The sequence below is a fragment of the Rattus norvegicus genome, chromosome 3, assembly GCF_036323735.1.
Source record: "Rattus norvegicus strain BN/NHsdMcwi chromosome 3, GRCr8, whole genome shotgun sequence".
Taxonomy (NCBI): Eukaryota; Metazoa; Chordata; class Mammalia; order Rodentia; family Muridae; genus Rattus; species Rattus norvegicus.
In genome coordinates this window covers 165,168,063-165,416,475 of record NC_086021.1, presented here as the reverse complement: position 1 = coordinate 165,416,475, position 248,413 = coordinate 165,168,063, and the positions used below count along the sequence as shown (strand labels likewise).

At 46.7% G+C, this 248,413-nt stretch overlaps 4 protein-coding genes, 1 non-coding gene and 2 pseudogenes across 23 annotated transcripts in view; 2 read left to right on the top strand and 5 right to left on the bottom strand.

Moving 5' to 3' along the window:
* Positions 1–27,181, bottom strand: part of Epb41l1 (erythrocyte membrane protein band 4.1-like 1) — a 123,527-nt gene extending 96,346 nt beyond the window's left edge. For 3 of the 5 annotated variants that reach the window (XM_063284435.1, XM_017592007.3, XM_017592006.3), the window contains exons 1-2: positions 26,918–27,181; positions 10,184–10,235 (exon numbers count right to left, since the gene is read on the bottom strand). The gene's annotated coding sequence lies outside the window, so the exon portion shown is untranslated. The remainder of the gene's footprint in view (positions 1–10,183; positions 10,236–26,917) is intronic. The other 2 variants (XM_063284445.1, XM_017592010.3) reach the window with 2 other exon arrangements.
* LOC103691957 (ferritin light chain 1 pseudogene) lies at positions 26,884–41,775 on the bottom strand (annotated as a pseudogene).
* A 17,118-nt stretch (positions 41,776–58,893) lies between these two features.
* Cnbd2 (cyclic nucleotide binding domain containing 2) lies at positions 58,894–137,319 on the bottom strand. 6 transcript variants are annotated; one of them, XM_063283374.1, is made up of 14 exons: positions 136,747–137,073; positions 130,921–130,974; positions 125,274–125,330; positions 116,197–116,481; positions 112,188–112,241; positions 110,685–110,848; positions 107,741–107,897; positions 107,177–107,328; positions 104,915–105,053; positions 92,807–92,921; positions 83,180–83,357; positions 80,912–81,032; positions 75,649–75,812; positions 58,894–71,894 (listed from the first exon to the last, which is right to left on the bottom strand). In XM_063283374.1, exons 1-14 carry the CDS (start codon positions 137,071–137,073, stop codon positions 71,576–71,578), a joined length of 2,286 nt encoding a protein of 761 aa, XP_063139444.1. In that variant the 3' UTR covers positions 58,894–71,575. The 6 variants fall into 6 exon arrangements, with proteins under 6 accessions (XP_063139444.1, XP_063139445.1, XP_038960541.1 ...); NM_001304368.1 differs by having other exon boundaries at positions 71,549–71,894; positions 116,344–116,481; positions 136,747–137,173; XM_063283375.1 differs by lacking the exons at positions 107,177–107,328; positions 107,741–107,897; positions 136,747–137,073 and adding an exon at positions 137,187–137,319 and having other exon boundaries at positions 116,344–116,481.
* Positions 92,928–99,522, bottom strand: LOC134486191 (large ribosomal subunit protein eL19-like; annotated as a pseudogene).
* Positions 126,942–127,080, top strand: LOC120102024 (small nucleolar RNA SNORA48). The gene has a single exon (XR_005503066.1). It is a non-coding gene; the product is annotated as a small nucleolar RNA SNORA48 (small nucleolar RNA).
* On the top strand, positions 136,889–137,753 carry Scand1 (SCAN domain-containing 1). The gene is made up of 2 exons (NM_001108599.1): positions 136,889–137,102; positions 137,202–137,753. Exon 2 carries the CDS (start codon positions 137,256–137,258, stop codon positions 137,682–137,684), a length of 429 nt encoding a protein of 142 aa, NP_001102069.1. The 5' UTR covers positions 136,889–137,102; positions 137,202–137,255; the 3' UTR covers positions 137,685–137,753.
* On the bottom strand, positions 137,200–246,139 carry Phf20 (PHD finger protein 20). 10 transcript variants are annotated; one of them, XM_006235404.5, is made up of 19 exons: positions 245,983–246,130; positions 241,582–241,696; positions 224,669–224,783; positions 196,877–197,048; positions 194,446–194,530; positions 183,755–183,834; positions 180,398–180,785; positions 175,532–175,645; positions 174,539–174,727; positions 172,719–172,898; positions 162,708–162,986; positions 157,227–157,325; positions 156,069–156,233; positions 155,375–155,553; positions 152,846–152,945; positions 151,040–151,235; positions 148,184–148,580; positions 145,999–146,182; positions 137,200–142,390 (listed from the first exon to the last, which is right to left on the bottom strand). In XM_006235404.5, the coding sequence occupies exons 3-19, from the start codon at positions 224,749–224,751 to the stop codon at positions 142,248–142,250; spliced, it is 3,033 nt and encodes a 1,010-aa protein (XP_006235466.1). In that variant the 5' UTR covers positions 224,752–224,783; positions 241,582–241,696; positions 245,983–246,130; the 3' UTR covers positions 137,200–142,247. The 10 variants fall into 10 exon arrangements, with proteins under 10 accessions (XP_006235466.1, XP_008760564.1, XP_038961010.1 ...); XM_008762342.4 differs by having other exon boundaries at positions 241,571–241,696; positions 245,983–246,116; XM_039105082.2 differs by lacking the exon at positions 241,582–241,696 and having other exon boundaries at positions 245,683–246,019.
* Positions 246,140–248,413: the final 2,274 nt, after the last annotated feature.

Genomic DNA, 248,413 nt, shown 5'->3' with positions numbered 1-248,413 from the left:
TACGCAGAGAAACCCTGTTTCAACAAACAGACAAATGAATAGGGCCAGAGCAAGACTTGTAAGTGAGGGGAACAACCTATAAAGAGGTCCTGAGATGAGAATTTGCTACATGAACAAAGTCCCCTGTGGCTCAGTTAAGTAACCAATGGGGAGAAATATTGGGGGGGATCCCCTTTCCTCAGAGCTTTCATGGGAGGTTTAGAATTTATTCTAAAAACAAAAGAGATGGTGAAGTGTCCAGGTTTGTGTTTTATAAGTCTTCCCTCTGGCTGCCACATGGATAGGTGTCAGGGTGTAATGTGTACAAAGTAACAATATGGTACCAGCACAGGGGAATGCTGGGTAAATACAAGTTTCCGTTTCCTCCTGTCTTTAACAGGCTCCTCATCCCTGGCCAGGCCAGGAATATCGTCTTCTTCTTCTTTTTTTTTTTTTTTAATATATTATTTATTTAATGTATGTGAGGATACTGTAGCTGTCTTCAGACACACCAGAAGAGGGCATCAGATCCCATTACAGATGGTTGTGAGCCACCATGTGGTTCCTGGGAATTGAACTCAGGACCTCTGGAAGAGCAGTCAATTCTCTTAACCACTTAGCCATCCCTCCAGCCCCAAATATCGTCTTCTAATCCCCATTTCTTCTTCCAACCTATACATGTCAAACCCAAATTTTCTGAGGACAGGAGAGGCAATCTGTATACTCTTCCTTGTCAGAGAAACTGTGGTCCAGGGAGGGGGCCCAGCTTACTTGGGGACTGCAGCCGAGATGAGCTGTTCTCCCCTCCCCCTAAACTGCCCACTGGGTTGTTGACTGCAGATCAAGACCTGGCACCCATGAGAATGCTGGGAAAGCCAGGCTCTTGGCAATCTTGAGCTGGGTAAGTGAGTAGGGGTGGGGCCTAGGGAGAGCCCTCCCACCCTGTACACAGAGCGCTTTTGAGAGGGCAACAGGACTAAAAGAAGCTACTTCCCAAAGACACTTAATGCTCACTAGGACATTAGCTAATCCTACAATCTGCCGGAAGCCAGTGAGATATGAAGCCTTTGTTGTCTTATTGGAAACCTCGGACCATCAAACACTTCACAGCTTGTCCAAGACCAGAGAGAGGCAAGGCAAAGCTCTAGCTAGAATAACAGAATGACAAGATCACTGAGGCCAAAGGCACACAGATGAGGAAACTCACCTCCAAAAAAATGACTAGACTTACCCACAGTGATGGGGCTGAGGAAGTGCCCAGCCCCGGTGGAGAAGGTAGCTGAGGGGAGGTTGGGATCGGGGGTTGTGGGGGGGGGGGTGTCAAGGGCAGGGCAGCATTGCTTCCTCTGGCCTGGCCTGCCCCAGCCACAACCTCCAATTGCCCACGGGTGTGGTGAAACCTGCCAAACCGGTCCCGTTGTCAGGGCCAAAGCCCAGATCAGCAGGAGCAGGTAAGGCAGCAGACAGCAGGAGCCTGGGACCGGAAAGACAGAGAGGCTCCTCCCAATCTGCCAGCCCAGCCCCAAGGTCTTTCACTGCCTGGGGTCAGGTTGGTGCTCACCTCACCGCTGAGCTTCCTAACACTGGAATGCTGTGTATCAGGACTAACCAGGGCCGCCCTCCATGCCCCTCCCCTTGGGACAGTCAACCTACTGTCTAGCTGTGTCACTATGCAGGAAAGCAGAGGTTCGTCTGACAAACAAGACAGAAGGCAGGGAAGGTGGTAAAATGACAGGAACCACCCGAGAGCCTATGGAACCAAGAAGCCCCTGCTAGGCAAGAAAGGCTTTGTTAAAAGGCTGGGCTCCTGTGAACATGTGTGTCTCACAGATTCGAGGGGCCGTCTCCCATCTCAACCCAAATCTTCATACAGAAGATTGAGAAGACCTGAGACAAGCATTGACTGGTCTAAGGTCACACACCAAGACCATGGCAGAGATGGGACCACAGCCTAAGACTGACTTCCCAGGACTCCCCAACTCTCACAGGAGAGGTATTTTTCTAAATTCAAAAATCGCCCTTCGCACCACAGAACCAAGAGACCCCTTCCTCACTATCCCTGGAAGCTCTATTCATTTTACCACCCAGGCCTTGCCAGTCCCTGAGGGTTACTGCTGTACAAAAATACCATCCACAGCTGGCTTTGCGCCTCCCGCTTCCAAAGACTAGGATGTCTGAGATCAAGGTGGCAGCAGATGTAGTGTCTGCTAAGAACTCTACTTTCTGGCACTTTCTGGCACCTTCCAGCATGTCCCCACATGACAGAAGAACAGGCAGGCTCTCCAGGATCTTTCCTAAGAGCAGGCAAGCATGCTGTTCACAGGGGAGGAGACTTCACCCTCAAAAGCCCCACCTTAAAACCAGCACCCAGAGGTACCATGCCAGCACTTGACTCCTGGGGACATAAATACAGCATGTTTACTCATTCGATCACTTCCTACACTCCGGCATACAGGACGCTCACGTGTGGTAAAAGCTCAAGGAACATGCGTGCGTGTGACTTAAAGCTCAGCGAAGGAGCAGCCGGAGACGGGGTCCTTTCCTAGGCACAGCTATGGGGTTTGGAGTGGGAAAGCAGGAAGCAGATAAGAAGAAGTTTGAATCTAGGTGTTGAAAGATACCTCACTAGGAAACAAACAGAGACACCCTGGGCTCAGAGCTCCCAAGGTCCAGGAAAGCCGGCTGCCCCAACCACACTGAACTTCCGGCCTGTGTGTGCTTCTGTTCTGTGGTACTCACTCACTCTCCAACATTCACAGGGTGAAAACCACCCTGCCCTGTGGAGCTCCCACTGGCAGGTCCCTTAGCCCCTTGACAGGAGTTTTCAAGGCAGGGAGACCCAAGCTGAAACCATGAGGAGCCACTGTACAACGGAGATGCTGCAGCCTCCCGGTTCCCTTAAGGACTGACTCTTCAGAAAGGCATGGACCGTGATGGATTGGCACTTGATCTGTGAACTGCCAAGTGCCAAACACATGAAATTACAAACAATAGCACGGCCATCACTGGCCTCACTGGCCCCCCCAGATCCTCATATCTAAATATCAATCACCATCACGGTTCTAACTACACAGTAGTATGACTCACTCACTGTGCGCCAGGCACAGTATTAAAGAGAGGCAGCACAAGAAGGAGTAGTTCAGAGAGAGGGAGAGAGGGAGAGAGAGCGAGAGAGCCAGAGCGAAAGGAGGCAACAAGCTAGACACGGGTGAAGACAGAATAAGTCAGAGAATGAGAAGGCTCCAGAAGATTACAAAAGATTGCCAGAGTTAGTATGAGGCCAAGCACAGCAATTCAGTCAGAAACTAAGAGAAGCCAGATTGAATTAGTCAGTTTGGAGAAGAGTTTGAGTCAGAACAGCCGAGTTGAACCAGCCAGCCAGAGTTCAGAAAGAGCTAAAAAGGGTGAGCTTATTCAGCAGTGAGTCTCAGAGGCTTACTAGGTCTAGGTAAGATTGATCAGAGGCTGGAAGCCTCCAGGACTGGGCTTAGGTTAACAGACTGAGGCTGTAAGCCTTGGAGACTGACAACTGCATCAGGTAAATAGTAGTTTTACAGTTGCCTATGCTCTCACGGAAGTGAAGATCACCGACTCCATTTCACAGATGCGCCAATTAAGGCACAGAGGGAAAAAGCATCTCACAGAAACTCCCAGTAGCAGAATGAGGTCCCCACTCAGGCCTGAGTCTGGATGGAGCACAAGGTCCATAATCCACTGCTCAAGAAGCAGCACACCAATTCGTTGAAGTAACTCCCTCAAGCATGATGTATCTCTGAGTTAATGTGGTCACCTCACTGACTCTTGCAATAGTAACTACTAGAAAGGGGACACAACTGGGTAGGTGGGGCCAGTCCCCTGTTCACCAGACCCGCCACGTGGCTACGCTTTCTCTCCGTTCAGGCCCAGTTAGCTGTCTTCCTCCTGGGCAGTAGTTACCTTGCTCTCCTCAAGTCTGGGTTCCCACATGGGTACTCACAGTCCCTGTGTGCACCTCCCAGCACCAAGCACATTATCTCAGTTGTTTGTCAGAAGTCTCCAGACTACTGGAAGAAAGAGACGGCTGTTCGTGTTAAATGGCACATCTCCAGTGGCTGTGCAAATGGTAGAAAAAGCATTCAGTCAAGCCTTACTGAAGCAAAGGTTAAATGGTGGTTGGTGGTGGGGAGGAATCTATGCTAGCTCTATAAAACTCAAATTCCATGGCTCCAGATGAGCCATTTCATCTTCCGTGGCCTCCATTTCTTTACCTGTTAAATGGGGACTGTGCTTCTTGCCCTTTCTTCTCTCAAGGCTGCCGTGAGGAACAGATGTACTTTACAAGATGTGAGGCCCATTAATGCATTTACTCAACAAATTTGCTGAGCCCTAACATGTGAGGTGCCCCAATCCAGACGAATCTTTTTCTTTTTTTAAAAAAAGACATATTTATTTTGTGTGCATGAGTGCTTTGCTCGAATGTCTGTATGTGTGCTGTGGGCATGCCTGGTGCCCTCAGAGGCCAGAAGAAGGCACTGGGTCCCCTGGAACTGGAGCTACGGATAGTTGTGAGCCACCATATGGGTATAGGGTTCTAACCAGGGACCTACACAAGAGCAGTAGTGTTCTTGAGTACTGAGCCATCTCTCCGGCACCCCAGTTATTCCTTTTCATGAGAGGGGGGGGGTCATTCACCTGCCACAAAGCTTATCACTTTAAAACATAAAACTTAAAGGCTTTTAGTGCATTTGCAGAGATGCACAGCCATCACCAGTAATCCCAGGATCCCAGCAAGAGACCCTCACGCTCTCAGAAGCCCAAACCTCTGGTTTGGGTTCATATCAGGTACCACTTTTGTGGAAAACCCCAAAGCTTCACAGAAGAATTTCTCTGGGACCAAAGTGGAGCACACAGCAAACATCCAACACACACTGTCTCAGAGAGTATACACCCTTCCACTTAGAGAGTCTTGGGCTTCCCTGGGGAAAAAGCCCATTCCCAGTCAGCCCAAGCCCAGCCTATTCCCAGCTGTGCCTCTCTCTAGTTACAGAAGGGCAGCAGCTGTACGGATCCTAGCCTCATGTTCCCCCCAACTCCTTGGGGAGCAGGCTAGAACCTATGCTTCCAGAATCTCACAGAAGGAACCACCACCACCACCATCAAATGGTCACCCTTGTTCAGCTTGTCAGAAGGAAGCCCAGTCTTGTAACATCAGCTAAGATGGGCCAAGCAGAGGGTTAGGGTTGAAGATGGAGCTGAAAATACAGAAGGCTTTATGCTGCAGATCTCAGGAAGCCTGGGTGACTCTGGACTGAAGGCATGACGGACACCTATAAACACACACACACACACACACACACACACACACACACGCACGCACGCACGCACGCACGCACGCACGCACACGCACACACGCTCGCACACACTGACCTGGATCTAGAAGGGAGTGCTGGCAGTTGGGAGGAATGAGAAGACCCTGGAAGCTCCCGTAGGTGTCAGCACCAGGCAATGGGAAGAAAGAGCCTCACCCTATATCTTGAAGTCTAGCGCTGCTCCCCTAGGGGTGTGTCCTTGGAGAAGTCATTCACCTTCTCTGAGCCTCTGTTAGGCTGTCCACAAAAAGGGACAATTAGGGCCTGGGGATGTGGCTCACCTGGTATGTGTTATGGCCTGAGTTCAATCCCCGGCGCTACACAAACCAGGGGTGGCAGTGCATGCCTGAAATTCCAGCACTCGGAATGTATACAGAGGAGGGTCAGAGGTTCAAGGTCATCCTGAATTCTACGATGATTTCAAGGCCAGCCTGGGTTATCCAGGAGACCCTGTCCCCAAACAAAAACAAACGAAACAAAACAATACTTCCCTTCCTGTTCCTCATGTATTTCAGGATCATGGTGGGAAAGTCAGAGAAAGGGGGGAAGAGGGAGAGAGAGAGATGAGGGACTGAAAACTCTTTAGTGGGAAGTGTCAAGTACTTCCGTTCTAGGCCTCACGTGAGCCAGAGGAGCGCTGGAGCAACCAAGGACTGCAGAGACTTGGAGTCACAGAAGGAATGCTGGAGGTCGGAGCCTCATCTGGGGACCGTTCCTCCAAACAGCCCAGGCAAGGGGTGACCTACTACTGCAGAGGAACAAGGCTGGGGAGAGAGGCAGGCATCCTTGCTGTGTCTCCCATAAGTCTGTCCCTCCTTCAGAAGACGACACAGCCACCTCCCACGTGACAAAGACGTATTACTGTTTGCCTTTGAGCTTCAGGATCCTCATCTTCAAAATGGGGCAGCAGTGACCCAACATGCACCAAGTCCCACTCAGTAAGTGTGACTGTCACTAAAAGCAAACTCAGCCCTCAGTTCTCCTTCATCCCAGAGACACTTTAGAGACCAAGCCCAGGCCTGGTCTCTATGATCCAGGGTCAGGGACACCTGCTTCAGCCTGGCGTCCAGGGTGAGGCTAGGGATCCCTCTCTCCAGCAAGGCTACCAGAAGCCACCCAGGCTCTGGGTTCGGAACTCTGGGCAGTGCACCAAAGGCAGATACTTTCCCTCCATCCACCACAAGGAGGAATGAAGGAAGGCTGATTCTAATGCCTTCTAATGAGCATGTTCTGAGGGTTCACCATGCAGGCCTCCCCGTATCTGGAGGGAGGGGAAGCAACTGGGTATCTCTTTCACACTACTGAATAAATCAAAATGGGAGGGGCCCTTTTGGTGGGGGCAGAAAACACAGCTGGCCACCACTTCTGCCTGCAGCTCTCCAGGGTGGGGGGGGCGGGGGGGACCTGCTTCTCCCTCCCCTGCGACCCCCGGCACTGCTCAGGGCTTCCCCTTCTTACAGAGAGCCCTCCTGAATCAAACATTCAGATCCCAGCTCCATTCCACTGGCTCCAAGGCCCCCCTCCCCCCCCCCACCGCCACTTCCCTGATCTCTCCTCTAAATTTCCATTGTGCTTTGCCTGTCCCTCTCCATGGCAATTTGCACACTGTGACACAGTGACAGCTGCACACCTTCATCTCGCTCTGGAGGACACAGGGATGACAGTTGCTTTAGCAAAGGCTCTGAAACCCAGCAGACAGGAACTGAACAGCTTTGTGGTTTCTCGGCTCCTTGACCCTGAGTCAGCCCCTCTCCCCTCCGCACGTTACCTCTGGCCCATGGGACAAGAACAGTACCTCCTCTACTGATGGGCTGGTGTGATTTGGTGAGAATCTATGTGATAAGATATGGGATCTTGGGTTGGGGATTTAGCTCAGTGGTAGAGCGCTTGCCTAGGAAGTGCAAGGCCCTGGGTTCGGTCCCCAGCTCCGGAAAAAAAAAAAAAAAAAAAAAAGATATGGGATCTTGAAGAAAGCAAAAGCCTAATGATAGGGCTCGGCTCTCTTCACTTCGCAAACTGCCAGACAGACAGATCTGCGTGGTGACAGACCGTGGAACCTCTGCAGAAAGTCAGAACAGTACAGCCTGGGTCTGGGTTGCCTCTGCAGGTCGTGAACCTTGACATTGGCAACACGTATGTAAGCAGGAGCATGGGGGCTACTTGGCAGGATGAGGGGATTGGAGTGTGGGCTCTGAAGCCAGGCTCCGAGGGCCTGAATCCCCATGTGTAGACTTCGCTATGCCTCTGTTTCTGCTGCTGTGCAGGGGTTTGAGGAAAGTGCTTACCAAAGGATGGTCGTGGGGATAACGCACGCCAAACAGCGGGGCCTGAAAGCTGGCCTCTATATTGACTGGGCCTCTGCTTTCTTCAGGGCTTTCTGTTGGACGTGGCCCCTCATCTAATTATCAACAGATCAGTAGAGGAGGGTCCAGCATAGCATCGTTTGCTATAGGAAATAATCTGGGGGAGTGGCTGACCCAGGGCCACATGCAGAGGGCAACAGAGTCATAAGACTGCTGCTATCGCTGTTGCCGTTTCTATGCCCAGCAGAAAAGAGGGGCAACTTTACCCCCTACAGGCTATGAACTGTTCATCTTCCTATAACCAGGACTCTACAAAAAAACCCTAATGTGTTCCAGGGGTGCCTGTCCGACAATCACCATCGCCTTGGTCTGGTGGTAGCCTCACCCCTCCAGTAGACACATGGGCGGGAACCTGACCTATGCCAGGCAGCACAAACTACCCCTGTCTTACAAGGCTGGGACCAATCAAGAGTCTTTCTCTTGACAGACCCTACAAGAACAACAGTCCATTCTCTATGTTTGGACAACTGAGCTGAGGTCCGGGACAGCCTCGGTGAATTTATGGAGAGTTAGCCTGATTCTTCACACACACACACACACACACACACACACACACACACACACACACACACACACACACTGTCCTATGATCAACCGAGAGCAGGCCTGTGCCCTCTGTTGTGGAAATCGCCCCTGTGCATTTGGGTCCAGCCTCTCCCATCTGGAAACAACAAATTCAGCACGTCCACATTGCTACCACAATGCTCATCCACATTGTAACCAATGTGGAGCAGAGACCCAGAAGAGGAAAGTAACGGGGTCACAGCCTCGAAGTAAGTATACCGGACTTAACTTGTGTGCCTGTGGCCTCCGCTACAGCAGGCTACCTGCAACAACCCCTCTCATATTCCCTGGCTCCCTCAGTAAACAGAGAGTGAGTGACTAATGCCCATGCTCTCTTCTTTCTCTACCCTGAGTCCTGCAGAGTCGCTTGCCTATGAGCCTGGTTCCTGGAAGGGCTTGAGGAACATGAGGAATAAATGCTTTAACAGAAATCTCTACCTCCCCTTACTGTGCCCCCACCTCCCCATGCTCACAGGAGCTTGCCCAAACGTCAGGGAACTGCTGGGCAGACCCCCTCCCGGGAACTCCTAAACCACCTCCCCTGTCCTGGCTGCTCTCTGGCTGTGGACAGAGAATTCCTTGTTTCCAGTGCTTCCTGCCCAGAGATCTCCGTGGAGCCCCGAGTGCTGGCAGGAAAGAGCCAAATCGCTCCTCTTACATGGAGTTAAAACCACCCCTGCCCCCACTGCTCAGGGATAACTCTGAGCTCAGAGCTCCAGCTCTGTCACCCATTCTACCTGCACCAGCCTGGCTCAACACCATCGCCAGCGCCTCCCCCCACAGCCCCTGACCACACGGCGCTCACACACACACACACACACACACACACACACACACACACACACACACACACACACACACAGAGGTACCTCACATCTATCCAAAACTAAACCAGAAGATTCTAGAATAACTTTATGGCCCTCGCAGGCCAACCAACAACCTACAGTGACATCTGCATGTGACTTTGCAGTTTCCCAACCAATGTTGGTTGCTGGCTTTTACCCTTTCTATGACCTTACCCTGCTGCGAGCCAGTAGTATTTTTGTTTTCTCTTTTCTGTTTGTTTATTTCTCTCGTCTTATCTTGCTGTTGTGAACCAGGGCCTGGTTGTGTAACCTTCGTTGGCCTGGAAAATCACCTCGTCATCACTAGTACCAGGTTTACAGTCCTAGTGTCCCTGTGCCTAACTCAGCCAACCGTTTTCAAAACGTCAAGTCAAAACCAAAGAAAGGTCTGCGGTATGGCCTGGCCTGAAGAATTAGCCAAGTCTCTAGTCTTACCTCAACTTCAATAGGGGCTACAACCCACTTAAGTTATCTTGTCTGTTAAGATTCTTTGAGGTTTATTTCCAATGAGTATTTCCCTTAAAAACCTGTCTTTAAAAAAGAAATAGAAAAAAAAGAAAGAAAGAAAGAAAGAAAGAAAGAAAGAAAGAAAGAAAGAAAGAAAGAAAGAGTAAAAAAGAAAGAAAATATTTCCCTGTCAGAAAGTTTAACAAATCTCGTTCATCCTGACCCTGGGTCCCCCAGTGCCTGCCTGGACCATGGCTACACTGGAACATGAGGCTCCATTGCGCTTAGTGATGAGGCTCGGCAGATCCACCCTCTGGCTCATCCAATTAACACCCAGGAGATACTGAGCAAAAGAAAGCAATGGCCCAGAGGCTGCAGATCCAGCTAGATCCGGCTTCCAGTCTGCTGTCTCCATCCTCTGTGGGCCAGCAGCACAGGCAGCACACATATCAACAGAGTGCTTAGTGAAAGAAGACATCACCTTTTCGTCTACAGGGAGAGCACTGTCCCCTTTGTCAGTCTGAGCACAGCCCTGAGGCCTAGGCAGACCCCCATGCTACCCCAGTAGTAACAGAACAATCTAGAACCTGCAGGCTCAACCTCAGCTGAAGCAGGAGATAGCCTGTGGTGCACTCACCCCTCCTCCTCGGCACACTGGCTCCCTGGGGAGGACGTCCTCAGCCAGGCACCTGGAATGAGAAGAGAAGGTTAGCCCCTTCAGCATTCGAGGCTAGCACAGGACAGTCCAAGGAACCTGGGAAGTCACAGAGAGCCAACAGAGAACCAGAGGCCAGGTAGAGAATGCGCAGGGCCATGGAGGCTAAGGTGAGGATGAGCCTTCATTCTGAGGGTGATGGGAACACACAGGCTGGAGAAGAGACCGCAAAGAAGTCAAGAATTAATGAGGTAGAAGGAGCTTAGGCTGGAGCAGCCACACAGGAAGCAAAGCGGGTAGACTGAAGAGTGGGATCCACAGAATTCACAGTGCACTGGGTGGGGTGGAGGAGGGGCAGCGAGGCCCCGCTCATCCAGGCTTCCCTTCACATCAGTGCAGTTGTTTCTAGCACCTAGGAAAAGCGTATCCATCACTGTCTCCCCCTGAGTATTCTGCCTCAGTCTCCCTATCTGTGACATAAATGTGGCTGGGCTTAGGCATCTCCAGGGGTCTTTCAAACATTAGAACTCTGTTTTGGTACAACTCCTTCATCGGCTTTTAAGCCCTTTTCCTTCTTTGAACTCCACCGCAAGCTCGGCTTGGCACACAATAGATGTGCAGTGTAGCGGGAAGGAAAGATGCGCCCTTGGCTCACACACTCGGAAGCCCGTGGAAGTCTCCCGTTTGCACATCATAAGGGACATAGCGATCAGGTGAACAGGAGGAAAACACAGTGGTTTATAGATGTGGGCCCTGGAGTGCTGTGGCAACTCACTTCCCTTCCTAATCTAGAATCCCATCCTCTCTGACAGATGGAGCTCTCGGTAGGATCATCTCCACTAATCCTCTGTTGGTTCTGGAGGCTGACACTGCACTGCATGCCTGCTCTAGAGTAGAGAACCCACACACAAACCAGCTTCCAGAACGCATGAAAATCCTGAGGGCCAGAGTGAACTCCTCCTCCTCTTCCTCTTCTTTCTTTTTTTTTAAAGATTTATTCATTTATTATATATAAATACACTGAAGCTGTCTTAAGACACACCAGAAAAGGGCATCGGATCTCATTACAGATGGTTGTGAGCCACCATGTGGTTGCTGGGATTTGAACTCAGGACCTCTGGAAGAGCAGTCAGTGCTCTTAACCACTGAGCCATCTCTCCAATCCCTCCCTCCTCTTTCTGAGATAGGGTCTCCCTATGTAGCCCTAGCTAACCTGACACTCACTGTGTAGACCAGGCTGGCCCTAAACTCACAGAGATCCACCTACCTCTCCCTCCCTAATATTAAGACTAAAGGTGTGCCCCACAACACAGAGAGAGCTTGGGCCTAGGTTCTTTTTTTTTTAATTAATTTATTGATTGATTGATTTATTTAATGTGCACTAATGTATGTCTGGGTGATGGGGTCAGATCCTGGAGTTACAGATAGTTGTGAGCCTCCATGTGGGTGCTGGGAATTGAACCCAGGTCCTCTGGAAGAACAACCTGCGCTCTTAACCACTGAGCCATCTGTCCAGACCCAGACCCAGGTTCTTAACTACTAGGATGTCTGTACAATATTTTATTGCTACTTTTTGGATAAAGAAAGTGAGGATGAGAGAGGTTCCCAATGACCTGCCAAAGAAGAGGGACTTGAGCACTCCTCCTTGATGAGGAAGTCTGTGGCCCCCTGTGCACCCAGATAGTAGATGATTACAGAGAAAGTCTAGGTTCAGGGCTGGAATAGGGAGCGGTGACATCACGTGGCTGTGGCTGTGTGTGCTGCACGGGCCCCAGAGTACCCACATGTGCAACTAACACCTTAACCTTCAGAGGAAAACAGAAGTCACTGGAAGAACAAAAGCCTCTTTCTTAGATGCCCTCTCTGGAGACAAGAGAGAAGCCACCGTCCTGCCAGGGGTGAGCAGAGGGCTGGATCTAGATAAACAGAAGCACCAACTGGCCACCATCTTGCTACGATCCCAACCTGGTCTTCCCACACCTCCACCCTCCCTTCCCTGCTTCCTTCCTCCTCTGGATCTCCAGCTCCAGGATGGACACAGCTACACTAAACAGCGTCAGGTCTCTCTCAGAGCCTGAAGAGAGAAGTAAACCTGTAGCCACAACATTCCAGAAGCAGAGGCAGGAAGATCACTGCAAGTTCAAGACCAGCCCGTTCTACAAAGCATGGTTTGGGACAGCCAAGGCTAATGAGAACTCTGGTTGTGGGGTGTAAGGGGAGACAGAGAGGACACTACCTGTGGAACACCACTATAGACTATATATAGCCTAGCCTCTAAGTATGTGCAACACACAAACGTGCACACAGATATGTGCATATATATACACACTAATAATACACAAAAAGACACTGTGGGTTGGGGATTTAGCTCAGTGGTAGAGCGCTTGCCTAGGAAGCGCAAGGCCCTGGGTTCGGTCCCCAGCTCTGAAAAAAAAAAAAAAAACCAAAAAAAAAAAAAAAGACACTGTGCTGGTTGGCTTTTTGTCGATGCGGTACAGCTAGGGTCATCTGGGAAGACGGAATGTCAGTTAAGGAACTGTCACCATCAGGCTGGCCTGTAGGCAAGTCTATGAGGCATTTTCTTGATTAATGATTGACGTGGGGAGGACCTAACCCACTAACCCACTGTGGGTATCCCAACCCTAGACAGGCAGTCTTGGGTTCTATAAGAAAGCAGGCTGAGCAAACCAGCAAGCAGCGCCCCTCCATGGTTTCTACTTCGGTTCCTGCCTCGAAGTTTCTGCCTCACAGCACTCACAGCTTCTCTCGGGGAAGGAATATGACCTGGGCTGTTTAAGCCAAGTAGACCCTTTCCTCCCCAGTTTTCTTTTGGTTATGGTGTTTATCATCACAATAGAAGGAAAAATCAAGATAACCTGTTACAGGAGATTAATAATATCAATTCTTACCTGCTCCTGTCTCCTATAACAGCCTCAAGGAAGGAGGCCCTCCTGACACTGGCCCCAACATCATGAAAAGAAGGATAGGAAGTCCTGCACTTGTCTATGTAGCTAGGACATTTTCCTTGGGAAGGCCTCTACTTCCTCATCTGGAAAATGGGGGTTTATCTTTGCCTGATCACTGTCATAATGGGGGATCCAAAGAGGTCCCCCAAAGGCAAGCCATTTATTGGGATATCACACAACTGCCCATCCCAGCTCCCATGGCTTCTCTCTGGTCCATTCCTCAGCCAGGCAAATGGTAAAAAAAACAAACAAACCGAGCAGTGGGTGTGTGGCAGTAGCAATATCCTCACACTGGCGACAGCAACCACTGCCAATCTGAATCTTGGTGCCAACTCTGCTGGACGACCCCTGGGATTATTTCTCCAGTGCCACCCGTTTCACTGAGCGATGACAGACCACGCTTCAGCAGAATAAAGTACCCGATGTCTCACGGTGCCGGTGGCATGGCCAAAAACGAGAAGCATTGTCACCCTGGAGGCTGTGAATTATCCAGGGTGGTATCCTTCAGGAAAGCGTTCCTCCAGGGTTGGGGTGTGAGGTAAGGAATGCCAGGCCTGCTCTGTCTCCTCGAATCTCCTCAAATCAGTGCCTCATAGTGTTATTGGAATGTGTCCAATTCAACACTGCCTATAACCACTCTGCCCATGGGCCACCTACACAACATGTAACAGATGTGCAGCTTTATCTTATGTGCGACTCGTAGCAGGAGGAGCAGGGGCTGTCTCTGACTCTGTTGCCTGCCTCTGGATCCCTTTCCCCTAACTGGACTGCCTGTCTAGCCTCCATAGGAGCAGAGACACCTAGTCCTATTGCAACTTGAAATGCCAAGGCCGGTTGATGTCCGTAGGAGGGCTCCCTTCTCTGAGGAGAAAGGTAGTGGGGTCGGGAGGGATGGACAGCAAGAAAGGAGGGAACCTTGACCAAGAAAACACCTCCATAAGATCAGGTTGCAGGCAAGCCTGTAGGACATTTCCTTAATTAGTGACTGATGGGGGAGGGACCAGCTCATTGTGGGTGGGTCCATCCCTGGGCTCTATAACTCATCCTGGGTTCTAGAAGAAAGCAGGCGGAGCAAGCCGAAAGGAGCAAGCCAGTAAGCGGCCCTCCTCCATGGTCTCTGTATCAGCCCCTGCATCAGGTTCCTGCCATGCTTCAGTTCCTGTCCTGACTTCCTGTGATGATGAACAGTGATGGGGAAGTGTGGGCTGAATAAACCCTTTCCTCCCCAAGCTGTTTTGGTTGTGGTGGTTCATCCCAGCAATGGATGCCCAAGACTAGAGAGACATTAAAAAAGATTAAATGTAACCTGTACATGAAATATAAAAAATTGTACAGGAAAGGATAAGGGGTTGGAGATTTAGCTCAGTGGTAGCGCTTGCCTAGGAAGCGCAAGGCCCTGGGTTCAGTCCCCAGCTCCGAAAAAAAGAACCAAAAAAAAAAAAAAAAAAAAGAAAGGATAAAGGGAATGGGGGATTATCTAATCCTTTGAACCCAATATGTAAATTTCAACCGGTAATCAATATATATGATTTAGATAACTTTCGTTCTTTTTTTTTCATGCTAAGCCTTCTAAATCTAGTGTATATTTTCAATACTGAGCTCTTAAAATTGAAAGACTGCATGCACCAATCTAACTTCCCAAATCTTCACTCAAGTTTGTCTACCAGGAAAGGGAGTGTTGGTTTAAATGTCCAGCTAGTAAATAAAATGAAATAGTTAACAGAATTTAAAACTCAGTTCCTTGGCCTCACCAGCCACACTTGGAATGCCCGGTAGCCACACGTGACAGGCTACAGTTGCAGGACCTCTATCTACAGCAGGTCCTTGGGGTGTAAGGCAGCGGCCTCGTTGGCTCTGGCCCACAGCTAAGCCTCAGGGGCACTGCTACACCAGAACAGAATGGTGTCCACTCATTTCACAACCCCTGCTGAGCCCAATATGAACAGCCACCTCTGGGGTCCATCGCATTCAATGTTGGAGATAGAAGGACCAGAGGTCCGAGGATAACAGTGTGGCTCAGAGAGTGGTCATCAGCTTTGACAGGGCCTGATGACCTAGCAGTTTGTGCTGAGTTGCACCTAACACTTGTCAGGGGCCTGCCCCAGGCTCTGCCTCTAGAGAAGAAATAAGTCTTTGCCCAATTCTCAAGGAGGCCTGCTTTTCCAGTGTAGGGTCGAGGAAGGGCCTGGAACAAGAAACCAGGTAAAGAGGCTAGAGGGGAAGGTGAGCTTAGAGAGGCACACTACACGGCTGCCTTCAGTGGAGTCCCTGTAGACTACAGGGCAGAGGATATAGGCCATTCTGACCTCTTCCTGGTCTCTCCTCACTGAAGCCAGCTCACTACACTGACTTCCTGCATTCTGGGTGGGTCCCCTGGGCTAGGAACTCTCAAATTCCCCAGCCTTCCCAAGAGTCTTTGGACTAGGACCAGGGTTCATACTTACCTCCCTGGGTCACCTCTGCTGGAGGCAGGGGGAAAGGTCCAAGTGGCAGGCTGGCCCTGGGAAGGAGGAGGTCCAGAGACAGACCTCACAGTAGGGAAAAGGTAGCAGGCACAGGCCAGAAAAAACCTAGGTGGCTCCACCCTTCTCCTGGGGAGCAAGGCCAGCACAGCCCCCTCCAGCCAGCCCAGAGGGGTGAAACTCAGCAGCCATTAGGTTTAACAATTAACTCTGGTTCTCAGTTCAGCAGAAGGTAAACCCAGCAAAAAATCCTACCCAGAGCTAAGAAGCCCTGGAAATTAGTCGGGCGGCTAAGAGAGGGAGGGGGCTGTCTCTGTTAGTATGGCTCTCTCCATGAAGTCAGAGGCAATGTCTGATGCACACTTGGTGGTTAATCGATAAGTTTTTTTAATAAGCAAATAAAGAGTAGAGGTCAAATGGAATAAAACAGCCCTGGTCGGGTGGGCAGACTGGCAGCAGGGGTAACGAACACTCTCTTGGGCTGGGTATCCCTTGACCCCTTTGATGTCACAAATCCTAGGACAGCTCCCACGGAGGACATGCCAGGAGCATGGTTTTGAAACCTTCAGTCCCAGTGGCCATTCCTGATCTAATCGTCCAGTCATGACCTTGGGAGTCCTGACTCCTTGTAAGTAGCAGAGGTGAGATCCCACCATGCACCAGGCAGGACAGGGCCAAGCCTGCACTGCTTGCTATAGTGGCTCTGCTGTTTTCCACAGCTCTGGCTGCTTGGCAATGACCTCCTCTCCTAAGGCCCACCCCTTGACTTCCCCCACATCTCAACGTGCCTCCAGCTCCCACCTAACCAGCCCTTTCTCCTTTTCCGGGAGGAAGGCCCAGAATGACGATGGCTCCAGCCCACACATCCCACTCACCTGGATCCCATACCCCTGGCAACAGATGGCTCCCAACCCAAAACCCATCAGCATTCCAGTTCTCCTTGGATTTCTGGCACCCGCCTCACCCTTCTCCCAACTCCTAACAGACCTAGATCCAATCCCCCCACAGGCTCAGGAGCCATTTCCCAAAAGGCTCTCAGCAGTGGGCCTCGGTTTCCCATCTGTCTAATGGGGCGTTAGAAGAGTAGACCTTTTCTCCTGCTGGTTCTCTGGTCTTTGGAGAGCCTGACATTGCTGGGGTCATCTTCCACTTTAAATTCAGGTGGAACAAGGGGTTCAAATCCTGATCTTGCCCAGGTATCCAGGCAGCTCTGCAAAGGCCTAGAACTGAAGACCACTTCAGGTCTTACAACCTGAGGGAGGAGCTAGGTACCACTTCTGCTAAGCAACCTTCCCTGGCTCATTACCAACTAAACCCCGCTTCCAGCCCTGCTTCCCAATCCCCTTCCTGCTCCCCCTGCTCTCAGCAGAGGCACGGAGAGCCGTCAGTCCTACAGAGTCCTGGCAAAATGAAGCTTGCCACTCTCCCTCCTCCAGAGGCCCGCCCCCACACACCCACAGAATCCGGGACTATATGTTTCCATTCTGTTCCTTCCTTCATATAAACATGGGAACCGCCCCGCCCCACCCCAGACCCCACCATCCCCACCCCCACGATGCACAGGAAGTGCCTGCCTCCAGACTCCTGCTACACCACCTCATGCCTTTCCAGCCTAGCGGCACCTCCGGTCACTGGTCACTACAGCCCACTGTTTCGCTTCTTCAGCCACATCTCTGCTAGACGCCAGCTCCTTGTGCTAGAGTCTCACGGCCCTACATGACCAAAGACCCCAAAGACCTCAGATCTTCTGTAAAGACTTCAATCTCTTTCACTCTAGCCATGAGAAAATCCTTTATTTGCTGAAGCAGTAAAGGCAATAATCACTCATTTAAAAAGCATGGTGTATATCCGTGTGTGTATTGGGCATTTATTCTCTGCCGTGCTTTCCAGGCACTGCACATGGAGCTTCAGTTGTATCTCCACGCCCCCATTTCTACTTCTTTGTGTTGGGTTTGTTTTGCTTGTGTGTGTGTGTGTGTGTGTGTGTGTGTGTGTGTGTGTGTGTGTCTGTGTAGGGGGGATGATATAAGATTTCTATATGGTCCATGTTGGCTTCAAATGCACAATCCTCCTGCCTCAGTAGGACAAGTGCTGGAATTACAGGTGTGTACCCACTCCCACACCCAGCCTGATCCCTTTGTTTTAACCTGAGAAAACCTGAGCCGACGCAGAGAGTGGAAATGATTTATCCAAAGTCACACAGCCTGAAAATGGAGGCAATCAGGAGTGGAATTTAAGTCCCTAGCTGCTGCCCTGCTTGGCCTCTCTCCAACCCACAAATAAAGGAGGAGCTATGTGAGAAGTCCTGGCCAGCCAGTGACTGATGTGGGCCACAGGGGTTTCAAAGAAACCAGCCCAGCTCAAGGCTGCAGGCAGCTCTCTCTACCAATAAAACCTCTAGGTCTGGATTAAGCACCTGCTCTGTAAACAGCCCTGTGCAGGGGCCTGGGGACATGAGACTCCTCAGTAGTAAAAGAGACCTGACACCTCTCAGATAAAGCTAAGACCCAGCAGAACTTGGCCTAGAAGGGAATAGATACGGCTCTGTGGGAACGTAGAGGAGGTAAAGAAAACCTCACTGTGAGGTGGAGGAGGGCCTGGGAGGGCTTTATGGGCCAGAGGTTGGCATGGAAACAGAGCCCTGAAAAAGACGTACGGAACTTTGACAGGCAAGGCTGGCATTCTTGGCAGGAAGAAACAGAGGAGCGAGGGCAAAGAAGAACACGGGTGAGCACTGGGCGTGCCCCGAGAGCCTCCGGAAAGGAGTTCTACTCACCCTCCACTTGGCACGAGTCCAGGTATCCAGGGAGCCCTGCAGAGAAACCACCTTGAACTTGCCCAGACCCACAGGCACCTGCCGCACTTCTGGTGAGTGGGCATGGGTGAGGGAGACTGAGTGGGGACCTGCCCGCCCAGACATGTGGTTTGACACGTGGGAGGGGACGGGAGGAACCTGGATCCTGGCTCTGTCCATTCTCAGGAGACAGTGATGCTGAGGACAGGTCAGGGCAGGTGACACAGAGGCCCAAAAGGAGAAGAGCAGAGCCCACAGACTGAGCAGCAGGAGACATGACTTACAGAAGCACAGATCAAAGCTGCATGGACAGTTGCTATTATCCTGCTCAGCCCCCACTTTACATGGGAAAACTGAGGTTCAGAGAGAGGAGGGGACTGACCCACAGTCAGTTGGCACCTTCATGGCAAAACTAGCCAGCAGAGTACCAAGACACTAGGCAGAAACAGTCTCTCTACATGGCCCCGCCATTCGCTCCCTGATGACCCCTCTCTAGACCTTATTTTTAGTGCTATAACAATCCTGAAGCTAAGGCACAGTGGCTCCACCTGTTATCCTAGCAGCTGAGAGGCTGAGGCAGGAGAAATGCCGCAAGTTCCAGGTCAACATATAGTATGTATGAGTACACTGCAGCTGTCTTCAGACACACCAGAAGAGGGCATCAGATCTCATTACAGATGGTTGTGGTTGCTGGGAATTGAACTCAGGACCTCAGGAAGAGCAGTCGGGGCTCTTAACCACTGAGCCATCTCTCCAGCCCTAATCAGGAAATCCTTAAACGTAAGTCCCCACGCCCCTTCTGCAGACAACTAACTGATTTGCAGACAGTGAGTTGCTTAAACTAGAAGACTCAACCTCTATGAGATGTTAAGGTTGGTAGTGGTAAGATAACTAGGAAAAAAACAAAGGAAGCCAGGTGTGACAGCTCATGCTTTTAATCCCAGCACTCAGAGGACAGAGGCAGGAGGATCTCTGTGAGTCTGACGCCAGTCTATGTAGCAAGTTCCAGAACAGCCAAGGCCACACAATGAGACATTCTCTCAGAAATAAATAGATAGATAAGTTAAAGATGAAATCAAAGGACCTTCAAACCTGTCCTGTCACTTTCCTCTGATGTCATATCTCTCCCAAAGTTGGGCGGGCTGCTGCCCAGAACAAGGCGTCAGGTGTGGCCAGCCCTGGGTCCTGAAGCCCCTGACACTGTGGCAAAGCACAGGCTTGGAGTCTCTGCTCTTAGAATTTGAACAAACATATGCAACTCTGTGGCCCTAAATGTTCTAAGCGCCCCAAGAAAGACTCAAAGGGACCTGTGGGCTTTGACCTAATCAAGACTTAAACCCCAGCTGTGCCTCTTGCTGACTGAGCCCTGGGTAGGCCCTGGGCCTGTTATTTAGCTTCCTCTGATGTGACAGGGATTATAGTCTGTGTCCCTGGGTAGTGGCAAGAATGAAGAGACTGAAGTCCCCAGAAGCGCTTAGCACAGCACCTGGTGTGACGGAGAAGCCAATGTGACCGTAAGTGACAGCAGAGATTTCTAAGTCACCCCAGTGAGCCTGTGACAACCCCAGCCTTCTAATTCTAGGTAGCCCCAAGTCAGTCACCTGAAGTGGCTCTGCAGACTTTATCTTTAGACCTTTAATCTCAAGAGAAGGAGAGGGAGAATGGAGGGAGCGAGAGAAAACCCAGAGGAAGAAGGAAGAGGGAAGAATGAGGTGGGGCAGCTTGGGGCAAAGATGACTTAACTGGAAACTGCCAACCCTCCCCTCAACCCCTTTCCCAAGCCTATCAAGGCCTGCAGGGGAGCACCAGCCTGTTAATGGGGTAGTGGAGCCGTAGGTGCCTGCAAGTCCCGGTTCCCACACTGTGCAGAAGCCTCCTCCCCTTCCTTCCGCTGGAGCCCATAGACAGTTACCACCAGGCTGGCAACAAAAAACCTACCAGGTCAGTCAGACAGATACTGTTTGCTCACTCGGACCCAAGGGGCCTCTTTCTTTTCTGTTTAAATGTTTATGTATGAGTGTATGCCTGCCATGTGCGTGCCTGCCATGTGCATGCCCGGTGACCCAGGAAGCCAGAAGAGGGTATTGGATCTCAGAACTGGAGTTAGAGGTAGAAATGAAGCCACCGTGTGGGTGCTCTGCAAGTCCACTCTTACCACTGAGCCACCTCTTCAGACCTCGAGGCCTCCCAGCTGGATCCCCACCTCTGTCTAAGGCAGAGCTCTCCTCAGGCACCTACGTCCCCTTAATCCTGCTTCTGGAATGGAAACTGCAACTGGGGAAATCGCACTGTTCGGAAGCCACAGATAAGGTATTGCAATTGCGAAGGACAGCTTCAGGATGTCACATCTGTCTTAGTCTAAGTCTCCCTTCCCGGACTCACAAAGTCAGCCAGAGGATTCGTGTCCGTGGTTTCCACAGTTCTGAGCCTGATATTAACACTTCATGCAAAGCCTCTACCTCAGGGAGAAGGAGAGGCCCTCCCTGGGAGAAGAGTGGGCTGGGCTCTGTTGAGGTGCAACGGATGTGGCAATGGCCAAGGATTATTATGATGATGAAGGTTATAATTAAAAAAAAAAATCACAGCAACAAACCCTTAAGCAATTCACAAAAGGCGTCCTCACCATCTCCTGGGATTTGAAAGCTGGCAGGATTGGTCTAGATTCTAGACCAATTCTAGACTCCAGAAGATGATTCTTCACGTCTGAAAATGTAGCAAGGTTAAGTCACTTAGCTACTCGGTGCAGGGGAGCCCCAGAGGGAGTAATAATTGAGTCCCGTGTACCACCTCAATGAATGTGCGTGTAACTTCATCCCGACCAGGGTTCGCTGTACCACTGTCTCGGTTTCATAGAGGAAAGAACTAAGACTGGGAAAAGGTAACTAACCCACCCTAAGGCTCAGGGCCACTCCATTCAGAGCCTAAATTTGGAGCTGAGCTTAAAGACTCTCAGACCTATGCTATACTCTTTCCTATCTCCTGTGGGTTGAGTAGTGAGTGACACCCACCCCTTTCCCATCTCAACTAAGCAGAACCTCAGAATATGGCCTTATTTGGAAATAGGGTCTTTGCAGATGCGAATAGTTAAATTAAAATGAGGACACAGAAGATTAAGACAGGTCCTAAACCTTAAAAGAAAGGAACCACAAAGACAGGGAGAAAGTCACTTGACACACAGGGAGAAAGTCAGACGGTGACAGGAACAGACCAGTCAAGGCCACCACTGCTGTCCTCCTCCAGAAGCCAGAAGGGACCAGGGAGCACACTTCTGGAAGCATTGGATACCACTTGGCTGAGAGTGGATGTTAGGATTGCAGAACTGAGAGAGTGTAGGTCTGCAGCTGTGAGCTCCCTGGACTGTGGCCTCAGGAAGGAAGGCAACACACTTCAGGAAGGCAACCCTTTAGCAGACCCAGAATCAAGCATTCGTGGAGCTAAGAGGGTCTCAAAGCCCATGAGAGAGAGGTCAGTCCATTCTCTGGGTCACTTGACTTTTGGACACACACACACACACACACACACACACACACACACAGAGAGAGAGAGGGAGAGAGACAGAGACAGAGACAGAGACAGAGAGAGAGACAGACAGAGACACAGAGAGAGACAGAGAGACAGAGAGAGACAGACAGACAGACACAGAGAGACAGAGAGAGACAGAGAGAGAGAGAGACAGACAGACAGACAGAGACAGAGAGACAGAGACAGAGAGAGAGACAGAGAGAGAGAGGCAGACAGGTAGACAGAAAGCTAGAGAGCTGACAACTTCCACTGAGTTTGATCAAGCCCAGCCCTACCTGTCTAGTTCCACAACCCTCCCTCTCTACCTTAAGTCAGGAGCTCCCACCACCTGGAGAGTGGTTTTTGAAATGCAAATCCAATCTTACCCCCGGCCAGTTTAATTCTCTTCCCTAGTCTCCAGCTAGACTAGGTCAAGCTCTTCCACAGCTGTGGAGGCTCTCTGCCACTTCCAGTTCTTTAGCCACTCACTCTGCCTCTCCCACCCTCCAGCTTTTACTTCAGCCACACGGAACTCTTTGGGATAATAAGCCACATTGGCCTGGCACATACTGGTCCAACAAGACCATATATATCAAACCCAAACGCCGGTCTTTTCCTTCCCCGTGAAGCTTTTCTTCCCTGAGCAACCGCACCTCCCCACCTTGTGTTTCATCATCACGGTGCTAAGGCATCCTTACAGATAGACTGCCATCCCCGGGTGGGCTGTGAACCTTGTTGTACTCATTTCTCTGTCTGCAGGCCCAGGGCCCAACACAAAGGCATTCAAGCAGGCTGAACGGAACTGTGCAGTAGCCACAGGAATAACAACAGCTAACATTTACCAAATGTTTACTCCAGGCCCACATTGTGCAGACTGCTCCATATACGGGGTCTCATTTAACTCTCAAATCAACCCTGGGAAGCCGAGACTCGTCTTGGTTCATTTTACAGGTAAAGAGATATGACATAGGAAGAAATGGAGTCACTCTCTCAGCTACGCCCGACGGGCTTCAGTGCCAGGAACCATCTGATTCAGTAATCAACTATGACTTGGAAACATTAAACGTATGATCCCAGAAAAACACAATCCCTACAGTTTAAGTTGGAGAGTGTTCTGAGTAGCATGGTGAAGCCCTCTTTTTTCCTGCTTGGTTCTGTTTAAAACATGAATCATTCCTTGTCCCGCACCATCTGCCCTGTATCTGCTGCCTACCAGTCAGTCAGTCAATAGGCACCTCGGTTAGCAGGCCGACTGTGGCACTGGGATCTTCACTCACATGCCCAACCCTTACTCTACACAGTAGCAGCGTTCCCAATGCATGCTAATTAGTGACATAAGCAATGTGGGTACACCAGAGAAGTCACAAAGCGCTCCCTCGAAGTGAAAAGATAAAAGTTCTCAACTCAATGTGAAAACAACATGGTACGCATATGGTTAGTACTCTTCACTTTTAGACTCCCATAGGGAGTCTTGGACTAGATCCTCACTGGCCAGGAGGAACTGCCATGCTGACAGCATTCACCCCAACACCTCATGCAAAAGAGGAAAGCGAGGTGTACAGTCACACCCCAGACCTTTAGATTCCTCACTCATTCTCGGCCCAGACGCATGGGATCGTATTCCAGGAGGCCTCAGAGCACAAGCAAGGCTATGTCTCCCACAAGCTTTCCCCTGCCTTCCCCAGGCAGAGCCATAGCAGCTGGGGGAGTGGGGGGGGGGGGCACACAGTGAGAGCCAAGTCTGCAGTCAAGAGACTGGAGTGAAAAAGGTGGCCTTCCTAGAACCGCCCCCCCCCCCCAGGTCCTGCTTGGATTGGTAAACCATCAAAGCTTCAGGAGAAACTTAAGAAAGGGCATCGCTTAGCGTCATGTCCTAACCTAAATGTATTTACGTTTTTTTAACGTACATTGGTGCTTTGCCTGCATGTGTGAGGGTGTCCGATCCCATGGAACAGGAGCTGAGTTTCAGACAGTTGTGAGCTTCAGACAGTTGTGAGCTGCCGTGTGGGTGCCGGGAGCTGAACCCGGGTCCTCTGGAAGAGCAGCCGGTGCCATTGACCTCTGAGCCATCTCTCCAGCCCCTTGTCTCGTACTTTAGACTTTAATTCATGTGACAGGCTTATAGAACACGAATCGAAAGCCAGAAACTCCGAGACACTAGAATGATGAACAAGCAAGTCCCCGCCCAGGTGGCACTTACAGCCGAGCTGAGGGAGACAATCAGGCAACTAAAAGTTCAAGTGTAATTACACACGCTTCCAAACCCTGGGAGAGCTGCGAGCTCTGAAAATGTATAAGGGGAGATACTCACCCAACCTAGGGAGTTGGCCAAGCCCTGCGCCCTCCCCCAAAAGACACTATCAAGTGGGAGTCTGAGGAAACCGGGGAATGATTTGCTAAACAGAGGGGCCTGAAGACACAAAAGTCCCAGAGTCAAGTGTGCAAGGGCTGGCTCATACCTGCCTTCCTGTCAATCAAGGTAAGGGTTGAAGAAAATGAACTTAGGGAGTAAGCTACAGGGTACGATTCTGCTTCGGTCAGCAAAGAAGTTATCTAAGACCACAAGGAAGACCTGGGACTTGAAGCCACAACCCCTAGCTACTAAGGAAGGCTCTGGGGCTACTTCAGGTACATGTATGGCAGGCTGCAAGGAAGAAGGAATATCCCCTCGTTTCAACCTAGAAGTTCCTGGCTTCTCTAGAAGGTGGTAGAACAGGTCAGAATAATTTGCATTCGTTACAACTGCTAAACCCCATCCCCAGATTTTTGCATCGTGTATGTCTACCAGGAGGCTCCAAATTTGCATTTCTAATAAACTGGTAACCTCACTGCAGATAGTAAGCTGCCCAGACTGGGAACTGGTGCTCTTGGTGCTAGTGAGGAAAGTAGGGGGTAAAGCCAGAATCTTTGGGGGGCAAGAAGGCTCAATTCCTGGCTAGCAAGGCATCTCAGTGGGTAAAGGCATTTCCTACAAGCCTGATGACCTGAGTTCAATCCCTGACTTGCAAGTCACCCTCTGATGTTCACGTACATATTGAATATAACATTTTTAAAAAGAGCAGTGAATTCCTAAATCTTGGCAATAAGACAAGTCTAGAACTCTGAGCCAAAAAAAGTCCAGCCTCAGAGACCACACTGGGCTCCCTAGACACCCAAACAGAGAAACTGAGGCATGGGAAGGCCAGGGTCTTGACGAGAAGGGCAGCTAAATAAAAGTAGACACAAAGGGGGTTGGCTGCTGTCAAAAGGACACTGACCCCTGGACCAGAGTTCAGTGCCTGCGCTGCCAGCCAGGGCAGTGGCTCTCTTGAGATGTGTGTTCAGGGAGAGAGATGAGAAGCCCAGCTTCCCCTGCCTCCACTGCCTCTGGCAGGAAAGCAGCTGGAGAGTTGTGGAAATCTGCCGTTGGGGGCTCCCTCCCGTTTGTGCACCATCCACTCGCCTCCCTTCTACACCCCCTGCTCTCTCTCCCTTTCCACTCCAAGGCCTGCACACTTATCCCTGTGCATGAGCCAAGCAGCAAGGAGGGAAGTTAGAGGGAAGAACCAGGAGAAGGCTGGAGCTCGAACGTCCTCTTTCCTTCCCTCTGTGAGATTCTGTTTCTCTAGATCCTTGTCAAACCCAGTCTACCTACACGTCAGTACCAGTGTCTGAACCGGGCAGACAGTGACTAAATCCCCAAACTTCCTTGTAATCTTGTTTTTCCAATACGGGGGGTGGGGGGGGAGGCTTTCTATTCTGCTCCATTTAGCAGCAAAATGGCACTTCTCTTACTGTCCCACCTCCAGGTCACCAAATACACAAACAGCTACACACACACATAAAAACAGATATACCAGAAACAGATGCACATATACATCCGGAGATACCTTATCACTCTTCATCAGTAAACTGTACATATGCACCTAAAAATGCACAAGAAATATACAGGGAGAATGCACACATACACCCAGATTAGACGTACATGCCGTGCCCAGTACATGGGGGAAGAGATACAGAAACTCATCTCTCTCAAAGTATGGAGACCTTCTGAGAGGGGATTCCTTGGAGCCGGGCGCTGGCCATTTAAGATAGTGATCAGTCTAACTAGTCTTTTTAGAGTACCTAGGCGACTGCCCTTCCCAGTGTCCAGGGTGAGAGAGGGAGGGTACCTAACCAGGCTGGGCTGCAACTGGCCAGGGTGATGGTCTTTACACGAACAAGGAAACATATCTCAGAAACCGCTGGGTTACTAGCTGAGGGGCCGCTGTTGCTACTACCCACACCCTACACCCATGCCTGCACACACCCACCCTCTTCACACCTAATCACCTACTCCACCCCTCCCCACACAAACACACACCCGGGATTTGAGCAGGCCACGCCCTCCGCTTCAGCTCAGCCGGGAGCCAAGCTCCGCTGTCAGTAGGGCTCTTCCATACCCCGGGTGTGGCTGCCCACCTGCCAGCAGGGAGTCTCCACTCAGCTAAGACGCCCCCGCCGCCGCTGCTACCCACTTCCTAGGCCAGTGCCGGGCTCCGGGCGACGCCAGCGCCTCGGCCGCCGCCCCCACCCCCTTCCTCCCGGCAGTGCGGAGACAAAGCCGAGCACACGCACACAGGGGCTACGCGGGTGCACACCCGCCCTCACACGCACACACACACACACGGGGAGTCACACTGGCGTGCACACAGTGAAACACACACACACACGCACACACACGCACACTCACACACACCCGCCATAGGCTTCAGCCACTAGCTAAGCCATCAGTACGGGCACACTCCCTCATCCAGATGTACACCCAGTTACATATTGGGACACACCCTCTCCAGGCACATCCGCGGACAAGCAAACACAGACACACAGACCCTCACTCAGATTAGCACACCACCCAGCCCCTTACCCAGATGCACACGCACGTACACGCCAAACATCCACTCGCACCGATCCACAGACACACGCGCGTTCACATTCAACTCACACCGGGAGACGTGGACCCCGACCCACGTACCCGCTAAGACACGAATTGTAGCTCCGGCTCCGGCCACGCACGTCCTCCAGCACGCGAGGCTCGGGACGTAGCGACAGCCTGCGCGGTCTCCGCGCCCTGCTAACCTGGCGGCGGCGGCGGCGGCGCGGCTTCCGGGAGCCGTCCGTCTGTCTGTCTCTCGGTGCTCTCGTCCAGTGGCCGCCCGAGCGGTCTTCAAGACGCTCAGGAGCTGCGCAGAAATGCCCCGCTCGCTCGCACGCTCGCTCGCTCGCTCGCGCTCCTTCGTTTCCTCCCACGGCGCTCAGCCCCCTCCCCGCCCGCTCCGCACACCCCCTCTCCCCCTCTGCCCCGCCCCGGCGGCTCCCTGGGAGGAGGCGGCGGCGATCCCGGCCAGGCAGCGTCCGAAGGGTGTGCGAGCAGCGAGCGCGACCCACTGGCCCTAAGAACTGAGCTGCCCAGGAGCAGGCGCGTCCGGTCCCAGGGAGGGGGACTCGGAGGGGTGTGCGCCCCGCGAGTCCGCGCCTTTCCCTTCCCCACGTGGGACAGACGCCCACCTGAGCCTCGGCAGAGCTCAGAGGCCGGGTCGAGCAGCGAAACCACGAACACGAGACTCTACACAGAGCTTTCTCTCCCTCCAGGTCCCAGCCCCATGGGCTTGGCCCTCCTCCACCTCCTAGAGCGTCGCCACCGCCACCAAGCCCGCTTTACCTCGCCTTTGACCGAAAGCTTGGCGTTCAGACCCGTAGCCTGGGCTAACGTGAGGGGACCAGCAGCACCACTGGCCTCTTCTCCCTCTGGCAGGGACCTGGCCGACGCCCACCACCCTTCAGCCGCTCTCCTATTGTTCGGGCGGCCTAAGCTGCGAAGCTGCGAAGGGCCATGCAGTTCTTTCCAACCAGTCTCAGGTGGCAGTCCTTTTGCGGTCTCTGGGAGCTCAGCAAGGGCCGAGCCCCTGGTCCCAAGACCCTGGGGCCCATAGGCTCAAGCTTGCTCAAAGTCAAGCTCTTCTCTGAATTAGGATTATAGCTGCCCTGGACCTTATCGGGCTCCTGCCCGAAGGTACTGTTTTGAACACACACACAAAGCTAAGCATAGGGAAGGGACAAACTAAGCCAAACAGTGAACCTAGAATTGCTTCCGTAGAAGGTAGGGCGTCTATGGGGTTAGCGTATAGTTGACAAAACAGAGCTTGGGTTCCCAGAGCAAGGGCCAGACCTCAGAAGGCCAGGAATGTCAAGCTTCCTTTGTTAGACTTTGAAGGGAAGAAAAGGAGAAAGAAGTTAATGTAGGAACTTAGAGGGTTTTATTAGAGGTCAAGACCCAGGTAACAGCACTGGCAAATGACTCCTAAATGTAACACCCTCACCTCCCGTGACCTTACCTTATCTTAAGTGGTAGCTGAGATCCACCTTGGTCTGCCCCAGGTAGCACAGAATCAAAGGCTAGGCCAGCAATTCTGGTTCTTCACTGAGGTCCCATCCCCTCCTCCCCATCCCCTCTGTTCCAGTACAGGATGCTAAAAGCAGATTGGAATCAAACCGCTGAATAGATAAATCCAGAAGGGGAGGCCTGGTGTGGACCTCCAGGGACGTTGATAAACTAAGGAAACCAAGGCCCTAAGACATGACTCACCCAGTTTTCTTCCACAGCACGGAGGAAATACTCATATGCCTCACTTCGTCTCCACAGTTGCACCAGAGGGTGGACGTTAGCACAAAGTCACTAAGGAGCTTGCAAAATGGCAGAGGCCGGATCCTGGAAGCTGATTTTGAATGCCCATATTTAACCATCAGGCCAGCCCTGTATGTAAAGTGACAATAATTGGCCTCCTAGAGTCAGAACCCACCATGACAGGACTCTATTTATGGGTGTTTTCTGCCTCCATGTAGTTTCCTGGGTCCAAGCACAGACCCTGATTCAGAGACCTAATTTATTAAATATCTACCTCATGGCATGGGTGTGGTTCCGATGCCCTCTGCTCTGGGGCGAGGGATTGTTACCAGTGGTTTTTGATGAAGCTGAGGAAATATGGACTACTAATCAGATCTGCTGCTGTCAGGAGGAGAGAGAGACAGGCAGACAGAGAGAGAGAGAGAGAGAGAGAGAGAGAGAGAGAGAGAGGAAGACAGAACACTGTGGAAACCAGAATAACTCTCCAGATGATCTCAACAGGCTTGGAGATTGAGCTGGAAGGAACAGAAGGAGCCGCCATGAGGAATAAGTGTAAGGTATGGTTCTGAGGCCCACAGCAGAGGCCTGAGAGACATTGCTCTGCTCACGATGTCTGCAACCGCCGGCTACCTGTGGCTACTGAGCAGTTAGGATGTGACTGGTACACTGAGGAACTTTACACCTAATTTTACAGACTTTACACTTAACAGTCACATGGGGGCTGGCAACAAGGGAGAGTGTCTCCAGGAGATTATCATGCTCCAAACATGGTATGGAAGAATCTAGATTAGGTGTCCGTGAAAATCATTTCAAGATTTTTACCTGACCTTGAGCTCACTAAAGCAATGGGGGCGGGGCAAGATTGTGACTACATTCTATCAACCAAAACTGGAGGTAAAAGCAGCCTCTCCTGTTGCCCTAGGGAAATCCCAGCTAGACAACAGGACTCAACTCTAGGCCCCATGTCTGAGAGAGACACTCACGCTGAGGCATGTATGAAGGAGGGGACCAGAATGCTGAGGACCTGGACATCACATGATATGATACATAAGTAGCCTGGAGAAGGGTGTGGTGGCTTTCTCCAGCCATCTGCGGGCTGCCACCGAAAAGGAGATGTGATCGGTTCCCTATTATGCATTTATGTCTACTAAGCAAGACAAAATCATCTGCGTGCATGAACCCTTAGGTCTCCTCTGAAGAAAGGATCCATGTGGAACAGATCTGCTGGTTCCCTTCAGCCCTAGTCCACCCAAGACCTGGCTCATATGAAATATTGATTACAAATTTTATAGTTGAATGAATTTGGAGGACTTACATTTAGCTCCAGTGGGGTAGACATCCAGGAGGACGAATCCATAAAGAACTCTCTAGAGCTGGGGATGTAGTTCAGTGGGTAAAATACTTGTTTTGTATGGAGGGAAGCTGTGAGCTCCATTCTCCACCACTGAGAAAAGAGAAAGAAAAACAAATACACAAAAACCTTCCCTAATGCTTAGAGCTGCCCCAAATCAGAAGAGCTCACTTTGGCCAACTTCCTGTCGATAACTCAAAGAGAGACCACATCTTCAGAGAGAGGCACAACCGGGAACCAGGTGACAAGCCCTCAAGGTGACAACAAGCCAGTTCTAATAGGAGGGGAAAGACAAGATCAAGGCCGTGCTACTAGACCATCATGTGGTGGTCTGTGCTGCCCTGGACAGACCACAGCTGGATCACAGGACTCACCTCTATAGGATCTACACATTCTGATGGGGACACTATCACGCTGGAACAAGGTCATAAGGAGAGACCAGAGTCAGGTGGGATTGGTCTGAAGACTGCTGTGGTTCATGGAATCTGAGAATAGAAACCCAAGAACTTGAAAGGAGACCTGGGCTAGAAGTTAGGACCCCTGGGTTCTAATCCTGCCCCTGCCATTAGTTTATGGCTTGCCTGTGGTGACTGCCTTCTTTCAGATTTCAGTATTTCCATGAGTTGGCATGCAGAGTGATCTCCAATCCTCTCCTAACTCTGGCTCCTTTGCGTGGGAGACAGAATGGAAGAGTCCTTAGTATGTAAGAGAAAGCATGTACAACTTTCAAAGCAACAGTGTCATTTGTCTCCCGGCTTACTGTTCTTATCATTACTTCATAGGCAGAAATAAAATTTGGTGATTTAGTGGGGAGGCCAGAGAAGAGAAGAGGCGCTGACACGTCTTTTGGGATGAGGAACTAGGACCCCTGAGCTTTTGGAATGGTCAGCGAACGTTGCCCTTCCCCCCAGGTCTTTAAAGGCAAATTGTGCTGTGTGCCCTGTCACCTCCTGGACAGCTTCCTCATTCCTCTGAACCACACCCCACACTTGGCCGAAAGACTCTACCAGTTCTAAGAAGTTGTGAGTCTGTCCTGTTTTCCTTTCGTTTCTGGGGATTGAACCCCAGGGTCTTGTGTATTCAGAGCACACAATCTATCACTGAGCTGCACCCCGGGCCTGCCCACCACCTTACCAGTGAATCCTGGCTTTTCTCTTATATAACCAGCATCATTATCTCGTTTGGAAATAACCAGCATTATTGAAGCCTTGGTACATGGTAGGCACCTCCATAACTTTCTCATCCTGGGAGATAGCTCTAATTATTATCTCCATTTTATAGATGAGGACACTGTGGTGTGGCTCACAGAAATTCTAAATCTTCCTGCAGCCACTCGGCCGGTCAGGGAGATTCCAGCTCAGGTTCTGGTGGTTCAAGGCTGCATTCCTGAGGACACCCAGCACTTCACTGTGTGTTTTGAAAGTAACTGGGGGGGGGGGGGCTGGAGAGATGGCTCAGCGGTTAAGAGCACTGGCTGCTCTTCCAGAGGTCCTGAGTTCAATTCCCAGCAACCACATGGTGGCTCACAACCATCTGTAAAGAGATCCGATGCCCTCTTCTGGTGTGTCTGAAGACAGCTACAGTGTACTTATATATAATAAATGAATAAATCTTTAAAAAAAAAAAAAAGAAAGAAAGAAAGTAACTGGGGAGAAGAGCAAGACCGCTATGGTTGCCAGATCTCAGCAGGGAAAACGGATGGGCAGAGGTTCAGTTCAGCCATTTGAACTAGTTAATCATGCTTTCAAGGTGCAGCCAGAGGCTGGACAGCTTCCCAGCTCTTGAGTGTGCACTTCCGGGGACCCCTCTTCTCCTAGGAGAAAACGGCCCAGCCCACCTAAGGGGAGGACTTCCTGTGCTCTTCCTGGGCAGGGGGAAAGACTTCCAGAAGGTTGAAAGATATTTGCATCTTCCTTCTCCTGCCTCAGACGCCCCAACCCAGGGCCTGGTGGTGACAGTGCTGAAGGCTCACAGTGAGTCATGTGGTACTGACCTGTCAGAGGCACCTAAGCACAAGGTGCTAAGCTCAGTTTAGAGAGGTGGGAAATAGGACAAGTGTTGTCATCCTCAGGAGAACGGTCCAGTTGCAGTGTGTGTTCCCTACTCCACACACACACACACACACACACACACACACACACACACACACACACCCAATACTCTGGGAACACTGCATTAGGAGCAGAGGACAGCCATGACAAAGAAGAGTGTCTCCTCACCCTTCAGAGGGATAAGAGAAAGGACACACTAATAATGACATCCTCTACGGCAGCAGTTCTCAGTAGGTGCAGCCACCCCCCACCCGATATGAGGGGCTGACAGGATGTGTTCACAAAGAGCTGTGTGACACACGGCCATCATTCTCTCAAAAGAAAAGAAAGAAGAGAGGCTGGGCCTGTGCACATTTGGATTCCACCCAGCGGGCAGTAGAAACCTCATGGATGCTGTGCCTTTAGAGGACTGGGTTTGAATCCAGACTCTGCTTGCTCTTCCTCTGTGCCGTGAGAGGATGGCTTAGATGACCTAGCGAGTCACCATGTGACTCAGATACTATCCAGGAGGGGTGCACTTCCTTAGCCCACGTCAAGGCTGACCACAACAATTGCTTTGGCCAGTGAAATCGGAACTGGAGAGCTAAAGACTGGTACATGTCTGAGTCTAAATCTTACTCTTAATTCTTTCTGCCAGAGGAACAGTGCATCTTGCATAGGAACCGTGCCTATATTTGCACCCGGGAACGAAAAGACACTCAGAGAAGACCCACATTCGTCTCCCACTGATGTGGATTCAAAGAAGAAAACTGTTGTCGTAAGCTACTGAAGGTTGGGGGATGTTTGTTATCATATCATAAGCTGGCAAACGCTGACAGGTATATCCCCTAGCCGTGTGGGTGGTTTTAGAAGTATCTACCTTGAAGAATTATTGCAAGTATTAAATAAGATTAGCCCATGGAAAACGTAAAGCAGTTTTAGCAGAGCTTCATAGTAGAAAATGAGCACTCCGTTTGCAATCCCAGCGTCTGCAAATGCAGGCAGAGTTGTAGGTCGAGGTCTTCCACAGTAAGACAGACCCTATCTCAAAGCACAAAACCGGGCAGGGGCAAGATGGCTCCTTGCACAAGACTGATATCCTATGTTCTGGCTTTGGAACACACAAAAAGACGCATGCGGTGATTCATCTGTAATCTCAGTACTCCTAAGGCGAAATGGGAGATAGAGAGAGAAGAATCACCTGGAAGCTTGAAATTCAGCCAGCCCGGAGGACACAGCGGGCCCAGAGGACATAACCATCTCAGAGGACAGAGTGACAGAAACAACCAGAGAGACCCTGACCCCACAAAGTAAAAGGAGAGACTACTCTTGAAAACTAGCCTCTTACCTCTATGTACATACCTGTGCTTGTGCTTGACTGTGCACACACACACACATGCACACATACACACACACACACACACACACACACAGTTAAAAATAAAACAAACCTTTTTTTTTTAAGAACAAAAAAAATTATCTTCAGGACATAAAGATGACCAAATCATTTTATCAGTCTGCTTTCTCCACAGGAACAGACTAATAGGGTATGTTTGGATGGGAGAGATATTTTCTGTATAGTTCATATTTCCTTTAAGGGACTCGAAGATGAGCGGCAATTGGTGCCACCTATGTGCTACATGGCAAAAGTCCAGATGAGGATGAGTTACAGAATGAGAACTCATCTCAAGGAACCACAAAGTGAAGGGGAGAAATAACCTGCAGACACAGCTACTTACACTGCAATGGCCAAAGGTCTCCAGCCAGCAAGCTGCAGACTGCGGGGCTAGTGGCTTAGTCCCAGTCCTAGTCCAAAAGCATGAGAACCAAGAGACTCGGTTGTGCAAATTTTAGTCTAAGTGGAAACCCCAAGGCAGAAGAAAACTAACATTCCAGTTCAAAGATAATCAGAAAGAAGACTTGTCCCTACGCTACCTTCTGTTCTGTTTGGACCTTTGATGTACAGGACGGGGCCATCTGTTTTATTCAATCAATTCTTATCTAGAAACAGCCTCATGTGTAGGTTTGAAAAAGAAAACCAAATATTTAGGAACCCCGGCCAAATTGACACATCAAATTCATCATTGTGTGAAATGAAAAGAACTACATAGTTGGGCCAGCAAGATGGCCCAACAGGTGAAAGTGCTTGGTCTTAAGACCAGTTCCATCTCCAGGTCCCATACAGCGGAAGGACAGACTCCTGCAAGTCTCCTTGACTTCCGTGTGTGCTGTGACTTGCGAGCATGCATTTACTAACACACAAATGCGAGGGCAAACTTAAATTGTTTGATCTACAGAGTCAAATTACACTAAATGCAGAAGCTGCATCAAAAGATGGCATGACACAGAAGGTGAACTGGGAAGGAAAGAACATCAGTGCTTTTGGCTGACGGAGGACAAGAATCTAAAATGTACAGAGAATTCCTAATCATCGATGTTAAGTAAATGGGCAAAGAATGTGAACAAAAGCTCACAGAAGTAGAGGTAAGAATGGCCAATAAGTCCTCCCACCTCGTGATCACGTGCGGCAGTCTCTGTGGAAGAGGATAAAGCTCTGACATAGCAATTCTGCTCCTAGATTTGAAACTCCGTGAGGTTTAGAGCTGGAACCCATTAGAAGAACATGGGCTAGCGTGTGTGAGGCCCTGGGTTCTGTCGCCAGCACTACCAAAAGCAAATGTACAAGCAAACAGAAAACCCTCTGTCCATTCTATACCTTGGCATCCACATCAGTTCCTCCACAGCACAGCAAGGAACCTTTCATATTCAAGAGCAGACCCCACATCCACAGCTCGAGGCTTGAGCATCGAGGCTCCCTGTGGCACATCTCCACATCTGTGCCACATCTACTCTCCACTCCTCCCACTTTGTGTGTGTATATGTGCAGCACTGGGAATCAAACCCGGGGCTTCAAGTAAACATTCTAGCCCAGCCTTCAGCTCAAATTCCTCTTTTTCTTTTTATGATTTAAAAAAAAATATTTATATGAGTACACTGTAGCTGTCTTCACACACCAGAAGAGGGCATCAGAGCCCATTACAGATGGTTGTGAGCCACCATGTGGTTACTGGGAATTGAACTCAGGACCTCTGGAAGAGCAGTCAGTGCTCTCAACCACTGAGCCATCTCTCCAGCCCCCCAAACTCCTCTTAAACCCATCCTTACAGCCCTTGTTCCTATACAAGCCTCCCTTGTTCTTGGATAAATGAAGAATCCATGGTTCTAATAACCTTTTCTCTGGTCTGGGGTTGTGGTTCAGCGGTGGAACAACTGCTTCCGGTATCTAAAGTCCTAGGTTTGGTCTTTAGCACCAGTTTAAAATATAAAAAAGGAAAGCATAGTTTCCCTTTTGTAAGGCTGGGTACATGCCCAGCATAGCACATGTTCAGTGTCTGAGGCCAGGAGTTGGATTGTTGGATCTTGGTCACCAATTAAAAGGAAGCACAGAGCCGGAAAGGTGACTCAAAAGTTAAACACACTTACTGTTTTGGGAAAGGACCTGGGTTCAGTTCCCAGCCTCCACATAAAAGGCTCGCAACCATCTGTAACTCCAGTTCCAGGAATCCTCTTCTCTGTGGACACTGCACACATGCAGCAAACATACAGGCAAAAACCCACACGGATAAAACAAAATTAAGAAAATCCTTTAAACATTCTGCTTAGGGCTGGAGAGATGGCTCAGAGGTTAAGAGCACTGACTGTTCTTCCAGAGATCCTGAGTTCAATTCCCAGCAACCACATGGTGGCTCACAACCATCTGTAATGGGATCCGATGCCCTCTTCTGGTATGTCTGGAGACAGCTATGGCAAACTCATATAAATATAATAAATCTTTTTTTTTAAGTTCTGCTTAAAGCAAAAAATATCCCTTTTTCTAGTAAGGATCCCCCTTTTCTTAGGGAACCCTGCTTCTCACTCACACACAGAACCCTGTGAGGCTCTCCCCCAGGCTTCTGGGATTTGTTCAAGCGACCAAGACTGACCCACACCACAGTCTTCACCTGAGCTTTCCTGGCTAAAGTAGCAGAGGTTCTGTTCTGGTTTCTTCTGGTCTCCCATAATTCTTGACGTTTCTGCTGTTGTTTGAGACAGGGTCTCACTATGTAGCCCTGGCTGACCTGGCTGCCTGTGCCTCCCAACTGCTGCGATTAAAGATATGGGTCACCATGCCTGGCTCTCCTATAATCTTTTCAGGATCTCTCTTGGACAATCTGGAACTTTTGACTTTACCATCTCTGAGCCCAGGTCCTAAGCACTCAGTGTTTACTGACTTCCTCTTAGCTACAGACTTTGTGTTCCACTCTGGGAACATGGAGCTGGATGGTACGTCAGCCCTAGTTGAAGGTTTGGATGGATAAAAATGTTCCTCTGGGCTTTACCAAGTTTAATTGTTGGATTGGAACGGAGAGAATAAAATGAAAGATTTGAACTTGTCAGTCGCACATGCAGACTTCCTACAGACAGACCGGAAGTAGTTTTGTCTACACACTTATCTCCAGTCAAACTGTGGTCCTGGAGCAACCCGAGCTGCCCCCACTTGCTTGTGTCACCAAGGTGTGTGCTCTCCCTCAGGCTCTGTCCTCTTCCTGTCTACCATCTGGGCCTTTCTCCTTCTGTGTGTGTGTGTGTGTGTGTGTGTGTGTGTGTGTGTGTGTGCGCGTGCTTCCAGGTATTGTTCCTCTGATACCCTTTTTTGGAGACAGGGTCTGCTGTGATTAGGGGCCTAGAGCACACCAAGTCCTGGAGGCCTGCACGCCCCACAGATCCACTTGACTCAGCGTCCCTGGTGCCAGGATTATCAACACGTATGGCGTCTGCTTTGCACACGGGCCCTGGGATCAAACTTAGATCCTCGTACTTGCAAGGCCAGTGGTTTACCAAGTGAGTCATCTCCTCAGGCCTTCTCCCTTTCTGAGACAGAATTTTATTTGGCTCAGGATGGCCTCACACTCATTAGTAGGCAAGGCTGGCCTTAAATTCCTAATCCTCCTGCCTCTGCCTCCTCAATTCTGCCCCAGGCTCTTTCTTACCCCTCCCCCTCCCTCTTCCTGTTCACATTCCTTTCTTTCTTCTCTAGGCTCCTCCTCTCCCATCCCACCTTCCTTCTTTTTTTTTTTTTTTGTTCTGAGCTGGGGACCGAACCCAGGGCTTTGCGCTTCCTAGGTAAGCGCTCTACCACTGAGCTAAATCCCCAGCCCCCCACCTTCCTTCTTAATTTTCTTGATTCCTTTCCTTTCTCCACTCCACCCAGGACCTGTCAATGACACCCATGGTCCTTCAGAGCCCCTCTCTGTGGGAACAAAAGCTAGAATAAGACGAATCTAAATCCAACAGCTCCCAGACCTCATTACAAGAAGCCCTCAGAGTGGGTTGGGAAGGCAGGCGAGGGGGAGCATTGGAGAGGGAGGGGATCCCAGCAACGGAGCAGAGGCTGCCTAGCGACTGCTGGCGAATCCCCTGGAGCATCCACAGTGAGCACGCCAGTCACCTGCTTCCAGCCCACCCGCTCCTCCCTTTCTTCTCGGTGATCAAAGAATTGGGGCGGGGGGGGGGGAGTCGGGATAGCAAAAATCCTTGATAGTCGTCTACCCCACCTCTGTAATTCTGCACTGAAAAAGCTGAGGCAGAGGAAAGGGAAAGCCACTGGTTAATGTCATCCAGAGAGTGGCTCAGGCTCAGCAGGGACTGGAATCCAAGCCTCTGACTGCTCCTTTCTTGCCTGGTTTAATTGTTTGTTTGCGGGTTGTTACGGTGTGTAGGTGTATGTGCGTGAGCGAATGTGTGTGATGTGGATGGTTTGTGTGTATTCAAAGTCAGAGGACACCTTCGGGGAGGTGGTTCCGCCTTTTCGGTTTGTTTTGAGGCAGGGTTTTTCTGGTTTCTGATCCTTCAGGGAGTGCTCCAGGACAGCTCTCAGATTTCAGAGACCCCCATCTGTCCTCTCCCTCTCTCTCTCTCTCTCTCTCTCTCTCTCTCTCTCTCTCTCTCTCTCCTCCCTCTCTCTCTCTTCTCTCTCTTCCCTCTCCTTTTTCTCTTCCCCTCTCCTCCCTCTCTCTTCTTCTTTCTCTCTCTCCTCTCCTCCCTCTCTCTTCCTCCTTCTCTCTCTTCTCTCTCTTCCCTCTCCTCTTTCTCTTCCCCTCTCCTCTCTCTTCCTCCTTCTCTCTCTTCCCTCTCCTCTTTCTCTTCCCCTCTCCTCTCTCTCTTCTCTTTCTCTCTCCCCTCTCCTCTCTCTCCTCTCTCTTCCCTCTCCTCTCTCTCTTTTCCCTCTCTCTCTCTCTCCCAGTCCTCTCTCTCTCTCTCTCTCTCTCTCTCTCTCTCTCTCTCTCTTTCTCTGAACAGTGGGATTAGAGATGCACACTAGCATAGCCCATCTGTCTTTTCACACTGGTTCTGGGGATTCAAACTCAGGGAGTTCAGCTTGCTCACCGGGTGATCCTACTACTCTCTAAGCCACTGCCCTGGCCCTTTGGTGGGTGAGATGGATATCATCTTGTGACACGGCCTAGCCTCAAACTCACTGTGTTTCTGTCCTCACCTGCCAAGTGCCGGGACTGTGATGGCAGGTGTGCCACGAAACCTGGCTGAGGGCTCTTCTTTGCACTGCCACATTGCTGTACACTGGTGTCGCCTTCTCTCTGACTCCTACCACGGCAGGCTTGGCATTCCATGTTAAGATTCCCCATCTTTTTACTGGGTACAGGAGTCCCTAAGGTTTGGCTAAAAGGGACAAAGCATAACATTCTGTCCTAGCCAGAAGTCTGTGGTTCTGGCCGGGGAGGGGGAGGGGCGGGGAAGAAGCCTCTTTGGAGAGCCTATATAGTAAGCAGCCCTCAGAGAGTTAAAGTAGGCTTTGCTTCAACAGGCCATCCTTGTGGGACCCCTCCTCACTCTCTCTGCCTAGCTGGCTGCCCGGAGGCTCTGCCTCACCTCACCAGCCTCCAGGCTTGAAGCAGAGGCCACCCAGGCACAGGATAGTCCAGGCTGCTGCCGAGGGCTGCTGGAGGCAGGGGGAGGGAAAGGTTTCCAGAGTCTCCTCTTTCAATCCACTCCTTTTCTCCACAAAGGGCCACTGTCTGAGCACAGAGGGACCCTGGAGGGAGGCCTCCCAAGGTGCTCAGTAACAGGGCTGGGTTTCATCAAGCCAGGCCTCTGGGCCAAGTAAACATCAGGGAACGGACAAGCAGAGCGGTTTCTGACTAGCTCCCAGCTCCAGGCTGCTCAGGACCATGCTCACCGGGGCCTCCCGAGACAATAAGGACAGCTATGGGCTATGGTCATCTGCATAATTTTATAGCTGCAAAAACGGAGAATCAGAGATAAGGAACCAGTCCTTCCTGGTCCTTGCCATTGTATAAGGCACCATCCTGCAGTTCTTGTCAAACGCTAAGGGTTTTACAAGAATGTGTTGCGTTAGTTCGAGATGGGAAAGAGTTTTATGAGCTGGAGGAATCAGGGAATACTTCTTGGAGAGAGTGGAATGTAAGCTTAGTCTTCATAAACGACAAGAAGGAGGAAGGCATCTCAGGCAGGCTGCGCAGACCAGACGCAGCATGGAGAAAGCAGGGGCGCTCTTGGTTAGAGGCAACCACAAGTTAGAGAGTTCTCACAGGGTAGGGTAAGGGGTTAGTCTAGAAAGTTTGGTCGGGGAATTAAACCACAACTAGTCTAAGCCGGTTGAGGAGTCCTAAGCAAAGCAATTAATGAGGTGAAGGTAGACATTTAGAGAATGTAGGGTTCCCCGAGAGAGCCCTAGACTGACCCCTGCTTCTCTGGAGAGCCTGGGGCTGCCTATGTCCTCTCTCTGAGGCAATGGACTCTCTCTCTAAAGCTTGGCTTCTTCATCCAGGGAAATGCTCAGGAGATAAAGTGCTTGCTACACAGGCATGAGGCCTGTTCAGATTCCCAACATCCATGAAAATGTTTGGGCATAGTGGGCAGGCCCAGAATCCCAGCACAGGCAGAAGAAACAAGAGGATTCTGGAGGCTTACTGGCAAGCTGGTCTAGCCAACCCATGACCTTCAGGTTCAGGGAGAGAGCCTGTCTCAAAAAAATAAGGTGGAGAGTGTTTGAGAAAGACACTTGATGTTGACCTCTGGCCTCCATATTTATGTACATACATGAATGTATAACATGTAAACACCATACCCCGAAACACACAGAGATACAATGAAAAAATAAAAGTAGGGGCTGGAGCTGGAGAGATGACTCAGTGGTTAAGAGCACTGACTGCAAGGGCTGGGGATTTAGCTCAGTGGTAGAGCGCTTACCTAGGAAGCGCAAGGCCCCGGGTTCGGTCCCCAGCTCCGAAAAAAAGAACCAAAAAAAAAAAAAAGAGCACTGACTGCTCTTCCAGAGGTCCTGAGTTCAATTCCCAGCAACTACATGGTGGCTCACAACCATCTGTAATGGGATCTGATGCCCTCTTCTGGTGTCTGAAGACAACTACAGATAATAAATAAATCTTTAAAAAAGTGGGGGGAACTCAGCCATTAAGCATCTCATGGAGAATACCTGGGTTAGGTTCTCAGCAGCCAGCCTTACAATCTTATGTCTATAACCCCAGCTCCAGGGCATCTGATGTCCTCTTCTGACTTCTACAGGCACAGGCACATATGTAGTGCACACACATAAATACACCCAGGCAAAACACACTCATACACATACAATAAATAACTCTAGACAAGCAAACAGGAAGAGGGTCAGTCGCTGACAGCACAGCATACATGAACCTGGCTGGGTTTCGTCAGCAGTGCCCAGAAAGGTGAATAAGAGAAAAAAAGACTACACTAGAAAAATCTCTTTTAATGTATATGAGTGTTCTATCTGCATGTATGTATACCTGCAAGCCGTGAGAGAACATCGAAGCTGCCTAGTAGCTTGAGAGGTTCATTCAGGTGGAGGTCCTGAGGCAGCTGGTGCAGAGCAGAGGAGGGAGCCCTTTGGTAGCAGAGATTGAGAGTGAGACATTCAGAGAGATACTGGCCCAGAGGTACCTGGGGCACACCTGTCTGTGCTGGTTGTGGCCCTGCCACCCTACGGAGGTTGGTCAGGCAGTTGCCCATCTTCTTGATCAGCTTCACCTCCTTATCCAGGAAGTGGCTTTCCAAGAAGTCACAGAGGTGAGAGTTTGTGCGGGCAGAACCCAGGGAGTGCAGATCCAAGAGGGCCTGGTTTCAGGTTCTTCTCCAGGGTCAAGGCAGCTTCCATGGCCTTCTGGGTTTTACCCTGTTCATCTTGAGATGGCTTCTGCACATCCTGGAAGAGTGCACAGCTTCCGAGATCCTTCTGCAACTTGAGGAGAAGCTCGGTGCCCTTGAGCTTCTCCTCTGGCCAAGTCTCGGAAGAAGTGGCCTACGCCCTCCAAAGCCACGTCATCCTGATCAAAAGAAAAGCCCAGAGAAAGGTAGATGGAGGAGGCCGGCAGGTGCACGCGGTTCACGGCAGCTTCCACTTCAGTGGAATAATTCTGACGAATCTGAAAGGTCATGGCTGATCCGGAGTATGGGGCTAACCACAAAGACGGTGCTGGCTGGTCCTAGGAGCCGAAGGTGGCAAGGAGATGATACCAGAGTCTGCGACTGGTGAGACTTTTAAGGTGGCTGGAAGCTAATAAAGTGAGAGTGCCTCCACTCCCCCCATACCGCCCCCCACGTCTGTTCCGTCCAAACACTATTGAAGCAAGACACAAATCCACAGGACCTCCAAGGCGCTGCCAAGATACATGTACTTTAAAATGAATCTCTCAACACTTCTCAGACTTTTGGCTAAGATCAGATTTTAAAAACTATATATACATTTTTTTCCTTTAGTTGTTTCCAGCTATATATTTCTTCTCCTACCATTATCAGTTTTTAAATTTTTTTTTAAAAAATTATTTATTGTTGGGCTGGAGAGATGGCTCAGTGGTTAAGAGCACTGACTGCTCGTCCAGAGGTCCTGAGTTCAATTCCCAGCAACCACATGGTGGCTCACAACCATCTGTAATGGGACCCGATGCCCTCTTCTGGTGTGTCTGAAGACAGTGACCATATGTCCACATACATGAAATAAATATATCTTTTAAAAAATATTTATTCTTATTTTATTCTCATGTGCATTGGTATTTTTCCTGCATGTATGTCAGGTGTCAGGTCCCCTGGAACTGGAGTTACATGCAGGCACTTGTGAAAAGCCAAGTGGGGGGGCTGGGGATTTAGCTCAGTGGTAGAGCGCTTACCTAGGAAGCGCAAAGCCCTGGGTTCGGTCCCCAGCTCAAAAAAAAAAAAAAGAAAAAAAAAAGAAAAGTCAAGTGGGTTGTTCTAGAAGAACAATCTCCCCCTACATTAGCAGTTTTTAAATTCTCATTTCAGAGACAATATATGTGTATATGAACCTACAGCTGTCTAAACTTTATGACTCCTTTGTCTGTATGGACTTCTGCACGCGGGTGTACACCCCCACATGTGGGTGTGCCTGTCAAGAGCAGAGGTGAATGCTGGGAGTCTTCCTCAGCTGCTCTCTGCCGCTGAGACAGGGTCTCTCATGGAACCTGGAGCTCATGGATTGGCTAGACTGGTTGGACAGTAAACTCCAGCGATCCCATCTGTCTCCTCCTCCCCAACCCCAGTGTTTGAAATACAGATGTGCACCTCTGTGCTCTCCTTGCACGCGGGTGCTGGCAATCCCAGCTCAGGTCTTCATGCCCACGTGGTCAGTACTTCACAGACTGAGCCGTCTCCCTGGCACCCCGCCCCCTAACTACTTTTCTTTGCAAACACAAGCTGTTCTGTACCTTTTTACGTTTTTATTTGGAAGTTCTCCTCATATGAGTACTATCAAGAGTCACGCTCACCTGTGTAAAGACCGCAAGTCATGTGTGTAGCATTCCCAAGGTCTGAATTCGGTCTCTCGCATAAAATAAGAACTGAAAGCGATATCTTACTCTTTCTGTGGCAAAGCAATGTTGAACACCCTGACTCCCACTGTTGGATATTTAGGGCGTTTCTTTCCTATTGTAGACATTATTGTGCATATGTTACTCGGCACATGCAGGGATATGTCTCCAGGATGCAATCCCAGAATAGAAATTACATGCTAAGTCCTTTATATTACTTAATATGACCGTCTAAAGCGACTATAATTATGCAGATTGTACAAATGAGGAGAATCAAGCCATAAAAGGATTCCAGGACTAGGTAGGTCTAAGTCACATAGCTCCCATGTAGTAGAGTAGAAATTCCCAGAAAGGCATTCTGGGAATTCTGACACCAGAGCTGACAAACTCAGTCATTGCACCAGTGTTTCTCACATGGTAGCATCACCTGAGGACCTGTTAGAAACACAGGGGACCAGAGCCAGCCCTGAGAATCTCTCAGTCACCTATTGTGGGGCCCATGGATTTGTGTCTCAATTAGTCCCTACGTCATCCTGATGCTGCAAACACACTCTGGATAGCTTCCCTCTCTCTGACCTCTCCCACTCTGTTCATTTAGGTCAGAAAGCAAATGGCGGGTACTCTGTGCACAGGCTTGATGGGACCAGAATGGAGACCCACAGCAAAGGCTTCCTGGAGCCCATGCCTGTGCTCCACCGAAACGGGATGAACATCTTGAGCAGCGCTGCCATGTCGTGCTTATTGAATACTTGCAGAATGCAGAAGCAAATGGGGTACAAAGTGCTCTGTCCAATTTGTTGCTGCCTCTTTTCCCAACCCCCTGGGGAAGCCCACTGCACACACTGGCTGAGGGCCCTGGGAGAGAAGCTGATCATTTCCTCCCATCACACTCCTCTGACTGATAATGAAGCCAATGAGGCAGCCAGGCCCCTGCTATTAATGGAGAGACAACATCTTAGCATGCTAGAGTTCCGCTGAGATAGGTTGTCCAGTGCTCTCATTTTATTAGCATTAATAGCAGTAGATATAATTCATAGCATACCCATCCGTGCAATCGATACACTTTAAAAAAAAAAGTCTCTAGCCTGTACTTCCTCCCCTCTTACAGTAAAGAGCTTCTTTCTAGAGATGAAGCTTCTCCGTGGGATCAGCCTGGCGGTCCCACATAGACATGACAGGGGAGATTTAAACTTGGGAGGTCTGCAGGATGCCCCTTCCACAAAGCAGGACGCAGAGATTTCCCATATCTGAAGGAAAAAGAGGCACAAGGTCATATGCTTACTGGAGGCTCTCACACGCCAAGCCAGCTCCTCTAGGTTTTGCTTCTGGTACAAAACTAGATTTCTGAGGTAGGAGATCTGCACACCTTATAGTCTCTTCCCCAGCCTGCTGTTTCTTGCAGCTTTCCACCACTTGGCCTGGACTCCTACTCCTGCTACCTGCTCCATCTCAGGCTTTTCCTAAGCCCCCCTCCCTGTTGGTGCCCAAGCATTGCTCCCCCAAGGCTGAGTCTTATCGTTAAAAATGTTCAGGTCTCAGACCCTGCACAAATAGCACGAAGAAGTCCTTATGGGCATCTATGACAAACGGGATTGTGATGGTTTGTATATGCTCAGCCTAGGGAGTGGCAGGATTAGAAGATGTGGCCCTGTTGGAGTAGGTGTGTCACTGAGGGTTTGGGATTAAGACCCTCACCCTAGCTACCTGGAAGTCAGTCTTCTGCTAGCAGCCTTCAGATGAAGATGTAGAACTCTCAGCTCCTCCTGCACCATGCCTATCTAGATGCTGCCATGCTCCTGCCTTGATGATAATGGATTGAACCTCTGAACATGTAAGCCAGCCCTGATGAAATGTCCTTTATAAGACTTGCATTGATCATGGTGCCTGCGCACAGTAGTAAGACCCTAACTAAGACAGAAGTTGGTACCAGGGATTTGGGTGTGGCTGTGATGGGCCTGACTGTGTTTTTGTTTGGAGGATGTGGATTTTAGGACTCTGGAAAGCAGTGTCTGCTCACAGCAGTAGGACCCTAATCAATCCAATGCAGTTGACTAACCAATCAGTCAGATTGGACTGTTGCTTACTGAATGGCTACCGTATGAGGGACGGATGAAGCCAGGGTGGTCAGCCATCATGGCCTTTAGGCAGGTAGAGTTGATGCTGTGAATCAAGCTTGGTCAGACATAGGTAGCCATGGAAGGATATCAGGCAGGCCCAGTCACATAGAATGCCCTGCCCATGAGGTACAGGTCCATTGAGAGGCAGAATCAGCAGCCATGCCAAGTGGGCTGAGGGTTTGGTCAGCTGACCCATCTTGGTGTTGTGGAGACCCACGAGAGTAGCCTCGTCGTAGTTCTGAAGCCAGTTAGGGCACTCAGATCCAGATGTGGTCTAGGCCAGCCCATCTGATCTCATAAAGCTGAGGTGTTGGGGTTTGGGGGAAGGGGAAGTCGGGCAGTTGGCACAGATGGACTCAATCAGTAAACTGCCACCATTCAGACACAGGTGGCTGACACCAGTCAGATGTAGCTTGTCAAGTGTGGATAGGGTCTGGTTGGTCAGCTGCAGTTAGATCACCTCAGACAAAAGCCTCCTACAGGAGAGAAGCCATGAGCTAGGTTAGGGAAGTCAGTCAACTGTGGTAGGGATGGACAGAGCAGACTGTCTTGGTCTGTCAGGCACCTGTGAAATCAGTGTTCAGTCAGAAAGCCAGACACGCTCAGATTATCTGGCGATGGTGGCATCTGTGGCCAGTGCGTTGTAGGCAACCAGTCAGGTGGCAGCCAGTCAAGTGCTAGGTTTCAGGTCCCTTGTGTTCTAGGCGGAGCCTTGGCTGAATAAGGGCGGAGCCTGGTCTCGTCAGGCTAGAAGCCAGCACCTTCCCAGCAGCCTCCTAGTGTTGCCATGGCAACAGGGGCGTGATCGCAGCCTGCAGCTGTACCAGGCTTCTCTACTCTTGCTCTGAGGCTACTTGGTTCTGGATTCTCTTCCCTGTCCCCGCACCACCAGAGCCTGAAGATGAAGCATCGCGCGACAGCAGCAGCTACTGGTGCAGGGGAGAAGGCAGCACAGTAGTCTCCACGACCAGGTTGCCATTATAACATCTCTTTACCCTCATGTAGATGATTAGAAATGGCTCACATAAGGCCACATGACAAGGAGAGGGATGCAGAAACCCCCACCCCCCAGATGCACGCTACAAACCCGCACCGTCCCCGGGGCAATCAACTTTCTCTGGACAGTGAGGCCATGTCCACAAGAACAGCCTGAGAGGTGACGCTGGGCTCTATGACAAGGGCAAGTGTCAAACCTGTGACAAAAGCTGTCTACAGCATTTGAACGGAGCCTCACAACATTGCTCCTGTAACGATTCCTTTTTACAGGTGAGGAGATCAAGCACAGAAGGGTTTCGTGTCTTGCACAAGGTCACCTGGCTTGAGGTGCAAGAGCCAAGACAGGATGCAAGGAATCCAATCCTTGACATGTTGAGGTGTGAGTCCTTAACCAAATTCTGCTGGGATGTAGAGGTGTAACCTCAGCTACTGGCAGGATGGAAAATCACCTTAGACTACACGTTGGGGACTATCATGGGCAACATACCACCATAATTCAAAGAGAAGTTAAAAAAAAAACCTCCACCTTTTTATTATGGCCTATCCCTGAAAGCATAAATCTCTATTAGCAGGTCTCTGTGCTCTGCTTCAGAACACCTCTGCTCAGTCCTCTGCATGCCCCTGTCTCAAGAACTTGTTATAAAAATATGTTAGAACAAAGAACTGAGGAGCGAGGGATGTAGCTCAGGGATAGAGCACTGTGGTACATGCATGTACTCAGGGGTACATGCACGAGGCCGTAGGTTTGATCCCTGGCACCAGAAAGGAAAAGACAAACAAAAACCGAAAATGCAGGTTAAAGCAGGAGCAAATTATAAATCTATTTTGCAGGGCTCTAAAGTTGGGAAGCCTGTGAGAACAGGGACCACTGAGAAACTGGGTGGGAACATTGTCGCTGCAGATACCCAAGAATATGGTGTCAGGTCCAGATATCTGTGATTAAGTTCCAGCTGTATGAGCCAGGAGTTAGGAACACGTGGCCATAAACTAAAATGTCTACAAAGGATTGCACAATGGTTCAAAGGTCAGACCAGCAAACCTACTCCATCTAAAAGGCTATATGCCTCAGGTATGGTGACATACACTTTTTTTTTTTAATCTTTATTAACTTGAGTATTTCTTATTTACATTTCAATTGTTATTCCCTTTCCCAGTTTCCAGGCCAACATCCCCCTAGCCCCTCCCCCTCCCCTTCTATCTGGGCTTCCCCTCCCCATCCTCTCCCCATTACCACCCTCCCCCCAACAATCACGTTCACTGGGGGTTCAGCCTTGGCAGGGCCAAGGGCTTCCCCTTCCACTGGTGCCCTTACTAGGCTATTCATTGCTACCTATGAGGTTGGAGCCCAGGGTCAGTCCATGTATAGTCTTTGGGTAGTGGCTTAGTCCCTGGAAGCTCTGTGACATACACTTTTAATTCTAGCCCTTAAATCCTAGTACTAGGGAGGCGTGAGTGGGTGGGTGTGTGGGGGAATCTAGTTCAAGGCCAGCCTACATCTACAGAGTCACTTCCAAACTAGCTAAGGGTACATAGCAAGACCTCATGCCTAAATAAATAAGTGTCATGTCCTCAGTCACCCACTATCTCTAGCCCTCTAGTTAGGCAGTGCTGACTAAGTCAGTTAACACAGTTCCACCATATATATATATATATATATATATATATATATATATATATACACACACACACATATATATATACATATATATATATATAAAACAAGAAGGAAGACTTCATCTTACTGTGTGAGATTTTGTGTTGATCAAACATTTCTGACTGTAGAAAACATGGGAAGTATAACACAGTCTATAAATGGAGGGGAAAGGAAAAGATGCTGACTGCAGGCTTGTTGAGCATCTGCCACACGGTCCACGGGAATTCTGAGAGCTTTCCTCTGAGGAGGGGTTTGTAGTCCTCTCAGGCAGATGAGGGAAGGCCCTTAAAGGGATCTGGTGACTTAACCCAGGTCACAACCTTGATTATAGTAGAGCCAGATTGCAAGTCGAGACCCTCAACCCCTCAGAGCAGTCTCCTTTGCCCAACCCCACCAACACTGTCACTGTTATGGAGCCCAGAGCCTGTCCTGGATCAGCACCTGTCTGAGCCACACCCCAACCTCTGGCGTCAACTGTTGGCAAAGTGTGACTTGTGTCACACCAAGATGGCTTCAGGTAGAGTGGGAAGGAATAGGTTTTAAATGTCATCCCAAACTTGTTATTTAAAGTGTAAGGAGGCTTATTGACAGGAGACAACTCAATTTCATTCAGTCTGAAGACTAAATAATGGTTAGAACTGTCCAAAGACACCGGGTTCTAGTCTTTGGGGCCACTTCCCTCTCTTATTTTTCTAGGGCATTTACTCCAATTAACCTAAATCTTTACTCAAACTTAAGAGTTTCCCTGCTATCCTAGTTAGGGTTACTATTGCCTAGACGAAACACCATGACCAAAAGCAAGTGGGGAGGAGAGGGTTTGTTCAGCTTACACTTCCACATCACTGCTCATCATCAGAGGAAGTCAGAACAGGAACTCACACAGGGCAGGATCCTGGAGGCAGGAGCTGATGCAGAAGCTTTGGAGGGATGTTACTGGCCTGCTCATCATGGCTTGCTCAGCCTGCTCTCTAACAGAACCCAGAAACACCAGTCCAGGGATGGCACCACCCACCACAGGCTGGGTCTTCCCCCATTGATCACTAACTGAGAAAATATCTAATAGCTAGATCTTATGGAGGCATTTTCTCAATTGAGTCTCCCTCTTCTCTAGCTTGGGCCAAGTTGGCATAAAACCAGCCGTGGGTATACCCACTAATACCCTTGTTCACTTTCAGAGTCCTACGGAGGACCCCACACTGCATGTAAATCATTTTCTCTCCTTGTTCCCCTCTCTGCACTTTCTCGAGGTTTCTTGTTCTCATGACCTGAGAGGTATCTGCTTGTTTGTTTTTGTTTGTTTGTTGAGACAGGGTCTCACTGTGTCTGGCTAGACTGGAACTTCTTGTGTAGACAAGGCCTGCCCTCAAAGTCTAGAGATCCTATTGCCTCGGCCTCCAGAGTGCGGGGGGGGGGGGGTAAAGGCTCACAGCACCACACCTGGCTCCAACCTTGACCTTTTGAGAGGTATTGATCAGCTAATTTACAGGAAGTCTTGGATTTGGCTCCATCTGATTTCTTCCTAATGTTTAGACGGGGGAGGGGGTCATGCAGTTGGGGAAAGGACATCACAGGTAAGTGATCTTGCCATGAGTGTGAGTTAGGGCTACATGCTCTCATCATGGCTTGATCATATGACCAAGCTGATTTGTACCACGTTTTTCCACACCGTACTTAGTGTCATGTACTCCACCACTGAGCTACATCCCAGCCCCGAGAGTCTTATATAAGAATAATTTGTCCTGGGCTGGAGAGATGGCTTAGCCGTTAAGAGCACTGACTGCTCTTCTAGCAGACCCAGGGCCAGTCCCTAGCACCCACAGTGGCTCACACCCATCCATTATTCCAGCTTTAGGGTATCTGATGCCCTTTTCTGACCTCAATGAATACTAGGCATGCGCATGGTGAACCTATATACGTGCAGGCAGAACATTTATGTACATAAAATAGCATCTTTTAAACATCTGAAAGAATAATTTCTCATAAAATTTCTAGATATTTATTTATTCAATCATTAATGTCAACATGGACTTGTGGATGTTTAGTTAGACATTGACCTATACTCCAACACCATGATGTTTATTGTATTTATTTATTATCTGCTGCTCAGATAATGCTTCAGCCATTGTCAGCTCTTTAATGTTGTCTCCTAAGTCCCTTTGATACCAACTGTTTAACCGAAGTGTGACTTAGGATTACTGGTTGCATCAATCTGATCTCAAGAGGAACCTTTTTAAGAATTCTATATCTGAGCCAGCCAGATAACTCAGCAACTAAAGGCACTTGCTGCCAAGTCCGATGACCACCCAAGTCTGATCCCATGACCCATGTCACGGAAGGAAAGACTTCTGCTAGTGGTCCTCTGACCACAACACTTGTAGGCATGTGCACAAACACACAAGCCAAATAAATGCCTTTGTTTTAAAAGTCTTTTTTAAAAAATTATAGGGTTGGGGATTTAGCTCAGTGGTAGAGCGCTTGCCTAGCAAGCACAAGGCCCTGGGTTCGGTCCCCAGCTCCGAAAAAAAAAGAAAAAAAAATTATATACGTATGCTGGGCAGTGGTGGCATATGCCTTTCATCCCAGCTCTCAGAAGGCAGCCTGGTCTACAGAGTGAGTTCCAAGGCTATGCAGACTAATCTTGTGAAAACAAACAAACAAAACAACAACAAAAAACAAACAAACAAAAACAGAAAAAAGGAAGAAAGCAAAGGTATATATTTACCTCAGTGTATATTAGGAAAATATGACTATCGTGTCAACTGTGACTTCACGAAGACAAAGGGATTCTCAGTATAGTACTGGGAACCTTACAAATTCACATGTTAAATGCTAACTCTGTCTGCTCAAGGTCTTAGAGGCAGAGCCATTGAGAGGAAATTAGGTCTTGAGGATAGAACTTTTCTGAGTGGGATCAGTGTCCTTATAAAAGGGACTCTAGAGAGACTCGACCCCTTGTACCATGTGAGACAAAAAACAGAAGACTTCATCTATGAACCAGAAATCAAGTCCTCACAAGATGACAGATCTACCGACTCCCTGATCCTAGAACTGTGAGGAGTCCCTACTGTTGCAGGGGGTTTTACTCTGTTTACATTTGTTCATTTGTTTGGGGCAGGGTCTCTCTACATAGTCTTGGCTGTCCTGGAACTCTCTCTGGAGACCAGGCTGGTCTACAACCTATAGAGATCCACCTGCCTCTGTCTCCCAAGTGCTGGGATTAAGTCATACGCCATCATGCCTGGCCAAAGTCCATTGATTTATAAGCTACAGAATTGATATTTTCTCCTCACAGCCTAAAGGGACTAAACCCACTGTGGCACATAGACAAGAACAGACACTGCTGAGCTGTTTTGGGGAATCATTGAAGCTGGAGAGATTCTGGGCTAGAACAGATTAGACTCCCGAATTCAAGCAATAAACCAGTGAGAGCTATGATCAGGTTGTTGGCTCACACCTCCACACAGCTGCCAGTCGGATCTGCCTGGGTGCAGATCGGTTGATAAGGAGGTGGGTACTTCGTGTCTAAGCCAGGGTGGCTGCCTGCTGCACTGTTTGTTTCTCTGGCAAGCCGTGTGGGTGGCTCGAAGCTCAGCACTCTTTCTTGCTAATGAGCTTAGAGCTTTTGCCCTAATAAATACTGCTATGTGTCACAGGGCCAACATGTGATGGCTCCCACGGAGAAGTGTTAGCGATGCTCACTATGTCTAGAGTTTCTGGACTCAGGCACCCCAGCCTCTATGTCCAGAATTGAACGGCATTATTTAGATTTAGCCCTGGAGCCACCTTCCAGTTGAGCAGAGTTCTGCACCCAAGAATCTCTAGTCCAAGATAGAAAGTCCTTCAGAGGCTTTCATTAGCTTGCCTGCTTCAAGTCTAAGCTTTGAGTTTCTGTGTACAAGAGTCTGCTCAGGTCTTGAAATCTTCTGTAATGCTTCCAGGGAGTTCTGGGATCAGGTGACTCGGATTAGACCACAGGATTTTCCTGAAAGCTAAACAGATTACGTAGCCTCCTATCTCTAAGGAGGGTGACACAACACACCTCCCGGGATTGCTTTGTAAATCAAATAAGATAACAAAAATCAAATCTTCAGTTATTAAGGTGCTTGGTCCAGAGTATATGCCCAGTGAATTCGTCTGCTACTGTCAGGTTTGTGTTAGCACAAGTCCAGCACTTGGGAGACATCCTCATGTGGAGTTCTGTGAGTTCAAGGTCAGTCTGGTTTACATAGTGAGTTCCTAGCTAGCCAGGAATATATAGTGAGATCCTGTTTAAAAGAATCAACAGGGGTTGGAGTGATGGCTCAGAGGCTAAGAGCACTGACTGCTCTTTCAGAGGTCCTGAGTTCAAATCCCAGCAACCACATGGTGGCTCACAACCATCTATAATGAGGTCTGATGCCCTCTTCTGGTGTGTCTGAAGACAGCTACAGTGTACTTATATATAATAAATAAATAAATCTTAAAAAAAAAAGAATCAACAAAGGGGCTGCAGAGATGGCTTAACACTTAGGAGAACTGGCTGTTCTTTAAGAGGACCCAGGTTTAATTTTTAGCGCCCACATGGTAGCTCACAACCATATGTAACTCCTGTTCCAGGGGATCCACACACACATACATACATGCAGGCAAAACACCAATGCATATAAAATGCATAGAAATAAATTGTTTAAGAAGTCATCACAAAAAAGAAGCAGCAAATGTGTATCACTGCCATCTCTGGGATCCAGGAATACCAGCTTGCTTGGCTGTTGGGGACCACAGTGGCTGATTCCTTAATGTGTCACTGTAACCACTTATGTGCCTAGCCCTCCCTCATGTCTGAAACTCCCGTGGGCTCACTCCTGGGATCACTCCTCCTCTGCAGGTTCGAAGTCCAGGCATCTTTTACAATGCTAGAGACCTTTGATCAGTTTTCTAGCCCTCCAGTCATTCCCCAGTCTCAGGCTCTGGTTTTCCACTGTAGACGAGTGTGCGTGGCCTTCTCCCAGCTTCCCATCAGGAAGGTCTTTCTGACTGAGTCCCGTTTATGTCTACAACAGAGTCTTCAGCTTAGACAGGCAGAGCGAATCCTAAGCAAGCCCAGTCTCAGCACAGCAGTCGGGGGAGGGCTCGCTCCTACTCTAGATCTCATCAACTTCAACATACAGGTTTCTTTCTTTCCTTAGTAAATAGAAAAGTTCACCCTTTTCACTAAAGGAAGCACGTCATAGCTTTTCTGTGATATCCAATCTGCTAACACCACTAGCATTGCTCTTTGGAACCATTGTTAAATAAGCAATGGGTTTTATGACATTTTATTCTCTGTGTGTGTGTCCTTTTTTTTTTTTAAATAAAGATTTGTTATTTTATTTAGGTAGTAATACTCTATCTGCATGTACACCTGCATGCCAGAAGAGGGCATCAGATCCCATTATAGATGGTTGCGAGCTACCCTGTGGTAGCTGGGGACTGAACTCAAGACCTTTGGAAGAACAGACAGTGCTCTTAACTGCTGAGTTATCTCTCCAGCCTGCGAGTAGGTGTGTTCGTGTGTGTGTGTGTGTGTGTGTGTGTGTGTGTGTGTGTGTGTGTGTTAATGTAAGCTAAAGCGGTCTTTGGATTCCTTCTATTTATAGTTCCAGGCATCTTGTGCTTCCTGATGTTGGTGCTGGGATCCAAACTCTAGTCCACCAATAGAGCAGGTACTAACTGCTGAGCCATTTCTCCAGCCCCAAGGAAAGTGGTGTTGGTGGCGTGTTTTGTGGGGCAGGGGAGTGCTCATTATGCAGGCTTGGCTGACCTGGAACTTGCTGTGTGGTTTGCTAATAGTCTGATAACTGACCAGTGAGTGGAGGCACTAAACAACGGGACACGTCATATCCTGAAAGGATGGTATGGGGCCGAGAAGTATTGCATCATGAACTATGGGCTATGTAAAACTTACACATTGTCTACTCGGGGAATTATCCACTTAGTATTTCTGAGAAGCAGTTCACCTCTAGGTAGTTAAAACTAAAAAGGGAAACCAGGGTCAGGAGAACTACGGTGTAAGCCCTTACCATACATCACCAGCTTGACTGCAATCATCTGCTATAAGGTTTCTGCCCTTGTTCCCACTTCAGCTCTTTCATGGTGCAACTCAAAGCCCTTCAGTAGCTCTCAGTTCTGTCTTACATACATTGATCAGGTCCGACCCTCCTCTCTTCCCTGGCCTTTGCTGTTTGTGGAGTAGGTAAGGCCTATGAGGTCTAGTTTTGTAGTCTGTTAACTGTTTGCTATTCTCTTCTGTTAGGGAGGTTCTTCACCCACACTCTGTGACTGGTTATTCCTTGCCTCCTTAAAGACTTTGTTCCACAGGGCTGGAGAGATGATTCAGTTCAGTTGTCTGTAATTCCAGTTCCAGGGCATCTAAAACTCCCATACAGACACACATGCATACATACAGACAGACAGACACACAGAGAAAGAGACACACACACCGTAGCCAGAAACAGTATGAGAGGGGTGACTTGGGGGAGGGGCTGACTTGCCTTCTCATGGAACAATACTGTGAGGTTGTATTTGAATAGATAAGAGGGAGGCAGTTCTCTGTCTTTCTAGGTAATTAGTTTATAACACCATTTCTAGTGAGACTAGCTGTTCCTAGTGTAGTACGTCAGGCCCTTAGGAGTTTGGCTATAATTATTTATATAATGCATCACAAATTACAGGGTCTGCTAGTGCGGGCTTTTTCTTTTTCACTTTTTTTTTTTTTTCTCTCTCCTGACCTTCTGATCTCTACAAAAGATGTAAGGCGATTTTTTTAAAGCCCCACCCTCACTCCCACCCCGTCCCCCTCCTTCGCCATCGTATTCCACCACTGTTGCAAAGGACACTCCGCCCCTGGCCGGAACCTTGCAGTTGGGGAACCGTAGCTCTCCGGTGGTGTTTGTGGGGACTTCCGGTGCCGCTCCTGTCTGGGCGAGGAGAACTGCCAAGTCAGTTCCGGCATAGGGCGCGTCGAGCTCGGTAGTGCGGCCTTCTTCCACCCGGGCCCTCCACGGCCTCGGCTTGTGCCGGGTGGCCCGTGGGGGGCCCGGGAGCAGCCTCGGTCCCTGTCCTGCGGACGCTAGAAGCCCGAACCCTCGCGGCAGCCACCGCGGGGCCACGCCGCGATTCTGCAGGGACTCTTTTGCCAGCGATGCGCCTGGATGGCGGCAGCCTCTGCGCGCGCCCTCCACTACTCCACCGGCCCCCTACTGTCCAGGTCGGGCCACGGAGAAGCCCCAGCTAGGCCTTCGAGGACATCTCCGGGTGGCGGCGAGCATGGCATGGCGGGAAGAATGGCAACCACCTGACAGCCAAGGCTGGCCCTTCGGGGCTTCTGCGGCCTGAGGCGGCGGGTCTGCGCAAGAACACTCGGCCATCCCAGGGAGGGGTCGGACCCTGAACGAGCGCTCAGAACTGGATGAACAGAGGCCTCGATGGGACTGGACGAAGGTGAGAGGGCCCCGAATAGCGGCGAGAGGAACGATCGATTGTTGGGCCGCGGGTCTTCCTTCCATCCAAGAGAAGCCGGGACGCGACAATCGCCTGTGGCCAATCGGAAACGCTGGCGAAGACTTACCTGCCGCCGTAGAAGGCCTGTGTATATAATATGAAAAAGCTGCTCTCAACCTTTCCCCCGACCCTTTTCAGACTTTTGGCTAAATCTGGTCATGTAGCTGTAGAGATTGCCGACGTAGGGTAGAGGTAGAATACACGCGTGTACCCAGGCGTCATAAAAAGAAGATCGGAGACTCGTCTTCTACAAGTGACTTTGAAGTGGAATTGTTGAGGCCGCCTCTAGAAAGACCCAGGAGCGACACTGGTTCCTGTTTGTTCAGTAGTTTAGAGGACCCAGCAGGAGGAAGAAGAGGTCCCGGAGCCAGATTAGTCGTGTGAAGAAGACGTCTCTCTCTCTCTCTCTCTCTCTCTCTCTCTCTCTCTCTCTCTCTCTCTCTCTCTCTCTCCCTCTCCTATTGTATTGTGTATGCATTTTATTCCTCATTTCTTACCCCCCACCCCACCATGTTTGTGTGTGTGTGTATTTGAGTGTGTTTGAGAATGCCAGGTTTTTTGGAAATGTTTTTCTAGCTGCTCTGAAGTGCCTGACATATTTTATAAGTAGTAGTAAAACCTTTTCTGTAAATACCTTTTCGTTAGGATTCATTTGAAATAGTGTTTGGAGAGGAATAGCCCGACCTCTCCTGAGTTGACCGCATTGTGTTTGTGCCCTGGTTCCCAGAAGGAAATCCAGAGTTCTAAACCATTGTGGTCCGTGTGTGGAAAGGGAACCGCTGTCCGGTTTCGTTTGGCTTTGCTCTGTACATAGTGTATGTAAAGGACAAAGGGGTCCTAATTTACAACATCTAGTCACTCTAGATGTCAAAGAGGTTGCCAGTGTATGACAAAGTAGAATTAGTGGAACAATGCACTTTTTTTTTTTTTTTTTACATTTTGTGTTAAAGAATTTTTTTTCTTTTTTTTTTCTTTTTTTTTTTCTTTTTTTCGGAGCTGGGGACCGAACCGAGGGCCTTGCGCTTGCTAGGCAAGTGCCCTGCCACTGAGCTAAATCCCCAACCCCTGTGTTAAAGAATTTTTAATTACTCTTGTTACATGTGTGCCGTTTACTGGACTGCTGTGTACATAGTGGACAACAGTCCTTATTGAAACATCTGGTCTATCTAGATGTTTAGAAGTGCCCAACGTATGTTAAATGTAGAGGTAGTGAAATACCACTTTGTAAATATCTTTTTGCAAAAACTCATGAATCATTGTCTTTTGGGAGTGGAGTGATGAGCCCCTCCGACCAGTCCGGTTTGGAGGAGGTGCTGGGAGGCAGTGACAGCAGTCATGTAGTAGTGAGTGTTTATGGGACCTTTTCAGATGCCATTTCTATATACTTGCATTTTGTTTTGCTGTATGTATACTGTATATAGTGGACAAATATGTCTAAAGTTTTCAACATGTAGACTTTAGATGTTAAAGAGGTTGCCAATGTATGACAAGGTAGTAAATTAGTACCTAGTGTACCCAGTTAGAATTCATAGAAAATACTGTTCTGTAAATGACTTGGGGATAGGAATTTGTTCAGCTGTTTCTGACATTACACATGCCTATATTTGTCTACTGGTTTGAAGGCAGAGAGAGGGGAAAAGAAAGTGGGTCAAAGCCCAAATGGTTATATTTAGAAGATACCTCAGATAATATCCATTGCTTTGCCTAGTTTTTATTTACCAATGCCATGTGAATAGCAGTTCTTACATGAAGCATCCAGTCTTTCTAGGTATTTGAAAGTGCTTGATACATTTAAAAGTACACATAGTAGAATATTTTGTGTATATAGTTTTTTAAAACTGGAGAAATAGTGTGTGTAGAGGTAGAATTGTTAACCCACCTCTGAGAACAGTGTACTGGCTGTACTTGTTCAGTGGATTGAGGAGGTGGGAGGGAAGAAACTGCAAAAAGATTCCATTAGTGCTAGACATCTCTAGCTTACCCGTCACCCTGTATGCTGTGTGCATCTCATGTAACCGCTATACTGTATTATATTGTACATACTGGACTAATGAGTCCTAGGATATCTAGTCTCTAGGTATTAAAGAGGTTGCCAATGTATGACAAAAGTAGTTCGTCACCTCACACATTCTGTATACTCTGTTAGTTCATAGCAAGGTTGTCTTCTGAAGAGTTGTGAAAGTGTATCATCCGAGTGACAGGTGCCCGTGTCACAGGACACAGGAGAGGGGCTGGAGGGGAAGAAAGGTCGGAGACCAGAATATTCTCACCAGAAGACACTTTGAGACCTAACAAGTTACATGTGTGTGGTTTCAACACTACTATGTATATAGGGGACAAATTTAGGTCCTCATCTGAAACATCTAGTCCTTCTAGGTGTTTAGAAGTGCACAAAGTATGTTAAAGTAGACATAGTAAATAACACATGTTGTAGCTTCTCCTGTTTAAACTCATGGAATGCTGTCTTTTGAAACTAGAAAGAGAAAACCGCTTCTGAGCAATGCAGCCTTGCTTGCGAGGGTTTGGGAGGAGGGAGAAAGAAGAGGAATGAAGGGCCCAATGCTAATGTAAGTTTGGTAATGCAAGATTAGCCATTGTTCCTTATATCTGTGCATCTGATTTTGCAATGTATAGATGATGTGTCCAAATATGCAGCACCCAGTCTTCCTAGACAGTAAAGAGGTGCCAGTGTGTGACAAAGTAAAGTGAGTGAACAGACATGTTTGTAAATTGCGTGAAAATTTGTAGAAAAAAACTCATAAAACCATTTAGGAAATGAAAATGTTCATCTCTGCACAAAGACATGGCAGTTGCACACGTGACCCCTGGGTGGAGAGAACAGGAAGAGGGGCTAGACCGGAACCTTGGTGTTGAGAAGGCAGTTTCTGACTGCAGCCTTTGTTAGGTGTACAGTGTATCCACAGTAGTGTACTCATGCTGGGGAAACGGAAGTGCGTATTGGGAACATCAGTCTCTAGATAGTCTTCAGAGGTGCATTAATAGTCTTGGTGTGGTAGAGCACACCTTTAATTCTAGGCTGAGGCAGGTGGATCTCTGTTCCGGTTCAGCCAGTGCTATCTATGAACTTTGTCTCAAATCAGTAAGAAAGTGTGCATGATGAAATGGCAGGGTGGCTCGGCATGGAAAGGTGCTTGTCACCAAGCTTGTGACCTGAGCTTGATTTCCAGGATCCACATGATAGGAGAAGTCATTCACAACTTGTCTTTTAGCCTCATGCATACAGTAATGTGTAAATGTAAAACTGCACACCATGGTAACACCACTTTTTAGATTGTTTTATTTCATAGGAATGGTCACACCGGGGAAGTGGAGGGCAAAGTTGGCCTTTGAGCAGATGCTGTTACCAGGTGGTGGAGGTGGGCTAGGGCAAAGACTAGTGCTGAGAAAAGGGCACTGTAGCTGTTGGCTCAAGCTGTCTAGAACCGGTTAGATTTGCATTTCAGTTAACCAGTTGCCAGGCATTAGAAATAGTCCCAGGCCTAAAGGATGTTAGCAGTAGCAAGAGTCACTAGAAGTCAGGCTGGTCTTTGTTATGGTCTCACTAGCATCATCTGCGCTTAGGAGTTGTGCAGAGAAGAGGATGGGAGAGGGAGAGACTGTAGTACTACTACATCCAGAAGACAGCTGTCTGTACCCAGGGGCCCTATGTGCATCTCGGGAAAATACTTGTGTTCATTGTGCAGAGTTCATTCCTCATCTGAACGTTATGTCCTAAAGGAGTGCACATGGCTAAAGTGTAGCTAATGATATGGCAGAACTGACAGAGGGTTCCTCTTGAACATGGAACTGGTAAGCCATGTCTGGACAGTGTGGGGAAATTCATGTTGCTAGGATGACTGGAGGGGCAGAGAGGCTCTCGGGGTGAGGTCTGCAGCTGTGTGGAGACTGACATTCTGAGAGCCCCCCACTGTGGGTGCATCTCCCAGCTGCTCCATGGGAATACATTTCTTGATCGGGGAACACCCCTTCTGCATATGTTAGTGTCTAGATCTGATGATGAGCTTAGGAATGCTAGACTTAGTGTGGTCTGTTGCTTTGTGTTTCCTTGTGAGCTGAGCACTGAGCGAATGCAGAATTCAGTTGTAACTTTGCCAGTACGTCTATCTAGAGGCCTGCTGCCGTTTTTGTCTTCTATGAAGTTTCTTTTGCCAAGGAAGACAAGATTACAATTTTGTCTGACAGATTGAGATGGCATGGTGTATTCTTGGCTATCAAATCCTCGTGTGGCACGTGGTTTTTAGTTGGTGAATATTCACAATGTGGGGAAGCATGGTACATACTGTATAATCTCCATTACCCAAGTGTATGTACACCTGCAAGATCTAGAACGACACACCGAGCTGAGCTGCTTGTGACTGGGTGACTTTGTTCTTGCCCTCTTGTGTTTTGTTTCCTGTAATACACATATTAAAAAATAAACAAAACCTTCTTTTAAAACTGAACTCTATTCCTTCTGTGCCTTCTTCTCTGCCTCCCTGGACAATCCAGGGTGAGAGTTTACCTTGAGATTCGCAGTTCCCTGTGCTTCTGCAAGCTTGACTGAAACCCTACAATGACCCCTGCAGACCTCTCCTGCCACCTGAGCCACTAGTCCTCAAAGCCACATATAAATTACACTGCAGCCATAGGACACGTCAATTTCCTGCCAGGGAGCAGGATTTTTGGATTGTTGCTTTGTGCAACCGGCTGGTTTACGCACCCACTAAAGAGCCAGGCTTTTCCAAACAAGTTTCCTTGTGACTGTCCAAACCAGAGGCGTGGACAAGGTCAGATGCAACACCACACACCCAGATAAGGCTCGGTTATCTGAAATGGCAGTGCGGGGATTTTTAAACTGCACTCGGGTGGAGGTGTTTCTTGGGGTAGTTCACATTTCTGGCCTGGGGCAGAGGTTATCCACCTGGGGTCTGAAGGAGCAACAAAGTTTGCCTTTCCAGGTAATGCTGGGCCCGTTCAAAGCCATCTTCCATCAACAACAGAAATCAGGACCTAGCTTCCTTCCAGAATATTTTTCTAAAGAGTCGGTGATCTTAGGAGAAAATGTTAATTCTAGGTTTATAAACAGGGAAAGTGTAGGATCATCCTGACATTTTGTTTCTTGTTTTTTGTTTTTTTTTCTTTTTAAGATGATGAGGACACACCAAAATGACAGAAGCCAATTTAAAATGGCTTCCAGCTGGCCAAAACTCTAACTACATGAGAGCATGTTTGGAAGTTCTAGTAAGGGACTGAAGCCACTCTTACACCCTTGACTTGAAAACCTTGTTTATTAGGGGAGGTTACATCTCTTTACCAAGCATGTCATTTTAGCAGTCGGGACACAGAGCCAAGTCAGCTGAGTCAGCCTTGGTCATGGATGGAGTGACAGACATTACAGGGAAGTTAGCTTCACTCCTGAGAAAAAAAATTTTTTTTTGTCTTTTTGAGTGTATAATTTTTAAGCATTTTCCCTCCATGATGTGTGCGTGTGATGAGCATGGAGTTCCAGAGTTTTTAGATAAAATTCTAGGGCTCATTGCATAACAACATAAGTGCTTCATACTAGTGTACAATAGCACTTCAATATTGCAGGCCTAAATGATAATGTCACATGGGTTTCTGTTCTGTTTTAATAAAAAGAGAAGAGTGATCTTAAGGCAAGATACTATCACCAGCAGAGGGAGACACTGAAATCCTTTGTATCCTAGGGACCAATAGAAAAACAGAGTAGCAGGAATTGGCAGCACCTGCCTCCAATCCCAGCTGCCCAGGAGGCTGACATATGAGCTTTTTAAGTTTGAAGCTGGCCTAGTCAACCTTGTCTGCAAATGAGAAAGAAAAGGAACTCGGGATGTAGCTCAGTGGCAGAGTGCTTATCCAGCAGGCATGGGGCCTAAGTTCAACAGCCAGCAGAAACATGGATGGTGGGACAGGGTGCGGGGAGCAGGGACAACCCAAAATGCCACTCTTGGGGTTTCCCATCTGCCAAATGCATATGCTAAATCTAATCACAGAAGAATACCATGTAAGTCCAAAGGACATTCTACAAAGTAACTGCCCTGTAATCCCCGAAAGTATTGGGACATGGACATCCAAACAAGGCTGAGAAATGCCATTCAGGAGGAACCAAAACTGTGACAGGTAAGTGGTCTATGTGCACCACATGTGTGCAGGTGCCTGTAGGAGCCAGAAGACGGCATCAGAGTCCCTGGAGCTCGAGTTGTAAATGTATGAGCCGCTTGACGTAGGTGTGAGGACCAAACCTGGCCCTCTAGAGAATAATCAAGTGTTCTTAACCCCTGAGCCATCTATCTATCTATCTATCTATCTATCTATCTATCTATCTATCTATCTATCTCTTTCTTTTCTTTTTTCTTTTTTTTTAAAGATGTATTTTTTATTTATGTGAGTACACTGCAGCTGTCTTCAGACACACCAGAAGAGGCCATCAGATCCCATTACAGATGGCTGTGAGTCACCGTGTGGTTGCTGGGATTTGAACTCAGGACCTCTGGAAGAGCAGTCAGTGCTCTTAACCACTGAGCCATCTCTGCAGCCCCTGAGCCATCTTTCTAGGCCTCAGAACAATTCTTGCCAAAATTAATCTCTCTTTGTGTATAGACATTTCTATATTATAATTACAGGACCTATTTATTTGGATGTTAAAGGCCACAGTTACCGAATTCCTTTTAAAAAAAAAAAAAGTTTTAGTTCACAGCAAAACTGAGCAGAAGGTACAGAGATTTGCAGACACTCCCGGTCCTTGCCCATGTCTTGCTTCCCCCATATCTTTGGGTTAGGATTTTATTGTTGTTGAACAACATACTGTGGCCAAGGCAACTCTTGCAAAGGAAAACATTCAACTGGGGCTGGCTTACTGTTTGAAAAACTTCGTCTGGGGTTGGGGATTTAGCTCAGCGGTAGAGCACTTGCCTAGCAAGCGCAAGGCCCTGGGTTCGGTCCCCAGCTCCGAAAAAAAGAAAAAAAAAAAAAAAAAAAAAGAAAAACTTCGTCTATTATGGTCATGGTGGGAAGCATTGGTATGCGGGTAGGCACAGGTGCTGGAGAGAAGCTGAGAGTTCTCTAACCAGCTCTGCAGGCAGCAAGGAGGAAAGCAAACCACTGAGAGTAGTCTGGGCTTCTGAAACACCAAAGCCTAACCCCTGTGACACACCGCCAACAAGGCCACGCCTCCCAATAGCACCACTCCCTATGAGCCTGCAGGGCCATTTCATTCAAACCACCAGATTCTCGTCCCTAGCCCTGTGAGGCCCATAGCCATACCATAGTGCAAAAAGCCTTGTCTAACTCCAAAATCCCCCATCGTCTATCAGTCTCAACACCATTTAAAAATCCGACATTTCTTCCGAGACTCACAATCTCTTGACTGTAAACCCTATAAAATCAAAATCAAAAAGCACACTTCCAACATACAATGGCACAGGATATACATTACAGTTTCAAAATGGAGGACACTAGACCAAAGCAAGACCAAAACCCAGCAGGGAAACTCCAAACTCTGCACCTCTGCATGTCTGATGTCAAAGCGCTCCAGATCGCAGCTTGGTTGACTGCAGCACACTTCTCTCTCTTGGGCAGGTTTTACTCCCTGTTAGCAGCTTCCTCAGCGGGTGTCCCACGACTCTGGCATCTCCCACACCGTGGCTTCACCTTGAAGCCTTACACAATGTCCTCACTAGGCCTCCATCGCATGCACACCCCTGACACACTCCTGACCTCGATGGCTTCCCTCGGTCATGGAGGGAGATTCCATAACCCCTTCCTTCTGTCCTTGACTCTAAGGCCAGAACCACAGGGGCAAGGCTGCCACGTTCTGCTGCTTGCTGGGACCTGACGTGGCCCTCTTGTCCTATTATATACACACATCTTCTCTTGCTTTTTGGTTTAGATGGTTTCCTTCACTGTGCATGGTTGGCTGTTCCCTCTGTAGACCAGACTGGCCTCAAACTGCCTACCTCTGCCTCTGGAGTGCTGAGATTAAAGATCCAAACCTCAGCCCTAAGCTTCTCTTTAATTCCTTTTCGTAAGTTGGGTGGGATCTCGCTCTGAGATCACCGCTCCCTGCATTCCACTTAGCATCGGGCTTTTCTTTAATCCATCTACAGATCCTGGTGCCCACTTTATCTACAAACTGTACATTTTGTTATTTTTCCTTGCTCAGATTGCTCCTTTTCATTATAGATCTGCTACTAATAACCACATGACACAGTCAACCCCAGGCTGTATTGAGAATCTCTACCAAAGCTGTTAATAACTCTTCGATTGAATTTCAGGCAAAAAAAAATTTTTTTTGGACAAGGGCAGAATGCAGACACATTCTTTGCCAAAATATCACAAGAATAGTCTAGGCCACATACTGAAATTATTCTCTGAAACCTCTTGAGCCAGGCCTACATGGTTCAAGTCACCCTCAGCACCACTGTCTTCTATGTCCCTTCTAGGATGGCCCATTAAGACCTGCTTGAAGCATTTGATTACTTTTCTAGTCCAAAGTGCCCAAGTTCACATTCCTCCAAACAAGAGCACAGTCAAGTCTATCATAGCACTACCCCACTCCTAGTACCAACTTCTTAGTTAGGGTTTTATTGCTATGGAGAGACACCATGACCGTGGCAACTCCTCTTTTTTTTTTTTTAAGATTTATTTATGTATACGTGTACACTGCTGCTGTCTTCATTCAGACACACCAGAAGAGCATCAGCTTCCATTACAGATGGTTGTGAACCATCTATGTGGTTGCTGGGATTTGAACTCAGGACCTCTGGAAGAGCAGTCAGTGCTCTTAACCACTGAGCCATCTCTCCAGCCCAACCATGGCAACTCTTACAAAGGAAAACATTTAACTGGGGCTGGCTTGCAGTTCAGAGGTTTAGTCCGTTACTGGTGTATAGCATGCAGGCAGACTTTGTACTGAAGGAGGAGCTTGAGAGTTCTACAGATCCACAGGCCGCAGGAAGAGGGAGTGCCAATGGGCCTGGCTTGGGCTTCTGAAACCCCAAAGCCTACTCCCAGTGACACACTTCCTCCAACAAGGCTGTACTTACCAATAGTGCCACACCCTATTAGCCTATGCGGGCCATTTTCATTCAAACCACCACAGCTTATCAGCATCCCTCACCAGATGGGACATTTTTCAGAGGCTTAATCATCCACACTGGAGTCCAGACCTTATGTTAGCTATGGGCACTGTGCTGAACACTCCAGTCCAGGGGACTGGACAGTTACATAATGGTGTGAATTAACCACGGTAGTGTTTTGCTGTTTGGCTGGGTTTGTTTTGTTTTCATTTTTTTTTTTATTGTTTTTGCTTTTGTTTTGTTTTTGAAGGGATTGAATGTACTTCATGCTGGTGTACACTTAAAATAGGTAAGATGACACTGGGTGTGGCGACCGGTGCCTGTAATCCTAGTACAAGGGAGGCTGAGGCAGGAGGATCTTGAGTCAGAGGCCAACCAGAGCTTGTTTTAAATATATATAGCTAACATATATGGTTAAGACGGTAACTTTTATGTGGTTTCCATTTATAACTTGAAATAACTTTTGAGCTGCAAGCGTGGGTCAAAGGACTCCTGAACACCTTTCACCCAGATTCGCCAACTGCTATTCTTCCTTTGTCCATTTTTCTCTGTGTGTTGTATGTATATATATGTACACAAGTATGTGTGCGAGACGTGCTGCGGGCACGTGTCTGTGTGCATGTGTATCTGCAGGACATGTTCAGGCTGTGCAGTGCATGTAGAGGCCCAAGGCTGCGGGCACGTGTCTGTGTGCATGTGTATCTGCAGGACATGTTCAGGCTGTGCAGTGCATGTAGAGGCCCAAGGCTGCGGGCACGTGTCTGTGTGCATGTGTATCTGCAGGACATGTTCAGGCTGTGCAGTGCATGTAGAGGCCCAAGGCTGCGGGCACGTGTCTGTGTGCATGTGTATCTGCAGGACATGTTCAGGCTGTGCAGTGCATGTAGAGGCCCAAGGCTGATGTGGAATTCAGCTCCATCTTCATCTCTCAGGCTCTCTCAATCAAACCCAGAGCTCCTCCATATGGGGATTCCGGGTCGGGTCTCTGCCTTCCCAGGCTGCCATGAAGGGAGGCAGCCATGGCCTCTTAGTGTGGCCAGTTCTAGGGACTCTGATCCTCATGCAACCATGTTAACCACTGAGCTATCTTTTCAGTCATCCAACTGTTACTGTAATTTTCAAAATAAGATTTTTTTCTAAGTAATTTCAAAATAGATCAAAGAATTCATTAATCCCCAAGAAAAGGAGATTGGTTTACATAACACGAGGCAGCTATTAAATCAGGAAACAGTTGTCTCTAACCCTCAGGCGGCTTCACTCTCAGGCTACTTTTCATCTTGATTTATGTGTTGGGGGGTGGGGTAGGTAAGAACATAAGTGGGGGCATGAAAACGTCATAGTTAGCTTCAGCTGTCGACTTGACACAAACTAGAGTCACCTGGGAAGGGAATCCTTCAGCTGAAGAATTGCGTCCCTCAGATTGACCTGTGGCCATATCTGTGGGGATGTTCTTGATTGAGGTGGGAGGCCCCGCCCACTGGGGGGCGGTTTCACTCCTGCTCTGAGTTATATACAAAGCAAGCTGAGCATTCCAGTGAGCAGTGCCCCTCCTCCCCCCAGCCCCTGCTTTACTTCTGACCTCTAGCCCTGGCCCTGGCTTCCCTTGACATGGGCCAGGAAGCTAAAATGAACCCTTTCCAACTTGGTTTTGATCAGAGGGTTTTAGCCTAGCAACAGAATGCAAAGTGGCGGCCACACATGACAGAGGAGAGTATTAAGTCCTAGGAAAGGAAAAGTCCCATAGTGCTGTCTCCTCTTGCTGCCCCAGCTCTCTCTCGTTCTCCCATATTGGTTCCCAAAGGTCACACAGCCCTGAAGCACCCACGAATACCTCTCTTCCAGCTTTGGTCCCACTCCTCGGCCACTAGAAACTGTGGTCATCCCACAGCACCAGTGACAGGCCTGCAACTAAGTCCCTTGTTAAAGATGTGACATCCCTAACAGCAGCAAGGCACCATCGCAAAGTGACCTGTGCTGTCCCAAAGCTTCCCACCTCACCCATCAGGGTTCCCAGGGCTGGAAGGTAAGGTTACCCCTCCCCCCTTGCAACAAGGACTAGAGACTTACCCAATACGTTTGCTTCCAGCCCCAAGATGGGCTCTTAAAACACTCCCTATAATAAACACTGGCAACACTTGGTCTGTTTGTTTCTCAAATGGGTTTTCCCATTTACCCCAAACAGTGGAAGCTTTGACTGCCAGGGGCCTCTATTTTTGGCTGGGTGTGCCTACTTACATATGGGAGATCATGGCGGAGGGTGGGCGCTTTCTGTCTCGTGCAGTCTCGAGGCTGGGTACACAGAATCTCTCTCTAGAAAACAGGTGGCTCGCTGGGGAGAGATGAGTAACAGTAGCATAGCAGTGCACACACACTCAAAAGCTGACTAACCAGGAGTGGGCAGCATGGGGAAAGGCGCACAGGCTGCCTGGCTCAGCCACCCAACAGGCAAGCTTTTGCCTTCCTGGGTCTCAGGCTCTCCCTCTAAAAAACTGAATAATGCCTCCAGGTTAACAAGATACTTTCAAGGTGTCAGCCTTTTGCTATGGTTTAGTCTGAGTCTGTCCCTGTGGGTTCGTGTGTTGGAAGCTCTGTCCTACTGCGGCAATGTGAAGAGTCAAGTGGGACTTATGGAATGGGGTTATAGCTCAGTAGTGGGGTGCTTGCCTAGCCTGCAGCCCCAGGCTAGCTCACTAGCATCGCATACAACTAAACATGTCGGCTCAGGCCTGTAGCCCCAGTAACTCAGGTCAAGGCAAGAAGAGTGGAATTGGAGGGCATATCCTGGCTCGCAGTGAGTTTTCAGCCCAGGCTGTCCTGTCTTAAAATAATCAAGAGGTAGGGTCACGTGGGAGGCCCCTGGATTATTTGGGCAGATGCTACCCTCAAGAGATAAAGGTAGCTCGGTCTCACAATGTAGCCCTGGCTGGCCTGGAACTCACAAAGATCCACCTGCCTCTGCCTCCCCAGGGCTGGGCTAAAGGTGTGCATTACCACCCCAGCACTAAGGTAGCTTTCATGAACCCCAGCTGTTCTTTCAAGAACATAAATGGCTGGGCCAAGCCTGGTCTGTCCTATCTCACTGCATGACCTCCCTCTTGGACTCCTGCCGTCGTAATGTTAGCTGTCACGTGAGCAGCCAGGGTGGACCTCAACATGGCTACTTTGACTTTCAGCTTTGAAAACCATGAACAAAATAAATTACTTTTTGTTCTAAATCAACCTGCAATGCTTCATTATAGTGGGAACCAGACCAGAACACCTCTACACGGTATCACACACACTCATGCCTAAGCCCGGAACCTTCTCTTGCTGTTTGTCTTTTGTTTATTTTTGAGACAGGGTCTCATTGTGTAGCCCAGGGTAGCCTCAGACTTGTGAGCCTCTTGCTTCAGCCTCCTCAAGCCTCCCCAAGTACAGTGATATTCCACCGGGCCCAGCGCCTTTCCTTTTCTCAGGAATAGGAACTTGGTTTTCCTGGAACTTCAGTCCTGTTCTTGTGTCTGCAGTCAGACCTCTGCAGTGTGAAACCATCATCTCTTGCTAACACTTGTGCCAGGGGGCATCATATCGTATCTACCTTCTGAACAATCTCTCCTGAATAAGTCTGATTCATCCTCCTTGCGTGGCACTGGCCTCGTATGTACACTGCAGACTGCTTCAGGCAGGGGCAGGGTATAGAGAGGCAGAGGTTTGGGAGCCGGCCCTTTCTATAGCCCACAGCTCAGAAGCTTAGAAGTTGTCCTACTCTGACTGTCCCCACCCACCTTCCCCACTGATTTTTTTTTTTTTTTTTTTTTTTTTGTCGGAGCTGAGGACCGAACCCAGGGCCTTGCGCTTGCTAGGCAAGCGCTCTACCACTGAGCTAAATCCCCAACCCCCCCACTGATGTTTTAAGCAGCACCCTTTCCCATTGTCTGCCAACAGGCAAGTGATACCTCTGACCTCTTAATGTGGACATCGGCAGGGTCATTAGAGAAGATGGTGGGGTGGGCTGAGATGCTGGCTTGGCCCCCTGCACTGCAGATCAGTTGCTGATGGCTTTTAATGCTGCTGACTGTCAGGCTCAGCTCTGATGTCTGGTCCCCTTTGGTGAGGGAAGCCATCCCTGGTGTTAGGGCTCCTGATTAAATGGTACTGACCACCTCTGCTGTGTACCAAGCACTTGCCCTGTGTTTGACCTTAGGGTGGTGGGGTAGAGAAGATGGCTCACATTACCCAACCAAGCATGCGTGGTCACTGACTTCATGGAAGCAGCCACTCAGGAGTTCCCTGCTGTCTGTGGAGAGGACATCCACCTCTGCGGATTTCGTCCCTCCAAGTCCCTGTCACTGCCCTGGGGACTCAGAGAACTGTATTCTGCTCTCTGTGAGTCCTGAACACCCTATGACATGTCCTCACTCAGGACTCTTACCCAGGATGCCCTTCCTCTTCTAGCTTCTCTCTCCTCTCTTTAACCCCCTTTCCTGCCCTTGCCCTCGGTTCTCCTTCGTCATTTTGACTTTTGAGCCAGGGTCTCTATATTGTCCAGTGAGGCCTCCAGAGTTTGGTGATTAGCTGTGTGCTACCATACACAGTTTTAAGTCCATTTCTTACCCATCGTTGCCACAGAGAACATGTTGGGAGAACATTCTGGAAGCTTTTCTCTCACTTCCCAAGAAGTAGGACACAAATGTCCTGATGGCATTACCTTCTTGTGCATGTGTCACCACAACAGCCCAAAGGGAAAGAGCTGGCAGGAGCCAGCGGATCACAGGATCCCACAGTCAGATACTTAGCAAGATGGCTGTCCTGTGGGTGCACGATTCCTAGGAGCCATTCTTCTCTTCTCTGGCCAAATTACATCTGTTCAAGAACCTTCAAGGCCACCAGCTACCTTTGTGGAGAGCAGCAAACTATGGCCTGTGGGTCGGGTCCAAACTCCCTCCTGCTTTGTCTTCACCAGCCATGATCTCTTGTTTACTTATTTTCTACTGTTTCTTCCCGGAGGTGAAGCTGACTCTAAGATGGACTGTAGGGTCTACGAAGCCTAACGTACCCTCTGGCTCTGTACGCTGGCTACAGAGCCCTGGTCTAGAGAACGACACACACTTTCTTATCCTCCTCTTAGCTGCCTCAGAGCAACTGCCTCAAAAGCTCATAGCCCATGAATGAAGACATCTACGCCACCATTTCTGAGCCATCAACCACAACCCAACGAGATCCCTAATAAGGCATCCCACTTATCTAGGCTCCGGACAGTGGTACCTCGTCTTTGTGGGTCATAGTCTGCTCCTTGGGACTGCTGACGCTTTGTGTTGACAGGGTCTCACCTAGCCCAGGCTGTCCTCCAAGTCACTGTGTAGTGGGTGACCTTGAACTCCTTGTCCTAGTTTCTTGGCAGCATGACTACAAACGGCTTGAGGAAATAAAGAGCTTACTTGGCTTTGAGGTCACAGCGCATCATCCAGGGACACCAAAGGCAAGACCCAGGGGCAGAAACTGAAGCAGGGATGATGGAGAAATGCTGCCTCCAGGGTCACCATGGTCAAACACCTTTCTTATACAGCCCAAGCCCACAGGCCCAGGGATGGCAACACACACCCTGGGCTGAACCCTCATAACAATCAAGAAAATGTCCCACAGATATGCCTGAAGGCCAATCAAGGCAGTTCTTCAGTTGAAGGTCCCTGTTCCCAGGTGTGTCAAGTTGACGACAAAACTAACAAGGACACCCCTGTCCCTCCTACCTCTCTCCCCAGTGCAAGGATTACAGTATATGTCACCTCACCCTGGTTAGGTGTCCCTGATTTCGTGACTCTAAAGTCACTGGAGAAGTTAAAACCCTTATGTCCATTTGTCCAACTGGCTTCATGATTGATTGCAGATTGCCTCTGACCCAGTGATGATGGTAAGGTCACCCATAGGCGACAGCCCCCCCACCTGTTGCCATGGCAATTGCCATACATTCCCAGCGTCCATTTGGTTCACCTCCCACCTTTACCTGCGAGTGATTAGGTCACAGCCTAAATAAAAGACAGAGCCTTCCTGACCTCCGCCCTCCTCCTTCTCTCTCCTTTCCCCCTTCGTCTCCCTCGCTCCCTTTTGTCCCCTCCCCTCACAATAAACTTCTCTCATGTGGAACTGCACTGGCCTGGTGTGCTCTGTCTGGATGTGAACCAGGATTCCATCACAGAACCATTTCTCTATAACATCTATACTCTTCTGAGAAAAAAAAATTCTGTTCCTCCAATTGAGTGCCCAAGGAAGTGGTTTGTAAGGCAAGCGCTTCCACTGTTGAACATATCTCGTAAAACTATAGTCAATTCCTACTTTATGCAGTCCATTGAGCCTGTCAACCTCACGGTTCACTACTGGGGAAGACAGACATACAGGCACTAGACTGACTCATGTTACTCAAGGGGCCCTAGGGAGGGACAAAGCCAGGCTCCCCAGGGCTCCTGACTTAAAGGCCAGGGTCCAGGTTTTTCCTTGCTAGGTTGAGGAGTATGAGTGGCCATAGCCATGGGGTGTGAGAGACTCCTGTGTTCTCTTTCAGGCCTTGGTGTGCTCATGTGGAGAGGCGGCATGGTGATTAGTCTGTGGTGTTGGGGCTGTATGGGAACAGATGGCCCAAAATAAGGAGTAGGAGAGGACCGTGGAGTCTTCCTGAACTCTGTCTCTACTGCCTGCTTGTCACTGGTGAGCCTGGGCCATCATAGGATGCCACCCTTGCCATTCAACCAGAGAGGACTCATCCACAGCTGGTAGGCCCAACATATTCCATATGTGTTTTCTTTAAATTATTTTAAATTAGTTTCTCATGCTTTAAAAAAAAACCCCAGTAGGGGGCTGGAGAGATGGCTCAGCGGTTAAGAGCACTGTCTGTTCTTCCAGAGGTCCTGAGTTCAAATCCCAGCAACCACATGGTGGCTCACAACCATCTATAATCAGGTCTGGTGCCCTCTTCTGGTGCATACATGCAGGCAGAAAGATGTATATGTAATAAATAAATAAATGTTTAAAAAAAAAACCAGTAGGAATACTCTAAAATATTAGGTTTCTTGATTTCCTTAAACGTGTGTGGACTGGCAAATTTCCTTAAATGTGTGTGGACTGGCAACAGTTGGCTTGCCTTGGTTGCTGGCACAGCATCCACCGATTGGGGTGATGGAACTCCTTCTAGATGGGGAACGGTGATACTAGTTCCCTGGTAATAGACACACCCCAGCCTCCTGGCTGTCTGTGTCCTCATTCCTGTCCTCAAGTGTCAAGGGAGACCATGCCTCTCTGTTTCTGAACTGGGTCCTCCAGCCTTCCCCATCCTATACCTGTGACTCCCACAGGGGTCATGCAGAGAACGAAGATGCCAATCCAAATGTGCTTTATTCCCTCTAAATAAGGACCCCTGCGTTTTTATACTGAGGTAAGAGTTCTTGGACTTTGTGCCGGGGTGCTGAGATGGTTTGGACAATCTTCAAGGGAGGCAGGTATTTCCGGGGCGCCATAAAAACAGGATAGCGCTGTCTCACCTTCTTGTCAAGGCTACACAGATCCAGTAACAAAGACTTAGGGTTGTAGATCTCTTTCTTCTTGGTCTGGATCGGGATGAATGGCTTCTTTTTGAGGGGCTCCACCAGCAACCGCAGCAGATCCCTCCGAAAGATACTCCAGTCATTTTCACTCAGGAAACTCTGACACAGTTCTTCATCGCTGAAGGGCAAACACAGAAGCTGCATTCCAAGGCCCTCTGGGCCTCTGCCCTCCATCCATACTGAACAGGTGTTTCCACTGCTCCTTCCAAACCCTAACCATACGCTCTTCGACCTGGCTCTGTTCTTCCCCACATTTCTCCACGTCCTTTGTTTTTCTACCAACTCAGTCCCTGAAGTCTGGGCTGCCCTGCTGCCACGGCCAGGAGGCACAAGTGGATTAGTAAGTGCCCAAAATGTGGTCAGTGTGAATCAGACTCACAAACACAAAGCAATGTGAACTCTCACTTCTCAAGTGGATAATGTGCTGAAATAATACTTTTGCTATGCTGACTCTAATAAAGCAAGTTGAAGTTAGCTTTTGTTTTATACCCTGTGATAACATAGCTAAACCAGGAACTGTGATGTACGCCTGTAATTTCAGTACTTCTGAAGCACACACACGAGGATCACCATGAAAACACAGTGAATCGGAGAGTAGTCTGGGCTACATAATGAGGCCCTGTCTCAAAAAGGCAAAAGAAGACCAGCAAGATGGCTCAGTGGGTAGAGCTGCTTGCCACACACGTCTGATTACCAGGGTTCATTCCCCAGAGCCCATGGGAAGGTGGAAGGAGAGAACTGACTCCAGGAAGTTGTCCTCTGACCTCTGTCGAAGTTCCATGGTTCATATGTACCCACACATACTCAGCATGAACACACACAGAAGTATGCACAATAATAACAAATTGAAAATAATGATAGTAAGGCTATTAGAGAGCTGGTCATGGTACAGTCTGGTAAGCTCAGCACTCAAGGGACAGGAGGAGGAGTTTGAAGCTAGCCTGGTCTACATAATAAGTTCTAGGACAGCCTGAACCACTTAGCAAGAGCCTATCAGAAAAAAATAATGTAGCTATCGGCCATTAGTTTTGGGGGAGATGTCGATAAAAACTACAGTGGGATGAGGGTGCCTCACAGTGAGACAGCACTGGTACCCATGAGACAGCTAGCATCAGCAGCATGGAGAGGCTGAGAATCTGGAGGGGGTGAAAGTCCCCATATGACTGAGGGATGCTAATTGGCACAGCTGCTTTGGGAAGCAGGGAAAAGTCACAGAAGGTTAGCTATGCAGTTACCCTACAATCAGCAACTTTCCACCGAGGATATTCTTAAGAGAAATGAAAATAGGTTCACATGTAAACCTGTGCAAGACGTTCACGTACAACAGCATTGTCCCTAACAGTGGAAACAGAAATAACCCAAATGTCCAGCTGAGGAGTGGATAGTCTTACTGCTTGGTCTCGGTCTCAGTATCTGTCTCTGTCTGTGTCTCTCTGTCTCTCTCAGTCTCAGTCTCTGTCTCTCTCTGTGTCTATCTCTCTCTCTCTCCTCTCTCTCTCTCTCTCTCTCTCTCTCTCTCACACACACACACACACACACACACACACACACACACACACACAATTATTCTTTTATATAAAATATCCAGAACAGACAGATCTTGAGAGAAGTCAATGGGTGGCTACCCTGGGCTGGTCAAGGCATCCTGATCCTACCTTGGCCCCTCCCTCACAGCATCTCAGGGACAGTAATGTAGAATGGGCTCAGTACTTATTGGCTCATTTCCTTCTGATACCACAGCAAGGGAAGGGCATTGCCAAACTTCTTCTGCCTCATCTGGATTCACCTGTCCAAGGGGGCAGGCCTATCACCTGTCGGGTAATCAGGAGCATCCCCTGGTTAAATGACATTGATGATGACGAAGGCAACTGTGATCCCTAGAGATCAACCTAAGACAACACCCAGCAGTCAGAGTAGACTACACAGACCTTCAACGTCCCCACTCATGAAAGCTAACTGTGGGCATCTCTTCTCGGAGCTGTGCTGGGTGGCATCATGTCCGTAGCCAGATATCAGCTGGATGGTATATTCACACCACAGAAGTCAGCATGATACTTGGCAAGCTTGTCACCTGACTCCTAGCAACCTGGCTGGCAGACATTTGCCAGCTGATGGACCAGTCTGCTCTTTAAAAGTTCCCTTAGCTCGAATCTCCTTACACACACAGAGCATCATCTGACTCTGTAGCACTGACCACGTGCCCAGCCCTTACACTGGCTGAGTCTGTTTTTTCAAGACAGGGTTCCTCTGCATAGCCCTGGATATCCTAGAGCTTGATCTGTAGACCAGGCTGACCTCACACTCAGAGATCTGCCTGTCTCTGCCTCCTCGGTGCTAGGATTAAAGGCGTGCACCACCACACCTGGCTATCCTCACTGAGTCTTTAGTTTTCACAGCTAACCCATTTCACAGATATGAACTACAGATTTGAAGAGGCCAAGGGAACTTGCCAAAACCTATGAGGACAGGCACATAATTACACATCCCTACGGGATAATTTATTATTGGACCTAGCGTCCAAGGTGGACATAATTACATGTTGCCTACATGTTCGGATAGTCAGGCTGGTCTCTAGTCTCTTTTGTGGAGTAAATAGTATCTAGCCCCAAGCCCCAACCTCTCCTACACTAGCTATAGCACTGTAGTCAGATCTTTGCTTTGCCTTGTGTGTCATGATCCGGGCATTGAAAGGGTGGTTTTCAGTTTAAGGGTTGTCTGGCCTAGGACATTCATAGGATGGGTGCCCCAGTTTAAATACAGAGCATTTAAGCCATATGTTGGCCCTATTTCCTGTGTGACTGCGCAGTCTAGGAAACCCTGAGTTCAACACCGAGTGAGGTTACAATTCCGTCTGGCAGCGCTGACACAGTACAGCAAGGCACTTGCCAAGCAGTGCAGGGCAGCCACTCCAAAGAGCTGCACAGTCCGGCCAAGGAGGCTGACATTCACAAGCGCTGCCCCTGCCACAGGCATCACGTGAGGAGCTGAGGCTCCCTACATCAGTCATCCAGGAGGTTGTTCTGGAAGGTCATTTAATGGAGACACCCAGGATGCAGACGAAAATGGCACCTTGCCACTGGACGAAGCCACCGGCGATTTCCGACTAGTTTCTCTCACCGACAGCCTGAAGCCTGGCCACACCCACATACAAAGTGTTCTTGGCTCTGCTCGTGATCTTTCTTAAATCCACCCGGTTTCTTTTGCTTTTGTTTTTAATTTTGAGACTGGGCTTCCTGTGGCTCAGACTGGTCTCAGACTCAGTAGGTAGCTGTGAACTCCTGATCTTCCTACCTCACCTCCCCAGTGCCGGGTTTACTGACCTGAGCTGCCATGCCTGGCTTCAGAGGCTCCGACTTTCATATCTAACTGCCCCGAGCACTGAGTCTGCCCAGTGCAGCGTTTTGTAAGCTCCTCGTCATATTGTTTCTCTAATTCAGACTAGAATCTGTACAGAAATGTCAAGACTATGCGTGTGGGGGGTGGGGCAAAAAGGGGACAAGGTAAGTCAGAGGGATAGGAGAGAAAACAGGTTTTATTTGAAAATGCCACGACAAAATCTAATGCATGTGTGCATTGATTTAAGTTTTTAAAAAGTAAACGGCTAAATTTTTCACATACATGCAAAACCTGAATGCACCTGAGAACACCCTGCCATCTGTCTGAATGAAAAAAGTGAGGACATGTAGCACCGTTTCTAACACACACACACACACACATACACACACACACACACACACACACTGAATACACATGCACACACACACACACACACCCCCGTCGCCTCTCCTCGATTCCCCTCCCCCTCCCCCTCCCCCTCGCTAATGGGAAGCCCTATTCAGTGGATCTGAAACTTGTGTGTTCTCCGCACTGACCTGGGATAGTCCACGTCCATCTTCATTATCTTTGCCTTTGTCTCCGCATCGACCAAGTCATAAAATTTCTCTTTTCTTACTCGAATCAACTCTGTTCCCAAGCTCAGAAGGATGAAGGACCGAGGATCACGATGGATTTCTGGGAGAAAGGCCTGGTGATTGCCCTAAGGAGAAGTCACAGACTGTGAAACCTCACGGACAAGCCAGAGCGACCAGCAGACTTTCTAGGTGGAATCATGAGGCCAGGGAGGGGAGGGGACAGGAGGCCCAGGGCTCCATCCACTACCCACCAGCACAGGTCCCAGCCCTGGAACAAGGTAGGGTCCTCTACAGCCCTCCAATGTCCCAGCAGCACACAGCTCTCAGGGTCTTGCTCTCAGGGACGCTCACATCGGTATTTGAGCTTTCCCTGTGTCCAGTCTCACATCTGTCCACTTGTTTTGAGCTGGAGTCCTGCTCATTTGCCCAAGCTTGCCTGGGTCCAAGGCCATCATGCCTCAGGCTGCTGAGCAATGCTAGAGCAGGCATGACACCATGGTGCCTGGCCCAGAACACTTCTCTCTGCTGAGCAAACCCATTTTGCCTTCTAAGACTCAAAAGAGAAAGACTGGTGGTTTTCTAGACCTTTCCTTTCCTAGCCGCCTCCATGCTGTCTCTTCCCATGGACCATGATGCTTTCCCTATGCCCACTGACTTTAAGAGCATATGTACTCTGTGCTGCAGCTCATGTGGTGCTCCTGCTCTCGGGAAGGAGTCCTCTGTGGTTAGATATGCAGAAGCGATTAAAGACTACAGAGAAGCCTACATACAGTACACCCAGCCTATTGACTTGTTAGTTTTAGACAGAGTCGTTGTACCTAGCCCTGGCTGTCCTGGAACTCACAGAAATCCACCTGCCTCTGCCTCTGGAGTGCTGGGATTAAAAGTGAACATCCACCATGCCTGCCATCAGGCCCCCTTTAAGAAACCATCCTAAGCAGGCTGAGCTGTGAGGGGAACACGTGGTGCCGGACCCCCACATCCAGAGACTCAATCCAGCTCCTTAGCGGGTAAGACTCAGGCAATGTGGGGAGCAGACCTCAGTGAACCCAGAGCCTCCAATGCCCAGAGCCTATCGTCCTCAGGACAGTGGGCACCATGCCCCCTCCTCACCATTACCAGGTTCACAGTCATGTGGTTCCTAACCACAGCCTTGACAGTGGTGGTGGGATGCCACTGTTTACTGAGTAGCCTCTGAAGCCCAGGCCCTCTCCTGGCTTCTGTGTGGGTCTCTGTTTACGCTTCATAAAATCACCACTAGTGTAGCCCCTATACCACACGCATCCGTGTTTTGTAGCAAAGACACTGAACTTAAGAGAACGGGCTACTGTCACACAGCACGGAAACAACGAACCTCAGATTTCACCCTGGTCTGTCTTTGGAGTCCATGCTTTCTGCCAACACAACACAAGGAAACTGAGGCACAAAGAGGTTAAGGGTTTGCCCAGGATAATGAGACACAAAGTAACTGGGTGTGACCTCTGTGGGAGAGCACTGTCCTGCGTGGGCTCTATCCACACCTGAGTCACATCAGGGCGTTCCTTTAGTTAGAGCCTAAAACTGCTCCCAAAGACCCTGGGAATGAAATGAACGCCCTCATTTCTACTGTCAAGGCCTAGGCTAGCTCACCCTTGCCCAGGTCTCCAGCCTGGCCTCACTCCACATACCATACCCCTTCCTGACTTTGTGTGCACTGTTACAAGCTACCCTGCCCTCCTTTCTAGTCAGTCCCTGCCTCCTTCCTGCCTTTGAACTTTCTGCCCTTCAGTCTGGAACACTCTTAGTTTAAGCATCACTCCTCAAAGCCCCTGGTCTTTAACCACCCCAGGTAAGACGCTCTTGGTTTCCAGTCCACATGCAGCTGTAGTGTCCACACTTCATGCTGTGCTTACAACAGGGCAGACACACAGGAATCCTCTGAATAAACATGTATGTACAAGAAGTCACACGTTAGAGGCAGCAACTGGCTTTGGGCAATTTCTACACTTCATGATGAGGCCACAGATCCAGAGATGAAAAGTGATTTGCTCGACGACACACAGGTTTTAGCGGAACATAAAAATAAGAAGTCCAAGCCTGTTTCTCGGGGAAGCTATTCCCTTCCACCTCTTGACTCAAAATCTGGGCCTCTGCTCCAGTCCCCACCTGTTTCCTGGCCATTCTAGCATGGGGGTGAAGGGTGTCCTCTATAGCCAGGGTTCAGTCACTTGTGCTCCTTACACAACTTCCCACCAAGTCACTATCTACCCATCTTTCATGCCTCCAGCTGGCCTGGGTATCCACAGCCACCATCCTGGTGCCCTGTGTAGGGTTCTACAAAGTGAACTCTGAAACCCTGACACACAGCAGAAAAGCAGGAAGAGTGTGTGTGTGTGTGTGTGTGTGTGTGTGTGTGTGTGTGTGTGGAGAAGAAGATCCCTCACCCGAGAAAGAAGCTATCTGGAGCATTGGCACTGAGCCTGGCTGCAGAAATGCTGAGTGAGACCAAGATGGCGTTCTTTAAATATCTCAGGCCACCTCGTGGCAAGGGAGTGCAGTTCTTCTGGTTCACCATGGATGGGGGTAGGTGGAACTAGTTTAAAGTTACTGGTTTACTAAACAAAAGGAAAACCTTCCCAAAGGTCAAAAAAACCAAACAAACAAAACAAAAAAATAAAAACATTCCCCTCCCCTTAAATTAGCACTGATGGAGGATCCTGGGGCCCAACCACCCTGACACACCCTCAGGCCAGCGGGATAGAGCATTCCCAACCGTGGTGACATGTGGGAAAGGTGACAGAGGCACAGCAGAAAGGACCTGGTGAGAGCAGTTTTCTGGGCTCCAGGCGACCAGGCACAGTCCCTTCCCATGGGGACTGTGCCTCTGCAGGTCCATGCCTTTCTACCTTTGTCCAGCCCCGCACTCATTAAGGCTAAAAGGTCACTGGGTTACTGCATCAGGCTTTCCCTTTTCTCCCTCTATTGTTGTGTTGTTGCTGTTTGTGCCTGGGACTGGATCTCCCTGTGCAGTCTCAGCTGGCTTCAAACTCAGGACAAGCAGTCTCCCAAGTACAGCTGATTATAGGAGTATCAAACTCTGCCTGACTATGTTGGACTCAGATCACCAACATCTCGCTGTTTATTTTTTAACTTATTTATTTTATGTTTATGAGTACACTGTCACTGTCTTCAGACACACCAGAAGAGGGCATCAGATCTCATCACAGATGGTTGTGAGCCACCATGTGGTTGCTGGGAATTGAACTCAGAACTTCTGGAAGAGCAGTCAGTGCTCTTAACCGCTGAGCCATCTCTCCAGCCCCTATTTGTTTTTTTGAAACAGGTCTTGCTAAGCTGTTCAGGTTGACCTTGAACTTGCAGTTCTGCTGCAGCCTCCTCACGAGTGCCTGGGATTGCAGGCCTGTAGCACAAGGCCATCCACATATAAATTATCTCCTCTCTTCTCCGTTCTCATCTTTTAAAAAAGAGATTTGTTTGCTGTGCATGCGCTGCACCTAGGACACCTGCGTGTATGTGTATGTGGGTGCCCACAGAGGTAGAAGGGGGACCCCCTGGAACTGGAGTTATAGGTGGCTGTGAGCTGCCATGTTGGTGCTGGAAGTGAATCACGAACCGGGCTGGGAATCAAACTCAGGTCCTCTGCAAGAGCAGCAAGAGCTCTTAAGGAATGAACCAGCCCCCAGCTTCCTCCACCCCCATCCCCCTCCCAGTCTGCTCCCCTCCCCCATTCCTCACTGTAGTGCTTAGGGATCGAACCCAGGGCCCCCCAGACAAGCACTGCAGCTCTGAGCAGCATCAGCCGCTCCATCTACAAATTTGTTTCTACGACAGGGTCTCTGTATACAAAGTGATGGGCTTCATCGTGGCATCTTTCTCTATGTGGGCGTATGTACTTGTGTGCACATGCCTGAGGTCAGTCTTAGCTGTCATTCCTCAGGAGCCATCCACGTTGGCTTTTCTTGAGATGGGGGTCTCATTGGCCCGGAGTTTGCCGAGCAAGGACCCACCCATCTCTGCATGCTCAGAACCACTACCCCAGCTTTCTCACCCGGGCTCTGGCTCAGGTTCCCGGTGCTCAGGCTGGTGGCTAACATCTTGCCAGCTGAGCTCTCTCCCAGTTCCCCACTATCACTGTACTGTCGCGGCAATGTACAGGGACTATTTTTGTTCGTTCCCTTCCCCCAGCTTGCCTGGGGGGGGGGGGGCTCATCCTCATCTCCAGCTGGTCCCCTCTCTTTTCCAATTAGCCAACACTCTGCTTCCTTGTAATACATTAACATATTCTGTAAGTCTCTTAAAGCCTTTCCCTCTCCTCTCTCAGTCCCCAGACTCTTCAAAGATCAACCACCACATCCTTATCACGTCTTTATTTTCTTTACCTTGGGAGACAGGGTCTGATGGTGTAATCCTGGTCGGCTTAGAATTCACTATCTAAGTCTAGGCCAGCCTCAAACTCAAAGACCTGCCTTCCTCTGCCTCCCACGCACCAGGATTAAAGGTGTACACTACCACACTATCTTGTAGGCCCTTAGTTCTCAAACGTGAATAATACTTCTTTCTTTTCTTTTCTCTTCCTTTTTTTTAAACGATTCTTTTTTTTTTAAAGATTTATTTATTATATATAAGTACACTGTAGCTGTCTTCAGACACACCAGAAGAGGGCATCAGATCTCATTACAGATGGTTGTGAGCCACCATGTGGTTGCTGGGATTTGCAGTCCATGCTCTTAACCAGTGAGCCATCTCTCCAGCCCTCTCTTCCTTTTTTTTTAATGATTCATTTATTCTTGTTTCATGTGTGGTAGCGTTTTGTTTGCAGGTATGTCTGTGTGAGGGTGCCAGATTCCCTGGAACTGAGCCACAGACAGTTGTGAGCCACCATGATGGTGCTGGGAATTGAACCTGGGGCTTCTAGAAGATCAGCCAGTGCACTTAACCATTGAGCCATCTCTTCAGACCCATTTCATTCTTTTCTTAAAAACTTTAGTGTGTGTGTGTGTGTGTGTGTGTGTGTGCAGTGCATATGTAGAGGTCAGAGGATAACTTTCAAGAGTCAGTTCTTTCCTTCCACCGTGTGCTTTCACCCCCTGAGCATCTACAACCTAACACTATTTCTTATATCAAGTCTAGAAAGATGCATTTCTAAGCCTTTCTGCTCACTGCAATACATTCCCAGCCCATCTGCGCTGTGCATTAGACTGAAGAACGCTCTTGGTACACTTACCACCACATCTCCTTCCTCTGTCAAGTGAACCTTCATGTAGACCCCCACTATGGCCTCCTTGGGGAGTTCACCATACTTGGTGTGGACCATGGAACATTTGACTGAATGACCATACCTGGATCTGAAATGCGACAGCTTGTTAGAATTGTTTGCCAGGCTTTACTACAGATGAAAGCCCTCTTGGAGAATTCACACCTCTAAAGAAGGTGGGAAAACTCAAACCCTGAGGGAGCCTGCCTGCTGCTGTCTGGGACTAGAGATGTGTGAGAGAGACTAGACAAAGGATTTATGGACCATTAGTTGCCAAAAGGATGCTTCCCAAAGAGCAGATAACCATGTACTGCTGGGCCAACCTGGTGGACAAGTCCCAGCATAAAGTTCAGGTTGCCCAGTTGGAGCTCTGGTCTATTTACTTCAAAGCTCCGATGGGGAAGGAATTCCCAGCAACGAGGGTTGCCTACAAAATCAGACAATGTTCACAGTGTAGATCTGGGACACAGTAGAAGTTGAGGTTTTTTGACAGGAACACAGAATAGAGACGGCCTCTGCTTCCAAAGACAAGTTTCCCTGGTCAGGCTACAGACCTTGGCCTTTGTTCAAAACTGGGGTTAATTTCACACACACAATTCCATTGTACTGTTTGTTTCTGTCTGTGGCGGCAGGAGGAGAGAAGCTAGGCAGTTTAGATTAGAAATAGAGAAGAGATGATTTTCAGCTGAGTACAGATGGAGCTCAGCTCATATACAAGACAGACTTCATTCCTGCCCCTCCAAGAAGAGCACAGTGCACACACAGTAGTCCCTGTAACTTTTACTTCCAAGTCCATGTTGTCCCTTCTCCCATACTGACTCAACAGAGACACCAGGTCTGTTTTATTTCTACCTTGGGAAAGCTGGAACTAGTTGGAACTAGGAATACTCCGTAAGAAGAAAAACAACCTGAATATCATGGGCTCCTGTTCTTATGGAGGCCAGACCGAAAGTGTTAGCAAATAAATGATGATGCCATTGCTGGCCCCATTACTGATACCTTTTTTCTTTTCCTTTCCTTTCTTTCCTTTCCTTTCCTTTCCTTTCCCTTCCCTTCTCTTTCTTTCCTTCCTTCCTTTCCTCCTCCTCCTCCTTTCTTCTTCCTCCTCCTTTCTTCCTCCTCCTTTCTTCTTCCTCTTCTTCCTCTTCTTCCTCTTCCTCTTCCTCTTCCTCTTCCCCTCCTCCTCCTCCTCCTCCTCCTCCTCCTCCTCCTCCTCCTCCTCCTCCGAGATAGGGTTTTTCTATGTAGCTTTGGTTTTTCTGGAACTCTCTCTGTAGACCAGGCTGGCCGCAAACTAACAGAGATCTGCCTGTCTCTGCCTCCCAAGTGCTGGGATTAAAGGCATGCGCCACCACACCCAGCTTTGACCTCATATGATACACGAGTCTCGAATGGGAGGGGAAAGTGGGTGGTGCCTCCTGCAAACCCAGCTATGGTCTTTTTCTGCTTTTCGGGTCCTGAAGTTAAGGCCAAAGCACAGGTCTCAGTGTAGATCTGTCCCATGCCAGTTGTGAGACTCGTACCAGATCAAAGACAGATGTTTGACTAGCTGCCTGAATCCTGGCTTCACCACTTCCTACTCACATAACCTTCAACAAACAACTTCATCCTTTGGTGAATCTTAATTTTCTCTCCTGAAAAACAGGAGTGATAACCACAGCACCTTTAGGGATAGATAGCTCAGTGCTTGGTGCTAAGCATTCTGTCAACATTAAGTATGACTTAGTAACAGTTCATGTAACACTGGCTTACAATAACCCTGAGACTCAGAAACCACTGACTACTAAGCATAGGTTTAGAGAATTCAGATCCCTTGACACAGACCCAAAAGGAGTGAGCAGAGTAGGATTGGAATCTGGGTTGGAATCTGGGTTGGACTGACTGTGAGCCAAGCTCTTACCTATATACTAGAGCTTGCTCCTATAGGTAGGGCAGTCTCCTGAGGAAGCTGAGTCTAAAGGGCCCAGCAACCATGGACTTCTGCCATAGCTAGAAAATCCTTCCTGATTTTCAAAAGTCTTTTAAAAAGTACGGTGGACCTAAGGAAATGAATGGCTGATGTCCTTAAGTAGCTGTGGGAATGAGAGGCCTGGATAGCAAACTCAGGACGTCCCTGGGCTGCCTTACCCCCCACACCCAGCATCTAGAGTTGACCCTCTGCACCTCTGCCCCTCCCCAGCATTTCTGACTCCTGCACACCCATGTCTGACCATCCTACCAGCTAAGGATCCAGCTTACTTGACTTTCGGGCCCAGCAACTTGGGGAGGCTGTTTTCTGCTTTGTTGATCTTCCTGTGGAAGGTCATTGCGGGTTGCTCTCTGGCTTCCTGGAGACGCAGAAGTTTTAAGTAAGTGAAGTCTTGTAGAGGATATGATTTGATCTGGAATTCCTTAAATCTCTCCTTTGGAGACATTTCTATGAGGAGAAAGCACAGAAAACACACCAATGGGCCTTGTGTGGTGTGGGACAGTGGAGGAGCACCAGAGTTGCCTGCCTGAGCTCTGGTGCATGAAGGAAGGTGAGGAGGAGGTGTGGGGCTGGACTAATCCCAGCACTCGGGAGGAGTGCAGGAGGAGTCCTTCAGACTTTGAGGCCAGCCTTCTAGGCTAGCGGAGACTACAGAGTCAGCGACGAAGAGGAGGGAAAAGGAGGGAGAGGAAGAGGAAGGCAAGTTCCATAAACTACCCTTCCTGGTAGCCCTGTGTTAGATTTTTATTACACCTAGATAAAGAAATTAGCTTATGTAGGAGAGACGAGATTAAGAGCAGAGAATTTAAATTGCCTTCTAAAAGACTGACTCTTAATTTGAACTCAATGCTATTTGATTCAAAGCTCCCTTCTTCTTACTAAGAGATCACATTTGGGGCTGGAGATGTGGCTCAGTTGGTAGTGTGTGCAACCAGCGTGTGCAAAGTTGAGTTTGAGCCCCAAAGACCCATGTAAATCATTGGGCATGGTGGCTTGTACTTACTATCCCAGCCCTGGGGAGGGACAGACAGATCCTCAGGGCTTGTGGGCCACACAGCCCAGCCTACTTGGCAAGCTCTATGCCTTAGTAAGAGACTCTGCCTCAGAAAACAAGGTGGGCCAGTGTGGTGTCTTGAATACGCTTGGCCCATAGGACGTAGCACTGTTAGGAGGTGTGGCCTTGTTAGAGGAAGTGTGTCACTGTAGAGGTGGGCTTTGGAAGTCTCCTCCCATGTGCAGGCTCTACCCATTGCAGAAGAGACACTCCTCTTAGCTGCCTGAGGATGCCAGTCTCTCCTGATCTCAAGATGCATAAATCTCAACTCCTTCTCCAGTACCATGTCTGCCTGCATGCTGCCATGCTTCCTGCTATGCTGATAACAGACTGAACCTCTGAAGCTGTAAGCCGGCCCTAATTAAATGCTGTCCTTTATAGGAGTTGCCTTGGTTGTGGTGCCTCTTTATAGCTATGGAAACCCTGACTAAGAGAGCCAGACTTGATGGCTCCCACCTTTTTTTTTTTTTCTTTTCTTTTTTTTCGGAGCTGGGGACCAAACCCAGGGCCTTGCGGTTGCTAGGCAAGCGCTCTACCACTGAGCTAAATCCCCAACCCCCGATGGCTCCCACCTTTAATCATCCTACTTGGGTGGTACAGCCAGGGGGAATCTCTATTTCAAGTTCTGAAGACAATAACAGTCGGGAGAAAGAATCACTTTTCACAGTGAAAACAAACTACAGGAGTTCATGAACACGAACCCATCCTTGGAAGACTCCTTTGGCCAGAAGAGGAAGGTAAACATGGGGAGGTGGCAGTTGAGAGCACTTGTTGCTCTTGCCGATAATCCGAGTTCGACTCCCAGCACCCACAAGGTGGCTCACGACTGCAACCCCTCCAGTTCTTGGGGATCTGACATGCACACAGTGCACATACATGTATGTAAAGTTTTTATAAAGGTAAACACATACAGGGAGCCACAAAGAACAAACCACGCTAGAACACTGACTGAGCACAAGAGGAACGGAACACCAAACACTGCAAAAAGCAACAGAAGCGCAGGAGTTACTGCACAGCTGTCAATGACAACTCTGGAGCTCAGGAACATCATTCTCATGCCTGCCTGGGACTGCAGCTCTGACCTCTGTGGGCACCTGCATGCATGGGCACACACACACTCACACATGTACATACACACATACATAATGCATACATACATACATCATGCATGCATGGGCATACATACATACATACATCATGCATGCATGGGCATACATACATACATACATCATGCATGCATGGGCATACATACATACATACATCATGCATGCATGGGCATACATACATACATACATCATGCATGCATGGGCATACATACATACATACATCATGCATGCATGGGCATACATACATACATACATCATGCATGCATGGGCATACATACATACATACATCATGCATGCAAGGGCACACACTCACATACACATACATACACAAACCATGCATGCATGGGCATACATACACTTACATACATTCTCCAATAAAAAGGTACAGTCTAGTGGATTGGATTTAAAAAGTAAACTGCACCTATTTGTCGCCCCCGGGACAGGGACCTCGCCATCAAGGACAGAGGCGACCAGAGAATGAAGGGGTGGAGAGAAGCACTCCGAAGAGATGGAACTAGTAACCGAGCGAGCGGCAGCTAGTCTGGCATGCTCACTGATAGCATGAGTCCCTAACGCAAACAATGGGGAAGGTACCTGAGGCTGTCCTGTGACTCCCACGTGACGCTTGTCTGCCGCCCACATTCACGTACACAAACACACACACGTGTGTCAGCTCTCTAAGTCTCAGCCTGTAATCTCAGCACTGGGGCTGGAAATGGGAGGATTCCTGGGGTCTGGAAGCCGGCCAGTCGAAACCAGTCTGCTGAGCTCCAGGTTCAGGGAGAGATCCTGTCTCAAAAATTAGGGTGCTGAACAATAGAAAACTCTGATGTTGACCTCTGCCCTCCATGTGCATACCCACCTGTCTGCACTCTTATGTTTACTCACTATACAAAGTACTGGAAGAGGACCCGGGGGGATGACTCAGTGGTTAAAGGCACTTGCTGGCAAGCACAAGGCCCTGGGTTCGGTTCCCAGCTCCAAAAAAAAGAAAAAAAGAAAAAAAGGGGGAAAAAAGGCACTTGCTGCCACACTGGATGACCTGGGTTCAGTCCCTGATGGAATGAGAGAACCAGCCTCCAGAGGTTGTCCTCTGACCTCCACATGTACAAACGACACATGAACACAAACCTTTCGCTTGGAATTCTATATTGTATTAACTATTTTTTTATTTCTGTGAGAAGAACAGTTGGCTGAAGTAACTTAGGGGAAGGTTTGTTTTCTGTTCCAGTGTGAGATGGTGTCAGCCATCTCGGTGGAGAAGGCACACAGAACTTATAGCAACCAAGACACATCTGGGACTCCTCACACTCCAATGGGTCAGAGAGTAAAGACATTCACCAGGGGGGGGCAATCCTGTACCCCGGGGTCTGTCCCACCAGTGGCACACTTCCTCCGACCCCGCCCTACTTCCTACAGGTTCCATAGTCTTTCCCACCTGTGCTACCAGCAAGGGAGACATGAGTTTGTGGGAGGCCACTTCATATCCAAACTGCCACATAGATACAGAAATTTCCTATTCTTTTTTTTTTTTAAGATTTATTTATTATATATAAGTACACTGTCGCTGTCTTCAGGCACACCAGAAGAGGGCATCAGATCTCTTTACAGATGGTTGTGAGCCACCATGTGGTTGCTGGGAATTGACCTCGGGACCTCTGGAAGAGCAGTCAGTGCTCTTAACCACTGAGCCATCTCTCCAGCCCAGAAATTTTCTTTTCTAAAGGAAGCTGAGAGGTTAGAGAGATGGCTCAGTGGTTAAGAGTACTTGCATCTCTGATAGAAGGTACCCACATTGTGTGGCTCATGCCTGCCTGTGACTGCACTTCTTACCTCTGTGGGCACCTGCATGCATGGGCACACACACACACATGTACATACACACATACATACATGTATACATACATACATCATGCATGCATGGGCATACATATATACATACATCATGCATGTAAGGGCACATACTCACATACACATACATACACAAACCATGCATGTATGGGCATACATACACTTACATACATACATACATACATACATACATACATACATACATACACAATGCATACATGGGCACATACACACTCACACACACAAACACACGTAGATCAAAAGCAAGTCTTCTACAAAGGTAGATGAAAGTATTCAGCCACAGAAATGCTGAGAGAACTTGTCACCAGGGGCTGGATGGATTCTCAGCAGTTAGGAGGATACACAGCTCTTGCCCTTACCAGGCTGCTCATAGCCACCTCTAACTCCAACTCCCAGGGACACAGCGCCCTCTTCTGGCCTCCACCAGCACTCGGACACACACCCCCAAACAGACACACACTTGAATACACATAATAATAAATTACATTTTAAAGGTGGAATACAAGGGGCCAGAGAGATGGCTCAGTGGTTAAGAGCACTGACTGTTCTTCCAGAGGTCCTGAGTTCAAATCCCAGCAACTACATGGTGGCTCACAACCATCTGTAATGGGATCTGGTGCCCTCTTCTGGTGCATCTGAAGATAGCTACAGTGTGTGCATATAAATAAAAAAAAATAAAAAAAAAAACTTTTTAAAAACCGTCACCTGGGGCTGGAGAGATGGCTCAGTGGTTAAGAGCACTGACTGTTCTTCCAGAGGTCCTGAGTTCAAATCCCAGCAACCACATGGTGGCTCACAACCATCTGAAGTGAGGTCTGATGCCCTCTTCTGGTGTGTCTGAAGACAATCGACAGTGTACTCACATACATGAAATAAATAAATCTTAAAAAAAAACATTTAATAAAAAAAAACAAACCGTCACCTGATGTTAAATGTTGTGGGTTGTTGTCTCTATGCAGGTGAAGGCAGGCACAAGATAAGGCAAGGCCTGTGATTGGGCAGTGAAAAAGTAAGGTGGACACAGAGTTTGGAGAGAGGAGAGAGGAGAAAGAAGAACCAAGATGGAGAAGGGTAACCCAGATCTGTGTTATGAATATTTCATAAGGGGTGGATTTTTAATAGGATAATTTGTCTTATGTAGGTGGGCAGTTTATATTAATCGGTTCAGAGTTTATTGTGTGGACATTTTGTAGGGTGAGGATTTACTGATATAAATCTGATTGATATATTACAAGCTTATTGAGTTTTGGTTTTAATGGGTTATTGGGAGTTGTGACAACAACCACAGCGGGTGGATGCAGGGACTGTGAACAAGAGCTCACAGCAGAGAGTCGCAAGAGGGCTACTGCTGCTGGGCCCAGAGAGTAGCTGGTGTAATGTGGGGCTAGCCTTGGCTGTGAGATCGCCGCAAGGCCCAGAGAGTAGCTGGTGTAATGTGGGGCTAGCCTTGGCTGTGAGATTGCCGCAGGGCCCAGAGAGTAGCTGGCGACAGCTCAGTTGAGACGCTTTGTTTGATAAAGATGAAAATACTCTGCAGATGCCATATGGCCCACTGGAGCCAGCAATAGCGTGGGATGGGGCTTTTTGTTTTTAATGTTTACCACTACAAAATGCATTTTTAAAAAAAGGGCCAATAAGACAATAAGAGGGAATCATATAAGACATGCAAAAGGCAGGGTTACATAAAAGAGGCCAGACAGGAGAGACAGAAGAGATAGAAAGGTGGCAGATTTGAATCTTGGTTCTTTTTTTTTTTTTTTTCCGGAGCTGGGGACCGAACCCAGGGCCTTGCGCTTCCTAGGTAAGCGCTCTACCACTGAGCTAAATCCCCAGCCCCTGCAGATTTGAATCTTAAACATATCACATGTAAATATTTTAGACATCTTGGGAAAGGCAGAGATTGTCAGATTGAATTTAAAAATGAATAAAAGTAAGGTTCAACTCTATGTTGCCTTTAAGAAGCTTATTTTTAAAGGGCTCTTGACGCTGAGCGGTGGTGGCGCATGCCCTTAATACCAGCATTCAGGGAGCAGAGGCAAGCAGAGCTCTGAGTTCGAGGCCACCCTGCTCTACAGAGTGAGTTCTAAGACAGCCAGGGCTACACAAAGAAACCTTGTCTGGGCAAGGAGGGATGTGGCAGTGACACTCACTGTGAACCTGTAACCTAAGTTCAAGACCCCCATAGTGGAAGGAAATAATTAACTCCTAAAACTTGTTCTCTGATAGGACATGCCCTTCCCACCTAAAATAAACAAAATGTTTAAAAAGATTAAAATAGACCCATCTTAGTGACCACAGATACAATGCTTGGTAAAGCGCTTCCCCACCACACACAAGTCCCTAGGGTTTGATGCCCATTACCACAAAAATCAAAAACAAAACAAAACAAAACCGAAAGAGAGAAAGAAAAAGAAAAAGCCATCTTATTTTTATTTTTATTTATTTTTTTTTTTGGTTCTTTTTTTTCGGAGCTGGGGACCGAACCCAGGGCCTTGCGCTTCCTAGGCAAGCACTCTACCACTGAGCTAAATCCCCAACCCCGAAAAAGCCATTTTAAATACAAATATACCTAAGAAGTAAACACAAATGGATAGAAAGGAAAATATCAAATAATATTAATCAAAGGAAGCTAAATTAAACAGTATCAAAAACATAGATTTTGGGTAAAGAGTGCTACCACAGACAGGAGAGTTCATTTTAGGTCAAAAATGTAGCTCGTGGCAGACCTGCCTGGTCTGTGCAATCTGGAGTTCAAGGTCTAGCACCTCAAAAAAAGTTCATTTTTCTTGTCTTGAGGTCAGTTCTGTGGCTCCCCAGGACCTTGAAGTCAACCCATGATACAGAGGGGGCTGTGGAGAGGCAAGGAGGAGAGGGAGAGAGAACACGGTAGCTGGAGAGTTCCTCAGCTCTGAGTTCACAGCTGACAGAGCAGACACTCAGGAAGGACGAGGACACTTGAGTAACATTCACAGCACGCTGCACCAAATAACAGCATATTCTTTTCAAATGCAAATGGAGCATTTACCAAGATAGATTGCTTTCTGGGCCAGAAAACAAGTTTCAACACGTTTGAAAGGACTCAAACTGTACCGAATTTTTATCATAGAAATAATACACAGAAAGATAGCTGGGTGGTCCCCAAATCTTTGGGAACTAAATAACACCTCGATTAATATTCAGTGGGTCAAAGAAGGACTCAAAAGAGAAATGTAAAAATATTTTGAACTGGGCCATAATAGAAACACAGCATATCCAGATTTGTTCAGTGCAGCCTTGTGTCTATGGACTGGCACTGAGATGAGGGCTGACGTCCTTTTGGTCTGCCCGCCACCTTGTAATGATGGTGACAAGTGTCTACCCTTTATTCATGCACCCAGGGAGTGGTCTATGAGTTTTGTATATTCATTTGCTTAATATCCAAACACTACTGTGATACTGGGAACGTCATTTACACTTTACAGGACCTGAGGGTGCACAGGGAGACAGAGACAACCATTTGTCCAGTGTCACACAGGACCCTGGGGTCTGAGCTTCGGCTCCTTTTTGTTTGTTTGGTGGTTGATTTGGTCTTTTGAGACAGGGTTTCACTGTGTAGCCCTGGCTGTCCCAGAACTTACTCTGTAGACCAGGCTGGCCTTGAACTCAGAGATCTGTCTGCCTCTGCCTCCCAAGTTCTGGAATTAAAGGCAGGTGCCACCACCATCTGGCTCAGTAGGCTCCTGGTGGAGATCCTGTCTATAAGGAGAAGCCTAAAGACTTGTACTAACCATCAGTCACTACTATGTGAGGCAAACCTTGCTCTGTCAAACTCCAAAATTCTCTTTGCCATACCCCACACACCCATATGTACTTGTCTCTCCTGCCCACCCACCCACATTAGCTTCAGCTGTGATTACAGAACACTGTCCACATCCACCAAGTGACCCTTGGAGAGGCTGAATTATAATCTCAAGGACTGCTGGAAGGAAGTTCAGGCTGACACTTGGCAAAATGTGCAACCCCTGAGACACTGAGAATGTCTGCTGAGGGCTGGGGCCTCTTTATCCAAATGTGTATATCACTCACACACACACAAACATCCACATTACACACACACAAACACACAAACTCACACACACATACACATACCATACATACACATACCACACACATGCACACTTACACACACACCACGCACACACATACAAACATATCTTTCTCACACACACGCCACAGAGCCACACATACACACACACAAACACACACATATATATACAGACATCTCTCTCACACACGCACACACACACAAACTCACACACATACACACACCATACATACACATACCACACACATACATGTTCACTGACACACACCACATACACACATACCATACATATCCCCCCCACACACACATACCATACATACACCACACACACACACACACACACACACACACACACACACACACACACGTTCTTGTGGACAGAACCAACATGACCTCAGAATCAGGAAGCCCCACCCTGGCAGATTCTAGGTGCTTTCTTTCTGACACTGCTCGTATTCAACAGTAGGAATCGGGGTCTGAGGGAGGCTGGAGCTTTTGACAAACATGAAAGCTCTTGGCTTTCTCTCAGTAAGCTGGGCCCGCACTCTGCCGGTCTCCTGTTCTTAGTTTCTATATGACCCTTAACAAGAGTATCTGTTGTGATGACAATTCTTAGTTGCCAACTTGACTACATCTGGAATTATCTAAAACCCCAAAATGGAGGGGCACACCTATGAGGGACTTTGCTTAATTTGAATTAGGAAGACCCACTTCTAATCCGGATCTTTGAAGTAGGAATACATGCCTTAATTCAGATCTTTAGAGGTGGGTTTCCACCTCTAACCTGGGCCGCACCTTCTGCTGGAGGTCTTTTAAGCACATGGAAGAAGGAAGCTTTTGCTCTCTGCCTGCTTCCTCTCTCCTCACTAGCAAGACCATTCCTTCTCTGGCATTCGAGCCTACTTCTCTGGGATTCCAGCTGAGACCTCCAGCCATGTGGACTTAACAGCTGCTGAATTCTTGGACTTAATGTTCATAGACAGGCATTGCTGGACTAGCTAGACCACAGCCTGTATGCCATTCTAATAAATCCCCTTTCTAAATATATAGGGAGATTCATTCTATAATTTGTTACTCTAGAGAACCCTGACTAATATATCCTTCATCTGAATCACACTTAAGTATAAACAGCCTAACTACTGGGTGTATGCAGAATTCAATGAATGACAGCAGCCACTCATGGCATCTGTGTGAACTTACACGGGTGCCAGAGAACACGCAGAAACAATCGTATCTTAGGACATACCTAAAACCATCCACAGGAGCAAAAGCACGAGTGTCCATTAACTTTGTGAGTCCCTCTGAATATACGCAAGATGCCTGGGAACGTGGAGCTTAAAGTCTAGGGAGACAGCTATTTAACAACCTATTCAGATTCAGTGTATGATTTCCGTGGGACAGACACAACGGAAGACAAATCCAGCAGACGCAAATGGGGTATGGTGAAGAAAATGCTGCTTCAGCATGGGAAGTCTGGGAGAATTCTCTGAATAAAGATGCTCTGGTGAGAGGCAGAGGAGATGTGAGAGGCAGAGGAGAGCTGGGGAAAGGTGGGCTGGGGTGCGTGAGGCAGGAGGAGCGCTTCCGTAGAAGAACGGGGTGAGAGGGAAGGGCAGACTGCCGGCAGGCAGGCAGGACTCTTCGGTTCTTAGAAGAGCATGGTCAGAGCAGAGGTCCACACGTTTGTGCACTGGGGACTGGAGCCAGGAAGGGACCTAGGGGGCACACCTTTGCCATACCAGCTGTGCTGTCAACTGCCAGATGTGGCCACGTGACCTACCATTGTTATGAACTCTCAGAGGCTTGTGGTCCAACAGCTCCAGTTGCTGCCAGACCCACCTGTAATAGGTACGGCAGGTCCCCAGGTCTACCATTCGCAGGATTTCACAGTTGCCCTGGACACATCAAGGGACACAAGCAAAGGGTTAGAGCTGGACACTCGAGGCGGGCCAGGCTTCGCCCTCACCTGACCCCATTTTGTATTATTTGCTTAGTACATGGCATTCGAGGTGTTCTCCTTGATAAAAACATTATCGCCACACCCAAAAATTCAAACGCTGTAGAAGCATAAAAACTAAAATACAGTACTGACTGACACTGACCAAAGTCACCACCAAGGATAGAATGAGACACTTGGTGGCCCTGTGAACTGCAGGTTGCACATCCTGTTGCTACTGATGCTCCCTGACTTGTATAATTAATATTGTAGTTAATTTCTAATCTTGGACATGGGGCTGGAGGGGTGGCTCGGAGGTCAAGAGTACTGGCCACTCTTCCAGACGGGTTCGGCCACCAGCAACCACACAGCTCACAACCGGCTGCAACTCCAGTTCCAAGGGATCTGGCGCCCTCTTCTGGCCTCTGCAGACACCAGGCATACACATGATGCACTTACATACATGCAGACAAAACGACCTCATACATAAGACAAAACAAAACAAACACCTTTATTTAAAAAAGCAAAAGAAGGGGCTGGGGATTTAGCTCAGTGGTAGAGCGCTTACCTAGGAAGCGCAAGGCCCTGGGTTCGGTCCCCAGCTCCGAAAAAAAGAACCAAAAAAAAAAAAAAAAAAAAAAGCAAAAGAAAAAAATCACCTAGGTTTCCAAAGAAAGCGAATACAATGAATGATGCTCACCTTTGGGTCACTGCAGCAGGTGAAAATGTGTATTAACAGAAAGACAGAAGAAGAAGAAAGGGAGAGGAGAGGGATGGAGGGCGGAGGAGGGGGAGGAGAAAGTGAAGGGGGAAGGGAGTAGGGGAGGGGGATGGGAATGAGGGGATAGGGAGGGGGAGGAGGAGGAAGAGAGGAGTATGTTAGCACACCCTTAATTCCAGCACTTTGGAGGCAGAGGCAGGAAGAGCTCTATGAGTTCAAGGCCAGCCTAGTTTATACCAATTTCAAGGCAGCCAGGGCTACGTAGAAAAAATTTGTCTGAAAAGACAAACAAAAAGAAACCCCAGTTACACTTCAGGCCAAATATTATCCTATGTTATTGCTTTTCTTCCTATGTGTGTACATGTTTGTGTGTGTGCTCCGCCCTGTATGCCGTGTATGTGTGTGTGTGTGTGTGTGTGTGTGCATGTGTCTGCATCTATAGACCAGAGGATGTCATCATGTATCTTCCTCATTCTCTACCTTACTTTTTAAAGATCTATTCATTTATTTTATGTATGTGAGTACACTGTCGCTCTCTCAGACCACACCAGAAGATGGCATTGGATCCCATTACAGATAGCTGTGAAGCCACCATGTGGTTGCTGGGAATTGAATTCATGACTTCTTTTTTTTTTTTTGAGCCAGGGTCTCTCACTAAACTTGGAGCTCTCAGATTCATTACATTCCTTGACCAGGGAGCCCAAGGCTTCTCCCTATCTCTGTCATCTCAACATACAGTTGAGTTAAAAAAATTACCAGATGTATGTACTAATATTATTCCATTTATACGAGGTTCAGAGGCTGGTAAAAGTACTCTGTGATAGGACTGGAAAGGTAGCTCAGAGGTTAAGAACACCAACTGCTTTTCTAGGGGACATGGGTTCAATTGCCACTCCTACACGGCAGCTCACAACCATCTAGAATTACAGTTCTAGGGGATCCAACACCCTCTTCTTGACCTCTACACAGGCACTGCACACATATTGCATAGACATACATGCAGGCAAATCACCCATACACATAAAAATAAATTTCAAAAGTAGCCTGTGGTGATAGTAGGAGTGTTTTGGGGGAAATTTTGAGAAAAGGCACAAGGCTGTCTTCTGGAGACTGGAAATGTTCAGTTGATTTGGTGATGATTGACAGGCGTAGAATTCCTCAAGAGAAATGATTCAGATTGGAAATTCCACTGCATATGTTACACTGTTACACTTCAATAGCGTTTTTACATTTATTTAATTCTATGTGTCTGCTTGTCCGTATATGCACCACACACATGCAGGTACCCTAGGGGAGCCAGACGATGTTGTTGGTTCCCTTGGGAGGAGTCGTGGGCAGTTCTGAGCTTCCTGAAGTGGCTGCTAGGGACAGAACCCAGGTCCTCTGCAGTGCTTAACCAGAGCCCTCTCTCCAGGCCCCAGAAAGCACTCTTTTTTTTCTTTTCTTTTCAAGGACAAAGCCTTGTTTTATTTTAATGACTGGTCCATGTGAGGCCACAGCCAGGTCACTATGTACAGACATGAGGTCTCTTCCTCCTTGGACAGAGTCTTGATGATCTCTTCTTTCTTGGCTTGGAGGCACTCCTCCCGGCGCTTTTGTGCTTCCTTGGTCTTAGATCTGCGAGTCTCAGCCTGGTCAGCCAGTAGCTTCTGCGGGCCTGGTCTGCCTTCAGTTTGTGGATGTGCTCTGTGTGAATCCACTTGTTTTTGAATACATTCCCTTTGACCCTCAGGTACAGGCTGTGATAATATGGCAGTCAATCTTCTTAGATTCCCAATGTCTCCTGAGAAGCCAGTGCAGGATCCTCATCCTTCTCATCTAGGTCACCTTCTCGGGCATCCGAGCGTTGGCAGTACCCTTCCTCTTCCCTATGCCCATATGCCTGCCCTTCCCTAGGGCCAAGGTGCTTTTCTGGCAGTGAGCCCCGGAATGGACAGTCATGGGCTTCCAGATAATCAGCCCATCTTTGGTCAGCTTCCTGACCCGCTGACGGGAGTTGGCATGGGCGTTTCCGTTGGTCTCATTGGGGTCCAACCAGACCTCCTTTTTACCACAGTGGAGGACACTAGAGCCAAGCCTCATCTGTGGCCTGAACATACTCACGGCTGCGAATGCAGCATCGAAAGACCAGAAAGCATTTTCTAAGAGATTCAGATTTGGCCATTTCTAATTCGTCAGCATTCACTATAACAGGTCTTGTTTACAACAGAAGAAAACCATCCATCTTTCCAAAGTCCCCTTATCCAGTGACCCAGTTCTGGGTAACGATCTATGAAGGGAAAACCTAAAAGCACTAGGAAAGTTATGGTCTTTCCTTGTCTCCCATTTTAACCCAGTTCACTCACAGACTTTGCTTAAATCTAGATGATGTGACAAAATGGCCGTGTATACCACTTGCAGTGGGTTTCTACGCCCTGCACAGCAAGCAACTGTAACCCGCACCTTATTTTTTTTTTTTTTTCAGACAGGGTCTCACTACATAGCCCTTGCTGTCCTGGAACTCACTCTGTAGACCAGGATTGCCTTGACCTCAGAGGTTGGCCTGCCTCTGTCTCCTGAGTGCTGGGATTAAAGGTGTGGGCCACCACTGCCAGGCATCTTTTAATTCTATGGAGCCCACTGAGTCAGTCCCCAAGGGCTGCAGTGCTCCCCCGGGCAGGCAGTGGGATGGTACTCTTCGTACTCTTCGGGCATAGCCTCCTTATTTGCTTTGGTCAATTTCCTTAGAAAGGAGGCTCGTGATGGCCTGAGTGGAGACTTTAAAAAGCCACTCTTAATTCCTGCTCTTCTGATCGTGAGAGTTTGGATCAAGTCTCCAGGCCGAGTGTGGTAGCATGGGCTTTAGTCTCAGCACAACAAAGGGGTGAGGCAGGAGGATTTCAAGTTTGAGGCAGGAATGGGCTACACAGAGAGACCCTGCTTTTAGAAGAAACAAGAACAAAGCAATCCTAGCACACTCAAGGTCCTGGGCTTGAATCCCAGCAGCAGAAAGAAAAAAGTACTATGTTTCTTTTTTAAAGATTTATTTATTTACTTTTATATGAGTACTCTATATCCTCAGGCACACCAGAAGAGGGCATCGGATCCCCTTACAGATGGTTGTGAGCCACCATGTGGGTGCTGGGATTTGAACTCAGGACCTCTGGAAGAGCAATTAGTGCTCTTAACCACTGAGCCATCTCCCCAGCCCTGATATGCTCCTTTAATGTCCTATCTTTATAGAAATCTTATCCTTTTCAAAAATGTGCTTATATTTTATATAAATATATATTATTGTGAAGGTATCAGATCTCTTGGAACTAGAGATACAGACAGTTGTGAGCTGCCATGTGGGTACTGGGAACTGAACCGGGGTCCTCTGGAAGAAAAGCCAGTGCTCTTAACCACTGAACCATCTCCTAAGCTTCAGCTATCTTACCCTTCTTAATAGGAACTCTAAGAGACACAGAAGAGCAGAGCTAGAAGACAGCTTCTATTGGCAAAGGAGCAGACACCCCATAAGCCTTTGCTGTATGCTGGACCCTGTCCTTGGGGCTCTATTCAACATTCAGTCAACAAATTCGTCTCACCCAAGAAATGCAGATCCACGAGAAAGGATTCCTCTTGGGAAATTCTCTTACAGCCCTTTATTGCATCTGGTGCTTGCAGAGAAAGGTCCACCAAGCATGTGTCCCCAAGTGACTCAGAATGGATCCATTATGGGCCAATAACTGAGTTTGAGATCCCAGTAGGAATGCTATTCCCCAACCTCCCTCAGGAGAAATGAGCCGCTGGCTGCTGGCTTCAGCCTCTAGTGGCAGGAACACAGGAGTCAGGATGCTGAGGAAGTCTGAACAGGCAAAGAGCCAGCTACACGGCAAACACAAGTGAGACAACAGAGAGAGCAGCCCTTCCGAAGAGCAGGGTTCCAGCTAGAGGGCACATGGGATCTGGCATGCTTGTGGCCTGCTCTGAATTCTTGAAGAAGCCACAGATAAGGACTGTCATATAAACCTCGACGTTAAAGTCTAGATTTTAGTAAAGCACTGTAAGGAACAAACCTAGTTCCACTGCTGGCCCAGGGTGCTCTACCTGTAGCCACACTGTGGCCTTGACACTCCTTCCTCAGGAGCCCCAACTCTCCTGGAGTCACCTGTGGCACTTAAGTCCCATGCAGGTTTTGCAGTGAACCAATCTTTAGGGAAAGACAGGAATTTCCCTTTTAAAAAATCCTCAAGGGGGCTGGAGAGATGGCTCAGCGGTTAAGAGCACCGACTGCTCTTCCCGAGGTCCTGAGTTCAATTCCCAGCAACCACATGGTGGCTCACAACCATCTGTAATGGGATCTGATGCCCTCTTCTGGTGTGTCTGAAGACAGTGACAGTGGACTCATATATAATAAATAGGGGCTGGGGATTTAGCTCAGTGGTAGAGCGCTTACCTAGGAAGCGCAAGACCCTGGGTTCGGTCCCCAGCTCCGAAAAAAAAAAAAAAAAGATTAAATAAATAAAATATTTTAAAAATCCTCAAGGGATGAAGCAGAGACTGAGGGAGTGGCCAAACAACAACCAACCCAACTTGAGACCCATCCCATGGGCAAGCACCGATCCCTAACACTATTAATGCTACTGCTATGCTTGCAGACAGGAGCGTGCTGTCCTCTGAGAGGCTCCACCCAGCAGCTGACTCAGGCAGATGCAGACACCCACAGCCCAACAGTGGATGGAGCTTGGGGGCTCGCTCTTATGGAAGAACAGGAAGGATTGTGGGCCCCGGAGGGGAAAGTACGCCACAGGAAGTCAACTAACCTGGACCCCTGGGACTCTCAGAGTCTGAACCATCAACCAAAGAACACACAGGGGCTTAAACTTTCCTGCACACATGTTGCAGATGTGCAGCTTGGTCTTTATGTGGGTTCCAAACAACTGGAACGGAGGCCGTCCCAGAAGCTGTTGCCTGTGGAGGTTCTGCCCCGACCTACACAGCAGGAGTTGCTGATTCAGCTATGTCTGCCATCACAGAACCTGGTGGGACTTCCCTGCCGAGTTGGGAGTTCTGCTCTTGGCCTGATAAGAGATACCTGTGCAGAGGAATGGAAACCTACACCACAATAACACTTGATTTCTTTTTAGTGTTGAGTAATATTTCATTGTCAAGATATATCACAATTTACAGATATATATATATGCAAGCATGGGATGACTGACGTCATCAGTCACACTAGGGGGTTGGGCTTATGGTTTTTGCCTTTATAAGCCTGCTGCTTTGTCTTGGCTCCATTCTTCTCCTTTCCTTGTCCTTTAATTCCCAGACTCCCATTCGAGGTACCTATGTGGACTGGTGGTCACGGGTGGACTACAGTTGCCTGTATGTGGGATATGTTCATCTAGCTAGGATGCCTTGTCTGGCCTCAGAGGGAGAGGAAGAGCCTAGCCTCACAGAGACTTGAAGTGCCAGGGTGGCAGGGATATCCAGGGGACCCCACCTGCTCAGAGGAGAAGGGGGAGTAAAGGGTTGGGGGGAAGAAAGGATTAGGGGTGGACGACCAGAAGGGGGGCAGTGAGTAGGGTGTAAAGTGTAAAATAAATAAATTTAAAAAAAGTACTCTGGTGTGCTTCAGAATTCTTGGAGTTTTGTTAACTACTTACAAGCCCTCCCTCCTGGACTTTTGGATTTAATAGTTCTTGGATGGCAGGCCTGAGAATTTGCATATATATATATGTATATATATATAAATTGTGATATATCTTTTTTTTTTTTTTTGGTTCTTTTTTTTCGGAGCTGGGGACCGAACCCAGGGCCTTGCGCTTCCTAGGTAAGCGCTCTACCACTGAGCTAAATCCCCAGCCCCGATATATCTTGACAATGAAAGATTACTCAACACTAAAAAGAAATCAAGTGTTAAACAATTCTAGGGGTTGGGGATTTAGCTCAGTGGTAGAGTGCTTGCCTAGGAAGCGCAAGGCCCTGGGTTCGGTCCCCAGCTCCGAAAAAAAGAACCCAAAAAAAAAAAAAATACAATTCTAAAATGCAAACTTCTAAGTAGAAGCCAATCTTACTCTATGAGCCCAACCTATGGCGTTCTGGAAAAGACAAAGCTATGCCAACGACAAAACCAGACCTATGATGCCAATGACAAACCAGACCTATGATGCCAATGACAACACCAGACATATGACCTGGCTGGGAGGTGGGGCAGATGCAGGCGGAGCAGGGTGGTTTTAGCACAGTACAATTATTATGTATGGCACTATGTTGATACAGGTTACCAATTACTTGCCAATACCCATAGACTGTCCAACTCAAGGAGGCTGTCCTGGAAAGCTCCATATAGTCCAGGCTGGCCTCAATTTTCTCAGGTGCTTGGATTGCAAGAGTATAGCCATATGTCACTGCACCTGGAGAAGACTTTGAGGTTTGGGGTTTTCTCTGTTTTGTTTTTCGAGGTCATGTCTCATAGCCAATCATGACCTCCAACTCCCTAGATAACATAAGGGTGACATTGAACCCCTGGTCTTTCTGCCTCTACCTCCCAGTGGTGGGATTAAAGCTGCCACTGTACCTGACAGAATCCCAATTATGGCAGCTGGGTGGGTGGGACAACGTTTAGGAGCCCTGGAGTGGCGGATGAACATTAACCAAGGTTTCTTGTGCTTAACAAGTTATCTTTTAGGGTTTTATCTTATTTCTTTTGATTGCACACACATGCACTTGCAAAGAGGTGAGAGAGAGAGAGAGAGAGAGAGAGAGAGAGAGAGAGAGAGAGAGAGAGAGTGTGTGTGTGTGTGTGAATAGAGTTGCTATCTGAGGCTAGAAGAATGTATCAGATCCCCTGGGACTGGAGCTGGGTTCATGCACTTGCACAGAGGTTGTGTGTGTGTGTGTGTGTGTGTGTGTGTGTGTGTGTGTATGAATGCTATCTGAGGCTAGAAGAATGTATCAGATCCCCTGGGACTGGAGCTGGGTTCATGCACTTGCACAGAGGTTGTGTGTGTGTGTGTGTGTGTGTGTGTGTGTGTGTGTGTGTGTGTATGAATGCTATCTGAGGCTAGAAGAATGTATCAGATCCCCTGGGACTGGAGCTGGGTTCATGCACTTGCACAGAGGTTGTGTGTGTGTGTGTGTGTGTGTGTGTGTGTGTGTGTGTGTATGAATGCTATCTGAGGCTAGAAGAATGTATCAGATCCCCTGGAGTTACAGGTGGCTGGTAGCCTTTGCAAGAACAGCCGAATCATCTCCCTAACACATCTTCTTTAAAAAAAAAAAAAAAGATTTTGAATACTAAACTTTTATTGCAAGACTTTTTGAAGTCAGTAGTCCCATTTTACAGATGAATAATTGAGGAGAGAACAGAATGAAAGCCATTTTATTGGACCATGGTGGTGCCAGTGGGTGGTCCTGTAACCCCAGCCTCCCAGAGCCTGAGGCAGAGAACAAGAAGTTTAATGTAGTTCCTTTTGAATGTGTAGAGACTGGAAGCCAGTCACTTCAATTCCAGCTCCTTGCAGCAAAGGTCCTGGGGCTCTTTGGGTCCCACTGATGGACGTGCTTACTGAGGCAGAGCCTGGGAAGGGCAGTGAGCCACTGGATTGTTCTGGACACTGGCTGTGTGAATGGCTTCCTCTTTCGACTGCGCGTCAGGCATTTGCAGTTCCGGTTTCCCAGCCCTCCATTCCCCCACAGATCTGCTACCTAACAGGCCTGAAGTAAATCCCCTTTGCTCTATGATAGCCAGCCTTGCTCCGTGTGGGAGAGGGGACGGCCCCTGAACAACAATGCTCCCCCTAGTGGTGCTGATGAGCTTAACAATGGGGAAGCATGCACTTAGCGCGTTCACGTACACAAGTGTAACCCACGTAAGGAATGCATTAGGCCTGGCGTGAGGCACAGGACTCCTCAATACTAGAGACAGGAACATGAAGAGTTCAAGGCCACCTTGGGCTACATATGGAGACCCTGTCTCCGAAATAAAAAAAAATGGTGGATGTACAAAAATCTCTAATTAATAAAAACTAGCTTTTAAGAAGGGATGGGGGTGTATGTCAGTGATAGATCCCGTGCCTGCTCTGTGCAGAGGCCTGGGTTCAAACCTCAGCATGGCAAAAATAGGGGGTGTCAAGATTACTTGTACGGGAGAAAATATGCACACTTGCCAGAAATTCCACACATCCTACCAGTTGTCAGCTGCTTTTGGAGTTGTGTGACCTCCTTCCTCGCCAGTCCACCCTCCCAGACCACCAGGATCTGGTGAATGCAGCTGAACGCACTGTTTCCCTTTGCATCTCGGAGGCCGTCTGTTACTGGATGGCTCTCAGCCTCCCTTGAGGCTTCTCGTGGCTTTCCCACATGCTTGTCAGTGGCATAAGTTCTTTGGCGACTCCGGTAACAGAGGGCACCTGTCACAGCCCAGACGGGGAGGACAGAGGACAGACAACTCCACTTCCACCATGTGAATGAATCCCAAGGATTGAATTCCGGTCGGCGGGCTTGGTGGCAAGCTCCTTTACTCACTCAGCCATCTTGCTGGCCCGAGATACTTTTTGTATTTAATTTTTCCTTCTTAGAATAGCACGGTCCCGGGTTACCGAAGGCACCAATCATTTTAGATTTAGGCAGAAGTTTCTAAGCTCAGGGATTCCTGGTTTGTCCCACCTGCCTGTTTTGACCCCCTCTTATTGATGTCTGAAGATCTGGTTCATTTGTCTCCTCTTACACACTCTGCCCTGTCAAGCTTGGGTCTCCTTTTCCCACCAGGTCTTCAGAACCAATGACTGCTTGGCACACAGCGGGCACTTGAAATAGCACTCATTTAATGAATATTTATTAAGTGTCTTGTCCCACCCTTAATCATTCCATCGGAGGGAGGGGCCTCTGCTCATTTCCATTTGATGTCTGTGTAGTCAGAATGGAATGGAAATGTTGTCTGGAGTCCCTTTCCCAAATCTGTCTGGTGTCACCTCATGGCTGCAACTCAGAGGTGGAGGGGTGTGGGAGAGGAGCGGCCCCTTCATACTTCCTTCCAATTTACAGTGAGCTCTTGGGAGTTTCATTCTATTCAGGTCACTGGTCATCATAAAAGGCCTTCTTTCTCACCCTCTCCCTCATGATTTTCTAGTCCCCATTGAGATGAACTTTAATGTCTTTTCCTTCTCCAAAGTCCCAAGACAGGCTACAGGGAGCACTCCTCCCACAGACGAGTCACTGCGTGCTCCGTCCCCGATCCTGCGGTGACACTGCCTGCTTGAGGACAAATCTGTTGCTTTCACGTTGTGGGACTGCAGCGTCCTGATGCTCTCTGTCAATATCTTCCCCCAGTAAACTCAAGGCCTGGACAGGAAGTCAGTGTGCTGCGTGTGTGTGGTTCCACAAAATGAATCGGACCGGTTTTCGGGCTCTGCTTCTGTCTGAAGCCTCTGGAGTTGCTTGTGGGAGCTACATGAGTCCCAAAGAGCTCCTGCTGTTATCTCATGTCTCCTATGTGGGTGTTCTAAAATGTCTATAAATGCGGTTATTATTTATAAAGTTCAGTTAAAAATATATCATGTTACCTATTGTTATTAAAATCTCTTTGTTGTTAAATATCGGCCTGTGCCCGTCCAGATAGAGCACACCAAACCAACACGGTCCCACGTGGAGAGATTTAATGGGAGAACAAGACAAGGGGAAGGGGTGAGAGAAAGAAGAGGAAAGAGTAAGAGAGAAGAGAGGGCAAGAGGGGGCAAGCAGCCCCTTTTATAGTGTCAGGCACAGCTGGCTGTTGCCAGGCAACTGTGGGGCGGAGCATACCTGGCTGTTCCCAGGTAGCTGTGTGGGTAGCGCTTAGACAGAATACCAACATTACTAGCTCATAAAAATGCCTGAAAATGGTTAGGGATTTAGCTCAGTGGTAGAGCGCTTGCCTAGGAAGCGCAAGGCCCTGGGTTCGGTCCCCAGCTCTGAAAAAAAAAGAACCAAAAAAAAAAATGCCTGAAAATGCAACACTCAACTGGAGACGGCCCACACAAGCCAACTCCAGGGCATGTCGATCGTGTGTACACCTTGGATCTACAGGTCTCATCTTCCCCTCAGCTCCTTCAGGAGGTTCCTTTAAAGCCTCCAGCCTTGCAGCTCCCCTCTCCAATCCTTGGAAATCACTTATAAATATCTCTTGGCACTTGTCAGCTTTGACTGTGCTGCAGGTCCAGTGGAAGAGACAGAGAAAATGAGCCTCCCCATCTTTGCATCCTACCCTGGACCAGCATAGGCTTGGCAAAAATGCACCAAATATCTTTGGTGACTTGTGGGTCAATTCCAGTCCCAGTTCTCCAGAAGGGCTTTGGAGTCAGACAGAGCTCGGTTGAGCCTTGCCCCCTCCACTCCACTCCATGACCGTAGACAGCTATATTCTTGTGCCTCAGTTTACTCTTCTGTTAAATGAGAACGAGGGCTGTACCAACCTTTGGGAGGTTACTGTGAGGCTAAAATGAGACACGAGATGTGAAGCATAAATGAACTTAGCCGTGGTTACAGCTATCCATAGTCTACCGGACTGAGAATGTTACACGGGAAGCTTCAGACACCCAGATTATAAGTGTGAAGCTGTACACCTTTCTGAGTACCGCACACGAGTCTATTTCTTGCCAGCCTTTTCTGTTGTGCCTGGGACACGAGACATGACCAGTGTGTTGTATTCATGCCGTAGGCACCGCCTGCCTAGGAGGCTTGTTAGATCTCTGAATTAGCAGCTCTTGATGGTTAATATACCACCGTTCATATGTCAAGTGACTGTTTTACTTAACAGTGGCCCCAAAACACAAAAATTGTGATTTTTGTGATATAAACACATTTTCTATAAATTTCATCTTACATCATTATAAAAAGGGTGAGGATATGGTACTTCCGTATTTAACAGTTGTTTTATGATTACTTAGTCTCTTCCCGTGTCTAAGTTATGACTCTGAATATAGGGATGTATGCAGAGAAAGACATAGCCCATAGAGTTAGGCCCTACACTCATTTCCCAACATTTGAGGTGGACTCCCATTCCCACCTCCAACAACAGGGGTGCACTGTACATCCCGACCCCCTGAGGCACAGCGGCCCCCAGAGGCACAGCTCCCTGAGCTTTGCCCCATAGACATGAAGTCAGAGCAAGGAAGGTCGGAAAAGTCTGAGTGTTGCATATACTGGAGAACAGGTTCAAACATGTCTGCCTGGAGAGGGTTTCAAGTTAGGCCTGCTCTTCCCAGCTTTGCTCCCAGATCAGACCTCACCTTGCAGATAAATGTGATAAATGCTGAATTCCCAATGTCTTTAGACACCAGCTCTCCATGTGGGAACTTCTCTATCCTCCCCAAGGCCACGAGCTGCCAGAGCTTCTCATCAGACCAAGACTGGAACATATCCAGCTTCCTGGGGGAGAGGAAAGCCAATATTAGAATGTTCCAGAAAGGGGCCTTGTTCTTGGACTCTTGTGAAAATGCCTGGGGTGGAAGATTTCACCAGGACACATGCAGTCACCTCACCCAGTCTTCCTCTTCTACTGAGGGTCCCCCTTCCTTTTGCAGCTCAAACTCTGGAGCTACCCAGTATCTGTGCCATCTCACTCTGATCCGATATCCAGAAATCTTCTTCCAATTTCTGTCTCTGATACCCTACAACTCGGGCTCGCGCATCCCATGCCAAGAAACATCAGCTCAGGTGCAGCTTCTTACATCAGCATGCTGGCTACTCACTCAATTCCCAGCCAAGGAGTCCTGTCCTACTGGTCTTGGAGCTATCTGCCTCTGGCCCGTGAGCTTCAAACATTTAGCTCTGGAACCTGAGGAGAAGCAAGATGTCTGGAGTCTTTTGGAGCTGTTTAAAGGCTCACTCCAAAGAGGCCATCTCTTCCCCTGACCTCACAAACCCTGAATCAGAAACTGCCTCTCTCTGGTGGGTGGCCCCACCAGGCTGCTAACAATGACAAATTTCCCTCAGTTCTAACATGTTATGGGCTCAAAACTCAACTGACCCGGGTTGACTGAGCTGGTTAACTCACATTTATGCAGGTGTCAAGCCCGCTGAGTTCATTTCTCAGTGTAACATAGGAACAGGGTCCATGCCCTTACCTCAGAGGGCTGTCTAGAAAGGAGGAGGAGGAGGAAGAGCACCTACTGTGTGCTGGGCCCTGCCTCTATGACTTCATCCATCATTACAACCTAGAAGAGAGCTCTCACCATCCAATTCCAAGAAGCAAGAGACTAAAACCTAAGAGTTAAAGCCTTACCCAGAGTTGCCTTAGACCTGAGGCTGTGGGTATGGGCTGGGCCCATGTCCTGGGCTCAGGAACAACCGATACGGTTGCAGCATCAAGCTAAGGCTGGTGAAGGTTCTGTACAGTCAGCTGTTAAACTGCAAACCAGCTATGGTCATAGCACACTGCTAACGAGGCTGTGGCAACCAGGTCCCCCTCATGTCCTCTCAATGCATCTGTGTCTCTGGCTGCAATTCTCAGCATTTGCTTTGGTGCTGGGAGCTAGATGAGTCTCACACTGTTTTTACTTGGCTTTGCCCTGCTCTCCTCAAATAAGCTCTACTAAATGTAGTCAGTCCGTGAACTTCCCTCTCCACAAGCCTAGGAGCTGAGGTTCGGTGTGAGACCCCTTTCCCTACCGCTTCCACTCCTCTCAGATTCCTTCCCTCAGTGATGCTACCTCCCAGGCCAGACGCAGGGGCTGGACGCCTCCGTCCACTACAGCTTCATCCACTCAATATTTATTAGCTGAGCATTGTGCGCGCTTGGTGTCATGACAACGGGAAGGTAACAGTGGTGGAGAGGCCAAACTGATCCCTGTCGGCACGCTGCTGTCAGATATGCCATGCAGACTACGAAACAGTTACACCATGGAGGGCCACAGCATGGGTAGACCTTTCAAGGGATACAGAGTACAACAGAATAGTAAATGGGGTACCTCTATTCTGAGGTGATAACAGATGGGGTACATTAAATGAAATAGAACGCTGAGACCTTGTTTTGGTTCGGTTTGGTTTTTCAAGACAGGTTTTGCTGTGTAGCCTTGGCTTTCCTGGAGCTCACGCTATAGATGAGGGTATCCGTGAACTCACAGAGCTCTGCCTGCCTCTGCCTCGTAAGGGCTGGGATGAAAGGCATGTGCTAGCATCACCCAGACACTGTTTTGTTTTTTTTTAATTAGACATGGCACCATCCTGAGCCCCAGCTCCCTCATCTACACACTGAGGAAAAGGAGCAGCCTCACAGGATTGAATATGAGGCAGGAAGAACACAGAGTGCAGAGGACTCAGCCCCTGCCTGGCCCAGCAGCTCGGCCTATGTCAGTTACTCTCAGCTGCTATTCCTCCAAGCGAGAGAGATTTGAGCCGAGATAGGAGGGCAGTACTTGGAGTCTGGCTACATAGGAAAGCTGGATGGGGATTTCCAAGCACCCAAGGCCAACAGCAACCACCAGTGTGTTTCCAATCGCAGGCAAAGCCAAATCCAGGGAAAGGGGAAAGACTGAATGAGGTGGGGTTACCTAAAAAAGTCGTATCGATACTGAGTTTCCTTCTGAACCTCGTCACCTAGCTTGTTTGCAAGGAAATCCTCTCTGTCGACCACCAGGAACTCTGTCTCCTCCATGCAGACCACCGTGGCCCTTCTTACTGCCGTGCTCAGAAGGCCCATTTCCTGGGGGGTGAGGGGGAGTAACAAGGACAAGGGCAAATGTGACACTTCACTCAGTCCTGCCTCCATCGTCCCTGCCTCAGGCCACCTCCAGACTCCCATTCACCCTCCTACTCTTTATCTGTGGGAGAGAGACAAGAGGTCTGAACAGGCCAGAGGGGAGGGAGTGGAGAGGCCTCTGTGGAGGGTAGGGCATCCCTGCAGCTATGAGGGGCAAAAGGTGATACAAGATACAGGTGGAGAAATCAGCAGTCTAACTGGTCAACATCTGACAGGTGAGGAAGGCCTTGGAGCCCATGTGGGCCAGTGACTTGCACAGAGGACAAGACTGGGGGCCTGGGTAAGCGGCTGGTGCAGGAGTCCTCTCATACTCCAACCCTGAGCCCAGGAAGTAGAGCCCTTCCCTGTGGCTTACCCCGAAGAAGCCACCCTTGTGCAGCAGTGTTGGGTGAGGGTCCAGAAAAGCACTGCTCCCATCTTCGTCCTCGGTCACGGCCACCGTGCCCAGGTAGATGAAATAAAAGCTATTGCCCCTCTGCCCCTTCTTGACGATTACACGCCGGCGACCAAACCTGGGAAAGGTTGTAGAGGGAGGGCTTTATTTAGGAAGTGTTCCAGACTCAGCGTTGTGTGCTTGGGGATGTGAGCCTTAGAGTAGAAGGGACTTCTGTCAGGCAGGGAGGGCCCTTCGCTCACACCTAGCCAGTCTCCTGCCTCAGTTATGCCGAGGTTTTCTGGAAGCAGCAGCTGCTTCAGTTTGGCTCACTGTTGGTTAAGCTTAGCATCTGCGAGTGTTTGACTGATAGCACGTGACCGGAGGTGCCCAAGGCCATGGAGACAGAGAAACTGAGCAGTGACAGGCACTGACTTTAGAGTCACACCGGGACCAAATACTGGTCCTGCACGTGGCTGTGAGACTGTGAGCAGGTCATCTGGTTGAAGCTCGGTTTCTCTTGTCTGAACTACAGGCGACATGCCTAGGAGGAGATAGAGAAGGGGGCCAGTGGAGGCACTAGGTGCCAAGACTGAATACCCAGGTTTGTTATAAGAACCCATGTGGTGGAAGAAGAGAACTGATTCCCTCAGGGTTGTCCCCTGACCTCCATGGAGATACTGCACATGCCCCTCCCAAATTAAAGATGGGGGAAGCATCATCCCTCTAGTAGCACTGTATGCCACACAGGACACACGTACCCAAACCTAGTGCTAATAGGATTCTTTAATGAATCCAGACGCAGCTAATATAATGGATGGAATTAAAGGAAGGAAGAAAAAAAAATGTCAAGGTTGATCCGTGAGATACTCTTTCCCTCCAGAGTCAGGCTGAAGGTGGCCTTTAGGAGATAGGGCGACTGGTTTAGCACTACAGGGAGGGAGACTGGCCCTGGGGGCATGGGTCTGGCATCTCAGCTGAGAGGCTAAGGCAAGAAGATCCCCAGTTTGGGGCTTGCCTGGGCTACAGGGTGAGTTTGAGGTTATCCAGGACAACTTAGTAAGACCTTGTCTCAAAACAACAACAACCACAAAATGTGAAAAGGGGCTGTGGCTGCTCCAGAGACATTGCGAGTCCCAGTACTAGAAGACAGACCCGGAACAGACATGGTCCTGTCACACTGGCCCACAAGCTCTAGCTGTGACTGCCTTTTCAGATGAGCATCAAGGCCTTCCCTGGGGCTGGGTTTTCTTTCTAGCTGAAGACCTCTGTCTAAAATGCTAATTCCTGGTCCCAGGGGTAACTAAAAATTAGCAGGGGGCTTTAAGGATCATCTCTTTGCCCAATCTGCCCCCTAATCTCTCTATCTGGAACACAGTCAGCATTTGGCATTATTTCACTAATGAAAATTCCAAGGCCCAAAAGGTTAAGTGGCCAGCTCAGAGTCACACTGGGACAGAAGTAGCATTAACCGCTTGCTCCATGATTCCCTCCCTCATGGTCTGAGACCCTGTAGACGCCATGCTGCCAGCTTCCCTTTCTTTCTCTCTTTATTCTGTCTCTTTGCCTCTCTCATTCTTGTTCTTTTAATGTGGAATCTTTACAGAAAAGAGTAAACTGCTCTTCTCCCCTGGAAGCGAGTGAAGGAAATAGTCCTCCCTGCTGGGATGTCCTGGTCTACACGTCCATATTGCATTAGTGTGGATTTGTGTGGAGGCCAGAGGCTAACTCTCAGGAGCTGCCTCTCCTTCACTTTGTGGGTCCAAGGGATTGAGCTCAGTTGGTCACACCTAGAGCAAGCACTTTACACCCTAAGCCATCTAATACTGACTGCTCCAGAAGGCTCATGACCAAGCCATCTTGCCCAGGGAATAGCCAGCCTTGTCATAAGGGATCATGTGTCAGTCAGAAGGTGTCTAGATCTACAGATAGTAGTACGTGTGGCCTGTAAGATCACCAAAGCACAAACCTACAGTGATTTTATACCCTGGGTTTTCAAAACAGGTACCCTAACCTCAATCTCCTACGGTGCCCCCAGGAAGTCACTGAGATGGCCCCCCCAGGAAGTCACTGAGATGGCCTCCCAGGAAGTCACTGAGATGCCCCCCCAGGAAGTCACTGAGATGGCCTCCCAGGAAGTCACTGAGATGGCTCCTCAAGCCACAGTTCCATAAAGCCTCCATGGCTTCTTCAGTAAAAGATAGTTACATGATATCATATACTATGAGCTTTTTTTTTTTTCTTTTTTCTTTTTTTCCCCTGGAGCTGGGGACCGAACTCAGGGCCTTGTGCTTGCTAGGCAAGCGCTCTACCACTGAGCTAAATCCCCAAGCCTGCTATGAGCTCTTTAACAGACTGGTAAAGACTAACGTTTTAAATACATAAGATAAAACCCCAGCAGAATCAATATTTGGGAGTTGCAAGATGGTTCAGTGGGTAAAGGCACCTGTCGCCAAGTTCAATATCAGAAACACATGTGGCGGAAGGAAAATGACTCCTGTACATTGTCTCTGACATCCACACATAATATATACATACATACATACATACATACATACATACATACATACATACATACAAGCTAGGTTTATTTGCGCACGTCTTTAATCCCAGCATTCGGGAGGCAGAGGCAATCGGATTTCTGAGTTGAGAGCCTGGTCTACAGAGTGAATTCCATGACAACTATGGCTACACAGAGAAACACCTGAAAAATATGTGAACTGGGCTCTGATCCGATCTAGCCCAGTTCCCTGTGTGGTCATTTCAGATTCCAGGACTATAATCCGAGGACGCTCAGTAAGTGACTAAGCTGTGTTGCTACCCTGACCAGGGAGTTCTCAGGAGACCTGCCGTGTCTTTCCCCTCTAGGATCCTCCTGCCTCGTCTCACCCGAGTCTGGGAGCCAGGGGCTGTCCCCCTCACTGACCTTTCGAAGCGCATGACCTTGGCCAGGAGCAGCTGCAGATACTCTGTGTAGTTGCGGTAGCAATCTAGAACCTGAAGGATATTGCAGAGGTCTTGGATTTCCTCGTCTGTCCTCCAGGATGGCTTCTTCTGTGTGATAGAAATGGCCCTCGGAGGGAAGTGACCCTGGGAAGACATGGCCAGAGGATTCTAGCAGGCAACTCTCCATTATTGTTGCTTGTATGCTCTCCTGTTCTATGCACAGAAGTGGCTGACACGGACTAAGGGCTGTACGCCAACCATCAGAGTGCGAATCTTACAAACCCATCTCACAACATCTTCATCCAGCCCAAGAAACATTCCCATATGGATGAAGGAACTCAGAAAGTAGCCCTGGCACCTGCCAAAGCAGGGTATGGGGCTGTCTTGCTCCAGGACTTGATGGTCCCCAGCACAGGCACATGGCAACCAGGGGAGAGCTGCCCTTGTCCAGTCCGGCCCAACTCACTGGACTGCCACTGTCTACAGGCTGTGCCAGCCACTCTGAATATTCCTTCTGAAGCCCTCTTGCTTTTCTCAACTCCTGTGCACAAAACATCCCTCAGGTCTAGAATTCTCTGGCACTTAGACAGGTCCCTGGTTTTTCCTGGGTGAATCAGCCCTTCCATGTCTAGCATTAGGCATCAGCTGCTCTGAAAAACTGAAGAAACTCGGAATTCAGACTTCCCTCACTACGCTGCACTAATGAGGGGACATGAGAGATCGGGTTGTATCCTGGAGAGCCACTTAAGAGGACCCACACCTCCAAGGGGTAGGGTGGAGCAATGGAATGGACACAGTGTTGTTAGTACCAATGACAAAGTTCTATTCTCCCTCTTTCCTCAGAGCACAAATGGGTCAGACCAGGGTTGCGTCAGGTCTGAGAGAGTGAGAATGTGACTGATTCCTATAAATAGATAGGTCCCTTTAACTTTAAAATTGGATATTAATAAGAATTTAATATCCAGGATTTGGTGATTAGAAGAGAGGAAGGTAGTGACAGTGCTTGACTTGAACGACCGCACATATCACAGAGGCCAAAAGACCCATACAGATGGAAAGCCCTTCTCTTGTCAGAGCGGGGCTGCAGCTTAAAAGAACATCCAACATGGGAAGCAATGTGCCGGCATCCCTCAGAGAGTTCAGGGCCAAACCACAATGCACCCACAGCCATGGCGTTTCCCACAACCCGGCTTTCTTCTCCTCTGGCTGGCCATCTGTATCTTCGCTTCTGTTTTCTGTTGTTTTCCTGTTAAGTCCAAGCCTAGAAACTCCCACATCGGCTCTTCTCAATGAAACAGTGGTAACAGTTGATATGCCAGGGCCAGGGGACAGGAGCACTGTGATTAGAACTGAGTGGCCGCTTCAGAGTGCCACTGGTTGCTCGCAGAACCTGAACTAAAACCAGCTACGTCCGGTGCTGAAGCCAACTGAAGAGCAGACCCACCCTGACCCACAGCACAGGGAAAGATGGCGTTCCACACACCTCCTCTGCGGCAAAGTCCTGGGTGTCAAACGAGATGCGGCCTTGCTTCTTTTTCTGAAAGAAAGGACACAGAGAAAGGAGAGTCAGCGAAAGTGCCCCTGGAGTTCTACATCGGAAGCCCTTCTATCTACCCAGGCCACACTGGTGAATGGGAAGCCTCGGCAGACCTCCAACCGGATGTTTCGTTATCGCCTAGGCTCAAAACCCCCCAGACTGTGCCCTACGCCAGCATCAACCACAAACTGTGAAGGCCGAGGGGCATGGTAGTGAGAAGGAAACTGCAGCAGGGAAAAAAGAATAAGGGAGAAAAGGAAGAGGAGAAAGAAGTGGACAAACCAGATAGCACGGAAGTGGGGAAAGGAGGGGGCAGGTGAGGCAAGCTTTGTTAAGTTTCTATAGCAAGTCAAACATGGCACGTCTTCGTTCTGTCGCTCTACTCTGTCAATAGAACAAAATGGGTTTTATCAAGTCACGTACAATGGTCGGCTGGCCCAGTCATGTCCACTGGAAGCAGCAAGAGTCACAAAGCCAACACAGCTGTTTGACACAGTTCCAGGAGAGCTGGGCCAGACGCTGCAACCGCTGTCCTTCTGTCGCTCACGTTTGGCTTTTGGTCTCTGCATTATGATTCACTTTATGTCTTTTCCCAAGAAAATTGTGTCCGAGTCTTTCTAGGAAAAGTCTTAAACTTACTTAAACTTCTGCTTCTAACTTTATCTGGCCCTAATGAGAGGACATGAGACATCAGGTTGTATCAAGTCTTTATGCCCTGGAGATCATTAGGCAGAGACAACACTAGTAAGCTGGGAACTCCTAAATGAGACCATTACTCCAGAAATAATCTTGTCTGCCCCGAAACAAAAACAGTATAATTGGTGCAGGGTAAACAGAAACAACTGAGACTAGGTTACAGATTCCAGGTCCCCTTTTATAATACTCAGAGTTCCCTGCATATGTAGTTTAAAGACAGGGCATCATACAGGGTACATCCCTGGCAGAAAAGAACTCGGGAAACAAAATAGGGTCACTAAAATAAACTTCTACTTTATAGCACAGATGACGAACAGCAAAAGAAATCGGGTATTAATACTTGCTATTCATAAAAAGACCCGTCCAGATAGTTTCTGTTTGTCTGGAGTACTTTAAAACTCAAATTCTGCCAGCCTAGAAGCCAGGCTGTCATATAATCAATGTGTCTGCTTTGGAGGAGATACTCTTTACATAAAAATGTAAATCTGATAATAAAAATAAAATCTGTTCTCCTTGTATTTTCTAATTGTGACTCAACTGTAACCCTGGAGAGGCAATGAAAACTCAAACACTAAAACAGATAATCATTGGTCTGTCTTTATCCCATGAAAGCTCTCATAAAGAAGGGCCTGATTGCTAGTCAGTCAGAGCTGCAAGATGTTCCTGACCACTGCCTGGTTCACTCCTCTGCAGGCCACCCTGTCAGCACCTTGCCAGAGAAGCCCTCCTCACCCCCACATCCCAGCAGCCAGCCACATAGAAAGTGGCCAAGCCAGTGCGTGGCCAGGGTGCTGGTCTCTGGCCAGATACCTGATGCCTCGCCCGCTGTGACGTGCTGTCTTTTCCACCTCCTGAAAACAGCTGTGACTACTCACCAGAGACCCTCAAGATTGGGCCTGTGGGGGTCCCTCAGAGAAAGGGGGGGCAAGCACAGAGAGGATCTTTAGACCCTCACAGCTCTCAGCTCCCCACCTGTACCTCACTGCCAACTGAAAGCCTTCTCTTCCACCTGCACATGGTCTCCAGGGTACCAGAGCAGAGAGACTGTGGAGGGGGCTCCATCTACCTGGCTATGAGGGAGTTGCCATCCATGCTGGGGTGGGGCTTTCCAATGGGGCAGCTGTTGAGGGGTATATACCTATGCTCCCATATGGCCCCTCACTTGTGCCTCTGTAAGTAAGCACAATAAACTCAATGGTTCTCCAAGCTACCCTTCCTTGAATGGAATCAGTACTTTGCTCCGTTGTTGGTGTCCTATCTGGAGTGGGTGGACATTGGTTGGGATCCTCCCGGGAAAAATTTACACAACAATGCCTTCACCTCATCACCTTCTCATTTCTCGATTCAAGTGGTGCTCCTCAGGGAAGCTCACAATGGGAGAGAGAGGTGCTCGGAAATACAGATTCTCATAGTCCATGAAAAACTAGCCTCCACCTGGCCCCCAAGTTCCAGCTCCGCTCTCCAGTTGACAGCCACATGACCCCCTATTGCCATTGCAAAGTTTCTTCTTTACTGGAGGCCACTCTGACTGGGCACTGTGGTGAGGTTTGACTTCACACTCCCCTGATGTCATCCCTCCCTCTGGATCATGTGTTCCCCATTGCCTATGTATAAGCCCCTGTGAGACAGGGCATCCTTCCTGAAAACAAAGCCAAGCATCATAGACTACAGTTCTGGCCTATCTCTCCCACATCCCATTGGGCCAGTTGAAGACCTGTGGGCTTTGAGCAGTGCTATCAGAGCATGAATGCTTTGGGATGTCTCTAGGATAGGAGAGTCCTGCCTCTCCAGCCATTACATTGGTCCTACCTCCTGCTAAAGCTTAATTTACTAACTAGATAACTGTCTCGAAAAGAAGGGGAGTGGAAGTCCACCTTCCTATCTCCCTCTTTCCCTCTCTTCAGCCTCTGTCCTGTAGAACTCGTTCTGGGAAAGTTCTTGGAACAAGATGTTAGCTGCAGAAGGCAGAGGGTTGGGTCTAATCACTCATGGCCCAAGAGGAAAATGGTTATGGCTGGTCTGCATACTGAGCTGGGAACAGACTAGCAGAATGGGGAGCACAGCAGTTGGGATGAGAATGCTCCCAGGAGACTCACATATTTGAATACTTGGTCCCCAGTTGGTGGACTGTTTGGGAAGGGTTAGGAGGTGTGGCCTTGTTGGAGGGGATGTGTCCCTGGGGGCAGGCTTTGAAGTTTCAGAAAGACTCCTGAGATTTCCAGGGCTCTATCTCAGCTTCCTGCTTGAGGATCAGAGATGAGCTCTGGGCTCCTGCTCCAGCACTAGGCCTGCCTGTCTGATGCAACGCTCTCTGCCATGATGGTTATACGGTCTAACTTAAGCCGCAGATAAATCCTCGGTCAGTTGCCTTGATCATTGTATCTTTTTTTTTTTTTTTTTGGTTCTTTTTTTCGGAGCTGGGGACCGAACCCAGGGCCTTGCGCTTCCTAGGTAAGCGCTCTACCACTGAGCTAAATCCCCAGCCCCGATCATTGTATCTTATCACAGCGATACAAACGCGAGACAGTGGACAACCAATCGCCATCTCTAAGACAAAAGGGGCTTGTGATTTACTGTTGAGATGAGGTATTTTAGGCTGAGACCTTCTTTACCTTGAAAATAGGGTCCTCACAGCAAACAGGGCCCTGGAAATGTCCCCTTTCTTTAGTGAAGATAGAAAATGGCGAGTACGCTTGCCTACCAAGCGCAAGGCCCTGGGTTTGGTCCCCAGCTCCGAAAAAAAGAAAAAAAAAAAAAAAAAAGAAAGAAAAGAAAAAGAAAATGGCGAGTACACACAACTTAAACACTCAAAAAAAAAAAAAAAAATCCTGGTTCTGTTGTGGCCCCTGACTCCTTCAGGCTGCTGTGATTACAGTTAGAAAGTGTACCACGCCTCTCTCACTGCTGGAGTTTCGGTTCACGTGGACAGACATGTATAAGCAGAACACCTCTGGCCAATGCTTCCTGGAGGAGGAGGAGGAGGAGGAAGAGGAGGAGGAAGAGGAGGGGATGGGTAGTGGGGGGAGGAAGAGGAAGAAAAGGAAGAGGAGGAGGAAGAGCAGCAGCAAACTCTGGCAGGAGAATCTGGACAGGAGGCCCCGTTTCCTCCCCTACTCTCTATCTGCCCTAAATTCAGAGCTGCCACCATTCTGCACCAGAGACCTGCCCCAGCCAGCACTCCCATGACAGGCCATGAAAGGCTGTCTAATTCAGGGTTCATTCTTAGGCAGCCTACTTGCTTGATGAGGTCCCCTCTTACCCAATGTGAGGCGGGGATGAACAAAACACGTAGATTTCGAACACCTGCTTTCCCTTGGTTTTTTCCCCACAGTTGGCTTTGAGTGAGGGCTGGGAGATGTGCTGTACCGGTTAAATCCCAGCACCCTTTCTTAGCTGGGCGACTTACATCCCAGAAGGAGAAGGTAGGATGCTTCTTTTGAGCAGGCTCAATGATCTGATATTCCCGGAATCCCCTGAGGCCTTGACGGAACATCTTACACACCCGACTCATCAAGATGATGGCCACAGTGAGCTGGTACAGTCCCTGGAAGCAGAGTGAACCGGGTCAGTGGAAGCCATCTGCCCTCGGGGCTGAAATGCAGTGTGTTAGAACAGTGCTTACACAGTCACAAGTCTTGTTTTAGGGGGAGGTCTGGGATCCTGGAGGGCTGTGGTGCTGGTTTGGAGGTACTGGGGGTGGAACATAGTACCTTGAGCATGCTAGACAGGGCTCAGCTACAACGCCACTCTCTCAAGGGGTTTGAAAACCAGTTGAAATTTTGTTAGTAGGTTTAAACCAGCCTGGGCTAGTACAGATGACATTTGGGGCATTCTCCCCACTGGGAGCCAATTGATAAACATTTGCCAGTGCACTGAGCTTTTTAACTTTTGTGGAAAAATAAAGAACATAAGTAACTCTGTGTGTGTGCGCGAGTGTGCGTGCCTGGATGAGAGTGTGTGAATGAATGGCCGGGGGAAGCAGAGACGGACAAGGCCATGGATTCTCTAGGCTGAGTGTCTCTCCAGGCTTTCAAAAGGAAGGCACTGACAGCCATTCTCCGCCCCCCCCCCCCCCCCCCCGGAGCTGGGGACCGAACCCAGGGCCTTGTGCTTCCTAGGCAAGCGCTCTACCACTGAGCTAAATCCCCAACCCACTGACAGCCATTCTTATTTTAATTGTTTATCTATTGGTGTGGTGACTGCCCACTCATTTACTGATTACATTTATGGTCTTCCGTATGCTAGTAAGGACTCCACCACAGAGCTCTGTTCCCAACTTCTAACGCCATAATGTTAGTTCAAGAAGACTTGTGCTGTAATGAAGGCTAATACAGCTGCATAATTTTAAGCCATTAAATAATAGTGATTTGGGGGCTGTCAAGATGGCAGCTCAGGGGCTGGGGATTTAGCTCAGTGGTAGAGTGCTTACCTAGGAAGCGCAAGGCCCTGGGTTCGGTCCCCAGCTCCGAAAAAAAGGAAAAAAAAAAAAGGCAGCTCAGTGGGGCTGGGGATTTAGCTCAGTGGTAGAGCGCTTGCCTCGAAAGCACAAGGCCCTGGGTTTGGTCCCCAGCTCCGAAAAAAAAGGAAAAAAAAAAAATGGCAGCTCAGTGACTAAAGACACTTGATGACAAACTCAAAGATTTAAACTTAACACCCGGAACCTACAGGGTGAAAGGAGACTTATCCTCTGAGCTCCACATGGGCAACAAGTCATGCATGTGTAGGAGCATATACACACAAATAAATATGAGATGCCTCTAAATGTTAAATGGTGGTGCTGTGTTACATCAACGATAGGACGCTAATACCTAATCTGAGCCACCTGTCATTTCTCTGGGGATGTGGAACTGGACTGAGGGCAAACACGCCATCCATCCCAGACTGAATTTGGGAGTCAGGACGGACATCATCTACTAGCCAAGCAGATACGTATGTAGGACAGTGAAGAAGTCCAGACTTTAACAATCTAAAAGTCAAGTAAGACCTTCATGTCTTCACGAAGTCAATCTTTCGAGGAAAAAGGAATGGGGATGTTTTAGGATTGTAAAATTTAGAAGAAAAATTCAAGGGACGTTGAGTGAGCCTTCGAGTCCATGACGGCAAACTACAAAGGCCTGGAGAGACACTCAGTAAAGGCTGAGACACACACAGGCCTGAGGAATAACCTCTAGGAACCATATAAAAAGGCAGATGTGCTGGCACACGCTGGTCAGACCAGCAAAGAGGAGGGCAGATAGGCAGATCCTGGGCCTCACTGGTCAGCCAACTTGGCACATTCCAGGCCAGTGAAAGTCCGTGTCACACACACAGACACACAGACACACAGATACACACACACACACACACACACACACACACACACACACCCCAAAGTGAATACTGCTTCAGGAACAATACCTTCAGTTGACCTATGACCTCTGCACACATGTACACACAAATGCACCCACTCCAACATATTTTTTTTTAAAGAATGGGTCTCATTGTATAGACCCAACTATCCTAGAACTTGCTATGTAGATCAGGCTGGCCTCAGACTTACAGAGACCTATCTCACTCTACCTCCCAAATGCTAGGATTAAAGGCACACAATACCACACCTAGCCTGTACAACATACTTTAAAGTTTTTATTTATTTTATATGTGTGGGTGTTTTTCCTGAATGTTGTGTATGTGTCTGGTGCCTATAGAAGCCAGAAGATGCTATAGGACTGGAATTACAGATGGTTGTGAGCTCTCCTGTAGGTGCTTGGAATCTTTAGAAGAGTAGTCAGTGCTCTTAGCCACTGAGGAACCTTTCCACTCCCACTCACCCCGTGCCACATACACACTTGAAAGGTAAACAAAGGAGGGTCAGGAGTTCAAGGTCATGTTCTACCTCACAGGGAGTTCCAGGCCAGCCTATCTCAAAAATAAAAATAAAAAGTAATAATAATCATAAGAAGATATTTTAAGAGGCAAATAAAGCCTTATTTATAGTGTACATGATTTTAATGAATTTAGCATTTTCTTCCTTTATGTTTTTTTCTAAGCAGGGTTTCATGTAGCCCAGGCTGGACCTTGAACTTTGAATCCTCCTATCTCTACCTCCTGAGTGCTTGGATTACAGGTGTGTGCCACCAGTCCTAGTTTATGGTGCTCTAGGGATCTAACCCAGGGTCTCCTGCACACTAGACAAGTGCCCTATCCACTGAGTACACCTTAGCATGTTTTCACTACTATGAGGACACTCTGGTTACACAGATTGATAGGTTGATTGGGTTTTTTTCCAGACAGAACTTCTCTGTGTAGCCCTGGCTGCCCTGGAACTTGCTCTATATAGGCTGGTTTCGAACTCTGAATTTTGCCTGCCTCTACCTCCTGATTGTCAGGATTAAAGGTGTGCACCACTACCACACAGCTAACGTCTTTATCTTTATCTTTCATAAAAATCTGCAATCTGTCAGCTAGTCAGTTGGATCAGAAGGTAAAGTGTACTTGGCCAGAAAGCCTGGTGACCTGGATCCAATTCTAGGAACCCACAAAGGTTCAGGGAGGTGAAACTCCACAAAGTTGTCCTCTGACCCACTACACCACCACATGCCATGAGCCATTCTCCTTCCATATCATGTACATACACATACAGGTGCATATATGTACAATGGTAACTTCTTAATGTTTTGTTTTGGGATTCATTTTGTTTATATATTTATGTGCAGGGATATTTCGTCTGCACGTTCATCTGCAAACCAGAAGAGGGTGTAAGATCCCATGGGTCTACTGCTATATGATGGTTCTGAGCCACCATGTGAGAGCTGGGAACTGAACTCGGGACCTCTGTTAGAGTCCTAGTGTTTTGAACCATTGATCCATCTTTCCAGCCCTCTGTTTTATTTGTTTGTTCATTTATTTATTGAGACAAGGTCTCATTATGTAGACGAGGCTGGCCTTGAGCTCACAGAAATCTACCTGCCTCTGCCTCCTGGGTGCAAAAGGAAAAAAAAATTAAAGAAAAAAAATGCTTTAAAAAGTCAATGTTCGAGCTAGAGAGATGATTCTGCAGTTAAGAGCATTGACTGCTCTTCCAGAGGATCCGAGGTCAAGTCCCAGCACCCACATGGCAGCTCATGCCTGTTTGTAACTCCAGTTCCAGTGGCTCTGACTCTCTCACAGAGACATGAAAGCAAAATACCAATGTACGTAAAAAGTTTTAAAATCTAAACAAAAAAAAAGGCAATAGGATTCTTTTTCTAAATATGCAATTTGCTTTCAAATTAATTTAGTCAACACAGGAGCTTGGGTATGTCTCAGTGTTTGAAGCCTGAGTCCTAGATTCACTGCCCAAGAAATAATCATTTCACGTATCTATGTGTTTTCTTGAATAACCTGTTTATATTCTGTTCGTTTTGTTATGAACTATTCATATTTTTAAATAATTACGGAGGTTAAAAAGTCTCAGCGGTGGTGCATGCCACCTCCTGCACTCAGGAGGCAGGCGACTGAGTTCAAGGTTAGCCTGGTCTACAGAGTGAGTTCCAGAACAGCCAAGGCTACACAGAGAAACCTGTCTCAAAAAAAAAAAAAAAACTAAAAAGCAGGGAGAGGAAGGAAGGGAGGGAGGGAACGAGGGAAGAGAAGGAAAGAGGGAGGGAGAGAGGAAGAAAGATGTGTTGGCCTTTCTGGGAAGCCCAGAAACCACACAGCTGAGAGGAGAAGGCATCCCAACGAAAGGGGATCCTGAGGCAGGAGAGCTCCCCACACAGCGCTGAGAGGAAGTCTCTGCAGCTTCCGGGAGGGTATCCGTGGCCGAGCTGGGGAGTTCAGGAGCCTCAGCCTCTCTCTTTCTCTTCACTTCTCATCATTGTTTCTCAACTTCTGGGAGAGTCACACCAGGCAGCAAATCTTGTGAGAGGTTTATTGGAGGGTCCAGGGTGAGGAAGGAGCAATCCAGGAACAACTGGCTATGCTCCTGGGAGGCAGCAGACAACAGGGAATTGGACAGCACGCAGTACTTATATATAGGGTTTATGGGGGTAGGGGGGTGGGGGTGGATCTTTCTCAATAACCTGGGGAAGGGTCTGTTGAGGGGCTAGAGATGGCCTTTGTGGCAGTTACAGAGGCTGAAATTGCTGTTCTGACAGGGAGGCCTGGGGAAGGGGCCTGGCTGCTGGAGCTCCTCCAGAGGTGGTCTGGCCACCTCTCTGCCTTGAGGGTTTACAAAGTTTACAAAGGAGTCCAAGGCAGGGGAAGCTTCCTGCCCCATGTGCACACTGTCTGCTAGTCATGTGACCATTACATGTAAGGCAGTTTGTTGCACTGTTTTTCTCCTCTGTAAAGAGCAGTGACATTAGCACCTATGTGGGTGTCCCCCTGAGGGTAGGTGAAAAAGGAAGTTTTACTATCCTTTGCTGTTCTACCGTTTTTGTTTTTTTTTTTTTCTTCCTCTCCCTTCCAGAAAGAATGGGTAAGAACGTCATCTCAGAGCTCACCCAGGGGTGGAAGGCTATAGAGCAGGGATCATAATTCAGTTCTGAGCAACTCTGGATCTTCTTTCTGTCAAGTGGTGAATCTGAGAGGTGCAGAGAGACTACCATTCCTCAAAAGCCTATCCTATGCCTACTGCTTCTTCAGTGCCTGCTCTCTCAAATCTTCTCCCAGCCTGAGGCCTGACTCACTTCTGCCATGTGGACCTGCCAGTTATGACACATCCTATTTCTCCTCATGGTTCCAAAATTGGCAAATGGCACAAGTGGGCCTTTTGCCTTTCATGGGGGAGGACCATCTTCCCCTATCAATCAGAATGGAAACAAACAGCTTCCTTCAGTGGGAAGCTTCTTATTCCTCACACCCCGCCAACAGCTGCCGGAAGCCTGGTTCCAAGAAAACCTTATTCTGAGAAGTTATTGATTGTACAAGCAAACATGCTGGAGGGAAGGGAAGGCAATGGTACAATATGAGAATCTTTAATATTTAATGAACTGTCATGGGCACTGTGCTTGCAACCCATGAGGGGCCTTAGTTTCAACCCTCCGTATAAAGACACTTGGGGCTCAGAGTGTCTAAATGACTGCCAGAGTCATTGAACGGTCTTAAAGTAAAAGGCATCCAGTTATAGATTAGGACATTCAACACTTCAGGCCAGGGTTACTCTGAGACTTGAGACACTAGTGAGTGGGCCATGGCTTTGTGCCAGAAGTCACATCAAATCAGTACAAATCAGAATCCTTCGATCGACTGCAAGAAAATGCCGAAAGCTGGTAAAGTCAATGAGTCTGTGTCCTAAAAGCAGAGAAGAAAATGACAGCAGTTACAGTTCGATGCTGTCCTAGGGAGCTGCACTCCCCATGACAATGGCTATTACCCCAATTTGTTTTTGTATCAAGATCCTCAGTTAAAAAAAAAAACTGGGATTGCAAGTACCACAGGATACACCTTTCTTTCTAGGTGTTTCTGCAGCCAACCCCCAACCACTAGAGAGATAGAGTACTGGATATAGCAAAGACAGCCAGAATAGAGGCGTGGACTGGAGAGCTAGAGGTGTGCCCTGGGCGAGCATCTGCTCAGACGGCATCTAAAGGAGCCATAGTAGACCTTATGTATACTATACACACACACACACACACACACACACACACACACACACACACACACTCGCACACACCATGTTCCAAACAAATGCACAGAAAACTAAGAAATCATTAGAAAAGGTCTGTGGACTTATATGCTTGTTTCCTGGGTTTACTACTGGACTATATCATATTATACAAGCTATTACTATTGGGGAAAACTAGGTGGGAATCCCAGATCTCTTTTCTTTGTACTACTCTTACACCCTCTGAGCCTATAACAGCTTCATCTGCAGGAGTTCCAGTGGGACTGGAGCCGTGACTCAGCAGATAACAACACTTGCTGCTGTTGCTCTTGGGGACCTGGCTTTGGTTCCCAGCACCCACACGGCAGCTCACAACTTGTAACTCCAGTTTCAGGAGATACCACACCCTCTTTTGGCCTCTGTTGGCCTTTGCACGTACAAGGTACATATATACTCATACAGGCTTGCACACATACACAGAAATACAAAAAGAACAGTATGGTTAAAAAAGAAACATTACAAAATAATAATAAAAAAAAAAGCCAGAAGGATGCAAGAAACAAGAAAGATGTCAGGTGAGAGACACAAAATAGGAAAGAGAAAATAAATAGCAGAAAACAGACACTAATCATGAACAACCGAAAAGCTCAAAAGGCTTGGCCCGTTTTAAAACGAGATCAAGACGGCGTGGTGGCACATGCCTTTAATCCCAGCAACTCACTCACAGGGCAGCTGGATATCTGAGTTCAGGATCAGCCTGGTCTACAAAGCGAGTTCCAGGACAACTAAGGCTATTATACAGAGAAACCCTTTCTTAGGGGTGGGGGGAGGGAGAGGGAGAGAGCGCGAACACTAAAGACACAGCAGTCCACCGATGAGGTAAATGAAAGGGGTGGCTTTTGAGAAGCGAATCAAGTCACTTCAGAAACAACATACACAATCAAGTCACTTCAGAAACAACATACACGAGCCTTGTTGACGACAGAGGAGAAGGCTGCAAAGAGGAAGCTGGAGCTAGACATAAAGGAGGAAGGTAACAGGAGCTTGGCGTGGAGTGTAGGTGGCTCTGGATTCCACTCCCAGACAGATCTGCAAAAGAAAAAACACAGAAGGGGCCAAGAAATCCTGTAGTCAGTGATTATGGGAGTGAGAGAGAGAAGAGGGAGATATAAGAATATGTATTGTTTTTTTTTTTTTTTTAATGTGGCATTCGGATGAAGCCAAGAGCTCATGAAGGGAGCTCAGTCAAGTGCTTGCCCAACAAGCACAGAGACTTGAGCTTGATCCACCTACATAGGAAGTCAGGTATGGTGACACATGACAGCAGTCCCAGCAGTCCCGGGCACAGACAGTGGACCCTCGGGGTCTGCGGTCAGGCAACCTAGCCTAGCCTACACAGTGAGCTCCAGGCAAATAAAAGAACTTGACTCAAGAAACAAGATGGGTGACTGGAGAGACAGCTCAGTGATTAAGAGCACTGACTGCTCGTCCAGAGAACCTGGGCTTATTTCCCATAAAGCCCCAACATGGTGGCTGACAACCGTCTACAAATCCAGTTCCAGGAGATCTTATGCCCTCTTCTGGCCTCTGCATGGTACACTGAAGTATACTTAGGCACAACAAACAGTAACAAGAGGGATGGCTCCTGAGGGATGACACCCAGGGTTAACCTTGGATTGCTACATGTACCTACAGATGCATGTGTACACACACACACACACACACACACACACACACACACACACACACACACACGGTTGGGTGTTATAGCTGAGTGATGAGACATTTGCCTAAGATACACAAGCTGCAGGTTCCATCTCCAGCACTTAGGAGGGGAGAAAAGCAGAAAATGGAATCGCCTAGGGAGCTTTTTTAAAATTATGTATAGTGTGTTCTGCCCTGTCTTAGTTACTATTCCACAGTAATGAAAAGACACCGTGACCAAGGACACTTAATAATACATTTAATTAGGGGCTCATTTGCAGCTTCAAAGGGTTAGTCCATGCTCATCCCAGTGGAGACTGTGGTAGCCCGCAGTTAGGCATGGCGCTGGAGAAGCAGCACAGAGCTACGTCCTGATCCTCAGGCAGCAGCCAGAGAGGACAACACTAGGCCTGGCAGGGGCTTTTGAAACCTCAAAGCCTACCCCTAGTGACACACCTCCTCCAACAAGGCCATACTCTAATCCTTCCCAAACAGTTCTGTTAACTAGGGACCAGGCACTCAGACACATGAATTGATTGGGGGTCATTCTCATTTAAACCACCATAAGCCTGTCTATGTCAAGTATGTCTGTGTGAGCCTGGTGACAGAGGAGACTTGAAGACTGCATCACGTCCCCTGGAACTGGACTTTCAGGTGGTTGTGAAACACCATGTGGGTGTTGGGACTCAAACCTGGGTCCTCTGGAAGAGTATCTGGTGATCTTAACCATTGAGCCATCTCTCCTACCCCTCATAGGGGATTTGCTTTTTTCAAGACAGGGTCTCTCTGTGTAGCCATGGCTGTCCAGAAACTTACTCTGTGGACCAAGCTAACCTCAAACACCCAGAGATGGACCCACTGTGCAAAATGGTATGATTGATTCTCACAAAGTTAAATACAAAACTACTCTCTGACCCAGCAGCTTCACCTGAAGGTACATAAATCAACTGGAAATGGAAATTCAAACACCAATACCACAGCAATTTTACCCACGATAACCAAAGGGTGAAAACAACTAATACACTCATGACATGTGAATCAATTATTAGAACAGAACCACTTACTCTTTCTTTTCTAATGTCTGCCCAGCTATGTGTCTTCGGTGTCACTGACACCTTAATCTGCAAAATTCAGGAGAACAGAATGGTTGTAAATATATACATATGCATTTATATATTCATCTCATAAAACACAAATGAGGAATGTGATGGCTTAAATAGAAATGGTCCCCAGAGACTCATGTGTTTGGGCTGCTTGGCTCACGGGGAGTGGCACCATTAGGAGGGGTGGCCTTGTTGAAGGAATCGTGTCACTAGAGCATGGGCTTGGAGGTCTCAAAAGCTCAAGACACTTCACTCTTGCTGCCTGTGGATCCAGATGTAGAACGTCCTTCTCCAGAACCATGTCGGCCTGGGTGCTACCATGCTTCCCCCAGTGGTGATAATGGCTAAGCCTCTGAACCTGTATGCCAGCCCCAGTTAAATGTTTTCCTTCATAAGAGCTGCCATGTTCAAGGTGTCTCTTCACAGCAATAAAATCCTTACTTAGAAGGGAGTTACTGTTTAGGGGGCAGTTCCTTTAGATGAGGAAAAAAAGGAAGCTTAGGAGACAGCTAGACCACAGCTAGTGCCCCGTAGTGTGGCTGCACTGGATGCCACAGAATGGACACTTCATAACAGTTTCAGGGTACACCAGCACACACCTGTGATCCTGGCACTCAGGAGGCGAAGATGGTAAGCTCTGTAGTGTGAGGTCATTCTCCACTACAAAACAAGTTTGAGGCTAACCTGGGAAACATGGGACTCTTTCTCAAAAGAACCAATGACCAAAATGGTCAATTAGGTAGAGACAAGAGAATCTCAAGCTTGAGACCATCCTGGGCTACAGAGCCCCTATCGAAAAAAACAAAAAACAAAAAAACAAACCCAAAAAACAAGCAAACAAGCAAGCAAACAAACAATGCAGGCCAGACAACAGTGGCCCACACCTTTAATCCCAGCACCCAGGAAGCAGAGGCAGGAAGATCTCTAAGTTCGAGGTCAGCCTCATCTACAGAGTGAGATCTAGGACAGCTAAGTCTACACAGAGAAACCCTGTCTTAAAAAAAGAAAAAAAAAAAAAAAAAACAGGTCGAACTCCACTGCCCCTGTATGGGATATGAGTGTCGACCCCAGTGCACTGGTTCCTATCAGTAAACCTCATGTTTATTAGAGAGAGAAAAAAAAAAAAAGGGCTGGAGAGATGGCTCAGTGGTTAAGAGCACTGACTGCTCTTCCAGAGGTCCTGAGTTCAAATCCCAGCAACCACATGGTGGCTCACAACCACCTGTAATGAGATTTGATGCCCTCTTCTGGTGTGCCTGAAGACAGCGACAGTGTACTTATATATAATAAATAAATAAATCTAAAAAAACAAAAAAAAACCAAAACAAACATATAAACAAAACAGTGGCAAGAGTGATGGCACATCCCTATAGCCCAGCACTTAAATTGGGGAAGGAAGATTATGAGTTCAAGACCAGCATGACAAGTTTGAGGTTATCTTAGGCAAATGGCTAAAATGGTGACATTTATGCTATGTATCATTACAATTAAAAAAAAAACTAAACAAGAAAAACACTACCAGCATTAAAAATTGTACAATGGATTTGAACAAACATTTTGCCATACGAAAGAGGGGAATGGCCGGGCTGGAGAGATGGCTCTGGTTAAGAGCACTGACTGCTCTTGCAGAGGCCCTGGCACTGGGCAAACACCTGGTTGTTGTTGGTGTTCTCACGTCAGTCAGGGGCAGAGCAGACACAGGCCTTTGCTCATCCTAGCTTGATGCCTGGCTTGGTGGCCAAAGCTGTTTCATGCCTAGGGCACATAAAAAAAAGGGGGGGGGGAATGGCAAAAGGAAATATTTGCAATATCATTAGTTATTAGAAATTAAAGATAAGGGCTGGAGAGATGGCTCCATCAAGGGATTGATGCCTGCCTCTGTCCTCTGAGGATACCCGCACTCGTGTACACATGCCCAGTCTACACATATGCATAAAGATAATTTAAAATAATCAAAATAGGGGCTGGAGAGATAGCTTAAAAATTAACACAGGCTGCTCTCCAGAGCCCTGAGTTCAATTCCCAGAACCCATATGATGGTTTTCAAACATCAGTACCTCCAGTTTCAGGGGATCTGATGCCCTCTTCTGGCTTCCAGAGGTAAGCACACAGTGCACCAACAAACTTGCAGGTAAAATACCCATACTCAATAAATTTCTTCTTTTCTGAGACAAGAAAGAACTATTGATGTAGATCAGACTGGCCTCAAACATAGAGACCATCCTACCTCTGCCTTCAAGTGCAAAGATTAAAGGTGTGTGCACAACACCTGGGCCCATGAAAATTTGAAAAATATAATAATAATAATAATAATGATGATGATGATGATGATGATGATAATGATAATGATAACAATAACTACTTTAAAAAGCAAAAACTGCTTAGGAGCTCAGCTCTGGATGTGTATGCAATGGCCTAAGGGCAGTTAGATCCTGAGGGCTCTGATCCAAGTGAATCCTGAAGAATAAATTGACCCTTTGGAGCCATGACATCGTAGCATTATTAGATGGCAGAACTGTGGAAGGTGGGGTCTGAGAGGAAAAAGCAGGGGTTGTTGGGGAGGGGGCTATGTTTTGTCCTGGCCTCTTCCTGCTTCCTAGCCAGAAAGAACTAAAGAAGCCCATCCCACACCTACCCTCCTCTGTTCCTTCCGCCATGTGTTCCGCCCTAGCACCACAACCCAAAACAACTCTTTCCCTGCAGTTGTCCTTAATAGTTGGTCACAGTGATGCAAAAGCAATGATACTTTTGTGATTGAAAAGTAGTGATATACAATCAGACATTTAATTCCGTTGAGCTTAAGGGACTGTGGGATCATTGACTGCTCAAAGTCAGACAAGCCTAAACTAAACACCTGAAGAACGTCAAGCACTCCAAGATTATCACATTACTGTAACAGTTTCTTTTTTTTAAATATTTATTTTATTTATTATATATGAGTACACTGTAGCTGTCTTCAGATACACCAGATCTCTTTATAGATGGTTGTGAGCCACCATGTGGTTGCTGGGAATTGAACTCATGACCTCTGGAAGAGCAGTCAGGTGCTCTTAACCGCTGAGCCATCTCTCCAGCCCACTGTAACAGTTTCAAAAGGTTTCCATCCATCACAGTGGGGAAACCAAAGCAGAGCTGTGGCTGAGGCTGTCAGTCCTTGCAGTCAGAAGCAGAAGTGGGGGACAGGAACCCTAAACTGGCTCTGACCTTCAAAGGTCCGCCCCTAATCACTTCCATAAGCCAAACCTTCAGAGCAGCAAGCATCCAAGAATGGCCCCTGGGGGACTTCCAGGTTCAAACGATGACCAACAAGGCTACAACTGGGGAACTGTATTAGCATCATGCTGGTTGGTGGTGCACACTTCTAATCTCAGCACTAGGGGCTTGGGGATTTAGCTCAGCGGTAAAGCCCTGGCCTAGAGAGCGCAAGGCCCTGGGTTCGGTCCCCAGCTCCAAAAAAAAAGAAAAAAAAAAGACAAAATAATCTCAGCACTCAGGAGGTAGAGGCAGGCAGATCTCTGTAGGTTTGAGGCCAGCCTGATCTACAAAGTGAGTTCCAGGACACCTAGGGCTACACAGAGAAAGCCTGTCTTGATAAACCAAAAACCACAAAAGGAACTAACCAACAAACAAAGGAATACAATCTCTTGGGGCTGGAGAAATGGCTCCGGGATTAAGGGCACTAGATGCTCTTTCAGAGGATCTGGGTTCAATTCCTAGCACCAACATGGCAACTCACAACTGTTTGTAACTCTAGTTCTAAGGGCTCACCTCATACCAAAGCACATGGGATAAAACTAAATAAACTTTTAAAACACTGCTCAATTAAAAAAAAATACAACCTCTCTACCATTTTTACAACTTTCTAAGAATCTATATTTATTTCCAAATAAGAAGTGTTTTGTTGCTGCATCTTTTTGAGACAGGATCTCACTATGTAGCTCAGGTTGGCCTCAAACTCTCAATGCCGGTCCCTCAGCCGAGGGGATTATAGGTGAGTTATGGTACCCAGCAAGTTGAAAGAAAAAAAACAGAAGGAGGAGGAGAGGGAGGAGGAGGGGGGGAGGAGGAGGAGGAGGAGGAGGAGGAGGAGGAGGAGGAGGAGGAGGAAGAAAGAAAAGAAAAGAAAAGAAGAAGGAGAAGGAGAAGGAGAAGGAGAAGGAGAAGGAGAAGGAGAAGGAGAAGGAGAAGGAGAAGAAGAAGAAGAAGAAGAAGAAGAAGAAGAAGAAGAAGAAGAAGAAGAAGAAGAAGAAGAAGAAGAAGAAGAAGAAGAAGAAGAAGAAGAAGCCGCTGCTGCCGTCCCAGGTTTCCTTTCCACAGTCCCTAACATGCTATGTCTCTAGTTTCCTTCCTTTGCTGTGCTAAAACACTGACCCAAAAGCAACTGGGGCAGGAAAGGGTTAATTTGACTTACACTTCCAGGTCACAATCCATCAATAATGGAAATCAGGGCAGAAGCTCAAGGCAGGAACCATGGGGGAATACTGGCTCACTTTCTGGTTCTTGCTTAGCTGACTTTTCTTTAAGTTAGTATTTTTAATAATATGCATGTGTGTGTGTGTGTGTGTGTGTGTGTGTGTGTGTGTGTGTGTGTGTGTGTGTGTGTGTTCTTGCACATGCATATGAACCCATAAGTGAGTACAGGTGTCTACAGAGCTCAGAGGAGTTGGAGAACCCTGGAGGTGGAATTATATAGGGCTGTAAGTCACTTTATGTATTATGTAGGTGCTGGGACTTGAACTTAGGTCCTCTGGAAAAGTAGTTTTTGCTCTTAACTTAGAAGTCATCTCTCCAGTCCCTTGCTAACTTTCTTATACAGCCCAGAACCACCTGGCTGGGGAATGGGACCACCCATAGTGGGCTAGGTCTTCCTGCATGAATTAAAACCATCAGGACAACCCCTCATAGATGTGCCCACAGGCCAGCCTGACAAGACACTCAACTGAGACTTTTTCAGCTAATTGTAGGCTGCATTGTTGGTATTCTGTCTAAGCTCCATCCCCATAGGTACTTGGCAACAGCCAGGTATGCTCTGCCCCACAGAGTTGCCTGGCAACAGCCAGCCGTGCCTGACTATAAAGGGGGCTGCTTGCCTCCTCCCTCTTGCTCTCTCTTGCTCTTTGTTCTCTTCTCTTACCTGCTCTTCCCTATCTCTTCTCTCTCTATTCCCACCCCACCCCCCTTCTCTCCACATGCTCATGGCCTTTGACCCTCCCCTCGCCTACTCTTTTTCTCTCATTAAACCTCTCCACATGGAACCATGTTGGTTTGGTGTGCTCTGTCTGGATGCGGGCCGAGATTTAAACCCCAACATGCATTGGGCTGATAGTTCTAACTAGTACACTAATCCAAACGTGTGGAAAGCTCTAGAAAAGCCAGGGAATTATGTTCAAGTTCTGCCTTCTCAGGAATGGAATAGAACCCATGCTTGTTTTTCATTTCGTCAATATTTATATTTACTGAGATTGGGGACTTGTGTTGGAAGCTAAGAAATTAATGATTTATGATCCTTTCCTAAGAGCAGTATAAGTCTAATTATAATAAGAAGGGCTGATATGATGACAACGTTGGAATAGCATTTTAAAATTCCTCTCTTCACAGAGCTACTTACGATGGATTTGAGAGCCTTCCAACTTTGCACCTTTGGGGGGAGCAACTTTCCAATCTGCAAAATTCAGAAAAATAGAATTATATATACATATATGTATATACATCTTATATATTATATATAACACCTAATATTTAATCTGGAGCTCTTCTGGGTGGATTCAAGGATACATATAAATTACCTAATTATATAAAATATATGCATGTAAAAATTATATCCAATTTTTTCCTTTCCCAATCCTGCTCTCAGAAAGATGACTCTGAGACTAAATATTTATTATTAAGTGCCTAGGTCATAAGCTTTGGATAATCCCCTGACTAGTTCTTAACTTATTTAACCATTTAAACTATTCTGTGCCTACCATGTGGTTAGTTACCTCTCTAGTCCTGGCTGCTTCTTTCTCAACATCTCCTCAGCGTCTGAGTTCATCTACATCTCTCAGTCCAGTCCATCTCCCTCTTTTGTCTCTTTCTACTTCCCAGGGTCCTCTCTCTTCCTGTCAGAGTCTCACCTCCTATTTCCTGCCTCAGCTCATTGGCCATCAGCTTTTTTACTGACAGGTGATGTTTATAAGAGATTCTCTCTCTGCAGTGGAGATTCTCTCTGCCTATGCACATTTTCTAGGAAGAGATAATTTTCTAGACTCTATGTTGATGAGATCATAAAGGCTTTAGCAAATTACTTTAATAGTTTTCAGTTCAATTTCTATTTACCTTTTCTTTCAACATTTCAATTTTTTAAAGATTTATTTATTTTATGTGTATGAGTACACTGTCGCTGTCTCCAAACACACCAGAAGAGGGCATCAGATCTCATTACAGATGGCTGTGAGCCACCATGTGGTTGCTGGGAATTGAACTCAGGACCTCTGGGAGAGCAGTCAGTGCTCTTAACCACTGAGCCATCTCTCCAGCCCTTCCTTTCCTTTCTAACATTCCATGATTGGGGGAGAAGGTTCCTCCTTATGAATGAGAACTAGAGATTTAAACCCCACAGTTCCCAGACACTCCTACCCCAGAGGAAAAGGTCTAAACATGGAGCTGCCCTGTAGCTCGCTCTTGCCAACTTTCCAGCTTCACTTCTCAGCTGCTCTCCAGGTCCTACCCACTTCCTCATCCAGCCTGCGATCTGTAAGTTTCCGTTTTACTCAGCATACGGCTTTGTGCAGGCCATACTGCTGGATTCTCGGGAAACCTTAAAAATATCTCAGAACGGGTTGGGGATTTAGCTCAGTGGTAGAGCGCTTGCCTAGCAAGCACAAGGCCCTGGGTTCAGTCCCCAGCTCCGAAAAAAAGAAAAAAAAAAAAGACAGTAAAAATATCTCAGAACACATGCAGGCAAAACACCGATGCACATGGAATAAAAATAAATATAATAATAAAAATTAATTTTGTATTTGGTTTTTATTTTTCGGTAATTTCATACACATATACAATGTATTTCAATCAATCCAGTGGATTCCTGTCAGTAACTTCTTCCAGGTCCACCTCAAACTTTATCTTTTTTTTTTTTTTATTTTAAATTTTAAGTGTCTTTTTTTTTTTTTTTCCTTCTTTTCGGAGCTGAGGACCGAACCCAGGGCCTAAGCGCTCTACCACTGAGCTAAATCCCCAACCCCAATTTTAAGTGTCTTTGTGTGTATATATGAGAGAGACAGAGAAGAGGAGAGAGAGAGAGAGAGAGAGAGAGAGAGAGAGAGAGAGAGAGAGAGAGTTCATTTGTGCACCAATATTGATTCAGGTGCTGGCAGAGGACAGAGGCATTAGATCCCTTAGAGCTGAAGTAACCGGTAGTTGTGAGCTACCCTACCTGGGTGCTGAAAACTAAAAGCACTCACTCTTTTGAGGGGCGGAGCGTTGCATTTATTTGATCACATGGTGAACCCCAAGATTTTGTTGTTTACTGGAAAAACTTGTTTCTAGTTAGGGTATGGCTCAGTCCTTAGCACACTACCTTAATCCCTCTGGGATACAGACACACCCTTAGTACACACCGTTAATCCCAAACAACAACAATGGTAAAGTTAGTTTGTAGAAGGAAGCACCCACGTTTGAAAGCAACGTCTAACTGAGCGGCAGACAAAGTGATGAATCAGAGAAAGAGTTGACAGAATAGGAAATGCCCGACTCTCAGGAGAAGTGAGGGAAAGGAAGCTACTTGAGGGGCAGTGCAGGGAGGAAGGAGGCAGCTTTCACTGGACAGTGGTACAGAGACAGGTTGCAGAGACATAATAAGCTAGAAATAAACGAAGACAGAATGAGCCAGAGAATGAGCAAGAGCCAGAAGATTAGAACAGATTGCCAAATTTAGTTTGAGGCCAAGCAGAGCAAAAAAGTCAGAGGCAGAGAGAGAAGCCAGAGTGAATCAATCAGCTTGGAGAGGAGACTGCGCAAGAACATCGGGGTTGAACCAGGCAGAGTTCGGAAAGAACTAGAGTGAGCTCATCCAGCAGTAAGTCTTCCTCTAAGCCTAGATAAGATTGCACATAGGCTAGAAGCTTCCAGGACTAGGCCTAGCTTAGACAGGCAGTAAGACCCCGAAACAATTGCTACAGGAAAATAAAAGTTACAATTACAGTGGAGACGGGGTTTCACCATCTAGCTCTGGCCGGCCTAGAACTTGTATATAGACCAGGCTAGTCTCAAACTCACGGAGATCCACCTGCCTCTGTCAAGTCCTGGGATTTAAGGACTGTGCCACTATAGCAACCATACCATGCACTGTTGTTTGTTTTTGTTTGTTTGTTGTTTGTTTGTTTGAGACAGGGTTTCTCTGCATAGCCCTGGCTGTCCTGGAACTTGCTCTGTATTCCAGGCTGGCCTCAAACTTGAGAGATCTGCCTGCCTCTGTCCCCCGGAGTACTGAGACTAAAGGTGTGTGCTCACTGCCCCTTAACCAACCATGTCTCTAGCTCCAGGAAGCTTGCTTTTCCCTCTGCAGTAAACCCACCCATGACTCCTCTCCTCTTCCTTGTTGCAGTTGGTTGGGCTGTGTACTGGCTGGTTTTGTGTGTCAACTTGACACAAGCCGGAGTTATCACAGAGAAAAGGGCCTCCCTTGAGGAAATGCCTCCATGAGATCCGGCTGTAAGGCATTTTCTCAACTAGTGATCAAAGGGGGAGGGCCCAGCCCATTGTGGGCAGTGCTATCCTTGTCCTGGTGGTCCTGGGTTCTATAAGAAGGCAGGATGAGCAAGCCAGGGGAAGCACACCAGCAAGCAGCATCCCTCCATGGCCTCTGCATCGGCTCCTGCCTCCACATTCCTACCCTGTGTGAGTTCCTGTCCTGACTTTGGTGATGAACAGCAATGTGGAAGTGTAAGCTGAATAAACCCTTTCTTCTCCAAGTTGCTTTTCGGTCTTCCTGTTTTGTCACAGCTACAGAAACCCTGACTAAGACAGGGCCCCTATTCCTTTCTGGAAAATGGAGATAAAAACTTAGATGTGAGTAAGCTGTCAAAAAGAATATACCATCTGCCAGGGGCTGTCACTTTTGCTGGAGCCATCTGAATTTTCACAGAAACTTCTATGAGTTAGTTCTATTAAGTCTTAAACCCTGGGACAGATGGCTGTTGCCTACTTAACTTGTCAAAGTCAACCTGGCCACCAGATTCTCCCAGCATCCCTCAGCTCCTGCCTATTACAGAGTCTTCCTGGCTTGTATACCCTGCCCCTTTCCATGAACTCTACAGCCTAGTGGCTGGGCTGCCCTTCCTGCAGAGGCCCTTCCATGTATCATCCAGCCATTTTGGTTACCCGCCCACTTTGTACCTTTGGGCTTCCTGGCGACGGCACCTGGCTCCCCTCTCTCCCTTCTGCCTTCCCCTCCTCTCTCTCCTCAGCATGACTCAGGATCATGTCTCCTCTGGACTCCCCAGGTGCCTCTGACTCTGCCTTTACTTTCCCTTTCAACTACAATAAACTTTCTCCATTGTGCCTAGGATCCACAGTCATGTTCTTTCTTTTTGATTTCTCTTTCCATTCAAGTTCTTGACTTTCCACTCAAGACTTTTTCATTTTATAGATTAAAACAGCAACAACTGTAGCCCAGAGGCTGAAGGCAATAGACCTGACCTAATGAAAACATGTCTGAGTGCCTCATCCATGTGAATGTAGAGATGGGTGAGGGGGTCAGAAGAGGGTGCCTTACTCTACTGTTCTGCTCACTGCCTTGAGATAGGGTCTCAAGTTGTATTTAGAAGTACATATTGGATAGGCTAACCACACAGCTCTGGAGCTCTACCTGGGCCCCACGTTAAGGCTCTAGGCAAGCTCAGCCTGGATTTTACATGGGTGCAGGAGATTCAGGTCTTATGCTTGCACGGCAAGCACCTATAGAAGAATTTAATTCAGCAACATGGCTGCTCTGGCAAGGGATCACATCCAAAGACCTTCTAGGTCTGGGTGATCTGGCTGGAATGACACACTTTTAATCCCTTAACACACACCTTAATCTCTAACAATGAAGGTAAGGAAGGTTAGTTTATAGAAGGAAGTAGGTTAGTCTGGAAGTGACATCTTATTTAGGGGCAAAGTGTTGAATCTGAGAAAGATTTGACAGAATGAATCAAAGACAGGATGTGCCCAACTCACAGGAGAACAGCACTGGAAAAGAGACTACTTAAGAGCAGAGAGAGGGAAAAGGAGTGTGGTGATGTGGTGTGTGTGTGGATACAGGCTGCAGAGAGAACTAGGTAGACACAGGTGAAGACAGAATGAGCCAGGAGATTAAGACATTGCCAAAGTTAGTGTGAGGCCAAGCAAAGCAATCCAGTCAGAAGCCAAGAGAAGCCGAATCAAATCAGCCATCTTCGAAGATTCGATTGTATGGAGGTCAGCAGCTTTCAGAACAGAAGGAAATGTTGGGTTTCCCAGAGCCCTGTCTTCACTCAGCTTAGGTACCCCATCCATCTCATCCCATCATCTGAGGTTCCAAGCACCCTGACCAACCTCACCATCTCCCTAGCTCTGAAAACACTTTAAAGCCAGAGCTGTATTTACACCACTTGACAACCGTGAGGGAGGTACTATTCACTGCTGGGGGTGCTGAAGCAAAGAAACCCTGAAAAAAAGATGTTTCCAGACAGCTGATTCCAACACCCTAGACAGCAGCTAGTCAACAAAAATATACTATAAACTGTAGGTGTAATTTGAAATTTTCATAGTTGTATTTTATAAGTAAAATGACACAGGTAAAATTTAATATAGTTTATTTGACCCCATATATATACAAAATAACATAACATACTCAAATATGTAAGAAATATTTTTTCTTTTCCTACAGACGCATGGGTATTCTACATTATAATACATCTCAATTTCGGGGGTATTTACACTTCAAAGATTCAGTAAATGTATGAAGCTAATGGCCACCATATGGGACATCATTAATTACAGTCCACTTATTAATCTTAAGGTTAAAAAGTAGTACCCACCGAATCACTTTCTCTTGGTTTTTGAGGACAAGCAAAAAAAAAAAAAAAGTTTGTTTTGGGCGAGGAAAGACTAAAGAATCTTGCCCCAAATACTTTGTCATCCTCAAAATAAAGTGAGATTTACTGCACCTATGCAGGCAACAGGGTGTGTGCATTTATGGAGAGTCTCGGCTCACTTTATAGCTCAGGCGTGGCCTCTAGACCTAGGATTAAGAGCTTGAGAGGTCTTTTTAAAAGTAGTCGGAGCCCCTGTCCCGCTGTCCCACCCAGGTCATCCGCCCAAGCTCCAACAAGCCCCTGGCCAACCATCACCCTCCTCTGCCCATGACTGTCAGCGCTATCCCCAGATCCTGGTCGAGTAGAGGCCAGGATCTGCCCTAGCAGGCGCAGGTCACCTGCAAGCCAGGGCGGTCCTTCGGTTGGGGAGTCTCCGCCTCTAGCTTATCCTCCATGGATGGTCTCTCCTTCTCTCCCTCCTTCTCTCCCTCCTTCTCTCCCTCCTCCAATCCGAAATCCGATTCCGACTCGGATTTCGACTCCGTCTTCTCCGCTTCCATCTCCTCAGTCTGCGGCAACGATGTCTCCTCCAATAGGAGCTCTTCAGGGTTGCCATCATTACTGCCTGAAAAGCTGGTATCTATGGACTCCCCAAAGGACTTCCCCCGCTCAGACTTCACGTGACTTGTAGGGGACGCGGTTTCCGGATTCTTGGAGCCCTCCATTTCCGGCCTGAGGAGCTTCGCTGTTAGAGGTAAGCTCGGCTCACCCGCGGTCTGTCCTAAGTCCGCGTCCCGCCGAGGTGCGCGGGTTCTGCCCTTCAGCGGGTCTCTCTTACCTCATTCCCGTGCAGACGCAGAAGGCGCGCGTAACTGCGAAACAAAGGGTGACGCGGACAGCCGTAGTCATGGCGGCGCCGCAGCCCAGCCAGGCCGCCCAAAGCCCCGCGGCGCCGCCCGAGCAGGAGGAAGGAGCTGGCGACTGTGCGGCCCGGGAGCCCGACTCCATGAGCTCCCCTGCCCCGGAGCTCCCCGGCGCGCCCGCAGCTTTGAACACAGCGCCTCAGGCTGACGCCGCCCCGAGGCCCGGCGCCTCTCGTCCCGGCCCCGAGACCTTTCGCCAGCGCTTCCGGCAGTTTCGCTACCAGGATGCGGCGGGTCCCCGGGAAGCCTTCCGGCAGCTGCGGGAACTGTCCCGCCAGTGGCTGCGGCCGGACATCCGCACCAAGGAGCAGATTGTGGAGATGCTGGTGCAGGAGCAGCTGCAGGCCATTCTACCCGAGGCGGCTCGGGCTCGGCGGCTGCGGCGCCGCCCGGACGTGCGCATCACCGGCTGAGCGGCGGAGCCCCGGGCTCCCTGGACTGACAGCCTACCCCGAGTTAATAAAAGTTGAATTTTGACAGCTGTGTCTGGTGTGTCTTGCCTTTGTCCTTTATTTATTGGGCTTATTTTACGAACTTGTTGCCCAACTTTCCAGCTGATAGCCAGAGGATTCTGGGAGCCCATAAGAACAGGCTTTTTATTAGCTATTCCTGGAGGGGGGGCTGCACCTTTAGGCGGGAAATCTCTCCCTTCTCACCTTGTTGACTAGATCTAGGACACATCCTTGGGCTTTCTAAACCCGCTTGAGTTTTGTTCTGCAAAAGGCCTTGTTAACGGTTTCAGTTGTCTAGTGTTCCATTCTACCCTTTGCTTCATAGTATCTAGTATCCGAGCTTCAGCAGGTAGGTAGCAGTATATAGTGGTTTGGAAGCTGAGCAATAAAATAAATGGCCCTACTAAATACTTACAAATACTTAAATAAATCTGGATTGTATGAGCTGGGTGTCGTGGCTCATACTTTAAATCTCAGCTCAGAAGTAGAGGCAGGAGTTCTGAGGCCAGCCTGGTCCACATAGTTGAGTTCCAGCTAGGGTTATGTAGAGACCCTCTCAAAAACAACAGAAAACCAAGGAAAATGAACTCTCTAGTTTCACTTTATGTTCAGTGGCTTAAAGATCAGTAGTTGGAATCAATACAACTGGACAACACATTGTTTCCCCACTAATTTTGTTGGAAATAACCTCTGTTTCTAACCATTTCCTGGGAAGCATTTTTGAGAACAGCTTTTTTCAGGTTTTCTTTTGAGAAGTCGTGTGTACTTTACATAATTCCCACTTGTCCATTTCTCCATGACCTCTTCTTTCACATGTTACACACACACACACACACACACACACACACACACACAGTATAATACAGGGTCCTCAGAAAGGAATGATGCTTGGCATGTTTCCTTGCCTTAACCTATAGCTCAGGGTTTCCTAACTTTCTATGCACACATTAATCATTTGAGAAATGTTTTGCCTAAAACTATTTAGGGTTCATGACCTTAAAAACAAACCAGTGACCATGACCAGATTGTATACCATGAAGACACCTCTGATTCCTTAACACTGATTAGCTCTCGTTAACTTCTGCAAGATGTCAACTCCCTGGAGTAAAGCACACTTGTGAGCAAGCCCTTCGTCCCCACCCTGTGTTTAAACCAGTGAGTAAACCCTAAAGCTGCACCTGCACAATGGTTTTCCATGGCCAGAGCTTGGAATGCAGAGTGATAGGAACTTACCACAAGTGCTCATTTAATATGTCCAGAGCTCCTGCTTTAACACCTTCTGATAATCCTCAACTCTTCAAAAGGAAGGGATTTTGCATGGAATGAAGACAAACAGTTCTGAGGATTCTGCCCACCGTGGGTGTTGAGGGGTATAGTTCAGGTCTATAGGGAGCCTGGGGCTGTTGAAAGCAATGGACAAATCTCAGTCCAGGGAAGCAGCCTGTTCTACCTTGATTTGCTTCCAGCAACCAAAAATGCAGTCGATCTGCAGCCTCCACTGCAATGCATGAGCCACACTTGGGTAGGAGCTGGTATGAGCATTTTGTTTTTTGAGACAGGGTTTCTCTGTGTAGCCCTGACTGTCTTAGAACTCACTCTGCAGACCAGGCTGACCTCAAGCTCATCATAATGCATAAAGCATTGGATTCTTGCAGGGTTATAGTAGTATACTCAAGGAGACCAGGACAAGATCATTTCAAATTTGAAGCACAACTGCTTCATATTTGCGGGTTACATAAGCTCAAGCTCAAGGCCAGGCCTGGACTACACAAAGAACAACCTGAAGAACAACCAGGTAAGGTGGCACAGGACTTTAATACTAGCATTTGGAACAGAGACGGGATTTCTGGGAGCTCTAGGCTGGTCAGGGCTACATAGTAAAACCTTGCCTCCAAACTAAACCAACCAAATCCATAACCTTTCATACTTAAGTAATGTGACTGACACATAGCAACAAGAACCTGTTTTATTTTTCCAGATACAGAAGTTTGCATGTTTTGCAAATATTGCTTGAGAGCAACACTCATATGTACAGTGCCTTCTGTCTAGCATCGCGTAAACACAAATACGTATCCACAGTGCAATGTTGGCTCAGCCAGGATCCACCTTGCATATATACCGAAGAACGACTGATCGAACCAGAACTTTTTTTTTTTTTTTGTTCTTTTTTTTTCGGAGCTGGGGACCGAACCCAGGGCCTTGCGCTTCCTAGGTAAGCACTCTACCACTAAGCTAAATCCCCAGCCCCTGAACCAGAACTGTTTTATCAAAGGCGACTTTCTATAGGTGGAGAGTTCTTTAACAGACAGAACGTAGGTAGTGCACATCTTTCTAAATGATAACATTGTTTGCAAATAACAGATTCCAGTGCTCCAACATAGGGGTGAATTCACTCTGACCCAAACTGGGAGTGGAGCCCCTCAACATGGCTTTAAGTTAGGGAAGAATTGAGGTTATCAGAATATGGGGAGTTTGCTTTGCTTCCCTAAAAACAAAAGTCACAATGAAACCAGATGATGTCCTTCACAAAACCTAAATGATAAACCCAGTAATAACCACATGGCAAAATTAGGATCGTCAGTTTCTGCTTCCATCTCTGAACAAGACACAAAATGACCGCCTTCCAGGCCACAGCTTCCCAGATGTGACACTACATCAAGAGTAGTTACATAAAAGAGAAACCTTAATTTAAAACCCTTTATTACATTTGTGTGTATGTATGTGTGTCATGGGACAATTTGAAGGTGTCGATTCTCTCTATTGGGTCCTGGGGATCCAACTCAGGTCAGCAGGCTTGGCGGCAAGCACCACTACCAACTGAACCACTTCGATGGCCCCCAATCATCATAGCGCACACGGTTGTAGCTATAGATAATTATCTTGTTCCTTCCCCTTTCAGACAACCATCATACAAGTCTCAAAATGTAGCTATATGTTAAACTACCCAGGACTCTGATGGCATGTATACGCTTGGGGCACTTCTTCCCACAAGAAAACATCAATGTGAGAAGTGGGAAGCAGCCTCTTGTAAGGGACTGTGTTGGCGTCACTGCATGTCACACAGTCCCTATATGCTTGCCCCACAGCTCACTTTATATCAAATGGTAGACAGATCTTTAGACAAGGCATCCATTCCCTGAAACTTCTCTGTACATAAGCCTGAATTTATGGCCACAATGGCCTGTTGAGCCTGAAACGAAACCACTCCCAAGGCAGCTAGAGGTGCTGCTGTTGGGAACTACTGACCTCGGCTCCTTGATGGTTACATAGTAAATATTTGCAGCCTAGAACATTACAGATTCCAAAACTGATAATGAACCGGTGGGTGTTGATGGATAAATCAAACAAAGTTTACCGTTAGTGATGCAAAAAATGAAGTCCTCACAGCACGGAACCTCTTACCTTTTGCCTAGTATGATAAAACCAACCAAAAGACACAGCAATGACACATGGAACCAGAGCCTGCGACAACACAAATCTCTCTGAAGGTACAAACAGACTGTACCTGGACTGTAAGCAGCATAATTACCTTCATCTCACAAAGTAATACAGACGGGGACTTAAAGTGTTACAGTGTAGCGGCAACTGCTACCCCAGCCTCCAGGGAGGAGGGAGACTACATATAGAATTGCAAGTTTGCTGATGATGACGACGTAAAATAACTCCCAAGTTCTTTGTAACAAATCTTTACAGTAAAAGAGTTCAAAAATTTTGAGAAACGTTTTCTTCATAACTTTAAATAGAACTGGGAAGCTATTGAATTTAATAAGTGGGTAGAAAATGCTGTCCTTTGGGTTCCAGACCCTGACTGCTTCCTTCTGGAATTCCTTGTAGATTCTCATTCCATCAAGATTCTAGCTCCTCCTTCAGCAGTTTCACTTGGCTGTCAAAACCACAGCCCAGCAGACTCTGGAGTAAAAACATAAAAACTTGTCCCTGGTACCGTGAAACCATGCAAGAGTCGAGGTGAGAAAATGAAGTCTTGAGGAAGCAGAGCAGTCGGGCCCCAGCCTTGGAAAACTGCATGGCACAGTGAAGTCCCAACGTTCCAGTGAGGCTGAGGGATGAGAGCAGTCGCTGCCTGCTGCACACACGCCACACCAGGCAGAGAAACCAGAGGGGTTGGCACATGCCTCTACCTGACTCAAAAGTCAATTAAATAAACTGCAAATTGAATTTACAACTGTTTTCTACTAGATTTTTTTTTTTTGGCTCTCATTTTGTTTATCATCAGTGGCACGATTCCAATTGAAGATGTGCAAAGACTTGCTTCGTTCAACAATGTGCACAGAAGGGGATTCTAAGACTATGGGCTGCCTTTGCAGTCGGCTTCCAGATCAAGAGTGCCCCGTCCTCCAGCAGCCAAAATGGTCTCTTTGTCCCAATGTCCATCACACTCCTGGCTAAATCCCTGAAGTCAGTCAGTGTCACGTGCATTCAGCATGCTTAGTTTATTTACTTAAATATGCGAAGCCCCCTGGCAGACATGCCAGGATTGTGCTCCAATGTCTTGGGTGCCCAGCTTCATGTTGAGCAGCAGAGGGCAATCTGCTGCACCTTGCCCAGGTCAGTCAGCAGCTGCTTGATGCAATGCTTGAGCTGTGGAAGCCTGGCCAGTGGCTCTGGGGGCTCCAGTTCCCCAGTGTAGTCCAGCCAGCTCTCCAGCACTGCAGGCGGAAGAGAGAGAGTCCAGTGAGTGTTGGAACTTGACTTACCATAAACTCAATACGGCCATTTTATTCCAGGCTGCCTCAATACTAGCACCCCAAAAAGCACTGCTCCAGGGCACGAAACCCTAAAGCTAAGGTTTGCAGTGTGAATTATCCACCACAGGCTTCTGCTGACTGCTTGGTCTCCAGCTGGTGATGCTATCTGGGGAGCCGTAGGTCACTAAGGGTGTGCCTTCCTCCTTGCTCCCTGACTGCCATGATACAGACAGGTGCCTCCCCATGTGCTCCCACCACCACGACAAGACCAAGCAACCATGGACTGGAGTCTGAGATTATAAACTACTTAAGCAAATTTCCTTACAAGTTGTTCTTGTCAGGTATTTGGTTAGAGAGATGACAATATAAATGCTCACGACAGGGCAGTACTAAAGTTCTAGTTAGTGAGAGAATGACCTATGTCATGACCTCTCCAATTGGGGCCGCCAGCCAGGTAAGATGCAGGTTGTTGCCCTCTGAGGGGCCAATGCAACTAAGTCAAGTGAATTGCATAGTTATGTTAACTGGCCGCACAAAGCTAGCTGCTATTCTGCCACAGCCAAGTCCAGAAGGCTGTGAAAACAAAGCTTTCCACATTGTAGAGAGGGCAAAGCTGGGCTGCTAGAAAATCTATAGGGAATTTGAGAAGGTCTGTTCTTGTTTTTTTAAATTACTGTCAATTTTGATTGGCTTCACATTAACACCTAATAACTGTCAGCAGTGTGAAATATACTTATTTTCTCTTTTAAGAAGTTAGTGTACAGGGGTTGGGGATTTAGCTCAGTGGTAGAGCGCTTGCCTAGCGAGCGCAAGGCCCTGGGTTCGGTCCCCAGCTCCGAAAAAAAGAAAAAAAAAAAAAAAAGAAGAAGTTAGTGTACGTCTACACTAGCTTTTAATCCAGCAATCGGGTGGGGTCTCTTGAATTGGAGACTACCCCACAAAGATCCTGTCTCAAAATGAATCTTCCTCCTAAAGGTAAAAGCTTCAAGCTTCATTCACCCTTCACCCTTCACTTTTAAGTTTTCTTGCCCTCTTCAAGCCATGGGGATAGGTTTTCATCCCGCAGGAAACATGGCGGTCCTCTAGGAAGCCAGAGAAAGCCTGGCTCACCACCTTGACCACTGGCCACTTAGAGAGCCCAGGTGACAGGGAAGTAAGATCTGTGAAGGCTCAGACTTCTCTTCTGAGGAAGAACTCCTTGGGCAACCACAGAACATTCCACACAGGTCAAGAAGGAGCATCAGGAGGGCTGGAGAGATGGCTGGGTGGTTAAGATCACTGACTGCTCTTCCAGAGGTCCTGAGTTCAATACCCAGCAACCACATGGTGGCTCCTAGCCATCTGTAGTGGGATCTGATGCCCTCTTCTGGTACATGTGGATAGAGCACTCACACACATTATAAAGTAAAAGCCACAGGGTCTCATACAGGCTGGATGTCAGTGGGTCTGTCCCTCCCTTTCATTTGCCAACAGGGCAACACCATTTACTGTTATTTCAGTACTCTCATCATCCCTCTCCAACAGAAAAACCACCAATTTTTCTTTCTTTGAACAGAATCCTTGTATGTTGCTCATGTTGGCTTTGAACTCAGTTCTACCTCAGTCTCTTAAGTGCTAGGATTATAGGAAACACAAGCTTGGCCTGCCTGGTCTCTGCCTCAGGATGACCCAAACCACAAAGGTGCGTTAGCCACTCCACATGACTGAAGCTTGTAACAAGGTACTTTTCTTGGAGTAATTTTATGTGTGAGCTTTTTATTACAGCCTTAGTTACAGGCTTCAGTGCTTGACTGTAATTCACAGAATCCTCAAACATAGATTTACAAATTTGGTCCATTAAACTGTTTTAAATTACATTTGATTTACTTTGTATGCCTGCAGAGATCAAGGGACAATCCGTGGGACTCTTTCCCAGGCGGATCTTGAGGATCAGGGCTGTTGGGCTTAAAGGCGAGCTTTTTATTTGCTGAGCATCTATCTAGGCCTAGAGCCCACCTTTACAAATAATACAAAACAAATAATAACAATAATAAGTAAATAATCATGAAAAAATTTTTTTTAATTCAAAACCCAAAACTAGAAGAGATTCCTCAGCCAGTGAAGTGCTTGCCTTACATGGACCTGAATTTGATCACCAGCATTCGCATTAAAACAAGAAGGCTGGGCACGGTGGTATAGTATATGCCTTCAACCCCAGCACTCTAGAGGCAGCTTCATCTACATAATTAGTTCCAGACCAGCATGGACTGCAAGGGAGATCTTAAGGGCCATAATAGATTGGATAATCAGAATCTACGTAAACCAGAAGTGGCAGCATGAATTGGTAATCCAAAAGAACCTACAAAGAGATGAGAGGCAGAAACCGGAAAGAGAGTTCCCAGAAGTTTGCAGGCCACCAAGGGTGGCTTATGAAGTGGTGAATAAGAGACCCTGGCTCAAAGCAGAAGAATGAGGGCTGACATTATGACTGCCATACTGTGCATGCTGTGGGACAAAGATGTGCTTATACACCAATATGCAGACACAAATGCATGATATATGCATATTGAAAAAACATTTTTAAGATTTATTTATTTCTATTTTCTGTGCAATGTTTTGCCTGTATGTATGCCTGTGTGAGAGTGCCAAGCCCCTGGAGTTATAGACAGTGTGAGCTGACATCTGGGTGCTGGGAATTGAACCCAGGTCCTCTAGACCACAGTACTCTTAACCTCTGAATCTTTGCTTCAATCCCCTCTCCCCAAAACAGCTTAGTTCCTCTCAGAACTTAATGAATAAAAAAGGGCTCAGACTATTTCCAACCAGCTGCCTCACTTCCATGAAAACACCGTACTTTATCTGTGTAGTGCCGAGAAGATGCTCAGAGCTAAGCTTCCACTTGGCCACTTTTATAGTTTGAAGATGCTTGGCCCAGGAAGTGACACTAGTAGGAGGTGTGGCCTTGTTGGAGTAGGTGTGCCACTGTGGGTGTGGGCTTAAGACCCTCACCCTAGCTGCCTGGATGTCAGTCTTCCACTAGCAGCCTTCAGATGAAGATGTAGAACTCTCAGCTCTGCCTGTAGCATGCTTGCCTGGATGCTGCCATGTTCCTGCCTTGATGATAACAGACTGACCCCTGAAACTATGAGCCAGTCCCAATTAAATGTTGTCCTTATGAGAGTTGCCTTCACAGCAGTAAAACCCTAACTAAGACAGACACTAAACTATTCTTAGCCCTGCATAGTTACCACTACAGAAGAAATTGGACAAGTGAAGCAAGACCCCTAATAGCATCGGACTTTGTAAGCGGCTAATACATTCTTTTTTTCTTTTTTTTTTTCTTTTTTTCCGGAGCTGGGGACTGAACCCAGGGCCTTGCACTTGCTAGGCAAGCGCTCTACCACTGAGCTAAATCCCCAACCCCTGCGGCTAATACATTCTAAAAGTTACATTTGTCTTCACTAAGGAGAGAACTAGGTGAGATGGGGACTGAAGAGGCAAGAAGACAGCTGTCCCTGGATAGCCAGGCTATGAACTTCAGAAGGCTTCAGAGGGGAAGCTCAAGACTGATGCCAAGAAAGGGACCCTACCGTCCAGCTCCTTCTCAATGGAGTCCATCCGATGTGTTACTTCATCCTGAAGAGACTCCACATGTGTCAGCAGGTTAAACTGCCACTGGTGCTGAGAGCTCACCAGCCCTTCTCCACCTCTGTCCAGCAGCTTCCGAGCAGGGGTTTCTTCTAGCAAGACCTTCTTGGGAATGCATTCCCTCACCTGGGCATGCAATCACGTTTAAATCACTGAGCAAAGACAGTCAGTTTTTCTCCAACTAACCAGCATTTAGACCCCTCTGAAAAAGCAGTTGCTGCTCCCATTCTCCCACTGCCACTCACAGTGCTCAATGCAGCCTCAGGACAGCACCTACGGGCTCAGATGCTTCCTCTGGCTGGCCCAGTGCCAAGCCTGAAGCAGGCCTCTCAGAACCCCCAGGGCTGCCTAGAGCACGGCAGTGTCAGGGACAGTTAGGTTATTATGGTCATAGTTATTGAGTCCTGGCTGTCTCTGGGTGAAAAAGTGGCCTCGGTAAGGTAGCTCTCCTATCAGCAACAGGAATATAGTTTTCTCAAGTAGCATTAAGATGGAGCTACGGTGCTGGAGCTACGGTGCTGGAGCTACGGTGCTGGAGCTACGGTGCTGGAGCTACGGTGCTGGAGCTACGGTGCTGGAGCTACGGTGCTGGAGCTACGGTGCTGGAGCTACGGTGCTGGAGCTACGGTGCTGGAGCTACGGTGCTGGAGCTACGGTGCTGGAGCTACGGTGCTGGAGCTACGGTGCTGGAGCTACGGTGCTGGAGCTACGGTGCTGGAGCTACGGTGCTGGAGCTACGGTGCTGGAGCTACGGTGCTGGAGCTACGGTGCTGGAGCTACGGTGCTGGAGCTACGGTGCTGGAGCTACGGTGCTGGAGCTACGGTGCTGGAGCTACGGTGCTGGAGCTACGGTGCTGGTATACAGGCCATACTGGGAGGCTGCCTTGGTAAGAATAAGAACTTTGAGATTTTACATTGTGTCTTCACAGGACTGCCAGCCTCTTATTATACACTTGGGATCTCATACTTTATTCATTTATTTGGGATGGTAACAATTCATGAGAACACTTAGGGCTTCTTGTGTACAAAGCAATGTCCTGAAAGCTTCCATGGATCTGAGGAGGACAGCCAGAACCAAAGGGGCTGAAAACCTAGACTTGAAAGTAATCTGCTGCAAACAGGCTAGCGTCACTCCTAAGCCACAGACTGGCAGACAGAGGCTGAGGGTACAGGTCACACCCTGGAAGCAGAGTTGGGATGCCCCCTCTTGGCAATACACAGCAGTGCACTTAAGCTGCCAAGGCCAATCCAAAGGCTAAAGTCTAAGAGAGTAGGGACAGACAGAGACCTGAAACCACACAAGCCCTCTTCACAGAAGACAGGCACAGTGACACTCACGAAGAATTAAAGATTCTAACATGACACCTGGAGCTCAGAACATAATGACTTAATAATGACAAAAACTGAGTAACAAACAAAAGGCTGGCTCCTGGCTCAGAGTAGCAAAGACTTTAATGAAATTAACTCCTTTATGACAGGGCTAGAAAAAAAAAAATACAACTTTCTTGAAAACATTATGTCTAACATACTTGACTAAGTTCATGCTAATAATTAAGCACATAAATGCAATTATAATGTAAATAATACGAAAGAAAAAAAAAACAAATTGTCCTTATAGTTTTTCCAAGTTTGAATCAACATCTAGCCTCCACCCCCTCCCTCACCATTGTGCCATTTTGTGGAATTTCCTGGAACTGATGACCTTTAACTAAAGTAGGTCCCTTAACTTTGTACACATCTTAATAGGGAAAGAAAAAACAAAAACAAACAAAAACCAAAAAGCCCTCTGATGAGCAAATTTAATGTTTGTATTAGAAGTATCTTCCAAAAAGCTGATGTGCAGGGACACTGCCTTATTTGTCTGTAACTTGGTAACATACTAAGTAAGCAGCTTAGTAACACAGCTGCTTCTTGGAGCTTTGGAATATTTTCTCCTGTATTCTTGTTTGAGTCCTTCCTCTGTTTAAGACAGAGCTGTGGACTCCACATGTGTACGGCACAGTCTACCCTTGGCCTGCAGGTCAGTTGTAATGGAAAAAAGTATCTTTCATAGGAAGGCTGGCCCAGAAGGAGGACTCATCAGCACACAGCCATGAAGTAAGGAGTAAGTACAGGCAAGCCACCTACCTTTGGGGAGCTGGGTTTGGGATCGATGTCCCCTCTGCTCCTATCTTGGTCGATGGGCCAGCCTAGGCGAGGGGAGAGGGGGTCGTCACCATTCTCACAGAGGGGGCTGACTGCATCATCAAGGGCAGAGCCTCTTGTCTCCACTACCAGCTTCTGCTCCACAGCGGGGTAATAGGCGCGGGGTTTCTGGTAGCAATGCTCACTGGTGATGTAAGACTCCTCTACAGACCGGGGCAGGGGCGATGGCTTCTCCACCGCCCCATTCAAAGTTCTATAGCTTGGGGACTCCTCGCTCCTGGCGTCTGTGATGTGGATGTGTCTGGAATGTGCTCTCCCTTCCCCTGAGTGCTGTTTCCAGGGCTGGCACCATAGCTGCAGATCAGGATGCTCCCTGCTTCTGTGGGAATGGCAAAAAGAAACAGTGTTGAGGGTAGCTGGGCTGGCACCATTGCAAAGCTCCTCTCATCAGCATTCTCCTGTGAGGGACAGTTGCCTCTCCCTGGGATACCTCCCCACTTACCACACCTCTTAGAAGGCCACTTCAGAGGCACCCGCTGCAGGCACCGTGGATGAGCTAGACTTCGGTGCTGAGCAGCAGCCGGGGAGCTCAAGCTCCTTCTGGCTTCCTCTTTTGGAAACTAGTGCCATCATCTGTCAGCCACCAGCACTGACTTTAAAGATTCCGGAGTCTGATATCCAGAACCACATAGTAGAAGAGAACCAATCACCCAAAGGTGCTCTTCTAACATGTACACATAGGCCATGGCACACACACTCCTAAAAATAACCTCAACTCAGTCAACTGCAAAATAACCCTGACATGCGACAGCACTGATAATTACCAAATGCAATGGTGCTGCTGGGGTGGTCATTAACAGAGTCCCCAGAGCCTACAGTGGGGTGACAGACTCCCCAGAGCCTATATGGAAACGAGTGGCCACCAAAAATCTAGCTCCAGAAGGCCTAGAACCTCTGTATGAGTAAAGCTCTGAGAGGGACAAGTAGCAATAGCTTGTCCGAAAGAATTTTTAAAACTTTTACTTTTAAGTGGGCAGGGGGTGGCTCAGCTATTGTGAGCACCTAGCTGTTCTTCCAAAGGATATGGTTTCAACCCACATGGCAGCTTATAACTGTCTGTAATTCTACTTCCTAGGATCCAGCACCTTCACACAGACATAGATGCAAGCAAAAGCATCAATGCACATTAAAAAGAAGTGTGTGTGTGTGTGTGTGTGTGTGTGTGTGTGTGTGTACGTGTACGCACGCATGCATGCAGATGCTCTCAGAGGCCACCCATTGCATCTCTCTCTCTTTTTTTTTTTTTTGGTTCTTTTTTTCAGAGCTGGGGACCGAACCCAGGGCCTTGCGCTTCCTAGGCAAGCGCTCTACCACTGAGCTAAATCCCCAACCCCCATTGCATCTCTTAGAGCTGGGTTACAGATGGTTCTAAGTTGGCCAATGTTGGTCCTGGAAACTGAACATAGACCCTCTGGAAGAGCAGCAAGAGCTTAACTGCTGAGCCACCACCTGCCCGTCCCTCTGGCAGCAGACTTCATCTTCTTTGCCTGTGAATCATGAGTGTTTACTATGAAAGAATAAACAAAATGTGATATGCAAATACTACGCCTTTTGCTTTACAGAGAAAGGAAATTCTAATGCAATATAGAGGAACCTTGAAGGTATTATGCCATGTGAAATAAAACATGGGTAAATGTTGCATGGTTTCTCCCAGGAGATATCTAGAGAAGCTGAATTCATAAGGACAGAAAACAGAATGATGTTGCTGTGCTGAGAGGACGGGGGACCAGAAGATGATTTAGTGCACAGAGAAATCCGTCTTGTGGGGTGAATCATGTCTGACGACTGGCTGCATGCCTGTGGAATGATTTCACAATACAGAAATGTACAGAAAAACGGCTAAGATAGAAAACAGATATGGCATTCAATCCTGTAACCCTAACCATGCTGGAGGTCAAAACAAGAACACTGCTTGAGCTCAGGAATTCAAGTCCAGACAGTCAAAACAATTAAGAGCTGGGTGCTACATGTCTTCAATCCCAGCACTCAAAAGGCAAAAGGTAGGAGGATTTCTGGGAGTTCAAGGCCAGCCTGGTTTACATATCTAATTCCAGAATGGCCAGTACTAAATAAAGATAGTCTGTTGTAAAAAGAAAAAAAAAAAAAAAAAGAAAGGTTCACATGGCAAATTTGGCATTATGTATATTTTACCACAATTTAAAAACCCTCACTATAAATGTAAAAAAACTCAATGTAAAAACAAACAACAGTACACCCAAAGACAGCACAAAGCAAACTTAAGTGTGTATATTATGCACAGTGGCCAATATCTATAATAATTCCATTTCTCAAGGAAAGGCTAAGACATGGTAAAAGGACAGAACAAATTCCTGCAAACTGTCCTCTGACCTCTGAACCGTGTATCATTTGTGTGCACATGCACGTACACAACTGCTTTAAACAGGAAAACAAGACACCAAATGCATACAGCATGTCCCAATTTACATGTGTTACATGCACTTACCAAATTCAATAAGGTCTTAATATAAGTGAACTTAATTACACGCAAAGTAGTCCTTAATAAAGTCAATTGCTTTACAAAGAAATGCTTATATGTAAACTGACTTTGAGGGGAGTTGGGTGGGGTGAGGGTACTGATAATCAAACTCAGTACCACACAGGCTAGGCAAACACTCTACCCCTAAGCCACAAACTCAGTATGGCAACAGAATTTTTGGTACAGGTCTCAAACTTATCAGTCTTTGTGGTTTCCCACAAACCTGACTGGATTGAGAGCCACAGTGAATTCCTGCCCAAAGCTGCAAGCAGCACACTTACTGCAGGATGCTCATCTTGAGCTGCAAGCCGTGCAGAACTTCAATCACTCTCTGAACATCCCCGAGAAGCTGATGGGTGGCCACAATCTTCTTGGCATTCTGATGGGAGTAGTTCTCTTCTAGAAATGCCAGACCATGCATATGTCCCCGGCTCAGCCACTCCTTGTCATACCAGTACTTGAAGCCAGGCCTCTGACCTACAGTGATAACATTAAAACAGTCAAACACGCCCGAGGGAAGCCTAGGCTGTCCCCTCAGCGGTCCTATCATCCTGAGTTTCCAGAACTGTGTTCTGACTGCTGCATTCATTTGGTTCACATTTACTTGGCCTCCATGAGGTGTTGGCGACAAGGCAGAAACAAGGCATGGTCCCTTCCACTAGCCACAGGTCTGTATTCTTCCTCCTTTCAACCATCTCCTCCCTCCTTCCCATGCTGCTTCTGCCCTTCCCCTCCTTTCTCTAGACAGGCTCTCACACAGCTCAGACAATCCTCAAACTGACCATGTAGCTTAGACTGGCTTTGAACCCACTCCTCCTGCTTCTCCTTGAAGAGTTCTGGAATACAGATGTTTACCGTCATGGCCAGCTGAGTTATTTCTTCAGACTTAAGTCATTTCCTTCCCTCCTCTCTCACAACCTTCCATAGCTTTCGCCTGCTTACAGAAGGCGACCCAAAATCCCTAACTCTATCTATTAAGGCCGACTGAATCCTGCTTTCTTTCCTCTTCTCCTCACTCCACCCTTATCATGAGTTTTAAACACACACACACACACACACACACACACCTCTTCCTTGGCCTCACCTCTTCCCTCTAGTACTACTATCTGAATCAGCACATCCCGAGGCCTCTCCAGGGCATATGCTGCCCGTCTCCTCACACAGGCCTTTTGGTCACCAGCTGGCAACAGAAGGCCTTTTCAGGGTCCCTGGTTACCACCTCATTGCTTTCCCTCCTAGCTTCACCTGTATACCTGTCTTATGTTTATTTAACTTGTTTTCTCTCCCAGGTCCCATTAAAAGGCAGAAGAAATGAACCATCTTACTGATGGCTGTGGTCCCAGAGCCTGACATCATGTGTCAAAGGGACACAGAGCAAGTATAAGGCTCCAAGCCCCTTCCAACAGTACTGCCTGCCCCAGCTAGTCAGGTGACAGGCCCTCCCTTCGCTGGACCCTGCTTCCCATCTGTCAAATAACAGATGACCTGGGTGATTCCTGGGCCCTGCCCATCACAAGCCTCCTTGGAAAGGACAGGAAGCATGAGCTCAGGGACTCGGCAGCACTTCCTGCTCCAAAGGCTCAGGAGACAGCACCCTCCAACCCGATGCATTCACTCGAGTCACTCGTGAGTGCAATGGCAAACACGTGCCCTCGGACATCCCTGCAATGCCACCAACAGAGCCACACACTCATCCTCAGCTCTCAAGGAAGAAACTCTCTCACTACTGAAACTGGAACAAAAGATTGGCAAGGCCCTGAGCAAGAATGACAGGAGAATTCGTGGAGCATTCAACACTGTGGACAGTTTTGATCAGACCTACAAGCTTTGTGCTTCTCGTTAACAACACCATATGTGTTTCCCACTACATTCCAAGACCAGGCCTTCTGCTAGGTAAGCATCTTCACACATATCCCTTACTGCTACGTTCAGAAGGACAGGCCACCACGTGGGCTTGCAACAAAGGTGAGCAGAGTCACCTGGTCATTAGCGAAGATTCTCCGAGAGTACAAGCACGGTGTGTGGAAAGTTGCTGTGCTAAGGAAGAGGTTACATACTGCTCCCAACCCAGCTCCAGAAAGCTCTACCTGGAGGGTCTTGGCAAACGTAGCAGGTGTATTTCTCGGGCACATTTTCTTCCAGTAATCCCATGCAGACCCCGTGCTGCCAGCACTGGCATTCTTCACACTGTGAGAATTAAAGAAGCAACAGAACTTAGAAAGTAGAGCCCACTGACCTGGAGTGTGGGTGAAAGGAAATGGGGGGAGCGCTCCCTTCTGACCTCTACTCAACAAAGCTATGGCTACACAATGACCCAACTAGGCCACCACTGATCACATGGAGGGTGACGCATAACGAACAAATTAAGTTAAGAGTCCTTAGTTCTTCAGTCCCAAGAGCCATTTCAGAAGTGTCCGTATGACTATTGTCTCTGGAACAGAATAGAGCACAATAAAGAGAATCTAGATGGTCAAGTGTGGTGGAATATGTCTATGATCCCAGAACCTGAAAGGCAGAGGCATGAGGATAGGCTCAGCCAGACTCAGTTACACAATGAGACCAGAGCCAGCCTGGAATACTTCAGAACCTGTCTCAAAAACAAAACATGGAGCAAAAATGTAATCAGTTGAATAGTACTGACTTCAGACTGATTGCTGCCATTCCTGCCGCTCAGCCTCATGATCACTTTGTGGGGCTTAATGAAACCTGTTCAAACTCTTAGAATACATTATGTGTTACATGGCACAGTTCCAGGTCTCAGCCCTAGGCCTCAGTTTCCCCAAGTGGAGATGCGATACTGTTCCTGCCCACACCACAGGCTGTCTGTTAGGAATCCATGGGTCATATGCACATCCTCCCACTATGAACTCAGCACAAAGCCTCACACTGAGTTTCTATTATTAACAGATGGTAGCTAAGTCCCTCTGGCCTCCTAGAGCAATCACGCCCTAGTTCTCTGCATTTATTCTTAAAACTTGCTGAAGGTTGCACAGGTGATTAATGGCACATGAGACAGCGTGAACTTAGCCAAGTGCAAGAGTTCCTGCAAAGCCTGCGCTCAACCCCCTCTTTCCTGGTCCTGGGAGACCTGCCAGGGTCAGGAAGCAGAAAGGATCACTACCTTGAAGACACTAACTTTACTTGGGCTTATAAAACATTGTGGCCCCCAAAAATAAGGAAGTTGGTAGCTCTGAAACTAAGCAGGACTCTAAAATTAGTAGACAGAAAATATATGCAGAGAGGAAAGATGAGAGGGAGGGGGCCAGCCCTGCCAGGGAATTAGACTATTACAAAGGCATAAAATAATCACACAGCATTGTTGTGTTCTTCCGCCTCTGCTTCACTGAAAAAGAGAGGATCCAGAAAGAGACCCGAATGTACAGAGAAAGGCAGTAAATCAAGCAACATTTCAAAATGTGAGCACACTGCCAGTAAACTGAAGTCACAGCCCTCACTCCACACCAAAATAAGCATGCATAAGGTGCTTAAAGAACAAAGCGTCTGAAGTTCTAGAAGAAGCCACACAGATCTACACCCAGGAAGCAGAGACAGCATGGTAGCCTGTGCCTGTAACCTCAGCATTTAGGAGACAAAACAGAAAATACAGCATGTTTGAGAAGAAATGGGGCCAAGTGAGACTGGTTAGTTTCATTAGCTTGAATCTAGAATCACGGTGAAGAGTCTCTCATTTAGGGATTGTCTAGATCAGGTTAGTTTATGAGTCTGTTTATTCAGGATTGTTTTGGATAGCGTGAGAGGGAGACCCCCATTATAGGTGGTACCATTCCTGGGCAGGGGATGCTAAACCTTGCCAGAGTAAAGAAGTAAGCTAAGTGTGGCATGCAGGTATGAATTAGTTCCACTCTTCTTCTCGACACTGAGACAGGAGGAGCTGGCTTCATGCCCCTGCCACCACACCATTCTATGTCCATCTAGAACTGTGGGCTACAGTAACTTCTCCCTTAAGTTGCTTTTGTGAGGATATTTTATCATAGCAACAGAAAAGTAACTAAGACAGAGACTCTGCCCTTAAAAAAAAAAAAAAAGGACAAAAGACATAAATGCAACTTCAAATTTAAGTCAACTTCAAATTTTGTTATCATGCATATAAAACAAGGAAAGCAAAAAGCCAAAAAAGCCTGCTCTTCCTAATACATATAGCCTATGCAGAGATGTATGGTAGGTAGGCTGCCAAATCCCTTCATTGGGAACACCTGCTGCCAGCACACATGCATGCTCACATACACACACATACATACACACACACATACATACACACACACCAAATAACAGAGGAAGACAAATTATAAAACCTGACTCCATTTCTTCCCTCAGGACACCAGGGAAATTTATCTCAAAGAGAAGATGAGCCCATAAAGAAGACTGAATTACCACTCTACAGTCTGAGTCCCTGTTGTCCAACTCCTCTCTGTGAGACCACAGGCAAGGCTTTCCCTTTGGCCTCAATGACTTCTCATTCTATAATGGGTTATTTTCAGCAACCTAGAATTCCCAGAAATCTGAACCCAAAAGCAAGCTCAGTCTAATGCTGTGCGAACTGCTCACATGACTCACTCATGTCTTCCTCTAACCTGTGTTCTGGAAACTCTACTTGCCTGAATCATAAAGTCATTTTCCTCCTGCACTCCACAGATGCATCGGACCACCTCAAAGTCATAGCGGTCGTCGCCTTCAAGCTCCTCATCTGGGTTGGTGGTCACATCAACATCTTGACCGTATTCCTCATCACTCCAAAGAAAGCTCTCGGAAGAGGACTCGCTCAAATTATCCTCCTCTGGAAGGAAAGGGAAGCCAACAGTCAGTGCTCTAAACTCACACGTAACATTGTGTTTCATCCCCACTTGTCCAGGGACTTCCATGGGCCTGGAAACAGGACTCAGTTTTCAGCTTTATGCTTATTAGAACAGCTCAACTGATGCATGCTGCCTGACCAGGGCTGAACTAATGTCCCCATTTCCCTAAGGGGACACAAAGGGGCTCCCAGCATCACTGAGCTCATTGTCAGAAAAGTGACTTCTTATGACCCACATATATCATCACCCCAAGGACTCTAAAATGCTTCCTAGCTTTATCCCCAGCCAACCAGGACCTACCTGCCTTATAGGCATTTCTGTCCACAGCCACCTTTAGATTTCTGCACACGGTAGGGAGAGAGGTAGAGGCAACTGCAGGGGATAAGGCTAGACCTTCTCACTGACTACTTCCAATCACTGAGTACTACTCTACAACACACCCATGCTCACATAGCACACACGTTCTAATAGTCCACGAGTGAGAGTGAACTCTTACCACATGCTTTCAATTTCCCTTTGTGGTTTCCAGTATCTGAACCATGGAGCTGCGGGCTCATATGGACCGCAGGCTTGTGTGAGGACCCGCACCTGGTGACAGCAAACGTTTTGGGTGGAGAAGGTTCCTGGGAGGTATCACTGATGTCCTCACTGCAGGGACATTCTACAAGAACAGCATCAGGCACAAATGAGCAACCCAGGTACCATCAGACATCCCAGAAGCAACCCCATCCAATCACAGCCTTTGAGTTCAAAGAGTTGAAAGGTCTAGGTACATCACACCACAGAGGGGGTGAAGGGCAGTCACCTCTGAGAACATGTCCTCCCCAATCCCACCCCTTTCCTTTTCTGGTAAATAGATTTCATAAGCCGGAAGGGACACAGAGAATGAAACATGGCATCTCTTTAGCTCCCATGGTTACAGCAGAGATTTTTCGCAGCCTAGAATTCCCAGAAATCTAAACCCAAAAGCGAGCTGCACACACTGGCTGATCACATGACTCATTCGCTGCCCACCTCACAGTTTTCAACAACTGAAGGTTTTCTTGAGAGTTGGGTATTTAACAGTTAGACAAGTACACCTCGAGAATCACACATGCATGTAACCTCAGTGCTCAGGATGCTCAAGGACTGAGAGCTTGAGAACAATCTGAGACAGGAAGAAAGACCATGTCTCAGAAACATCAGAGGGGGAGAAGTTACGTAAGCAAAACACTATTCCTGTGCATATCCATATACTTCCCTGTGACAGGACATACTGGTGGCCAATGCCACAAGCGGGGAGGCATTGATAAAGGCCAGTCAAACTTTCTGACACCTGGTTGAGGGGGCCAGCAAGATGGCTCAATGGGAAAATATTCTTGCCATACAAGTCTGGTGACCTGAGTTAAATCTCTGGAACCCACAGTGGGAAGAGAATTAGTTCCTGAAAGCTGTCCTCGCACCTCCACACATGCACTGTACATGTGGACACCTTCACTTACACACATCAGAAAGTGCATGTGATAACAGTAAATAAACTAAGTCTCTGTAAGAGTTGGTGGCATGGTCAGCCTCAACCCATATCCTCTTCCAGGACCCATGCTACGCTGAGCCCACAAGCCCTAAGAAAGGCCTCATGGTCTTCCTGAGTGGGGAAGCCCTCCATGAAAAATACCAGGCTTGGTTTTCTTTTTCTTTTTCTTTTTCTTCTTTGGCTTCACTCTCACAAGTTCTTTGAATTTCTTCTCTTTATTCTTTTCCTTCTCTTTGGCAGCTAGAATTAAACACATGTTCAAGAGTTGTGATTTAATATTTTGTTTTCAGTTCTAGGATCTTATTCTTTTCTTAGTTTTATCTTAGCATGCCTAGGCAAAAAACCAACACAGAATCCTGGACCTAGTCCTGCCCAGGAGAGCCCCTTCCTGCCCCTGGGACATACAGAGTGGATTGCCAGAAGACCACACCACCACCCCAGCTTTCTAGGGCCTGGGCTGCTGCCTGGGAGTGTGACTGAGTGTGGGTGAATTGTGCAGCGCTCATGTCCACAGCTGCCTTCCTGCTTTGGCTGCCAAGCTGAGTACTGACTTAGGGTCCTCAAACCTGATATTACCATCTGGTCCTTTATAGGAAAGTTTGTTGACACTCAGGAAGCAGAGGCAGGCAGGTCTCTCTAAGAGTTCAAAGCCAGCCTGGTCAACAGCAAGTTCCAGGCCAGACAGAGTTATAAAGTGAGACTTACTCTCTCAAATACATAAAACAGATAAAATTAAAAAGTTCAAGGCCTAGCTGCATTGTGAAATTTTGTCAGGAAAAAGGTGTGTATACATATACACACATATCCATACATACACATATACTGTTGGGGTGACCTATTGTGTCAAATATAGGGCTCCGTAGGTGTCTCAAGTGTGAACTGCTGGGTGGGCAGCACCTAGAGTACAGTTGGTATTGTCCTTTCTATGGCCCATTCACCTGCTTTCTATATATAAATGTTTGCCACTTCCTCACCTGCTTAAACTATGATTCTAAGATTACTGTGTTAAGAAGCAAGCTGCTGCTGGGGATTTAGCTCAGTGGTAGAGCGCTTACCTAGGAAGCTCAAGGCCCTGGGTTCGGTCCCCAGCTCCGGAAAAAAAAAAAAAAAAAAAAAAGCAAGCTGCTGGGCTGGAGTGATGGCTCAGTGGTTAAGAGCACTGACTGCTCTTCCAGAGGTCCTGAGTTCAAATCCCAGCAACCACATGGTGGCTCACAACCATCTGTAATGGGATCTGATGCCCTCTTCTGGTGTGTCTGAAGACAGCGACAGTGTACTCATAATAAATATATCTTTAAAAAAAAAAAAAAGCAAGCTGCTTTCGGGGAGGTCACTCAGGGGAGGTCACATGGCCCTCAATCTGGCCAAAAGGCAGCACTATCACATGGACTGGGCCTAGTCCTGCTGCTGACCACTCAGCACCTCTCCCACTATGCTAACAGCTTCTTTGTATGAGATAGGAATGTGGCCTTTGGTAGAATAAAGAGCTGGGAGCCAAGTCTGGGGCAGAACTACAGATCAGGCAGACAGGAGGCACCGAACCATGGATGAAGGGAATAGGGAGGGGATAGAGCAGTGAGATCCAGGTCCCGGGAAGCAATGGTAGGCAGGCTGGGTTAAGTTAGAAGCTAGCTGAGAAACTGCCTCAGCAAAAAGGCCAACAGTCTTAAACTACATAGACGTCTCTGAGTCTTCACTGCTAAACCACAAGTAGAAGCTCAACTGCAATCCATCCTCTAGAAGTCTTGGGACATGAGCTCTGTAACACTGTAACACATGGGAAGTATAATGTGACCCCATCTTCTCCCCAGTAGCGCAGCACAGACTTCTCCCTTCAGTTTATCCTTGCTGCATAAACAGACATGTGCTGGGGTTGGGGATTTAGCTCAGCGGTAGAGCACTTGCCTAGCAAGCGCAAGGCCCTGGGATCGGTCCCCAGCTCCGAAAAAAGAAAAGGAAAAGGAAAAAAAAAAAAAAAAAAAGACACGTGCCACCAGAGTCTCTCTACTCTTCCACTATGGCAGTGCATTATCTACCAGGTGGTCCAACCTGTGGCCCTTAGCCAAGGGCATTACAGGACAGTTATGAATGTAGCCCAACAGATTTATAAACAGCAGAGATATGTTATAGTGACACAGAATTGGACACCCTTGAATTCAGAGGTGTTTGCCATGCTCTTTCCACTGGAATAAAAAGTGACACCTGGGTTACACTGACACACCTGAACTACATGCCACCTCTCGGTCCCTCATCCCTGAAATTGGCATTTTTTTCTGGCCGTGCTGAGGACTGGACACAGGGCTTTGTGCATGTTCTGCATGTAGTCTGCCACTGACTTTTATATCCACAACCCTTAATTTTTTTCCCCTTCAAGACAGGGTTTGTGTTGACCTGGCTGCCCTGGAACTCATCCTATAAACCAGGGTGGTCTTGAACTCACAGATCCACCTGTCCTCTGCCTCCTGAGAGCTGGAATTAAAAGTGTGTGCCACTACGCCTGGCTGAAATGCTTACTTTCATATTCACGCCTATGGTGTGATATATCTGGACAAGGAACTTTTGAGAAGTATCTGAACTCATGAGGGTGACAACTTCTCGATGGGATTAGCGTTCTTCTAAGAAGGAACCAGAGACACATGTGAGAATGTAGGGGAGGACATCCTTCACTAGAACCACACTAGTGACACCTTAACCTAAGAATTCCCAGCATCTAGAATTGTGGGGGAGAAATGCTGGCTTTGAAGAGAGTGCCTTACACACGGCCATCTGACCAGCCTCCCATGCCCCCATGCAGAGGTTAAGAGTTTCATGAAAGGGAAGAGAAGGCTTACTACCTATTGCCAGTCTCGACCAGCCGATGTTCTTACTCTGGGAAAACCATGGCTTTAGACTAAAGTAAACCTTTGGGCACCATGGTGTTATTTTCTGCAGTCAACAAATTTGTTTACTATGGTACTAGACGGTGCTGGCAGAGACCCAGTCTTTTTTTTAAGATAATGTTTCTCTATGTAGCCCTGGCTGTCCTAAACTAACTCTGCAGACCAGGCTGACTTCAAACTCAGAGATTTGCCAGCCTCTGCCTCCTGAATGCGGGCATTAAAGTTATGTGCCACCATTACCTAGGTATCCTCTCTTCCTCTAAAGAGCATTAGTATCAGTGTTTGGCCAGAGACAATGATACAAACCTTGGATCCCAGGAGAGACAGGCAGATCTCTGTAAATTCAAAATCAACAGAGTCTGTAGAGAAAGGTCCAGGCTGGTCGGCAATGCATAGTGAGACTTTGTCTCCAAAAAAGGCCAGTGTTTGACAGTGCATGTACCAAGTACCTCCCAACAGAGAAATGAAGCAGCCTTTGATTCTTTGATCCAGAGAACCCACAACCATAAGCACTTCCCAGAAGAGGACTTTGACCTTGGTCTCCTTTGCAGAGCATGGCAATAAATCCCTGCAGAGTGAACAGGGTGATCTAGATCGGCCTGGAGCAAGTCTGACTCCGGCATTCTGATCCCCTGCTTAATAAGCAACCTTCCCTGTGGTGATCTCTGTTTTATATGAGCAGGCATGGGCTCTGGTCCTCAATCTACAATCTGACTTATACAGGCCCTCTCTGAAAACTAGCCATTCCCTGCTGAGGCTTAAGCAAGCCTGAGGATGGTGAGGATTGTCCTGCACTGTTGCTCACACCGCTCCTTTCTTCCTCGTGGTCCCATACCTGGTCTTCCTTGAGCCGCTCATTCTAGTTAGCTGGTAGTCTCACAAAATACAAAACCATCTGAAGGGAAACAAATCCACACAGGCCAATCAACTGAATACCTACCATTAGCCACTCACTCACAGCTACTGTGCCCCTAAAATGCAAGGCTAATTTATATTGACTTGTGTTTATTAAAAAGGAAATGCATCATGGTTTTTAATGATTGACTTCTAGGAAAAGTTTATAAAATAGAGAAGTCATGATCTTTATGTTGATGACACACTAAAATGGTTAAGTTATATGTCAACTACACAGGGTATGTGCTGAGAAATTCATGCTGAGGTGACTTTACTGTCTAGAAATCACAGATTGTCCTTGCACAAACTACGATGGCTTCAATGTCATGAGACAACACTATGGTTTTTATACATCGTTTGTCATTGACCAAATTGCCACAAGGTGCTCCGAGACTATTTTGGATACACTAAATATAAATATACTATCAAAAGCATTACTTATTTCCTTATTTTTAAAAACGTGGCTACATGAAAATAGTGCACTGCACACGTTTCACCCCAGCCCTGGTACACTCACTATGTCTTTCTACAGCGACTTCTCACTGCAGCAGACACCTTAAGTCCCATGGCCCTGCCCCACTGTCCCATGAATTGTCATCTTACACTCCCCTGGAGACACTAGTGGGTGCCCTAGGCATTCCATGCTGCATTTAATACAAGGAATGTGTGTGACATACGGTGTATGTACATAACTGTGCAGATGTCCTCTCACTCGCATGTGTGTAAGGAAACCAGACACTGATGGCGAGTGCCCTCATTCAGTCTCCTCCTTATTTTTTAAGACAAGGCCTCTCACTGACTATGAAACTCACTCACCATTTTGGCTATGCTAGCTGGCCCCACTGAGCAAGCTTCTGAGAGCCATGTCTCCTCCTCCCCACATCTGGGATTACAGTCCCACCACCATGGGTGCTGGGGATCCAAACACTAGATCTCATGTGCACACTAAGTGTTTTTTACCCACTAAGTCATCCTCCTAGCTCCACACTTTATTACAAAATATCTAAACAAACAAACAAAACCTATGTAGCAATACTATAATTTCAGGTGCAAACAGCCTTAGAAGACTGTAGAGTTTACGGAAATGCGCCAGCTACAGCAGGATGCTCCTGCAGTCCCAGCGCTCTGGAAGCAGAGATGGAAGATTTGGAATTCAAGATCACTCTCAGTACTTAAGCCAGCCTGGAATAAATGAGACTATCTCAAAAGTAAAGTAAGCTATTGCAAAATACTTAATCAAGAAATACCAGGTGTTGGGGATTTGGCTCAGTGGTAGAGCGCTTGCCTAGCAAGCACAAGGCCCTGGGTTCAGTCCCCAGCTCCGGAAAAAAAAAAATAAAAAAAAAAAATAAAAAAGAAATACCCTTGAAAATCTAATTTTCAACTTCTTTAGGTTTTAGAAACAAGCTCAAAAAAAGGGGAGGGTGTTTCTCTGCTAAGACTGACAGGGAGACTTTGTGGTGGCTGGGCGGGTGCACTGTGGTTTCTGTACAAAGCATCTTGAGGTACAGTGAAGGTTAGAGGGTTCACCCCTGCACCCAGGAACCGACAGAATTAAGCCGGCTTTTCAATGAGCTTTCGTCCTGCTGCCAGGAAAAGAACATGGATCTCAGAGGTGTCCATCTGTTTTGGGCCAACTTCTGTTGATCCCAGGAACCCCACAGCCATGAGCAGTAACCCCTCAATGTCACATGAACTGAGAGAGGCAGAGCTTCTTGCTTCCTCCAGGAGGGCTTCAGTTCCACAACTACCAAACCACTTCCTTAACCAGACCAATCCACCTACTGCAGCTTTCCATCTAAGCAATGTCAGGCCCTCCCAGGACACTCCACAGAACCAAGAGACTCACTTGGGGAGCTGGCCGAGATCCGCTTCCGGGGCAGGCTCTCCTGGCTGGCCTTATCAGGCACTGTAGAGCCCCGAGTCTGTACATGCGTCCTCCCTGACCCGTCCTCTGGCTCTGGTGACTTCTCCATTCCATGGAAGTACTTCATGTGATAGTGCAGCAGTTTAGCCTTGCGGAAGAACTTCAAACAGTCCACAACCTTGCATCGAAACTTGTGGTCCAGGTCCACAGCTGGCGCATGCAACTTCACAAAGTCACCCGCTTTCTTCAAAGTGTTTGGAACTGTGAACACAAACACACACACACACAAACAAACGTGAGGAGCGCTGGGTTCGAAATGGCTCTTATGGACTGTGTGTCAGCACACAGCCAGGGAGAGAGAGCGGCAGAATGGCAGGCACATGCTGCCCAAGACATCAAGACCGGATGCTATCTTCCAAAGCACCCAACTTCTAGGACACAATCTTGATTCCATGTTAGAAAGAAGAGAGTGACAAACTGATCTGCGATAGCCTAATATCCTCAGGGTTTCATGGACCTCGGGGCAGAAATCAAGATGGCAAGCTGGCACTTCTGGCTAGTGAGCTGGGCCAGATTCAGATTCACCACCATTCTTTACCACTTGGTGAGGACAAAGCCAGAGAAGCCTCATGAACCCTACAGGGCTTTAATAGTATTTATACAGAGCTTGAGTTTTCTAAACTCTGAAATGTCACATGTACTGATTTAAAAAAAAGTTACAGACTGCAAACAGACAAGAGAGCATGAGAAGCCAGAGGACTCAATGAGCAAAGGCAAGGTTGAGCCTCGCTTATCAAACAAGCAGAGGGCAAAGGACTGTACTGCTACATGATGGAGTAAAGCTGCCACAGGGTCTTCATGTAGAAACTCAGCTCAGTAGCTAAGTGTTAAGAGCAGACACCTGTTATTCGAGAACTCAGGAAGCAGAACCAAGCAGCTCTCAAGTTCAAGGCCAGGCTGAGCTACATACTTCTAAAAACATGAAATCCAAAATAAACCACAAAATTCCTAGTATGTTGAAAGCAGCAGAATCAATTTTAGGAGCATTTTTTATTGGGACGGTAAAAGGTTTTTGGGAGGAGTCCAGGAATCACACTATGTAGCCCAAGCTGTCCTGGAACTTTCTATGCAGACCAGACTGACCTCAAACACACCAGCTTCTGCATTCTGAGTACAGAGATCAAAGGCATGTACCACCATGTCTGGCTTGAAAATGTGTGAGTGCTGACTCCATGATTCATGTGTACCATGTTCATGCCCCAGAGGCCAGAAAAAGGGGTTGGAGCCTCTGTAAGTGGAGTTACAGTTACAAATGGTTGTGAACCACCATGTCAATGCCCGGAATAGAATCCAGCATCTCTGCAAGAACAGTGACTCCTCTTAACTGTTGAGCCATCTCTCCAGCCCCATTTTATCTTTTTAATATGACGAAGATGGGGACGTGCCTCCGTAGTAGAATGGTTACCTGGCATGTACGAATCCCTGAATTTGACTCAGGGAACCCTGCAAGTACCCATGCAGGTAGTGACCAGAGAAGAGATGAGAATGAAAACTCCGTTCAGACTGACTTAGTCAACCTGGATCAGACTTTGGGAATCTAATACTAGGCGGTATGGTCCGTTAAAACATAGCACAATTTGGGGAAAAGTTTCCAGGCAACAATCATTCCAATTCCAGGTACACAATAAAGCTTAAAGTGTGACTACTTAGAAACTCCTTTACAAATACATGTGACCATGAAGGTGGGGTCTATAGCTAAAAGACCTAGACTCTAGTGTAGTCTCTAATGGATAGCAAAGAGGTCAGCAGACTGTAAAATACATGTGACACCTCCCCTAAGGATAGGCTCTATTAAAAATAAAGGTCTAAGGAGGGAGAGTCTGGAATAAACATTCTGGGAGATTTAGGTGATGTCTGCCTCCACAGATAACAAAAAGGTCACCAAATGTATCTCAACTTTCCCCAGAGAGTTTTCTGAAACTTGTCTTAGTTAGGGTTACTATTGCTGTTGTGAAACGCCATGACCAAAAAGCAACATGGGGTAAAGGGTTTATTCACCTTATGCTTCCGTATTACTTTCATCATCAAAGGAAGTCAGGACAGGAGCTCACACAGGTAGGAACCAGGAGGCAGAGCTGATGCTGCTTACTGACTTGCTCTCCATGGCCTGCCCAGCCTGCTTTCTTATAGAACCCAGGAACCACCAACCTAGGTATGGCACCACCCACGATAGGCTGACCTGTCAATCACTAATCACTGTTGGGGCAGTAGTGATGCACACCTTTAATCTCAGCACTGGGAAGGCAGAGTCAGGTCCATCTGAGTTTGAGGTCAGCCTGGTCTACAGAACTAGTTCCAGAACAGCCAGAGCTACACAGAGAAAAACTCTGTCTTGGGAAAAGAGAGAGGGGGGTTAGGGATGGTGGGGGGGGGAGGGAGGGAGGGAGAGAGAGATATGCCCTACAGGCTTTGTGTACAGCCCAATATTATGAAGTTTTTCTCAATTGAGGTTCCCTCTCCCTTCACATAACTCTAGCTTGTGTCAGTTGATATAAAAGTGGCCAGCAAAAAACTATATGGTAAATTGCAATGGTCTCTAATAAACCCTATCTGGTTATTTTAGCCTAAGAACTAAGTAACATTTTTCACGAATTTTATTTTAGTTTATTGAGATAAGTTCTTGATATGTAGGCTAGGCTACTTAAAAATTTCATGGGGCTGGGGATTTAGCTCAGTGGTAGAGCGCTTACCTAGGAAGCGCAAGGCCCTGGGTTCGGTCCCCAGCTCCGAAAAATAGGAGCCTCCACCTTGCAAATGCTGGGATCACAGCCTGCACCAGTATGCTCAGCAAGGACTCGGTAATTCTTACTGCACAAACCTATACATTTTTAAGACTTTGGTGGGGGCTGGAGAGATGGCTCAGTGGTTAAGAGCACTGGCTGCTCTTCCAGAGGTCCTGAGTTCAATTCCCAGCAACCACATGGTGGCTCATAACCAGCTATAATGGGATCCGATGCCCTTTTCTGGTGTGTCTGAAGATAGCAACAGTGTACTCACATACATTTAAAAAAAAAAAAAAAAAAGACTTTGGTGGTAGTGGTTTTAGACATGGTTTCTCTATATAGCTCTGGCTATCCCAAAGCCCGATCTGTAGTCCAAGCCAGCCTCAATCTCAGGGCTCTGCCCAGAGAATTAAAGGTGTGTGTGCCAACACCACCTGGCTAGATAGTCTTAGGTCTTTACCCAAGTCAGTGAAAGTCCAGTAGCTAAGGGAGGCTTCAGGCCAAGTTTAACTAAGCATTCTACACTTGATGGTTTCCTGAGTCAACTCAATGTCAGCTTTATAGACTGCCTACCAAAGGCCTAATCATTTATCTCCTTATTTATAAGCAGATTATAAGAGAAGTATGACCTGACACTCTGCTAAATCAGGACACATAGGACTCAACAGTCTACTACTCCAGCAAACTTCCAAAAATACAACGAACTAAGGAATAAAGAAAAAAGGAAAAACAACAACAAAAAGCAAACAAACAAAAGCAAAAAAACGAAAGAAAACAACAACAACAAAACTGCCCCAAGTCAAAATCGCTGATTCATTTTTGTATCTGAGCAGAAGGTGGGGTAGCTTATTGCCAAGACAAGCAAGCCTGGCACCTGCCTCTGAGGGATGTTAGCGCCAGGATCACAGAGGCTCAGGTGGACAAGAAAACTCCCTAGGGAAAAGAAACTGCCAGATGTCATTAGGACAAAGCCCCTAGTCAGACAAACTGAAAGCTCTTTTCTTTCTTTCTTTCTTTCTTTCTTTCTTTCTTTCTTTCTTTCTTTCTTTCTTTCTTTCCTTCCTTCCTTCCTTCCTTCCTTCCTTCCTTCCTTCCTTCTTTCTTTAAAGATTTATTCATTTATTATATATAAGTACACTGTAGCTGTCTTCAGACACACCAGAAGAGGGCGTCAGGTCTCTTTACAGATGGTTGTGAGCCACCATGTGGTTGCTGGGAATTGAACTCAGGACCTCTGGAAGAGTAGTCGGGTGCTCTTAACCACTGAGCCATCTCTCCAGCCCTGAAAGCTCTTTTCAATCGAGGATGGTGGCACTAAAAAGGCAGAGCACATGCAGGTATAAACTTAAATGATCCAAGCATTACAAATCTTCAACTCCTGGTGTCTTTAAGAGCTGGGGTTCCCAGGTAGTTGGGCTTCCACTAAAACTAATGGTGTTCACCCCTTGTGTAATCCCTCGACCGAGCAGCATCCGTGAGTTATCTCTAACACAATATGGCAAAGGTGGCAGCACCTCCTGTTTGTGAGGCTTTAAGTCCTAGCAGACAGTCTCTCTGTTGGTTTAACATCACAGGCAAGGTTCTGAGTGACTTCCCAGAGACCAATGCACAGATGACCTGGAAGTGCAAACGAAACACTGAGGCTTTCAGTCATCATCACCTTCAAGCAGCTGAAGACTGAGGTCTTCTTCAGAAAGTTTTCAGATGGAAACCCAGCCTGGACAATCCCTGGCTAAGCCATGGACTATGAGAAAATAAGAATGTTCAGAGCCTTTGTGTTCAGATTAATACTATTTATTACACTGTAACAGAGTGCAAAGTGGATCTGCAGCCTTCTTATTTTGGAGACACAAAATAGAAAAATTAGGCATAAGTATAGGCACACTCATCAAGAACCAGGGCCTTCTGAACTCCTTCCTGCAGGCAGAGCACGCAAGAGTTTGGCTAGGTCTGTGCTTTTATCTGTGTCCTCTGGGGAGAGAGCCAGGGCTTCCTGACTATTGGCAGCATTCAGCTCCTGAGAGGCTAGTACTGCTATAAATCATACATACATGGGCAATGTTTTATTCTTTTCTTTTATAATAAATAAATACTATCTCATACTTTAAAAAAGCTTTTAAACAAATGTTAGCATATTTATTGTTTCACTTTGCTGCTAGGGGGTTGAACCCCAAGTTTCATGCATGATTGAACAGCACCCCATTCCCAGCCCTTCAACTCTGTTTACTGTAAAAGTCTATTTTGGGGACCAGAGCAATGTCTCACCAGTTAAAGAGTACTGGCTGCTTTCTTCCAGAGTCCTGGGTTCAATTCTCAGCACCCGGGTGGTCACTCACAACAGTATGTAACTCCTATATTCCGGGAGTTCTGAAGCTCTCTTCTGGCCTCTAAGGATCCCAGGCATGAACTTGGTACATACACAGACAGACACAATACTCACACACATAATAACAAATAATAAAAATTCTAGACCTACTTTAATCTCTTTTTGTACGCCCACTGCCAATATCTCAAAACCTCAGGTAGACAACACTCATGATACTCAAGACTCGCCTCACTCTGGCCCTCAGCCCCTTGTTTCCAAAACCCTTACTGCACAGCAAAGCCTCAGTTCTGGCCTCCAATGCCACCTGGCCCTAGTGACTAATTCATGTGCTCACAGCTCACACCTCTGCCCATCCTGTGCCTCTGCCTGCCATCCTTCCCCGGCTCAGCCCAGCCTTCACTTCCACCCAGATCCAGCTCACACAGCATGTGGGAAGGATACAGATGGCCCCTTCTGGCAGGGATCACATGCCATCTACCGCTGGCACGATGACTTCATGCTATACCACACTGCTGGCGCTTAGCATCTGTTGCTGGATCCTGTTACCTACTACTTCTCCAGCCAAGTGAAAGGAGACACTCCTCACTGTCTGGTGTTGCCTCAGAAAGCATGTGGCCCTATGCATTCATACCTTTTGACATGTTCTGTGCAACAGATAATACAATAATAATAATAATAATAATAATAATAATAATAATAATAATAATACCATAACTAAGTATTTTACAGGTTTGTGAAAGAGTAACTTTCTCCACTCTGAAGCAATGAAAAACAACCCAAGAATAACCAAACAGATTCCAATTTAAAATACCAGCCAAATGTTAAAATGGAAATGCCATATAGTTTTTTTTTTTAATTTAATCTATTTATTTATTTATTTTGGGTTCTTCAAGACAAGAGTTCCTCTGGGTAGCCCTGATTATCCTTGTCCTAGAACTCACTCTATACATCTGGCAGATTTCAAACTCAGATCTATCTGTCTGGCTCTGCCTGTCAAGTGCTGAGGTGTCAAGTGCCACCACCGTCATGAGAGATGTACCTTTTTCTTTATGAAATATAGTCTGGCTGTAAACTTGTGGTCCTCCTGAGCGCTGGATGACAGCTGTGTACTGCCATATCTGGTTTATGTGCTGAGGTTTAAAACCAGGATTCCTCCAAGCTAAGCAAACACTTTACGAAGTAAGCTATATCCCGGGCCTGTGCTATGTAAATTTAGGGAACCATGAAATAGAATATGTAGGGTAGGTAGAGCATTTCCAGCACATGTGAGGCTGCAGTTCCACCCCCAGAGGAGAATACAGCAAAAGAGCAAGGTGTAACGGCTCAAGTCTGTAACCCCAGACGGAGGCAGGAGGTTTGCCTTGAGGTTAACGGCAATCTGGGACTGTAGATTGAGACCCCGTCTAACAGAAATCAACTGTTAAGGGTGCCAGGGGGTCCAGCTCAGTTGACAGCTGGCTGGCTGCTGTGCCCAAAGCCTTCAGTACTGAATACACGAAGCTTAGGTGGCTGACAATGGCAGCACACTGGAAGGAGACGGGAGATCAGGAGTTGAAGATATCTTCACTTACACCAGCTCCAGGCCAATGCAGGATACAAGACACCCGGTCTCAAAATTAATTAAAAATTATAAAGGGGCACTGTGCTTTTTTCCTGTCAACTTTAGAACCATGTATACTAGGAAAAGAGATACAATAGTGAGTTGGGTGTGGTGGCACCTACTTGCAATCCCCAGTACCTGGGGACGGAAGAGCGATGGTGAATTTGTGGCTAGTTAAGGGCTAGAAAATATAAAAGGAGGCTTAAACAGGCATGTGCGCTCTCGAGTGTGCTCTCGCTCGCTCGCTCTCCCCCCCCACACATATACATATATACATATATGTATATGTGATATATATATATCTCCATCCAAAAAGCACAAGGGCAGGCGGAGGAGAAGGGCCCACTTGAGAAACTCTAAGCGGCTTCTTCGATGTCTGCACCACTTCTGTAATGTCAGCTGTCACTCCGCCACACTCCCTTCCACAGATAGAAGCTACAGAAATCCTACCTACTAACTGATGTTGATGCTCAGGCAGGACTTCATTCTGTGCCCCATACAGGCCTTGAATACACGTGTAGCCTAGGCTGACCTTGAACTCATGGGGCGGCCCAGTATAGCCTCGAATTTACTGTGACCTTGCAGCCTTGGCCTCCCAAGTGTTGACATTGTGCATGTGAAGTCACCATGTCCCTCTTCTTTGCGCTCTATTTAACATTTTCATGGGCGTGAGATAACTTGAAATGAGACTTACTTAAAAATGTACACAGGGCTGAGGGTGCTAATTCAGTGGTTCACCCTTCCTTGGCTTGTACAAAGGCCTGGGTTTAATCTAGCACTATCCAGGGAAGAGGGATAGCTGGGTGTATAGCTCAGTAGCAGAGTATGCACTCAGTAGGAGTGATCTGTGGTTCAGTCCTCAGCATTAAAAAAAAAATATTACACACATATGTACTTACACATGCATATACATGTATGTCTATGCTCAGGAAAAATACCTTGTGGTCCAACAAGATGGTTTGGTGGGTAAAGGTACTTGCTGTGTACACCTGGCAATATGCTTTTGATTCCCAAAACACAGATAAAAGGTAGAAGGAGAGAAGTGACTCACAAGGTTGTCCCCTGACCTTTATGCATCTGGTCCCAGTGAACATTTCCTGGCTCTCACCCAGAAGATAAATTTCTGCATACACACAGACCAAGAGAGAGCACTGAACATCTACTCCACAAGATGGCAGTGCTGCCCCTGCTGCCTGGGCTGGGCTTTAGGAGGCCCTGCTGCCAGCCGTGTATAAACTTGATGTGTTGTTCCCAACAGCTGCAGAGGAGTCTCTCATAGACCTCTCCGGCCATGACTCCATCTAGGGTTAGAAACCCTAACGAAGGCTGTGGCTGTGCTGGAGAGCAGTCACTACCCAGTGACTGAGCAGCCCCTGCCCCCTGCGGCTGTTTTGCTGACAACCCAGCCCATTTCCTACTCACTTACGTAAGGGTTTCTGGCTCACGTGTCTTTAGCAGCCTTCTTCCCAGCAAGCTTTCCCTATCAACTGTATTCCCACAAAGCCCTTGTTTCGAAACAAATTCCAGAAATACTATTTTGCTTGAAGGACAACATATCTCTCCCTTTTACCTACAGAATTCCAAAGGCGACCTCCTTCCATACATTCTGATTACCTACTGCATGTTGCCCCTTGTTGGAGTGACACACTACTGTGACAAGTGCCTGGGAAGAGGTGGGCCTGCTCCTTGCTGTACCAAATCCCTCAAGGCAGCACTCTGCCCTCTTGTCATTGTGTCCTTAGCAGTCAGCAGTTAGTTCATCAGCAGCTAGGAGGGCACAGTTGGGGGAGGGGAGGCAGGATTTGGGAGCAAACTAACAATCCATAATTTTGACTAGGTTGCTTCTTTGTCTACTGTGAAGTTAGATTAACTTGAAAAGTCAAGAACTCCACAGATTCCTTAAAGCAAATGTCTCGGACTAAGAAGAACTTCCCTGCTCAGCCTTAACCTACTTTAGGAAGCCTGCAACTAAGTCAGAAACCACATATCTGATCGTCCCATGGACCACACAGTGCTCTGCCCCCACCTTCCAAGGCCCTTCTTCCAACCTCCACTAAACACTAGGACCATGACTCTCTGTAAACTGAACAGCTAGAGCTCTTTTGGCACACAGGAAGGGCTCAGAGTGAGTCCTGAGTTCAGTTCCTCCACAGTAGGTACACATGGCTTAACCAATAAGGGTTTCTGGACTCCACATTTTGATTTATCCAATCTGTTGGACAGTAAAATGATTATACATCTGTGGCTCTGGTCAAGAAAACATAACAAGGAATGAAAGATTATGCCTACAATGCCAGTACATACAGACTGAGATAGAAAATTTATTAAACAAACAAAACAACAAAACTGTCTGAAACAAAAACATTAAAACAAAACAAAACAAAAGCTAAGTTTGAAGAATAGGACTTTTCTAGGCATTACGCTAAACAGACCTAGTTAACTTACAGTGCAACACTTATTAGATTCTAAAACTCCAGTGACAAGGACCTTTCTGTTCACTTTATAACAGATAACCAGCCACCAAGACTGTAGGTTACAGCTACCAGGCAAGGCTCCAGTATGTTCTTTGTTCCATGTTCCAAGCAGAATACTCACAAATAAGATGGTTAAAATAGAGCCTAGAGCTTGCATATACTATCTCCTGATTCAATGAACAGATAGATGGGCGACTGTTAGAACAACTATAAAATTCTACAAAGTCAGGAGAAATCTTTTAGAAACAAGAGAAACAAAACAGGTTATTTCTTTGAAGTGATCAATAAAATTGGTAGCTCCCTAGCCAAAATAGCAAAAGGGATTATAAAACAAAATCAGAAATGAATGGAGTATAGCACTAATCTTAGCACTGCGAAAGCAGAGGCAGGCAGTGCTCTGTGAGTTCAGAGCTATTCTGATCTACAGTGAGTTCCAAGACATCCAGAGCAACCATCATATTTAGAGTCTGTCTCTGTCATTCTCTTACACAGACACACACAGACACAGACACAGACACACACACACAGACACAGACACAGACACACACACACACACACACACACACACACGTACACACAGAAAACTGAATCAAGGATTCTGTTTTCTTTTGCTTGACAGAGCCTCACTGTGATACCCTTGAAATGAGGCTGGCCTCAAACTTATTGTGATGTTTCTACTTCTGCCTCTCTAATTTGGAGAGTACAGTTGTGGAACCCTTTAAATATTAAGGCAGAAAAAAATTATTGAAAAAGTACTTAAAAATGTTCAAAGTAAAGCATAAAGCATGACTAAGGCAACTCTGCACACACCTTCAGCAGCGGAATCTTCCTGCACCTCGGCAGGCGGAGACACCGGTTCTGTTTTCATCGTGTTCTCTCCCATTGACTTGCAGTTCAACTCCAAGTCTGCAGCCCCCAGGCCATCCCCGATGGGGTGGCAAGTTAATGCAGAAGACACCTGGCCAGCTTCCAATGGAGACTCCAACTGACCTAGAGGAAGGAAGAAATAAAGAATGTTTGGGAAACAAGTATGTACACAATCAGGAAGTCAAGAGTTCCAAAATAGACTAGAAAGCCAGAGACACCTTAGAGGATAACATGTAAGAACACATTTCAGTGGGCTGGGAGGAAGGATGGCTCAGATGTCAACTGTGTGCCACCCTTGCAGAAGACTCAAATGCACGTCCCAGGTTCAAAAACTACCAGTAACTGCAAATCCAGGGCACCTGACTCCCTCTGCAGACATTGGAACAGACACATACAGACACATTAAAAAGGCTGAATGAACAAAAGAAAGAGTCACAGAGAAGGCAGGCAGGCAGGCAGGCAAAAGAAAAAAGAACCAAGATTGGTTCTTTAATCCCAGCACTTGAAAGGCAGAGGTGGGCGGATCCCCGTGGATCACCTGATCTATACATAGTGAGTCCCAGGTGAACTGGAGTTACAAAGTGAAACCTTGCCTCAAAACAAACAAATTTACTAACAAACAAACCACCAAAAACCAAACATTTTTTAAAAGACAGACAGCAATATGCTTTTAAGCAAGAGAACCTGAAGTTAAACCTCAGTGCCCTCGCAGCAGAGAAGAGAGTCCCACAAGTTATCTTCTGGTCATACATACCATGGCACATGTGCATGCACATACATGCATACATGCATACATACATACATACATACATACATACATGCACAAAAATAAAGATAAATAAAATGGTACTTTTTTAAAGAAAGAAAAGGCCTTCCACCTATACAGCCAGGGCTATAAGCTCCTCAAAGAACTGGATTAAAGTGAAAGGTCAGCAAATGTGCAGATGGAGGGAGGCAGCATCAAGAAGGCAGAGAGTGAATCGGGGCTCCCCACACCGTGTGCCTCCTGCCTAGCATGCAGCACAGAATAGTAAGCAAAAACAACCACGAAGGCATCCGCAGCATCGGGAAGAACAGGAATGCGTCAGGCACTGCAGCAGCACCTTCAGCAGTTGGATGTCAAGACACTCTAAGGTGGGGCTGGAGAAATGGTTCTGTAGTTACGAGCTCATCCATGCTGCCGCTATAGAGGACCTGAGTTCAGCTCCCAGCACTCACACTGGACAGCTCACAGCCACCTATTAACGTCTACTCCAGGTGATCTGAAAACCTCTTCTGGACTGCAAGTACCAGCATGCACACATGCATACACGTATATTTTTACAAGTTATTGTTGGATTCAGCTTTAGTTAGTGTGGATGGGTTGGTGGTTTGCAGCCTTGGCTGGACTGGAAACCATAAGATATGCCTGCATCTCTGGTACTGAGATTAAAGGTGTGTGCAATGATGCCCAGCTGTGTACTAAATGCATGCAGGGTCTGAAGAGACCATGACCGATCTTAGAACAGGAGTTACAGGTGCTTGTGAGTCACCTAATTTGGGTACTAGGAACAGAAACCGGTTCTTCTGAAAGAGCAGCAAGTGCCACTAAGCTACCTCTTCAGCCCTATACATAAAGTATGTGAAATATATATAACAGCACACCTAACACACACTCGCCTTCAATCCAATCTAACACAGAAGCCAATGCAGAAGAATCTAGATTGGCTCATAGTAGACTGTCAGTAGGCTGGCCAAGAATCCCAAAACAAACACTGACTTACCTTCAGCAGATTCCTTGGCACTGGGTGACTTGTCCTGTAGAGGGTTCGTATCAACCGTATGAACCAGATCAGGTACAATCAGGTCGGGATCTAGGGTCTCACGGGTCCCATTAGTGGACAGCCTGGAGGACCGTCTTCTGGATAAGTCTTTGTCACTGTTTTCAGAGCGTTTTTTTGACTGTTCCTGGGCTGTAAACCATTAACAGAGTTAATGAGATCAACAGGAAGAAGGATTTCTGCTACAATGGCCTTGAGCTGGTCACTTCTAAAGGGATTTCCTATAGAGACTTGTGGGATTTCTGACTCCTCTCCTTTCCTAGCTTACAGTAAAAGCGAAGCCTCTGCTAGGAAGGAATTTTACATTAAAAATTCGTAGTCTGGGCTAGGAGAGCTTACAGTCAAATGTCAAGAGTTCACAGACTGAGAAGACATGCTGAGGCATGTGGCAATCTTGACCATAGCTCTATTTTGGAGTTTCCAACATGAAAGACTGTGTGCTGACTTCCAAAGTCAACCATCACTTGTGAGAACCTTATTTAAAAGCCATCACAAATCCTTTTTGAGGTCAACATGCTTGTTTTCTACTCAAAAACTACTATTTCTAATGTTCCCTCTGCTTTTTCAGAAAGGGTCTCTATGTAGACCTGGCTGTCCTTAAACTCAGAGAGGTCAGCCTCCTTCTTCCTCCCTAGTGCTAGGGTTTGAAGGTGTGTGCCACCATGCCTGGCTTAAGTTTTTCTCACCACATAAAATCCACCCTTAGTACAGTAGGCCATACATTTCTGAAGGAATCCAAATCTAATATACTTTAATGAAGTAGATACGCTATCACTGAACCCACCACAAATACTGTCCCGTTGCTTCCAGCAAAAACTGCTGACTCACACACATTCCACTCACATTAGCTCACATATTCAAAGACAGTCATTAGTGCTCTTAAGAAAAAGGGACAGACAGACACAAAAGCCACATATACATAAACTGGGGACTCACATGAATTTTTGTCAAGTCGGGGGCGCTTTAATGGGGTATCACTTCGTTTTGATATTTTCCGTCTTCTCAATTCCAATGTTATTGGTTGCAAAGTTTGAGAATTTGAATCCACAGCTGTAATATATACAAAGCACAAAAAAATATATATAATGTCTTTGTGCCTAATTGTGCATCTTTCTACAAATAAAAATGCATGTGTACATGTACTTTGTATACAAAGAGAAAGAGAGGACATCCTCATAGAGATCAGATACATCACTAAACCCTGAACAGCAACAGTCATCCTTAAAGTAAAAGACAAGACAATGGAATGAGTGAGAAACTGCTTCCTTGGGAAGGTGGGGGCACTCTGTAGACTGACTTCCTGGATCTTTCTGTGGCCTTGCCTAGGACCCACAGCCTCTAAACCTTCTCTTTAAAATACCACACTTCCAACACAACCTCTTAAAAACATGTGTGGGCAATATAAAAGTCTCTTGACAGGGGACAGGAGAAGGACAGTGTCTTCTTGTTAAGTTGCCCAGAGTAGCCTGGGATTTGTAATCCTCCTGCTTCAGTTTCTGGAGTAGATAAGATTGCAGACATGCACTGCTGAACATGCTCTTGTAGTCTTGCTTTATTTGGAGAAGAAAAAAAATGAAGTGTAGTAAAAAGCCCAAACTGGTCTCAAAATATATATATATATATAAATTTACTTATTTATTTATTGAGGGATGATTTTAAACTCCTGGTCCTTCTGCGTATAGTTCCTGAGTGCTGGGGTTACAGACAGTTATTACCAAGTAAGATTCCTGAAGTCTTGGGGAGGGGAACTAGAAAGGAACAGGATCTCACATATAGTCTAGGTGGCCTGTAACTCTCTAACTATGTAGCCAAAAATGACCCCCGACCTCTCAAGTGCTGGTATTACAGGCTTGTACCACCATACCTGACTCCTTCAGGCATTTTGAGCACCAAATCTTTTTAAAACCTGCTGACCAGCCCAGAAAAAGAATTAAAATTGAACAACCCTGACCTAATCAGTACTTAGAAAATTCACCACGCAGGCTCATTCTTAAAATGTATCATGCATTAGGGCTTGGTTCCTGTTTTCAGTGTCTATGTGCTAAGTCAGCTGTCACTGGTTCTAGGTGGTTTGTTTTGTTTTGTTTTGTTTAGAAGATCTAAATGAAAGGCATCGCAAGTCTCAGGTACTGCTGTGGACCACCCACTCAGCAGGTGCTACGACCCTGCACAGTGCTTCACTCTCGACTTTTAGCCTAAAGTTTCAGACGCTCTCCTCAAATCTGAAAGATGGAAATCCAAAGAGACAGAAGAAAGGTTAAGGAGCCCAGTAGAAAGACAGGACTCAGGGATGTGAGAAGGGCAAAAGAAGAGAGAAGAGGGCTGGAACGGGAAACAGAGGACAGGAAATAAACCAAAGGAAAGAGAAGAGGTCCACCGTGTCAGGCGGAAGGAGAGACAGAGCGGAGCTCTGAAGAGACTTGCTGCATTCAACCTTCCCGACACGTCAACATTATTCTGTTCCGAGGGGCAGGAACTTGGGTCACACATATTCTAAATTAAACATAAACAAACAATCTGCTCAGATTCTGTACATAGCTCAGATTCTGATCCCAATCAGATCTGTGCAATTTAGGAGCTAGCTCAGGGCTCCCCGGGGTCAATGACCCATCCTTCTTGGTTTCCTAAGGGCGCCTGAACTCTGTATGCAGCATCATACAAGCCTTCTTTTCCTTGTACTATATATAGAGAACCTGTGTAGTTCCCTAACTCTCCCCAGATCCCCACACGGTGCTGACAGGAGGCAGGAAAGCACAGCTCAGCCTGGCCTTGATGCCCAAGACCAGTTAACAGGAAACTTCCCTCTCTATTGAATGCATCTATCTGGTACGAAATCACATCCTTACAAAAGCAATAAATGAACGCAGGAAGGTGTGAAGCTGCGGGTGGATGGCTCCATGGAAGAGTCTGTCACCTGGAAAACAGATACCTCAGTCCACACTCCGAAGGCTCCAGGCTACAGCAGGAAAAGCTAAATTGAGCTGCAGACAAGTCTGACTTCTACCAGTTCACGTTTTCCATCTTTTTTCTTCCTGCACAACTGCCTTTTTCCAACTTTCAAAAGAATGCCTGCTCTAGATATAGAGTGGTCATAATGCATTAGTCTGGTGCAAACAAACTCTGGGTTCAATTACAGCAGGAGAACCTGCCTCACACTCACTCCCGACTGAACATGGTACACTACCGGGATGTTTAAAGCCTCAGACTGGCCCAATTCTTTCTCCATTTTTTTTTTTGTCTGGAAGACACAGGGTATTTTCTCATTTCCCCTCAGCATACTGTACAGCTAGTACCACTCTCAATGCAGAGCAGTTCATCAGGGGTCATGCAGGCCTTGGGTATTAATGTTTAATTCTTTCTCACAAACCAATCAAGACAGCAACGATGACCTCCCGACCTCCTTCCCTTCCTACTGCCCTTCCTTTCTTTTTTTTAGACAGCAACTAAATTGAAGGATAACACTGCCCGACAGAAATGCAATGAAAGCATCGATGTAAGCCACATGTAACTAAATTTTTAAGCAATCATATTAAGAAATTTTAAAAAATAAAGTTTAAGAATATATTTTATTTAAACCAATCCATTTAAAAATATTTCAACATGTAGTCAATTTAAAGAATATAGGCTAGGAGAGAGCTGTGGGTGGCTCAGCGGCAGGCACAGACAGCACTTGCTTATCATACAGAAGGACCTGGGTTTGACTAGCACTGCCAATTAACAAAAGAAAAACAAAAGAGGAGAGACGGGTATGGTGGTACAGACCTTTAATTCTAAATTCTAACACTTGAGGTAAAAGTAGGAGGATCCTTAAGTTCGAGGCCAGATTGGTCTACAGAGTGACAGAGTGAGTTCTAGGACAGCAAGAACTACACAGAGAAACCCTGTATTAAAAAACCAAGGGGGGTTTGAGGGTCTTTTACTTTATTTGTGTATGTGTGTGCCTGTGAAATACATGTTTTCTTGTGCGTGTGCATTGTGTATGTGTGTGTGTGTGTGTGTGTGTGTGAGAGAGAGAGAGAGAGAGAGAGAGAGAGAGAGAGAGAGAGATGTTTTCCTGTGCATGAGTGTATGTGGATGATTGAATGCAAATGCCTACATATCACAGACCAGCTGTCACAGTCAAATGACAATTCAGGCTGCAGTTCCTTGCCTTATACCTTAAGGCAGAGTATCTTGTCATCCATGTTGTATATGGCAAGATGGCTGGCCCACAAGCTTCCGGAAGAATCTTCCAGAATGGGTAATCTAGGATTGCAGACAGGTACTATATTATCTGGCCCTTATGTGGGTTCTGGATAGCCAAAAATCAGGTTATAAGGAATGTACAAAAAGCTCTTTACCTGGTCTTTTCTGTTGTTTTGTTTGTTTATTTGTTTAGCGGGGAAGCACATATCTCATCTGAAGACAAAGCAGACTATTATCTGGTTTCCTATAAAATTAGAGCTCAGCTTTAAGATACTCATGAGGACTACTACATTCACTTGTCTGAATAATGTAACAACACAAACTTTCCCACTAGGGATCAATGAATTAGATCTTATTCTAGTTTTCACAAAATATATTCTATATATCAAATTCTACATTTAAAATTATCTACTGAAACTGTTTAAACTTGCATAAAAAAAAAAAAAGATTGTGAGCTAGAGAAGTGCTAACTGGTAAAGTGTTTGCTTACCCTGTGCAAGGTTATGAGCTCAGCTCCCAATTAACAACAACAACAAACAAATTACAGCCGCTGCTTGAAACTGGAAGAGGCTCATAGTTTAGAATGTCCATGCAGGGACACCACAGTGCTCTCAGCTATAGGTAGCTCCGTCTGCTGGGGCATGGGTGCTCCTCAAGCTACCCAATCATCTCAAGTGCACGCTCAGCTTACCAAGAAACCAAACATGCTTTACTCTTGGTTATTCTAGAGGAACTGCAAACTTACACTTTCTTTTTGGCTTTTGAGGCAATGTTTCATTCTAGTACTGGCTGACCTGGCATTCACTCTGTAGCCCAGGCTAGCCTTGAATTCATTGTGATCTCCTACCTCAGAGTTTTAGACTTCCCTGAAATAATTGGATATTATCTCCTACAGCTACACTGTACCCTTAACTCTTACCAGTTTAATTAACCAAATTATCTTTTTTATTTAGACTGAAATTTCAGTTTCAATAAACACCTTTTAAAAGCTCAATGCCTTTTTGAGACGGCATTATGAAGGCCGGGCTAGTCTTGAACTAATGTTCCTCCTGGTTCTGCTTCCCAAGCGTTAGTGTCACAGGTGTGAGCTGCAATACCCACTAAAGCTCATAATTTGCCTTTGCCTCCCTAGCTCTAAGCTTTGTTTTGTTTTACTCTGCCTCCCTCAAAGGCTTAATGTTTACATGTGTGTGTTTCGGTGCTAAGGCCTGAACCCAGGGCCTTACACAGGATCAGCGTGTGCCCTACCATGCTGTACCTGTCGTACCTGTGCCCTCAGCTTCCTGTCTTCTCCTCTCCTGTTTCATGTCTGCCCATTAGCATGTTATCTCCTCAGACTGAGGGCCTGTGAGCAGGCTCCAGAAGGCCTTAGCTCCCTCAGCTCTTCCACGGAGGCTTCATGTTTCCACCCCAGCTCAGTTCAGTCATGGCCACACTCCCCAACACATCGACCTGGACACACACCTCACTGAAATTCAGCTCCACAGGCACGGCTTGTTTTCAGGTCACAAACCAGTCACAAACACGAAGGACTCAAGTACAGAAGGAGTAAAGAACCACAGAGGCCACAGAAGAACACGGCCATCACGCACTGCAGAGCCCGCTTGGGAGACTCACCAGTAGGAGTTATGGAAGGGGGTCTGCCTCGTTTTCTTTTTGGCTCCTTCAGGGTCTCTTGTGGACTCTTCACAAGGTCTTTCTCGGGCTTCTTGTCCACCTGGGCATCCCCAGAATACTCCCGCTCGTTCTCAGAAATGTTTTCCTTATCTTCCTTCTCGTTCTTGGGAAGGCTTTTCTCTGACACTCTGCCCTTTTCTGGGCAGGTCAGCTTTCCCTCTTTGTCGGGCGGTTTGGGCCGCTTTTCTGTCTTTAAGGCTTTTTCCACTTGGTTTTTCTTCACATTGACCGTGGCTTTTCTCTGTTCTTTAAACTTCTCTCGTTTCTCAGGAGACGATGAAAGACTTTTGTGATCTGTTTCTTTAGGCCTAGCATTACCCACAATATTCTAAAATGAGCAAAATAGCGATGAAACACTTTGTGATTACTTGCAAATACACAATCAGGAGGTTGCTTGCACACTTACGGAGACAACGAAGACACTAAGAGGACATAGGCCAGGTCACATGATGCACAGTACCAGGAGAGTACCTGAGCTCTGAGAACCAACTCTGCATTTAAATACAACCGCCACTCTCAATCCCTGTGCAACTCTGCAGTCTCCCTTACTAGGATGAGCCACATGAGACTAGTTAGGGATGCCAACTAGAAGGACCTGTGACTGGAAGCAGCATCTCTAACAACTATTTTAACCTTATCCAGGGATTTGCAGAGATACAGTGTACACTGATGCCCAGTTTTATACAGAAGAAAACCAAACTAGTAACCGGAAGCTTAACAGAAACACTGTTCAGAATGCCCAAGCCAGACCAACAGTCTCAGCTTCCTCCCCTAGCAACAGCTGTGGTACTCACTCCAGTCAGCCACCTATTGGGTTCCTGAGCTGTGGGTGTTTTCTCCATTGAAAAGCAGTATGGCTTCTAATCTGTTACTAAATTGACTTTAAAATTCATCCTGAAATCTTGTGTCCTAGTGTAACTGTCTCCTAATAAAGCCAATTTTGAAAGTTAGAATTTCTAAGACTACAATTAAGTTTATTTATAAATGACTTCTCCAAAATTCCCAGAGAACAGGGCTCTACCCACAGTATGCTCCTGTGAGATCCTGCACATACACCTAAGCCCACTGATTTTCCTGGAAGCAGGAAAGGAAGGTTTAACTGTTCAGCAGTCAAAGCAAAATTTGTCCCACAGGGAAAACAGTGAGTTTTTTTTAAACTCCCAATATTATTCTAAAAAGGTCAAGACAAATGGGCAGTTGCATTCCCTTCTGGATGGGGGTGATGTCAGTTCAGATCAAAAGACTTGAAAGTTTCTACTTCTGACCTAAAATCGACTCCCAGAAATGGAGTTTGCTTATAGAATAATCAGACGTCACAGCCTGGTTTGCACTTGGAAGCCAGCCCCATGAAGTACAGGCGAACTACAGAACAGTGCTGAGCTACGGAAAGCTGTAACCTCAGGAGAGAGGTTACATTGTTAAGACAAAAGAACATGCTATACACAGTAGCATGCACTTGACTCCAATTTTGGGAATAACACACACACAAGTTTAACAAACAACAAAAAAACAGTAAGACAGACACAAAGTGGCAAACACAAACAAGCAGGAACCCTTTGTCTGAAGGGGGCTGTTTTGCTTTCTTTCTGCTTATTTTCCAAATCTTCTAAAAGAAGCAATCATTCTTTTTATAAGCTCAGAAAATTAAATGTAACTCAAGTGTAGATCACCAAACCTTTAGAGTAACATGGTTCTAGGGTCAAAGTTGGCCTGTTCCAATACGGTATGAAAAACTCTTAGACAGTCATCTCGAGTCAAAAGACTATGCCCTCCTGGCAGGTCAAGATGTGTGTGCATGTGTATGCTTATGCGCATGTGCATCTGAGTACTGTCATTCTGTCTTGGTGGTCTTCTGGGAATGAGGTAAGATGGGACACTCAGAGGCAGCTGGGAACCGGGAAGGGAATTAATTGCCCATAAATCTTCCTTTGGTAAGCTCCCAACCCCAGGCCCATATTCAATTTACTGAGTAAACAGTTAAACTTGATGGGGTTCATGGCTCACACCTATAGTCCCAGCACTTGAGAGGTGAAGCAGGAGATCACTATGAGTTAGAGACTAGCCTAAACCAGAGTGAGACTCTGTCTAAAAATATACTTTATTTTAAAAGTTGGAGTTTTGCTATCTGAGGAGTCTTGGGACCTGCCAGATTTACCAATTTCATCTACTTCATATTTCAGTTCTTTCATGGGTATCAACTCATTTCACAAAAGTTAACAAAAACTTCACTTTTGAAAACAGCTCACAGAGGGGTTGGGGATTTAGCTCAGTGGTAGAGCGCTTGCCTAGCAAGCACAAGGCCCTGGTTTCGGTCCCCAGCTCCGAAAAAAAGAAAAAAGAAAAGAAAAGAAACAGCTCACAGGTGAAGTTTCTCAGGTGCGCAGGACACAGGTAAAGAGAAAAGAAAGCATCAGTCATCTTGGCAAAGTTTTACTGTTTTCTCAATGTTTTCTAGAGAAAAGCCAGTAAAAGCAAAAACATTCCTGAGGCTCCTGGAAAGTTCTCCTGCCCTGATGTTTCTACAGAACCTGGTATAATCTGCACCAAGTAAAGCACTTGAAAAGACCCAACAGTCAGAGTACCCCAATCTGGTCAACTTCCTCCCTAAGGGGGGACCACTAAGGGAAGATGTCTCAGAACTAAAACTTCTGACCACCCTGCTTGAGCTGAACCATTAGTAACTACCAGAATTTAAAAGAGCCCAAAAGACACTCAGTACACAGACTTTGTTGGATTAAAATATGAGGAGGCAAGAGACTAAAGGAGGAAATCATAAAGAAAGTATTTCAGAGGACTCAGAGCTGGGGCCATGTTTCCAGGAACAGAACTTGGGCTTATGCTCAGGCAGGGTGAATGGGTCATCAGGACACTGGACTGCAAAATAAGCACAGGTAAGCTCACAGACAGACAAGCTGTAAGCCCCAAGCCAGGGTCCTGAGTCAGTCAAAACACAGGCAGACAAGGAGAGAATGCTCTAGTTCTCAACGAGCCCCTTGTGTTGGGTGAAGGTGCAGGAAGAAGGGAAAAGGGACAGCATTCAAGACACTTGAGAAGAAATAAGAAAAACAGAAATCAAACAATGGGGCTATACTCAGCATTTTGAAAGAAGAGAATCTGTGAAAGGGGAATGGACAAAGAAACACAGGTATTTACAACTTCTGAGAACTTTCTGGTGAGACTGTCAGAAGGAGGAAATAAAGACTTGTCGTCAGAAGCACATGTAATGTCTTTATTGGAGAAACAAAGTACAATGTTAGCATAGTTCAGAACACAAAAGCACAAAACCACATTTCTCACCTGATCTTTGGAAAAAGCTTTGACATGAATATGTTTGACAGTTTGAACTACTCCATCATAAAATTTCACAGTGTAAGTACCTAAAATTCAAGAAGATATCATGATTTTAACTTGCTGTTTCATGAAAGCAGCAACTTTTACAGAATATACACAAAGGTGCTCCAAACGTAATAAATGTACCTGTGGTTTTTTAAAAGTTTAAGAATCACATTGAGGGCAGATTCAGCACAGTGATAAAGGACTTTTAGCATGCACAAGACCCCAAGTTCAATGCCTAGCACACACACAAAGGCAAATTTAGCTCCCTTCATTTATTGGTCAAGACTGGTTTGCTTTTTATCTATAGAATTCAGAATTCACTTTTAAAAATTCTATTCTGTTTCATTAAAGAATGAAACATGTGCACTGAATTTGAGCAAAACAAAAACTGTAAAAAAAAATAAGAACTGAGAAAAATGCAGACTAGCTCCTTAGTGCGTGATATTTACAATTTTTTCTGTCTTGAAGGGCAGTTATGTTTTTTAAAGAGGTTTGTGAACCTCAAAATATGAGAACCTATCTTGGCCAAAAGGGTAAATGTTGTCTGGCAGTTGTTCAATAGGAATCCTGTGGAAAAAAAATCAAAGCTAGAAACCTGTATAAGCAGCAGAGTGTGCTTGGATTTCTTGGTGCTGAAGACCAGCCTGGAACATGCTAAAGCCATCTCTACCACTGAGCTGCACCCCAGCCCCTCAAATCTTACCTTCCCAAAGGAGAGAAATAGCCAACTACATAAATCCTCACCGGCTGCATCAAAACCAAAGTTTTTTAATTTGTACATCTTAGAACTAACCCATGGCCTGCCTCCCCCGTTTGTCTTGGGGATTTAAAGTAAGAAACAATCACTCTTGGCCAGTGGCCTGCCAATAGATCATTAGTGGTGCACACAGTTCAGGTAAAACCCCTAAGAGGCACAAGAAAAAGACAGTAATAGGGGATAAAGCACTCCCTGCCACCTCTCTGCTTCCCCCTAAGGAATAGGACCCAGCTATGCTGTCAAGCTAAACCCGTATCCTGGGCTCAATTTTTCTGCTTCAGCCCCCCACAAACCACCATGCCCGTTCTTACCTCTTCACTGCACATTCCCTTCCTACCCCACTCTCCTCCAGTCCTCAACAGGGCCTGGTCACTAGGTAAAGTCCAAACACCTGCGTCTGTACTCAAAGCTCAATCTAATCAGCACTCACTTATTTTCCAAGCCTACCTCTCCATCAAATGCTCACCAGCTCAGAGACTCACTACTTACCACTGAGGCACCGGTAACTTTTCCATTTGTCTTTCTGTTGCTGTTGTTTTTGAGATTCTGTGGTTGAAGATAGCAGTGAGGCTGGCTCTTGGCAATTCACAAAGTGTTTGTTTTGGAGACAGGGTCTCATCATGTAACTCAAGCCAGCCTGCTACAGGCTGTAGCAAGGGTTGACTTGATCTCCGAGCTACCATCCAACCTCAACCTCTTGAGTGTGGGGACCACAAGCATAGACCACCACACCCATCTCCACACTGTAACAGAAGTATCTTTCTACCTAGTGAGCCTCAGGCAGCCAGCTCACACGACTGAGACCAAGTAACAGTTCAGTAAAAGCTTCCTGTTTCCCAGAGAGAGGCCAGTTCCCCCTGCTCTGACCTTTTGAAATTCTCATGTGCCACCTGCAGAAACTCACACTTAGATCTCTTAGGAGAAAGGCTCATGAGTCAACGTCTTCCTCACACAGCACACAGTACACAAAAGCCAGACTCAAAGTGGTCACACCAGCAGCATCAGCAACTCTTGAGAAATGAAGTTTACTACCACGCCCTGGAGACTCGGAATGAGGAGGGCTGGGTGCGTGTGTGTGTGTTTTAACACGTCCTCCAGGTGGTTCTGATGACACAAACCTGAGACCCACCACTGAAGACTGCTGGCAGCTACTTATGCACATTTACTCCTGGCAATTACAAACCAGTGTCCTCACCACACAAGGAAACTGCTAGGAACCTATCAGAACACACAGATAGGCTTGGTCAACTTAAACAGCAGCAGTTAGCTTCAGGCTTCCACACCACTGGCTCAGCAATGACTTGTCTGAAGGGTCATGAAAGCAAATGTCTAAGCTCCAGTCTTTCCCTGCCTACTCTGTAAGGGTAACATCTGCCAGAAGAGCAACAGTAGGCCCTGCTCCCGAGTGCTAAGCAGACACTTCGTTTCTCTTCCTGAGTCCTGTGTGTGCAGCGTCTGAGAGGCCAGAAGAGGGCATTAGAGCTCCTGAAACTGGAGTTACAGATAATTGTGAGCCACCATGTAGGAGCTGGGAATCAAACCTGGGACCTGAGGAAGAATAGCCAGTGCCTTAACCACTGAGCAATCTCTCTTCTTCAACTCTGTTTTTGGGTTGTTTTTTCTTTGTTTGCTTGTTTGTTGGTTTTTGGGGGGTTTTTTAGTGTTTTTCTTGTGTAGGGGTAGGTGACGTTTTTTCTTTGTTTTTTGTTGTTTGAGATGGGGTCATACTCTGTAGCCCAAGCTGGCCTTGAATTTACCAGACAGGTTAAGCTGACCTCAAATTCATTGTGATTCTCTTGCCTCAGTCTCACCAACGTTGGGATTGTGGACAAGCAATGACACAACATTCAGGTCTTGAAGACTTCTCATGGGCTAGGGGATGGATCAGCTAAGGACCCCAGTACTCATGTAGAAAAGACCAACCATAGCAGCCTATAATGCCAGCACCTAGGAGGCAGAGACAGGAAGATCCTTGGCACTCCCTGGCCAGCTGCTGTAGTCAAGTCAGCAATTTCTAGGTTCAGTAAGAAGAATTATCTCGAGAAATAAGGTGGTGCGCAAGGAGGTGGGGTGGGGGAGGGAGTATGTACACACACATATACCAAACAGACAAGTAATAAAGATGACTCAAGCACCGGGGCACAGTGCGGCATCCCTGGCTTCCCAGGGGTAAAAAGCGAGGGACAACAACACCAAGACCAAGTTCTCCTTTGAGTCGGCTTAGGTTTATGTGTGGTGTTTGTTTGTCTGCATGCACATCAGTGCACCAGATAGTGTGTATCAGATGTCCACAGAGACCAGAAGAGGCCATTGGATACCCTAAAACTTCAAGCAGTTGTGAACCACTATGAAGATATTGGCAATCAAACCAGTATCCAGGTCTCATGGAAAAGCAGCCAGTCCTCTTAAGTGCTGAGCCATCTCTCCAGCCCTCTCCTTCAATCTTAAATACTTAAATACTGGGTGGTAAACCACCCAGGACTATACCATTAAAGAAAATTCAGTTACATTAAAAAGAAAAGAGTCATCAGACACAATGACATGTACCTACACTTGGGAGGCTGAACAGGAGGATTGCCTTGCGTTCTAGATAGGTCAGGGATACACTGTAAGAAACTGACTGTGAGAGTGACAGGAAGAAGGCGGGACTGCTAGTTTTAGAGATAGTTTCAAGCTCTAAGAGTAGTAGATGAACAGACCACCATTTTCAGCTGTTTGGGGTTCATTCTGAAGTTAACTTCCTGATGGCAGAACCAGGGAGTTAGGAATAATGCCTCATGTCTGTAATCGTAGCACTCAGTAGGCTGTCAAGTCCAGCCTGGTATATTGTGTAAGAATGTGTCTCAAAAAAACAAAACAAAAAGAGTTAGAATTAAAACCTACACCTGCCTGCTGACCTCCGACCAGTTCTTTACCTATTGCCCATTGCACAAGTCTTGATGCCTAAGTCCAAACCACAGACCCAGAACACCAGCTGGCCAAACTCTGGCCAAAGATTTGGAGACTCCATTGCTAAACAGCAAATCCTGATCCTCCCAACACGCAAAGGCCTATAAGCCAACCCCCGTTGCTCACATTAAACACAGCCTAAGGAATACATCTGAGGGAAGACGCATACCAACAGCCTAGCCCACATCTGCAGGAAGGCCCAAAGCTGCTTTCAAACTTCTATGTATAACTTAAAGAAAATTTCCCCTAGGGCTGGACAGTGGTTAAGAACAGGCAGTGCTCTTTTGGAAGATCTGAGTTAGGTTCACAGCATACCCCATCAGGCAGCTCACAACTGCCCGTAACTCCAGCTCCAGAGGATATGACACCCTTCTCTAGCCTCTGCAGGCACAGAAGAAGGTCTACCTATCTTGGTTAGCTTAAGCCCCACCACCCCCATCAGTGCCTGGTCAAACAAAGGAAGCCTTGCCCTCTGAGGCTAATAACTCAGCATTTCAGACAACCTTGGAAGCAGTCAGAATGCAGAAGTGGTGTAGGGAGCCAACTACAGAAGTTCTACAAACTTTTCTTCTCTAAGGTCCGCCCCCATAACTAGTGCCCAGGCTAACTAGAGCTAGCTAGCTAGCTACATATCAAGATTCAATCAAAACAAAAACTACATGTTTTCCCACCACGTATGACCTCAAGCGTCCACAAAGAGCCCTGACATCTGAAGACGTAGATGACCACAGGGTCCTCCTCCCCATGCCTCAGGCTTCAGAGCTATTATTTTAAATACTGGCCTTGCTTTCTGCATAGGACATTTCCCAAATCATCCAACCAGAGCGATAAATCCCGCCTTCTCTTTTCTCTAAGACGGGTCTCACTAAGCTTCCCAACGTAAGACATAAATTGTCACCTTCACTTTCAGTGTGAGGCATGCTTAGAACTCACTGGTTACATAAGAGCAGGAGGCCCCAGGTCCTCCCTGTCTCAAAATTAAGAGTTGGAAATTTAGGTTTGGTGCTACAATATTGAGCCCATGATCAGAAAGGCCCATGTGTCCCAAGCCCCAAATCAGTCTATAAACAGGCTCTGTGACCTAAACCTAGAAGATTAGTAATTGGGGAAAGGGACAAGTCCAAGTCTAGGAGAGAAGACTAGAAATTTCTAGGATTCCAGGACTTTGAAAACCACTGTCTGGCATGAAATCAGCATGCCAGTCATAGGTGTCCTGCTCTCTGAAACTGTTTGTTGAAAACTGCTTTGTTTTCACTGGTCTTGTGAGTTCATTATCTTATTTCCAGGCTGGCCTTGAACTAAGATCCTCCTGTTTCTTGAGTAGCTGGGACTGTAGGCCTGAACCACCAAGCCTAGCTCCCCTCTCAGACTTCTAACTGCTCAAGTGAGTCCCAATCAAGAGCAGTACGTGGCCCATAACCACTTCATAGGCCAACAACTAGGGCCTGTTCCCCAGTCAGGACTCCCATGATACTACTAGGCACTAAAAGGCCAACAACCATCTACCTACCAGGAATACCAACCCACAGCACATGAATAGCATATAATCAACAATAGCCACAATAAAATACAAACTTGCTTAAGACATCCTAAGATTGGGCTGGAGAGATGGCTCAGTGGTTAAGAGCACTGGCTGCTCTCCCAGAGGTCCTGAGTTCAAATCCCAGCAACCACATGGTGGCTCACAGCCATCTGTAATGAGATCTGATGCCCTCTTCTGGTGTGTCTGAAGACAGCGACAGTGCACTTATATATAATAAATCAATCTTAAATAAAAAAGAAAGACACCACAAGATTATTTAAAAACAAAAATACCTAAGAGGGTCTGTGCAGATGACTAAATCATGCAATCGAGTCAGAAGAATGAGCAAAGTCAGGCACAGTAGCACACACCTTTAATCCCAGGTAGAGGTGAAGGCAGAGGTAGATGGATCTCTGTGAGTTCAAGATCAGCCTGATCTACGTAGGAAGTTCCAGACCAGATAGAGCTACACAATGACTCCATATCTTAAAAAGAAAAAAACAAGGGCACACTTGACATCTTCCCTACCGAAATCAGTGAATACCCACGCATACTGAACAACTTGTGACCTTTCAGGAAACCCTGCTGGGATGTTCTGGATATGCAGGTTTGAACTACAGGAGATGGAGTCCCAGAGCCTTACAGCCCTCAAACCTCAGCTCTGTTCTTTGTGTTTATTCATGTTAATTCTGTCCTGTGAGCTTCATTTCCTGCCTACAAAACAAGGATGAGCTTGATGGTAAGATCCTTTCTCCCCTTGTATGACATCTGAATAAGATGTGCAAATTCAACCAGGTATAGTGGCACAGACTATCAATGGAGAAGCAGAAGCAAGGAAAGCATGAGTTCTAGGCCAGCCCAAGCTACACAGTAAGACTCAGTCTTAAAAGCAACAGAGTGTGGAAACTACTTAGCTAGAGCCTGTCTCAGGGAAACAGATCAGTAAGTGGCTCTAATTATTACCACTCAACAAGTCACACTGAGAGAAGTGTACCATTAACCACTCCACAGACAATACGACCAGAAGGAAGTTAGATCCTGCATGAGTGGGCCTGTCTTCCTTTTATTTCCCTTCTTGCAAATCTATTCACAAGGTACTAACCTCCCCATACTCCAAATGTAGGTTCAGTTACAGCAGAAAGAAGAAATAAAAAAGAACTGCTTCTGCAGAGACTGGGAAGACCATTTCCATGGCATTTCCTGTGGTGAAGGCAAACTCCAGGCACAGGCCCAAAATAGATTGAACTGGGGGAAAGGGGAACACGTGACCTAGAAACCTGCATTTAATTAGGAGGAAGACTTGCTTAGTGCACTCACCCTTAACCCCAGCATGTAGGAAGCACCCACATAAGAACTATTTCAAGTTCGAAGCCAGCCTGGTCTAGACAGTTAAATCTCCAGACAGTCTGGGCAACATAAGATCAACAGGAAGGAACCTATCTTGTTGCTAATGCTAGTCACTTGCAGTTTCTTCAGTGAGAAAGCTTGTGAGCAGTGGTGAAGGTCATGTGGCTCTGGGCAGGGCAGTACACGATCCAACTCCTAGGATGTCTGAGGCAGAAGGAGCAGTTAAGTCCAAAAATGTAAGCCAGCCTCAGAAACCTAGCCAGATTCTCTTAAGGAAAAAAAGTTGCAAAGAGGAGTGAAATAGCACCACACACACACACACACACACACACACACACACACACACACACACTCTCTTTCTCTCTCTCTCTCTCTCACACACACACACACACACACACACACACACACACATACACACACACTTGACTTTCTGAACACAGAATCCTATCTTTCATTTCTATATAAACTGGAATTGGAGGTGTAACATGGCTTCCAACTATGGCTGCTTCACACTAAATGAGGTTCTTTTTTCACTGCCAAAACCCAATAAAAAAACTGGGCACAGTGGTCTGAATTTGTAACCTTAGCAGTTGGACTTGCAAGAGGACTGCTATGAGCTCAACGCCAGCCTTGATTGCACAGTAAGAACAGGCTAGCCAGGAGCTTGAAGTCAGATCCTAATTCAAAAACAAAACCAAACCAGGTGGATGAAAGGATTTTATAGTCCCAACTCTCTGGAGGTGGAGGCAGGAGGATCACCAGTCAAGGGGATCCTCAACTACACGGTATGTTCAAAACCAGCCCGGCTACAGGAATCTACCTTAAACAAACAAACACACACACCCCCCAAAGACAAATACTGCTTGCTTGTGCGCTCGCTTCTCCCCACCCCACAAGTGTTAACCAATTTCCCTAAGAAGCTCTTGAGTTATTTAGGGTTGATTAATCATGCCAGAACCCCCCATGACAGTAGATGCTGCTCCCTCACTGCCTACAGTTCCCAGGGCCTGCTCTGCCTCAGGAAACCCCCAAGGAAGCTAAGAGCAGTAAGAAAGTTAAGCTGAAGATGAATGTTTTGCCCTGGGTTCCGCTTCCCCCAGCAGCCTGGACTAGACAGAGTCGCTCAGAGGAAATCGAAAAGCATCCAGCCAGCCAGCAGAGCTTTGCCTCCTCCTCACAGGTCCCATGTGGCTACTGAGCAAACCACATGAGGCAGGCAGAAAAATCCAGGATAGGAAGGGAAATACAGTCAAGAGCTTGGAGCATATAGCTCCGTGGTAGAGCACTGTCCTGGTCGACCCAAGCCTTGAGTTTAATACCCAGGACTGAAAAACCAAAGTGAAGAGGAGGGATGGAGGGGCATAGAGAGGATGGGAAAAGATGGCAAATGCCTGTAACCCAGATGAGGCTGAGGTAGGAAAACTACAGGTTCCAGAAGCAGACAAGTCGAGCACTATAGCAACCATGCCCACAAGCGCCCCTTACTCTGCCAGCCTCAAAGACAATACTAAGAACCAGTTGGCAGAGTGACACTGCTTAGAGGAAAGAAATCACCGGCTTCACTCCCTTAACTTTTCCAGCATGCCTTGCTAGCCTCCCACTTCAGGATTTAGTCCACTCTATATCCTCTCACCCTCCCTCTTCAATCAGTCTCAAGAACCACCAAGGCTTTTTAGCGCAATATAGACAGGCCTCAGCAGAGACCTCTACTCAGTCTCCACGTCTTTCAATTAAGTAAACAAAGCAAGCAGAATCAAGTCAGAGCTATAGAACCAATCACTAGAGCGGCTAATTTGAGCCCACAGCCTCAAGACTCTCCTGAAAACCTAGCTCATGAACAAACAACAGAAAAGATTTGGCCTTTTAATTTGCAAAGCTTTAGTTACCCCAGTTACTTTATTAATGTTTGAGTCATTGTGTTGTGTTTTTTCCTGAGGCAGTGTCATTGTATAGCCCAGTGGCCTCCAACTCAGTATGTAGCCCAAAGCTGATTGCAAACTTGGGATCATCTAGTTCTAGTCTAGCCTCCCAAGGCATGTGCCACCATGCCCAACTGTAGTTGCCCCAGCTTAAAAGCTGTTTAAAACTGCTAATTAACTACAGCCAATAATATACCCAATGGTGTTTATTCCTTAATGACTTCAAACGTATTTTACACCCACACCCCTCCCCTTATAAAGATCGGTCTAATCTGTCCTGCTCTTACACCATGTCCTCTGTCCCCAATGTGCATTGGCTTCATTCTGCCTTTCTAAGTCTTCTGGTTGTTGTCATGATGCCAAGCTCAGGGCTCTGCAAATACTACATGTAAAATGTCAGTTCCTAAGACTTCTGTGACCTCTACGAAGCCACCCCTATACTTTTCTAAGAGATCACTTGCCTCCCTACAAAGTTCCCGAAATCCTCTTCCTCAATCTGCCCCTGCTTGCTTCTGTGTATCTGGCCCCATCTATTCCAGTTCTGCCCTCCATGAACTCGCCAGCAGGGGAACAAAAGATGCCCCCTGCTAACTGCTGCTGTTACTTCAAGAGTGACTCACAGAACTCCCCCAAATTTTCATCCTAGCTGAAGGGCTGATGCTCCCCAAAAGAGTCATCTCCAGTGAATCTTACTGGAGGGAAGCACATACCTGACTGATCGCCCTATAGCTATGGGCACTTTATGAACCTAAAGCACACTCAGCCACAGAAGCCGGTAAATGAAGAAAGACCATCTTGGAAACAAGACTCTGGAGAGGCAGGATGTATCTTGACCTAACTAGTTTTATTTCAAAGACTTTCAAAGCTTGTTTTCCCCCAAAACAAGCTGTTCGTAGGATATATGTGAAAAACACTACTAATTAGAGATGTAATTTTGGAATATATAATATATATTATATATAAGACATAAAGATGGAGCTATCCAAACGCACTTCACAGGAACTGGAAAATCAGTAATTGCTTAGCTAGCTCAAAAGATGGAATGTCACTTTGGAGGTCTCTTTAGACAATGTCGACCATTCCCAGACAAAATTCAATCATCCCAATACTTGGCAGAGTACTGAATAAACAGCTGAACAACTTCATGGAATGAAAAACCAATGTGAGCCAGGCATTGGTATGCATGACTTTAACCCCAGCACAGGAGGCAGAAGCAAACAGGATCTCTTTGAGTTCTAGAACAGCCAAGGGTTCATAGTGAGACTCTGTCTCAAAAACAAAAACAAAAACAAAAACACAGCAACAACAACAAAACCAACAACAAAAAGGGCAGTGTTGGTCATTGTTGGTTTTCTGTTTTCTTTTGGTTTGCAGTGCTTGGAATTGGGTCAGGGCCCTGTGCATGCTAGGCCAGTGTTCTATCGCCAGCTACATCCTCAGCCCCCTGACCTGACACAACGTGACTCTGACTGCCCAAAACATTCACTCCAGAGATCAGGGCCACACACCCAGACATCCTATAGAATATGCTAAGGAAACACATCGTGTGGACCCAGAGTCCCTTCTGATCATACAAACCACTCCCCACACCACTCCCTTGTACTCAAAAAAATGCATCTTTTTGGATCAAATTCCCTGCCCTGTTTTCTCAAATGTTCACTACTGCTAGGCAACCACACACGGGGTTCCCATTTTGGCATCTCAATTTCTACCCTAGTCACCTTGTATCCAAAGCATATGTTCAAATGTTTGTTGATGTTTAATTTGTAAACTGTTCACAAATAAACAATGAATGATATCTATTTTGCCAAAATATCAAGAAGTTCTAAAGAGAAAAAAACCACAGATCTCTCAGCAGAATCCACAGTGCTTAGTTGAAGAAATAATGACTGAAATTTAGCAGCAAAGGATGAATCTCCTTCCTCCCAATATCTCTCTCTCTCTCTCTTTCTTTTGCTGATGGAGAGTGAACCTATAGGAAATCCCTCCCTCATATCCAGCTTTCTTTCCATTTATAATCTCTTGCTTGTGACAGAAACATGCCTAGTACCAGCTGAAAACATATTGCTGGGTAATAAATCCTGACACATTATTAAGTACTCATACTATAAAATTCCCCTAGAGCAGAAGCAGAAACAACCACAACTGAACACCTTACCATCCTTGTTCACAGCAGTGACTCTGGCTGGATAAAATCGACAGTCAGACCAGCAAGCAAGCACTTGCTGGTTTATTTGAAATTCCTATAAAAAAATAAAAAATAAACGTCCAGTTACCAACTGAAATTCCTAGGGAGCACAGCACAGCACAGCACAACTCATAAAAGCAGCTGGGTATATGTGAACGGTAAGGGGGGCTGTACAGTGCCAGGAGACTCAGTAATCCTAGCACGAGCATCACTAAGGCAAAAGATTGAAGTTTGAGTCAGTTTTAGCCACACAAAAAAATTCTTTTCCAAAAATAAACAAAGGGCTAATAAGATGGCTCAGCGGATGAGGGCGAGTACTACTAGGCCTCACAGCCTCCCCAGGACACACATACTAGAACAAGGGACAACTCTTACACGGCTTCCTCTGACACCTAAAACCTGTGCTATGGCGTAAGTTATGCACGCGCACACATACACGCACACACACGCACACACACACAGATCAACAAGAGTGAATTAGAATGGGCTATTAAGATGCAAGATGATTCTGATATTCAGCGTAGGGAAACAAAAAATAAGGCTAGGGCGAGAGAGATGCTCAGAGGTTAAGAGCACTCATTTCCCTTGCAGAGGACCTGAATTCAGCTCCCAGCACCCACATGGTGGCTCATAACCATCAGTAACTGAAATTACAGGAAATCTGATGCTCTCTTCTGACCTCCCAACATACCAAATACACATACATAGGCAAAACACCCATGCACACAACAGTAAAGAAATCAATCTAAAAAAGGTACCTAGGCACTCAGAAAACAGAAGCAGGAGGATCTCAGTGAGTTCCAGACTAACTTGCTCTACATAGTCCAGGCTACATAATGAGATCCTGTTGTCTCAAACAAACAAAACAAGAAGGCTAAGACCTAGGGGTTGCTAAGCTGGAGAGGCCTAGGTAGGCACAGGACAACATTGAGACAATCTTCCACTATCCAGGATTCATAATGAAAGGGAATGTAAGAGTCCTGAGCCATCAGGGAATATATCTAGTTTAGGAGCTGGCAGAAATGAGGCTACTTCATCTTCAGGGAAGCAGCACTCACGGCATTTCCTGCCCGCCACACTGCTGCTGGGCCCCTGACCTTTCCTATGCCATGCAGTTCTCTCAGCACAGCTGCAGCCCCACACCACGGATGACCACAGAAGTGAAACAGCGATCAACAACCCTACACTGAAAGGGAAAAGGCATAACGGAAAGGCCAGCCAGAGTTCAAGTTCCTCTGTGAGCTTAGAATGGAAACTGGAATCCAGGCTGAGGCAGATCCCAAAGCAAGGGCTACCACCAACCAAGGGCTACCACAGATGTCTCAATGTGTGCTTTCAACAAAAGTAAAAGTTGTATGCCATTTTGAAGGCAATTAGAGCTACAGGAACAATAATGAAATTTAGAAAAGCTGAAACACTCCAACCAAGTCCAAGTCCTCCAGGGATCATCAGACTATATAAAACAAGCTCAGGATCCACACAGAAAATGGCTGCTTAACAGCACAGCAAAGGATCTTCCAGGTTACCTTACCTAGTGTACACTATTCCAGACACAGTGCGTCTGGATTTTAACCATTCATTCACTACTCAACAATTTGGTGGAAGAATAGTCTTGTTTCTTGTTGATTTTAAGATGGGTCTCAGGAATGGGGATTTAGCTCAGTGGTAGAGCGCTTGCCTAGCAAGCGCAAGGCCCTGGGTTCGATCCCCAGCTCCGAAAAAAAGAAAAAAGAAAAGAAAAAAAAAAAAAAAAAAAAAGATGGGTCTCATTATGTAGCTCTGGTTGGTCTAGAACAGGCTGTGTAAAGCATGCTGGCCTGGAACTCCAGCACGCATTCTGCCTTTGCCTCTCAAGCACTGAGGTAACAGCTTTACTGCTTTGGTTTGGTTATTCAGTTTTTGACCTCTTGGTCTTCCTGTTCTTAGGGACATATCTCACCATTCCTGGCATGGGAGAGGTGGTGGTAGTGGAGCTTAAGACAAGGTCTTATTTTATAGACTAGGCTGGCCTCAAACTCAAAGAAATCCACCTCTTAAGAACTAGGAGGAACCACGACACCTGGTTTATTACACGGTTTTTTTCCTGAAGACCTACTATTCCCTCAGTAGTATTTTGCACACTAGGAAAACAGTGGTCTCTAAGGGACATAAGATCACATTCATACGGATGGAAGCCCAGTGAAGTTAGTTTATGAACTAACACATCAATCGCACCAAACAGGTGAAAACTGAACTCTTAAGAAGTCCTAGTCCACGAAGACCTGAAGGTCACCACCACAGGTCAAGGCAAGGATTGTTCTCCAGAGGCTACTGAGATGTCCACTGAAAATCAAAGCCTAGCACGACCTCCTGCAGCCGATCAGCCTCATTCACTACAGAACTCCAGGGATTTGCTACTCACAGAAGATCCATCCTCTTCATGCAAACCCTCTTTCCTCAGCTGTATCTTCTCTAAAGGACGCAGATAAGGACTGTCCCAACAAAACCACTCATCGTAACGATGGTTCCACCGCTTGAAATGGATGAGGACTCTCCCTTCTTCGTAGTCAATGTCTTCAATATGAGCCGGATACCTGAGTCAGAAAACAGGGAATTATTGCTTTAATGCCTGTTCAAAACAGCCAAGCCTCTTCCCACAGAGCACAATTACAAAAGTGTTTTCTTCTTTGTCTTTAAGGATTTATCTATTTGTATGAGTGTTGTGCCTACATGTGTGCTTGTGCACCACCTGCATGCCTACTGCAGCCCACAGAAGTCAGAAGAGGGGATGGGGACCCCTGGAATTGGGGGTACAGATGGTTTTGAGCCACCATGTGGGTGCTAAGGAATTAAGGCACAGGTCCTCCAGAAAAGCTGACCTTAACTGCTGAAGTAAGCATCTCTCTAGCACCAAAGTCCTGCCATTTTAAAAGCAGGCATGGGGGGTAGAACTGGCCTTCAATGCCAGTACTCAGGGGCTAAGGCAGAGAGATTACTGTAAATTTAAGGCCAGGCTAACTTGGGCTTTATGAATACTGTCTCAAAAAGAGAAAAAACAAAACTAAACCCTTAGCGCAAGGCCCTGGGTTCGGTCCCCAGCTCCGAAAAAAAAGAACCAAAAAAAAAAAAAAAAAAAAAAAACTAAACCCTTAACACTTTGTGATGCTGCATAATTGGGGTTCAAGACTCATAGGCTATGGATGACACACCTGTAATTACAGAGCCTCACAGGCTAAAAGCAGGAGGAAATGGCACGAATCCCGGGCCAACCTGGACTAGAGACCCTGTCTACAAACAAACAAACAAACAAACAAACAAACAATCAAAGTCTTGTTCTAGAGCAAATGAGACGCTCTGCAGGTGAAAGCACTCGCCACACAGACTGACAACCTGAGTTGCACAAGCAAAGCCCATCTGAGAGGCAAGAATAAACTCCAAAGTTGCCCTCTGACCTCTTCGTGCATGCTGACAGGGTACACACTCAGACTTTGTAAAAGATCTCAACAGATTCATACAAATCAATGAATCCTTAAAAACAAATAAGAAAATAAGAGTCCTTTCTTAGTTGATCAACTGTGAACTTTTCAGTCTGAGTCCACTCATGTGAAGTCGGTCACAGTACCAGTAAAGAGATGGCATGTACCCAGGTCCCGAGAACTCTGGATCAAGAAGCACATGTGAACTTCCTGGCTCTATAGATCAGCATGTGTCCATGCTTTTCCTCAGCTGTGTTTGAGGTTTTTGTTGTGTTTGTGTTTGCTTGGTTGGTTTCCTGAGACAGGGTCTCACAGGGCCCACACTAGCTTCAAACACTAAGTTGGTAAAAATTACCTCAAACTCCTGATCCTCCTGCCTCTACCTTCTACGTACAAGGATTATAGTGAGTGCCAACACAGCTAGCTGTTCTTGAGCATTTTAAACCATATCATGAAGTTCTGTGCAGACACCGAAGAGAACAAGATGATTCCTCTTGTACTGAGATACAACACACGGAAGATACACTGTTACATGAAGTGTTTATGTTTGTATTACATTTTATTAACTGTGTGTGCACAGGTATGCCACAGCACACAGAGTGATGTCAGGGACAACTTTTGCAAGTTAATTCTCTTTCCATGATGTGGATCTCAAGTACAGAACTCAAGCTTGATGGTAAGTGTCTCCTTGGCCTCTGAGCTACCTCACCTTCTTCGTTATTCATGTCTGGAGTTTTCTGTTTTCTGATTGGTTATTTGGAGACAGAGCATTACTATGTAGCCCTAGCTGGACTTGAACTCACAGAGATCTATCTGCTTCTGCCTGCAGAGTGCCAGGATCCAAGGCATGTGCCACCACACCTGGCTATTACTTCTTGATAAAGGGAGGTAAATATATACACACTATCTGGAAGGATGCAGAACTGTGGCCAGTTCAGCCTATGCACTATGTTGATCTCCATTCCACTCATTCTAGATTAAGAGTCACAAAAACAGGGGTTGGGGATTTAGCTCAGTGGTAGAGTGCTTGCCTAGCAAGCGCAAGGCCCTGGGTTCGGCCCCCAGCTCCGAAAAAAAGAAAAGGAAAAAAAAAAGAGTTACGAAAACAAACTTTCTGTTCCCTTCCAATAGGCAATCAAGGTGACAGAGACCCATAGTTTAGTGATCAGACCAACCACTCACATGTCAATCAGAATCTGTTAAAATGCAACTGCTGACTCCATAGCTTGGCCTTCGACGTCAGAGCACTGAGGAGTTCCTGGATGCGGCCTCTGCTCTTCCACAGTAAATGTCTAGCCACCAATTACTCCAGTGTTAGAGAGAAGTGGTGGGAGCGAAATGCCAACAATGACTTCCCAGAAGCCTAGGCTGCATTGATAGCCCTTCAAACTGGTTCTCCAAAGACAGCATCCTTGAGTCCCACAACTCCAATCCTTCCCTGTTTTATAGGAGCCTGATTTCCTGTGTTAAATCTTTCTATGGCTAAAATACTTAAGAGAAGCTGAGCAGAGTAGCACATTTCTATAATCCTAGCAGTCATGAGGTAGAAGATTGAGAATTGTAGGTCAGCTTGAAGCTATATAGTCAAACACTCATCCCCCAAGAAGGTAGTATTGTAGCATACACCTATGATTGCACACAGGAGAACCACTGCAAGTTCAAGGCCAGCATATACTGCATAGCAAGACCTGGTCAGAGACATGGTTCAGCAGTAAAGGTGCCTGCCACCAAGAAGCCTGATGCCCTGAGTTCAATCCCTGAAACCTCCATGATGGAAGGAGAATGAACTCCTATAGTTGTTCTCTGACTCCCACATACATGCCATTGTGTGCATGAATATACAAAATAAATAATTGTTTAAAGCAAAATCTTGTCTGAGAACAAAACGAACTTGGGTGTGTCAGCATGAGCTGGTGACCTGGTACTCTGGGATAGAGGATATGAGTGTTCAAATGTTCAAGAACCTTCATAACAACATAGCAAATTGGCAATCATACAGGGCTCTATGAGACTCTGAGAGGAGCTGGAGAACTGGCTCAGCAGGGAAAAGCTCATTCTACTCTTACAGAAGACCCAGCACTGGGTGACTCAAAACTCCAGGAACTCCAGCACCAAGAGATCCAATACCCTCAGGACTCTGAAGGCACCTACACTCATTCACATGTGCATACAGACACATACATATATACATAATGTTTTAAGTAATTGTGGTGGTTTGAATAGCAATGGTCTCGATAGGCTCATAGGGAATGGCACTATTATAGGAGGTGTGGCCTTGTTGGAGGAAGTGTGTCACTGTGGAGGCAGGCTTTGAGGTCATATAATGCTACACCCAGTATGGTTCACATTCTCCTTTCACTGCCTACAGGATCAAGATATAGAACTCTCAGCTACCTTTCCAGCACCATGTCTGCCTACATGCCACCTTGCTTCCTGCCATAATAATGGACTGAACCTCTGAAACTATAAGCCAGTTCCAATTAAATGTCTTCTTTATAAGAGTTGCCTTGGGGTTGGGGATTTAGCTCAGTGGTAGAGCGCTTGCCTAGGAAGCGCAAGGCCCTGGGTTCGATCCCCAGCTCCGGAAAAAAAAAAAAGAACCAAAAAAAAAAAAAAAAAAAAAAAAAAGAAAGAGTTGCCTTGATCAGAGCAAAAAAAGAATCTTAACTAACACAGTAATTAAATAAATTAATTTTTAATTTTATGTATATGTGTATTTTGCCTGGATGCATGTCTGCCTGTGTGCAGCACATGGATGCCAGAAAAGGGTACTAGAGCCCCTGGAACTGAAATTACAGTTGTTAACTGTCATACGGATGCTAGCAAGTGAACATAGGTCCTGCGGAGGAGCAGCCAGTCTCTTTACTAGTGAGTTCTCTCTCCAATCGCAATTTAAACTATTTTGTTTTTAGAGACAGAGATCACTATGTAGACCTGGCTGGCCTCAAACTCATTGAGTTTTTGTTGCTTTTATACTATTGTCAGGCAGGTCTTGAACTTCCAGTCTGCCTCCCAAGTGTTGGAATTACAAGAAGAGTGTACTGTGTTGGGATATTTCAACTGTTTGCAGATCCAGGAGGCTCCACAGTAGCCAAGGGACAGTGTTTCTTAAAGGTGGCCTGTCTTCTCCATTTCTCTACAGTGACAGAGTTGGGGCTAGAGAAATAGCTCAGCACATAAGAGCACTTACTGCTCTTGTAGACAACCACATGATGACTCACAACTCCAGTTCCAGGGGATCTAGTGCTCTCTTCTGACCCTGCAGACTGCTGCATCGGCCTGAAACATATACTCAGGTACTGGTACTATACACATACCCATAAAAAATAAAATAAATATTCTTAAAATAAAAATAAGTGACGGGGTTGGGGATTTAGCTCAGTAGCAAGCGCAAGGCCCTGGGTTCAGTCCCCAGCTCCAAAAAAAAGAAAAAAGAGAAAAAAAAAAGTGACAGGACACAAGTTACTCCTGGGTGAGGGGACCTATCTGTATGTCATAAAAAGCAGCAGCACTTATCACCATCTTAGGCACTAACCCAGCAGAACTTACAGATCACAGCTGCTACCTGCCTTCGAGAGAGCTTAGGTCCATCAGTCACAGGGCTCTATGATGTGCCTTTGATGTAGCCAGTAAATTACAGGCCCCCAAAGAGAACCCACACACATCTGCTCTGACCCCCTACCCTCGAGGCAAACTAGACTCAAGAACTGACTAAACTTTCAGACTATTAGGTTGAACTACATACAGGAGATTAGCATAATGACTGTTTTCATCAAATAATGTCACATGGCTTGGTCACATGTCATCTTGACCAACTACAAGACAGGCAAGAGGGGATGGGCAGAGACTGACGTGTGAGTCGTGAGTATTCCATTCATGTTATACAGAACCCCACTTCACTACATACCTAAGAACCGCAGAGAATCCTCTGTAACTGGCATTGTAGCCAGAGCTCACATTTCCTTGTTTTGTTCTTTTCAGGTTTTTGGTTTTGTTTCTTTAATTTCATATGTGTGGGTGTTTCACCTGTATGTAAGTCTATGTAGCACTTGCACAGAGTGCCCTTGGATGTCAGAAGAGTTGGATCCTCTAGGAGTAGAGCTACAGATTGTTCTGAGCCATTGTGTGTGCTGGGAATCATATCTGGGACCTCAGGAAGAACAGTGATCTTAACAGCTAAGCCATCTCACCAGGTGTCTTTTTTCTTTGGAGACAAGTCTCACTATGTAACTGTGGCTAGCCTGGAACTCACAATAAGCCTTGTCTACAGATAGGAATAGCAGAAACAGCAACACTTCTGACAACAGAAGATTCTGTAATTACAGTAGGACCCAGAAAAGCAAAAGGCAGAAGGGGAGGGCCGGAGAAGAGAAGAAAGAGAGACACCTCTGCAGAAGAGGGATGACTCTAGGAAATGGTAGGAGTTCTCCGTGAGGCAAGAAGGCTGTGGAAACTGGGCTCTGTGGCACACATCTGGAATCTCAGCACTCAGGAAGCAGAGGCAGCTAAATCAGCTTCAAGCTTCTCTTCAGTTGCATAGTGAGTCTGAGGTTAGCCTGGGCTAGAGAACTTATCTTAAGAAAGAAATGATTTCAAGCGCAAGGCCCTGGGTTCGGTCCCCAGCTCCGGAAAAAAAAAGAAAAGAAAAGAAAGAAAGAAATTATTTTAAAAACAGAAGGAGTAGGACTGAGGAGTGTTTCTGAGAGAGAATGCAGTCAGATTAGTCAGACAGTGAAGAGAGGAAAAAAAAGAGCAACAAGGAAATTCAGAAAGCAGCAACTCTGCCTGACCCTTACCAATGGGCGGCTAAACCCCAGATGGCGCTTCCCAAACAGTTCAGAGCCAGCAGGATGGCAGCCCGTAAGTGCCTACCGCCGAGCCTGCTAACCTGAGCAGGATCACATGGTAGAAGGAGAGAATGAACCCTAGCAAACTCTCCTCTGATCCCCAGGCACTCACAAATAATGTTTTAAAAAAGCTGTCCCTGGACCAGAATATGCTGGTCTACAAGGCCTACAGGAAAGGCCTCCAGGGAGTTCTCTGGTCTACAAAGTCTCCAATGGGTTCTTTGTGCTTTATGAAATCTTGAATTACCTAACTCAGTCCCATAAACGGGTGACAAGAAAAGTCTGACAGCCTGACACAGTGGGTCCCATCTGTGATCCAGCAGTCAGGAGGCTAAAGAAAAAACTGCCACAGCTTAGCCCAGCCCGGGCTTTATCATTTAGAAGACAAGAGAAGGGGGGAAAGAAGGAGGATAAGAGAGGGAAGGAGAGGGGTTGGGGATTTAGCTCAGTGGTAGAGCGCTTGTCTAGCAAGCGCAAGGCCCTGGGTTTGGTCCCCAGCTCTGAAAAAAAGAAAAGAAAAGAAAAAAAAAAAAGAGAGAGGGAAGGAAAGAGAAAATAAGAAAGAAAAAAAAAGAATAGGATAAGAACATAAAAATGTCAAGATGCCAGATCACTATTGTGTAATCAACAATTACCAAAATAATTGTTTGAGATTAACCACAAGTATCTCTTTCAAACAGTCTTTACAATGACTTCAAAATGTCTGCAAGCTTAAGATAATCAAACCTCGGGTTGGAGAGATTTGCTCAATGGTTAAGAGCACTGACTGCTCTTCCAGAGGTCCTGAATTCAATTCCCACAACCATCTGTAATGGGATCTGGTGCCCTCTTCTGGTATGTCTGAAGACAGCTACAGTGTACTCATATAAATAAAAACTAATAAAAAAAAATCATAAAAAGAGAATCAAACCTTTGCTGGCTGTTACCTTTTTTTTTTTTTTTTTGGTGGTGGTGGTGGGGGGGGGCTGGGGACCGAACCCAGAACCTTGCACTTCCTAGGCAAGCGCTCTACCACTGAGCTAAATCCCCAACCCCTGTTATCTTTAAAGTAACTTTAAAGCATGAATGAAGATGCTCCCTTCTGTGAAACCCAAAGACTTGACAAACATACCAGCAGAGCAGACTCATCTTAAAGAGGACAAAAAAGGAGAAAGAGCACAGGCATTAACCCTCCTTCTAAGATAACGTAACCCTCAGTAGGAGGAGTCACGCTGAGTAATATTCCACAATCCTTTACAGCTTAACTCTTCCACCTAGGACCAAAGCAGAAGCATAATCTAATAATTCAACTACCATTTCCCATAGGAACCCCAGTCCCCAAAGCTTTTCCATACAAAATTCTTTTTCCTTCTACTGACCCCCACATGTATAACTATTGGGGGGAGGAGGGGAGAGAATATAAGCTTTCTTCAAAGAAAGCATGGTTTTGAGACCCAGCCTCTGACATTAGCATATAGGCAGTGGACTTCTTTCAGTAGGAATGTGCTGAAGTAGCCCCTACTTCCTGACACTCCAGAGACAGGAAAGTAACTGAACTCAAAGTCAGGCAGAACAGAACAGCCAGCCCTAACCGCCACTCAAGCCTGGGTGGCTGCTCATCCATACCAGTTCTTCCAATTCTGACCTTGAGCCAGTAATGAGAGCAGACTGTGAGGAATCATCAAGACCATAAAGGAGGAACACAGAGAGCAAAGGAGTCCTCTGAACGTGCCCATATATATCTTCATTGTCTCAGCCCTCACACCAGAGGAAAGCAGGACCTATGAAAACAGGTGCATACCCCTGCCTTCAAAAGTGGGATCCGGGGGCTGGAGAGATGGCTCCGCGGTTAAGAGCACTGACTGCTCTTCCAGAGGTCCTGAGTTCAAATCCCAGCAACCACATGGTGGCTCACAACCATCTGTAATAGAATCTGATGCCCTCTTCTGGTGTGTCTGAAGAGAGTTACAGTATACTTATATATAATAAATAAATCTTTAAAAAAAAAAAAAGTGGAGGGGTTGGGGATTTAGCTCAGTGGTAGAGCGCTTGCCTAGCAAGCGCAAGGCCCTGGGTTCGGTCCCGAGCTCTGGAAAAAAAAAAAAAAGTGGGATCCAATTGCCCTCTCTCTGCTTAAGTGAATGCGGCAGAAGAACTGGTGTGAGACTCCAAAGCAGTCACACAAAGTGCCTATTGGTGCTGGGCAGATGCTCAGCAGTCAAGAACAGTAGCTTATGCTTTTCCAGAGGACCCAGTTTAATTTCCAGCACCCACTTGGCAGCTCACAACCATCTGTAATGCCAATTCCAGGGAATCTGACAGCCTCTGAGGGCCCCAGACACATGTGACATGGTACACAAATATGCATGCAGTCCAAAACACATATTAAGTGAATGAATGAATGAATGAATAAATAAATAAATAAATAAATAAATGGTTCCACACAGTTGATTGTCTATCAATTTATAGCTGAGATAATTTCCATCTTACCAGCTAGGTGCCTTACACTGCCTAATTCTAAATATATATTTTACCATAAAATAAATAAATATATAACTGCATGCTTAAAATGGTTAAAATAGGGGCTGGGGATTTAGCTCAGTGGTAGAGCGCTTACCTAGGAAGCGCAAGGCCCTGGGTTCGGTCCCCAGCTCCGAAAAAAAGAACCAAAAAAAAAAAAAAAATGGTTAAAATAGTAACCTCGGGCTGGTGACATGGTTCAGTTGGTAAAGGTACTTGCTGCCGAGACAGCCTGATTTAACCCCTAAAAACCTAAATATTGAAAAGAAAATAATCAACTTATTTTATTTTGGGAGTAGGGGTAATGTTATTTGGGAGAGGGGTTCTTATTGTACAAGATTCTAGCTGGCCTAGAACTGATCAATCTGGCCTCCTCCTCTGCCCCTGAACACGGAGATTACAGGCGTGCACCACTACCTCCAGCAACTTCTGTGTATTTACCATACACAATACTGCTACGTTTATCTCTATGCTCTTGGGTTCCCATCATGGAAAAGCAGAGAACAAGCAGGTACTACATCTGTGGGAAGGCCTGTATAGTGGGGAATCAAGGCGTCCCCTCAAGAACTCAAAGCTAAGTCCCCAGCTCTATGACTAAGCCACCTTGAACTGCAAGCCTGAACCAGAACCTCTCCCAGATAGGTTGCTCCTGAATTCTGAACCACAGAAACTTGAAGGATAACAGATGTTTAACCTTCTTTCAAACCTCAAACCACTAAACCTAAGAAAACTTGCTATAATGTAATTAAGAACTAACAAAGTAGTATTTGCAGAATTCTTGTGGTTTTCTAAAAGTATAGAGACCCAGGATTTTCCAGTTTAAGAAATACTTCTGAAAGCTACTGTGTAAACCAACATACCTAGGCTCACCAAGGAAAGGAGAGAGCTGGAGAGACCCTGCCAAGTCCTGGGAAAGGCTGACTCCACAAGCATGTTCAGAGGAGCAGAGATTGCCTGTTCTAATTCTGGGCTACAATGTTGACTTGTTCATGCTGTGGACATCAAGTGCATGCGCATGTGTGGGCGTACACGCGCGCGCACACACACACACACACACACACACACACACACACACACACACACACACTACACACACACCTAAAATAGAAATACAAACAAAACAGCAAGGTAGAGAGTGAAGAACCTGGAAGGGAAGAGTCCTTCTGACTGCCAACTGCAGAGCTAAGGGTGGGGCCTAGTGAGCATGTGTTAGCATGTAGCATGTGTAACACCTTGGGCACCATCCCCAGTGCTGCCAAAACAAAAAGCAAGAATATTAGGACCTGCTCCAACTGGCCAAGCTGCCAGTTTATAATTACTAGAGTAAACACCAATTTTGAACTATTAATAACTCACGTAAACCGGGTATGGTGGCTCATAATCCTAGCATTAGAGAGACTAAGAGAGGAAGATTGCATAGGTTTCCCTATCTCAAAGCCAAACACACAATGACCCTCAAGATGACTAGGACTTAGCAGATAAAGCCTAACACCAGAGCTTGATCCCTGCAGCCCACATGGTAGGAGAAAATGACATCTATAAGCTGTCCTCTATAAACACACATCCTCATCATCATCATCATTTAAAAAACACAGCTGGGAAGAGTGGTGAATGACTTTAGTCCCAGTACTTGGGAGGCAGAGCTTCAAGCCAACCTGGTCTATAGAATGAATCCAAGGCCAGTCAAGGACGGACACACACACACACACACACACACACACACACACACACACAGAGAGAGAGAGAGAGAGAGAGAGAGAGAGAGAGAGAGAGAGAGAGAGAGAGAGAGACCTAGTCTACAGAACAGAAACAAAAACACCATCCACGTGCATAGCTTAGTACAAGCTTTACTTACCAAGGGCTCTGTGATAAGGATCTCACATGACTTTACCACAATCCCACCAGGAGTTAAAAACCATTACCACCACTACATCCACTTCACATTTGAGGGGGAAAATCTCAGTGATAACAAAATCAGCACCTAACTCCTCTAATACCAAATCCATCGAAGAGACCTCTGCTCTTGTTAAACCATTTATTTTTATTTTCTGTGCATCAGTGTTTTACCTGCATTTATGTCTCTATGAGGCTGTCAGACTCCTTGAAATCGGAGTTGCAGGCAGTTGGGAGCTGCCATGTGGGTGCTGGGAATTAAACGCAGGAGTTCTGGAAGAGCAGCTGGTGCTCTTTTTTTTTTTTTTTCTTTCTTTTCTTTTTTTCGGAGCTGGGGACCGAACCCAGGGCCTTGCGTTTGCTAGGCAAGCGCTCTACCACTGAGCAAAATCCCCAACCCCACAGCTGGTGCTCTTAACCACTGAGCCATCTCTCTAACCCCACCGGCTCTGCTCTTAATGTACGTACACTAGTAGTGACATGCCCATAGACAGTCTGCCCTTTTAGCTCTCCAGTAGCAACAAATCCATAAACAGCCTTCCCTCAGCTACCTAGTAGTCTCTCTAGTAGCTAGCCCAAAATCTGCCTTAATATTTTGCCCTGGGTTTGGGTATTTAGGTTGCTTCCAGATTGTTCCTTATATAAATAGTCTTTCTGTAAACATACAGCAACTCACTGTGCTTCTGGAGTCAGAGCCTGTCTATTCCTGGCTCAGACTACACATTAGAAGCCAGAGATGTGGATGCACAAAAGCGACATTCCAAGGTACCAGCAACCTTTGCTGGAGAGAGAAGATGGGGATGGAAAATATATTTATCAAAAAGAAAGGGGCAGGGGTTGGGGATTTAGCTCAGTGGTAGAGCGCTTGCCTAGCAAACGCAAGGCCCTGGGTTCGGCCCCCAGCTCCGAAAAAAAGAAAAAAAAAAGAAAAAAAAAAGAAAGGGGCAGCTAATAAACTTTGGAAAAACTCTACTTGTTTTAGTGCCAGTAAAACTTTACTACCTCCACTAATCAATACCTGGTATTCAGGAATTGTCTTCATCTTTCCTCTCAGTCCCAGGCCACTCAGCAGCCATCCTCAGAATAGTAGTACAACAACCCCTTAGGCCCTCCCATCAATACCAAGCAGAGGCCAGGGTTAACACCATTCAGTAAATACTTAAGAGAGTGAAAAGGCAGTCTCAGTTTCCTGCTCTTGCCAGGGATCCAAAGGCATCTCTTTTCTGCTTAAACCTCCCCTTCCAGCCTTCTCCCACCATTCCTATTTAGCGCTCTCTCTCTCAGCTCTCAATACATGGTATTTTCAAGCTTAGATGACTTCTGCTGATGTCCTTCTGACACCTCCAGCTCTCATTCTCATATCCAGGAAACCATCTCATACTTTTGTTTCACTTCCTAAAAAAATAGCCATCAGGGGCTGGAGAGAGGCTCAGTGGTTAAGGGCACTTGTTGCTCCTGCAGAGAACTCAGGATCAACTCCCAGGACCCACATAGTGGCTTTTACCCACCCATAACTCCTGCTAGAGGGAATCCACCAACCTTTTCTCACCTCTAAAGGCACCAGGCATGCCATGTGGTGCACATACATACATGCAGGGAAAATACTCATACACATCAAATAAAATAAACAAGTCTTTAAAAAACATCCTTTAACTTCTGGCCTCTCTCCGTCCAACATAATTGCCTTGGGACACCAGTTACATCAGACCTCCATGTCCTAAACTCCTGCAACCAGGATCCTGAACACAGCCAGAAAAACACTTAATAAGCTGCCGGTGCTGCCAGGACTCACTTGAAATGCAGCGCTGCACACAAGGCTTCCTTCTGAGGATGGCAGAGGTATGGAACACAGTGAGTGGACAGTCTTCTGAGGGGTCCAATATCACCTCAAGCTTGGTTGGCGGGTACAGAGGGAGGGGTGTGCGTATGAAAGAGTCATCAAGCCTTAGCTTAAGATGAGTGTACTCTGATGAATGATTCCTCAATAAAGTCCTTTATAAATGACCCCTCCATCTGACAGTCTTGTTATGCCATAGCCTAAGCTACCCTTGAACTTATAATCCTCGTTTCCTTAGCTTCCCCAAGAACTGTGATTACAAGTAGACACCTAGCTCAATAAAGACTTTTTAAAATAACATAAAAGTATCAACCAAGGACCACCAGCAAGATTACTCAGGGAGAGAAATGTTTGCGATCAAGCTTGATGACCTGAGTTCAATTCTTACATGCCCAGACAGTAGGAGAGAACTGCTTCCTGCAAGCTTTCCTCTGCTATCCACACAGACACAAAGAGAATTGAAAAGCCAAGCATGGTGGCACACGCCTGTTAGTTAGTCTAACACTTGGAGGTGTAGACAGGAGGAGCAAGAGTTTAAGGCCATCCTTTGCTACCAAGCCTATTCAAGGCTAACCTAGGCTACATGAGACAAAAGGCAGGCGGCGGGGCTGAGGATCTAGCTCAGTGGTGGAGCGCTTGCCTAGGAAGCGCAAGGCCCTGGGTTCGGTCCCCAGCTCCGAAAAAAAGAACCAAAAAAAAAAAAAAAAAAAAGGCAGGTGGCGAGTGGTAAATACAAAATAAAATAAAAGTCTACTTGAACAGAATGTGGTGAATTGTTGCAGAAAAATAAAAAACATCGGAACTCCCGTGTAGAGGGTAATGTGTAGGATGATGTCATTGTGCAGCAAGGCAGGCCCAGAATAAGGTGAAACTTATCATTGGATGAGAAGGAAGGGTAGGCAGGGAAAAAGTCTAGGAAGGAGAGAGGAGAAGCAGGAGGATCAAGATCCAGGTGAACTAGGTCAATTTTATCTTGTCTAGGTGGGCGGTTTATATCTTTATTAATTGGCAGTGAATTTATTGTGTGGATGTACTGTGAATTGAGAATTTAATATATAAATCTGATTGTTGGGTTACAGTTCGTTGAGTCTTGATTTTACCGAGTAGTTGGGAATTTATACTTTAACTATCAGGGGGAGACTGCTGGGAGTGTGAGTAGAGTCCGTGGCAGGGAGCCAGCCACTGCTGGACTTAGAGAACCATGATTTTACCAGGTAGCTGGAATCAGAAAGTTCAAGTCTAGCAGGTAGCCGTCGGGAGAGATACTAATCTGGGATAAATTAGCGCTAATTCCAATGGCCTGTTGGAGCCAGAACTAGCGGCTGCCAGCGTACGCGCAGGAACCATTCTGCCGCTTTTTTATTTTTATTTTTACTGCAACAGTGGATCACAGTTGCAGTAACACTGGAGAGGCTGAGGCAGAAGGAGCAAAGTGAGTTCAAGGAAAGCACAGGCCACAGAGGGAAACCCCAACTTAAACCAATTAACAAAAATATTATATTTACTTTTTCTTTATCCAATGTCTTCCATCTGTAAAATGATATGAAGCTTACTACCGAAAACATTTTATCAGGCTAGGAGTCCACTTAATCAGTAAACTGTGCCATGCAAAAAAAATTTAGCTCCCCAGTACTCAGGCACATATAAGCACACTTGGATGGATGGATAAATGGATGGACGCATGGACCGACCAAACTCTCCACTCTTTAACTGTGGGCCAATTTGAAGGAATCACAAAAACTCGACTGTAGAGACCCTACAGATGAGCAACGTAAACAACAGCAATGGGCCACACAGATGTGTAACAATGGCACTTCATCTCTGTGGGCTTCCTCCAGTACACGCTAATCTACCGTGAAGAAAGCATCTGACAAGCCCAAGTGAAGATCACGCTATGCACGCCGTCTCCCATGGTCTGCTCCCTCCTCCGGAATGTCAGCCTCTCAAGACTGCCTGCCTGCCCTGAGCACCAACGGATCTCAGCATCTGGCAGCAATGGAACGATTAACTCCAAAAGTCATCTCTGCAAAGCTTCTCAAATTTCTCCAGGAAACGAGCTGCTCTCCCCCAAGGGTTTTTACATGAACTCTGCACAATTTATCTCTTCACATTATAATTACAGGGTCTTTGCTCTACATTCCAAGTTCAGGACTCAGCGTGGGATCAAAGACATATCCCAGGGGCTGGGAGCATACCTCACAAACAGAACCCTGTCTAGTATACTCAATACCCCCATTCAAACCACAGGACCAAAAACACACACAAAAATGTGTCCGATGTACACTAATGAGTAATGTATATCTAATGCCAGCACTCAGGAGGGCAGGAGGATCACTGTGAGTTTGAACCAGCCTGGGTTACAAGGGAAGTACCAGGCCTACCTAGCAAGATTATCTCAAAACTAACAACAAGCCAGGGCTGAAGAGATGGCTCAGTGTAAAGTGCGCTCCCTGCTCTTGCAGAGGACTAGAGTTTAGTTCCCAGCACCCACATCAAGTGGTTCACAACTCCAGCTCACAACCACCCCACCCAGGAGATCCAACATGCTCATAGAGCACTGCACTCAGTCCACACAAACCCACTCAAGCACATACATACAGACAGAAATAATAAGAAGAACAGCCATGCATGCCACTAGCATGCTTAGGATGCCAGGCTACTGTTACTGTTATTGTTTTCCTTATCCCATCCTCATGAGCTAGAGCTGGGACCCTCTTTACTTTCTGAGGCAAGGTCTTATTTTGTAGCACAGCTGGCCTCCAACTTCAGCAGTCCTCCAACCTCAGCTTCTTGAATACTGGGATTATAAGTGTGCGCCATGGTAGCCAGATGAGACCACCTGTATTCAAATCCCAAACTCAAGCAGGGCATGACGGTTCACACCTCCAATCTTGGGACGTGGAGGATGGAAGAAAAGAGGCATCCTTTGCTTCACGGTAAATTCAAAGCCAATCGGGTTACACAAGACCCTCAACACAAATAAATAAGTAGATCCCAAGCTTGCCACTTACTAACTGTAACTTCATACAGCTCCAGCACCTGCTTCCTTCTGTTGCCTCCCACGGAATAATAATGGGCATAATAAAAGCCGCCAACTCAGAGGACTATGAAGTGTTTGCTGCATGTAAAGCTTTCAGATTTAGGCTTGGCACAGAGTACATCACTGAATAAGTGTGAGCAATTGGCAAAGCTAAGAATTATAAGAACATAGGATTAACCACACTTGGCCATCTAGAACAACACCAAAGACTGTTGAACTTCATCCACAGTGTAAGGCCATCTGACACACATCTGTGGAAATTCAGAAAAGGCAGCATTCCTTCCTGGGAGCCCTCCCATCTTCAGAGATTGTCCTCACTTTCCCATAACAAATCTATGTTCACGCTGCTCTCAAACATACACAAGTGGGGCTGGAGAGATGGTACTGACTGCTCTTCCAGAGGTCCTGAGTTCAAGTCCCAGCAACCACATGGTGGCTCACAACCATCTGTAATGGGATCCGATGCCCTCTTCTGGTGTGTCTGAAGACAGCTACAGTGTACTTATATATAATAAATGAATAAATCTTTAAAAAAAAAAAAACCACACACACAAGTGTAAGTACACACAAATACACAAACATAAAATTCTTAGAAAAGAAAGACTACTTTAAAATAATATAGATCTTCTTTTCTGAATTTTGAGAAAATTCTCTCTCTTATCCCAACTTGAGAAGAGACAGGAGAGAAAGATGTGGTACATAATGGACATTTTTTTAAAAAATGAGGTATAACCACACACCAAAACATGATCAGTGGAAAGAATCCTAATGAAAAAGAAAGCAAGAGCTGGAGAGATGCCTCAATGGTCAATGATTAAGACCTTTATTTGCTCTTGTAGAGGACCCAGGTTCAATTCCCAGAACCGACAATGCAGCTCCTAGCTTTCTGTAATTCCAATTCCAAGAGATCTGATACCTTCTTCTGGCTTCTATGGTGAGCAGCAGGCATAGAGACTCATACAATGAAAATATCCATACATATAAAATAAAAAACATAAAATACATATGTAGATAGAGAAAGACACCAAGTGGTAGATGAGACGGCTCTACTACCGGGCAACCGCACTTGCCACAACACATTGCCTGCACATTTGAGTTTGGTCCCTAGAAACCAAGGAAAAGTGCCACATGTGGTAGGATGTATTTGTAACCCCACATCTTCTGTGGTAAGGTGGAGGTGGAGACAAAACGGCCCATAGCTCTCAGACCATCTAGTCTGCAGCATGCAGAGACCCTGTTCTAACACTAGAGGAGGAACCAGACTCCTGAAAGTCATCTGTACTCTGTTCTGACTTCCATATGCACATTGTAATACTGTGTGCACAGACACACGCAAATAATGAATAAAAAAGAAACCAAAAAATAAAGGACATTGCAAATCAGATTTTTCTAATTCTTTGTACAGAAACTATGAGCACTTAATTAGAAATACAGTAGAGAGAATATGGCAGAAGGCTATGGAAGGCAGCAGACAGAAGCTACTTCACTGTGCTCACTGTAAGAACAGGGAAGGCCAGTCTGCTGCTTGGGACAGATGGTACGCTGCTACAGACAACAGGAAGAAGGCAGGAGCATCAAGCAGAGCAGGCACTTTCTATTCCGTCCGCCCAGAATCTTGACTAGGACACCGAAGCCTGTCATCTTAGCCAGCTTATCTGCACAAGTCTGGAAGTGAGTGGGGTAGACAGAATAACTCTCTGCAGAGACATGTACCCAGAAGCTATAGCTCCAAAAATTAGAACCACTTTTGGTTTGAGTTTTGTTTTTTTTCAAACAGCGTCTTGTTAGCCGACCTAGATAATACCCTGTAACCAAAGCTGGCAATGAACCTTTGACAACTCTCCTGCCCTCAGTCCCAGCACTGGGGTTTCAGGAGTTTCTTGCATGCCAGTCAAGGGCTCTGTCACTGAGCTACACCTCTATCAATAGCTACTGGTCATGCTTCATTTTGTTTGGGATGAGGTCTCATGCAGGCCAGGACTGCTTCTTGGGTACTGGGATTGTGAGTATATTTGTATAAGCTATAAGCTAAACAAATGGATTTCTTTAACACCAGCAACTTGGGAGGCAGAGGCAGAAGAATCTCAGTGAATTTAAAGCCAGCACCACCATCCCCACCCCAAGAAGTAAAAATCCAAATTGTATTACTTCTTGGGGACCTTGCATTTTGAAAACAAAGACAAATAAATCCATAGAGGCCCTCAGTGCACTGCTGTCAGCTGAGCTAAGTGAGCCTTACACCAACAGTGAAAATTCACATCTTTCAAGTCACTCTACCTCTGACCCTCAATTCCAAATAGGCCTTTATTTTATTTATGTCCTTATTTTAGTACTAGAAATCAAAACCAGGACCTGGATGCTTGAAATATATGCTCTACCACTGAGCTGTATCCTCCAATGCGCAGATGGGCATTTCTGGGAGGACTAAGTGAGACAGCCCATATAAAACCATTGGCTTCAATGAGCCTCATGCTTGTCACAACAAATCTGCAAGCACGTTTACTGTGCCTTTGGTTTGTCTCTCAGCAAGCATGTTAGCTGTCACTGCTGTTTGTCTAACTCGAAGCATGCTATGGTGAGGGAACCAGGGCTTGGGATAAGCAACACAGGCAAACTAAATCGAAGACCAGTAACAAGAAACATCCACCCACATTCCTGCTCTGAGTGTTCTCTGTGTGCTCTACTGTCACACAGATAGAAAAATATGATTAAGCCAGGCGTGGTGGCCTCACTTAATCCCAGCACTCACTCAAAGCAGATAGTTTCCATGGAGGCAGAGGCAGGCAGATCTCTGAGTTGGAGGCCACCCTGGTCTACAGAGAGAGTTCCAATACAGCACAGTCGGGGCTAAACAAAGAAATCCTGCCTCGAAAACCAAGAAGAAAGAAAGAAAGAGAGAGTGGGGGGGGGAGGAAGGAAGGAAGGGAGGAAGAGAGGGAGGGAGGGAGGGAGGGAGGGAGGGAGGAAGGAAGGAAGGAAGGAAGGAAGGAAGGAAGGAAGGAAGGATAGATGGATGGATTCCTTATTTTGGGCCCCTAGAGGTAATATACATAAAATAAATCTTTGAGACAGAGACAGAGAGAGACAGAGACAGAGAGAGAGCGAGAGAAAGAGAGAGAGAGAAACATTAAAAGAGAAAAAAGGAAGGAAGGAGGAAAAAGGAGTAACCATTTTTATGCCGCCCACCTTTTCCTTCTATGCAAGTAGCAGCATATCACGTAAACACAGCAGGAAGAAGGCACTTGGAAACAGTCTGCCGTTGGAATAAAACCAACAGAGATTCAAATCTCAGCTCCTCCACTTACGCTATAATTTGGAGAAGAAAGTTTCACCTCTGTGATCCTTGTTTATTCCCTCATCTATTTTTAAAAGACGCATTTTTGAAATTTTTATTTATGTGTATATGTTTATATGAGTGTACGTCACTTAAGTGCAGGTACCCAGAGGCTAGAAGGGTGTCAGATGTACTTTAACTAGAATTACAAGCAGTTGTGAGCTATTCAAAGTATATGCTGGGAACCAAACTCAGCTCTGCTAGAAAATCACCAGCAAGTACTAGTAACCATTGAGCCACCTCTCCAGCTCCTTAACTCATCTCTAAGCAGCAAGAAAGGGCCAGTGAGGGGGCTCAGTGGGTTAAGGGAACTTGCTGCCAAGCCTGAGACCTGAGATTGGTCCCCAGGATACATGGTAGAAGGAAAGAAATAACTCCTGCAAGTTGTCCTCTAACTTCCACATGTGTGCTATGGCACACCTTCATATATGCTCACATATAAATAAATATAATGATGATGACGATGGTGATGATGATGATGATGGTAAATAAATCAAAACGGCAAACAACCCCTTAGCTTGCTGAGAAATTTTATTAAAAATCAACTGTCTAATTCTGCAATATTGAAAACAGTATGAATTGGGGGATAGATTAACAGTAGAGCATTTTCAGAGGCTGGAGAGATGGGTCAGTGGTTAAGAGCACTGACTATTCTTCCAGAGATCCTGAGTTCAAATCCCAGCAACCACATGGTGGCCCACAACCATCTGTAATGGGATCCCATCCCCTCTTCTGGTGTGTCTGAAGACAGCTACAGTGTACTCACATATGTATAATAAATAAGTAAATCATATGTATGTATATATATATATATATATATATATACACACACACACATACACACACACACACACACACACACACACATACATATACATATATATAAAAAGTAGAGCATTTTCTAGCATGCATTAGACCCCACAACCAATCTCCAGCACTGGGGAAAGTATGCTTTCTCTCTGGCCTATGGGCATAGACTTAGCTTGTGCCTAGGATGAACAAGCTCGGAGATATCAGGGAGCAAAGCAGATAGTTTCCATTCAGGTGACTTGAAAATACACCTATCAAATTCTCATCTTCTGACTAGTAACAGACCCAGTCACAGTCATGAATCCATGGGTACCTCTGATTCAGCAGAACTCTCCCTGGCTGCTGGTAGGAAGTGGCCAAATGAACAGAAGCAAGACGTCCTGAAGAGGAGACATTTCTGGTGGTAAATTTGTCTTGGAAACTCCCTATCTATTCAAGCAAAACAGTCCATTAAAAATGTTACAGGAAGCCATTGTTTTACACTAACCTGCTACTACATGAGGCCCCAACTCCCTGACATACACATCAAAATGGAATAACTCAGAGGAAAGTCTCAGGTCGCTAAGCTGGAACTAAGAAATCAGGATTGGGATGGTAAGAGCCAGGCTCCCCACACAGGCCAATTTCAACTGGCATGATGAAGTTCTAAAAGCCTTAATCCTAATTGAAAGATCTTAAGATGACGTACATTGCTATGAACCAGCTATTGTTTTACTGTTCTGTCTCCCTGGGTTGCTTACAAAATGAACCCAAGTATGGTGGCTTACACCTTTAATCCTTGCACTCAAGAGGCAGAAGCCAGCAGATCCTACAAACTTCAGGCCGGTCAGGGCTAAAAACAAACAAACAACAACAAAGTGTGAAGTAAACTTGTAATTTCTTTCGTCTTTCCCTGCTTCCTTGCTTCCTCGCTTGCTTTTTGCACCGCTTTCTGTACGTGGGGATTAAACCAAGGGCTCAGGCATTCTGGGCAAGATCTCTACCACTGAGTCCTCTTCTGCTTTCTTTTGGTTTGCTTACTATTGTTTACTGAGAAAGGGTCTTGCTAAACAGCACAGGCTGCCTTGAGCTACCTGTGTAGTCTGATGGCTTTAAACTCCCCACCTCCCACTTCAGCCTCCAGAGGAGTTTGTTTCATTAAGTGTTCCTGGGGAAATACAAGATGGAAATACTACCAAGAATCTATGTGTCACAACTCATAGGTTGTCCAGTTGTGGTAGTTCAGGACTGTAATCCCAGAACATGGGAAACTGAGTCAGGAGGGTGACTAGCCTAGTCCAGCCTGGGTAGCATAGGGAGAAAGGAAAAAATAAACAAACAAACAAAAACTGTGACAGTCTAAATGTGCTTGGCCCAGGGAGTGGTACTATTAGGAGGGGTGGCGATGTGGGGAGAAGTGTATCATGGTAGCTGTGGGCTTTGAGACCCTCCTCCTAGAAGAGGGTCTGGCCCTGGCGTTCTTTGGATAAATGAAGCTGCAGACCTCTCAGCTCCTCCTGCACCATGACTGCCTGGATGCTGCCATGTTCCTGCCTTGATGATAACGGACTGACCCTCTGAGCCTGTAAGCCAGCCCCACTTAAATGTTGTCCTTTATGGGGCTGGGGATTTAGCTCAGTGGTAGAGTGCTTACCTAGGAAGCACAAGGCCCTGGGTTCGGTCCCCAGCTCCGAAAAAAAGAAACAAAAAAAAAAAAAAAAATGTTGTCCTTTATAAGAGTTGCTTTGGTCGTAGTGTCTCTTCACAGCAATGAAACCCTAAGACAAACTATGACCCCAACCCCATCCCCACACACATACACATTTGGCCTGGCAGTAAGTAGTGGCGCTTGGGAGGAAAAGTCAGGGGGATCTCTCTGAGTTCAAGGCCGGCCTGGCCTACAAAGTGAGTTCTAAGATATAGACAAGGCTACACAGAGAAACCCTGGGGGCTGGGGAGGGGGGCATGGAACAAGACACCCCCTAAACAAGAAAAACCGGCCATGGACTGAGAAGTGAAGACCAAAGGAGACAGCTAAGGAAGAGAGAGCTTACATCCTAAAGCACACTTTGTCTCAGTGGGCACCTCGCAGAAACACTGTAATGAGATGCTCACAACAAGCAGTCCTACCTACACCAAAGCTTGCAGAAACAACAATGTGTATAAACAAATGCTCAGGCCAGTGAGAATGCATGTTAAAAAGCAAAAATCTGGGGTTGGGGATTTAGCTCAGTGGTAGAGTGCTTGCCTAGCAAGCGCAAGGCCCTGGGTTCTGTCCCCAGCTCCGAAAAAAAAGAAAAAAAAAAAAAAAAAAGCAAAAATCTGGGGAGGGGAACACCCATATAGAAGGGGAGGTGGGGGGTTAGGGGGATGTTGGCCTGGAAACCGGGAAAGGAATAACATTCGAAATGTAAATAAGAAATACCCAAGTTAATAAAGATGGAAAAAAAAAAGCAAAAATCCAACCTCCAATGCTTACCACACTTGCCACCAAGCCTGACAACCTAAATTCAATCCCTGGAAGCCACATGGTGGGTGGGAGCTGAGTACTGACTCCTATTTTGCCCTCTGACCTCCCTGTACATATTCACACACACAAGATAAATAAAAATGCAGAAATTGGAATATAATAATAAAGAAAACTGCTGTGTAGTAGCATATGCCTTTCATCCCAGCCCTTCGGGGACAGAGACTGGGAGATCTGTGAGTTCCAAGACAGACAGAACAATAGTAAGATCTGATTTCAAAAAGAGCAAAAACAAACACAAACCTACCACCAGAAGCAGGAAAATCACAGCGAGCTGGAGGCTGGCTTGGACTAAAGTGCAAGACACCCTGTCTTAAAACAACAATAATTATGGTTGTATTTCCTTGATAAGTTAAAAATGGGACACTAGGAATGATCCTATCTAATCCATGGAACAATCAATTATATTTCATTCTGCCTATATGGAAACATGAGGCTAGGAAGGTAAAATAATTTAACCAAGGAAACTCAGCTAGTAAAAAGAGCATTTTAGACCTGAGTTCAGGGCATCTAGCTAAAAACTACATCCGTTTCTTACTGTAGCAGATAGGAGACTCAAACACTGTAGTAATGTTCACAGGCTGGCCTATTGACTTGCTATTTAAATTTGGAAGGGCAATCAAGACAGTAAACTAATCAGGGCATGATGCAGGGTTTTAAGTAGTTACCCACACCCAAGGGACCTAGCCAACCAACTGACACCAGGGACAGCATACTGTCCCTCCTGCCCCCACCCCGGACTCTGTTTGTGCCCAAATGTTCAATGAAGCTTTACTCTTGGCTGCCCACTGACCTTTCCTGAGACCCTATCATCTCTTGACACAGAACAGAACACAAGACTCCACTAAAAGACCACTCCAGCCACCAATGGCCCCTTTGTCTCCTGGACAAGACCCAAACCAAGCAGGAAAGCATTTTAGTCATTGCCTGATAAAAAGTTTGCTAAATTGAAAACAAATAAATGTGACTAGGGCTGAGCAGTGGTGATTCAAGCCTTTAATCCCAGCATTTGAAAAACAGACAGGCAGATCTCTGTGAGTTCAAGGCCAACCTAGTCTACAGATTGAGTTAAGACAACCAGGGATACAGAGAAACTGTCTCAAAAAAAAAAAAAAATGATGATGATATTAAAATGAATGAATGGGAAGGACTGGGAATTAGGTCACTTGGTAAAGTACTTGCCTAGTAGGCACAAAACTCTAGGTTAGACCCTCCATGTGGCATAAACCAGGCTTGACTGCATGCTTCTAATCCCAGCACTTAGATGGAAACATGAGAACCAGAGTTACACAGTGAGTCCTTATTGCCAAAATAGTAACAACAATAACAATAATAACAAAAAGGAAGCTAGTGGGCGACTCAGTGGGTAGAAGAGCCATTGCCATGCCTGATAACAGAGTGATCACTGGAACCCACACAGTAGAAGGAGAGCTCTACTTCTGAGAGCTGTCCTCTGACACACACACACACACACACAATCAATCAGTAATAAACAAAGAAACAAATACGTGTGATACTTTTTAAAGGCTGTGAAGATGCTAGGCACCTTAAGGAGCCTGCAGCTAGGTCTAATGGTCTGAGTTCAATTCAGAACCCACATAAAGATAAAAGGAGGGAACTGACTTCCCAAATTACCCTGATTTCTACACACCACCATGACACAAGTGTATACAATAAATAATAATAAATGTAAAATGTAATGAAGAAAAAAAAGAAAGAAGGAGAAAAAAGAAATTAAAAAGACACACACCTGTAATCACAGTACTCAGGAGTCTTGAGGCAAGAGGGAATAAGGTCCAGGGCACTGAGCGCTACACAGTTGGACTGTACCTCCAAGTCACCATCCTGGGCTGGAGAGATGTCTGTGTCTGTGGAGAAGAGCACTCCTTTCCCCTGAGGAAACCCAGGGTCCCTTCCCAGCACAACATCCAGCTCACAACTCTATGTTCCTTCATTTCAGGGACACAACCCCTCTTCTGTTTTATTGCTGTTGTTGCTGCTCCCTTTTTTTTTTTTTTTTTTTTTGAGACAGGGTCTCTCTGTATAGTCCTGCCTGTCCTAGAACTTGCTTTGTAGACCAGGCTAGTCTCAAACTCAAGAGATCCATCAGCCTCTGCCTCTGGAGTGCTGGGATTAAAGGCATGCAATGCCATTTGGCCTTAAAACAACTTTTGACTTCCACAGGTTCCTGCACACATGTATAGCACATATACACTCAGGCATACGCACAGACATACAAAAGTGAGAGTTGGCTTGGCTCTTGAGAGGTAACCCAGAGGTTAGAGCATTGGCTGTTCTGAAGGACCTGGGGACTCCCAGCCCACACAATGGCTCACAACTCTCTGTAACTCCAGTTCCAGGGAATCCCACTCCCTCTTCTGACCTATGTGGGCACCAGACATATGTGAGGTACACAGACATGTAGGCAAACTCTCATATGCATAATACTTTTACATTTTTAAAAATAAATAAGTGTATTTTTAAGTAATAAATCCCAGAATTCAGAAAGCTGAAGTAGGAGGATAAGACCTCTCTACTCTTTCTAAAGCAAATTTAACAAAAATGTATTTTCTGATTCTGATTAATAAATAACTTTTCACGGGTTGGGGATTTAGCTCAGTGGTAGAGCGCTTGCCTAGGAAGCGCAAGGCCCTGGGTTCAGTCCCCAGCTCCAAAAAAAAAAATAAATAAATAAATAAATAACTTTTCTATAGTTAGTTTTACCTGTAGCTTGATTTTTTTTTTCAAATATAAACAAAAATATAATTAAGCCAGGCGGTGGCAGCACAAACCTTTAATCCCAGCACTTGGGAGGCAGAGTCAGGTAGATCTTTGTGAATTTCAGACCAGTCTTGACTATATCGTCGGATCCTGCCCAAAAAAAGTTCCTCGATTCTCTAACAACATTTTTTTTTTTTTTTTGGTTCTTTTTTTCGGAGCTGGGGACCGAACCCAGGGCCTTGTGCTTCCTAGGTAAGCGCTCTACCACTGAGCTAAATCCCAAACCCCTCTAACAACATTTTTATTTGGGGTTGTTTATCAAGATAAGATAAAGGTAACTCAGGTTAGCTGTAAACTACTAATGGATCCTCCTGCCTTAGCCTAAGTGCTGGAAATACAGGTGTGCTCCATCACACTCAATAAATGCACAGCCTTAAAAACAAAGTCAAAACCAGGGCTGGAGAGATGGCTCAGCACTGGCTGTTGTTCTTCTAGAGGTCCTGAGTTCAACTTCAGCTCACAACTGTCTGAAACTCCAGTTCCAGGGTCTGACACCCTTGCACCGACAGTTTGGTGTAAGCAAAACACCAGTGTATTTTAAAAAAACAAAGTGGGTGGAGCATAGTTAGTACCTTTAATTCCAGCACTGGGGAGGGATAGGAAGGTGGGTCTCTGAGTTCCAGGCCTGCCTGGTCTATAGAACAGGAGAAATTCTGTCTCAAACAAGCAAGCAAACAAACAAAAATGCCCAAAAACCCACCAAAATCGGACAGAAAGATGGTATAGTGTATAAAAACCTGAGTGCTATCCTTGGATCCTACAGTAAAAGGAGAGAACCATAAATTGTCCTCTGACCACCACAAATGTACTGATGTGCATACACTAAAATTAGTTACATACACTCACACACGTGAGAATAATAAAAAATAAAATTTAAAATTGTACTGGGAGTTTTTGTCAACTTGGCACAGGCTGGGTCATTTGAAAAGAAGAACCTCGATTGAGAATATGTCTCCATCAGACTGACCTGTAAGTCTGTAAGAACATTTTCTTGATGAACAATTACAGTGGGAAGATCCAGCTCACTTTGGTCATGCCACCCTTGGGCAGCTGGTCCTAAGGAGCAAGCCAGTGAGCAGCACTCCTCCATGGTCCCCACTTCACTGAGTGCCCGATTCTAGTCCCTGCCTCGCTGGAGTTCCTGCCTTGGCTTCCCCTCAAGGATGAACTATGACCAGACTTAAAAGCCTTTCCTTCCTGAGTTGTTTTTGGTCATGGTGTTTATCACAGAATAGAAAGCAAACTCAAACAGAAACAGGCCAGGGATGTAGAAAGAACAATGGTCTAATATGCACAAAGCCTTGGGTTCAGTCCATTTCCCCTTGGCAGCCAGGAGGGGTACAGGGAGAACAACAGACTGACAAGGCTGGAAAAGGGCTTCCTACACAAACATGAGGACCTGCGTTTGAATCCCTGGCGTTCATGGAGAAGCTGGGCACAGTGCCCTTCGCCTGAGGAGGGGAAAGAGATAGGCAGGTCATGGCACCTCCCTGGCCAGCCAGTCAAGCCAAAGCAGCAAGTTCCAGGTTCAGTGAGTGACCGTCTTCAAAAATACAACACAGATGTCCATTTTATGCTGCCTTCCACATGCATACACAGGGAAATGACCACCATGCCTGCATACATAGGCAAATGCACTTGAAAACACATACACGCATGCATACACACAGAAATACACAGTTGAAACCAATATAAGAAATAATTATAGATAATGCAAATGACCTAAGAAACTGTCCACTCTCAGTAATTCTGTCCACAACCAGTACAAATGCAACCAAACTACATTTTCTTTACTTCTGAAGTGGTAGGAACTGATCGCAGGGCCTGACCCATTCCAAACAACATTCTACCACTAACTCCTTTCTGGTTCAGTGACTTTATTCCTAATAGCGTGGACAGTTTTCTGCCCAATAGCATTCATTCCCCAGACCTCTGCCTATACCCCAAAAACACAGTCAAACTATTCTGAGATAACTATCACAAGTGCTCTTCCTCAGAAAAACTCAAAAGGTTTTTGTCCTGAAACCTGTAACTGGTTTTGAGCACCAAGAAACCAATTGTACATGTCCACAACTGCAGCAGTCCTGGGAGCTGTTTTATTATTGTTGTTGTCGTCGTTTTACTATTGTTGTTGTCGTCCTCTTGGTCTTCTTCTTCATCGCCATCTTCTTCTTCTTTTTCTTTTCCTCTTCCTCTTCCTCCTTTTAGGCAAGGTCTCATGTAGACATAGCAGGCCTCATATTCACTGTGCAGCAGATAAGATAACCTCAAGCCTCTCTCTCTCCAAACCTAGGTTTATCCAACCTGGAATCCAACTCAGGGCTTTGTGCGTGCTAGATAAACACTCTACCAACTGAACCTGAACTCTGATGGCTAGCTTGTCTCTGGGGGTCAGGAACTCACTCAGCAGGTTATGCTGGTCTAGAACTCACTATGCCCAGGCTTTGCTCCAGTCCTCAGTAAACCCTACCTTAGCCTCCTGGCTGCTCAAAGTTCAGTGTGTGCCACCACTGTTTATGTTTATGAGTTTATGTTTATGTTTAGTTATGTTTAGTTTTTGAGGTTACTCTCCAAATATTCAATATATGACTCTCAGAATAACTCCCTGATGCCAACATTACCAGTGACTTTGACCACATTATAGGAATGTTCAAAGAATCTGACAGCCAGAGGACAAAAGGCAGTAACACAAGTCAACCACAGTGGCAGGGACATGTAGTCCCAGGACTTAAGAGGCTGGTCTACCAATTCATGGTCAGCCTCAGTTACTAGAAGCCTTGTCACACAAAACAGACAGCATTCAGCAATGCACAAGAGTCCTCAGCTTTTTATCTGATAACCCTGAAAAGCAACCCTGGGTAGGAAGGACCCTACACCTGGGTTAGCCACCCTACACCACACCCAGAGAGCAGGAGGGGCTGTGCCCATCCAGTTCCTCATCTCCATTCTGAGCAGGCAGCCCATCTCTTTCTGTCAGGCAAGAGTGAGGAAGCTTTCCTTTCCCATGGCAACGCCTGCTCTGCTTTCTCATAACTCCCTCATCAAACAGGAGAACCAGAACAAGTGTGACCCAGGGATCCTTGTACTACAGAGAAAGCTGGAAAATACCACAGAAGCACCCCACTTTATCAGTGCTAGTGAGATGCCCTCCCTAACATGCTTAAAATAGCAGAAAAAAAATATAAAAGTACCAGTTTTTTAAACGGTCCCGGGCTTCCAACTGGGCTCCCACTTCAAAGCTGATTCCTCGTCTGTTAGGTGGGTGCTTGGTCATTTTCAGTCATCAACGGGGCTGCTTTTATTCTCCTGAAAAAGCCAATTAAATATTCATGAAACCTGGGAAAGTCTGCCTCGGGTGTAGCATCACCACCAAACATTGAAAAACCAAGCAGGCATTATTCAAAACACCCAGCTCCATGACCCTGTCAGCGCCTTGTCTGGTGCCACCCCTCCTATCGGGTGTCCCCACTAACAGCACCCCTAACCTCTCCACAGCCTGTGTGATCTCTGAAAGTGTGGAGGACTCTCTCAGCAAGCTTCACCAAGGGCTCATCTATGAAGTACGTCCTTCAGAACTCCAATCCCAGCTGCTCTTGTGATTAAGTTCAACCACGTACCAACACATTCAACAAGTATCTGTCCAGAAACGATTCAGTCAAGACCCAAAGAGACACACAGTTCTTACCCTCAAGGAGCCTCCGATTATAAGGTAGCCAATGAACAGAAGTCAGCTAAAAATGCAATTGCTATAAAATTTAAGTGCTAGAAAGGAAACAAATAGAAGCTGAGAAAGTAGGCAAGAATGTAGAGCCAAGAGACAAGAGAAACCCCAGAGCCCAGGGGTTAGTGACAACTCTGAACAACAAAGCAAGAAAAGACAAAAAAAAAAAAAAAAAAAAAAAAAAAAAAAAAAAAAAAAAAAGGCACCTGATCCTACCTTTGAAAGAGTAGCCAAGGGTTGGGGATTTAGCTCAGCGGTAGAGCACTTGCCTAGCAAGCGCAAGGCCCTGGGTTCAGTCCCCAGCTCCAGAAAAAAAAAAAAAAAAAGAAAGAAAGAAAGAAAGAAAGAAAGAAAGAAAGAAAGAAAGAGTAGCCAAAAAAATTGTAGGGCTGAATGCAGCTTGACTTGGGAGTACAAGGCCCTGTGTTGATCCCCAGCACCAAATAAAGCCAAGCTTGGTGGCCATCCATCCCTATAGTCAAAGTAAGTAAGCAGATGCAGGGGACTTTCCGTACTTTCCTTTAATAGATCAGCACCCATATGGCAACTCAGCTTTCAGAGGATCTGACACTGTTCTGGCCTCTGCAGAAACCAAATGCACACAAGGTACGCAGACATACTCACCTAGGGAGTCTGAAACCAGCCTTACCTTAAAAGGAACAATGAAAAAGGAAGAGAAAGTTCTGGAGCAACATGCACAGCTCAGCAACACAGTAGTAGAGCACTTGCCTAGCAAATACAAAGCCCCAAATACCGTCCAGCACTAAAGGGACCAGGAGGGCACACACTTAATCCAACGCTCCAGAAGAGGAGGCAGACAGATCCCTGTGAGGTCCAGACCAGCCATTATTAACAGTGAGACCCAAATAAATGTAATGAAATAAAGCCATCTTAAAAAAAGAAAGAGACACAAACAAACAAACAAAGCTAAGTATGGTGGTATAAGCCTTTAATCCCAGAAAAGTCAGCCTGTCTACATGAGTTCTAGAAGAGCAAGGTATACATAGAGAACCCCATCTCAAAATGCCTAAATAAATAAATATTTTAGATATTTATATTTTATATAAACATATTTATGTGTAATATATTTATATATAAATATATGTATTATATATTTTATATCTTTAAATATAAATAAATCCATACATACAGACAAAAACACATAAATAAGGAAGGAAGCCTAATTAAGGCCACTCACAGCTCTTCCAGAAACCAGAGTTTAGGGCTGGAGATGGCTCAGTGGTTAAGAACACTGACTGCTCCTCCAAAGGTCCTGAGTTCAAATCCCAGCAACCACATGGTGGCTCATAACCACTTGTAATGAGATTTGATGCCCTCTTCTGGTGTGTCTGAAGACAGCTACAGTGTACTTATATATAATAAATAAATAAATCTTTAAAAAAAAAAAAGAAACCAGAATTAATTTTCTAACACCCACATCAGATAGATCACAATCACCTGGATCCCCCACTCTGGCCAATAAATAAATAAATAAATAAATAAATAAATAAATAAATAAATAAATAAAAGTAGGTAGGTAGGTAGGTAGGTAGGTAGGTAGGTGAGCCAGGCATTCTATCTAGAACACAGCTGCAAAATACCAGTTCTCAAAAGGCTGAGGCAGAAAAAGAACACAAAGAATATGGACTAGCCTGGCCTATATCGTAAGTCTACTTTAGTTGAACTTACTTTAATCTCAGTACTCCAGAGGCAGAGATAGAGGCACGGTGATATCTATATATTTCAAGCTAGCCAGAGCTATACAGAGACCAATTTATTCTGTCTCAAGGAGAATAGATATAAGATAGATACATAAGAATAGAGATATATAAGAGTTCAAGGCTATCCTCGGCGACAATTCAGCTCTCGGCCAGACATGGCTAAGTAACTCTACAATGCTGGGGACGTGGCTGGGTGAGGAAAAGCCTGCCCAGCATGAACAAGGTCATGTTCAATTCCCAGCACTGCAAAAGAAAGAGTAGGAAACCAAGCCCAGTGTGGTGACACATGCCTGCAATTGCAGACCATGGAAGGCAGAGGCAGGAGGACCGGATCACTCAAGTTCAGTGCCAACCAAGACTACATTGTGAGATCCTGTCTCAGGGAATGATAGCACAGGCCTGAAGGGGGGAAACTGATGAGTGAGGATCATCGCATTCTCTCTCTCAGGGGCTCCTGAAAACACCTTCCTTGGGTGAACTGCCAAGGGCCAGGCATTGTGCTAAACACCTGTAAACCAGCACTGCGGAGACAGCAAGGGATCACTGTGAGCGCCAGGCCCACACGGTCTACACATATCAAGTTCCAGAGCAGCCAGGGTTACTGAGCAAGGTCTATCTCAGAGAATATTAAATTAAACTGTAACCTTAAAACTCTCACATGAGAGGGTTGGATGGCTCAGACTAAAGGCAGTTACTGTCAAGCCTGAGAATGAGTTCCCACCCATGCGGTGAGAGGAGAGAGCACATTCCAAAAGTCGTCATCTGACAGTCACATTTGTGCTATGGCACATACCTACAGAAACACATAAAATACAAAAGTAAATAAATGTGTACCAGGTGGTGGTACCTGCCTTGGAGACCAGCGGCTGGGAGGCAGACACAGGTGGCCAGGCCAGCCTAGTCTACAGAACAAGTTTCTGGACAGCCAGGACTACACAGAGAAGCCCTGTCTTGAAAAGAGCAACAAAAATTTAACAAAAACTAAAAAACTTTAAATACTCGTACTTCCAACACTAATAACAATATTCACAATCAATTCATTATAGGACTTTTTTAAAGTACCGTAGCACATGCCCTAATTGCAACACTTGAGAGGCAGAAGACTTCTGTATGTGCAAGGCCAGCCTGGCCTACACAGAAAGTTCCAGGGAAGCCTGGACTACACAGTGAGACTCTGTAAAACATTATTTTGAGGGGGGAGCTGAGGACCAAACCCAGAGCCTCTCTACCACTGAGTTAAATCCCCAATCCCATAAACATTAGAGTATATATTTTTTACTTTTAATTTAGTTTTTAAATAAAAATAATTATGATTTATCTGTTTGGGGCCTGGTAATTTTCTTTCAAAAATCTTTAGTTTACAAAGATGAACAGAGTGCAGACAGGAGTCCAGCATAACTGTCCTATGAGAGGCTCCACCCAACAGCTGACTGAAACAGATGCAGAGACCCTAAGCCAAATGTTGAACAGAGGACAGGGACCCTTATGGAAGAGTTAGGGGAAGGATTGAAGGCCCTGAAGGGGATGGAAATCCCACAGGAAGACCAACAGAGCCAACTAACCTGAGCTATCAACCAAAGAGCATACACCGAATGGACTGAGACCCTCCCCACCACTCTGGCACATAAGTAGCAGACGTGCAGCTCAATCTCCAAGTGGGTCCCCAAACAACAGGAGCAAAGGCTCTCCCATATGGCATCCATTCCTCAACAGGGCTGCCTTGTCTGGCCTCAGGAGAGGATGTGCCCTGTGTAGACTTGATGTGCCAGGCAGGATAACCAGAGAGGCCTTACTCTCTCAAAGAGAAGAGAAAGGGGGGTGGAAATCTATGAGGGAAGACCAGGAAGGAGGCAGCATTTAGGAGATGTAAATAAAAAACAAAAAACAAAAAAACAAAAAAAAAAAAACCAAAAACAAAAAAACAAAAACCTACATACTTAAAAAATGCAAAAATGAAGATGTGGATGTTGTATATGGACAAAGGAAATTTCCCAAGAAAAAACTACCTGATGCAATCCGTAGGATCCTACCACCAAGACTTTGGAGAACTTCAAAATACTCCTTTATGGGGTTGGGGATTTAGCTCAGTGGTAGAGCGCTTGCCTAGGAAGCGCAAGGCCCTGGGTTCGATCCCCAGCTCCGAAAAAAAGAACCAAAAAAATAAATAAATAAATAAATAAATAAATAATACTCCTTTATATTCAGACTCTCTAAAGAACCCACTAGTCCTAGAGAGACAGGGAGCCTGATTTATTTACTTAGACCCAGTGCCTCAGTGCCCTAGCCAACAGCAAGGAGTTTAACACATACTGTGGCACATGAGCCAAAGGAGAAAGTAACTACGCCTATGCCCATAGCTTCCTTCATTAACAAAAAGACTGCCCTGCACATGAACAAGGATTAAAGTCAATAAGGCATGCCAAAGACGGACAAACCGCAAGCACTCGCAGATCGCAGAGAGTGGCAGGGGAGAAACAAAGGCAAAGGTCCAATTAAGTGTGTGATTCATGCCCACCCAAGTGCCCTGAGCTACATAAAAGAAATGCATATCAAAACAACAAACTTGGGCTGGAGAGATGGTTCAGTGGTTAGGAGCACCAACTGCTCTTCCAGAGTTCCTGAGTTCAATTCCCTTCTACAACACGGTGGCTCACAACCATCTGTAATGAGATCCGATGCCCTCTTCTGGTGTGTCTGAGGACAGCTACAGTGTACTCACATACAAAATAAATAAATAAATAAATAAATAAATAAATAAATAAAACTTATACTTTCAGGAATGAATGAATGAATGAATAAATAAATAAATAAATAAATACATACATACATACATACAACAAACTTATACTTTCAGGAACCCGGGCTCACTCTGTAGCCCAAACTGGTCTCACAGCAACCTGCTCAGTCTCTGAGTGCTGAGATTACAGGCAAAGACAAAACTATACACAGTTTATTTGGTTGGTTGGTTGGTTGGTTGGTTTTGTTTGTTCAAGAGTTTTTTCTGGGTAGCTTTGTCTTTCTCAACCTCAAGAATTTATTTGTGGAGGAAAGATAGCTGGGTAGTAAGCCTGCCGCCAGTAGGCCTGAAGACGAGTTCAGTCTCCAAAGCTCACACAGTAGAACACACTCCACGAGCTTTCCACTGACCTCCACAGAGACAGTAAGTTTTTAAAGAATGTCACACTTACACTATGCTACTGAACTTTCAAAACCAGGTACTTTAATTAAGACTAAGTTTTTTGTTCCCATGATACTGAAATGAGATATAATAGACAAAAAAGCTGAATCACTTATGAGCTAACAGCTTAGACAAGGTTATACACGGCAGAGCTGGAGAGGTGGCTCAGCAGCACTGCTCTTACAGAGGACCTGAGTTCAGTTCCCAGCACCTACACTGGGCAGTACAGAGCAGCCTGTAACTCTAGCTCCAGGCAATCTGATGCCTTCTTCTAGCCTCTGTGGGTATCCACACATATGGCACACATATATCCATAAATAAAAATCAACATGAATCTAAAAACAATTATCCAAGTACACGAAATCTGTATTATGAAAACTAACAGGATCACCTCAGAAGCAGACACACCTGTGGCTCACAGTCACACCTTCACACGGAGGCAACAGGCAAGTGAAGGCTGATGGAGCCCCTGGAGCCTTGCAAAGGCTGTGCCAGCATTTATATCACACCATTTACAACCTGGAGAAAGGACCAGAGCCAACGCAAGTCCTGCTGAGGAGAAAGTGGATCACAGCCCAGGCTCAGCTCAGGTTCTAGCCTGGCCATCTTCTAAACCTCAAGATGGACAGGAGGGAGGGGTGAGCTGTGAGGCTGCTTAGGAGCTTGGAACCTTGTCGTTTCTATCTGAAGACTACAGCTCATACTGCAAAGAAACCGTCTGTGACAAAAAACCTGGAGCCTTTACATTCGAGTCTAGAGAAACCTAGAAATAATGCTCACATTTAGGAACAGCAGAACATTTTTTTATTTAACAAGTTTTATTATATTTTTATTTATTTTGTATGTCCGTGTGTAGCCCGTGTACCATTGTATCCATGTGGAGTACAGAAGGCTAGTAGTGGGAGTTTTCTACATACAGGGAAGTTTCTTTTCAAAGATAAGGAACAAAGGATAATTAGGAGACATTCTGTGACACTCATCACAGATAGACAGGGTCTTACTATTCAGCCCTGGCTGGCCTGGCATTCACTTTGCAAACTGCTTACCTCTGCCTCCCAAATGCGAGGATTAAAGTTGGCACAATTCCTGTCCAAATCCCACATTTGTTTATGAGCTACCCCTTCAGTCTTTTCTTCCTGTTATCATAGGAATAATGTTCTCTATCTTGGGAGCTGTGAGGATCAGGCCAGGAAAGCCTAAAGTCCTATTAGAAAGAATATCTAGCCCAGGACTGGGGACATGGCTCAGACATGCATGCTTTAGCATGCAGGGGCCATGGATGCTATTCTCAGAACCTTAAAAAAAAATAACAAACACCAGTCTCCAGGAAGCAAGCCTGAGAGGCAGAGCGAGGTTTGAAACCATCCTCCGCTATGTAGCAGGTCTGTGCTGTTTGTAGATCCCATTTCAAGCAGGGCCCTTCTCCAGCTCACACTAAAAGTCCAATCAATCTATTAAAATTGACAGGATAGAGAACAGACAGCAGAAGAGACAAAGACAGGACAGAGGGAGATTGGTTTGGTTTTGTGGGGTTTTTATTGGGTGCTTTTTTTAGATTTGTTCTATTTGTATGGTGTTTTGCCTACATGTAAAGGTAAGTCAGCGAACGATGTGTATGCCTGGTTCCTACAGAAACCACGAGAGTACCTGCAGAAACCAGACGGCGTTGGGTCACCTGACCTGGAATTTCCGACAGTTGTGAGCTGCACTGAGAGGAACCTAGACCTCTCTGCAAGAGCAGCCAGTGCTCAACCACTCAGCCATCTCTCCAGCCCCAAGAGGATTATGGGGCTTTCACAGAAGTTTTTTTTTTTTTTTTTTTACATATGTGAGTATTTTGCTTGTATGTATGTGTGTACCATTTGTGTGCAGTGCCCACAGAGGCATCAGATACCCTGGATCTAGATTTAAAGAGGATTATGAGCTTCGGACATGGGTGCTGGAAACTGACCCCAAGCCGTCTGCAAGAGTGGTAAAGATTTAAAGAGGATTATGAGCTTCGGACATGGGTGCTGGAAACTGACCCCAAGCCGTCTGCAAGAGTGGTAAGTGCTCTTAACCTCTAGGCCATCTCCCCAGCCCTGAACAACAAAAATCCTTAAAATGCTTTCTAGGGTGCTTTCTACGGTGCTTTGGGATAGCTTTGTTAAGTGTAGGAGCTTGATGGCTATTGCAAGCCTGGTTCTATTCCTGGAATCTGTGTAAAGATGGGAGGAAAGAACTGGTGCTACGGAAGTTACCCTCTAATCTCCACTCTCTGCACAGCACAGACAGGCCACCCCCAACTCACCTCATGCATCCCAAGAACACAATAATAAGTGTATATCCTCACACACAGAGGGTCACCCCAAGATTGAGGAAACCTGAGCTACACAGTGAAACACTGCTTTTTTGGAGGGGTTGGAAAGGCTCTGTATCGCCCTGGCTCTCCTGGAACTCCCTTTATAGCAGTGTGCCTGGAACTCACAAAGATCCCCCTGCCTCTGCCTCCTGAATGCTGGGATTAAAGGCCTGAGTCACTATTTCTGACTGAAACACTGTTTACAAATTAGCAAAAAAAAAAAAAAAAATGCTTTCTTTGAGAACCCAAGTTTTTCCTCCCACGATTAAACGGATTGAGTTTCCTCATTCCATATTACTGAGGATGAGGTGGCTGAAACAGAGGGAGAGCCTGGTGCCCAGGTTTTCTCTGTGACCTCTGGCCTATTACTCAGCTTTCCTGAAGGGACAGCTTCCCCTCAGGCCGTCCACCCCTCCCCCATCACAGTGTAAGGCCACAGTCAAGCTGGGCCATGATCAACACCTTTCTTTCAGCTGTCTTTACTTTCTTGTGTTTTTCTTTCTTTTTGGGGGACAAGATCTTATTCTGTAGCCAAACCCCTGCCTCTGCCTTTCAAGCAGCCAAGAAAACACATCCACACCATTTCATTTCAGCTACCATTCTGCAGGCCCTACTTCAAGGTTTCTCAATGCCAAGGTGATCCAATTAAGGCTCTCAGGAGTTCTGGCTATTTTTTAAGTTTATTTTTCTCAAGAGTTTGTGTGTGTGTGCATGTGCATGTGTAGCCCTGGCTGTCCTAGAACTAGCTCTGTAGACCAGGATGGCCTCAAAGTCAAACTCACACTCACAGATGTCCCTATCTCTGCCTTCCGAGTGGCTATGCCACCACCACCCAAATAATTTTTTAAATTTTGAGATGGGATCTCACATAGCAGAGGATGACTTTGAACTGGACCTTCCTTCTGTCTCTACCTCCAGAAGGTGATTACACATATGTATCACCAACCACAAATTTAGAGAAGCCCTCTACCAACATCTTTCTCAACCATTAAACTGTCAAAGGAACCCTAATCCTCCAGACACACCCCCACCTGACCCAAATCAGTACTGGCTCAGTAGCCAACATCTCTAACATCTAAGGGCCTGTTTTTGTTTGGGTAAATAAATAAGACAAACAAACAAAAATAATAAAAAAATAAGGGGAAGAAAGAAAGGCAGCCAATGTAGGCAGGAACAGAATCTGGAGACTCCTCTGGGCTACATGACACTAGGACTACAGATTACAGAGTAGGTCGTCTGACTCCAGCTAACAACCACACGGCTGGCTGGGTAGTGTTGGCTCAGGCCTTTAATCCTAGCACTCAGGAGGAGGCAGAGAGGCAAACAGATCTCTGTGAGTTAGAGATCATCACTGTCTACAGAGTGAGTTCCAGGACAGCCAGGCCTATACAGAGTCCTATCTCAAAAAACAAAAACACTACACTGCCAAGCCAAACATTGATTCTAAAGATGGGAACTGGAAAGGAGAGAAGCAGGGAGGTCTATCTAAACAGTTATGAGCCAAGACTCTGGTAGGATTACCTAAATTAGGATCACATAACGTCTGACAAGTCATTTCCTCCCTGAGCCTCAGGCTCCTCCTCCCTTAAGTAACAGCATGAGGTGCACACCTTCACACAGGTGTTTCAAAGAGCCTGACTCCTAGTAAGCTGCCAAGGCTGTTTGATCTTACAGCCCTCAGCCCTACCAATCCAGACTTGTAGTTTCAACCTCCAGAACCTTTTCTTTCTTTTTTTTTTTTTTCTTTTCTTTTTTTTTAGGAGCTGGGGACCGAACCCAGGGCCTTGCGCTTGCTCTACCACTGAGCTAAATCCCCAACCCACCTCCAGAACCTTTGCAGAAAAGCTGCCTCCTTCACCTGGGTTAGGCCTGGGCACAGTCATCAGAAAAAAACCTCCCCACAGGGTATCAGTTCTGTATCCTCCCATGACATCTGACCTGCTCAGTGACAGCTCAATACTGGTTTCAGGTGAACTCTCCCAGAAGGTAAGTAACACTGATGGGCACCCCAGCATCTAACACACCTGTTTCTAGGTAACCTCAGCTTCCTCACTAAAAACAAGGTCAGCAGCATCCTATATAGGATAAAAGGACTTCATTGTGCTAAAACCTCGAAAAACTCAAAAACCATACCAACTACTAATACCCCTTGGGGACAACGGATGATGGAAAACCCTAAGGAACCCAGCACCTGAAGACAGGTCATTATTTTGTCTCTGGTGTCTAACAAAATTTTAACTACTTTTCTCAGACCCTAAGGGCTTCAGCCTCCAAGTATCCACTCTGTTCAAATACTCTACAGTCTAGAGGTCTGGAGTGAAGCTTGAGTTATTGTGGTTTTGGTTTGGGGAGGGGGAGGGGGAGGGAGGTGGAGAGGGGTGTCTTTTGTTTTTGTTTTGTTTTTTTCAGACAGGGCTCACTATGTGCCCCTGGCTGGTCTTGAACTCAGAAATCTACCTGCCTCTGACTTCTATACTGGGAGTATAGGCGTGAGGCACCAAACTTGGAGTGGGTTTTATAGACTTCCCACTCCTACCCTGTTTCCTTTTATTGAGACAAAGTTTCACTCTGTAGCCCAGGTTAGTTCCTGAAACCTCCTGAGTCAACCTCCTAACTATCTGGATTGTGGGCACCAGCCACCACAACCTGCTTATCTGTGCTCTTCCTCAAAGTCTTAGGAAAACAATCAAGTCCCCCCCCACCCCCCAAAAAAGCCTTTTTGTTGCTTATAGAATGTTAAAAACACATTATTTAATAGAAAAGTAGTTCTCTTATGCTTTAAATATTAACTTTTATTCCTGACCTACCTTGACTAGTAAGTCCAGGAAATAACTAACATTTGTTCAGTTTTGCCACATACCAAATCCTTGACAAATATTTCATTCCCAACAAACAGGCACCAGTGACCCACAAAGAAAGGAAAAGGCCAAAACCAAGAACCTTACCTCTGGCTCCTAGTTAGGCAGAAAAGCTAAAATCCTGAGAAGCATGGCTTCAAGCAACTACATCTGCCAGCTTTTATAAACAAGGCCTTGTGATACTGGAAACCAGGTCATGCCCATGGCTGGGGTGGTTTATGGCCTGGGGGTACCTAGTGTTTATTGTTCTAAGTGGTCATATATGTGATCAAACAGCTCCTAGACATTTATGTTTCTACCCACAGATCTGTGCTGTTTTCAACCCTGCAGGCAAGCTTCTCTTTGGCAGTGGTTGATTCCAAGACTCAGTACAGATAAAGCCCAGAGTCAATGACAGTGAGTGCCTATCCCTCCATGGGTCATCGTTAGCATCCTCCTCTGCTCTCAAGGGACCATCTTGGAGGAGGATGGAAAGAGTAAGAGCCAGAGGATGGGAGGGCAACCGGGAGCTGCTGTCCAGTGGACAGGCCATGGTCGATGCACACATGAAGCCACAGCAGCTGTGGTCACCTACAGGAGACTTACATAAGATCAAACTAGCCAGAACTCAAGTACAGACAGGGACTCAGGAGTCCTTACCCGCAGCTGAGGGGCTACGGGCAGATGATAGCCCTGAAGAGGGAGAGTCACTTTCAAGGATATGCCCATGCTATCGTGGATGGTGCCATGCCCATGCAGACATGGGTGGCACTAATTCTAATTATGTGTCATTTAAAATCAGAGTTGAAGCCAGAAGGGACTGGAGGTGGGGGTTAGGATAGATATGACCTATGATCAAAACACACCATACACATATATATTGTGGATATTAATGTGTACATACATACAGATTTGAGCAGGGTGTGGTGTAGACAACAACACTGCCAACTACTCTGGAAGCTAAAGCAGCGCCATCACACACGCAAGGCTACATGCCTAGAGTACATACAATAGTATAGCTAAAATTATTACACCTTGGGGGCTAAGATGACTCCATGATTAAGGGCACTGGATCCTTGTCTAGAGGACTGAGGTTCAAATCTAGCGACCCACACGACAAAAGTAAAGGATGCTACCTCGCCCTCTGCACCCCAAGCTGTGTCATGAGTGCCCTCCTACATACATAAATAAAAATGTAATAATTAAAACTTAAAACTAGGGCTGGAGAGATGGCTCAGTGGTTAAGAGCACTGATTGCTCTGCCAGAGGTCCTGAGTTCAAATCCCAGCAACCACATGGTGGCTCACAACCATCTGTAATGAGATCTGATGCCCTCTTCTGGTGAAGACAGCTATGGATGGTGCACTTATATATGATAAATAAATAAATCTTTAAAAAAAAAAAAAAAAAAAACTTAAAACTAAGGGGTTGGGGATTTAGCTCAGTGGTAGAGCGCTTGCCTAGCAAACGCAAGGCCCTGGGTTCGGTCCCCAGCTCCGAAAAAAAGAAAAAAGAAAAAAAAATAAAAAATAAAAAGGCCTAATGGCAGGGCTTGGCAGTACATGCCTATGATCCAAAGGCTTAGGAGGCAGAGGCAGAGGCAGGAGAATTAGAAGTTCAAGGTCGGGCTGGAGAGATGGCTCAGTGGTTAAGAGCCCCGACTGCTCTTCCAGAGGTCCTGAGTTCAATTCCCAGCAACCACATGGTGGCTCACAACCATCTGTAAAGAGATCCGATGCCCTCTTCTGGTGCCTCTGAGGACAGCTACAGTGTACTTATATATAATAAATGAATATCTTAAAAAAAAAAAGTTCAAGGTCATCCTCAGCTACATAGCAAACCTAAGGCCTGAGCTACTGAGATCCTGTGTCATAAAACCAAAACCCAAACCCTCAAAAGTGGTCTCTGGCATACCTATAATACTACAGATCTATGGGGCTGCTATGCTTTCTTTTTGAAAGTGAAGGGTCAGGCATGCTAGCATGTCTGTAACCCCAGCTCCTGGGAAGGACAGCAGGACTGCAGTTCCCACACTTCCATAACCTAGTATTTCTGTGCACCTACAGAAGCAAGAAGGGTAAGATGACCCACCTGGTTGTAGACACACACACCACTCTTTTTGAGGCAGGGTCACTCTGCAGCCCGAGCTGGCCTGGAACTTGATATACAGAACGGACTGGCCTCAAACTCAGAGATGTTCCTGCCTCCTCCCAAGTGCTAGGATTAAAGGTGTGGTGGGATTAAAGATACAGACCTTCAAGTGGGAAAGAAACCTCAAAAAATCACAGGATCCTACTGGGAAAGAGACAAAAGGAAAACACACTCACCTAAGACCTAGCAGCTGGCCCAATCCCTTGGGTTATGTTCCTTCATCGAACAAAGGCCTCATTTTAAACTCTTTTCCCAAACTGCACCACGGCTTCCTTCCCCAAAGACCACTGACTCAAGCACCACCTCCCTTTCCCATAAGCATCCTATTTACACTCGGTGACTAATACCAGACTTTTAACAATCTTTACAAGAGTTCTGAAAGCTCATTAATTCCATTATTTGGCCAAATAACCATGGTCCAACTGGAGAGACCTAGGCAATGATCCAGCAAAGCCATTAACGTTATTACAAGTAAAGGGTTTGATCTGGGTTGTTACCTCATTGTTAGTGCAACCTATGGGGCAGTCCAGTCCCAGGGAAGTAGTCCAAGGGCAGCTCCTCCCCTTTCTCTAAACTTGTAATGTAATCTATCAAAACTGAGTGTGATCCCAGTACTCTGAAGGCAGAGGCAGGAAGATTCCACAGCAGCCAGAGTTACACAGCAAAACCCATCTCCAACAAATAAAATAAAAACAAAAGAGCTGGAGAGCCAGAGCCAGTGTCGTTCCTGTGCTCTTCCAGAGGACCTGGATTAAAGTCCCAGCACCCTCATGGCAACACAACCTTCTGTAACTGCAGTTCCAGGAGACCCAACACTCTCTTCTGGCCTCCATGGGCACTGCATACACATGGTGCACAGACATACACGCAGGCAAACACACAGCACTGTGGAACAGGCTGACAACTCACAGATACACCTACCTGTCTCCTGAGTGCTGGGACTTAAGTCAGGCGCCGCCACCACTACCCACTTATCCCGAGTCTTTTTTTTTTTTTTTTCAGAGCTGGGGACCGAACCCAGGGCCCAGGGCCTTGCGCTCGCTAGGCAAGCGCTCTACCGCTGAGCTAAATCCCCAACCCCTTATCCCGAGTCTTAAAACAAAGCAAACTGCGTTTTGTGGTTTGAGACAGTCTCCCCTAACCTAGGAAGACTCTGAACACTTGGTTCACCTGTTTTCCACCGTCTAAGTGCTAGATTTCTAAGCACTCCATCTGGCTGCAAACTGCCTTTCACCTTTAAAATGTCATGCGACTTGCCCTGTTAATTAAAAGAAGGGAAAAGGGGCTGGGGATTTAGCTCAGTGGTAGAGCGCTTACCTAGGAAAAAAAAGAACCAAAAAAAAAAAAAAAAAAAAAAAAAGAAGGGAAAAAGTGAGGGAGGAGGTAGGGACCCAGGCATGATAGTACACGCCTGTAATCTCAGCACTCAGGAGGCAGAGACTGGATGATTCGCACATGTCTGAAGCCAACCTGATCTACACAGGGAGATCCTGTTTTCAAAAAGGACGTAAAGCAAAGCAAAGCAAGGGGGAAAGGAGCTAGAAAGATTGCTCCGTGGATAAAATCCTCATTGCACTAGTAGAAAAACCAGAGCACTCACTTGTAACCCAAACCCAGCAAAGACCAACTAATCTAACCAAATTGGAGAGATGGGGTTCAGTGAGAGATATCAAGAAGTAAGATGGAGAGAGCTGAGCAATGGTTCAGCAGTTAACAGCCTGGCTCACTGGCTGCTCTTCCAGAGGACCCAGTTCAATCCTGCCCCCACATAACAAACAGCTCACTGCTGTCTGCAACTCTGGTTCCAGAGGAGCCAACGCCCTCTTCTGGCGTCACAGGGCACTGCATGCATGAAGTACACATACAAAGCAAAATTTTAATTAAGTAAACTTGAAAAATAAAGAATAAACAAGATGGGAAAAGGTAAAAACGTTACATAAATTTGACTTTTAAAGGTGGAACTGGAGCTAAGTGTGGTGTCAGACCCCTTAGTCACAGCACTAAGGAGGTGGAGGAAGTTCATTTTACTGAGTTGCAAGTCAGCTCGGTCTCACACAGCCAAGTTCCAGACCAGCACGAGCTACACAGTGAGACAGGTGGGTTGAGAGGGTGGGGGTTACCGTATAAGATGGATGTATAAGATGTCTGTGAATCTCAGGCTAGTATGGTCTCCATAGTAAACCCTCAAAATGAATAGATATATGACTATAAAGGGGTGAAGGGATTCAGAAAGAATCTTGGGCTTCCAAAAATGCAAACATGTCTCACACACACACACACACACACACACACAAATAGTAATAAATTAAAAGGCTGAGTGTGGGGGCTGGGGATTTAGCTCAGTGGTAGAGCGCTTACCTAGGAAGCGCAAGGCCCTGGGTTCAGTCCCCAGCTCCGAAAAAAAGAACCAAAAAAAAAAAAAAGACAGCTACAGTGTACTTATACAATAAATAAATAAATCTTAAGAAAAAAAGCATTTGGGCTGGAGAGATGGCTCAGCGGTTAAGAGCACTGACTACTCTTCCAGAGGTCCTGAGTTCAATTCCCAGCATCCACATGGTGGCTCAAAACCATCTGTAATAAGATCCAATGCCCTCTTCTGGTGTGTCTGAAGACAGCTACAGTGTTCTTATATATAATAAATAAATCTTTAAAAAAAGAAAAAAGAAAAAAGCATTTACAAAAAAATATGGTTATATACAACATACAGCCTGAAAACAAACAGCGCAGGGATCTTAGTGATGCAGAGGTGGCTAACACTGAATGGAGAAGTGTGACTTCTAACGCAGGTACTTCTGAATGAAGCACAGCCAGGACTGACAGAGCACACACAGCAGAAGAACGTTGATCCTGGGTGTGAAGACAAGCTGGCTACTTGGCTAGGAAGGAGAGTGCGCCAGCAGAAGTGGCTTGGGACAAGAAAACCAGGGGCATTCTGCCCACTGAAGCATGTGAAGGAATCAGACCTGCTACTAGACACTCTGCAAGCAACTGGGTTTCTAAACAAGGTCCCTACAGAGTCCATGAGGGTGGACTTTGAAGTAATCAACTGCTCAGCTGGGGAGAATGAGGTCCTAAGAGCAGGAAGTGATTTGCTGGGACCACTGCCAGATCCAGATCAAATCTATCACTGAAGATAATCTGACATTCCTGTGAGAAGTGGAGGGGCTGGGGGAAGATCAGGGACACAGAACAGCCTAGTCATTCAGGTTGGTCCTGATCAGGGCCTGGAACAGGATCACATTGGAAGAGGGCCAGGAAAGCTAACAGAGAAACAGATACTAACGTACTAATGATTCAAGAGATTCAGAATGGAAAAAAACCACTGAGAGCTGGGCTTTAGTAGCACATGCCTAGAATCCTAGCACTTGGAATGAAGAGGCAGTAGGAACAGGAGTTCAAGGCCAATCTAGGCTACTCATAAAAGAACCTAGCTTAAAAATATAAAAGAGGGGCTGGGGATTTAGCTCAGTGGTAGAGCGCTTACCTAGGAAGCGCAAGGCCCTGGGTTCAGTCCCCAGCTCCGAAAAAAAGAACAAAAAAAATATATATATAAATATATATATATGAAAGAAATATCCCCTAAAATACAAGAGATTACTACAATGGGTGTCGGCAGCTCACCGGGACTGCCTCCTAGAGCATTTAACTGATGAACCAGCAGCAGTTTCTACTCAAGAACAAGCACCTAGCTTCAGCCTGGCCTTCACCGAGTCTATTTAAAGAGCTCTAAAAACTCCAGTGGCTCCATGTACAATATCTTGACTCCTTTCTCACAGTAACAAGAGAAATCAGAAACAAGCTAGCTAAGCAGTACTTACTGGAATGATTTTATGTCAAAATTTAGCCATCAAGGCTTAAGATATAGAAGCTTAGAAGACAAACAGTTCAAACCTCAGCCTACCACCCCCTCCAAAGTTCACATTAAAAGCACATATATTTAAACAGTTAAACCTAGCAATATACAGAAAAACCAGTATATTTTGTAGATGGTTTAAAAGCTAAAGGTTAGCTAGGAACTGTGGCAACTATAGAATCAGAACATGGGGAAGGGGGAAATTGGAGCAAGTCTGGAGAAATGGCTCATGGGTTAAAAGTACTGGCCACTCTTGCAAAGGACCCCAGTTCAATTCCCAGCACCCACAAGCAACTCACGATGAACTGCAACTTCAGTTCCAAGGAATCCAACCCCCTCTTGTGAGCTCTGTGGGCATCGGGCAAGCATGTGACGCAACACAAAATGGAAGTCCTTTGTTCCTCTCTCTTTTAACTAAAAAAGGAAGGGAAAAAGAAATTGATTGGGCTTAGTGGTGCAAATCTGTAATCCCAGCATTTTAGCACTCAAAGGACTGAAGCATAAAACGTGTATGTTCAAGCTACATAGGTAACTGAAGAGAGCCTATATGAAGAAAATGGACTTGTACAGCTTCAAGAGATAGATGTCGGGCTGGCAATGGTGGTCCATGCCTTTAATCCCAGTACTTAAGAGGTAGACATCTGAGTTCAACCTGGATCTATAAGTTCCAGGACAGCCAGAGCTATAAACCCTGTCTCAAGGAAAAAAAAAAAAAGAGGATGTTGAACAAAGGGAAATGGTAAATAACCCCCAGCATTTGGCTAAAGATTGGTTTTCTGTCTTCACTGAGCGCTCTCCAGCTGTCTATGGAAATGTGGTGTGTACCCCTTAATCTTAACATCACCAAAAAACTAGGATGCTATGTACTCAGACCCCATCTTCCACCTACCAAACCAGAGTGAGCATTTTAAGGAGACAGGCCGGTAATTCGAACGCACATTCCAGGATGAGAAGCTAGAGTGTAGGGCCCTTCAAAGGTGTACTTACAGCACTATACAGATGAAGCAGAAACGGCCACAAAAAGAGACAAAGTAGTTATTCACTTCAGCAGACCATATTTTATTAGGCACTACTCAGGCAGACCTCCATGTTTTAAAGAAATGTAGTACTTACTACTAATGAACACGAGATTTATTTCCCTTTGAAATTACACAACTAAGTTCTAGGACTTTAGTGAACAAAAAATGAGAGGCAGCTAAGCTGTTCCAAAAACACAATAATGAACAATTTTATTCAAGTTTTCACACTAAGTTCGGAGCGCTTCCCCACAAGTCCCATTAGTTCCTGCAGGCTCCCGTGGGTACCATTAAATCCCCCAGCATCCCAAGGAAGCAGGTGCCTGGCAAATGTCCAGCTTCTAAATGAGATTCAGAACTTGGTCTTGAGATGCTGTATTCCTGCCCTGTCCTACTGGAATAGCTTCCCAGATCCAAACTCCCTCCCCCCCTCCCCCTCAGGCCTCCTGCAGCTGCACATTCAAGTACTTCCCGAAGGAAGAAATGTCAGAGGAGTCATTATCCCCTAAGCACTTGAAACTCCAGCTGTGGAGAAATGAATCAGGGGCAAGGCCTGAAAAGCACGGAGCTTTTAAAATCTAGAGGGGAGAGAAATGTTAGAGAACCTACCTCAGTAGGCTTCTAAGAAGCAAGATACCCTAGGTGCGGATTTGTTTGTTTGGGGGTTTTTAGATGTTTGGTTTTTGAGGCAGAGTTTGTCTATGTAGCCCTGGCTGACCAGGAACAAGGAAGTCACACAGAGCCCACCTGCCTGTCTCCTGAGTGCTGAGATGGAAACTGTACTCCACCACACCTGGCTGCAACAGTTTTTCAAGCTGAGGACCAAGCCCAGGCCCTCCACACATGCTAGGCCAAGTACTCCACCACTGAGCTACATCTTTGAGCCAAAATGACTTCTTTTCTTGAACTAATGGAAGGTAGTTTATGGTCTAGAAAGCATACATGACTAGAAAAGTCTCTGAAGCCCTCACCCAGAGAACAGGGAGATTAAAGGGAGTCAGCAGTGATGGGCCTTTAATCCCAGCACTCAGAAGGCAGAGGAAGTGGATCTCTGAGTTTGAGGCCAACCTGGTATACGGAGCCAGGACAGCCAGGGTGCCAGGGCTACACAGAGTAACCCTGACTCAAAAAATAAAAATAAAAATGTAAAAAAGGAAAAAGGAAAAGGAAGGGAAGGAGGATGTGTAGGGAGGAACAGAACCTAAGAGCCTTAGAACCAACCAAGCAGATTGAGATGTATTCCTAGCTAGCCTAGAACTCATCGTGGTGGCCAGGCAGTCCTCAAGTTTACCACAGTCCTCCTGCCACAATTGCGGAGATCAGACTCACAAAAACTATGGAAGGCTTCGCCAGAAACTTACAAAGTAAAGCACCAGAGGATTAAAAGTTCCAAGAAGGGGTTGGGGATTTAGCTCAGTGGTAGAGCGCTTACCTAGGAAGCACAAGGCCCTGGGTTCGGTCCCCAGCTTCGAAAAAAAAGAACCAAAAAAAAAAAAAAAAAAAAGTTCCAAGAATAATCAAAAATTACTAGGGGATTCCTCCCCATTTTCACTCCAGAATAAGTCAGGAGTCCTAGTCTTGTGGCCCCCTCCAAACAAGAGGATGATGGAGGAGAGTCACTATCATCACTAAATAAACAGAACACTGTCCAACAGGAACCAGAAACTAGGAAAACCTCTGGACAGACTGAACCAAAAGGATTCCTGTTTGCAGAAAAATAAGCTATATATAAAAAAGGCATGTGATGTGAGCCAGGCATGGAAGTTCTTACCTGTGCCCTAGCACTTGGAAGGCAGAGGCAGAAGGGTTCAAAGCCAATCTGAGCTACCTACTAAGTTCCAGGATTACCTGAACTACCCAGTGAGACAATACTCACAACAAAAGCCATGTGAACGAAAGGGAAGAAAGGCTCAGGGTTGGGGTAACAGTAAGAACTTCCCTGAGGGGGAAAAAAAAAAAAGAAGAGGCCACAGAAAGTGTTTTGCAGATATGTACTCAACAGAGGAAGGAAGACCAAAGGGTACACGACAGAGCCTGGGAGGGCACATAAGGAGAATGTGGTTCCAAAGAGGGAAGGAAACAGAAGACTGGAACTATCTTGAATGGCAGAAAAGCTAGGAAGAAAAAGGAAGGAAGGAAGGAAGGAAGGAAGGAAGGAAGGAAGGAAGGAAGGAAGGAAGACAGACAGACAGACAGACAGGAGGGAAGGAAAAAGGAAAGAGCACCAATAATCTCAGCACCCAGGCCACTAGGGCAGGAGGATCATAGGCCACCGGGACTGCATGGTAGGTTCCCAGATAGCTACACAGCACTGGTCCCACAGGAGGAAGGCTGGCTAGCTAGATGGTTCAGCAAGCACGCAGCCAAGAATGACCGAGTTTGATCCCTAAGACCCGCGAAGTGGAAGCAGAGGAATAACTTCCTGCAACTTGGCCTGTGATCACCACATGTGCGTTATGGCACACGACAATAAATAAATACGTTTTTTCAACTAGGAAAAAAAAAAGGATGATGTGGGGAAATGGGTAGGTGGGGGAATGCTCAAGATTGACCATATCTAGGAATGAAAGGATTCAGGAGAAAGGTGTGCCCAGAGCACTTGCAGCACCCCGAGGGTGGTATGTTTCCTGCAAAGAGAGGTGCATCTCAAACCTTAAAGATTCTCTCAGGTAGGAAAACAAGTCCCTCCCCCACCCCCCAGACACAAATTAGGTTGAAGAACACGTGAAAAAGTGAAGCCCCAAGGACAGACTTAAGGACAAGTCAGTGAATCCCCTATAGTGAAACTGAAAACTATGTGCCACAAGCATCAGGATTTGGAGAAGAACTTGAAAGGGATGCGCATTCCAGACTGAAGGACTGACCCCCAAATTCACTAACTTCTGAAAACATACCAGATCTGAGGCCTGGAAAGAACTCCTCCTCAGAGTTATGGAATGTAATAAAGTATTTTATAACTTTGGTTAATGACCTGACTTCTGAAGAACCTATCAACGGACTGAACCCCAAACTGAAAGGGGAGAACTTAATTAGGTTTGAATATGGGAGTGTTCCCTCAGTATGGGGGAGCAAAGAAAAGAGTATGACTTCAGTTCGTTTTTAGGGACGGCTAGAAATTCAGAGAAAAATCCCAAGACTTGAGTTTAAGGAAGGGGAGGACGCCCAGATTTTCCAAACTACAGAGAAAGGGGACACTCCCATATACAGGGTCTTGAGGAAAGGGTGTGCTTCCCAGAGCAGGATAAGAAAGGCACTACACGAAAACCCGTTCCCGCAGCAGAGGCAGCAGCGTAGGCCTCCCCCTATCTCGCGGGCTAAGCAGGGGGTGCAGCCTCCGCACCCCTCCCCACCCCCACAGCCCCGTTCCGCGCCCCGGGCCCGCACCTCGCGGCCCAGCCCCCTCGGACCGCGCTGATTGGCCTGGGAGGCCGTCATTCCCGCGGGTAGCCGCAGTGATTGGGCGGCGCTCGCACGCCCGCCACGCTCTCAGCAGCGGTCCCCGGGCCTCCCTCCGGGGCTGGGTGATCCGGGGGCCAGTCGGAGAACAGGACTGAGCCAGGGTCCCGCAGTGGCCAGGGCGTCCGTCCCCGGTCCCGCCCGCACAGCGCGCGCGCGGCACGGGGCCTGCTCCCGACACGGCCCCAACCAGCTGCTTCGCGTCGCCGCGCCTCGCCACGAGCTCACCTCACGGCCCCGCTCCTGCTGCGCCGCTCCAGACCAACCGACAGAAGGACTGTGCGCGCTGCGCACCACGTGACCCCGGGGACGCGCCCAGCGTATCCCCCGCCCCCCACACACACGCACCATCTCCACCACCGAGTGACGCAGCCGCTCCACAGCCCCGCCCCGGGCCCCGCCCCGCCCGGTCACCAGGGCGACAGCGCGAGCAAGCCACGCCCATCTCCCTGAAGCGGGAACACCAAGTCCGCACTCACCCGTGACCGCTGAGGTCACCAGAAGCAGGGGCCTGGATACTGTCCATCTGCCTTCTTAATTCTCCTTCTAAATGCGTCTGGAAGTCACCCACCTCCCTCTACCCCCTCTGTCACCACTCTCCAGGAAGATCGTAGTCTTTACAGATCATTACTTTCCCTCTTCCAATCCGCTCTTCACACGCAAGGGCTTCTCATATCGACTTCTTCCCTTCTCCAGATGAAGAGCTAAGTCTTCAAGATCGATTGTCACCAGGCTTTCTCATTCTCACACATCCAGTTCACCCTCTGTGCTCTGCCTCTTTCAAGTCCTCATCTGAACCTTCTCACCTGTCTTTGCTCTCTCATCCCTAGAAAAGGATTCCAACGGAGGCTGAGAAGAAAAAGAGCTGTATTTTTGTCTCTAGGGACAAAGGTCCAAGATGCAACCTCAACAAAAGAGAGGTTTTCCCAGTGGGACTTAGTAAGTGCCAACGAGAGGTGATAACATTGCTATTTACTGAGGAGATCATGATTTGATTTGACACTGGAAGCAACCGAACTTTCACTTCTTAAATTATAACTCTAATCACAACATGTCCCTACACTACTTAACTGGTCAATCAATCTATCCATCCGCACCTATGCCTTTGCTCATCTAACCACACTTTCTGACGTTTTTCTTGTTTTTGTTTTTCTTTTTCTTTTGAAACAGTCTCAATATGTATCCTTGTCTAGTCTGGAACTCAGTAAGTAGAACAAGTTAGCCTTGAACTCACAGTGCTGTACATTTCTGCCCCTGTCATACTGAGATTAAAGTTATTGTCCACAAAAAAAAAACATAGCTCTTCAAACAAAGGGATTAAGAGATAATTTGTGCAACCAAAGTGTAAATTTTCATACCCTGGAAAAATACAGATTTAAATTACCCTACTTCATGGAGGTAGTTTCATGGAGTTTTATAGAAACAAAGCAAAGCTATAAACCAAGGCATTTTTAAAAATACACATTAGTAGAGGCCAGGTGTGGTGACTCCTTTAATCCCATACATAGTAAATTCTACGACAGCTAGGGCTATGTAAAGAAACCCTCTCTCAAAAGAATCAAAACAAAAACAAAAATACATTAGTAGAAACATTAAGTAAATAGTTAAAGTGGGGTAATCTCAGCAGGAGGGCTTAGAAGCTGTGTGGTAGCATTCCTAGCCCTTCCATTGTTGGAGAATAGGGCTTTGTTTACTAACTATACAGTTCAAGGTTTCTCTTATATCAGGATCCTAGATCTGACCCACAGATGGGCTCTTTAGAGAACCCAAGAGAAACCAGCTCTGAGACTTGCAACATTCCAAACTCTCCACACTCACTCTTTTCAGCAATCTGACTCCGGAGGCCTAGCTGGTTTTCTTATCAGGAATTCTTCACAGAGGACACCACCCCCGGCCCCTTTCTTTTTTAAACAAGGTCTCCTGAGCACAGCCTGTCCCCTCAGCCTTCCAATTGTTGGACTTGCAACCATGCCCAGCTCTTTTCTGTCAGTTCCTCTTTTCTGAATTGTCTATAATTGGCTGGGTGTGGTGACACAGGCCTTTAAAAAAGTACTCTGGAGGCAGAGGCAGACATTACTTCTATGAGTTGGAGGCCAGCCTGTTCTATAGAGTGAGTTCCAGTCCCGCCAGGGTTACATAGAAAGAGCCTATATCTTATTGCATGTATTTATTTATTTTAATGTTGCGTGTATGTGTGTGCGCACATGCATGCTTAGAAGACTCATGTGTAAGTCAGAATACAAGTTGCATGAATCATTCTCTCCTACTTCTGGATGCCAGGGTCCTTCTGTACTTATTTACTTATTTTGGTTTTTCGGAACAAGGTTTCTCTGTGTAGCTCTGACTGTCTTAGACCTCAGAGATCCACCTGCCTCTGCTCCCAAGAGCTAGGATTAAGAGTGTACACCATGGGGTTGGGGATTTAGCTCAGTGGTAGAGCGCTTGCCTAGGAAGCGCAAGGCCCTGGGTTCGGACCCCAGCTCCGAAAAAAAGAAAAAAGAAAAAAAAAAAAAAAAAGAGTGCGCACCACCAGACTGAAGAGATGGCTCAGTGGTTAAGGGCACTGACTGCTCTTCCAGAGGTCCTGAGTTCAATTCCCAGCAGCCACATGGTGGCTCACAACCATCTGTAATGGGATCTGATGCCCTCTTCTGACATG

Excerpts from the sequence above, each read along its gene's own strand:
- Scand1 (NM_001108599.1), top strand. The coding sequence starts at position 137,256 with ATGGCGGCGCCGCAGCCCAGCCAGGCCGCCCAAAGCCCCGCGGCGCCG.
- Phf20 (NM_001107795.1), bottom strand. The coding sequence starts at position 224,751 with ATGACCAAGCACCCACCTAACAGACGAGGAATCAGCTTTGAAGTGGGA. Across the intron at positions 157,326-162,707 it reads GATCTCGGCCAGCTCCCCAA|CTGCCAAAGAGAAGGAAAAG; the intron begins GTGAGTCTCTTG and ends GTTTAATTCTAG. Across the intron at positions 148,581-151,039 it reads CTCAAGATGAGCATCCTGCA|AAGCAGGGAGCATCCTGATC; the intron begins GTAAGTGTGCTG and ends CCATTCCCACAG.
- Cnbd2 (XM_063283374.1), bottom strand. The coding sequence starts at position 137,073 with ATGGAGGGCTCCAAGAATCCGGAAACCGCGTCCCCTACAAGTCACGTG. Across the intron at positions 112,242-116,196 it reads TCATCCCCGCCTCACATTGG|AAAAAGAAGCAAGGCCGCAT; the intron begins GTAAGAGGGGAC and ends CCTTTCTTTCAG. Across the intron at positions 107,898-110,684 it reads AAGGTCATGCGCTTCGAAAG|GTTTGGTCGCCGGCGTGTAA; the intron begins GTCAGTGAGGGG and ends AACCTTTCCCAG.